The sequence below is a fragment of the Thermobia domestica genome, chromosome 4 (assembly GCF_964235325.1).
Source record: "Thermobia domestica chromosome 4, izTheDome1.hap1.1, whole genome shotgun sequence".
Taxonomy (NCBI): domain Eukaryota; kingdom Metazoa; phylum Arthropoda; class Insecta; order Zygentoma; family Lepismatidae; genus Thermobia; species Thermobia domestica.
This window is the reverse complement of record NC_137457.1, coordinates 294,201,244-294,454,158: the sequence shown is the minus strand read 5'-3', so window position 1 is coordinate 294,454,158 and position 252,915 is coordinate 294,201,244. Positions and strand designations below refer to the sequence as shown.

Here is a 252,915-nt window from a genome sequence, read left to right as displayed (position 1 = left end):
AAAAAACGTTGGCAAACCTCTAAAGCGGACACTCTCTAGTACGGACACGGACAGTCTTTCCTGTCTTTTATAGGTATTATTTACCTCTGTATTACGGACACTTTCTCTAGGAACAAGTTGGAAAGTGCAGTAAAAATACATTTTTAGTAATTCATACATGTGTCATCAAGGAAGCATTGTGACATTTTGCCTCCTCAACTGGCTGCTCAGCAACCCAGACGAAGTCTCTGTTTGACAACACTCTCATGTCCTTTGCTTGCATTCCACTCCCACCCAAACTGTTTTAGACAGAAAAGTGTTTGACAGTTACCCACAATTTGGGATGACACGTTATGGTACTGTTTCGCTAGAATCTGTAAGCAAGCAGAGGACAAGTTTGGTATTTTTGGCCCGCGGGTACACATATTGTCTGAAAGAAGACACTACTGGACTGCATTTAACTCGGGGGCGCGGTGGCTCAGTGGTAGAGCGTTCACCTCCGGTGCTTGGGGTCCCTGGTTCGATCCCAGCTCGCGCCATGTGGACTTTGTGGTGGACAAACACCGTGCTCGTGGGTTTTCTCGGGGTTCTCCCGTTTCCTCCCAGTATCTTCATTCCACCATTTCACTCATCTCTCATAATCACAGTCTCCTTTAGCCTTGCTACCGTGGGACGTAAAACTTAAAGATTTCATTTCATATTTGCATTTAACTCACAAATCAAAACAACATACCGAAAATGTAGTAAGTAGTAGCAAGTGTAAAGTGCAGAGAACTATAACATCTTATTCCCGTGTTGTGCCTCGAATTGGATGGCGCAAGATAATGCAGGTCCAATAACATTTTGGATATATTTATAAATATGTGATTCATGCAAAAATATTTTTTTTCTAATTGCATATTACCTTGTTTATTAATTTACGTAAGAAAATATTGAAACCTCTGACACCTCTCTATAGCGGACAATTTTTGATTCCCCACGGCTGTCCGCTTTAGAGAGGTTTCACTGTATATGAAAAGAACCACAAACTCAACTGGCAGCACGAGTCGATTATCTTTCCGATTGGGGGTGGCAGTACTAGGTTAGTACCTGTCGAAAATGGAGGGTAAGCAAAATAAATTAAAAAAAAAAAAAAAACTATTTTTCAATATGCCAGATATTCGTCTGTTATAGCTCTGCAACGCGTTGTAGAAGAGAGTATGGAAAAGAACCACCATGCAAACAAAGAACTTCGAGATGATATCGGCAATTCAAGGACACTGGTTGCTTGTGCAAATGGAAAAACACCTGGCCTCCCAGATCTCCTGATGTAATGCCCTGCGACTTTTTCCTGTGGGGGTACGTTAAGTGCCTTGTTTACGTACCTCCACTACCGCAATCCTTAGTCGAGCTCAAAGAACGCATCTGTGTTGCTGCAGTGCAGACAATTGACAGAACTGGGTCTAGGAAAACTCGGTGTACGGAAAACTCGGTGTGGGGAAATTTAGGTGTAAGGTAGATTCGGTGTAATACCTGTTGAATAATACCACTTACGATAATTTACGACACTTCATATTGTGAAAACGAAAACCATAAAATGTAGCGAATAAAATGTTATTACCTATTTCAAGAAAAGCAATTTTATTTTATTTTTTTATATTTTATTTTATTTTATTTATTTTATTTTATTTAATTTTATTTTATTTTATTTATTTTATTTTATTTATTTATTTTATTTTATTTATTTATTTATTTATTTATTTATATTATTATTATTATTATTATTATTATTATTGCCTTGAGTCCAATACCTCTTTCATGTCTTTTGCGTGGTATTACTATAAACTACTTTTCATCACACTATGAAGCTGACACTTTTTGTCAGAAATAAAACAATTACAACTATGAGTTCAGAGAATAGTTATAGGAACAACTAAAAACACCTTTCCTATAGTACAGCATAGAACATATACAAGGTGATTCTTTTAGAACTTACGGATTTCATTTGGGTCTAGAATTTCTAACTGAAGTCCGATTTTCATGCGGTTTGTGGCAAATGATCAAGGAACATTGGGAGATTTATGGAACTATGTTTACTAGTTTAAATTCATTTGAGGTAATATTCGCCACGCCACGGAGATTTGAGTTTCTTCGTTAGATGGCAACCTCGCGAGTCAATAAAAAACAGGAAACTGGACTGTTGTATTGAGAATTATGCAGTGCTACTGTATCAATATGATCAGGACACAGTTACAAAAATGTACTCTTTGGAGCAACGTGATTTTATAGCTAAAAAGTTTTTGGAGAACGAAATCTGTTGTTGCTACGCAAAGTGCATTTACACACAACTTTGCCTCACGTTCTGCCTCAGACAGGAACATAATATGGTCGTTAGTGAATAAATTGCAGGAAACAGGATCGCTTCTAAGTAAGACAGGGAAGCATCGGACCCCGCTGGCGGATGTTGTGGAAGATGTCAGTTACCGATTCTAAGTCATCCAAGAACTCTATTCAACATGTGATTTATGTGTGTTACCACTAACACTTAATTTGTATTCTCACTAACACTTAATTTGTATTCTTCAATTTCGCTTGAAATATCCAATATCTCATTCGAACTGTAACGTACAATGGCGAATATTTGCTTTTTTTCTTGTGGCCTGCTCGATATTACCCCGGATAAATTTAAACCAGTAAACATGGTCCCATAAATCTCCCATCCTTCCTTGATGATTTGCAACAAACCGCATGAAAATCTGGCTTCAGTTAGATATTCTAGAGTCAAATGGAATCCGTGAGTTTTGAAAGAATCACTCTGTATATACATATGTAAGATGCAAAAATATATTGATCAAAAAAGTCTTAGTGGAAAGGACAATATAAAGCAGGGTTGTTTTATCAGATAGTAGTGGTACAAATAGTTGACTTCTTCTATAATCAGACACTTTAGTTTGTTTGCCTTAAGTTAAGGTAAAAAATAACTGCAACCTTATTGACTTCTTCTCCAATCAGGCGTAGATACTTTAGTTGAGGCATTTATTTTTACACTTTTGAGTAACATAAATAAACTGTCATTTTTGAAGAATTTAGATTTAAATATTTATTTATAAGATAGACATAAAATCGTCAGAACATTTTTGAAAAATCTACAATTTTCAACTTTGCCCGTCCAGTAACCCATATTTTTTTGGAAGTGGAAAATTCTAGGAGACATCCTCCAACGAATCTTTCTTTACACCTAACATTCCCCACACCGAGTTTTCCATACATCGAGTTTTCTTGCACCGAATTTTCCTGCTCCCGACAGAACTATGCTACAAAATGTATGGAATGAGCTTGAGTATCGTCTGGACGTGTGTGTCAAAGCCGCAACACTAATTTATTGAATATTCACTTGGAGATACATCACTATCTTATTACTACTTATCGTCTTTGGTGTGAGAAGTTGTGACTTTGACACTCCGATCTGGGGATAAAGATTTATATATTTATTGATTAACTATATTGATATTTATTGAGCTGTATCTGGTTATTGTTAAATAAATAAAATAAAATAAATACGAACCTAGGAAAGAAAGGAAAAATAAAGACAAAAATGCTCTCCTTCTAAAAGAAGTAAAAGTTGTAGACGCTAAACTAAAAAATGGGAGTTTTTCCACTTTTTAAATTCAAATTTGAATTTTTAAATTATTATTAAAACCGAGAAAGCAAATAAGAAAATCCGCAAGTCTAGTTTTTCTAGGTAGATTACAATTTCCGTAGCCAAACATTTTCTCAGACATTGAAAGGTGTTTTATCACTGCTTATTAAATTATTAAACCTTGAGAACTGTCAGACAAAAGGACTTGATGCTGCCTGGACTTACAAGCTAATGTAGTATTCCAATATCCACTTAATATGTAAAAGAAAACCTTGGAAAGACCAGTGAGGATGGCTGGCTATCGATTTATTTTTAAAAAGATAGATTTACTGGAACAACTGTTTCCAGCGAAATTTAAATCTGGGGCCGTTCACACAGATGTAAATTCTAATAATAACAGTAATAATAATTGTAATCAATCGGTCAAGAAGGCGTGAAAAAGCCTTTGCAGATTCAGCTATCCTAAGAGATTTTTTCTTTATTCGCACCAGGTAAATATTGGAATGGTACGTAACTTATAGGCCCGAAGTAATTTCATTTCCGATGCCTTTAACAAAGGACGTTGTCCCTCTGACATCTTCATCAAGTCGGAGATGCCATAACTTTTATAATGTAAAATAAATTAATAAATATACTGAAGTCTTTCTCTAAAATAGTATTTGGCAAATTAACGTCTTCGAATTTTTCTTTGCTATTTCCCGATGTCTTTGCTTTTACATTTTCGTCAACGAAATTTACACAACTATTGTCTCTTTTCCTTTTGAACGAATTTTCTGACGTCTTCTTGGACATCTTGCAAATTGCGAAGCAACTCTTAATTCATCAAGCCACAACGATAGTTTAAACACTACTAAGCATATATTTTCGAAGTGACGGTTGTGCTGAAATGATCAAAGATTGCTGTGATATGTTCGTACGTGCTTTTGTTTTCTAACCCCCTCGTGTTAACAAATTATCTTCAAATATTTTTCTATCTGAACGAAAACGAAACAACAAAGAAAAATGATTATTTTTATCCACTCCCTTTTTTGGACCAGTAGGTTACGGAAAAACAACTACTAGTACTAGCTGCTGAGTATTTATCGAAATCAATCACCGCTTTCTTTAATGCCAATTGCGGCTACGAATAAGCAGTACTAATTCGAGGTTCGTTGTTGGAGTTAAGAACGACAGTGAATGCTTCAAACTGGACCGACGAGAGGTCACGTGTTTTATTATTTTTGTAGAGGTCAAGATCTTTTGGCGTAAATATATTCATTTAATATCCGAAACTAAAGGTTTAGGTCCCTTGAACTAAAGTAAAAGACTTTTTTTAACCTCTTTCCGCGATTAGAAAGGACCTGGTTCCGTCCCGTATTGCCTCGCTCAAATTGTATCCAATCGGCACACTTTGAATTTGGATCAATGAGGACGTAGGCCCTACTCCTCACCCTCCTCACCTTTCAACTATCTCCTACTGATCTTTAGAAACAAAAGAGTTTGTGAGAGTTTCAAAGAAATACATTTGGAAACAGCTTGGCTTTATTTTATTATAATAAGAAAAACATTTGGAAACTGCTTGGCTTTATTTTAATACCAGATGTCAGCTTTCAGAAGGTAAGGGCATCTTGAGGAAAAACCATTGCAGGTTCAAACTACTGTTTTCAATTGTAGAAGGGATTCTCGGAAAACTCGATTCCCACACCCCGAAAACGCAAGCATTTTGAAAGAATTTAGACTTCATTCGCGGCAACAGTCTGACGACTAGCTGTTTAGTGAGATTTTTGTTCTGAAAACTACATGAAAACCAGTTGTTTGTCCAATGAAATGAGTATACTATGGATTGAATAAGCGTATACCCGCGTACTTCCTAAATTTTAGGTGGCTATACGAGTTTCCAAAAATTGGAGGTGGGTATACGCCGTTCTTTGTTATAAATTTAGTGTAACATTTATGGTGCAGTTTTACTATACGGATTCACAGATTGTAAAATATACGAAAAAAATACAGAAGTCTCTAATTTACCCATTTTATGTCGAGAACAGCGTGCAGTTTTACTATACGTATCCATAGTATAAGTAGTAGTAATAGTAGTAGGAACGGGTTAGAAGCCCCGCAGGGGTTAGTTGGGTTCTGTTCTCGACAAAATGGGCAAATTAAAGACTTGCCTATATTTTTCAATACATTTTACAATCCGTGTATCTGTATAGTAAAACTGCACCGAGAACAGAACTCAACAAACTCCTGCGGGACTTCTAACCCTTTCCTACTACTATAGTACTACTACTTATACTATGGATCCGTGTGTAAAACTACACGTTACAATCTAATCTAAAGTCTACTATGAATATTGCAACACAAAGAATCACTCGCTTATTTTATTTGAGGTAGAATTTATTAGTCCATTCTTTGATGTTGTATTCAGTCGAGATAGCCGGTATGCTTTCTTCATTTGTTACTTTGTTAAACGAAGGTTAAAGACAAAGGACGACAACCAATCAGATTCGATTTTACAACTTGACCGAAGTTTACTTAAACGAGGTGTACTGAACTTCGACTTTCAATGGTGCAAGGGAACCACGTTTAAAGTTTAAAGTTTAATGTTGAACGCGTTTGAGTGAACGTTCGTTTCTACTTCTTTGATGCACACGGCTATCAGAGTGCTCCTTTAACCGTGCATATACGATAATGACCGTTTGGGATTAGATAAAAGGTATTCGACATATAATTTTTACTTACACGCGTCTCTTTACTTTATTTCATAGTTCTCCCTTTCTAATGATCGGCGACAGAAGCCATCTAAATTCATAAAATTATACGCACTCATCTCAAGATTTTTCACTTCATGATGTAGAGGCAGGGGTTACTCTTCACCTCCGGAGCTCACTTTAGGAACAATTCGTCAGTAAAAATTAGTATATAATAACCGCATGCACATGACTGCCAATAGTTCGTCTTGGTCCCTTCAGGATTCTCCGCGACGAATCGAAGGAGTGCAGACCAAGATGAAGACCTCACCTCTGCGCGGTGGTAGTGGCCCCGCGTAGCGTAGAGGCTAACGCTCTCGCCTTCAGTGCGAGCAGTCCCGGGTTCGATTCCCGTTGGGGTCACTGTGTCGAAAAAGTGTAACACGCTTTTTCAGGCCAGCCACCCTGAAGTTAAGTGGTACCTAACTTATAAGTCCCAGGCCGATTCCTTCCTTCCTGTCTTTGTATTTTTCCACTAATGAAATTACAATACATTTCTTGCGTTCAGAAAAATTTTTTGTTCGTTTTTTCATTATTTTTTTCCATCACAATTACTATCACTGAAATTAGGCTACCCACAACTCTATGCACACAATCTCGAAAGTCGAGGAGATCGGCACGCGGTATGCTTTCTTCATTTGTTACTTTGTTAAACAAAGATTAGAGGCAAAAGACGACAACCAATCAGAGTCGATTTTACAAATTGACCAAAGTTTACTTAAACGAAGTCCTAGAACCAAGTTTAAACTTGAAAGCGTTTGAGTGAACGCTCGTTTAAACTTCATCGCTGTATATGAGACTTCTATTTTTCTTAAGTCATAGCTTTTGCTATCTCAATGAGAAGATATTTATAATTTAATTAAGTATGAAAGCACTAAAACTTTCAGGTCTTGACCCAGAATCATGAGGTAAGTGGGCAGATATGAAGAATGATGGATTGTTTGTGGGTAAGACATGTTATCAAAAACAAGAGTCAAAATATGGCTCATCATTTTCGTTCTGGAAATTTTGATGTCGAAGATGCTCCTCGCTGAGTGGGTGACCAACCACAACACAAGTGGATGTGGTTCTGGCTAAAGTCAAGCAAAACTGGAATTTAAGCAGCCATGACATCGCCAGTGACGTAAACATTCATCACCAAAAGCGTTAAACCATCTGGAGATAGCTGGTTACAAAAACAAGATCGGCGTTCAGATGTCACATGCAGCCGTGTGCACCAACAAAGTTTAAACGAGTGTTCACTCAAACGCGTTCAACATTAAAACTTTCATGTTTAAACGTGGTTCCAGGAGTTCTGTTGCACCATTGAAAGTCGAAGTTCAGTACATCTCGTTTAAGTGAACTTCGGTCAGTTTGTAGGCCCTAAAATCGACTGATTGGTTGTCATCTTTTGTCTCTAGTCTTCATTTAACAAAGTAACAAATGAAGAAAGCGTGCCGGTCTTTTCGACTTTCGAGATTGTGTTCATAGAATTGTGAGTAGTCTAATTTCAGTGATCGTAATTGTGATGGAAAAAATAATGAAACCATGAGAAAAAAATCCGAACACGAGAATTGTAATTACGTTAGTGGAAAAATACAAAGGTATTATTGAATATAAACTGACTGACTTGGATCAACGAAATTTAAACCTCCAAATTCAACCGTTCAAGCTAAAACCAAGTTTATCCACCATTTGACTGAAATTTAACCTTGAATGTTGTTGGTGCAACAGACATTTTCACCCAGTTTGGTTATGATCCTCGTTCAACAGTTGAACTTCGTTGGTGCACACGGCCGATGATCTGCTTCAAAAACATTTACTCGATCGAATTTCTATGTACAAATTTCTGCTGAAACGTAACGAACTCGAGCCATTTCTGAAGCTGTAGCTTATGAGCGATGAAAAGTGGATAACCTAAGACAAGAATGTACGAAAGAGATCATGATCGAAGCAAAAAACTTCACAGTCTGTAGCACGTTCTACACTGACGACCAGGAAGGTTATGTAGTGCGTTTGGTGGAATTGAAAGAGTATCGTTCGTTACGAGCTGCTGTTGCCGGGCAGAACGGTAGACACTTATGCTGCCGACAATTAGCGCTACTGCACCTAGCAATTCAAATAAATGACCGGAACTTTGAACGGAAAGCGTTTTGTAAAGCTGGTCATACCACCTGTATTTTTAACGACCTATCAGAAATTGAGAGAACTGTGCTGGAAGATAATGTATCTACTGTATACCGAAGACCTAGCACCGTCAAACTATAATTTATTTCGGTCTTTGCAGAACTCCCTAATTGTTGTTAGGTTAGTTTCAAAACGAGCCTGTGAAAATCACGGGTCACTTTTTTTTTTTCTGGAAGCCACAGAAGTTCCATAGCGGTGGAACTTGGCGGTCAGATGGTTGTAAATGAGCAGAGGTCGGATCAGCATGACGATTGATTGAAGGTTGAAGGCGTTGCGGTGTGTACTTTCCAGAAAGCGGGGTGAAGATATCTTGGAAAAATGCAGCAAAAATATTCGCCTTCTCTATGTCAGAATCTAGAGCTTCATTGTTGTGAATAAGAGAATAGGGCGTGCGAGACGTTTGGCCAGTGAGTTAATGGCACTTACGCCATATTTGCGGGAATGAGTTTCTGTGTTAAGAGTGTTACACGTTTGAATTCACTGTCTTGTAAAAATGTGTTATTCGGAGATACGAGGGGGTGCTGATAAGTTCTTAGCTTTACTAAGAAAAATAAGACAAAATTAAATTTTTTTTGATGGATTTATTCAATATACTCTCGCTTCAATTCGATGCATTTTTTGATTCGGTCCTGCAATTCATTTAGGCCCTCTAAATAAAACTCTTTTGGTTGGGTGTCAAACCATGAGTTTACTGCTGTAATTGCTTCAGAAATGGTGGCGAATTTTTGCCCCTTCATGTGTTTCTTTAAATTTGGGAATAGGTGGTAGTCTGATGGGGTCAGGTCAGGTGAATATTGTGGGTGGTGCAAGTTTTCAAACCCTAAGCTAGCCAATTTTTGCATCGCAACATTGCTCTTGTGAGGAGATGCGTTGTCTTGAAGGTAGACAACTTTTCGGGACAACTTTCCACGGCGTTTTTGCTTCAGCTCTGAGTGAAGCCTTTCCAGTAATGATGCATAGTAAGCTCCGGTTACGGTGTTACCTTGTTCTAGATAATCAACAAAGATTACGCCATCCATATCCCAAAAAACACTGGCAAGAACCTTTGAACTTGATTTTTGCACACGAAACTTTTTTGGTCTCGGTGAACCACTGTGACGCCACTCTTTTGATTGTTCCTTTGTCTCTGGATCATATAAATAGATCCATGTTTCATTCCCCGTGACCAAACGTTCCACAAAATTAGTCCCTTCCTGCTCAAAACGGCTCAAAACCTCTTTGGAAGCAAGCACTCTTGCACGCTTTTGATCGGCTTGCAAACATTTTGGCACCCATTTGGCAGAAAGTTTGTTCATGTGCAAATGATCGCGAATAATGACACCAACGTGTTCACGGGATATACCTAGGTTCTCTGCTATACTTTTAGCAGAAATTCGTCTGTCTGTGAGAATCATTTCATGAACCTGTTCAATGATTTCTGGCACAATCACTATGGATGGTCTCCCAGGGCGGGGGTCACCTTCAGTGCCAAAATGGTCTGTCTTAAATTTCACAACCCAGTTCTTCACTGTGGCATAACAAGGTGCATGGACCCCCAATGTTTGTTGCATCTCACCATGGATCGTCTTTGCAGATTTCCCCTGGAGGAAGAGGAACTTCATCGCCGCTCGACTCTCAACATCGTTGAACTTGTTGGGCTGCCCTGCCATCTCAAGCACTCACCTAAAAAAAATAACTTTCCTTAGAACCAATGTTTTAATATTTCGTCACAAACATATAGACACATGTAGTTTTCAAATAAAAGCAAACATTATAAATATCGGAAGGGGGCAAACTAAGAACTTATCAGCACCCCCTCGTATTGACGATGTAAGCGAAGTGCCTCTAAGTTGGTGCTTGTTCAGTATTCGCGATAAGCTTGACGTGAAGCAGAAATTAAAGCAATATACCTTGGCGGTAAGATAAGTTTATGCAGATGGAAATCAGTAGAAGGAACTGAATGATTCACTGCATCTTGCGACATTAAGGTCCGTGATGACGTGATCAAGACTATGTTGCGAGGTAGGTACAATGAGTTCGCTAATTGCGTCATCGATGGTGGATTGGTATAGATCCCAATTAGCATTATGATAGAGATAGATAACACCAAATATTATTTGACATTTACCCGTTTAAAGTTTTGCGCCCTTTTTTCGGAAAGAGATCGAATGATACAGGAACATCAATTGTATCATGAGAGGGTCTAGATATTGTTTAGTCATCTTTATTTAACATTTTATTCAGTTTACTCAGAGGGATGGGCATCAATTAAGTGAAGGCAATCTTCATATGCGATGGATGCTGATGAAAATCGTCTGGCTGACATACAAGTCCTAGTCGTTCTTCAACAGCGATGTCTGAAATGAAGAGAGAATGTCAAAGCACAGTGTGTTGATTGAGGTGCATCAGGAGCTATAAAACATAGGGTTCAATCACGTGAATAGACGGCAGTTAATACAGGGAGAGTGGTATATGTCACGAGGGTGTAGTGCGACGCCACAGCACATGGGTGATATTAGTAAGATGAATGCTGTTAGCTTCTGTTCCTGGAACTAATGAAGATAAGGACAGCCCTGTTAGTAAATGATTTACTGTGCATGAGATGGATAGATGAGTGGTGGAACTGTGCCAGGATGATAAATGTCAAAAACTTCTGGATCGACGTTCTCGCAGCCGATGTTCAAATGATACAGGTCTTCAGATGTAAAGGTGTCGGATAATATACAGCAGGAGTATCAACGTCTCTGTCATAGCGGAGAATGTTCAGGAATACTGGATGAGCAGTTTCAATGCGTTTCTTAATGTAGTTTGAGCGGAGAGCCTCAAGATGTGATAAGAGCGGTCGAAAATGAATACTGTCATAGAGAAGACGGGTCGAGTGCGGGGCTAGATATGAAAGGCTAAACGAAATGCATGACGTTCTAGTATTGCTAACTTGTGATAGTGCTTAGGAGTAGCCGGCAGTAGCATACGCAGGAATTTATTTCGGGGTGTCCAAACTCACTATGAGCGTATTTTATATTAAAATTCCTGAAATTGCCCCGAAAATTAGGCAAAATTTACACAAAATTCGAAATTTCGGGGGGTTGGACCCCAGGACCCACCCCCTGCTTACGTCCCTGGTAGCCGGCAACCAAGCTGTGTGACCATAAGTTAAGACCGGACGCATGAAAACTTTGTAAGTGTTTAGGAGATGCGAATGTGGACCACACGTGGTACCAACTAGTCGTTTGAGAAAGTCTGTTTCTGACTTTCTCAATGACAGTGAGAAGGTGCTGTGTCCAAGTAAGCTTGGAATCAAACACAACGCCAAGATACTTAAGAGTGCAATGGATGGTGACTGGTGAGTTATCGACATGAAGCTGTAGTAAGCGAGGATTTCTATGTACTCGAGATTGACGTCCAGATGGTAAGAAGACGATAGCTTGTGCTCTAATAGCATTGATTGCCAAACGCCAAACTTTGCACCAGTCAACAAAAGGGTCAATTGCCATTTGAACACGATGTTGGATATCAGTAATTGTCCGCCTGACAGCGAGAAATGCACTATCGTCAGCGAATTGGCAAAGTTGTATGTCAGGAGTGGTCGGTAAGTCGGTGACATACAGCAAATATAACATGAGAGAGAGAGAGAGAGAGAGAAGATCCTTGAGGAACGCCAGAATTAAGGGAAATTGGAAATGACAGAGCATCAGTGATCGATATGTAGGTCTGTGAGAAAGGAATGTATATTTCGTATGTAAGAGAGGGGAAGTTGGAAAGTATAACTTGTATATAAGACCCTGGTGGCAAACTTTATCGAATGCCTTTTCGAAATCGAATGTAACCACACACGATGAATGACCTCGGTTGAATTGATTGTATATAGAGGTGCTGAAACGTAACAGAGGGTCCAGAATGCTAAAATGGGATGAAACCCAGTTTGATGCAGTGGAAGAAGAGTGTTAGTCTGTAAGTGATCGTAGAGACGACGCAATAATATACGGTAAAACATTTTGTTGAACGTGGACGTCAGTTGTATAGGCCGATAAGAGGTAACATCAGAGGGTGGTTTATTAGGTTTAGGAAAGAGTAATACTTTTGAATACTTCCAAGTGATAGGGAAAAAAACAGTGCGGAGTATAAATGTATAAATGAAGCTTAGGATGGTGAATACAATAGGAGGAGCGTTTCTAATGAGCAGGGCCCGGATCTTGTTGACCTAAACTTTTCTAAAAAGTGACCTATAAAATGACACTAAAATTCCTGTAAAATGACCCTAAAATTCACAAAAATTGACCTTAAAACTTGCGTTTTTAAAATCTTCTACTTCGTTAAACATGGACATTTTTTGAATATCTATTAGATTTTAAATATCATTTCTGTCATTTTCAAAAGTTTTGTTTCAGTTAGCTGCAGACCATTGATCAAATGTTGTGTTCAATGATCGGTCCATTGTACTGTATTGTAAGTGCTGAAAGTGTCAATTCACTCGCGAGTTGAAACTAGGAAGTACAAGTTCAGTACAAGTTTGAAACTAGGAATCAAAATTCGTAAGTGTAGACTGTATACTCGAGAATAAAAAGTTTAAAATCTTTGAACGCCTTCCAATTTATTTTTAGTTATTCACCTGATCATATCTTATGTGGTCAACAACCCAAACACATCCGTTTCACCACCTACCAACCACCACCCCTCGTCAACGAGCTACAGCTTAGTATTCATTAGCTTGTTAGGAAAGCAATTTTTCCACCCCAATAGTCAGGAAGCAGAAAAAGAGATCATTTAACTTCGTGTTTTTCAAATCCGTAGACAGTGTTCATTTTAAGATGTCTTTATGTTGAAGAAAAAGAATAAAAAGACCATAAGTTACCTAAAAGTTACCTTAAAATATTAAAAAATGACCTAAACCTTCAAAACGGCAAAAAGTGACCAAATGTTGACTCTAAAAAGATATATTTTTAGAACCTAGAATTGATTAATAACGTTTTTATTTCAACTTGCCTTGTCCTATGCGTAACAGAAAAAAGTTGACTTATCAACAAGATCCGGGCCCTGCTAATGAGAATATAGGAACCCCCTCAAGGCCTGGTCCTGTATTTCGATTTAAAGAAGAGTAGCGTGGATGTCTGGCGGTTGGATAGGTATTGTGAGTGCATTATTTAGTTCCAGAACGTGACTACGATTTGATTGTAAATGTGCTAAGTAAGAATCAGATAATCGATCGACTTCTGTAGGCAAACGTAGTGGAGTATGCTAGCCAGGTAGGGGAGTAAAGACATTTAGGCAGTGTTCGGCAAAGGTATGAGCCTTGTCTTGTCCTGATCAGAAGATAGTGCTTGCTGGTTTACAACTAGTGGGTATGGTGTCCTTTGAAATTTGCCGAAGAGTTGATTAAACTGTCGCCAATATTTGGTAGGATGGGATGTTTCGCTGAGTTTATTACAAGTTCAGATCCAGTGAAGACTTTTGTATGAGATCATGTAATTACGAGTGATGCGAAGATATTGTCTATGGAGGCGAAGTGCTTGCAAATTACAGCTTTGGGTGTATTCTATGTAGGCACGCCGAGCTACAGTTATGAGAGAAAGGTATCGTGGAGGAAGTTTCGGTTTATGCGGAGTAATATATGCAGTTGGAATGTTTTGATCAGCAGCCGTATGTAAGGCCTGAGTGAGATGGTGAACGGCAGTGTCGAGGTCATCTTGTGATGTTAGCTCTAAAGTATTAAAAAGTGCTGAGGTGATGGTTGCTTGGTAGGCTCGCCAGTTGGCCTGATGATACACACACTTTTCTCTTTTATGTGGTATGGTGAGGAGAGGTGTTGGTAGCAAGAGACAGCTTGATTGGAACATGATCACTCCCCAAAGAATCTAAAACATCAATGAGTGATGTGAGAGTTAAGTGTTGTAGATGATATAACGATATCAGTTATGGTATTGCTACAGGGGCGAGTTGGCCGAGGAAATACATGGAAGTGGCCGGTCGTATTAAGAGTGAAGAATGTTTTTCGTCTTGAGGAGGCCAGCTGTGAAAATTGATGTCTCCCATGATAATGAATTTATGATAGGTGTCAGAGAGTATTGAAGAACTGGTATGGTATATCATGTCTCGGCCTGACATAGATGTTTGCAAAGGCTACGGTATGAACTTTCAGATATAAGAGAGCAACATTGTACTCGGGCTTCTGAAAAGCAGGAGGTAGGATAATAGACCGATGTGGAATGCAAGATTGCAGGCCAATAGCTTTACCTCCACGTTGGGGAGCGCCGTTGGGTCCGTCGTGTCTATAGAGAACGTTTCGAGGAATATAGCAGGGTATGTAAGGAGCCAGGAACGTTTTGTTGAGAGGAAAAGCGGTTATGCTTCCTCCATAAGAAGTTGTTGAAACAGCACTTGATGCGTGATAAGAGACCTTATGTTCAAAAATAACATATTGTAAGTTATAATGGTTTGGACCAAAAGTATGGAAATAGCACTGATACTGCAGAACATGTTCAAACGATCGTTTCAATTGGTTGTATTTGGCAATGGATGTTGGATCCACTGTATGTGGCATGTAATGTGAGATTGTAAAGAAGTTTAGCGGAGTGAATGATATGATTGAGGACGGGATCCACTATATGTGGCATGCAGGGGTGTAGCCACGGGGGGCCCATCGGGGCCAGGCCCCCCAAATGCTTTCCTGGCCCCCCAAATGCTTTCCTGGCCCCCCAAATGACCAGCTTTAAAACATCATCGTGAGATTACCTCGCTTCAGTCATTTAAAAATAACAAAGTTTATATATAATTAATAATTTACTGCAAAATAGTATTTTACCGTACCGATCGAAAAATAGTATGGTATACTTTTTTGTAACAGCAGATTACACAATTTACGGCGATTTATATTTCACAATATGAAGACAAACGTTTTAACAAGGTATAAATACTACCATAAAACAATAGTACTGAAATAAATTGTAAGTACATTTCTTATTTATATACTGTAAGTAGTGTTTAAAAAACATTTTTTTATCAGATGGAAAATTTTGTAAAAAACGACGTTTTTATTCAGTTTTTCAATTTGGATTTCATTCGCTTTTTTAAAATGCTACTTCGTGTAAAACAGTAAGTGAGATATAGCTGTTAATAAAATAATTATGTTTTTTAGCCACGAATAATAAATAAATATTTTTGTCAGAAAATCTTAAAAGAAATTAAGTGTAATTTCAAAGAAATCAGTCTTATGTTACCAAAAGAGTTCTGTCGCTTTCTGGGGAGGTCTGTGTTCAATTGATCCACACACGGTGAGTTGAATGCGAATGGAGATAAGGCAAAGGTCAGTTGTTGATGTTGGTATATCCAACATACTACCTGGTTGTGGCAGTTCAGTTACACCGTGAACTTGCGTAAGAATAGAGTGAACACGAAATCACCACAGAGCGTCATAAGGGCGTGTATGTTGTACATCAAACTGGGATCAAATACCGCTACAGTGGTCTTTAGTGTGGGTGTCGTGATCTACACGGACAGTGCAGCGGTGGTTTAACAAATTTAAGGACGGTGGCGAAACACTCGAAGATGCACCACGTGCCGGAAAGCCAACACATGTACAAAATGAAGATCTTCAGGCAGCAATTGAGATGAACAGTGGCCATACATGTGAGGAACTGGGACTACAATTCAGTGTGAGTGGAGAAACCATATGGCAGCACCTCCATCAACTGGGGAAACACTACTGAGTGGTCCGGAAGTGGGCGTACCCCTAATTTATGTTTTCTTACGGTTTTAGGTTTTACCCTCATTTGTTTGGTAACATTGCTTGGCATTATACAATGCTCTTTGGGGTTTCATAAAGCAATAAGTAAGAAACACTAGTTATCACACAACGCAGGAATTACGAGCAGCTATGGAACACGCCTTCACCCTCGTGACTCCAAGTATCTCCGCAAAACATCTGTGAGAACTTGGCGTAGAATTCAGCTATGTTACGACATGGATGGTGATCATACCGACGTTTATGACTCTTAAGACTTCAAGGTAACTGTGTATAGACATTCTACCATAACTAAACTATACAGTTGAAACTAACCCCGTTCCGGACCACACTCTACAAGTTGGGTCAATGGATCCACATGAATTGACTCCGGGCCAGAAGGCAACGGGAGCAGAGACCTGTCTTTTTTCGCTGTCTCGTCTGAGAAAAGAGGCATTTCTGGGCAGGGTGTAGAAATGTGATTAGAAGTGAGTCTTGTACGAAGTTCCACGGCGCCATCATCATTGGTTAGCATCCCATGAACCGCTTCCAAAGCAGCTGGAACCAACACTGCAACAGAAGAAGGTCCTCCTGTGTGTTTGATGAACTGCTCGCGACATCGTGCATCGGGAACTGCTACCAGCTGATCAGAGCATCAATACAACTTGTACTGTCAGCAGTTGAGCCATGTTCAAGAAAAATTTAAAACTGGAGCCAGACTTCGGAATCACAAACGGGTCCTTCTGTTACAGGACAACGGTAAGCTCTACGTGGCTAGGATGACTCGGGACACCATTCTACGCCTTCGATAGGAAACACTATTGCATCCACCATACTCCCCGAATATAGCAAAGTTCGATTATTACCTGTTCCATTCCTTGGACAATCACCTTAGAGGACGCCAGTTCAAATCCCTAGTAGAGGTGCAAAATGCACTTGATACCTTCTTCGCTTCACGGCCCACCAAGTTCTATCGAGATGGAATCCTTGTCCTTCCAGAACGTTGGCAGAAGGTCGTCGATTCTTATGGGGACTATTTTTGATCTTCCAGGTACGTCTTGGGTGACATATGAATGTTCGGGGATAGTGGGTGAGAAAGCGATAGAACTTTCTTAGTTACCTTTATAGATAGGTTCTGTGTATTGAAATAGTTATGCACAAAGGTATCATGTTTTTTCCGGGACAGTAGTTCTTGGTTGAACATAATAAAAATACCTGGAATATAATTTATGAAGAAAAAACAAATTAATAATAATAATAATAAATTTATAATAATAATAATAATAATAATAATAATAATAATAATCATCGTCATCATCATCATCATCATCTAAGAGAAATATTTTTAATTTTAGGGAAGGAAACCAAATTTTTCCAGTTTTTTCTGGCTTCAGAAACACTAGCTGTAACACTTTTTTTTGTTTTGCACATTGTAACTGGCCCCCCTTCAAAAACGACGGGCCCCTCCTACAGAAACCTGCTTGCTACATCCCTGGTGGCATGTAATGTGAGATTGTAAAGAAGTTTAGCGGAGTGAATGATATGATTGAGGACGTGCGGGCGTTGAAAGGGTAGAATGTTCTGTAAAGTGAGAGTTAAGAATTGTAAGAGGTCTTCCACAGTGGCAGGATGTGTCAGTGAGTTTGGAGGTGGGGTGCTGTCATCTGAAGTTTTTGATGAGTGCTACTAATGCTGGTTTATCAGGTGCAGGTGTGGGCTTGGCACGGCAGCGATAACTATATGGGGTGCTTCTCAGGACAAATGGTGCATTGAGGAGGTGCGCTTAAATTTGGACAATTACGGGTCAGATGGTTTCCACTACAGTACATGCATTTGACGGTGTTTGTACAATTAGGAGTGTAATGATCGTTGTAAATTTGGGATTTCTCGCATCGTATTGGGAAAGGTGGAGGCGTTCGAGAAGGCTCTACTTTGTAGCGGCTGCGATATACGTAGGCTCCGTTAGCCAAAAGATGATAAATTATTTACTACTGGTCCGTCAAAACACGCACAAGGTAGGTAGGTCCACTGTTGTCACGATTTATATTAGTTTTCTTGATTTATAGGCCCCCGTATCGCAGTTCATCAAAAATCTCATCATCATCTTGAGTTCGGGTTCAATGGCCCGGATTCAATGGCCTTGGCTGAGAGAAGTGGTGGACGACGAAGTGGTGGAAATGTTTTCCGTTGGTTCGGATTGAGAGGCGTCAACACAGTCTGAGGTCCAAAAATTTCAAAGGTAGCTTTGTTTCTAACATGAATATGGAAGTTAGGATTAGGAGATTTCAATATGATTCCATCCCTAGTAGGTATGATTTGGTGAACATCATCACACGGAACATATTTATTGATTTGCATGAAGATGTCGCGTGCAGTCCGGTACTTAGTATCGAAGTTCTTTAAAATGAAATTGAAATTGTACATGGTTTCTTGGTTAGCTGGCAAAGTATGAGAGGATGGTACATTAACCCAGTTCATTTCGGTATATCTCGCAGTCAGTGAGGCAGTGGAACCTTCTCCATCAGAACTATAATGCCTTGGCTTCTTAGCGTCTGATTCCTTGAAATTCCCAATTGGAGATCATGAGCGAGATCGAGACAGCATGTTTCGAATTATCTGCTTTAGTGGTCTTTGTACCAGCAGAGGGACCTAGTTTCGTGGCTGTTCCCTTCGTTCCCTTCGGGGATGGGGCATGATGATTTGCGTTCTCAAATGGTACAAGTATATATAGGTTGAAAGCTGTCCGTTCGGATAGCAGCTTAGGTGGTCAGCTACGCTGAACAGAAAAGTGTGGGTTTAGTTTGCGCTATACTAGCTCAGTCTCGCAACTTAAACACACTCGCCTGCCAACACTGCAGCCATCAAGGGTGAGGCATGAACGTCGGAAAAGGATGAACGACAACACGGTCACAGTCACGTTCACGGTAATGTTGAAGCTTTGTGTAGAGTATCGGGCCGAAATCCCTGACTCCATGAGTAGAATGAGATAGATATGGCGAATAGCTGGATATTACTTGTGAGTTTGTAAGTATGGTAGGCTACATCTGCAACTGTCGCAGAGTGGCTGATGATGACTTTAGTACGAGATCTAGTGAGTTACTATATGCGTAGCATTCGATGCACGTTCCGTAGAGCGCATTCGGTGCCTATGTTAGCAATAGCTGCGTTAATATGTCTGGGTAAAATACTCCAGAACTTATGGTAGAGATGGTGTAGAACTCTAACAGAGGGCAGCTCTAAGTCTTCCAGAATTTGACTGTTGCGAGTATATCTGTCGTGACCAGTGATGATACGACCGGCTCTAGTTTGCACAGTTTCGAGTGTCTGAAGGTGACTGTAGGAAGCATGTTGCCAGGCAGGGCATGCATAAGAAATTGCGGGCAGGATTATCATGATCATGTGCACTCGGACCTCATGAGAGATTGAACTACAGCAGAAGATGGGGTATAATGCTGAGATTTTACGTAATGCTCTTTGCTTTATGTCTTTCATGTGCGCAGCGAACATTAGCCCACGATCTAAAGCCACATCCAAATATTTAGCGTGCGTGGAGTGAAGAATGTGTGCGTTCTCATAGATTAGATTTCGAGGGGGGCGGATACGTCTTCTACTGTGGATGACAGCACAACTTTTGTCGGCATTTACTTTAATCCTCCAACGTCTGGCCCATTCCTGAAAATCGTCTAATTGACTTTGCAAATAGATGTAATATTCTGCAAGTGAACTACTTGTTGTGAAAAAGGCGTCATCGTCTGCGTACATTTCTAGGTTTAATAAGTTATTTTCAAATAGAGACTAGATTCCGGATGAAATCCCGAAAATCTGAAAGGGTTACGAGAATTGCCCACGAGTGCCAGGATGGCATTCGTCATGATGTGAAGGTTGAAGTACCTATCATAAAATGCAAAGAAAAACTCTGTCGGTATTAAATGTTACGGTGTCGCAAATTTTTACATGGGTCACCTCCAGACTACTTAAGATATTTGAATTATCAAATCTTCAGTAATGATCATAATAGTGACTACTTTCTACCTCAAGTGTGCCCTTAGAAAGTATGTGTGACATACTTCGGCCTCATTTCCGTCCCCTTCGGGAAAACACACATTGACAAGAGCAGCACACCTAAAATAGATATAATCTAATCCTTTATTTTAATTTTTTCGGAGAGACATTTGAAATAACTTTATTGTTAATGTTCTCCTCCAAAAAGTGGGGAATACTTTGAAGGTGATCAATACCAAACACATCGCCTTCCAAGCATATCAGAAATAACTTTTAATTGTCAGTAAGAATTTTAATTTTGGAGTTTATTGTTTGCAATGGGTAAAGCTTTAGCCAGTATGTTTGACATTTTTGCTAAGTAACAAATAACATAACTTGTTCTGCTGTAATCTGTCCCGAAAATAGTTTTGTAAGGCTATGAACTGTCTGACAATAGTTACATGGATACAGTGCTGCCACCTGTTGGTCTTATATCCTAGCTTAGTGGACCTTATCAAGTTTTCACAATCATTCTGCGGTCATTAGTCTGAAAGTCTCCATAACACTATCTGGCGGGAAAACGACAAACAATAGTTTAAACATATGAGAGTAATCTTAATTTTACTTGAACGTATAAATTTGTATCCACTAGCTACTCTCTTCGGTTTAGGGTTGCCAGATTTTGTAAACGAAAAACTGAGACACCAATCTGAGCCTATATATAAGGTCAGGGTTCCTACTCATTTGGTCAAAATCAATTATTTACCTGTCATTTCCAGGTTACTACTAACAATTTTCCGGTTCATTCTATACACACTTAACACAAATGAACCCCACATAGGATATATAAAGAATATGAAAGTTAGCATAAGAAGAGCTTCCTGCCCTTATTCCGAATTACGATTTGTTGTGTTTAACAGGTCCTAAATATTGCACCAATCACTACAGACCCTCCTCACATTTGTGATTGAAGAGATACTTTTCTTCGTTGCGTCAGCAACACTATCCTAAAAGCAGTGGCGGTTTTAGCGAGTAGGCCAGGTAGCACGGGCCTACCCTAAAATTTTGATAGGATGTATGTATGTATGTATGTATGTATGTACAAACGCTACAAATATACAATAAAGAGTAAACATATTTTCTACTATTTATGTCAATGCTATATTATTATTTAACAAATAACATCAACCACTTCTGTAACAATAATTTCTTACTGTCATTAATCAATCTAATGTGTATATGTACCCACATGCGAGGGAGCGGGCCTACCCAAAATTAATATCCTAAAGCCGCCCCTGCCTAAAAGAAACATAAATTTAGCATTAGGCAAGAAAAAAGTACCTTTACGCTAAATTCAGAACGATTAGCAAAACGTAAATCTCTTTAAATACTTACGGAGGCTCTCCAAAAGCATGACAGGAAAAAATCTGGATTCAAAGTTAAATAAGACATGCCTTATGCATTTAACTGCCACTTCTTGTCCTAGAGAAGTTGTTACGGAACATTAACTTGAGAATTACTGAAAATTTGATCAGATAAAGGAACAAATATAAATCCAAAATTATTGAATCGACGCCCAGTATATTTAGAAATATTTATCCATATATGGGAAAGTATATTAGACAACTCAGTTCTGTAATTGTTGAAGTGTAATTTCAAATGAAGCTTCGAAAACCTTTCGTTTTTAGTTCAGACATATTAGTTCTTGCGAGTTGAGTTTTTATTTCAATCTGAAGAACCAAAACCGGGATAAACAGGCGTCCCGAAAGCCTCTTTCGGGACAGTTAATTCTTTCGTTAAAAACCGGGACTGCCCCTGAAATTGTGGGTAATGCAAAGCCGATCCGTTCCCGCCACACAACCATAAGCAGGGAAAACTGCCACGATCAGCGTATGGTACGAAGGCCACATCCATCGCAACAAAACCGCCATCGGTTCGCCAGTGGTTGCAGTTACTCAACCGACTCGGTGTCTCACGCCCCGTTCCCGCTCGAAATCCGATTATATACCAACATAGTAGAGATCGGCCCGACGATGTATGGCGCACATGGGGACAGTAGCGTTCTTAAGAGTTATAGCCCACAAATAATTAAATGTAGATCAAAAGAGAAGCGTGTATTATCGGGGATCATAAATTAAATATATTGCATGTTAGCAGAATCAATTTTTGATACTTCTACATCAACAGAAGGTAGGGTTAAGCATATCAGTCACTTTCCTACGCCATTGGTCTACAGTATGGATTTATCCATACATTTTGAATAGTATGGTTGAATGAAATATTCCAATTTTAATAACAATTTTCAAACTTCTGTCTACCGCACAGGGAGCTGTGTTGTTTTATACTATCTATGTATATATTTAAAAAATCAAAGTGACTTGTTTGTGAATTCATACCTCTTGAACCATGCGACTGATCTCGACCAAATTTTCAACATAGATGAGGTTCAGGCCTGGGATGGTTTTTATCATTTCATTTTGACGGCGCAACTTAGGGAAAGAGAAGGGGGAGATATTTTAAAATGATCGAAAATGACCGATATTGGTGTCGAAACCATAGTTTTCGTGGTCAATGAGACTTTTGATGACATATAAATCTAAATTCAACCCTTCATGTCCGCAATCCTTCTAATATCGGAATACATTACTTCGTGCGGTGATCTTTTTTCGTTTCCAATTTCCACTTCAAATCACAACAATCACTTTAACAATATGATAATACAACAAAGCAAGAAATGAACTCTGTGTATTGACTTCTCGTGCTCATGTTCTGGCCACCCTGTAAAGTAATGCAGAAAAGAAATCATACCTACGTTTCCAACCAGTGGCGCATCCAGAAATTATTTTTGAGGGGGGCTGGAACAAAACAATTTGGAAAAACATTGGAATTCATTTTTGCTGCTCAAATTTGATAGTAATATATAATACACTTGCATATAGTTAAAAATAGGGTAGTTCATAGAGCCAAAGATGTGCTGTTATCTGACATTCTACCTAATCTATTTAAAAAGTTTCTTTTATTAATATTGTTACATTGTTCAATGTATCTCATTGTAATATTTTTTCTGTTTTCTTAATGAGCTGGGATTTTAAAAAATATCTTCGGGAGATACATGAAGTATTTTGTAACAAAGAATACATATCAGAAACTTCACGACAAAACAGAACTAAAAAAAAATATACAAAATTCATATATATATCTTTGCTTCAATCATACAGAAATTGCAATCTTCTGGAATGTTTCTGGGCTGTCTCTTTACAACTTAGTTCGCGATTTGGCTGTTATGGCCATCGGCTCATTGAAAAGACCAGCAGTTAATATCTAAAGCCAAACACAAGAGGAAACCCCGATCATTCATTTCCATAATTCAGATGATAACTTATTTATCACTTCAGCAACATGCTCAGCATTTTTTAGTGTGAATGACTTCAAATAACTTTTGCTCTAATATTTTTGGGGTCGCTTCAGCCCCAAAGCCCTTCTTTAAATCCCATACTGCTTCTAACAACTCTTTCAACCAAAAACAGCAAATAAACACACAGCAAGCGATTCCACATAACAAACACATGAACGTGTCACGTAGCTAATACCAGTTTCATCCTAATAGATCATGTGGTTGTTGTATTCAATTTTTAGTATCACAAAATAATATTTTTCCTCGATTTTTTGAAAACTACGCATAAGTACTTACACTTCTTATGATTTTGTTCAGCTCGGTCACATCTATCAATTCATATGTACTTCATGTTTGGCCAAAAAATCCGTTAGACGCTAACAATATTAAAGAATTTGGTTTGTGGGTGCCAAATATTGTAACTAAGCCTAATATTTCCCGAACCTTGGTACCAAGGATGTTATAAAATAGAGGATCTGCCCACATAACGAAATCGTGAAGTCATACGTCACAGCTTCGCCACATCCACTCTGCCCGCTCCGCACCACTAAGATCGCGATGTTTCGAGCCAACAATCGTGGCGGAAAGGAGAGTAGCCAATCAGACGTGTCAGCTCAGACGATGCTCGGTTGTTTCTTGGCTTCATTGAGTTCATAGGATAAAGACACGTATGGGCAAATTCTCTATTTTATAACATCCTTGTTTGGTACTAACTAAATAGCAGGTTAAAATTTGTTTCGGATCACAATTCCCCGACTATAGGCTTATATACTAAGTGTGGAAGATATATATATCAACTTTCAATAAAATAGAATACATTTTGCGAAAGCTATAGTGGAAAAATGAAATGAAATTCTGTAACATTTTCGTCCCAGGATCATGCCGGCTAGCCTAAAGGGGACGGTGATAATGAGAAATGAATAAAATGGTGAAATGAAGGAAGTGGCAGAACCCCGAGAAAACCTATACACATGGAGGCGCATGGCCACACATCAGAAACTATAATTAATTATAATATGGCAGCAGCAAAAGTGCGGACAACTGTCCCCCGAATCGCCGCAACTGATCTTGCTTATATATTATGTAATCTGTGTCTGATAATGACTTCTTTCTACCACAAGCAATGACATGGAGTATTTAAGGGAGCTAGTGTCACAACCAGAATGGGGCAGGGCGGCGAAACCGAGACGGATTAAGGGGACACATTCCCTCCAATTATATGGGCATGATAACTTAATCCTTCTTATCATAAATAATACATATTTTGCATGTTGAATGAATGAGTGGAAGAGCTAGGAAAACATCAACATACTTTTATTTCATTCATCAAGCTTCTGGGTGAAATTTCTGCAAGTTTTAAACAGTGTCCTTATATTCTGATACAAAATATTAATATTTTCTTGTGGGAGACTTAAGTTGGGTGTAAATTTAGTACGACAGTGCTGGAGAAGGACATTCGCTTTGCAGGAACAAATTATAACTCAGTAGTCAGGCGACGGTCATTGTTATTGGAGGAAACCCTACTTCTTTTGCAACTGGAGAATAAGGGGTTGGCAGTACGGATTTTCAGAACTAAATAGTGCAGTAACTATTCTGTGATTTTTCAATGTGGTTGTGGGGAGATCCGACGTGGAAGACAGATTTTTGTTAAGCTGTGCTCTTCTGTTATATGTTTCATTTAAGGTCCTTCTCTGATTACTAAAAAGGGCTGTTGTTATTGTGTGCCACGTTAAAAAAATCATCTGGGAAAAGTGCCGAATCGCCTAGATCCCTAGAACGAGTGATTGGTGCTTTTACATCTGGGTCTTCTGCAGGAAAACATTTTTCTTGTTGTGTGCAAAACATTACATGCTGCTGGAGTGCAGTTGGAATCAATTGTTGCCCAAAGCTATGATGATGCAAGAATCATACGAGGGAAGTTCAATGGTATGAAAACTCTTGGGCAAAACATTTGTCCAAATGCTTTGTATATATGGTGGAGCTCGCATAGGTTTTCCTTGGCGGCAGAAAAGAGTGTAGAATGCTGCTCCACGACTGCGAAGAGTTTTTTTTGGCATTCTAGAAGAACTTAATATATTTCTAGGTGGACATCGCCGACACTCAGTATTTTTAGATGTACTACAGACAGCAGAAAATGACAATATAAGGAAAATGAGATTGAAGAGAGTGGCTACCACTAGATTGAAAAAGTAAGCATGGAGAAGAACAAGCACCCTCTACGTATGTTACAGTGAAACAATACTTTGCGTCCAGACAATTAATGAAGATAAGTCGATCGAAGAGTCTACTCATGGAGCACATGGATTAATGAAACATTTGAGTTCATTTAAATATGCTGCAACTCTTGTGATCTGTTTCAAAGTGTTCAGAGTTTTTGCTCCTGTGATAACACTACTACAGTCTGTTTCTATGGATCTCGGTGCTGCAGAGGATTGATTTCTAAAATTAAAGACAATCTGAACACTCTTTGCTGTGGCAGTGGGTGGCTGCAACAGCACAATAAATGAAGGATTTCTGCTAATAAGCACAGCATCATGACTGAAGAAAGATGTCCAAAGAAGAAGAAACGCTTTTTGATGAAATGGGGGTTGATAACTAGCGGCCCAGTAATATTCTGCTTAGTGCTCTCAACGGGTCGGGTCGGGTCGGGTTGAAGACCGACCCGACCCGACCCGTGACCCGAATTGACTGACCCGACCCGATGACCCGACCCGACCCGACTGACCCGAACCGTGATCCGATCTGATTGACCTGACCCGATAACCCGACCCGAGCTGACCCGGTTGACCCGACCTGACAACCCGACCCGAATAACCCGACCCGACAACCCGACCCGAGCTGACCAGATTGACCCGACCCGACAACCCGACCCGAATAACCCGACCCGACAACCCGACCCGAGCTGACCCGATTGACCCGACCCGACAACCCGACCCGAATAACCCGACCCGACAACCCAACCCGAGCTGACCCGACCCGAGTTGACCCGACCCGAACTGACACGATCCGAGTCGGGTCGGGTCACGGGTCGGGTCAACCCGACCCGTTTGAGAGCACTACGGTCACGACACTGGTTGAACGCCAAAATGCACTCACATTGGGAAACTAGTTTTAAAAGCATAATTTTAGAAAATAAAGCATAAAGCATAATTTAAAATATATAGCACACTTCTTGGAAAATTCTCTTTAACTGAAAGTTTAACATACTGTGTTAATATTTTTTAAAGCCAATATTTACAATGCAAAATCATTGAGAACATAACAATGCAACAATGAAAAGCTTATTTTCATTTCTGTAAACTTTTCGGTGAAATCCTTTGATGTGGAGAAAAGAAAAAAGTAAAAGAAGAAATTTTTCTGCCAACAATGAATAGTATGCAAGAACTCCATACTATATTGTTACAGTGACGACGCCAGCTTTAAGTTCTTAGGGGGGCAAAGGAGGGGCAGATACATTTTCGGGGGGGGGGGCTATTTGCCATACCAAAAATGACATATTTATTACGTGTGACTTATTTTACATTACATTGTGTATTTCGTTGCTGTTTTTGTTAGATCTATATGATTATAAATTAAACTTATTTCAAATAAAATTTGTAACTAACAAATAAGTAACGTCTGCACATGAAATATTTTTCAATGAAACTTTTGAAGCCTAAACATAAATTGAATTACTTTCGCGTATGCTACAAGTAACACATTCGTCTATATGCTACGTATCTCTCTCTCTCTCTCTCTCTCTATATATATATATATATATATATATATATATATATATATATATATATATATATATATATATATATATATATAGCCAGAGAGAATTTACGAGGAGCTGCTGAAAATGTCGTAGTCCAATCCAGAAGGATTGTAGGCACTAGGTAGAGAAATGAAACCGTAGTTTAGAAAAACATATCTCTGTATGTACAAATATAAATTTTCATATTAATAATGAAATTCTTATTGTTTCTCAGGCCTCTGAAGTGATTATGTGTGCCCAAACAGATAATTTCACGAACATCCAGATCCTTACTATTATAACATTTTTGTTCCACCAAGGAAAGTCACCGAAGTAAATTAATTAGGAAATCAGTGAAACACCACGGGACTCTCCTCCGTTATATATGGTGGTGAAGAAGTAAGTGGCTTAGTATAAACGTAGCAATTTCTCAACAAATTATGCTTTACATCCAGGATGATTAAAAGCAATGACTCTTCCTGGAATCATGGATGCAATTTGTGACATTATTCTTGAAAATTGCAGCATTTCACCCAGTGGTGGATATAGCCCGGAGCCGTAGGCCCTAGCCCACCCCAGTTTTTGTGTGACAAAAATAATTTAAGTTATTATTTATATAGTTTTTAAAGTGTATAGTAAACTCACGATATATTTATTATAATCTGAGGTCTGCACCCCGCTTTCTCAGTTTTTACCTTCTCAGCAAAACTTGTGTCAGAGATTCTGGGCATTTCTTTGGAACTCGTCGGTAAAATAATTCAGAATGGCTTGGGTATGCGCAAGTTCTCGGCATAATGGGTTCCCAAAATATATGTCAGGAGAATAAAAGGGTAACGGCATTAAGAGAAGTATTCTTCCAATTTGACCGTAATGCTGATCAATTTCGCTGACGAATAGTAACCATAGATGAAGTATGGTTGTACCACTATGATCCTGAATCGGAACAACAGTCAATGGAGTAGTAGCACTCATTTCTCCATCGCCCCAAAAAGTTCAAGACATAGAAGTAGGTTGAGAAACTGTTTGGAACATTTTTCTGGTATAAGTATGGAGTGGTAGACTACCTCCTCAATGGTCAGATATTTAATCCAGAATCTATACATTACTTACAAAACTGAAAGAAAAATTCAAAGTTCAACGCTGCGCAAAATGAAAAGAAAGGAATTCTGTTCCTTCAGGAGAATACACCTGTCCATCAAGCCCCTGCGAACATAACTGACATTGCATAATCTAGGATTTCAATGTCTAGATCATCATTCTTATTCCGCAGATTTAGCTCCGTCTAACTATTACGTGTACTTATTTCCCAAACTTAAATAACACTTGAAAGACGCCATTTTAGATCTGATAGGGGTAGTGCTACGAACAGTGGTGCGAGGAAATCTAGATTTTTTAAACTTTTCTGCAAAAGCTGGAGCACTGTACAAGGTAGTATATTGACTCTCGGGGGAAGAGAAGAAGAAGTAAAACTTCACCAATCCACGTGCACTCCTTCTGGGTTGGGCTACGAATTTTTCAGCAGTTCCTAGTCAATATGGTAGACGTCACGTCAGTACTTTGAAACAAAATAAGTAAAGGAGCACTAGTATAAACCAATTACTAACTAAAGATCAGCACTCTGACAATACATTTTATTGGGAATCAATTTCTTCCATAATTTTATTATTATCATTTGCAGGAAGGGAAAACACAACTCTTTTTATCTCCTTCAAAAAATTAAGCCCTGGTAGTTGCAAACTAAGCTGTTATAAGCACATCCTCTGAATATTATTAGCCGAGAATAATGTTTCAGAAAAAAAAAAGTTTTAAATAAAACAAAATATGAAACTGAAAACTTCAAACCTGGATAAATACAAACAAGTTACGTAACTGGTTTTACCTTTCTTTTGTTTCCAATCGAAGTTGATCCAATGAGAAGAAAACAAGTCGACCAAATCTACTATTGTTCGCTAGGCACAATTATTAAAAATCATAAGAAAGAAGTATAACAAAAATTTACCTCAAAAGGGGCTAAATTAGAAAACAGAAATATGCGTGCATACCCAGACGCTCAAAGAAGAAAGCTTGAGGATTAATCTGCCACATAGTAAATTCATGGAAAGTAGACTACAATTTGTCAATGAGATTGGTTATGATACTGATATAAAATACTACGTGAAGAATGTTTAAAGATTGTACGAGTCTGGAGGGGCAGTCTAGGTGGCAGTCAGGGGGCCAGAAGTAGCTACTAGGGGGGGCGCTCGCCCCCCTTGCCCCCCTCTGGCGTCGTCACTGTATTGTTATGTTTACTTTTTGAACTTAAGCACTTTCTGTACTTTTTGGTGGCATCTTTTACTTTCCCTTTCTGTATATATGTACCTGTAAGGCGCACACAAATGATAGAAAAAAATTATTCGAGCAAAGCACATCTCTTTACAATGAATTAAGTAGAAAGTTCATTAAATATGAGAGAAACTAGTTGCAAAAAAATATCAATAAATAGATCAAGATATTTACAATATTTAATGTATAATAAATATACATTATACACGATTAATGTAAAATAATCATTGAAATTAACAATAAAACATAATTTTAAAAAAGCATAATTAAACAAGAAATAAAGCATAACGTGGGTTGCTCTAACAATTAAGTTGAATGAAGACGAGAAGAAAACGAAAGCTGATTCCTTAACGAATTTCGTTGATCTTCTTTGTATCTACAAAAACGCATTCCTAGAAACCTACAAGCTAGGTATCATCTCTGTGATTATATCAGTTTCTAGTGCTACATGTGAAAGGTCATTCTCTTCTTTGAAAAGATTAAAGACTTGTATACGCAATTCAATGACTCATGATAGGTTGAAAAACTTAGTGTTACTTTATTTTGAGAAGAAAATTGCTAAATCGTTAGATCTTTAACAAGTTGTGGATATGTTTGCTGCTGCCCACACGAATAGAAAGATCCTCTTCAAGTAGAGGCATGAACCTATAAGTTATTTTCTTTACATGTAAAAGTGTATTTGCTTCCACTTAAGTCAACCAGCTACACATATTTTAAACGCCATGATTAAATAACTATTTACTGATATTAGAAATCAATTGCATTAATGAATCCTAGTTGTTTGAGGTACTAAATTCTTATATTTTCACTGTTTTCCAAAGAGTAAAATCATAAACAATAAAGATGGAAACATTCACGTGGAACACACACACACACACACACACACACACACACACATATATATATATATATATATATATATATATATATATATATATATATATATATATATATATATATATATTGGAGATGTCCCCCTCAAAATCCTCTTGGGCCCTTCATTGCCCCCCCTGAAAAAAACTCTAGCTACGCTACTGGACACCATGCACCAGAGATGAATTCTCTACCACTGAGCCACCGCGGCCCTGCTTGGGCTTGGTCGTCCATATCCAATTTCTCTTTTGGCGTTGCTTAAACAACTTCTAGTTTTCTTCTAAATCCAGACTCCATATTGGCGTAGATATTAATATTACAGTCGATTGGTAAAATCAATCTTCCACATTTAAAAATTAAAGTACACACAAGTAGAAAAATAAGCATTTATCATAAAAACACTAGCTGCAAGTGTTCAAAATAGATTTATGGTTTCTATAAAATCAATTGAAAATTGCTATTTTTAATTAGGCAGCTAGTGAAAAACAGCAGCTTTCGAATCCAGCCGAGTTTAAACTCAACCTAAACTCAGTTGACCAAAGCGAACTGACCCGACAACCCGACCCGATAACCCGACCCGACAACCCGACCCGATAACCCAACCCGATAACCCGACCCGACAACCCGACCCGATAACCCAACCCGACCCGATAACCCGACCCGATAACCCGACCCGATAACCCGACCCGAGTGACCCGACCCGACAACCCGACCCGAGCTGACCAGATTGACCCGACCCGACAACCCGACCCGAATAACCCGACCCGAGCTGACCCGACTGACCCGACCCGATAACCCGACCCGATTAACCTGACCCGACAACCCGACCCGAGCTGACCCGACTGACCCGACCCGATAACCCGACCCGAGTTGACCTGACCCGACGCGACCCGTAACCCGACCCGAGCTGACCCGACCCGACCCGACCCGTTTGAGAGCACTAATTCTGCTGCTATTTCGTGTGGAGGTGTACAGCACTTTGTTGGATTCACTGACGTTCCAGTTGACAGATTGTTTCAATAAATGAAAATGAAATGAAATCTTTCAGTTTTACGTCCCACGGTATGCCGGTTAGGCTAAAGGAGACGCTGAATATGAGAAATGAATGAAATGGTGGAATGAAAAAAGTGGGAGGAAATGGGAGAACCCCTAGAAAACCCACGAGCACGGTGTTTGTCCACCATAAAGTCCACACGGCGTTAGCTGGGATCGAACCAGTGACCCCCAGCATCGGAGGTGAACTCTCTACCATTGAGCCACCGCGCCCCCTTGTTTCAGTAAATATAACATTGTCATATTAAAGAAAATGAGCACGTTTACTCACAGCAACCTTATTCACTTGGCAGCAAGTGAATCTGTAACTGTGCAAGGGGAGGAAATACGGAAATTATGTGAAAACTATAGACTGAATGCTACTATTGTTGCTAAAGAACTGGAAGCATTTTCTTCAGTGTACAGGGCAAGTCTTCATAATGTGGATATTACAGATTTTTGTAGTAAAGAAGACAATAAAACACACGGAAATTTTGACAAAGACTTTGACGATAACAGCAGCATATCATCCGCGGCAGAAGATTAAAAAAAAAAAAAAAAAAAAAAACACTTAGAGTTGTTAAACATTGAGTATTGAAAGGTTTCATCAAACTTTACAGATTTATTTCCCAGCTTTCATCTTTCTCTAACCTCTCTATGATGTATTACATTCTGGTAACTCTCCCAGTGAAGTAGTTGTTCTGCAGAAAGTGCCCTCAGTAAACTCCTTAAAATACAGAGGTTGTTTCCGATCTATGGTGCACCTTGTGCAGCACTACCAACCGTGAAGAGAAAAAAATAGTCAATCGTGTGGGTACCTTTGGCCATTGTGCGTGACAGGTGTGATAAGTGCATATCGGGACAAATGCCGTTAAAAAATGCTTATTGGAAGGTCTACATAACTGCCCTTGCCGACATGAACTACAGTTAAAGTGCCATTATCAAACTGTGAAAGGAGTGTGCATTCACTGTGTCCAAAAATGGCATATCATGGGGTGTTGAAAGGGGTAAGTAAGACGAGGCGTGGGACGATTCTTGTGGGACAGAAACAGTCCAACCCTGGCCTGCCATAGCCGCACACAAGCTAGAATTCGGGAAGTCGGGGCTCTGGTCACCAGGGAGAATTCACCTACAGAGAAGAGTACCATGAATCGGTTACAGACATCACTGAATAGAGTGCACCCAATCATTCACCGCGATTTGACGTTGGTAAAGCGATGGAAGGGGCATGATCATAAACTCTTGCCAAAACAGATCCAGGAACGTCGCACCAACTGTCGAAAGCTGTATGAGCTGTACCTGGCTGCTGAAAAGTGGTAACACTGGACGAGGCATATGTTTATCTGGATAATTGTCACAAGCAACGTGCAATTTTTTATCGATTGACAAGTGCGCAGGGACTTTCAAAGATGGTTCACTCAATGCAAGGAAAGTTTTGGCAGATGTTTCATAATCATTGCTGGTTACTCGTACCGAGGCAAGGTGACCACATCGTATAGCCAAAAATACGAAGGTGAATTCGGAATATCATCAGACTAACGTCCTGACAACCGTTGATTGCCATGAGATGCCCCATCTCTACGGAAGGGACAAGAATCATATGTGGTGCATCAAGAGAAGGCGTCAAGTTACACATCTCGCTCAACTCGCTTCTTTCTCCAACAAATGGCAGCAGAAACTGGAATTCATGATATTCCATTCACAGACATTCCGGCGAAGTCTTTTGATGCGTTGCCGATGGACTTTTGCGCCTTCGGCCTCCTGAAAAGAGCCTTGTCTCACAGGAGACCCCGGAAAGTTTAAGGGGTATGGAAGCCTGTCAGGAGTACTTGTGGCTTGACTACAGTGCGTGCTAATCTCCTACAGTGGAGACTTCGCTATCGGGGAATTGCTCAGATGCAGGGGCACCAAATAGAGCAGTCTCGATGGTGGCGACATGGTTTGTCTTAAGGGAAGAGCAGTTTGAAATCGTCACCATAGATCGGAAACAACGTCTATAAAAGAAAAACCACTATCGGAGAGTAATGTTAGATGAATGATGTCTGCTATGATAGTTCTGACATCGGAATCAGATGTTCTTGAGAAGGTTTGAAATGAGGACATTATTAACATAATAGAAATGTCTTCTGATGTTAAGTGTCGCAACCTATACTTACATACAGAGTTTCAGAAAATTCGAGATGTTATTTAAAGTTGTAATAAGTAACAAGGTGTAAATTTACCTAGAAAAGTAACTTCGGGGAAATTCCTAACAGCAAAATAAGAACAATGCAATCATTAACGATTTTTCGAGATACTCACCTATAACGAAAAAAGAGAAGGCGAAATTGTGGGGAAACGCAACTGGGAGCCCTATGCGGCAAAAATATCAGTCGCAGAAGTAAAGCATCATATGATCATAAAGGAAGTTTGTTAGCGAGGTAAATTTACGTCCTGTATACGTATAATGTGTAGTAAATCAAACGATGTCCTCTAGTTCTGGTGTTAGTGCTATCATAATTTGGTTGGAACTTTCCATGTAACTATTATTCTGAGCTTAATATTACAAGCCAAGCACAAATTCATTTTTTAAAATACAACTTTGGCTGTAAAACATCTTTGTTTGGAGTTAAATCATTAGGTGGGGGAGAAGGTATTTGGACTTACATTTATGAACTTTAGGGAGAGTTCCTCAAACCACAAAGGTGGGATCTTCACCCCTGCCTCAGCTGCAAGTTGGATTTGTTGGAGTACATATTCTCGTTGAAATGGATGAATATTCTGCATTGCTACAGTGAATAGTGCAAATGGCACTTTGCCTTGATTTCTAATTTAGCTTTTTGTTTCTATCGATTCGCTGTGATCCTTGTCATATGAATACGATTTCACAACAAATATTACATGTCGTATTGTTATTTTCATATCTCTAAAAGAGAAGATTATCAGTATATTCCATCATTGTTTTACAATGTGTTATTTGTTTTAAAGTTTTTTTTTAATGTAACTTTCTCAGTACTGTCATCTATTGACCATAAAGGAAACTATTACGAAGAAAATTTGTTTAGCGTTTCAAAATTGAAATGAAATCTTTGAGTTTTACGTCCCACGGTTATGCAGGTTAGGCTAAAGGAGACGGTGATGAGGAGAGATGAGTGAAATGGTGGAATGAAGAAAGTGGGAGGAAACGGGAGAACCCCGAGAAAACCCACGAGCACGGTGTTTGTCCACCACAAATTTCACTTGGCGGGGGCTGGGATCGAACCCGGGACCCCAAGCACCAGAGGTGAACGCTCTACCACTGAGCCACCGCGCCCCCCACGTTTCAAAATTGAGGCCTGGGTTAAGGTAAAAGAGAATACAGTGGACTAGTCGTCCTAAATTACCTTTTGCCTCCTTTAATTGAGAATATTGTAGAGCAGAGTTTCTGAACCTGGGGGCCGCGAGAGGGTTTCATGGGTTTTGCGAAGATAAGCAGAAGAGAAATATATAATTACAATCTAATAAATATTTTTAAATAATATTTTGAATTTTATTCTGATAGCCATATTTTTACTTTTATACATATTGTTAAGAACAAAAAAAAAAAAAATTATACTATACATATTTTCAACAGGTCCAGAGTTCTTTGAAAAATCAATTTAAATTAAAGAGGTACGATAAAACTAATGAAAACTACACATTGAAACACCTGAAAAATATAAATTCAACTAAACCTGCATATTGAAAAATCAATAATGGACAAATTATTCTGTCGGCAATAACAGGGGTTGCTTTTGTTTAGGATCCTTTGTTTTTCGTTGCAGGATTGTACACGTATATATGTGAGCGAGTAGTCCTTTTTCCAGCAAGCTAGCCACAATGAAGATAGATTTTTGGTATGGGATTTTATTTGTTCCCTAAATTTGAAATGTTAAACAGTTACTTTTGAACAGTTTTTGGTGATACTGAACACATGCACAATTCAAAAAATTCACAACAATACAAGGTAGTGGCTGCCTCTCAAGAAATTAAAGTAGTCTACTCAATAACTTTTTTAACGACAGTTCAAGTTAAAAAAAACAAACAAAACAAAATTAGAAATCACTTTATTTGTTTTTAATCATAAGAGCCAAAATGTGTCCTGAATAGAGTTGTCTGAGTGATCTCAGATGCTGTGTTTCGGGTGGCTTTCTTCAACGTGTTGATGTCTGCCTGACGAATTTTAAAAACCTCAGTTTTCGTGTAATCCCTGAAAAAAAAAGTTACTATATTGAATTTAAAAAAAACAACCGGGAACATTGTCCTTAATTTATCATTTCCTGCGTTAGTACAGGTCAATCATGATAATAATACACATAGGATATTTCATAAACCATAACAGAGTGTCCCAAAAGAAATGACACCCAAACTTTGATCGAGTATATTTTTTGAAGTACGGTAAGAATGGTGGAGACGATTTTTGCGAGAAAAGGTAGCGTTGTCTATGAAGATATTTTGAAAATAAAACAAATGAGAGAAATCGTAACATTTAATTTTAGTAATTATTTAAATACCCATAAGTGTAATTCAAAAAATTTTAAATTGCTTACAATCAATCGCGAGAAACAGAAAAAAGAATTACCCAGGGTAAGTCTTAATGTAAATGTTTAGTACGCATCAATATTCATCGGATGAGACAAAGACTGCATGCTGTTGTGAGCGTTGATAGTTGTAAAGGCTATTTTTACGCATTCAGAAAAAAAAATAAAGAAATGAAATAGCGCATTCTGGCAACAATGTTCCAGAAAATGTACTACCACAGATGTAACATCCTCGTAATTGCAATTAATTTACTCGTGGAGGAAAATTCACATTCGCTTTCAGTAGAGGAATTGTATTCATTCATAATTTCACGTACAACGTGAAGATGACGTCATATGAGTGTCAACTTTAACCAATAAAAAATTAAACTTTGCTGCCACACCGGATGTTGTTGTTTCTACTGTTTGTAAACATTTTGCAACAAAAAAAAACTTTTTGTTATCAATTTAATCAAATTAATGACGTATGGTAAGGGCAGTGCCCGATTGTGAAGTAGATGGTTTCAAAAGAAAGGTGGAGGATATGCTTTTTGTTTCAGTTGTTATGGGAAGATGATATATTAAACTCTTCCATTGGAGTAGTGAATCATCTGTTATAAGTGCTATTTGAAGTCATTTGCATAGTTTTGAATTTAGAAATGCATGTTTCGTAAGAGAAATTACAATCCATACTATGGCGTCACGTAGGGGGTGTGTATATTCGTTAATGAAGAGTAGCTGGATTATAATTTTTGTGATATTTATTCAGAGGATATGTCCAACTTTAAGTACAAGACACAATTACTTTAAGAGAGATGTTAATCGTTATCGTGACAGAAATCAGGGCGATCGTTACGATATATATGGCAATCGTTATCATTACGATTGGAATGAGAGGACAACAGAATTTCCGTTACCTGGCATTCTTGCTGGCTGGAGAACTGATTTACAAGGAAAGAACAGAAGTGGTTCAGAACATTTAGATAAATATGTAACTGTAAACACTGCACAAGGTGAAATCCATGGCTTTCGTGTTTATTTATACGATAACCCTGATCCACTTTCTTCGTACCGCCCAGATCCAAATCGAGTGGAAAAACCTTTAGCAAATGTTAGTGTCTTTCTTGGAATTCCATACGCACAACCACCTGTGGGCGAAGGAAGATTCAAGGTAATTTCTTTTTATGTATATAAAATAATCAGAATTTTTTCGAGATGGGCTAACCAAAGTTGGATGAACCTTACTACTAAATGCTTTGTACACATACACAAGCTTGCAAATCTAGGGATTAATCAAGTTCTGCGTAGTAGGTCCAGGAATGTGGAACCTAACGGAAACTAAACTAATTTACCCTACCCAAAACTATCTAAGCCTCAATTAAGGTGGATCTGCTCTGCGGCACAGAAGCCAATTCCAGTATAGCTTCTCCATACATTTGTTACAAGAAGGTAACTTAAAATGCCTCGCATTAGTTAGTAGCCTTATACAAACACAGTCAATGGTACTATTTCAACCATGAGAACAATCCTATTAGAAAAGGCAAAATTAAGATATCTTGCCATGCCTACCTTCGCTAACGCGCCTGATTCCTATGGGCGCGCTACTCCGCAGGTCCTTTTAGTGCAGGATGGTGGGTGTTTTCTGCATAACTGAACTGAGTACATGTTATTTGTAAAAGTACATTACCTGTCGCAATCGAAAAATATGTCTGAACGAACCTTACGCATAGAAAAGAACTGAACTGTTTAATGTAAAGTTAATTCCAAGGTAATAGCGATTTTTATCTAAGCATTCCAGGTTCAGTTAAAAAAAAAACTTCGATTAATCATGAAAAAAACATTCGAAGGGTTAACTGACTCAGATGGTTGCTACAAGGTTATAGAGATCATTAGTGTACGGTGATTAATAAGGGAGAAAAACGAAGTTAAATTCTGGACTAGTTCGCATTTTGATGTATTTCAACCCCACTGTTTTATTAACTTACCAAGGACGTGTATGGTACAGTAATGAAGGGATACAGAAATGTAGAGCACTAACTAATAAGGGGGGAGTTACATCTGAACCAAATATGGTGAAATGATGCAAAGTTTTGGGCGCTTTCCCATTTTATGGGGACATGCATTTGTAAAATCCACGACAGAAATAAGGGCTTAAGTTTAGAGTTGCCCCTCCAGTCTGAAGTTGCCCTTGGACTTTGTAACATACAAAAAACAGTGCTTAAAGTATTAAAAATTGTTACATTTCACTTAACTTCAGTACTCCGTGTGTTTCACAAAAATTTAAAAGGTTTTCTTCATTATTTTTGCGCATCCGTTACACCTGTTCGCCATATTCGCCATATTTTACAACTACCATGTTGCTGAAACCTTCCGCATCTGGCAAATAGTACTAACTTCCACATATCTTTTCTCGTATTAAACATAACTCTCCTGCCCAACTTACATTCCTAAACATCAAATAAAAACTTCAAATTATCATTTCTTACCTCATTTCTCCTGTAAATTTTCCTGATTTTTATAAAAAGCGGAGGGGTAACTCTAAACTTAACCTGAAATAAGTTATGGGATTGTATAAGTTACCAAAATATGTCGGGATCTTAGATGATAAAAATACCAAATAAAAAGTGTGCTTTTTACCACGTAGTTCTTCATAAGAGACGTGAACTGAAGTGCTATGTAAAGACAGAGTATTAAGTGATCATAGAGGTGTCACAAAGCTTTGTCACACACGAGGCGTTATATTTTATGCCATCCACTATCGTCATTTGTGCATATACCCACCGTCGCTGACTCGCGTACTCCCCACGACTGCACCTCGCTAGTGCTCGGGCCCTGCTGCTGTGCTCCTGCCCAAACTGTTATAGTACGTTCGCTATCCTGGTATACAGTTGCTGTCCGATGCCCATGCACCACGGGTGGTGGAGGATGTCACCAAATTCAGTATGAGGGCTTATTTATGGCTGGTCGAAGGAAAGTCGGTGAAGGTGATAGATCTGTTGTTGCCACATTTCCCTTTTGTGTTATTTCTAGAGGTATTTTTCTTTCTTTAAAAAATACATTAAAACATAATATCTAAGAATTCTGTATACGAGGAAACGATTGGAAAACTGCTAATATATATAGAAGTGGTTAGCGAGGAATAATAATAATTATTGTCATCCATATTTAAGTATTACGTTTGTCGTACAGATTGCCAAAGTAGGTTTCAAATGAGCACATATGATTTTTTTAAATTAACTAGTAAATCCATAATGACTTTAAGAAACAAGCAATCGGAATTGTGCAGATCAGGAAATAAACCTTCATAATTATAACAAAAGTACAATAACATGAATTCACGCAGATGTTCATTTTTCTATTTTATATTTCAGCCAAATAATACTGGAAATTTTATATTTTTTCCACTAGTCCCGAGAGTTTTTACTAGTGTTGCTTTACTCCTACTTCTTTGCAACACGTCTAATTAAGCGTAATTTATTGTTAGGATATATAGTATTAATTAGTGTTGCCTCTGAGATGAGAAATATCTTTTAAATTCGAGACGAGATTAGAAAAAAATGACAATTCTTGTCTCATTTTCGAAACTAGAATCGAGACGAGACGATAAATTTCACAAGTCTGGCGGGCAACTCTAGTTTATCCCAGTCTTAGTTCTCAACATTTATTTTATTGATACATGAATCATAGCATAAAATCATAAATTTGATAAAATGATGTGAACACAGTGTAGAACATTTATCAATCTTTTAAAGATACGCAAGTCATTACGCCATGTACTCCATTGATAAATATGATTTGAGTGTTATATCTTTCCCTTCATGAATCTCTTGTTACGCTGAAGGATTCTGGTAATCTCTAGATGAAATTAAGACAAATGAATGTTGTTTCACAGTTAAAACTATGAAAGACTTCCAAACCATCCGAATACAATACTCAAAATTTCGAAGTAGTCGACTACATCTACAACTACTGGATGTAATAGAGGAATAATATCAAAGAAACAACCTGTTCCTGAGTCCATATATATAAAACATTTTTCGCTATTCGTTACTGTTTTTGTTCTGTGGCGATCGTTAATTTGGATCACTTCCAGTGTGAATAGAGGGTATAGAACCTATTCTTGGGACGTTGAATTGATAGCAAAAAAAAAAAGTGCGTCTCAATGTCTTTTACAGTTCTTGCTCTATAAAAATCAGTATTGAAACCAGAAGTATTGTAAATTGAATCACTTCCGGTTTCGATAGAGTGTTTCTGGGGCGCTGAATCGATTGCAAAATCCGCATCTCGATATCTCCTGTTGATTTGACTGTGATACCTGACGACAAACGAACGGACAGACAAACCCGCTCTGTAAGACTTCCGACACTTATGCATTGCATAGTTTGAATTTTTTTTTTTTTTAAGTCATAAATTTTGTATGTGAATTTACAAAATGAAACGAGACGAGGACATCTTTTTCGATAATCGAAACTAGAGAAAAAAAAATTCTTCCAGAAGAGAGACGAGATGTGACTGACAAAATTTAGATAAGAAAACCCTATTTCTCGTGTCGACTCGTGAACACCACTATATCGGACGTATTTCTTATTATATTGGTAATAGTATTCGAACTGTGTTACACAATAGGCTTCAGTGTTTATCAAAATTGGAGAGTGCGTCTATTACAGTGCGTTTCTTACGTTTTGCTACAGTCAATAGTTGCTATTTATATAACTCTTTATTATTCTATTGCTGTAGTGTTTAGTCAGTGTTCAAGGGAGACGTTTATGCTTGTTTTGTTACATTGCTCTAGTTTCGCAGAAAAATGTTTACTTTATCTGAGTTACAGGAAAATAAAAGAAAAGTGTGCTGTGAAAAAGGTTTTTAAATATTGACCGAAAAAGAAAGAGAAAAGGACGAAGTTAAAAATAGTCACTGACCATTCCTTTCTTGACAATTTGGAAAGACATAAGGCAACGTCATACAAGCATTGATGGATCGGTTTTGCCAGCGGGAGAGTCGTCCACTGTCGTTATTTGAGTGCTGTTTTGTAGTTTTTGGGGAAAAGGGAACATGCTTTTGAGTTTCTGAAACTGTATAAGAGGATAGGGAACAGTCTATAGATAACATTCGTACTTTGTAGTGACCACCTTCCACAAGTTGATTTGTGTTTTTTTTACTTGCTTCATGTTTTATGCACTTCAGCTTTTATGCTCTATGTGCATACGCTGTAGTTGTATCCAACTGTCCTAAAGCCAATCTGCACCCATTAATGGAACTCCTCCCTTAAGAAACACGTTTTAAGATAAAAAGAGTTCATTTCCTGCTAAGAGAAGTTCGTATTTATTAATGCTTGTATTGATTTCCCTTATCTGGTAGTACAGAAAAGAAGTATTATAGTTTCATATGCGTTTTGTAATTTCTGATGTCCCAGGGACATGTATTTATTTAATAGAGACTTCTACTCCAATTCCTCGTCTAAAAGTTTATTACATAATGCTGTAGTAGAGTATTGTTTACAGTGATAGAAACTTGATAGGGTAAGGATTTTGTTTCTTTATTTCTAACTAGTACGTAAGTGCGACACTTAACAGTTGGAAGATACTGATATTGCGAAGTAATACAATACAGACGAATAAATATCTAGCGAAAAGCAAAGAATGCATAAAATTGAGAAATATTTGCGATCAACAGTTTGAAATGAACGACGAGAATAAAAAGCGATCAAATCTAGCTAAGGTGTATTAAAATGACAACAAATAAATAGTAATGTAACATTGAAAACAGGTTCATGGGGTCAAATCAGCGGAAAATATGTAACTATATAGATCCAGATTTACAATAGCCTTCATGGACATAAAGATGGTAATTTTACAGAAATAAGTGAGTGCATATGAAAGAGAACTGTCTAAAGTCTTGCGTATCCTGGAAATGCACTCAAAACGGTCAAAATAATCATCTGTTTATTTTGAAACTGGATTTTGTAAGGCAAAGAGGAACAACTTACACAAACTATACATGTAGACACGAGAACTGGCTGTTAAAGCAGTTTGGAATTCCTATTTGAACATTTCAAATGTAACTCTCCAGCGCTCATTCAGATTATACATAACTTTTGTTGAGTTTTTCACTTACTATCCGGAACGCCTAATTTTACTAATAAAAGTAAAATTTTACGTATGGTAAAATTGTACTATAGTATCCAAATGATAAAACAGTTCGATACTATGTTTCAGTGATCAGGTGTTATTTATGAGATAATGGTCTATGCACTTGTAAGGTCCTGTCTATGTCTGTTTCAAATAGGTACCAATCTTTTTAGTCTCATGACGATGTCAGTTAATTTTCCATTATTTTTCAGCCACCACGGTACCATCCAGGTTGGAAGGCTCACAATGCCGTTGATTTCGGTCCAGCGTGTCCTCAACCTGTTAAGTATATTGGCTATACAAGAGGAGTTCCTCTTATGGATGAAGATTGCCTCTACCTCAATGTATATACCCCAACGGTAAGTCTTTAGTTTATATTGAGTAGGTACTGTCCTTTTTACTTTCGTTGTTGCATAAGGACGAAGAACAGACAACTGAGTCGGTACAGTCCTGACGACACGATCTTATTTTTTCTGTGTAATAGCTTTAATACGAGGTGTCTTCTTTAAGTAAATACGGCGTTGAAATAAATAAAGAAAAGAAAGTATACAAAGTATACTTTTCGTAACAATATTATTGTTACATGAAAGCCTGTACTTTAATCTAGTTTTCTTTATAGTTTCCAGCAATATTAAGGCACTTTACGGTATCGTACAACAAACTTTTAAATACCATCCTCATAGAAGTCTGTCGCCTGATTTGACAACCACTGCAACACGGCCGTCTTGACCTTATCATCATCGTCGTGGCGCTGGCTACTCACATGTTTCTTCAAATGCAGCAACATGTGATAGTCACTGGGCGCCAGATCGGGACTGTACGGAGGGTGTCAAGATTTTTCCAGCCAAATGATGCTATAATATTTTGAGTGTAAGTTGCCGCGTGTGGACGGGCATTGTCATGAAGCAAAACGATTCCCTTAACATGCCATCCCTTTTATTTTGTATTGTACGGCAGCTTTTGTTTTTTCTCAGTACATAATTTACTGTCTCCATGAGGCAAAAAAATCTACAAGCAACATCCCATTCCTGTCCCAAAACACAGTACACATGATTTTCCGGGTTGAAATTATTTGCTTGAACTTTCTTGAGTGATGTTGAATGTCACCATTCCGTGGATTGTTGCTTCCATTCCGGTGTAACGTAAGCTACCCATCTTTCGTCGCCTGTGACAATTTTGCTTTAAAAATTGTACCTTCCTCACTGTACCGCTCAAGAAAGGTCAACGCACTAGCTAAAGGTTTGGTTTTCTGCATCTCAGTCAACATTTTTAGTACCCAGCGTGAGCAGAACTTTCGATAATCTAAGCCTTGATCTGCAGTTTCACAGAGAGAGAAAATTTGAGGAAACTTATCAGATAAGAACAAAATTGTAAAGCGTCTGTTCTCCTTCACTTTTCATCAACTTTCTGCACCAAATCTTCAGTTATGACAAAAGGTCACCCACTTCATTCCTCATCATGGACATTCGAGCAACGATCTTTAAAACCCCTAACCCATTTCCGTAACATTCCAGCGCTCGTAATGTTTTCTTCATACACCTCACTAATCTAGCGATGAATTTCAGCCCTTTTCATAACTTTAGCCCTAAGAAAACAAATCGCAGGGTGTATTTCACAGTCGGCGGGATTCTCAATCCGCGGAGGCATTTTCACTACTCACAAACAAACGTAAACACGGTCGAATGTTTCCGTAATGGCGTCTGTGGCTTGATAACAGATGCAAGTACACAGCGCGCATGCGCGGGATGCCGACCACAGCACTGCAGCGGCCGAATTTCGAAACGGTACTTTAAAAATACGCCTCGTATTCCGTGAGAAATTTGTGTGGATTTTTGAGTGGTACTGATGTAGGTAAGATATTGTAACTAGAAAAAAAAAAAAATGTAAGGGGAAATTTCTAGGTATGATTTATACTTCCTGCAGAGTTGACTAAGACGATTCGAGATAATTAGAACAATTGGAATACCTAATGTTTGTTTCTTATCTTAGGGTATGCAAGAAATTTTATTAAGATTTGTATCATAGTGGCGGTAATATGTATTTCTCGATAAATTCTAGGTTCTGCAGCATAGCCAGGCACTTGAAAATTTACGATTAATAAATAACCGGAAGATTTTGTGGTAGGATCTTACGATGATAATATTCAATGCGTCGTAAGAAAGCAAGTAAGAAATTTGTCCCCTACCAGGCGTGTAGTGTCTTCTTCATCTACAAGAGTTCACGTTTTGTGTTTACGAGACAGAAAAACGTAAATTTTATTATTACAATTTGTAAATTCTACTATTATAATTTACTCCGTTGATTAAATTAGGATTCCATCTGTAATGGAACTGAAAATATTTCGGATTTCGGTACCAGAATCTAAAATAAACGTTTTAATTCTGTTCTGTTCTGGGAACAAAGCCGAAATAAATTTCTACATATCAGTTCTGTTCCCACAACCGAAAACCACAGCTACAACTGTCAAAATGGCGTCCTCTGAATGGACGCTTCATTACTGGAAAGAGAAAGAAGTCACTTGGTACTAGGTCCGGTGAGTATGGAGGTGGCAATATTTCATATCTTACTTCCATTGCCTTCATCATGGATGCGTGGGTGGAATGATCTGGTGCATTGTCTACCAGCCCCGTTTGTGGTCAATCCACTATGTTTCTTCTTCAGTTCCTCTCGTAACTTAGTCAGGAGATGGGAATAATAGATTATAGTAATAGTTTACCCCTATAGTATGTAATCTGTCATGATGACTCCTTCACAGTCCCAAAAAACGGAAAGCATCATCTTGACGGCAAACTACATTCGTGGTTATTTAGGGATGGGGAAGGAGGGGTGTTTCCACTGCTTGCTCATTTTATTTGTTTGTGGCTCATAACGATAAACCCAACTTTCATTCATTGTCACTATTCTGCCGGAAAAATCCTCTTCATCCACCTCACAGCAATGCAACAATTCTCGTGCAGCGTCCTTGCGATTTCTCGTCTGAAAAGGTGCGAGCAGTCGTCGTGGCACCCACCGTGCTGACTTCATGAAAATGCAGCTGGTTAGGAATGATATTCCAGGCAGGCCCATAACACATTCCTATTGCACATATAACACTTTCAATGAATATCCTTCTATCTTCCATTATGATCTCAACTTTTTCCGTCAAGACGGCTTCATCAGTGAAAGGTGGTCTTCCAAATCTAGAGGCGTCTGCAGTGGCCATGTGTCCAGTGGAATTGCCGTTTCCATCTCATAGGTTGGGCGTTCACCCCCCATACACTTTTTTCATCTCTTCGTGGATGTGCTTTACATATTTCCCCTTAAAATTGAGGAACTTGATGACGCTCCATGCCTCAAGCTTGTCATCATCGCACCTTCAGTGATTTACTTAAAAAAAAAAAATCTAATTAGTCCAAAACTTGCATGGTCAACATACAAGGATCTAACTTTAAAATGCATTTCCGAGAGGGTTCGTAGTTCGTTACCTTCTAGGTGATTGCACGAAGTTTTTGATACCCTTTCAAAAGAAAGAAAAGTAATATGCGAATAATGCCTGTTTTATTTGTGTTGAAAGTATTTACATGTGGCTCTGCTTGTGTTCATGTTTCACTTTTGTTGTTTTATGAGTGTTTGTTTTCAGTTTAGTGCTTCCTGTGCAACTGAACTAATGTTTGTAGAAATAAACTATGTATGCTCTTTAGTATATTTAATTTCTCTTCACTCTATAGAAATAGATCATGCTCTGAAAGACCGAAATTGAACAGATTCCACCAGAAGATAGATAGTAGCACGCAGTGGATTTGAAACAATTCGTATCTGAAACATTAGTTTCAGACTCATATCGTAGGAGTCATTTTTATGTCGTTACTCCTGTCACTGAGGTACAAGTATTTTCAATCGTACCCGGGTGCATGTAGTCCCGAGTTCGATTCCTGGTGGGAGAGCACAAAAATTTAATTTCATAATAATTCACTTTTATTAATCAATTACCACCTTTAGCCTAAAGGTTATGACCGTGGAACGTGAACCTAAAATAATATTTTATTCTGAATACTATATATTTTCTGTAGGTAAGAGTTTTTTTTCTTTTTTTAATGAAAAGGTATTTAAGATCTTAAGAGCTAGCATTGAGATATTTATGGTCAATGGGATGAACAGATTCCTTATTCTAACTCAACGTATTGCAGTAATAGAGATGTACATTTTCCTTTCCGTGTGTATTATGTATTAACGAGTTTTCTTTCTGGAATAGACTCTTGCAGGTTTACCATCTCGTTATCCAGTAATGGTTTATATCCACGGTGGAGATTTCTACAGAGGATCGTCTAATACGTTTCCTGCTCATATGATGGTGGCTTTTTATGAAGTGGTGGTTGTGACGATTAATTACAGATTAGGAGCTCTAGGTAAGCAATTGTTACCCTCTTTTTCTAATTCTTGTTGACTGTTTAGTACAAGAAATTTTTCGACTACTTTCTTGCTGCCTTTCACAGTAGTATTGAGAAACTAAAGAAATAAATTAGAAAACGGACACTGTAAAACTGAATTAGAAATACAGAAAATGGAGAGAAGGAAAATTATGTGCAAACAAAAAAAAAGCGACATTCTAGACGAACAAGCTTATAATGTTTTTTTTTCTGTATATAATTTTCTTTCATGCAATTTTGTGTATTTCTGTTCAGTTTCACAGTATCCATTTTATAACTTATTTATTTATCATCTCTGATGAACATGTTATTTGTCAACGTATATCAGAATTATCACTTGTAGATATGTATACAACTCTTATACATTACCTAAGATTAAAATATATTTGATATATAATCAGATTTAATAAATTTAACACACACATTAATTGCATTGGATCATATGTATTAGAGATCGTTTCTACACAAATTCATCCGAAAAATTCGTCACTCGAAAATTCTCAATATGTAGAAAATATCGCCTATATACGTATATATATTCTGCTTCTTGAAATACTATTTTTTCCTATCATTTTTAGGTACGTTGGTAAGTGGTTACATAATATGAATATCAGAAACTTTTTCGTGATTTCATTATCTCCATTAGCTGTGTACCATTTAATACATATTAATATAATATAACGTGGTGAGACATGAAACATGTAATAAGTTCTTCTGTTTAAAATGTTGTTTTATGTATTGTTTCTTAGAATTGTGAATAATTACACTCACTTTAGGTAAAGATGGTGCAATTCGTTATCTTTTAATAAATGAAAGACTAAGGAAATTGCTTCCTATTTGCGTAGTAATTACTTTTTTCCATTATCATGATTCGGTTACCTATCTGCATCCACCTGCAGACCCTGGAAAGAAACTGGTTGGTGCCCAAAAGGTTCACTCCATTTCTTGCAAAACTCCTATGGTTAGTGTGCAATGTGTGATTCTAAATTTAAACAGTGGTTTTACAAATCATAAAAATTGACTTGATTTGATTTTGGGTTTCGCCTCCCTTTCAGCAGCGAGGCTATATGAGACGTGGTCCTACAGTTTAACGTGAGATCCGAACCACATGATCTCCGAGATCCCGCCGTGTTTCCCATGAGAAAAGCGCGTACGCTATCCCTGATCCACGAGGGAGCTCAGAAACCATTAAAATGAAGAAATACTTGAAATAACTACCGTATTTACTCAAATCTAAGACGCATCCCCATTTCTAAATTTCAAAAGTTGTGGCAATTCTAAGACGCATTCTGGAGATTCAATAAAGCAACTCAGAATTTAACAGTACAAATTAAATCATACAGGTTTACTTGTTCAAACTAAACTTTTAAATGTCAAGACTTAAAAGTGAACAAAGGTACTATCTTACTTACAGTGTGAACAGAGGATATCCTGCTTAAGCACTTTCACTGTCTGAACACAAATTTTCACTATCACTTTGTGGGCGATTCCAAGACGCATCCGCTATTTTATACCTGAAATGTTGGCATAAAAATTGCGTCTTACATACGTTACATACAAATTAAATATAAGTGGAATCCTGCACAGTCGGTATTTTATCAATTGTAGCATTTTCGCTATTCAGGTTCAGGTCAACCGTCATGCAATTCAGCATAGAGAAAGCCAAACAGTTTGAACCATAAGCTACTTAAGGCACAACGATGTGGTATTTGGTGTAATAAATTTTTAAAAAGACAAAGAAAGAAAGATGCAGATTTTTTTACACCTTCATATGTTCAGTTACTCTATAGTGCAAAATTCTGTAGGGTTGAAATCAAATTCATACGTAAAACTGTTAATTGTAATAGTCTGAAGAAAGGTAACATACAAATAGTCTGAGTAAGAAATTGCATTTCAATAAAAATATAATCTTCTCTATAGAATTAAATATAGTAATTGAGAAAAACGATATCAAAGTAGTTTTTCGTATTAACTTCATAAAGACAAACGTACTTTCAAAACTCTTGACTGATTTATTAAGGTAATTTACTGTGAATGCTTTTGAGGACAGCTTATAGCCAATTCAACTGGTACAACAAACGTTAATAGAAAAACGGGCTTTGCATCTCCAGTAAATATTAAATTACATTAATTTTAATTCAGGTGAATATTAAATTTAATCGTCGAGAATAATACAAAATTTCTTTCTTTAGTTTCTGCATACCTGAGACACTACTACTAGTCGAAAAAAATTAGTCGAAAAATAAAATTACTTACCATTTGATGCCAATAAGCGAGTTGGTATGGACAGAATAGTAAATAATTTACCATAATTTCCTCCCTTATAGTCCTGGGATTTGCTGCAATTTGAGTTTCCCTTTCAATTTCTGTGTGCAAAATTTAATTTTGAAGTATTTAACATAAATTTCAGATTCCAAGCGTTAAACTCACTATTTAGTTCGAAATTCAATAAGTTGTGAGGTAAATTTGAACAATTTAGGAACTTATTTAAGTTTAAATTATGAATTTAGCTTCAAATTTAATTTATATTCGTCAATTTTGATAATATCGGCTTAAATTTATCAGTTCTAGAAATTTACACGCAAGTAGATTATTCCACTCCCAGTTTAACAATTCTAATTTTACAAGTGGATTTATCCATTGCAATTTTGATGCGATTTAAATTGTCACTGAAACGTATGTTTAGAATATTTAGTAAATTTAATTCAGTAATCATTATACACGTTAATTAAGACTTTAGAGAAGCAAGTTACTACGCTATCTATAATTTTCTTTAATTCCCCTAATTCAATTACTAAGATTTGAACATTAAATTTATTTTTTTTGCTTTAAATTACCTTTAATTGCGTTCAAATCACTTAAACACATCACAACACGTCACTTCACTTCTTGCTTAACACACAAAATTACCTCTATTTTTGACTGTTTTCTTTCACTATTCACTAGTTTTAATTCCAACTATAGTATCAATATTTAATTCGAATTATTGCACTTATTTAATACCCGTTTAATGTCTTAATTCAGGGTTTAAAATTTTTTTGTTTGTTTGTTCATAAAGAACAGTTACACATCTGACAAGGGTTCACTGTGAAATGGAAGTTTTCTCAAATTGATCAGTACAAAATAATTACTACTAAATCTAAGCTCAAATTATTGACGGTATAGAAGATCTGCAACTTTATTTTGAGTTGAGTTGATTTTGAGTTTAAGGTCCCGTTTAGCAGCGAGGCTATATGAGACGTCGACCTACTGATTAAGGTGAAATCCAACCACATGAGCTCCCGCCAGAAATTGAACCCAGGTCTCCCACAATAAAGGGACAACCTTATTTTCGTTTGTGTAATGTGATGTACTTTAGAACTAAACTACGAGAGCTGTTCGATTACTGATTCATATTTTAATAACGTGTTTTAGTTGTTAATTATTCAGTTTAAAGCTTTGTTATCAGTATATGTATATCGATTTCGCGAAAAAGAAAGTGCTTAAATCTAACAGTTGTTTTATCAGATTTAAAAACTCTGTCTCGTAAATTGATCTGTGGCGATCAGCTTCACTTAGTTTTTTGGAATAAAAATATAATGGCCTGAAAACTCCTTTTAAATCTTTCTGTGAAATTACTTCCGCGATCCTATTGGAAAATCCATCAACGTTTCCTCACAACCCACAACTACTACAACACGTTTACTCAGATTGGTATTTTCAACACAGCTTCTGAAACTATTCTTTTCATTTCTTCGTAAACCTTGGATTGTTCTTTCCCCTATTCAGAATTCCTTTTTATAGATTTTAACTCTAAGTTCTTGAAACCCAGGGAAAAATTTGGAATAAAAAAACATATATTTCACTGTATCTTTGTGTACAGCTTTGCTAGTCTTAGATGGCGGTAGTTTAACAATGGCTTCAACTTTTTTGGATTCATGTATACATTTTGACCATCAACTGTAAATGCTAAGTATTCTATTTAAAAGAAGAAATTTGGTGCCGCTTCAACCAGGGTTTGCCCAAGTGGGCCCAGCCCGAAAAAAACCACCGGGTTTTTTCGGTTTGGACCCACATGAAAAAACCCACCTTAAAACCCATCTGGGTTTTTGAGCTTTTTGTTAGTATATTGTTAGTACAACTAAGGTGATTACATTGAAAGTGATTTTTATCAGATTTTGGACTTTTCTGGGCAAATTAGATGCTTTCACATTAAGGTATACAACATAAGACTTTTGTAAACTTCTGAATGCATTGAATGAATTAGAAAAAATAATTTTTAAAAAAAACCTTAGCTTGAGGTAATTATAGAACAAATTAATGTATAGATTATGCTTATAGCCTGTTTGAAATAAGATATGCAATTTTATTTTTAGAAAATACTTTCCGTGAAAAGTGTGCTCGCTGACGGCGACGCCGAGGGACGTTATCCGTAATCGGGTTTAAGGCCATAGGTGCTGGTACTACCAATAAATATGTAGTGCATTAGTAAAACTATTAGTATTATTGTTTTTATTACCTTTGATGGTAACACAAGTATTTATTTTTCAGTAAAATTTGGTTTTCCAAGAACAACGGTTTAGTTCAGTTATTTGTTGCTACTCTTCAAATAAGCATTCTGCAGAATGAACACCAGCAATAGCGTAAAAATTCTTGTCAAATTTAAGAAGCTTAATCCTCGGAGTTCCGAAGATTACGTAACTGTTACTATTTCAAATGCTGAATTCAAACTTCCTTACTAGTGGAACTTTCGATGTACACCAAGAAAAACTGCATTTTCGAAAGAAAGAAAAAAAAAACGTCGCGAAAGAAGTGCTCGGGAAATTCCCGCAATTCAACGCACAAAAGCGTCGCAACTGAATAATTCAACAATAACACTGTTTATTTTACGCTCGAAGATGTTGAATTTCATTTAAGACATTTTGAAACATTTACTTTATAAAATATGAATAATGTCTGTGTTAATTGTTTTAAATTAATTTTCTGGAAAGAGCCGTCTTTCAACAAGTGCTCGGGAAATTCCCGTAATTGATCGCTCAAAGTATCGGAAGTGAACTCCGACTAGTGGCGGCGGTTAGACATTAAAACTGGGGGGCAAGATAATCTGAACATTTGATATCAATGTTAGTTTTCCTGGTTGCTTGTAACACTTTGACGAAAGGCTGTATAACTATTAGGATACTGTCTTTTTCAGTTATACCGTATATCTTTTTTGATATTTTACTAAGTAAATTGACAAGAGCAACGCAAGTAGATACTAGCCCTTTGTACTCTTCAACAACGAAGGTGTAAGAAGAGATTTGATTCCTTGCTCATGAATATCTGTCTGGAAATTGTGTGATCAGATTAGGGACCTATTTAATAACAACGGTGCGAGCGGTCCCGGGTTCGATTCCTGGTGGGGGCACTCGCTCGAAAAAGTGTAAAACGCTTTTTCAGGCCAGCCACCCTGAATGAGGTTTTCTTGGGTTTTCCTCATTCACACCAGGCAAATGCCGGGGTGGTACCTAACATACAGGTCCCAGGCCGCTTCCTTCCTTCTCCCATCCTATGTTCCTTCCCTTTCCCCGGATAGTGTGCTTGCCGAGGGACGTCATCCCTCAAAACGTGAAGGGCTAAATGGCCTTAGATGCCGAAAGCCCAGAAATCTAAATCCTAACCTATTTAATAACAAATTTGCAAAACAAATAAACAGAAAAGATAATATTAATCAAATAATCATAGTAATGAATAATGAGGCTTGTTTTGCAAAAGTTATATTGAAACTGGAAATTAATGAACAACTTATATTTTTAATTCCACGAATGCTATTATGTGTGTTATTACTCTTAGAATATACAAGCATATGCTACGACATTTAAAGAAATACTTTTGCAGCTTCCCAAAACATGTTCGCTGCCATTAAGTACAGTTTTCACTTTCTTGGAATATATCAAAACTCAGCAATACTTGTTACTCCACATTTCAGTTATACAAAATAATCCTAAAACCTAGAATTATGCTGAATTTACTAAATTTAATTGTATATACAAAACTGTATATGTACACCCCTAAACTCATATATGACACTGCAAAATTAATATTCCTTACTGAGCTCCTTCGTGGCTAAGCGGTTAGCGTACACGCCTTTGACGTGGGAGACCCGGGCTTGATTCCCGGGGAGCTCATGTGGTGCGGACTCCACGTTGATCATTAAGTCCACGTCTCATATAACTTCACTGCTGAACAGGATGTTAAAATGAAATCAAAATATTCCTTTCGTGGGTTTTCTCGGGGTTCTCCCGTTTCCTCCCACTTTCTTCATTCCACCATTTCACTCATCTCTCATCATCACCGTCTCCTTTAGCCTAACCGGCATAACCGTGGGACGTAAAACTTAAAGATTTCATTTCATTTTTCAAAATATTCCTTATTATTAGAAAGAAGAAAATACATTTTAGGAACTGTCGACTTCTGTGCAATTAAAGAATAACTTGCGAAGAATAACTTTTCTTGCGAAATGTTATCTCAATTAGTTCCAGAGCGCCTGACTAACACATCGAGCCCTTGGAAGAAGAAATGAAAGTACGCTGGAATTGTGGCGCTCCAATAGGTTAATTTTGGGGCTATTTTTAGTGGCAGTTCAAACGCAATTCCTGTAGCTTTCTTAATTCCACGGGAAGACAACCAATACATACTCATAGAACGACAAATATTTTATGGCACCATTTTTATTCTATGAACCAATAATACATACAAAACTTTATATTTCCAAATGAAACTATATAAATTAATGGGTAATTTAAAAAAAAGTGTGTGTGTGTGGGGGGGGGGCAATTGCCCCTCCTAATCGCCGCCCATGACTCCAACAATAAAACTCTATTTTACATTGGAAAATATTTGTCGTATAAGACATTTTGAAACATTTATTTTATAAAACACGAATTATATATCTTTGTTTTAAATTAATACATTTGGTGTTCATATTTGACAAACGTCACTAAGGCTCCTGGGATGATTCGATCTACATTTGTTCGTTCGCCTGCCTGTACCACACATACTACAGTTTATCACTTTCGGTCTTTTAAGTTTAAATTTTCAGGGTAGAAGCACGAGACACACTAAATTTCCTGTATAGATTTTGGCGGCACACCAACGTAAAAATTCAAAATGGCGGCCACTCTTTTCTAAAAATAGCGGATATCCACGCTATAGTGCAATTTTTCGTCTTTTTAAGTTGACATGTTCAGAGTATAAGCAAGAGACACTCTAAATTAGCTGTATATACTTTGGCAGCGATCCAACGTAAAATTTCAAAATGGCGGCCGTTTTTTCAAAACTGCAGTGACTAGAAAATTGTTGTGACAATTGTGACAAGTTATGACAATGATAATCTTGAAATATAAATCACATTTTAACACTTTTACCCCAAAAACATTGAAATATTTCGAAAAAACCCAATTAAACCCGAAAATACCCGAAAACCACATGGGCCCAGGTGGGTTGGGCTTTTTTAAAAAAAAAGACCGGGTTTTTTCAAACCCTGGCTTCAACGGCACAAGAGAAAGTCCTTTCCACATCGAATAGTAACTGGTGATGAAAATTTATTTTGAGGATCTCACCCATAAAATCATGGATTGATAGTCAATCATTAACGTTGAGTGGCAGGCCAAATCGCTTCAGTAAGAAACACTGCTCTGTGTATGATGGGATCAGAAAGGTGCAGTTTATTATGAGTTTGTAGAACCAGGTGAAGCCGTTGATTCACAACCGACAGCAAATAAATTGATTTGAATCACGCGTTGATCGTAGAACGACCATAATGACTCAGAAGACATAGTAAAGTAATTTTGCTTCATGATAACCAATTATCACACACTTCAAAACCATACATGTTAGAGGATCTTGACAAAGAAGTATTAACCGACCTGCTGTATTCACCAGATCTAGTGCCTTCAGATTACCACTTATTACAATGGATGGCTCATACACTTTCTAAGCAGCACTTCCAAACGTACGAAGAAGTGAAAAAATCAGTCTCTAAATGGTTTGCCTCCAAACAGGCGAAGTTCTATTGGGACAATATCCACAAATTACCTGAAAGATGGGGTAAATGTGTAGCTAGCGATGGCTGTTATTTTGAATAAAATACTTATGATATATCTCTGGAATTATATAATTTTCTTTGCTTATAAAATCCGGATGATGGAATGATTCAAGTTTTATTAAAATAATTAATGTCAGTAACTGAAGAAAATGTTAGTAATAGTGATATCTCATTTTGTAGTTAATATGGGGGAACACGTGAGATTATGTTAAATACTGTAGATTCAAAATAATGTTCTTAAAATCATGTTGGACTATGTGTGAATTCTGTCTGATTTATTGTTGTAGGTTTTCTGAGTACAGGAGACGATAACTCTCCAGGCAACTACGGCATCCTTGATCAAGCGATGGCTCTTAAATGGATTTATAACAACATTGAATACTTCAATGGGAACCGAGATCTCATCACTTTGTTTGGACCTGGCGCGGGAGGCGCTTCGGCAGGGCTTCTGATGGTTGCTCCACGTACAAGACATTTGGTAAAAAGAGTGATTGCGCAGGTACGTTTATAGACCAATTAGTGATTACGTACCCTAAATTGATTTGCTGCTATTTAACTCTGCTACAAATGAACCTAAGTTTGTTATGTCATTCTAGTATGTTTAATTTTATTGTGGTAAAGTATTAATAAGAATTATATGCATGAATATAAATGGAACATATATCACAGATAAAAGAAAATATAATACAATCAATGAAAAGTGAAAAAATTCTACAAATAATTTCAACTGCAAGAAACTTCCTTCTTTAGGGGGACAAAAGGAGAAAAGAAGTCTGTTCAGAGAGGTGAATTAGCGGAAATGATTAGTATTTTCTGTCTTCAAAATCTAAATAATAGTTGGCGAGGTTTCTTTTTTGGTCGTGGTAGCATTTTTTGAGTATTCTTTTTGTATTGTGTTTGTTTGCCATGTTGTACAAATTGACATCATATTATTATTTCTATATTAGTTAGTAAAGTTTCTTTTTGGTCGCCATAGCATTTTTTGAGTACTCTTTCTGCCTTGGGTTTGTTTTCCATGTTGTATAAATATTCATTCATATTATTATATCTGTATTTTATGATTCTTATTTACTTCTTTGTCCTTTTACCCACGAAGATAACACGCATTTTAATTTACTAAAATTATTGGGTTAATTATTCCTTACTTCTTTCGAGTTCCCAATGTGTTCCCAAAAACGAAAATAATAAATGGAAAGGGTTTCCAATTTTCTTGAGATTTCATAGTCACCTTCGACGAACACTTGACAACTTTTACAATAAACTCAGACGTACTATTGTACGTGTGATACCAAATAGGAAGCCACCCTATCAAATTAAGTGATGAAGGCATAGTTAAAATAATTTTTACTGTCAAATTTTCTCAATAGCAAACCACGTTGCTATGTTGCCATCACATCAGTTTTGGAGAGACCAAACGAAATGTGAGAAATTTGGGAATGTTCTCGGCAACTGACAGGAAATTATCTACATTCAAGAAAATTTGAATTTAAATTGATTAAATATAAGATTTTTTGTATAAAAATTAAGATTTTTGTTAAATCTAAGAATACAAAACTAAATTTAGTTGCGGGTAGATAGGTAAGAACGTGCTGTTTGTTAACTGCGAAATCTGAAATAAAAATTCATAAATTAATTTATCACATTTTAAAGGTCAAGTTGCCTTCCACTTTTATTATAATTAATTTTGTAGATAGGAATAACCTAGGAAATGTTAAATATTATTTTATTTTATTGTTGCACATACACCCATGTTTTACAAACAAATCCCGTACATGTTGAAAATATTATTCGTACCTTGCATCCTGAACATAACAATCACAACGTACGGTTTAGGACTATTCTGACGTGCCGCGGTGGCTCAGTGGTAGAGCGTTCACATGTGGTGCATGGGGTCCTTGGTTTGATCTTAGCTCGCGCCAAGTGAGCTTTGTGGTGGACAAATACCATGTGCGTGGGTTTTCTTGGGGTTCTCCCGTGTCGTCCCACTTTCTTCATTCCATTTCATACATTTCTCATCATCACCGTCTCCTTTCCTTGCTTCAACACAAAGCCATTGTAAAGAGTTAAGTCCGGACTCGGTGAAAATGTATTTGATTAAGGGTATAAATGTTAGATTATATGGAAAATTGTTATAAGCCAATAATATGTTTTACGTAGTAAATATTATCGGCAGAAGTAGTGATGTGAAATACATCACTAGCTTATAACTAGTTTTCATATGATAGCTTATAAGTACTTACCTACTTCCGTTAATTGTAATTAAAATTTTTTGTTCGTAAAGTTCGGTTTAAATCTAAATACAGACCCGCAACTTGGAGAAGGTTGAGAGGGTAGATATGTGAAAATGACCGATATTAATGTCGAATCCATAGTTTTCGGGGTCGCTGAGAGGAACAGTGACACTTTCGATGCCGTTTAAATCCAAATTCAGCCCATAATAGTATATTTATTTTTTTATTTGTATAGATTACTTATTATTTTCTGATTTTTGATTACATTTTCTTTGTTTCTATCGATTTGAAAGCGCTTCAGTAATAGTAAAAAGTGACTGACTAACGGAACATATTACTAATTTTTCTTATTTTAACCCAGCGAAGCGGGTAATTGACGCTAGTTATTGTATCAGACAGCGCTTCAGTAATAGTAAAAAGTAACTGAGTAACGGAACATATTACTAATTTTTCTTATTTTAACCCAGCGAAGCGGGTAATTGACGCTAGTTATTGTATCAGACAGCGCTTCAGTAATAGTAAAAAGTGACTGACTAACGGAACATATTACTAATTTTTCTTATTTTAACCCAGCGAAGCGGGTAATTGACGCTAGTTATTGTATCAGACAGCACTTCAGTAATAGTAAAAAGTAACTGACTAACGGAACATATTACTAATTTTTCTTATTTTAACCCAGCGAAGCGGGTAATTGACGCTAGTTATTGTATCAGACAGCACTTCAGTAATAGTAAAAAGTAACTGACTAACGGAACATATTACTAATTTTTCTTATTTTAACCCAGCGAAGCGGGTAATTGACGCTAGTTATTGTATCAGACAGCGCTTCAGTAATAGTAAAAAGTAACTGACTAACGGAACATATTACTAATTTTTCTTATTTTAACCCAGCGAAGCGGGTAATTGACGCTAGTTATTGTATTAGACAGCGCTTCAGTAATAGTAAAAAGTGATTGACTAACGGAACATATTACTAATTTTTCTTATTTTAATCCCAGCGAAGCGGGTAATTGACGCTAGTTATTGTATCAGACAGCGCTTCAGTAATAGTAAAAAGTGACTGACTAACGGAACATATTACTAATTTTTCTTATTTTAATCCAGGGAAGTGGGTAATTGACGCTAGTTATTGTATCAGACAGCGCTTCAGTAATAGTAAAAAGTGACTGACTAACGGAACATATTACTAATTTTTCTTATTTTAATCCAGGGAAGTGGGTAATTGACGCTAGTTATTGTATCAGACAGCGCTTCAGTAATAGTAAAAAGTGACTGACTAACGGAACATATTACTAATTTTTCTTATTTTAATCCAGGGAAGTGGGTAATTGACGCTAGTTATTGTATCAGACAGCGCTTCAGTAATAGTAAAAAGTGACTGACTAACGGAACATATTACTAATTTTTCTTATTTTAATCCAGGGAAGTGGGTAATTGACGCTAGTTATTGTATCAGACAGCGCTTCAGTAATAGTAAAAAGTGACTGACTAACGGAACATATTACTAATTTTTCTTATTTTAATCCAGGGAAGTGGGTAATTGACGCTAGTTATTGTATCAGACAGCACTTCAGTAATAGTAAAAAGTAACTGACTAACGGAACATATTACTAATTTTTCTTATTTTAACCCAGCGAAGCGGGTAATTGACGCTAGTTATTGTATCAGACAGCGCTTCAGTAATAGTAAAAAGTAACTGACTAACGGAACATATTACTAATTTTTCTTATTTTAACCCAGCGAAGCGGGTAATTGACGCTAGTTATTGTATCAGACAGCACTTCAGTAATAGTAAAAAGTAACTGACTAACGGAACATATTACTAATTTTTCTTATTTTAACCCAGCGAAGCGGGTAATTGACGCTAGTTATTGTATCAGACAGCACTTCAGTAATAGTAAAAAGTAACTGACTAACGGAACATATTACTAATTTTTCTTATTTTAACCCAGCGAAGCGGGTAATTGACGCTAGTTATTGTATCAGACAGCACTTCAGTAATAGTAAAAAGTAACTGACTAACGGAACATATTACTAATTTTTCTTATTTTAACCCAGCGAAGCGGGTAATTGACGCTAGTTATTGTATCAGACAGCGCTTCAGTAATAGTAAAAAGTAACTGACTAACGGAACATATTACTAATTTTTCTTATTTTAACCCAGCGAAGCGGGTAATTGACGCTAGTTATTGTATCAGACAGCACTTCAGTAATAGTAAAAAGTAACTGACTAACGGAACATATTACTAATTTTTCTTATTTTAACCCAGCGAAGCGGGTAATTGACGCTAGTTATTGTATTAGACAGCACTTCAGTAATAGTAAAAAGTGATTGACTAACGGAACATATTACTAATTTTTCTTATTTTAATCCCAGCGAAGCGGGTAATTGACGCTAGTTATTGTATCAGACAGCGCTTCAGTAATAGTAAAAAGTGACTGACTAACGGAACATATTACTAATTTTTCTTATTTTAATCCAGGGAAGTGGGTAATTGACGCTAGTTATTGTATCAGACAGCGCTTCAGTAATAGTAAAAAGTGACTGACTAACGGAACATATTACTAATTTTTCTTATTTTAATCCAGGGAAGTGGGTAATTGACGCTAGTTATTGTATCAGACAGCGCTTCAGTAATAGTAAAAAGTGACTGACTAACGGAACATATTACTAATTTTTCTTATTTTAATCCAGGGAAGTGGGTAATTGACGCTAGTTATTGTATCAGACAGCGCTTCAGTAATAGTAAAAAGTGACTGACTAACGGAACATATTACTAATTTTTCTTATTTTAATCCAGGGAAGTGGGTAATTGACGCTAGTTATTGTATCAGACAGCGCTTCAGTAATAGTAAAAAGTGACTGACTAACGGAACATATTACTAATTTTTCTTATTTTAATCCAGGGAAGTGGGTAATTGACGCTAGTTATTGTATCAGACAGCGCTTCAGTAATAGTAAAAAGTGACTGACTAACGGAACATATTACTAATTTTTCTTATTTTAATCCAGGGAAGTGGGTAATTGACGCTAGTTATTGTATCAGACAGCGCTTCAGTAATAGTAAAAAGTGACTGACTAACGGAACATATTACTAATTTTTCTTATTTTAATCCAGGGAAGTGGGTAATTGACGCTAGTTATTGTATCAGACAGCGCTTCAGTAATAGTAAAAAGTGACTGACTAACGGAACATATTACTAATTTTTCTTATTTTAATCCAGGGAAGTGGGTAATTGACGCTAGTTATTGTATCAGACAGCACTTCAGTAATAGTAAAAAGTAACTGACTAACGGAACATATTACTAATTTTTCTTATTTTAACCCAGCGAAGCGGGTAATTGACGCTAGTTATTGTATTAGACAGCGCTTCAGTAATAGTAAAAAGTGATTGACTAACGGAACATATTACTAATTTTTCTTATTTTAATCCCAGCGAAGCGGGTAATTGACGCTAGTTATTGTATCAGACAGCGCTTCAGTAATAGTAAAAAGTGACTGACTAACGGAACATATTACTAATTTTTCTTATTTTAATCCAGGGAAGTGGGTAATTGACGCTAGTTATTGTATCAGACAGCGCTTCAGTAATAGTAAAAAGTGACTGACTAACGGAACATATTACTAATTTTTCTTATTTTAATCCAGGGAAGTGGGTAATTGACGCTAGTTATTGTATCAGACAGCGCTTCAGTAATAGTAAAAAGTGACTGACTAACGGAACATATTACTAATTTTTCTTATTTTAATCCAGGGAAGTGGGTAATTGACGCTAGTTATTGTATCAGACAGCGCTTCAGTAATAGTAAAAAGTGACTGACTAACGGAACATATTACTAATTTTTCTTATTTTAATCCAGGGAAGTGGGTAATTGACGCTAGTTATTGTATCAGACAGCGCTTCAGTAATAGTAAAAAGTGACTGACTAACGGAACATATTACTAATTTTTCTTATTTTAATCCAGGGAAGTGGGTAATTGACGCTAGTTATTGTATCAGACAGCGCTTCAGTAATAGTAAAAAGTGACTGACTAACGGAACATATTACTAATTTTTCTTATTTTAATCCAGGGAAGTGGGTAATTGACGCTAGTTATTGTATCAGACAGCGCTTCAGTAATAGTAAAAAGTGACTGACTAACGGAACATATTACTAATTTTTCTTATTTTAATCCAGGGAAGTGGGTAATTGACGCTAGTTATTGTATCAGACAGCGCTTCAGTAATAGTAAAAAGTGACTGACTAACGGAACATATTACTAATTTTTCTTATTTTAATCCAGGGAAGTGGGTAATTGACGCTAGTTATTGTATCAGACAGCGCTTCAGTAATAGTAAAAAGTGACTGACTAACGGAACATATTACTAATTTTTCTTATTTTAATCCAGGGAAGTGGGTAATTGACGCTAGTTATTGTATCAGACAGCGCTTCAGTAATAGTAAAAAGTGACTGACTAACGGAACATATTACTAATTTTTCTTATTTTAATCCAGGGAAGTGGGTAATTGACGCTAGTTATTGTATCAGACAGCGCTTCAGTAATAGTAAAAAGTGACTGACTAACGGAACATATTACTAATTTTTCTTATTTTAATCCAGGGAAGTGGGTAATTGACGCTAGTTATTGTATCAGACAGCGCTTCAGTAATAGTAAAAAGTGACTGACTAACGGAACATATTACTAATTTTTCTTATTTTAATCCAGGGAAGTGGGTAATTGACGCTAGTTATTGTATCAGACAGCACTTCAGTAATAGTAAAAAGTAACTGACTAACGGAACATATTACTAATTTTTCTTATTTTAACCCAGCGAAGCGGGTAATTGACGCTAGTTATTGTATCAGACAGCACTTCAGTAATAGTAAAAAGTAACTGACTAACGGAACATATTACTAATTTTTCTTATTTTAACCCAGCGAAGCGGGTAATTGACGCTAGTTATTGTATCAGACAGCGCTTCAGTAATAGTAAAAAGTAACTGACTAACGGAACATATTACTAATTTTTCTTATTTTAACCCAGCGAAGCGGGTAATTGACGCTAGTTATTGTATCAGACAGCACTTCAGTAATAGTAAAAAGTAACTGACTAACGGAACATATTACTAATTTTTCTTATTTTAACCCAGCGAAGCGGGTAATTGACGCTAGTTATTGTATCAGACAGCACTTCAGTAATAGTAAAAAGTAACTGACTAACGGAACATATTACTAATTTTTCTTATTTTAACCCAGCGAAGCGGGTAATTGACGCTAGTTATTGTATTAGACAGCGCTTCAGTAATAGTAAAAAGTAACTGACTAACGGAACATATTACTAATTTTTCTTATTTTAACCCAGCGAAGCGGGTAATTGACGCTAGTTATTGTATCAGACAGCACTTCAGTAATAGTAAAAAGTAACTGACTAACGGAACATATTACTAATTTTTCTTATTTTAACCCAGCGAAGCGGGTAATTGACGCTAGTTATTGTATTAGACAGCGCTTCAGTAATAGTAAAAAGTGATTGACTAACGGAACATATTACTAATTTTTCTTATTTTAATCCCAGCGAAGCGGGTAATTGACGCTAGTTATTGTATCAGACAGCGCTTCAGTAATAGTAAAAAGTGACTGACTAACGGAACATATTACTAATTTTTCTTATTTTAATCCAGGGAAGTGGGTAATTGACGCTAGTTATTGTATCAGACAGCGCTTCAGTAATAGTAAAAAGTGACTGACTAACGGAACATATTACTAATTTTTCTTATTTTAATCCAGGGAAGTGGGTAATTGACGCTAGTTATTGTATCAGACAGCGCTTCAGTAATAGTAAAAAGTGACTGACTAACGGAACATATTACTAATTTTTCTTATTTTAATCCAGGGAAGTGGGTAATTGACGCTAGTTATTGTATCAGACAGCGCTTCAGTAATAGTAAAAAGTGACTGACTAACGGAACATATTACTAATTTTTCTTATTTTAATCCAGGGAAGTGGGTAATTGACGCTAGTTATTGTATCAGACAGCGCTTCAGTAATAGTAAAAAGTGACTGACTAACGGAACATATTACTAATTTTTCTTATTTTAATCCAGGGAAGTGGGTAATTGACGCTAGTTATTGTATCAGACAGCGCTTCAGTAATAGTAAAAAGTGACTGACTAACGGAACATATTACTAATTTTTCTTATTTTAATCCAGGGAAGTGGGTAATTGACGCTAGTTATTGTATCAGACAGCGCTTCAGTAATAGTAAAAAGTGACTGACTAACGGAACATATTACTAATTTTTCTTATTTTAATCCAGGGAAGTGGGTAATTGACGCTAGTTATTGTATCAGACAGCGCTTCAGTAATAGTAAAAAGTGACTGACTAACGGAACATATTACTAATTTTTCTTATTTTAATCCAGGGAAGTGGGTAATTGACGCTAGTTATTGTATCAGACAGCACTTCAGTAATAGTAAAAAGTAACTGACTAACGGAACATATTACTAATTTTTCTTATTTTAACCCAGCGAAGCGGGTAATTGACGCTAGTTATTGTATTAGACAGCGCTTCAGTAATAGTAAAAAGTGATTGACTAACGGAACATATTACTAATTTTTCTTATTTTAATCCCAGCGAAGCGGGTAATTGACGCTAGTTATTGTATCAGACAGCGCTTCAGTAATAGTAAAAAGTGACTGACTAACGGAACATATTACTAATTTTTCTTATTTTAATCCAGGGAAGTGGGTAATTGACGCTAGTTATTGTATCAGACAGCGCTTCAGTAATAGTAAAAAGTGACTGACTAACGGAACATATTACTAATTTTTCTTATTTTAATCCAGGGAAGTGGGTAATTGACGCTAGTTATTGTATCAGACAGCGCTTCAGTAATAGTAAAAAGTGACTGACTAACGGAACATATTACTAATTTTTCTTATTTTAATCCAGGGAAGTGGGTAATTGACGCTAGTTATTGTATCAGACAGCGCTTCAGTAATAGTAAAAAGTGACTGACTAACGGAACATATTACTAATTTTTCTTATTTTAATCCAGGGAAGTGGGTAATTGACGCTAGTTATTGTATCAGACAGCGCTTCAGTAATAGTAAAAAGTGACTGACTAACGGAACATATTACTAATTTTTCTTATTTTAATCCAGGGAAGTGGGTAATTGACGCTAGTTATTGTATCAGACAGCGCTTCAGTAATAGTAAAAAGTGACTGACTAACGGAACATATTACTAATTTTTCTTATTTTAATCCAGGGAAGTGGGTAATTGACGCTAGTTATTGTATCAGACAGCGCTTCAGTAATAGTAAAAAGTGACTGACTAACGGAACATATTACTAATTTTTCTTATTTTAATCCAGGGAAGTGGGTAATTGACGCTAGTTATTGTATCAGACAGCGCTTCAGTAATAGTAAAAAGTGACTGACTAACGGAACATATTACTAATTTTTCTTATTTTAATCCAGGGAAGTGGGTAATTGACGCTAGTTATTGTATCAGACAGCGCTTCAGTAATAGTAAAAAGTGACTGACTAACGGAACATATTACTAATTTTTCTTATTGTCCTTCTGAAATGACTCTTGACAATTATATTAACAACTAGGCCTATGTAAAGATTAGTACAACGTATTTTTATCAGGAGTCTTTTGTGAGTGAGTCGGCAATCGCATTTGTGACCTATTAGTTCCAGTTTCGTGTCGAAATGGACAATTTCTCTTGGATGTAAGCCGAGAAACGGTTTGGATTCTGCTTTAAGCTTATGGTCAGCCTTGCAGCATAACCTTGTTGTTGCATAATAACACCAAGGCGAAACAAACTAATTTCTGTCCATATCTAATATAAATACATAGAGTAAATTAATTAAACAAAAAGAACCTGGTTTTTTGGTTTTTTCAATAAAAACCATAGTTTTTGCCAACCCTGATGCGTAGTGACCGTGCAGTTTACTTCTGTTACAGAGTGGTTCTGCTTTGGCTGATTGGGCGTTAATAGTGGACAAATACAGGGCTCAAAACACCAGTCGAGTGTATGGAGAGAAGATGGGATGTAGTATTGATTCGCCATGGAAACTTGTTAGCTGCCTAAGACACAGATCCTTCCATGAATTAGCCAATGCTGAAATCCAGGTAAGAAATCCATGAATTTTTTATTGTTATTTATTTATTTACTAATTAAAAAAAAAGTCTTACTGCTGGTAACCAATGGTCGTTAAAATTAGTTTATTGTTAAATTGTAGTTAATGGCTCGTTAAGAGAACTGATCGATTCACCAGTGTGGGAGGCTCGCTCGTTCAGTGGTAGAGCGCTTAGTTCTGGTACGTGGGGTCCCTGGTTCGATCCCCGCTCAAGTAAGTTTGTGGTGGACAACATCGTGTCCATGGGTTTTTTCGGGGTACCCCCGTTACCTCTCCCTTTCTCATTCCACCAATTCTTCCATAATTCACTTGGCTTAATCATTGTCGTCTGCCTTAGCCTAAAAGGTATAATCGTGGGACGTTGAACTGAAAAGATTTCATTTTATTTCAATTTTTTTCGTTTCATCAGTGCCTATTAGCTCTATTTCAAAGATTTTGGTTTCATCAGTGCCTATTACCACTATTTCAAAGATTTTCGTTTCATCAGTGTCTATTAGCTCTATTTCAAAGATTTTGGTTTCATCAGTGCCTATTACCTCTATTTCAAAGATTTTCGTTTCATCAGTGCCTATTACCGCTATTTCAAAGATTTTCGTTTCATCAGTGCCTATTAGCTCTATTTCAAAGATTTTGGTTTCATCAGTGCCTATTACCACTATTTCAAAGATTTTCGTTTCATCAGTGCCTATTAGCTCTATTTCAAAGATTTTGGTTTCATCAGTGCCTATTACCACTATTTCAAAGATTTTCGTTTCATCAGTGCCTATTAGCTCTATTTCAAAGATTTTGGTTTCATCAGTGCCTATTACCTCTATTTCAAAGATTTTCGTTTCATCAGTGCCTATTACCGCTATTTCAAAGATTTTCGTTTCATCAGTGCCTATTAGCTCTATTTCAAAGATTTTGGTTTCATCAGTGCCTATTACCACTATTTCAAAGATTTTCGTTTCATCAGTGCCTATTAGCTCTATTTCAAAGATTTTGGTTTCATCAGTGCCTATTACCTCTATTTCAAAGATTTTCGTTTCATCAGTGCCTATTACCGCTATTTCAAAGATTTTCGTTTCATCAGTGCCTATTAGCTCTATTTCAAAGATTTTGGTTTCATCAGTGCCTATTACCACTATTTCAAAGATTTTCGTTTCATCAGTGCCTATTAGCTCTATTTCAAAGATTTTGGTTTCATCAGTGCCTATTACCTCTATTTCAAAGATTTTCGTTTCATCAGTGCCTATTACCGCTATTTCAAAGATTTTCGTTTCATCAGTGCCTATTAGCTCTATTTCAAAGATTTTCGTTTCATCAGTGCCTATTACCTCTATTTCAAAGATTTTCGTTTCATCAGTGCCTATTACCTCTATTTCAAAGATTTTCGTTTCATCAGTGCCTATTACCGCTATTTCAAAGATTTTCGTTTCATCAGTGCCTATTACCACTATTTCAAAGATTTTCGTTTCATCAGTGCCTATTAGCTCTATTTCAAAGATTTTCGTTTCATCAGTGCCTATTACCACTATTTCAAAGATTTTCATTTCATCAGTGCCTATTACCGCTATTTCAAAGATTTTGGTTTCATCAGTGCCTATTACCTCTATTTCAAAGATTTTCGTTTCATCAGTGCCTATTACCGCTATTTCAAAGATTTTGGTTTCATCAGTGCCTATTACCTCTATTTCAAAGATTTTGGTTTCATCAGTGCCTATTACCTCTATTTCAAAGATTTTCGTTTCATCAGTGCCTATTACCGCTATTTCAAAGATTTTCGTTTCATCAGTGCCTATTAGCTCTATTTCAAAGATTTTCGTTTCATCAATGCCTATTACCGCTATTTCAAAGATTTTCGTTTCATCAGTGCCTATTACCGCTATTTCAAAGATTTTCGTTTCATCAGTGCCTATTACCTCTATTTCAAAGATTTTCGTTTCATCAGTGCCTATTACCGCTATTTCAAAGATTTTCGTTTCATCAGTGCCTATTACCACTATTTCAAAGATTTTCATTTCATCAGTGCCTATTAGCTATATTTCAAAGATTTTCGTTTCATCAGTGCCTATTACCGCTATTTCAAAGATTTTCGCTTCATCAGTGCCTATTACCTCTATTTGAAAGATTTTCGTTTCATCAGTGCCTATTACCGCTATTTCAAAGATTTTCGTTTCATCAGTGCCTATTACCACTATTTCAAAGATTTTCATTTCATCAGTGCCTATTAGCTATATTTCAAAGATTTTCGTTTCATCAGTGCCTATTACCGCTATTTCAAAGATTTTCGTTTCATCAGTGCCTATTACCACTATTTCAAAGATTTTCATTTCATCAGTGCCTATTAGCTATATTTCAAAGATTTTCGTTTCATCAGTGCCTATTACCGCTATTTCAAAGATTTTCGTTTCATCAGTGCCTATTACCGCTATTTCAAAGATTTTGGTTTCATCAGTGCCTATTACCTCTATTTCAAAGATTTTCGTTTCATCAGTGCCTATTACCGCTATTTCAAAGATTTTCGTTTCATCAGTGCCTATTACCACTATTTCAAAGATTTTCATTTCATCAGTGCCTATTAGCTATATTTCAAAGATTTTCGTTTCATCAGTGCCTATTACCACTATTTCAAAGATTTTCATTTCATCAGTGCCTATTAGCTATATTTCAAAGATTTTCGTTTCATCAGTGCCTATTACCGCTATTTCAAAGATTTTCGTTTCATCAGTGCCTATTACCACTATTTCAAAGATTTTCATTTCATCAGTGCCTATTAGCTATATTTCCAAGATTTTCGTTTCATCAGTGCCTATTACCGCTATTTCAAAGATTTTCGCTTCCTCAGTGCCTATTACCTCTATTTCAAAGATTTTCCTTTCATCAGTGCCTATTACCGCTATTTCAAAGATTTTCGTTTTATCAGTGCCTAATGGAATCCCCATTTATCTAGACGAGTCTAGTATTTGTTTTGATTGCCTATCAGCTTATCTGAACGAACTACTCTTCGCCCAATCTCTTTGCCATTGCAGAAGGAGAGAAGAAGACGCTAATTTTGACAGAGACGTAAACTTTTTAAAGATACAGTATCGCGTAATTTTTTTTCAATACCCCAATTCTGTGTTGATGTTGAGCAAGTTTTGCTTTTTTCTTCTTTCTTAAGCTACTGCGGTCCCTGTTTCTGTCCCTGCCCAAGTAAGTTTGTAGTGGACAGCAATGTATCGGTGGGTTTTCTCGGGGTACTCCAGTTTCATTCTACATTCTCATTCTACCAACTCTCGCATTATCATTCAGTTGCCTTAATTATCCGTCTCCGTTATTCTAATAGGCATAATTCCAGGGGCGGATCCAGGACGGACTTCTGGGGGGGAGGCGGTGAGTTGTAATACTGCTACTTAGAGCTACTTTTAAGAGCTCCAAACTCTGGGATAGGTTTATATTTATATATATATAAAATAAGAAAGTTTCCCCTTCTGAGGGGGGGCACCCGTCCTGGATCCGCCCCTGCATAATCCTGAGATGTTAAACTGAAAGATTTAGTTTACTTTTTCAGCCACAATCAAAGTCCGCTAGGAACATTTACAATTTTTAATATTTATTTCTAAAAGAAGTATTGATTACTATATATTTATGTAATGAAGGTTTGACTTTAGTAGTATTTTTTTTTTAATAGAATTTCTTCTAGAAATAAGAAACCCATTCGTCATAAAGTTAATTTCCATATTCTTTCATTTAAGAGTCGGAAAAGACTGAATCAAACCAATCTTGTTGAAATCTTGCTTTTTTTTTTTTTTAAATTTATTTCCTTTTTAATGTAAGAATATCTGTTTATAAGAGGGCTGAACGAGACAATTTTTTTTTGTTTGTTTGTTTTTAAATCATTTTAAGTTCCGCTGTTATCATGTTAATGCTGAGACTTTTCTCATATATATTCTGTTTGGTCTTGCATTGTGTGTGACGTGCGAAATAATGAGTGTATAATTTCATGTGAAATGTTGCAAATTAAAGCACATAAAATCGCAAGAATGAACGATATTCCACATATATACAATTCAAAGCAATTCGAGGGTGGTGTTATGCGACGCAGTAGTCTGGCATACGTATTTTATCATATTTTACCGTATGTAGGCTGTATATTTTATTTTTTATGTTGGCACAATGTTCGAAATTGTTTTGATGCTAGTGATAAATGAATGGCAGCTTTCCTCGCGTAATAGTCACAGTTGGATTTTCGCATTAAAATATTGGTATAAAAGTGCGACTTTTACGTGAGTAAACACGGTAATTGCTGTTTTCATCATCCTTGGAGGCCCAACTGATAAGCCGTTGCTCATATTGTATACGCTCGAAGTGGTAAGATTTTTGTTGTTATTTGTTATTACAATTCTCAAGTAAGTTTGTAAACGTATTAATTTCTCCTTTTCAGCCTGATTTGGGTACTCTCCCTTGGGGGCCGGTGCTGGATGCTAATTTCTCAGTTCCAAATGATGATTGGTATCAAGGTTGGAGCAGAAACGACTGGCAGTTTCTACCTGACACGCCTGAAAACCTGATTAAGAATGGAGACTTTAATTTAGGAGTACAATATTTGTGCGGCGTCACTCACGATGAAGCAGCGTACATGATATGTAAGTAGTAATGGAATATGTCATTCGTAGAAATTTTCAAAACCTAGAAGTGTTGAGGATAAAAGCATAAATATTGAATAAGTACGTTTCAGATAATTGACAGATGTGAGGTACTTTCAGATGTTTATAATATGACAAAGCCTACGTGCGTGGTTTAGTCTCCGTCTTCATTCATACATAGTGGTAGGGTGCTCACTTGTAGTACTGCGAAAGTGTCTTTGCATATCGAGTTTACGGTTGGAACAAAGACCCAACTCCTTTCGAGTGAGGGGCCGCGGTGGCTCAGTGGTAGAGCGTTCACCTCTGGTGCATGGGGTCCCGGGTTCAAACCTTGCTCCCGCCAAGTGAACTTTGTGGTGGACAAACACCGTGTGCGTGAGTTTCCTCGGGGTTCTCCTGTTTCCTCCCACTTTCTTCATTCCACCATTTCATTCATTTCTCATTATCATCGTCTCCTTTAGCCTAACCGGCATAAACGTGGGACGTAAAACTCAAAGATTTCATTTCATTTCATTTTCCTTTCGAGTGAGTAATTTTTTTTTTTTTTTGCATGTAATTGGACTGGGACTCGAACCCGAGATCTTCGGCATGCTGATATATTATCCACTACGCCACCCAGTCCGTTTCTCAGATCAGCCACTCACTCCCTCACTCTCGTAGTCAGTGCTCTCCATTTGGACCACGTGGCTTGTACCACAGACTCCTGCAGTAATTGGACAATCCAGTGTCCATATATTTGAGAACACCTTTTCACGGTTGTACTTTCATATGTATTAATGAAAGTAGGAAACAACCGATTTTTTTCTCACAAACCAGATCCTCTATAGGTGCGAATGCTGGAGATCACCGAGTAGAGAGTGAGGGAGTAAGTGGCTGTTCTTGGAAGTGGACTGGGCGGCGTAGTGGTTAATGCATTGGTACGATATGCCCGAGATCCCAAATTCGAGTCCCAGTCCAGCCACATTATCATTCTTTCTAAGTTACAGAATTCACACCTACAGAAAATCTGGTGTGAAAAAAAAAAAAAAAAAAAAGGTTCCTTCTTTCGTTAATATATATGGAATTAGAATCGTCAAAAGGTGTTCTCAATATATGGACACTGGAGAGTCCAAACACAGCTGGAGTCTGTGGCACAGGCCACGTTGTCCAAGTGGAGAGCACCATCTACAAGAGTGAGTGATTCTTCTGGGAAGTGGACGGGGTGGCGTAATGGTTAACACAGCTCAGTGTCCCGGAAATCCTGGGTTCGAGGCTTGGTCCAATCAGTCACATTTTCGCTCTTTGTTAGTTACAGTTTTAGTTGAATTCATTATAGAAATGATGGTAATCGTTCGATAATCCAAATAGAATTAGAAATAGCTGTTGTTAGCTGAGAAATTGAAATAAAGATAGTAAAGGGGCAGTTCCTATTTGAAAAAATGAAATGAAATCTTTGAGTTTTACGTCCCACGGTTATGCCGGTTAGGCTAAAGGAGACGGTGATGATGAGTAATGAATGAAATGGTGGAATGAAGAAAGTGGGAGGAAACGGGAGAACCCCGAGGAAACCCACGCACACGGTGTTTGTCCACCACAAAGTTCACTTGGCGGGGGCTGGGATGAATGCTCTACCACTGAGCCACCGCAGCCCCATAGTTCCTATTTGAAGGTAAGTGTTAGACACTAGTAGCAATATACATATTACGATATAGCTGACACGTTTTAAAAATCACAACACATCTTACGGTAGAAATCGAATTTTGTTATGATGTAAAATTTTATTTATCTATTCGTTTTATTCAGGTAATAGAATTATTATTTTATTCACAAGTAATTGGTATAATTTTATATTACAGATAATAATAAAAGCCTGGAACCATTCTTTGAAGTGAGTGAAGAATTCTTCGACCAAAAAGTATGGGAGTTCATTAAACGGTACAACTATACTTTGAATCCCGAAGGCATTTACAACGCTGTAAAATATATGTACACATACTGGCCGGACCCAAAGAATAAAACACATATTAGGGAGCAATATATTAACGTAAGTATTAATATATATTTACTCTCACTTTAGTAGATATGTCATTAATTTGATTTTAACCTACTCACATAGGTTAACGTGTTGCGGCTTTGGCTTGGGAGAGTCGGGTTCAATTTTCGGTGGAAGCTTATGTGGTTCGGATCCCACTTTAAACGGTAGGTCCACTTTTCATATAGCATCACTGATGAAAGAAGCTAAACTCTATAAACCGACCAACCCACACGCAATTCACCACCGCTATCATGCAGTTCATGAATGTTTTGTGAGTGGAATGGTATGGATACGTGTTTTCCTGTAGTATCCGCTGTATTATTGTTCGTCGAACTGCAAGTCTTGCAGATATATAACTTATTCGCGTTGAACTACCCGCTCCTGTGCAGAATTTCATCCTGCTCATTTGCCGTCTATTGGTGGGTACGTCCTAATGTACACTATGCACAGGGCAACCTGCCTGACACAGTGATTGACATGTTCTGAAGAACTCTTGTCTGTATGAAATGAAACGCGCAGGAAAATAACTGCGGTAGTCGGGTACTGCAGCATGCATGTTACCATGTCAGTATATTCCGCATGGGCGAAGGTGTACTGTATATTCAGTTACAAGAAGCCGACCCCAGTACTCGGAGTTACTGAAATACGTGAGAAGATGTGCATTGGTTAATATATTAAGATAAGTAAGGGGCCGTCCACATATTACGTAACGTTATTTTTTTTAAATTTTTACCCTCTCCCTCCCCCTTGTCACACTTCGTAACGCAAAGCCGAACCCCGTCCCTCTTTGCGGCGTTACGTAATATTTAGATGACCCCTAAACTCCAATTTGAACCAACTGTACTCTAAACTGCAACACAACGTTCTATTCCCTTAAAGATAATTGTTATATAAATTAATATGAATCCACAATATTTCTCTATGTTATCTATGCAGCGTTAGCGTCACATCACTGTCCACCTGTATCTACAAATGAAGCAAATAAACTAATTAGAAACGTTAAATCTAATGTGTCCTATATTTCACAAACTTCGGACACATTTATATAACTTTTTCTTTTTTACTCTCCGTCGATTAAGAGACTTCGTGAAACTAAACAGAACATCAGGAAAGGGTAGAAAAGTTTTGAATTTTTTTTCCGGGAATTTCTTGTGTCTATATGGTTGGCGTACGTACCTTGGGCGCAGGTGACCGGCTTCGATTTCCGGTGGGGAGTTTCGGAAAATGTTTTTGCAAAAAAAAAAAAAAAAAAAAAAAAAAAAAAAAAAAAAAAAGTTTACTTGTATAACATGACAGCGGTGGTTTCTGGTAGTTGTAATTACAAGTTCTCGCAGTTTCTTAATTATATAAGCAGTATTGCAAAGTTTAACGATGTTTATCATATCTCCGGAACGGGTTGAGATATTAAATTGCTGTAAACGGCATTCTGATCTTCACATTTACTGATAACTTTCTGTGATTGTGTGTAATACTTATTTAAGCACGTTCTTAAAAATGAAACCTTGTAAAGAAAGTAAAATTTTTCAGTCCCTCGTAACCTATTTCTACTTGTTAGAAATGTCATATCATGATCATAGTACAGGATGGACATAAAGTTTCTTTCTGATAACGAACACTAATAAAAGAAAACAAAGAATGATAGAAGCTTGCAGTCTGAAACCATCGCTTGTATGATACTGCAAGATTTTGCCACAGCCTGTGCTGCCATCTACTGCAGCTGACCGCAGCGCGATAGTCATTTGTTTGCAGAAAGCAAAGTGTGTTGTGGTATCATGAAACAAAATCTCCTGTCACAGTTCAATGAACATTCAGGAGAGAGTATAGATAGATAGGAAGTTTATTGCAACAAGAAGTGTTTTAGATCGTTATAGAAGCGGCAGACCGAGTGTTAGTGAGGAAGTGTGGAAGCCGTTCGTGTTGCTTTAATCCGAAGTCCACGGAAATCCTTGCGTTGCGCATCATGTGAACTGGACATCCCGAAGTCAACTGTGTTAAAAATTTTACACAAACGCTTGAAGTTATACACATATAAGGTGCAGGTTGTCTATGCGTTAACACAAGAAGACCGTTCGCGACGCGCAAGTTTCGGATGTGACCTCGCATGGATGCCTTGAGGGCAACTAATGGAGCACATGTGGAAATTCTCCAAATAAGTTTTTTTTCTTTTTTTTTAACTTTTTGAGTTCTTCTATTATTTGCGGCAATCCGCATGCTTCAATCGTTCTTAGTTTTCTTGTTATAAATGTGTATTATCAGGAAGAGACTTTATGTCCAAACTGTATTTGACACTAAGATACTTTCGCTATGCGTTGACACGTCCTTCTTATTTGTATTATTATTTTTTGTAGAGGCCTCCAAAATTTAGATGTTTACGGATGTTCGTGATACTATAGCGCCCTGAATTTATAACACTGAATAATACATTTGGTATTGTAAGTTTTTGTTTAACATGTAGGTTTGAAATAACCTGATATACAGAGGTTGTTCAGCCTACGTTTGGCCGATTTCGTTCCTTCCCCTTCCCGGGCAGAATGGACTTACCCGATCTGGCTCGTGGCGTCCTGCAGTGTTGTGCAGTGGCTTCCTGCGAACGGAGTTGTTTTTCCGCGCGGACGACAATAACGCACAAAACAGGACCATTGTTGTGAATGTTGTGTTAAATTTGTTTCCAAGTATGTGGGTTTCCGCTCTGTGACCAAAATGCCGCCAAAACTAAACCGGTTTTGGGAAGGCTATGTTGCGGCTCTTTATGACGCCCACTTAGAAAACAGTGCAAGAAGAATGGTTGCAACATCAGTTTAAGTGGAATAAAAAATGTTATTAAAAAGTACAAGAGCAACGAAGCTCCACCATTTGGATCACCAACGAAGTTGCCTAGGAAGCGAGAATGCACCAAGGCCACCTCCACCATGCAGAGGGAATCGCAAAATGGCATTGCAAGAAAATCCGCCAAAACAAAGGTGTATGGCTAATCGTCTTGACGTGTCTTTGGGGACTGTGAGCCGGACGTTACACCATCAACTCAAGCTGGAAAAAGTCATGAAAGCTCGCTCTTCTCACGGATGCCCACCAAAAGGAACGAAAGTGTAACGCCCGGAAGCTGTACGAACGTCATCTGGCAAAACAAAGGTGGATTTACGTCGTAACGCGCGATGAAGCATGGATTTACCTTTCCGACTGCGGCAAACCGAGAGCCATCATGTACCGAGAGAAAGGCGCCAAGAACGTAAGAAGGTGGGTCCGTGTCTGTAAATAATCCTTCCCAAAAGGGTTCATGGTCGTTACTGGCTACTGTTACTATGGTAAACTGAAGATTCGTAGGGTGGCGAAGAACTGCAAAATAAATTCGCAGTATTTTCAAGAGCAGATCATGCGGCCGATCTACGAGCATGAGATTCCCACAATGTACGAAAATGACGCTAATATGGTGCGCATTCACATGGACAAGGCCTCATCACATACCTCACGATCGTCCCTCGCATTCTACAGGGAGATGGAGGAGGCAAGTGGTATACAACAGGTGATACCTTTTAATGAGATACCTGTTAAATCTCCAGATGCAAGTCCTATGGACTGTTGTGGATTTGGATTGCTAAAGCTGGCTTTGGGAAAACGGCGTGTGACAACTGTGAAAGGATTTTGGAAAGCTGTGCAAAGGGATGGGACAAGATTCCCCTCCCAATTCTTCAGAGAAGCCTATTACAGTGGAAATTACACTGTCGGGCTATTGTTAGGAACCAAGGGAAACACATCGAGCACTTACGGACCTGGCGCCATGGATTCTTCTAAATTTTTAGGTAAGTCGAAATCGACCAAATGTAGACTGAACAATCTCTGTAGTCCCATTAAAAAAAAAAATGTAGATTTATGTTAGGTTGACAACACTGTGAATCTTGTGGTATAGCAGGGTGTGCTTATCAGTGACCAAAATTTCATCGATTTTTATAGATTAGTTTAAAAGTTTACAAGGACATTGAAATGATTGTTTTTTTTTTGTTAGTTTAACGTCCCACGCTTGTGGCATGTATGGTAAAGGAAACGGATGATCAATGAATTTTTTTTTCTTTTGTGCTCTCCTGCCGAGAATTCAACCCGAAACAACGTGCATCAAAGGCACACGCCTAGCCACGAGATAAAGAGGGAGGGAAAGTTACAAGGGCGTTTCAACATAAATGATTACTGAACTTAAATCGTTTCTCATAAGTGAGTTTATTTTTGGGTGTTTTCTTCAGACGAAGTTTTCCGAAAACACTTGATTTAATGTATATACTAATGACAGGGGAAAACAACATAAATATATTTTTTTAATTTTACATACTAAATCCTCTATAGGTGCGAATTTTAACACAAAGAGTAAAAAATAACCGACTGGACCGTGACTCAAACCCGGTACCTCCGGCATACCGTGCCGATGCGCTAACTACTACACCATCCAGTCCGCTCCCCAGAACAGCCACTCACTCTCGTCTCGGACCACATGGGTTGTACTACAGTCCCCTGCTGTACTTGAACAATCCTGTGTCCATATACCGAACACCTTATGATGGTTGTGGTTTCATATATACTAATGAAAGGAGGAAATAATTGATTTTTTATTTTACACACCGAAATCCTCTATAGGTGCGAATTCTCGACCTCCAGAGTGAGAGAGTGAGTGGTTGTTCTAGGAAGCAGGTTGAGTGACGTAGTGGTTAACCCGTTTTTGCCCGAATTTTTTTACTTTTGAATTTTTTTGAAAATTTGTGTTTTTCTGAATGAGAGGCTTCTATTTGTACGATTAATATTAAATTCTGCCACTTTTCGTAATTAATTCCGCTGTTTGGGCATGTTCCAATATTGGAACACGAGGAACGAACGAGACCAGTAGTATTTGTTCCAATATTGGAACACCAGGAACGAACGGTATCAGTAAGATTTTTTCCTAAACTCTGACATTACGAACGAACGTGCCAGTTATGTTTGTTATATATGTTATTTATTCTACAAATAGAACACCCCTCTATACCTCTACTTTTTCTAGAAAGAAATATCGTTATAAAATAACCGATCATTTTTCATATTTTTATTTTGCAAATATCCTTCGTACGAATATTATAGTAAGAAATACAGGACGAACAGTATAAAATATAAATGTTTACTACATAATATGAATATAAATATTCTTTAATGATTTTAAACTATGTATCCTATAGTTCTTATAGGGAGGTATAGGAATAAAATATTAACACGTTAAATTTTCAGATATATGCAAAATCAATATAGATTGATATTTAGGAAATAACGCTTGATTTTATTCCCAACAGATCTGACTAATTCAAGAACTAAAATTACATTTGAGTGTGGTAAGGTGTGAAGCCGTAGGTATCAAGTGATCAGAAATGTCATGTCTTAGACCTCTACGGATGCGTCACGGAAATTCCTTTCTTGTTTTCGCCCTTCCGCTTGAATATGGTAGAGACCTATATTTCTGCAAATATATTTCGACTATACTTCTTGTGAAGCCGAGATAATCTAATGATGAGTTTGTTTCTGTTTTCCTGTAGAGTTCCCAAACATTGTGAAAAGTAGGCAAAATCAGGCCACCACCATTTTCTGGATCTGCTGAAAATTCTGTAACTTTCAGTGTTTTCATTCATCCTATCCACTCTTCCCATGAGCTTGTTATACTTTGAAACAGTATTAGGTTGTGGAACTGGTAATTTCTTCTCTCTAGCAATCCATCTCTTTGCAGGCTCCACAGCATTGCATGTAGTTACCAAATGAACTACGCGATTGTCATTCCATTCCACCACCTTGCATTTGCTATCTGCGTCGGGTTTGAAACAAATGCCCCCATTTTCCTTCTTTTGTTCCTGTAGATCTTTTAGTGGGCAATTATCTATTCGGTTCTTCATAATAATTCGGCTAACTCACTTGCTAATGAAAGTGATGAAAATAGTCTATACGCGTATATCTTGAAATGCATATCTTTTGGAATTCAATTTGTCAACTGTATTACAACGTATTCTCCCAAGCCAGTGTCTTTAGGCGTAATTATATCTCGTCCAACGTACGGCTGAAATAGTACGAGATATCCTCGAGGTTCGCACATACACCACACAAATAAGAAATGAATTGTCACACAAATAATAATCGGTTATTATAATAATAATAATCTCTTATGACTAAATGGTTAACGTTCTCGCGTTTGGTGCAAGAGACCCAAATTCGATTCCCGGCAAGAGCATATGTGATTCAAATCCCATGTTAAGCTCTAAATCTATTGTTGAAGGGAAGTGTTTTTTTGTTAAATTAAAAAATCATAAAGCCGTCAGGTATCTCTGTAGAATGTACAATCCTACTACAAAGGGAATTGAACCTCGGACTCAGTGCACCAAATACATGCGTGATACTAACTAGTTCAGTGAAGAATTATACATCCAGCAAACATCAATGCTCCATACCTTTTCAGAAAATAATTTATAATATGTATATAGTGCAAATAGTATAAAATTACAACCAAATAATATTATGAGCTATTTTCGATACTTTTAGAATGATATGAGTGCTTGCGCCGCAGCTGGAAACAAAGTAAATATAAACAGAGAAATCGTATGGAAAGTAAAAATCATCTATATTTTAATAAAAGAGTAATATACATTCCAAGTTGTGAGACAGAAATGAAATTTTACAATAATGAAAATAATGGATCCATTCGTTCCTGGTGTTCCATTATTGGAACATTGTACTTTAGATTACACTGTGCAAGTTATAATTATTACTTTCTTCAAAAATCTTTAATATGACTTGAAACAACTATTAATCAAGGTATTTGAGGCAATAAACGGACAAAATTATAAAAATAAAACAATATTTTCTTACTTTCTTTCCTCCATGGTGTATGTAAAAATTTCTTTGACAATGACGTCACCACCGCGAGGTGCAACAGCTAATAGAGCAGGAAACAAGTACATGACCTTTTCATTCCATCCCTTGTGAATGCAGTTGGCACGTTCTCAACTAGTCGCGATACAATGTAGCCAGCTGAGGAGGTATTTGTGTCATCTTTAAAATTGTTCCAATATTGGAACACCGGGAAAAAACGGGTTAATGCATCGACACAGTATGCCGGAGGTCCCGAGTTCGAGTCATGGTCCAGTCAGTCACTTTTACATTCTTTGAGTTACACTTGATTTAATTTAGAAAATTGGAGCGAAAAAAATTAGTGCAATGGCCAGTACTTTTTTCTTCTTTCTCGTTTCTTCCATCGAATGATTGATTTTCGCATAAGCAGGGTCGATTTCGTCCGTATTTGCAGGAGGAGAAAAAGTTAAAACAGTTCAAGATGTTACGGTCATAGCCGTAATAGCCATGAAACTCAGTATAGATATTTCAATCACTACTTCTAAGTAATCTTAAAGCATCTGGTATTTGAGTTATGAAATTCATATGTTTATCTTGTAGATGCTGTCTGATTTCTTGTACCGAGCACCCAATGACCAGATGGTGAAGCTGTTGGTAGAGAGAAATATTCCCGTTTATATGTATGTGTTAAATACAACGGTTGAGACTTTGGAATGGCCGCTTTGGAGAAGGGTACCTCATGACACAGAATATTATTTTCTAACTGGTGCACCGTTCATGGATGTGGGTAAGTGTTTGGCATTGTCTTGGAATTTATACACGTTTCTCGTGTTGTCTGTAATCAATATGATTTATGTTGATACGAGATTCAAAAATATTAAGTTAATTGTTCCACTGTTATGTCTGTGTTTCTCAACATCTATCCCCGATCCCGGTTGGCAGATAGGAAATCGTAATGAAGTCTGCGTGTAATTGACTTTACATCTCGTGAATGTATGACATTGAAGAGCCATGAGTTGTCATGAAATCGAGGTTGAATGAGTAAATACATAACAGATAGTGAGTCTTTCTTCCAGATTAGTGAAATCTTTGAGGTTTCATGTTTAGGAATACCTATGTGGGTAACCATTCATTGTAAACTTTAACCCTTTGCATTCAGCTTTATGCCACAGAAATTTTCCTTTTTTTTTTTTCTTTCTTTCGTGAAATTGCATCTATAAAATGGTGCAAGTATGAACATTCTATTGATAATGATAAAACTAAAACTTCAATTTATTTATTTATTTTTTGGGGGAGGGGGTTCTTTATATGTAATTGTAAACCTGACTTTGAATCACTAAAAATGAGTTTAGGGATCTCAAGATCTTCCACTGGATATCGCTTTCAGTCACTAATTGGTAACGGTAAGCTTCAGATCAGGGGTCGCAAGTTTGGACATCTCTGTAGAACAGTTGTCAGCAAGTGACTCAATTCTAATGATGAAGTTGTTAGCAAATACCGAAATTGTTTAGCTTAATAAATAAAGAACGAAGAAAGTAAAAGACTTAACATATCATTATTATAATGGTTAATTTCTTTCTTTTATACTTTCCAGTGTGTAGTGCTTAGTCTCAAAGCTTTCCTTTCCTAGCAGTTGTAATTTGTCTTATTTCTAGTTTAAAATTTAACATCTGTCTTCACTACAATGAAGACTCTAGAAGTTAAGTTGAAAGTTTAGTTGTGCTTAAAAGAATCATGCAACGTGGAATTGAATCATTTCTAAATGCATGTTCTTTCTTTTATTACAGAATTTTTCCCTCAAAATATGCGATTGGACCGCTATGCGTGGAAAGATGCTGACAGAAACATGAGTCATTTCTTCATGAAAGCTTTCACTGATTTTGCTAGATATGGGTGAGTAGAATTTAATACATAAATGAGAATCGTTATGCTTTCCTGTAAATGAAGTGGTATGTGAAGTTTACGTGTTGTTATTTTGTGCTACAGGGTAGAAGAAAACTAACTTTTGTCAGCATATTTTTGTTATTGGATATGATTATAAAAATTATTTCTTCTCGTTGTATGATCTCATATAGCAGGGTTCCTACTGGTCAAGGGAGTCAGAGAAAATGGTGCAGGTCAAGGAAAAAGACTGGAAATCAGGGAAACTCAGGGAAATTTTATAAAAAATATTTTTTCTAATATTAATTGTACATTAATTTCAGCTTAGACAACCATTGTATTACCTATTTGCTTTTTATTGCTGTTTTTTTTTTCCTTCTACATGCAATTTTGTTTTTATTGCTGTTTATTTTATCTTCCACTTGAAACTGGATATGGATATTTTGGTAGATGTTTCTTTGTCATTTTAGTAATGAATATATAAGTCTCATATATTGAGGGTGTTTCATTGTCAGACGGTTGGTAGTGTAATAATTCAGATATGGAACAAGTAACATTACAACTTACTTTATAAAGATTTATAAAAAGTCTGGAGTACAATTCATTGTCAGGAATGAAATGTAATCTTTCTAAGTTTTACGTCCCACGGTTATGCCGGCTAGGCTAGAGGAGACAGCGGTGATAAAAAATGAATGAAATGATGGAATGAAGAAAGTGGGAGGAAACGGGCGAACCCCGAGGAAACCCACGAGCACGGTGTTTGTCCACCTTAAAGTTCACTTGGTGCTAGCTGGGATCGAACCAATAACCTTATGCTCTAGAGGTGAACGCTCTACCACTGAGTCACCGCGGTCCCTCATTGTCAGATATTTGTAGGTAACCTATTAATTGCAAAATTGGATAAGTAACAGATCTTCATTGAAATTGGGTATGGATATTCTAAAAGAGCCTTGTCATTATTAAATGAATGTATAAGAAATATCGTATCTTCAGAGTAATTGATTGTCAGACATTTGTGGGTAGATATTAATGATCACAGTATGGAATGTTGAGGTTTTTATGGGAGATAAGAGAAATGTACGTATGAGCGATTGATTACTATTTGTCTCTAAATATTCACTGTTATTTATTCCTTATTTATGTGTCGTCGTCCGACACCTGTCATGAAAGTCATGGAATTTCCTGCCAAAGGTCAAGGAAGTCAGGGAAATAGATTTCTCCAGATCAGTAGGAACCCGGTGTAGGTACCTTTAAGATTAGTGTGTGTATATGTGTGTGTGTGTGTTTTAAGTTTGATTTTTATACCCTGTAGAATAACGGATGCTATTCTCGCCGAAATAAGAACCCAGATATGTACGTTAAAAGTGAAGTTACTAACTATTATTTGATTATCCAGGGGTCGAAGTAATTAAAAACTGAAAGCATTGTCTCGGCATTTGACTTCTGAGCTTAAGGAAATTTAATATATAGGGTGTTACAAAAATGTTTCACACTATTTTGGAAACAGATTTCTCACGTCAAAATAAGAAAGAAACTTCATATGGACCTGTGTTCAAAAATGGATAGTTTCGGACTTATAATGTGTCAAAAACGTGAAACAAGTAAACTTTAAAATTTCATAGCTCCACTACTATGGGACGTATCGTAGTCGGGTCAAGATATCACTGAGGAACTAGTATGTGAATTATCCAAATATCCATATATAAGAATGCCTCAGTACTTTTACACCTTTTTTTGGAGAGGTAGGTGCAGAATGATCAGATACTACCGAACAGTCTCTCTGAAAATGATTGTGCAAGTACCGTAGGTTCTGCATATATATATATATATATTGATTTTTGTATCTCCCATTCTTCCTCCTCGTAAGTTCTACCGTCAAAGTTAATAGATAAAAATATTCCCCAGGTCCGAACCTCATCTATATTGAAATTTGATCAAGATCGGTCGGGTGATCGCAGAGATTAAAAGTCACAAACATAGTGACTTTCAGTTTTATAATATAGATTCTTAGAAATGCATATGGAGATTCTCTTTAGAAAACAGACGTTTGGGTTACTCTGTGGTTCGGGATTAGTTATTTTTTTTTTTACCATTTATAAATGGTTTTGATGCTTATGAAAATTATGATATTTTTCTTCCTTTCCAGGAACCCAACATTCACTCAGATCCTGGGAATCCATTTTGAGATGGCTAAGAGTGGAGATTTAAAATACCTAAACTTAAACACAACGTTCAATTCGTCAGTAAAGTACAATTATAGGCAGACTGAGGCTTCATTCTGGACACATTATTTGCCAACAGTCGTTGGTCGCCTTCTACCTACCTATCCACCATTTACGGAGGTAATTTTAGCTTAGTAATTATAGTATTGAAAAATAATTATATTCTGTATTATTTACTTTGAAGTAATTCTCGTAATTATAATTTTGCCACAATTGTACCTCCGAAACTAATCTCTTCACAACAAAGTTTATTTAACTTGTATAGATGAATTTTTTGAGGAAGGCGTATCCAGGAAAAATAGAGAGAGAAAGTTTTGTTTCACAATAGGAATTTGCGATGTACTTCCCAACTGTGGAGTTCCAACACTAAAACGGCAAAATACTAACTTCTGATTGTAATAGAGGAATAAGGGTACCTTCTGCTTCAATAGAGGATAAAGCCAGAGACAAAACCTATTCGTGGTAAGACTAAATTAGAGGATCCCATGTACGAGCACCGTCCTTCTTTACATGCTTTGCCAGAGAAAATTCACTTTCAATGTCCCAGACTTCATCTGTGCATCAGACTGGTCCTCTAGCAGCCCAGATCTGAACCTATTCGATTACAAACTGTTGTCAGTGCTTTAATCTGTGACCTGTAAGAAGAGATCTCCTAATGTGGACTCTTGAAGCGCGCCCTGGTAGAGGTCTGCACGGGCTTGGGCCGAGCCCACGGGCTTAAGCCCGACCGGGCACGCAGACTGGACTTGGGCCTACAAAACATACATCACTTCGGGCTCGGGCCGTAAATTTTTAAATACTCAATGATATTTCTCGGGCCTAACTTTGTAAATATACTGTACAACGATATTTATTGGACCATTCTTTCTGGAGAACTTTTAAAGCACAACTGCAAAATTAAACCTCTTATTGCTGTAAATAAAAATACAATTTTGCGTTAATTATTAAGTTTCTGTAATTCGGGCCTATTTCGGACTCATTTGATTATAACGCAAGCTCGGGCCGGACTCGGCATAAATACTAAAATATATTTCAAACTCGAGTCGGGCCTCGCATTATAAACTCACGGGCGAGCCGGGCTCGGGCAAAAAATTCCGGCCCGTGCAGACCTCTGCGCCCTGGTCAAGGCAGCCCGCCATTTTCATATCCTTAAGTTCATAATTCCATTGCCAAGTGGTCTGTCAGATTCCGAGCCTGCATCCTTTTGAAAACTAATTGGTGCTTTTCATGTTCCGCACTTCCATGTATCATGTAGCAAAAGGATACCAATATATCGTAAATACTGTGTCTGTGTTCCATTTTCAAACCTTTGACAGTAGTACATCCTATCCTGAATAGGGGCCGCGGTGGCTCAGTGGTAGAGCGTTCACCTCTGGTGCTTAGGGGTCCCTGGTTCGATTCCAGCTCGCGTCAAGTGAGCTTTGTGGTGGACAAACACCGTGTGCGTGGGTTTCCTCGGGGTTCTCCCGATTCCTCCCACTTTCTTCATTCCATCATTTCATTCATTTCTTATAATCACCGTCTCCTTTAACCTCACCCTAACCTTTAGCATAATCGTGCAACGTAAAACTCAAAGATTTCATTTCATTTTCTTTCCTGAATAGTAGTAAACAAAGGACTGTATATAGTTATTTTATTTCGTTTGTGGAGATGTAGTCGTAAGTGACTCGACTAAAGTGAAGTAGACAGTGATGTCTTATCTATGTTAATGCGCCTGCCCACATGTCCCCATTCATCGAAGAATTCCTCTCTGGGCTTCAGCATCCCGTCTGTTCACCCAATTTAATCCTCTGCGATTTTTACTCCTTTTCGTAGATGAAACAAAATGAACATGTCGTTTTGCGTTAGAAAATGTACAAACAATACTACAAAGAGCATTACTAGAAGCTGCTAAAGATGGTTTCTTTCAACTTTATCACCTCGCTGGCAAATATATATCTTGTTTTCCGAAGCGATTACTTTAAAGGTGTTTGTGGATCGATGTTTTGATGTTACGACACGAAGGAAATATGAACTTTTGAATTGTACCTCCGTGTATTTTAACGAGGTAAAAAGCATAATATATATGTCCAAAGCAGTACTTTGTTAAAGAAAATAAGCTAAGGATGGGATTTTAAACATTAGGTAATTGTGAAAACTGTACGAATTCTAAAATACTCCGAAATTTTGAGTGTATTAAACAAATTTGATTAGCTAAATAAATAACTATTAGATAACGTGATAACAAACATGCATTACTATGTATAATATTATAAGGAGCTAAACCTCAACTATGGAGCGATTGAAACTTACGTTATAAATAGAAATCTGTATACACTGCATGTTTTAAGTTGAAAAAAAGTTTATTGTCATACTTAAAATTCTTGCCACTGGTCATTATCATCATATATTGAAAACATAAAACTACTTTTAAGCATCGCTTATAATGATACTAATAAGCTTATATTCACTTTTTCTTGTTACGCTGCGTACAGTAGCATGTTTACATTAATTTATTTCAATTGTTTCTCTTCTAGTATTGGTGGGAGCCGCGTGAGCCATTGCAGATAGCCTTCTGGAGTGTATCTGGTGCCTGTTTGCTATGCATTGTTTTAGTTGTTGTTGCCTGTATTTTGTGGAGAAATGAAAAAAGGTTAGATACTTTTTTTTTTTTTTTTTGTATAGAAGTAACTAAGAATAAATATACGTAGAATTAGAATTTAAAGGTTCAATAACCGTATATTGCTAAACAAACAAACAAAAAAAAAAGTGACTACCTGTAAATTACTGCACTGCATATGTGGTACAAAATATCGTACTTCCTGGAATTCATTGCTTATTCGTTGTTTCTGTTCGCTGTGACGTGGGAAAGGGACACTGCAGGAAGTGATGCATAAGATATGACATACTAATCCGTCAGACTCCACTCGCTTACGAACCTGTGGTGTGGAAACTGTCTAGCAAGTCAGTATATGTTATTGAGTCTGGGCAAGTTGAATAGGGAAATATTTTCCATTGTGGAAAAATATAAAAATAGCTTTACTAGCAGTGTCCCAACTGCGTTTACCAATTACTCAATTACGTACGCAATAATTGTCTCATTAGATACTTATTCATAACTCCACACAACCTCAGTAATGATATTCTCAACAGTCACTCTTTTATTAATAACAAAACATCAATAAACTTCCATTTCTTTCTTCATACAAGTTCACACCAAATATCTAAAACATTTATAGCATAATTTTATTACTTACAAGCTTTAAGAGTAATCTTGTCCATAAACTCAAAGGTACTCAATTTTGCTCCTCCAATTTCTTATAGATCGTTTAAAACGTTATATTAATCTTTAAACGGCCATTGACGCAACTGCTGCATCAATGCTTTAAACCTCAATAGGTCAGCACCTAATTTAGCTAGGAAGATAATTTTGGTATCAATGTATTCCTGAAGGATGAAGCTTTCCGCCGATATGCATGTGGGATGGGGTACCACGGCGGAGGAAGAGTTTATTTATTTATTTATTTATTTATTTATTTATTTTGTTATTATTATTATTATTATTTATTTATTTTTATTTTATTATTATTATTATTATTATTATTATTATTATTATTATTATTATTGCATCAGCTTTTTGGAGTACTCTTATGAAACTTAGTATGTGAAGCAATGAAGTAGTCCGCGCTACATGATAATACCCTAAATATGTACTTGTTGCTTATATAGGAGGAGGAGGAGGGGAGCAAAGTTGGCTAATTTTTTAAGTCTCGGTTTTTCGACGTAAATTACATTTATTTTCAGGAGGATTCCGTATAAGAGAAGATCTTTTCACTGAATTGGTCTAGAAGCATAATTGTTATTGCTGTCCATGATGTGTGTGCAGGAAAAATTATGTGCATATAACGTAGTACTGTGGTTGGGGATGAATGTCAAATTCAACGAATTTTTCTTCTACGCATAACAATTTTTTTTTTTTCAGAATATTTCCTACATAAAATGAATTAATTGCGCTTTTCTTTTAGTAAAACACGAAAATTTTTATTTTCTTTGACACACACACTCACACTCAGACACAGTAATTTCTTGTAGGAAGGAAAGAGTAACAAACATCATTTTCACAACTACATTCTTGTCTACAAACTAAGCTAAAAATAGGAAGCCAGGAATGGCGTTATGTCATATTTTTTAGGACGTTTTGGTTTCTTCTTCTGCTTCTACAAATAGGGCGGAAATTGCACAAATGTTACCTCATTGGAATCTGTGTTCTACGATGTATCAATTATGACTGTTAGAGGGGTCGCCAGGGCTGCCAATGTGAGAGTCTACGATTTCGTTCAAATCTCTGGCGGGCGTAAAAAGGTTAATCATAGAATTTTGGCTAATAGCTTCCACCAGGCTCTAGGGGGCCGCGGTGGCTCAGTGGTAGAGCGTTCACCTCTGGTGCTTGGGGTCCCGGGTTCGATCCCAGCTCCCTCCAACTGAACTTTGTAGTGGACAAACACCGTGTGCTTGGGTTTTCTCGGGATTCTCCCGTTTCCTCCCACTTTCTTCATTCCACCATTTCATTCATTACTCATCATCACCGTCTCCTTTAGCCTAACCGGCATAACCGGTGGGACCTAAAACTCAAAGATTTCATTTCATTTTTTCCACCAGGCTCTATCAAGACAGGTGAAAACAGTATTTAGTAGGGATAGAGTGTATGGAAATCAAATGTTTTCCTTTATGAGTGTAAACATTAATTTTTGTTCACCCTATTATTACTAAATACCGTTTCTTACTTAAGTCTTCAAGCGATAATTCGTCAAGTTATTTTTTTAAGAAGTTTGGTTTACCAACCAAAGCTGTTTTATATATTTACTCTATGTCTGTGGCTCCGGGAGATAAAGAAATCTCAAGAATTACTTGGATCACCATCAATCTTGGCAGTTAGGATATAGAGGGTCAAAAAGTAGGAATCGAGTTCGTTGATGTAGGTCATATTCAAACCGGAAATGGTAGAAATAAGCCTTTTCCGGTTTTTAACGTGGAGCAAAAATAGTAATATAGAGGTTGATTCATATTGAGCCCAAGTCAGTGTGCAATTGTACTGCTCATGCGTAACCCATCGCTATGAGATTGCCATGAGACAAGCAACAGTATCTCGTTAGTCACGCAGTAGAGCAGTGTCGTCGAGCGTAGTCTGACGCTGCCAAAACTAGACAGATTCTGCAAAGGGTTCATTGTGACCCTTTCCGATGCTAAGTTCACGACATCGCGCATGTAGAAATATGTAAAGTGTGTAATTTTTCGTCTAGCTCATGCCACTCTGAATTGTATTATACAGAAATATGCGGCACAGAGTCCTGAGCCTACCACACCGAAGCAAGCAGCTCGTAATCAGCCTCCCGTGAAGAGGATCCCGCCGCTGTTGCGTGTGGTTCGGAGTATGGCGATCTCCGAAAATTCTCTCACATAGTGTGCGATTACCAGCCAAAAGCGACAATCAGTCGTGCTATTCACAGGGATTTATATTTCACGGTCGTTCACAAGTGCAATTTGCACGCCCTGAAACCCTGTTATGTGGTTGAGTGGAAAAGGAACTGTAGAAAGCTGTATGAACGTCATCTCGTGGGTGATTAGTGGAAGTTTGAAAACAAAACGTCAAAATCAATGCTACGTACTACCAGACTCATTTCCTGACTGAAATGTACTATCATGAAATACAGCATTGTACGGATAAGACGTGAAGTACGTAGAACTGTACCAAGACAAGGCATCCCGCCATACGGCGAAAACATCGCTCGAATTCTGTCGCCGTATGGAACAGGAAACTAAAGTTTCGTCAATTCTCATTTCTGACATCCCTGTCAAGAGTCCAGATGCCAGTCCAATGGACTATTATGCTTTCGGACTCCTAAAGCGGCGCCTGTCCCATCGTCAAGTCGGCACCGTCTCCAGCCTGTGAAAAGCATGTAAAGAGGAGTTGGAATACAGTGTCCATGGTCCAGCCGCAATGCAGTCTCTTGCAATGAAAACTCCGATGCCGAGTAATAGTAGAGATGGTTTGCAGATCGAACACAACTATGTAAAAATATTGCATTTCTTAGTAAGTGGTTCATTCAAATTCGACTCAATATAAATGAATCTACCTCTGTAGATAGCGAGAAGCTGCTTTTTTTTTTTTTTTTTTTTTTTTTTTGATCGACTTAGTGTCTCAAACATATATTTTATGTCCATCCTTAACTATGTACTAAAACTGGAAGTGATAAAAATTCAATACAGTTTCCTTTGAATATTGATCTGGATAGAGCGAAAACGATAAGTGAATGCGAGAAGTGATTTTCTTTGGGAATTGACTTAGCGTTCTAAGAATATATACTTCCTTGTCTCTTAACCCTATATGCAAACCGGAAGTAGAAAAAAACGACCCTTTCTGGTTCTAACATTGATCGTTATGGAGTAAAAACAGTATAGATAGCGAGAAGTGGTTTTGTGCAATCAATTAAACGTCCAAGAATGTATTCCATCTTCACTTTAATATCTGTACTAAAACTGGAGTAGTAAAAAATCTACTATTACTTTAGGTTTCAGTGTTAACTGAGAAAATATCACTCCATAGAAACCAAACTCATTCCCGTGGTGTACATATGACACAGTTACTTATTAACGTCTTCCGCCCAGGAGCGTATGTGCGTACGTCACGAGTTCAAGAATTCACTTTTGCTCTTGCTTTGTATTGCGAAACTAGTGTCTCTCTCAGCAGTCTTGATATGACAGTTTGTCAAATAGATCGCGGCGGAACTTTACCTGCTGCTGGCTGCAGATATGGCATAGCCTTAACATATTGGTTCACTGCTGCAATAGTCGAAAAACAGATGTAATCGAAATTACACTGTTTAGTAGAATGCCGGATAGATGTCTCTGGACAAGTAAATAATCGTTTTTATTATACAAACACCAAGAGAGGGTAAGTTCACAAATATTTGTTCTCATGATGTTGAAAATGAGTTGAATCTAGTATTTGGGATCAGAGAAATTAATTAGACCATGGAGTGGAAAGGGTTAATTCTCCAGAAACAAAGTAAGGTTTTTTATTTTTGAGTTACTTTTTAAAGAAACTGTCCTTGATAATGTTTTTTCTTGTTGTTCTGTAGTTTGTTATATAAATGTAAGTGTAATTTATGTATATTTAATTCTTTTGAAGGAAATCGGATCTATATTTTGCGAGAGAGTTGCAGGCAGAGGATGTGGACGTGTCCGAGAACCACCACGTGAAAGATTATGAATATCGAGACACGCCTCCGCCAGAACCCAGCGTCAAAACGAAGAGTTCAATGGATACTCGAAAAACAGAGAGTACTCCGTCCCTGAGGACTGGCACCGGGAGTTCGTACTCCCTGAAGGAGCCTATGGCACCTGGTGGCAAAGAAAAAGTGCCAGTCCCCATTAAACAACGTCATGTGGTGCCTCAAACAGAAGTTTGAAAGAAGTGTTGTAGGTATTTTATATAGTGTGTACATAAGAGAAGAACATCGTTACCCAGGTAGAATGTAAGTCACGCTAACAGTGAACCGGATTGTACCAGCATTATTTTGAAATTGTTAATTCTCAGTGCCACTTGGGTAAGAAAGGCAGCAAAGCACTATTTGATCTCATTGAGTTGATTCAGATGGTATTGATTTATAGTCAATGTTACATTCGAGATTTCCATCATTCTGTTGAAGAAGTTATCAGTACAGTTCCTAACAAAAGTTTAGGTTGCGTGCATTTTTACAATTTTTCTTGAATATAAAAATGAAGAATTGCATAATAACGTAAGGTTCTTTTCTACGGTCTTCACCGCTCCATTGTTGTTGATGTTGCTGTTGTTGATTTTGAGTTCAACGTCCCGTTCAGCAGCGAGGCTGTATCAGACGAGACCTGCTGATTAACATGGAATCCGAACCACATGAGCTCCCACCGGGAATCGGTCCCGGGGTCTCCGACGCCAAAGGCACGTACGCTAACCGCTTAGCCAAGAAGGAGCCGCACCTCTCCATTGTGTCTATATGGTTAGCATATTTGTCTTCAGCGCGTGAGACCCGTAATTTCATGTGGGAGTTAATGTGGTGTGATGCAATATTCACTCACAAGTCCATGTTTCATATCGCCTGGCTGCTGAAAAAGGGTGTTACAACTCAAAAACTCAGGCTTACCAATCATGAATTTTATTGAATAGAGAATAAACCGCAAACAATACAAAAATTTTTAGACAGTAAGCTATATAGTACCTAAAGGGTACGTTTAAATAAACTAATGGACATTTCCAACTCAAAAGTTTGAGGGACGCCATACACAGCAAAAGTAATAGTAGTACTTCATGATATGTAGATGATCGAGATTTATTTTATTTAGTTCGTATTTTATATCATACCGGTATAATACATGTGCGACATATTTCGTACATGTTATTTAAGAAATCAACTAACAAGGTCGATTTTCCAGTGTAATGACTTCCGTGTTTCTTGAACTATGGGTAAGTTAAAATTCGGTCGTGCAAGCTATTTAATCACTTCACTTATCTGAGATTCATTTAAACGTGGAATTTTCATTAATAAAATAACTTTTAAGCTTAAATAAGAAGTAATTACCAAAGTGTAAGCATAATGTATCTTTATAAAATATCAATCATATTTTAGTCGTTGAAGGTACTACTACAGATCATACTTAAAGTACAAATAGCTTAATACTATGTATTATTCCACTGAAATGAGTGTTTACCTCTTACAAAATGACAGAAAAATTGTCATAAAAAGTGCAGACAGGTTAAACTTTTCTTAGGAACAGTGTAGCTTTATTTGTTGATTTATTTATCCGTATTGACGTCAACCATGTGTAGATAGCATTAAGTCAAGTGAAAAGCTGTCACCAGATACGTTAAAGGAAGTAGATATTGCACTTTTTCCTTTTTTTCTTTTCTTTCTTTTTCTTTTTTCTTTTTTTCTTTTCTTTTTTTTTTTTACAATAAGTAGAACAATTTAAATGAATATGTTTCAACTAGGGACAGGCAAAACCGGTTTCTATGATAACAGGAAAACCTATCCGGTTTCAAAACCGAAACCTGTTTACGAAAAACTTTTTTCGTAAAATTTTCAAAAGCCGGTTTCGTTTCTTCTAAAAACCGAAAAACTTTTTTTTTTGTGCTCACCACTAGTTTAACACAGACTTGTACTATATTTAATAATATAATTATGTACTGTATATATCGAAGGAACTTGTGCAAAATAATGTTAAATGGAAGTGTAGTAAATTTCCAAACTTAAGAACCAGTACTACTAGATTTTGTATTTGTAAGCACAAAACGATTTAGCATAATATAATAGCATCGTCTACGTTCTTAGTTCAAACCGTTTGTTTTGTGCAAGTTTGCCTGAACTGAATTACAGTACGGTATTTATTTCAAAACAGTTTATCTGATTTGAAGCGTAATTAAAGAGTTATATTTTAATTGTAATGAAATTTAGTGATAATCAAGTGACAAGATCAAATGTGTATACCTATTTCATGTGTAACGACATTTTCAGATGGATGATAATTCTTGGCATAATATTTTATATTATCAATGTTTGTTATGTTTCAAAGTAAATGCAACGAATGAAGTCTGGTGGCCTTCGCTGCGTCATAGCAGAGAACTATCACGCGACATTCAGTGCTTATCAGCTCCAGTTGAAAGATAAATATGAAGAGAGACTGGTTACTTGGTGTTGTAGAGGCGGCAATGTGTTTTTGTGTTTTTATATCCTTTATACATGTCTCGCCATATTGAGAATCGAAGAAACATATACACCAATGGATAAAACTAGTAAAGTACATAGGGGTGTGGGAATTAAACGAAATTGCATTCATTAAAAGGTTTGGTTAAATTGCAATGATAACAATAGCAACGGAGTTGGTAGCACGGGCTAGAGCTACTAGTATGTCAGTAGAGATTAGCACCTCAGGTTTGGATGCACACGTTAATTCGGTTCGGAAAAGAGACGTAGTCGTACTGTCAACTCAGCCCACGAGATCTTGCAAAGACACTGAGTCGAAGTTGACATCTAAGTTGAATACCAAATATGTTCTGTCTGGGACAGATCGGGCAAATTTGCTAGCCATAAGAGTACCTCAACATGACATAAGTAATACATAGTTACAGAGCACGTGTATTATTCCGGTGAAATAGCAGTTGGACACTATTCTCGCGCAGAAGGACAAACACAGGAGCTCAGTGACATATCGCAATGCTATTGTTGGCCTCAGAATGCTCTAAATTTAACAGCAGCCGTATGTGGCGGATGGTTAACACGTAGTCTTGACTAATTGTAGTAATGGAGTCATGCACGAGTTGAGACGAGATATAGTAATAGAGATTATGTGCCTTGTCTGGGTGGTAGACGCAGATGTTGCTGAGTTTAATAATGCTTAACATTCATTCCGGTAATTATCTCTTGATGTCTGTTCGGAAATATTCATGTATTCACTTGTTCCAAATCGGGCCACTGTGAGAGCCGAATGCTCTAGTAAATTACATCTATATTGGATCATTCTTTTTGAGTCCCTTCAGTTTCTTTCTTTCTTTCTTTTTTTTTTCAGTGAAGTGCACATAAAGCAGATAATGATCAATTATTTTCTCTTGTGAAAACACTGATAATAAAACTTGCAATAAATTTTTATACTACTTAGCAAAGCGTAAAATAAAAATGGCATCCACTGTTGACTGATATTTTTAATGTATTACTTCTTAAGTTTGGTACTTATGGCTATATAATTAACTCAATGTGGTGTTTCTACACATAGAAGTTTACTATGTTGCAAATGAAGTCACAAGGATATAAATACATGTAGTTCAGTGAAACTGAGAAGCTATTCGGAGAATGTCCATTGCAAGAAGAAAGAAATGTTGCTAGGGGGCCCGCGGTAGCTTAGCGGTAGAGCGATCACCTCTGGTGCATGAGGTCCTTGGTTCGATCCCAGTCTGTCCCAAATGGTACGAGTATGGGTAGGTTTTCTCATGGCTCTCCAGTTTCTTCCCACTTTCTGCATTCCGCCATTATCCATCTCCTCCTCTTCATCATCATCTCTCTTAGTATCGATGCATAATCACTGAATGTTGAACCAAAAAAAATGCTACGTATAAATAAAACGATGCATCATGGTAAGGTACATAATAATTTTATTATTCAGTTACGCACATAAATTTTACTCAAATTCATTCTTCATTTCGTCATCACTATTTCGTATGAACAGATTTCTTCAGGTAAACTGTAATGATCATTATTAGACATAGTGGGTCGTTCAATATGTAATTTACCTAAAGTGTAAAAAAAAATATTTTTTAGGATACATTTGTAAGCTATATATATATACCAGGGTGTCTATCGGTCATGAAAGTCAAGAAAAAAAAAATACGAAATTTAGCTTTAGGGTCACGATTTTTTTAATCTATACGAATATAAGTACAGACTAAAATATTCTATTGTATAAAACGTCAATATTCACCACCAAAAATGTCTGTTGTCGGTTTTAGACGCTACCAAATCGCAAGCAAAGCACGCTTCTTCCGCATGCATGAAAATTCGGCCTAATTCGCACCCAAATTCGCTCTTCGAGACTGTCCTTCAACTGGCATCATTGAGCAGTGACGATAAAAATCGCATCGCATCGCCGAAACCACCTACTCTTCTAACCAGTTTATTCAAGTGTGAGAAGACACCAACCTTTTATCACTCCAAGGAACAACCTTTGAAAGTAGAGATAAGATAAAGATAAGAGCTGAAGAATATAGGTTCTGTTTTTAGTTTTTGAAGGTTACGAAATTTCATTTTGGAATTTTAGTAGACACCCTATATACGTGTGTAGATGGATCCTTCCTCACCTTTTCACATAATCCCCATTGAGATTCAGGCATTTGTCTCACCGTTGCACGCTTCTTCATCACCAGTTGACAGGGAACCAAGTCGCTTATGTCAAACTCGAACTCTTCTCCAAGGAAACGCAATTCGACATAAAGCGACCTGGTCTCTTCTTGATGATAACGCCCACCCTACTCAGCACGAGATTGGAACGACTGCTCCACTCCCCATACAGCCTCAATTTAGCACCGAGTTACTTCCATCTTTTTCCAGTGTTAAAGTCTGCATTTGCAAGGTGAACGTTTCAAAACAAATGAAGAAATGAAGCGGAATTGAGGAAAGTTCTAAATAGCCAGAGCTCTGATTTTTGGCAAAGGGATTGGGCAAATTGATGCAACGGTGAGACAAATGCAGATTATGTGGAGAAGTGAGGAAGGACCCACCTATACATGTATTTATAGCAGGGTATCTATCGGTCACGAAAGTCATGAAAAAGTCACGAAATGAGAAAACGATCATGAAAGTAAAAAAAAAAAAAAAAAAAGTCACGAAATTTAGCTTTTGGGTCACGATTTTTTTTCATCAGTACAAATATTAGTATAGACTGAAAAATTTTGTTTTATAAAACGTCAAAATTCACCACCAAAAATGTCTATGGTCGGCTTCAGACGCTACCAAATCGCATGCAAAGCATGGTTCTATCGCATACATGAAAATTCGGCTCAATTTGCACCTAAATTTGCTCTTAAAAATGTTACTAAATTTTATGGTTAGGGAAAGAAAAGGTCACGAAAAAGTCACGAAATTTCATTTTGGAATTTTAGTAGACACCCTGTATAGTCTACAAATGAATCTTTATTTTATTTTATTTATAGCTTAGGGAAACTTATGTATTGAACGACCCACGTACAAGTACTTATAAAAATACGCTAATACCTTGTTCAAAGTAATAAACTCTGTTAAATAATCATATTCGATTTCAATGGTATGATATTAATTTCAAATGTAACACATTCTACCAATCTTTTTAACATATTTACGAACATGAAGTGGTAATTCAAGTTAGTCCACGAACTAAATATAGCAATATCGAACTGTTATATCTAACACTCAAAAATACACGGTAATCAGACTTCATTCCTCACACGTATTAGTTAAGTCAAGTAGAAATTATACACCAACAAATAATGTGTGTGTGAAATTAAGAGTGTACATATTCTCACGTATTCTCTTAACATTTACAATTAGTAAATTTATTGAATTATTATAATTTTTTTCAACAGTTGTTCCTTTTTAAATAATTTACGAACTTCAGACATGAAAATGAAAATTACTTTTTAATTTAGCTCACATAGAAGCGTGATTCTATTTTATTAAACTAGTTTTAAAATAATATGATCATGTGGTAAACAAATACTTCATACATACGTATATATGTTTTGATAGTTCATATTTATCTACGATTTTTCTTTAAATAATTGTATATGTGATACACTGATTTTCATACTGACATAAATTTCTTACTTACGTTGTACATTCCAAGTTAATATTCCTAAACTAAAATGAAACATCGCCATGGCGCTACAACCCACAAAGTGCAGTGGGTAGTAGCGTGCATTCACTTTTTGAGATATATTGTACTTTATAACTTCCGTGTAGGTAAAAACGCATTAAATATAAAAGTATTATACTTATTTGATTGTGCTTAGAATGGATTTAATTGTTTTTCTTTAATTGTTGTTTTATTTCTTTCCTGGTTTTAAAATACAGGGATCCAGCTAGTTTATCATGCCTGCTGAACTTGTTACAAGAAGAGTTTGTGACTTTCGTTTTATTAGGTTCGTGATTAAATTCAATGCATAATAGGGCATTTCAAATCAGTGGTATGGGATCATCATGTAAATACACAAACATTATTTGGTTTTTCAATTGCAATTAACGATAAATCTGTTAAAAGCACTGATATTCATAAACAGAAACTAAACATATAGTGTATTAGTTTTAAAATGCCAAAGATCATTTATAGAACTTTTAGAGTACAATTTAGAATTATAAATAGTGTAATTGGGGAAATAAATTGTGTAAATACAGTTGGTTGCGGTATCGAAATATTAAAGTGCAATATTCTACAAATCATGCGTCTAGAGTTCGCACTAAAATTAATTGTAAAATCGTTAAGTAGGTAATATCTTACTTAGAATTCGTAATACATTAAAGTCCCTAAAACTCGGCACTCCATAACCCGGCAGTCCGAATAACTCAGCCACACCCTGCCAAGGCAAAAAAAAAAAAAAAAAAAAAAAAAAAAAAAAACGCAGACCCATTCAAGGTCGTTACACTAGTTTTTAGCAAAGTCGGCTAGTTAATTTTCATCATAGACAGCTTTATGCCTTCGTAAAGTATTTTCCTGAAATCTGTCTTATCAGGTAAATTACTGTACAGTGTGTGTTCATTAATTTTCATTTTCATGTATAGTAAAGGCTCTATGCCTTCATAAAGTACGTACTTTTTCCTTTTCTTAAGGGTAATTGCGTAGTTAATTCTCTGTTGTATTCTCAAGCAACATACAAGTACAGTAGAGCGTCGATTATCCGAAGTAATTGGGGGACATGGGTGTTCGGAAAACTGGTTTGTTCGGATAATCGAACTGTACTGTACTGTACTGGACTGGACTTTACTGTACTTCTACAGCCAGTGCCAAACCGACAGAAGTGTGCTGATTGTTGAAACACAGCGACTGGCGGCTTGGCCGGTCAGCAGCGCCTTATGAAGGCTCCATTAGAAGCAATGTTCCGCCAGCGGTGGCTCAGTGCGGCGACTACTGTGGGAAACTTGGTTTGGGAGTGAGGGGGATGATGGACGGTAGGGTGGGAGAGTAACAGGTGCGAGCGAGTACACAGTTCGGTTAAGCGGTCGTTCGGTTGACCGACGTTCGGATAATCGACGCTCTACTGTACAGTGGTGTATTTTCTAAGGAAACACTCGTTACTTATTGTTTTTTAATCTCATTCCCGATAACCCGGCATTTTCACGATCTAGGCCACCCTTCAATCCACATTAGGCCGAGTTTTCGGGACTCTATTGTATTGGCAGACTCATTTTATATTGATATAAAACAATAGTTGCAACATATAACATTTAAAGCTCAATATATGTTAGCGTTCCTACACCTGTCAAGGTTGTGTATAATTTTGATATGTTACCATGTTTCCACTAACACAAATAAAGAGTTTAGTAAGAAAATCATGGTAAATGTCGATGAAAATTGATAATGAATTCAGTTATTGTTAATATTTGATAATGAAGAATAGTGTAACGAATTATTTAATCTTTGTACTACGTAAAAATGCATTATTTTTAGAAAATATGTAGAAGTTCTCGACAGTTTTGACGTTAGATATGTTGTGTGTCTTTTTTTACAGCAGACTTTTAATTGTTATTTTATACAATGCTATTTGTATATTAAGAAAAGTGTAATTTGCATTAAGAAAATAGAACGCTTAAGTTCTATTCCTTGTATATAATAATGCACAGTATCACACTGGTGATAGTAAGTGTGTGAATGGTAGTTGTCTTGTGTAGAGTCTAATCAAGGGACCAAAAGTAGTAGTGATTTAATTGATTCTAATGAACCGTCCAGTAAATTGTGCAAAATAAAGGGGCAGCTTAATTCCATCCAATATAATATTCCAGAGCATAATTTTTTTATATGTATATACAATGAATTTGTTTACATACTTATATATATATATAATTTTGGATCTATATGTTGCTATACTGAATAGTTGTTGTATAATTTAGAGGGAAAAATTATTTAAATTATATGCTTTCTGTATTATATTTTATAGTTCTTGTTTATTGTGAAAAAGTATAGAGTAGTTTTTATGTGTGTATTGAGTTAGTATTACGTTCATCGATCTCGGCACACTAGTACTTAATTTTCTTTTACAGTGGTTCCCAAACTTTTTAGTTTCAGAAGTCCTTTGTTCACGCTTCTTAATTTGCGGTGTCGCAAAACAGAAATGGTGTAATGTATTGTTTTATGTGAAAAGAAGTGTACTTTAAAAATTAGGAAGCTTAACAATTATACAGAATTGCAACTGCATTAGAAAGAAGTTTATAAGGTGAGAGTAGGCTGATACTGGTTTGAATCTGTTAGGTTCCAAATATCTAGAACCAGAAAAGATACTTTGGGTGGGCTGCAGAAATAATATAAAAAAAAAACTTACGCAGTGTCTGAACCCCTATAGGTGAATAATTAGAGGACCACGGTCCTTGGTTCGATCCCAGCTCGCGCCAACTGAACTTCGTGGTGGACAAACACCGTGTTCGTGGATTTTCTCGGGTTCACCGTTTCCTCCCACTTTCTACATTCCACCATTTCATTCATTTCTCATCATCGCCGTCTCCTTTAGCCTGGCCGGCATAGCCGTGGGACATAAAACTCAAAGATTTCATTTTTTCGAATAATTAGAACGTGTGGTCCCACTCGTTGTTGTTGGGTTACTACTTGTATTAAGAGGAAGAGAAAACTGGTCTAAAATGCCATAAATATTGGATTTGATGCAAACGTTTGTCCCGTTTTCGTAGCAAAACTTGAAGAAATAATTGCTTTCTTAAACATATGATTTAATCAATAAGGTATTTACCGTTCTGTTCAATGACCTTTCTCCTGTAACTGCATAATCCCGCACTCGGAGAAGTTTTGTGATAACTGGCGAAAGAATTGTCCCGCTGATTTTTCTGGTCTTTCAAGGAAATAAAAGTTTTTACTATTTAAGATGGTTTGAAGCGATCAAAATTTGCTACTGCTCAACTTGTCCTAACCGCTTTTGAAGTGCCGCAGCGAGAATTTCTCTCTCACCAGCTCAATTATACGTCTATTTCTGAAAATAATACATTAATAGCCAGTTACTCTGGTTTACATGTCATCAACAAAGGATTAAATAATAAACAAGTTGGGAACCGCTGACCCATTACACTCTATAAATTATTGTACAATTATGTTCGAAAAAAAATTGAACACACGATATTTTAAAAGCTCTCTTCTCGCTTTCAAGAGGTAGGTGTTGATAGATAAGCTTACTAGACAGAAGGGGATGATCTATGCCTATTTGTTACACTTCTATCTATAAGAGAGAATATTGGGCTCGAAAGAGAGAAATGGTGTTCATTTTTCTGTACATAAGTGTACCTTGGACGATGTTGATTTTTTTTTTTTTTAATGAATTTTAAAGTACTTATATTAAAAGAGGCAGGTAACGACTGGAAATAATTTTGTGCCAATTTTCACCACATTTTTCATTGTTATTAACGTAAACGTATTTTTTGTAGTAAGTGTAGGTGTGTGCCAAGAGTTCTTTTTTCCTTTTTTTAAATAATTGTATTGTGTACAGTATTAGTACTTGTTGTAGATTTTACAAGAAAAAGCACTAATATTTTTGTTTTTTAACTTCAGAAAATACTTGCATCTTTATTGTAAGTGTATTTAAGAATGATGCATCTTTGCATTAAATGTTTTAGAACAGAACTAGGTGAGAAAAGGTTAATACATTTTGCGGATGCACTTTCTTTAAAACCTAATATTTTAGAAGTAAGAGGCACAGTCTTGTTAGCTTTAAGATATAAGCATAAAATGCAGAATTTTCATGAATCAATCCTCACATTCCATTTTAGAAACATGCTAATGTGTGAATCCACTTGGTATCTGTGCTTAATTTACTAATCAACATTTGAATCGTGTTATTTTGTGAAAGAAAGAAGTTATTGTTGTTAATAAAAACTTACATCAGATTTTTTTAAAGATAATATTTGAGACGTTCCGGGTAGTAAATGCAAATTTAACAAAAGCTTGTTTCCTAAAAATCCTTTGTTTCCCCCCTCAAGTCTCGTGGCTAGCGCGTGTCCCTTTGGTACACGTGATCTTGGGTTCAATTCCCACTGGGTCATCATCATCATAGGTATTCTGTCATTATTAGCAAGTCACTTGCAGCAGCTGAGAAGCTTCCATGCTCCACGGTCTTCCGCTAATCTCTTTGTCTTCACATACGATTTTTATGTTTTGATATCATCTATTAATTGTAGTCCCCTTCGCCCCCTCCCTCTCTTTCCTACCACCATACCTTCTAGCACGTACCTCATGATACAGTTCCTTCTTAGCCAATGTCCCAACCAGTTTCTCCTTTTGTTCTTAATAATATCTAAAATTGTAATTTTCTCCCTCATGGTTTTTAACACCCTCTCATTCTTTTTCCGCTCGACCAAGCTAATTCTCTCCGTTCTTCTCCACACCCATATTTCAAAAGCTTCCAGTCATTTTTCATAATTTTTGCGTAATGTCCATGTTCTGACCCATATAGTACAGTAGACTCCACATGAAACTTTTTGTGAATCTTTTTCTCATATCTTTATTCAAGGTCCCACAAAATAGTATTTTCTTCCTCCTAAAGGTTTCTTTCGCCTTTCCTATCCCTGCTTTTGTTTCACGTTCACATTTCATATCATCACTAACAACACTACCCAAGTATCAGAAACTAGACACTTGTTCTATTTTCTCCCCCTCCTACTTCTATATTTGACACCGATCACTTCGTTCCAATCACTTGGCTTTTGTTTTTCTTACAGTTCATTGTTTTTCATCCCATATTCTTCACAGTCCTTCAAGTTGTCTAACATCTTATTGATTTTCTCTTCATATTCCTTAACAAGTGCCGTATCATCTGCAAACCATATACACCTAATTATAATACCTGCTACTGAAATGTCTTAATTTTGTAGGCTCTTTTTCACTATCTCTTCTAGATAGATATTAAATATGGTTGGCGAGAGACAGTATCCCTGTCGAACTCCCCTTACAATTATACTCTCCTCTTATCATTTTATTCCCTATTCTCACACTTACTTATTGGTACATGTATGTTTCTTATGAATCTTCGATCTTTCCATTCCAACCCAACATTCCCAGTGAAAGAGCAATAAAAAATGAACACATTACGGTGGTTCGTATTCTAGCTGAAACTGTAGAGCCACGTCTTATATAGCCTCGGTGCTGAAAATGGGTGCTAAAGTTCAACAACAAACTGACAATCCCTGTTACTAATACGAGGGGCGTCCAATAACTTATCTACCTTGACAGGAAGGATTACAGATAGGCACACCTGGTCATCAACCATTTAAGTCTATGCACCGTTACCACTTTGTAAGCAGCGAAGAAATCCCAGAGAAGAAATAGTCTTTGTCATGGCCTGCAAACCTATTGGACCTCGTTGTCCGACAAAAAAAAACGTTGTCCTCCATGTGTTTCTTCAGGTCTCGGAAGAGAAAATAGTCACTAGGGACCATGTCCGAACTGTAGGGAGGATGATTCAACATTTGAGTGCGGTGCTCCAACTTCTGCAAATCCATTGTTCGCGACGTCACACAAATATTCGGTACGCGGCGTAACACAGACACTGGTCACGACCACTACGTTGCTCCGTCTGACCTCAAATTGTGCAGCGGAGTTCCCCACCGTGGCCTTGTCAGGCCTCATTATGCTCCGCCCCTGCCTTCGTGCCTAGGTAGGTAACTTATTGGACGCCCCTCGTACCCTTTGAACGATTAAAATTTATTTTGAAATTATATTTTTTAAGGGAAAGACGAACGACAATCTTTACACATAAAGGTATTTATTTATTTAACAATCACCAGATACAGCTCAGATGCCATTTTATACTGGATATATAACAATGGAAAGGATTTGGGAAGGTATCGGCCAAGGCCTGTTTAGTAGGTACCATCCCGGCATTTGCCTGGTAGGACTGAGGAAAATCCGTCAGGATGGTCGGCACCACTACCACTTAAGCTACTTCACTCGGTATAGAACTGCCACAGATCAGTTAGGTATTACTATTCATAAACACCTCAAATTACGTGAATTCTTTTGTGGAATTCCCCCGTACTATCCGGAACGCAAATATTTTTACTTCATAAAATTATCAGAACCCACAAATTAGTGCAGAACTTAAACTTAGTACACTATTTACATGCAGAAATACTATAAAACCTCTCTTTAAAGCTCCTCTTTAATGAAAGTTCTGTCACTGTAATTTTATCACATTTGAACGAAGAATTGGTTGTACTAAAATGATACGAGGTTTACTACTCCATACTGTTCGTGACAGGGATTTCCACCATCACTTGATTTACTTCATGTCATATCCATAAACCTTAACTATAACCTTGCGATACACCTTCCATTGGAAGAGCACTTCAGAACTGGTGAAGAATTGCAAAACACAGCTGTTGACTCGTTTTTTATATGGTTTCTTAATCGCAGTAGGACGTCTTCAGGCAGCGAGCCAAAATTGCAGAAGCTTACTGACAAAAGAACTGGAAGGTATTACATGGAAGGATAGACATACTAGTGTCAACTATATCGCGTTGGTATGCCCCACAATAGATTGAATAATATACGAGTTAGATGCATTGTTCACGCAAATCCAGATTCTGGAAATGTCATTTGCCGTACTGTATTGGGATATAAGGTTATAAAAGAATCAGTGTAGTAAAAATTATTATCTTCGCAAGGGTAGCTGACTACTAGCCACTACTGTTGAAGGTATTGGAAAAAATCTCTGCATTCCTCTCACAGAAGTCTAAAAATCAATTTGCATTTCCTAAAGTGATATACGACCCTTGACTTATTGGTGTTATCCAATAAGCATAGGTTTCAACAGTGATAACACATCACTGCTGTCTCGATCATTCTAGATAAGGATTGTACAATCACCAACGAAGTTTTACCCTCATTCTCCGTACATGGTTTCGTTTGCCAATAACTTCAGACCGAAAGAATAAATTTTTAGTGCAAGTTTTTTTTAACAGGTTACGTCTTATGGCGCGATAGGTATTCCTTCTGTTTTTCTACCGGGATCGACGTCAAATTTTTAGGTTTTAGGAAAGTGGAAATAATTGATGAGATAGATTCTATTCAATATTCAGAGTGTAATTTTTCCTGCATGTGATACAAGACTAATTGTTTTATACATCTTGTGTATCTTTCTAGGCTCGATTTCTTATCCAACGGCATCTATCATCTTCAAGAAATATTTAGGCACATTTTCGTTTCATACGTTTCATTGTAGAGTCGGAGCAATTTTCTCTTGTCTCTCTCCGTAAATTTTTAATGAATTTCTCTGGTATCTTATTATTCTAGTTGGCTCTTCATTCCGTGCCTTGGATATAGCTTTTTCAAACTTGTCCCGCAGTATCATGAACTTTTTATCATCCACACTGACTATATTTTCCTCAACACATATGCTACGCCGTCCATTCCTACTTTCATACAAATTCTGGTATTTTCTTTTCATCTTCCAGTCTTGGCTCCGGTTGATGATTATCTTCCCATTCATATTTTGTCATCCTAATGCTCCCTTCTTTCAGTATCCTCTGAATTTCAAAAGATTTCACTTGTACATTTTCTAATATTTCCTTACTCTTTCTAATCTATTACGCCCACATATTTTCTTTAGTGAAATTCTTCCGTTGCATTGTCTGTTTCCATTTGTAAAAGTGTTATTTAATTTCCTGTGTAGCTTCGTGTCCGTCTGTATTATTTTGTTTCCAAAACCTTCCTGATTTTTTTGCAACATATGTTCCGTAACTGTACTTTCTGAGTCGTTTTCTGTTCGTTGTACCTCATTTTTGTTGTATGGAATGTTTAATATGTTCCCATTGTCCCTCAATACTTGCATCAACCCTTTCCACGTTTGAATTCTTGGAATTTTCGTAAGAAGCGTATGAAAATGATTACTTGAGTTTTCAACTTTTCAGTATCTACTAGGCACGTGCAGAAAATAAGTGTACTAGATTTTTGTACCTGTCAAAAAAATATATTTAAAAGAAAGCCTTCACATGGTTACATCAATATATATGTGAACTATTTTTCCACGTAGTCGCCATCCCGTTCGATGCACTTAGTGTGACGACGGATCAATTTTTCTATACCTTGGTCGAAGTCGTCTGCTGCCACTTCTTTTGTCCAACTCTTCACCTCCACTTTCTCTTTCTCATCAGTTGACATTTTCTCCCGCCTGTGTACATCTTCAAGGAGGTGAACATATGATGGTCTGAAGGCACCAGGTCAGGGGAATGCCGAATTAGTCAAAATCAACAGTTTTCCACTCCTTTGCTCATCGTGCACATCAGTACTACTGTTTTTAAATTCACGACACCATTTAAACACACTCGTACGATTCATAATTATTTCGCTATAAACTGATTTAATCTAATTAAAAAAACTTCAGATGATTTTCCCTTCACAGCGAATCTCACACTTGGCGGTAGATGATGTTGACATCTTTCACGGGAGACGTTACTGTGGACACAGTTTTGGTCGTACTGACGTGTAATTGGGCTCGCTGAAGAGGATAGGAGCTAAGCTATACGGCAGTGTGAGCAACATAGCAATAACAAATTGCCTCTACTCGCGAGGGCCATAGTACACTTATTTTGTAGATGTGCTTCGTACTTCTGTGTAAATTCTTCAGTTTTGGAATCTACAACAGTCAGATCAGCAAGCTTTTCCAAAAATTATTGTATTAAAACATTATGGAGTTACGATCGAAGCTCGAACTTCTTTTATCTTAGGAGAATCAATCTTCAATGTAACTATTAAATATTAGTGTAGAAGCATAGTGTCTGCTACAGTTTCCACACTTTATGAAAGGAGACTTTATAAAATCATTCCGAAATTATTAACATAATGGGTACATCAGAGATCGTACGTTTCGATCTGTGTTAGTTAATTCTGTGTTTCATTGAAAATATTTCTGACACCAATTAATGTATTGCGTTAGTATACAGTTGCAACATATATTGTACTTTTAACACAACGTCCATGTTGGTGCTTTAAAATGAAAGCCAGTATTTTGAAGTTGAAATATCACCAGAGTTTCGAAGTTGATGTAGTAAGTGCCAGAAACCCAAGAAATTTCTCTAATTGTTAAGTTGTTTTTAATGCTTAATTCTCTACTTAATGAAACTGCAAGTATTTTGTCTACTGATGTTGACCAATTTTTTAAAAATTATATTTAATATGAATTAAAAGTTTTTTTCAGAAACATTTGTGTTTTTTTATTTATATTGTGTTTGAACTCCCATCTATATTTTTTCATGTCCGAAAATTAACTTGTTGATGGAGCGTAATGCACAGTGGCGTATTTACGATTTTGTTTCGGAGGGGCGAGCTTTGCTAACTTCATTCGTGGAAATGTGAAAATTCTGTAAGATATCCCATTTACTTTAAAATAGTTTATTGAATTTCGGGGAGGGGGACTTAAGCCCGGGAGTTCCCCTTTAAATACACCACTGGTAATGCATGCAGAAGTTTTACTTGTGCACTTAAGAAGTGCGAACAACACAAAGTAACTTGCATAGGGTAGTGCATAATCACCATCGCAATCGGTGAGCTCTTGCCATCTTGCTGGTAGGAGATCACGATAAAAGTCCTGAGGTTTAGTCTTTAAGAATTATTCCTAGTACAGTTTCACAGCATCAAAGATTTTCCGATCGAAGAATTCTGCAACTTACCGTAGATGCGGGCTATTTGGACCCAATTTTGCAATAAATTCGTTCTTTCGGCCTGTTTTCATCCACGAAAACTCGAAAGTTATTGTCATAACCCATATTAAGTGGAACTACAGGCTTTATTGTACATATCGAGGACAGTTTTAGTTACATACATTGAAAACAAAGCACATTTGTAAAAAATGGGTCCAAGTAAGACTCGTGTTCGGGCTACTTGGACCCACCCCCATATTTTCCTACAGCAAACCATTGAAATCTGCTCTGAGACTAAGTAGGACGTAGGTGTTCCAAGAACAACACTTTTTATTTACTGCAAACCACAAAGAGAACATGTTAAGAGGTACTATCAAATATAATGACTGTAATAGCTGATTACGCTTTCTTCTACAGCTGCACGAGCCCTATCTACAGTATATTAGCAGCGAGTCTAGTCGTTGATATGCAGCAGATTCTGCATATTGACTTATTAATATTTGGTTCACAAATTACTGTAGAAGAAACCTTCATTATCTATATAAGCTAAGAATTAACTTGTAAATGCGGATCTACTTTCATTTGATTTCTGCTCTACTACATATTTTCTTTCTTATTTTGTAATTCTGCTATCACTTTTTTTAATTGCCATTATATTGATTTGCTTCAGCATAAGTACCGTAATTTAAAAATATGAATGCATAAAAACAAATTCCGTTTGTTAATTGCTAGTGAAATAAAATTCAGAAAGCTCATTTAGCGCGAAAAACCTCATTCACTGGAAACCGTGCTGTGTTGCAGAAGCACTGCAACGACCAGTCCCTTTAACTTCTGAGATAGAGAAAAGGAGACTTAACATTTGCTCCAATTCCCACGCTGAAGGAATCTGGTCGTTGTATGCTCGCTGCAACACAATATAAATTAGAAACTCTGTGACGGATTATTTTTTGCTTTTTAAAACGGATTAATGAAACGGACAGTTACAGAAGTAAAAAAAAAAAAGTTATTTAAAGTATATATGGGAGTATTACAGAGTATTTTTTGTTCTTTACTACTATTGCTAATAATATATATTTTTTAAATACTTTGGTCTTTGCGCAACGCTGCAACACTAACATTCGCCGCTACTGCTTTCAGATGGCCCGGATTCTCCCTTGACTTGTTCTTTAATCTTCTTTCTATGGTGGAACGACTTATCTTGAAGTGAGCTTCTGTTTCTTTTTGCGACATTTTCCCTGACTGAATTGCTGGTAAACATTCTTCAAGCTGTTATGAAAAATCAGCATATTTTCGACCTGCAGGCAATCTTTTATATTGATGTACCATTTTGTACCGGTATCCTTAAGGAAACAATTAAAAGTCTTTGCTTGTGTGACACGTGACAACGGACCTTTATTTTTCATTGATAAACATAACAAAGGATGGGGTGGGATAAAGATAACAAAAGATGTGGTGGGACAAAATAACCATATTTTCCAGGTCATATGTACACACTTCATAAATAATGCAATTACGCACACATCTTATTGTGTATGAGAAAGTTTACCATGTCAATTTCATTAACCTATATGTAACTACTTATGTGTTACTTAGCATTAATTCCACTTCCTTGCAAATAGTGTCCACACATAAAAGTTTGGCGGTAATTAAATACACTCTTTTCGTCAACGACCTTTCTCACCAATGCTGCTCAATCGTAGCCTACCACAGAACTAGTTTCAATGTGTGTACGCGTGCATTATGATCCCATCTAACGGATCTAACTCTGAACTCACTCATTATTGCATTGCATATGGGACTTTAAACGAGTTTTTGGTATGGGTCCAAGTAGCCCCTTAAGGGTCCAAGTAGCCCGCAATTACGGTACTATAGAGGACAAGTCATGGGAATGAAACGAGTGGGGGGTAAACCTTCCAACCAAATTTCGTTAATTTTTAATGTATAACAGTGTGTAGTCTGGTGTTATTACGGTGGAAGATGACACATTTGTGATTGATGAGCAGACAATAATGCAATAATTATCTGGCAATAATGCAATTTGTGATGTGCAATAGTGCTCGCAGTCTGCTTCCATGTAAAATACAATAACTTGGGATATTCCCCCCCCGTAATATTAATGTTTATATATTGATTACTTTTCAATGATTAAATTTTTGAACTTTACTACCTAATACGAAAATCCCATAGTTCTATGTTGTCGCTTTTGATTCACGATATCTCTGTAATTATGAAGCTTAACAGCATGGCCTTTTCGGTAAACATATTTGGAACACACTGGCATCTCTGGCATGTAAAATTTGGGGGGGGACATCAAAGAAAGTCATTTTAGTGGTACTACCTAGCCCAATAGGGGTGGAACGAATACACTCCTGCTATGAGCTAAGTTAACGAGTACACCCTCATTATTGTCTTAGTAGTCTTTGCTATGTTACATAGTTATGTGTTCGTAGTCTCTGTGTAATTTCTGCTATGTTTAAATAGGGGTGGAACGAATACACCCCTGCTATGTTAAATAGTTGTGTTCACACCCCCTTTGCTGTTACATAGTTATTCATTGTCTGCTATGTTGAAAAATGCTCATAAAAGAGAACGAATCCATCCCTGCTATGTTACGTACTCTTATGTATTATCTGCTATGTTAAAATAGGGGTTGAAAAAATTGGTCATACTCTTGTATTAGCTCTGCTATGTTACATAGTCTTATGTAATATGTGCTATGTTAAATAGGCCGTTGGAAGATGTGTTATGGATCTGCTATGTTAAAATAGGGGTTGAAAAAAGTGCTCATAAAAGAGAACGAATACACCCCTAAAATGGGCTCATAAAAGGGAACGAAGTGTTATATAATTTCTGCTATGTTAAAGTAGGGGTTGGAAAATAAGCCATACTCTTTTACTAGTTTTGCTATGTTTAAATAGGGGTGGAACGAATACAGTTGTGTGTTCGTAGTCTGGGGTTGGAAAAATGCTCATAAAAGGGAATGAATACACCCCTGCTATGTTTCGTAGTCTTATGTATTCTCTGCTCTGCTATGTGTTCGTAGTCTTATGTAATATGTGCTATGTTAAAATAGAGGTTGAAGAAAGTGCTCATAAAAGAACAAATACACCCCTAAAATGGGCCCATAAAAGGAAACGAATACATCCCTGCTATGCTACGTAGTCTTATGCTCTGCTATGTGTGTGTAGTCTCTGCTATAGTAAAATGTTCAAATAGGGGTTGAAAAAGTGATCATAAAAGAGAACAAATACATCTCTGCTATGTACGTAGTCTTATGCTCTGCTATGTGTTCGTAGTCTCTGCTATGGTAAAATGTTCAAATAGGGGTTGAAAAAGTGATCATAAAAGGGAACGAGTCCACCCCTTAAAATATACTCATAAAAGAAAACGAATACACCCCCTAAAAAGTGCTCATAAAAGGGAACAAATACACCCCTAAAATGGATGTTGTAAGACCGTGGGTGGACGGTTGTAATCTTTGCTATTGGGTTTGGAGCGAGTACACCCCTGCTAAGTTGAAAACGAGAACACCCCTTACTATGTTATGTTAAAAAAATAATGACCAATTACTAAATGTGGAAACACCATCTCAATATGTGGCTCCGTTTCCGACTTATTAGGTTTTAAGTATTTTGACCTTTGACCTCGATGGTCATTATTTTTGGAACTTGTAGTAGTTGATGACCAATTACTAAATGTGGCTCCGTTTTTGAGTTTGACCTCTGTTCTCGATGGTCAGTAGTTTGGGGACATGCTTGTGTCATTTCCGCTATGTTAAATTAGGGGTTGGGAACGAATGTTTTTATGTAATCAGTGCTATGTTAAATAGTTGTGTTTTCACACCCCCTTTGCTATGTTACATAGGTATTCATTGTCTGCTATGTTGAAAAAAATGCTCATAGAAGAGAATGAATACATTCCTGCTATGTTTCGTAGTCTTATGTATTCTCTGCTCTGCTATGTGATCGTGATTTCTGCTATGTTAAAATAGGGGTTGAAAAATTGGTCATACTCTTGTATTAGCTCTGCTATGTTACATAGTCTTATGTAATATGTGCTATGTTAAATAGGCCGTTGGAAGATGTGTTATCGATCTGCTATGTTAAAATAGGGGTTGAAAAAAGTGCTCATAAAAGAGAACGAATACACCCCTAAAATGGGTTCATAAAAGGGAACGAAGTGTTATATAATTTCTGCTATGTTAAAATAGGGGTTGGAAAATAAGCCATACTCTTTTATTAGTTTTGCTATGTTTAAATAGAGGTGGAACGAATACAGCCCTACTATGTTAAATAGTTGTGTGTTCCTATGTGTTCGTATTCTCTGCTATGTTAAAATAGGGGTTGAAAAAAGTGATCATAAAGGGGAATGAATACACCCCTGCTATGTTTCGTAGTCTTATGCTCTGCTATGTGTTCGTAGTCTCCATGTATTCTCTGCTATGTTAAAATAGGGGTTGGAAAATAAGCCATACTCTTATATTAGCTCTGCTATGTTACATAGTCTTATGTAATGTGCTATGTTAAAATAGGGGTTGGAAAATAAGCCATACTCTTTTACTAGTTTTGCTATATTTAAATAGGGGTGGAACGAATACAGTTGTGTGTTCGTAGTCTTATGTACACCCCCTTTGCTATGTTACATGTTAAAATAGGGGTTGGAAAATAAGCCATACTCTTATATTAGCTCTGCTATGTTACATAGTCTTATGTAATGTGCTATGTTAAAATAGGGGTTGGAAAATAAGCCATACTCTTTTACTAGTTTTGCTATATTTAAATAGGGGTGGAACGAATACAGTTGTGTGTTCGTAGTCTTATGTACACCCCCTTTGCTATGTTACATGTTAAAATAGGGGTTGGAAAATATGCTCATTAAAGAGAACGAGTGCACCCCTAACATGTGCTCATAAATGAGAATGAATACATCCCTGCTAGTCTTATGTATTATCTGCTATGTTCAAATAAGGGTTGAAAAAGTGATCATAAAAGGGAACAAATACACCCCTAAAATGGAGGTCGTCAAAGAGAACGAGTACACTCCCTAAAAAGTGCTCATAAAAGGGAACAAATACACCCCTAAAATGGAGGTCGTAAAAGACCGTGGGTGGACGGTTCAAGGTGCTCGATTTCCCAGGGGCTCCTGAATTGGCCGAATATGGCCCATATCGACCCATTTTCTACTACTTTCGTTCATTCATAACATTAAAATGGCACTTTTGTTCCACTAAATTTTCTACATTTCAGAACAGTTATCGCTAATATTACACTTTTTAGTAAAACATTTTGGTCGTTGAACTCTAATCTAACAGCTCTGTAAACAATTCGTTGCAACTAGAAAAGCCACTGCTTCCACCAATTTGTACTTTATCTGTCCTATTGAATGACGATTTTCTTTGATCCTTAAGTGTTTTCAGGATTTTCTCTTTAGAATACAGTAATTAAATGTCTTCTCGTGTTATAATGGGAAACCCAAGCTGGAACGTATTGTTTTCCCTGCACTAAAATTGAAATATTGTAAAAGGACAAGAACTTTCTAGTCAAAAAAGTCACGGAAAAGCTTTTCTTCAATTATTGCGTCTCGACCTGAGAGTTAAAGTTTACTTTCTACTTCGTACAATGAGAAGAAAATCAAGCCTTACATCACCATCATTTTATAATAATAATATGCAATTTTAGTATAATTGGAGCAAATCGTGACTGACTAGATGGAACATCCAAGATCAAAGAGTTTTTTTCTGTTTCTCTATAAATGTTACGTGTCTTCATGAACGTAGGAAGAAAGGGGTCCCTTTTGACTTTATCGCGGGGGGAAGAGGGGGACATGCATCCTTAATGATGCTACTGGCCATGGCCCCTCTAAGACAATATCCTAGTTACGCTAATGCATACAGGCCTCCGGCGTTGGACGCTCTTAGATTTTCTCCCTAACCAGTCGCGCAGAATGCTTTGAGACTCTGAGACGTTGTCTACCCTTTCAAATTAAAAGAACATAGCATTAGAATTTCTTTATTAATAAAAATTAATATGATGTACATTTCATGTTGAAGAAAAATATATAAATAATAGGGTCGGTGATAGCTTGGTTAATAGCAATAGTAGTGGAATCTAATTTGTAAATAATCTTATATTTCAAAACTAGGGAATTAAAGTTCTGTCAAACCGGTCTCACAGTCATTAAGAAATCTGTCTCAGCATGGCTGAAACAAGTCAGTGAAGCTCACATTTGGAAGTGACGCGCGCATCGCTCGCTGAAAGAACTTAGCAAACAGACATGTTTCAGCTGCAGTGGTACCATTATCAGCGCAACTATACTATTTAAATCCAGCTGACTTTTCACTCTTCTTTTTAGATATTCAACCATATTTCAAGGAAAATTATTAAGAAATAGAAGGAAACAAAAACTAAACTAGGCGCTCGTGGAACGAGGATGGCGAGGTCACTATGATAGATTTAAACCCCATTAAAATCATAGCAGGAGGAGGTATGAGTATAGTTTTAGAAAATAATCACATTTTTAAAAGTAAAACACGTAAAAATGAAAGATAGTCACATCAAATAAATTTTCCTCATTCTCACTTGAAAGCATAAAATCATATGTTCAGCACAGGACGAGTGAACTTGGTAAACCCGTTTCATGATTGAAGCTACCAACGTGTGTTAACTAACGTTAAAAACCTTTTCTGTATCTATGAAGTATTAAAATCTTTTATTGTATCGTTTAAGTATTGAAAACTTTTGTACATGAGTGTGCAGGAACTAAAAGACCTACAAACATGGGTTATTGTAAAAATATAGAAACTTTCAAATGCATAAAAAACTTCAAAAGTCCATGAGGATGTGTGACGTCCGAGTTGTTTATGTATTTCAAACCAGTGAAAGTATTGTACATATATTGAGTTGAGTTGATTTTAGTTTAGCGTCCCTTTCAGCAGCGAGGCTATATGAGACGTGGACCTACTGATTAACGTGGAATCCGAACCACAAGAGCTCCCGCCTGGAATCGAACCTGGGTCTCCCACACCGAAGGCGCGTACGCTAACCGCTTAGCCACGGAGAAGCTCTATTGTGTATATATATATATATATATGTAACAACGTTTTTTCTATAATTAAATTTGTCTTGCTTTGAGAATATATTTTACATATTCTCATGGAGGTCTCCTAACAGGCCTACCAAAGATCAGATCATTCAGATCTTTGTAATTTCATAAAATTGTTTTAATAATCAGATTAACATGCTTGTTTTAATATTCAGATTAATGCCTTTGAGACAGCGGACAAAATAAGTGCACTTACTTACTTAATCAATGTTAATCTTAAATATATTTGCCACAGTTGTATTTAATTGTTTTGTTAAATAATTATTTTTGATCAAATAAATGTATATTAATTGGAATTTCTCAATTAGCATTAAATATGTAACCACTATACTACCATTCAGATTAAATCAATATATAAAGGGCCGTATGCAGAGTCATTTTCACGTATGACTAGCTCAATATTAAGGTTTTGACTAAGGAATGGTTATCGAAAGTGTATTCAGAATCTCTGATTAGGATGTAGTATTGGACGAAGTTAATAACATGTGACTAATTAATCTAGAGCAGAGTCTAATCTTTTACCCACGATTTAGCGTGCGACAGAACATTTCGTATTTCGTAATTCATGTATTATCATGTTTACAGTCTACGCATGCGCTCATCTACTTTTCCGTAGTTGCCATATTTATTTTACTGTAAGTTCTATAATTTAATCATACTTAAATCATAATTTTAGTTGTACTAAAAGTAGACTCTGAATACCAAAAAGTGCGCCTTTCTTAGTAAAGAGTTAGTATGGTTACTAACTAGTCTGATGCTAACTTTCGATTAACGAATTCTTTCTGAATACCTCCCAAACTCTTTAAATATATCTAATTAAACCAAAATCATCTTATTCGAAACAAATGTGTCATTCAACGGTAAGGATCAATGGAAGAAGAAACCGGGTACTTGTACCAGAAACTGGAGCTCTCTCTCGGTACCCGTGTCCAGTGTTTCTTTCAGAAAAAGAATGGTCCGGGAGAGGGGCACACTTAATATTCCAGGGGACGCACTGCTAGTAGTATTCTATTGATTATGATATTGTAGACGTATTGTTTTGGTCTCATCCGGGAGGGGTCATTCCCAGAGCTAAGGGGGGCAGTTGCCCACAAAACACATGTCTGGAAGAAACTACCCGTGTCATGTTAGGAACAAATTTATGGGTGGAAGGTGGTTTCGTTAATGGATCGGTAGGTACTGTAACAGCGATTGTTTATAAATGTGGAGAAGGTCCTCCTGCACATCAGCCATTAGTTGTCATGGTTTGCTTTGATAACTATAAAGGACCGACTTTTGCTACCTGTTACTAAGAATTGGAAAGATAATGGTGTATCATTCTCACACACCCAGATTCCTCTACAGCCTGGTTACGCTGTCAAATCCACAAAGCACAAGGTATCATACTTGACAGAGCTGTACTAGACATTGGTAATAGAGAAGCTAGCCTGAGATTAATATATGTTGCGATAAGTAGATACGAAATATTATCCGAGATCATGTTCGACTCAATGTTCACTGAACTCCGATGAAAAAGAAAAAGATTTTTTACCTTCACTTCTACAGCGTCGGAAATATGAAGAAAGTTTAGGATTTTTAATCCCTGATATCTGACTGATAGATATGAGTTATGGTGCAAACATCGAGACAAATACCCTCAAAACCAAGAAAAATACAGACAAATCATGCACTAAGATCCGTAAAAGAGTACCGTATTAAACTGATTGAGGAAAATATAGACATAAGAACTTCTATTAAAAAGTGGATATTAGTAACGAATATAAAGCCGAAACATAAATTCTACTCTTATCTAGAAAAATTCGATATCCGCACAACACGCCGGACAACAGCTCAATAAGATTCAATCCTCACAGCTGCCAGATAATTCATCTTTTATGATGACGTAAGAGTGGCTCCTTCAATTTCAGAGGTTTTACCTTTCCTGGATCCAATCCGGGACGTGTCAACTTCTGGGATAGATATTTATTTTTATATGTTGAGCGGATACATAAACGATAACCGACATTCAAATAATTGACCGACCGTTTTTACTCTGCCCTATAGTATTTATTCTGTCTTCGACGAAGTTTTGCTGATGAAGCTGTACAATGTTTCGATATTCGAGTTCGGTGACATACATCAATATTGTGATGAAAGGATGCTCCAGTCACAGTTGATCTTCTTCCCTTACGACGATGGACACTTTTATGTAGGTTTTTGGGATCAACGACATGATAGAGTTGGAATAATCGACTGATATGGTATGGCAGATAACACATGCATCGAAAGATTGAAGCAACTCATTCACAGATTGTATCACAAAGGAAGACCTGGAGTACCTGTTTCTCAACTCAGTAAGCTCTTATACAAATATAGACGGCAATATAACGCAATAGACTGTGGAATATATTGTGTCCTTTTCGCAACTTTTTAAGCCCACCAAAATTTTATTTACTACTTTAAAGTAAATGAAATATCTTGCAGAATTTTCACATTCCCACGAATAAATTTAGCAAAGTTCCCCCCGAAATAAAATCGTAAGTGCGCCACTGTGTATATCAGTATCATCTCCAAATAATAACACAAATTTGTAGTGGTACGATACAACTGTTAGCGTGATGCTCTTATACACCTTAGTGAATGTATGTAATATTTGTTAACCTAAAAATAATCCGTTATCTTTATGTTATTGTAAACCGTTATTAATATCTCGCACTAAATAAATAAATAAAAAGAAAAAAACTTTTCAAGCACAAATAGTGATGTTCTAGAAAAACTTCCCTAATCTTCAATTTGACCCATGGGTGTTTGTATTTTGTGCAGGTAAGTGTGCGTCATCTCCTTACGTCCTTTTTAAGGTACCTGTAACGTATAGGTCTCTTTCTATAGATTTTAGAAAATTTTTCAATAATTTGACCTTTTGACCTTGAGAGTGGTCCTAGATGGCTGGTTCCGTTATTGGATCTCGGTATCGATCTTAGATACCTATATACTGTACCAAATTTGAGTCCACTAGCTGTTACAGGTAAAAAGTTATCTTGGTTACAGAGAAACGTATTTAACTCCATTTGCAAATTTGTATAGCTCGTACCTCGCCATATAATACAGCTATACTTTAGATTTATAAACTAAAGAGGGTTACTGCGTACTTTACAACGGTTAACATAAAGTGAGTGCATATGAAAGATGACTGTCTGTATATAGAATACTATTTTCCGCCGCTAATATACAAAAGCTGTATTTTATGTTTCCAAGCAGCATTACTAGTTAAAAAGCACTATAAGTGCAAATGGAATTCGTATCTTGCGAAACCCATATGCTTCCACTACTCTCTCTTACTCGAATACTCACTGTCGCTGACGCGCTTGCTCCCTTCGGATACACCCCTGCGCTAGCGTACGAGCCTACCAACTCATTCTATTTGACTCGGTTAGTTAGCATTCGTGCTTTCTAGTGGCCACTTACCACAGGCTGATTTGCATTTTTTTACATTGTAATTTTTATGTTATACATCCGGACACTGTGTTTATACGCAAATCGAAAAATAACAAATGTAATTTTTCAACCATTACTTTTGGTTGCCCCCCGAATTTAATTTATTCTAAGTGTGGTAATGACATGGTGCTCAGTACAAATCTTTCGAAGGACAATAAGCAGGTAATTAATGAAAGAGTTAGAATTTTTAAACAATTATTTCGAGTGTTGTGCCTAAACTTGTCCTACACACTTCTGATAATGATTTCTGTTTCATCCTGTGGTCTAGCGGTGTTTTAGGAAGATGAACTGCTGGGGAGAACTGACCCCTTATTCTTAGGTCTATATCTGTATGTCAGTCGGCTTTCAAACAGGGACGTCATTTCAGACTTTGCTTGAGGGGGGCAAGAGCACTACCGACATAAGACTTTTACGTTTAGTACCAGTATATTAGTAGACCATCGTTTAAGGTATATGTATTCCTTAAACTTTTCGGAGGGGTCAATTTGCACATCCTTCCTCCTAAATGATTCCTCTGCTTTCGAATTTAGGCATATTCCTCGACCACAACGTTCTTTCTTTTTTTAAGTAGAGCTTGGCTTTAAGGTTAGCGAATACGTTTGTTTTTTGGCAGAAGCTTATGTAATTTTGAACACACATTAAGCTGTAGAACCATGTTGCATGTAGGCTTGGTGCTGAAAGGGACGTTATGTTCCAATCAAAACATTCTTTTTCTAATATTACCTTCCGCTTCCACTTCTGGGGGGAGGAGAAGCTCCTCCTTCTATGTTCCAGCAGCGACGCCTTGAACATGGAGTGTAGTAAGAAAGGTAAGTGCAAGGGTAAATTACGTAGAAGGTTAGCTCAGCTTAGGAAGTCATGTAGCGTAGGTAAAGATAATGGGGGCTGCTGTCAGTGATTACAGATCAAGCTTATTAAGAAGAAGAAGCTGAAGGAGATGATAAATCACTGTGGAATTGTTGATGGATAGAATGGTGCACACCGGCATGGGACCATAACCAAGTAAAGAGTGCAAGGAAGAAAGAAACACTAATCGGTAGTGCTGGGTGTATGTACAGGCATAGATTAGATGATTTAAGGTACCTAGATCTTCCTGGCAGTAGCAGAGTGGATTATCCCGTAGGCCCTGACGATATTTTTGCACTGGAGTCTGTGCGGTGTTGAGTCGAAGTCGGGTGAACAACACATGATGAGCATGAGTCCATTTAGGGTGATAGATAAAAGAACGCGTGGTAGGATTAGTTTCTATTCGCCAGTAATATTTACCTGGTCCACCTCGAGCCTGATGTTGATAGTTCCGCCATTCGCTCTGTTGTTATTCTCCAAGTGTTGGGATAAATGATGTAGCCGGTAACTTCACCGGTACAGGCGCTAATAACGCTCCTTGTTTAGATAATTGGTCTGCCTCTTCATTACCTGGTATCATTTTATGAGCTGATACATTGATGAAAGTTACCTGTAGTCCTTTGCTTTGTATTTGACATACCAGTTGTAGAATATTAACCAGAATTCAGTTGGAATGAGCTGGTTGGGCTGTGGGAAGAAGACGAGGAAGAACACTCTGTCTGTCACTACAAACACAGCTAACTGGTGGTTGGAGACATAACACAAGGGCTCGAATAGCGAACGCTTCGGTCATGTTGATTGATGTGTGGCCAGGCAATGCCTGATGACAACGCCAATTGTAATGCGGTATAAAGACGCCAATGCCCACCTTTGATTGTCCAGCCTTGACCTGTTTAGAAGCATCCGTGTAGATTAGTAAAGCGTCTGCATGCTGTTGGTTAATATAGTCTTCCCATAAATGCGATATTAGAGAGCGGAGAGCGTTATTTAGCCAGTGGGGCGAAAGAGATAGAAATTCTACTTGCGTAGGAGTGATATGCGTGGTGTATGAGGATTGGTAGGATGGGAGTTTAGGCGTGCGGTAGATAAAATTGAGCCATTGTTTTACACGAACATACGCAAAATAGGTCCAAGGCAACTGGCGATGATAGGGTAGGGTTTTGCTTCGGTTAGTAGCATATAGGAGTTGTGTCTTGGGGATGATGGGTAACGTGGTAATTGCCATACGATTCAAGACGAAAAGTTCAGCTACATGAAAAGCTTGGATATTGTATGGAATGATACCTGCTTCTTCCAGGAGTGCCCTGTTGGGTGAGTTTCGAGGTTGCCGAAGTATTGAACGGAGTCCTTGCACTAGTAATCGAACACACAGTTCACTGAGACGCCGAAGTAGTGGAGAAAGAACTGGGCAGCCATATAGAAGTCTTGATTCCAAGCACTGACGAAATATACATAACTGTGATCTGATATCCAATCCCCATCTCTTAGTACTGAGGCCGCTGATAAGGTTAAGAACGGGTTGCACTTTGGTGTTAAGTGTGTCGAGATGTGCTTTCCAAAGGAGTCGAGAATTCAATGTCACTCCGAGGTAATGAAGATGAGGAACAGGCGAAAGTTGAGCATCTTGAAGTATTAGTGGCGGAGCGATTGTGCGCCTTTTCCGGGTGAAGATGGTGTACTGACTCTTACGCCAGTTTACACTAAGGCCATGATCTCTGCACCAGTGTTGTAGGCTGTCTATGGCTTGACGAAGTTTATTGGCACCATGCATCACTATGGAGGTGCGAACATATAACAAGAAATCATCGGCGAACTGATTTACTCTGACCAACGCTCGAAGCTGCCTATGAAGCGAGATGGTGAATAGATTAAAAAGAAGCGGGCAAAGTGGAGAACCCTGTGGCAATCCTTGAGATACTATCCTGGGGTCTGTATAGCGGTGACCAACATGCACTGACACTTGACGGTGTATGAGCCAATTATTGATGAAACGGAGGTATCCAGCTGGAATCTTAAGTGAAAATAACTCTTGGACGAGCACATCCAAGAGTACACTTTCGTAGGCTCGTGCGAGGTCAATATGAACTGCCATAAGATATTCCCTCTGTTGAAAAGTACTCCATATGTCGGTAACGAGACAAGTAAATCGTCGTGTGTGCTTCGAGATCGGCGGAACCCGTCAATGGCTGGGGGAAATATATCGTAATACTCTGCCCACCACATAAGACGTTGTAGGAGAATCTTCTCAAAAATTTTAGAGATGCACGGCAATAATGCAATCGGTCGGTAGCTGCTAGGGTCCCCAGAGGGCACATTAGGTTTCGGAACTTGCACAACAAGGTGGTATTTCCAGGACTGCGGTAGTGTGAAGTTTGAAGTACGATGTTGTACAGTTGCAGCAGATTGTTGAAACCGCTGGCAGGAAGCAGTTGAAGGTGGCGAAACTTAATACCATCAACACCAGGTGAGGTAGAAGGAGAACTCTGAAGCATTCGTTGAAGCTCTGTGGCTGTAATCGGAAGTAAAGGAGGATCCTTTTCAGAAGGGGCCAAGCAGTGTTGCAGGTTTTGGCGAGCCGGTAATGGAGTGGCCGGAGTGACTATCGCATGAAACGAAGTTAGCCAGTCGTCATTTAGTACCGTTGGTGGAGGCCTCTGAATGTACCCTAGCATTCTGGATCGGATATAGTTCCATAAACGTTGAGGTGTGGTGGAGAGAGTTAGAGTACGGCAAAACTGTATCCAGTAAGCCTTTTTCTTGGAAGCTTGTGTTCGTCGAAATTTGGCATGGGCTTCCTGATATCTAAGGTAACTTTCTCGGAATCGACTTCGCAGGTACTCCAGTTGACAACTCCGACGATAGTTACAGCTGCGCTGACATTCTATGTCCCACCATGGTGGATTTCTGAGAGGTGAGCGACGAGTGCGAGCTGTAATAGTAGGCGGCTGCGTAGGTGTGATAGCTTTGCGGGCAGCGAGTACAATGGTGTCCTGAGGATGATTCACTGAACGTTCGTCCACTGTAGTACACTCACGGAAGAGATCCTGGAAATGCTGATGAAAGATACTAGGCTGAGATGGGAAAGGGACTTTAGGAATAGAATGAGGGAACATCCGGTCTGAATCGTATGTGGGACGGGTGACCCGTGATGAGTGAAGAGTCAAAAGAATGGGGAAGTGGTCACTTCCATAAGCATAGCCATGAACTCGCCAGGTATGCTGGATATACAACTCTGGACTAAGAATGGTGATGTCAGGAGCACTGGGTCTGGCCTGAAGAGATGGCAGCCTAGTAGGAGTACCGTCATTTGCTAATAGATGAGTACATTGGCGGAAAGCTGTAAGCAGGTCTGTACCAGCCGTGTTGGTAACTGCATTGCCCCACAGAGGTCTCTTCGTGTTAGGATCTCCTCCGATGACAGTGGAGAGTGGGAATTGTTGAAACAAACAGTTCCAGTAGACGGTAGGAATAGGGTATTCCGGGGGTGGATAAACATTGATGAAGTTTATATCTCCTAAACGTATACCCTGTAGTTGCGTATGGGGAGACGATGGAGGTGGTATCCTAGTGAGGAGAGTATATGGAAACCCACGTCGAATCCCTAGAGCAATACCGCCGTGGTGATCCAGTCGGTCTTCCTGTAGTAGGCATAGTCAAAAATGATGCATAGTCAAAAATGATGAAACGACCAGACCTCTTGGAGTAGGAGTATGGTTAGTTGAAAAATAGCACACAGTCGTTGTAAAGCCATTTGCTTGCCCTGTGCTTGAGGAATGTTCCACTGTAGCATGGTAATTACACTTGTTCCTGCCATCCTAGGATGTGTGAGATTGTGGTTAGCGCAGGTTCCAGGTCACTATCATTAAGATTGGTACTCAGTAGTTGTTGAAACAACACAGTTCGAATGGCTTTGTATTGATTTTTGAGAACAGTAGTACAAGTGTCCTTAAGTGTGCAATCTGGTATTTTAGGTTCAGAATGAAATTGGCGCACTACATCTCGTATCGGTTCTCTGCGAGCACGAGTAGAAGCTGGTGGGGTAGTTGAAGAGGCAGATAAGGGAGAAGTCCCCGAAGAGAATAGACCTTTGCGCCTCTTGGAGGAAGAAGGTTCTTGCAACAGACCAAGCTGTGCGTCACGATCTGCTGGTATACTGGAAGTAGTCATGGATCGAGCAGGGCGTCTCGGCGATGTAGGTAATGGGCGCTGTGCACTGGGAATTGTTCCAGTACAACAAGTAGCTACACTAAATGTGGTTTCGGAATGAGGTGAAGCCTGTACCGTTTGAGCGTAGGTGGCTTGCCTTGGGTGTAACTTTCGTGCTTCATTGTAAGATAACTTCGATTTAACCATAATTTCTTGTAGTTTTTGTTGGTGTTGACGTTCTGGACAAGTAGGATCATCAGCCACGTGGGTTGCACCACAATGAAGGCAGATCGTAGGGTTAGAGCATTGATCAGAGGTACGGCCCTGACCACACTGACGACATCTGGCGGCTGATTTGCAAGTTTTGGCGATGTGTCCGTATCGGTAACATTTGCGGCATATTTTCGCTAACGGTACATAAGGCACAACTTTGAAACGGCAAAATATAACTTACACTCGATAGGAAGTATTTGGCTGTCAAAAGTGAGGACGACTGTACCGGTGGGAAGACGAGTCGGCTGTACCGTCGGGTCAGTAGGTATGTTAGAAGCATCTGACCCTTGTACTACTTTAGTGATCGGATTGCGGGCTATACATTCGATTTTCCGTGCATGTACAACAGAAGTTGCAGCACACTGTATATCAGCGAGTAGATCTTCCATCAAAACGTCGACAGGCACTCCTTTAATAACACCCATGGTAGTAACTGCACAGTTAGGTATATACGCCACCCAACCTTGTTGTTTGAGAATATCATTGTTAAGCAAAGCATTAGCGTGGGTAGCACTGTCACAGGTTGCCTTTATTAAATTGCGCCCGATGATGTCAAAACTGGTAATTCCTGTCACTTTGGATTTAAAGAGAGCACGTCCTAAAGCCATAGGATGAGTTTTCCCCACAGGCTTGGAATGATCTTTCGCAGTGATGCGCACTACATAAGGAGCCAGATGATGAGATTTGTATGTAACAGAAGGCAGAGCAGCCACAAGAGAAGAGGATGGATAAGTGGTAATGGTGACTTCCATAGCCGGACTTGGAGGCTGCTGCAATTCTGACATAGGTAAATCCAGCATCAAGAGGTCAGGCTGAGGGCCAGATGGTGAAATCACTGTCTTTCCACCCGATTGGGCAGCCATGTTGAATAATTGCCCCCAAGGAGGCAAATAGAGTAACACTAAACACAACACACAGTGAAAATAACACAAACACTAATCACAGCACAAGTAACAAACGGAAAGTCGGTGTAATAGGAGAATTTGAAGATAATACTAGGACAGTTACCGTTCGTCAGCAGGTCAAACTCGTGAATCCATCAATATTACCTTTCTAGAAAGTTTATTATATTAAACTAGTAACAAGACAATCGATAGATGGCAGCATTATTGCCCCTTCAAATTAGTCCGAGAATTGAAGTCTGCTAAGATAAAAGTAATCTTCTCCCTAAATTCTGCATTTACATAAAATTTGTATTAAGGAACTTAGCATAGTTATTTACAAATTCCAGTAATTTGCTAAAATGTTATTACAAAGCTCTATACTAGTACCTGCATGAGAGTCCTGCAGTTATGTAAGCAAGTATATGGTACACTCACTGACATGCCGTTCTTCGGTACGCATAGTCTGTACAAAGCTATAAAACTCTTTTTGGAGAGAAACATATTCGAGTGTTTCTCAAGAAAGGAAAATAATAAAAAAGTAGTAGTGTCAATGGCCTTTTGGCGTATAGGCCTACTGGTTCGACGATATGAGTGGCCATTGAAGAGCCACCTATTGGGGCGTTTACACTTGGTCGATTTAGTGGCACGACTAAATCGATTTAGTCGCACAACTAAATCAACTCGCCGCATTTGCCACTAAATCGAAGCAACTAGGCCGAATCAGATCGATGGATGTGTTCAATTATTTCAACCACAGAAAATAGAATGTCTTTCAATTCAGTTGCCAGTCGATTAGTCGCCTTCGATCAACAAGCGATTAAGTTGAAGTCCCGTTTACACGGTCGATTAAGTTGAAAGTGACGTCAATTCAACTGAATCGAACGCAAATCGACTAAGTGTAAACGCCCCATATGTTACTGACGTTAGTTCTCGTTTCGCATCAGTCTTCATAAAAAAATTCTGCGTACAGCAATGCAACGCGAAAAATGCAAAAAGTCATTATAATTGCTATGCCATTTATAGCAACCTAAATCGCAAATGTTGCATTGCCTTCACGCAAACAGTTACAGAATGTGTGAGGTTATCCCATACAACCTTGAAATACCACCATATACAAATGTGCACAGATTTGAAACGCACTATTATCAGTAAACATAACAGTGAAGTGTAGTGGTACAGTGTTGCTCATTGTTGAAGCTATGTGTGCTAATAATAGGGTGATGTGACAAAATTATGTAGGACTGTAAATATCTTATACACGAATTGTCCGAGATAGATTGTTATAAAAAAAAGTATTGGAAAGACATTCATCCAACAATGGATGCATAGTTGTTGATAATGATGTTTCAGATATAAATAAAAAAATATATAAATAATAGTGTTTCAAATATAAATAACCCTGACCATGTCACTCATATGATCCCAGTTGTCATTCTTGATATCTGAGCATCATTCTTGTTATCTTACACTGTAAAAAAATCGTTGTGTTATTTCAACGACATGCCTATGTGTTAACACAATTGTATTAAAATATAACACAAACAGGTGGTTAAAACACCTCACTCTCCATTTGGAGTTGTGTGTCCAATGCCGGTAGTTGAAATGACACACAGCCTGTGTGTTAAATTAATACAAGTGTAGAATTATCGGTGTTGTTTCCTGCGTGATTGCCAAATATGTTGGCCATCTAATTATAAAGGCTTATGTACTGAAGCTATAGTCAAACACAGTAGAGAGAAATGCTTAAACAATTCCAGGTATTCGAAAAATTTCAACGTGCAAATCGTGCAATTTTTTTTTTTTTTTTTTTTTTGAATCAAAACTTGCCAGTAACTCTAAAATCGATACATGCTTTTTAAAGCTAGTTTCAAACTGTATAATCAACGGGACTCTAGGATAAGCGAACTGATCTGAAAGAACTCCAATATTACATACCATCAGCAAACTATTTTCTAGGAATAAAGTAGGCCTGCTTATCAGAATAGTTTATTCATATTGACTCCTTACTGTATATCGTTAATTATGTCATCCTGGTTGTTGATACTTTTCCGCCGGGGCACTTTAGACACTTTACTTTTAAATTTGTCCACCATCATCCTCAGCTCTTAAGAAAAGGGCATTCTTTCAAATGTTCGAACGGTAAAATATTTTCGTTCTCCATCTTTATAAAAACAACATCAATCAAAGTAAAATAGACTACCAGTATCGTTGTACTCCTAGTTCACTCACTGAATGTATTGATTTGGATCTGTCAAAATCTACGACAAAATCTTCCAGGTGCTTCAATCTGTACCTGTGATTTCCCTGAGGCTGTCCTCATCTTTCAGAAACAGCAAGTGGCACTACGAACTTATCTGTTTCTCTGTGTGTCGGTGACTGTCGGTCACTGACATACATAGTTCATTCTCGATTGTTTTATATTGAGAAATTCACTTACAGGAAAGAAACATTTGATTCCGAGAAAAATATATTGTACATATAATTTAGTTACTCATCCAAAATGTAACGCGAAAAGAGTAACAGAAACTAGGTACGTTACTTAAAAATTTGTAACGCGTTATCGTTACAGTTACTTTGGAAAAAATGTAACTCGTTACTAGGAAACATTACTTAAAAAGTAACGCGTTACTTGCGTTACGTTGCTTCCCAAGACTCACTATAAGCATATAGGTAAGAGTTTCTTATCATTCTTGAACAAGTTGTTGGTGAAGGTTGTGTTTCGAACCACCAAGAAATACTTCACAATAAGTGTTGGGGAGGACGAAAAAGAGGTTTATGAGGATTTTCTAAACGAAGTGTTCTGTAGTTTACTCTTCTTATTTTAAAAGTAGAATCTTCGGTAATCGTAAGCATGCACACCACAAGCTTTTCCAACACAGAAAAATGGTTCCATCAACAACGCACACGGAGTTACTTGAACACCGAAGTAGTTGTTGCAGTAACACAGAACTGGAGTCGAACTAACACGAAAAACGGTGTTAATCTGGTGGCTTGACCTTGAATTTTAACAAGGGAGTGTTGTATTAACACCAAAGCGGTGTTACTTATACGGCTTTGACCTTGAATTATGACACAGATTGTGGGTTGAAATAATAAGAAAACGATGTTGAAATAACACAAGGATTGTGTTGTATTGATACTTGACATGGTGTAATATTAACACAAAATAATTAACACACTACACACTGTGTTACTTTCTTCGTGTTCGTGCAACACCGCCACAAGTAACATTCCCACACTACCGACTCTGACATGCTGTCGAATGAACACCGAAAATACTAATACAGATCCGAATTTAACACCGCTCAACACCGGTTGTATGTAAAAAAAAAAGTAACACATCGCCTGTGTTAAACGCTAACACCACGGGGTCTGTGTTGAATTAACACCGCATAGTGGTAATCACGCTGTAACTACTGTCCTGTGTTAAATTTGAGTTGAATTAACACAACCATTTTTTACTGTGTGTGTATGTGTGTGTGTGTGTTTACTGTCTGGGTATAACAAACGATCTGCGGACTCAAAATATTTTAACAACCTGTTCTAACGAACGGACTGAATAACACCACTGCACATATCTGATATTCAAACCGCTACTTATGCAGACCATGAGTCGCTCGTGCAGCAAATTATATTTTTCTTTCGCTTATCATTTCTACGCAACAGTAAAATAAAATTCAGTCTATGCATCTTTCTTTTAAAATGGGCCAGTAAAGTACGCCATGACCTAACCACAAATTGTGAAATTATACGGGTTGAAGTTAATGTTACTAAAGGTAAGACCGTGTTCCTTGGTGTTTACTAAAACCACACAAAAACTCATCCTTGCAGAAATTCTGTATTAGCGGCCCTCTCTTTAGGTAATGAGTGATCTTAATTTGTCCATTGATTGGATATCACCCGATATGGGGATTGGTAAGTGTGGAAAAGATGACTGATTTTTGGATACATTTATTCATGGTCTGTCCTTATGTCAATATAGTATGTTTAATACGTGCGGGAATAGTAGCCTAGATTATGTTGTATCCTCTTTAAATGAAATTGACATAACTCCACATATGAACTGTTTTCTGTTGACCATGACTCATTGGATATTACATTTTGCCCCTAGTACTGTGAAACATGTTAATAGACTGTGGAAGATGGCTCCATGGAATATCTGCCGTGCCTTATATCTTTTTCCATGCTGTTTGTTGGAAAATGGTACCATCGATGATGATACATTGTTCCTTACTGATACCTTTGTAATTGCTATCGGACACTTTGTTCCTCAAAAACTACAAGTCATCTAAGTTCCCTTCTTTGTTTGATGCTGAGATTCGGTCTGCTCTGAAAAAGAAGAAGCTCGTGTGGTCACTCTGGAAACAACATCCAAACGAGTTAACTTACAATAGTTTCTCGCAAAGTCGTTGATACGCCAAGTTCCTACTTAAAAAAAAAAAAACAATAGTTATATCTCCAACATTGCAACTTCGTTCTGTTCAAGACCTAACAGTTTCTGGTCTCTCATTAATTCAAGGAGAAATAAAACTAGTTCGCATTCCCTATCCTCGACTCCTACTACGCCCGCTGAAGCCAAGTCACCGACCATTGTGCTCTTGGGCCCGACAATATTTATACAATCTTCTTTCGCGATATAGCCGCGTCAATTGCTTATCCTGTGGCTATTTTTTTATTTAATAGATGTTTTACAGAAGGCTATTTTCCCCGACTTTGGAAATAGGCTAACATTATTCCAATCTATAAAACTGATGTATGTTCCTATAAACCCATTTATCTTCTCCCTCCGCTGTCAATTCTTTGCGAGAAAATCATTAAGGACAGACTTTACATATTCACAGCCCCTTATTTGAACATTGCACAGCATGGCTTCCTGCAACAGAAATCTTGCCTCACCAACATATCAGAATTTTTTATTCATGCTATAAACTGTATTTCAGAAGCGTCTCAACTACACGTAATATACTTAGATTTCTCCAAAGCTTTCGACAAAATTGACACATATCTGTTTCTTTACAAGGTATCCAATAGATTTAATCTTGCGGTGCAAAAATTGTTGAAAGTTTTAAAGGTGGGAAACAAGACGGAAGATGAAATACCAGGGGACGAAAGTGATAGTGACAGTGGTGCAGATGACAGTGAGGAGGTAGAAGACAAAGACGAAGGAGAACGGAACTGTGTGGAAAAAATTAGAGAACTTTGCAAGAAAATCAAAAGATCTGAACAATTGAAGTACTGGCTTACAAGTGCTTGTGAAACAGAAGTTGCAGAAACGAACATTTCTCCTATAGTTGACGTTCCTAATAGATGGAATTCCACCCACGAAATGCTGGATATTACCATAAAGTTCAAAAAGAGCATAAACTGCTTGTGCGACAGCGATAGAGACTTCAGATATCTAAAATTAACTGAAGAAGAATGGTATGTTCTCGAGCAAATTCAAAAGTCCCTGAAAATATTCAAAAAGGTAAGTGAACAATTAGGTGGGAGCAAATACGTTACTTTGCCATCTGTTGTTGTGAGTGTGAATTTTACTTCTAGACAAAATAGAGGACATGATGAAAACATTAGATACGAAAGTGGGAAGGTCAGAGACGGATGAATTAATCTTGCTTGCACTTCAAAGCGCGAGGGACAAGCTGGTCAAATATTATCGACTGACTAATTGGTTGTATTGTGCCGTGTTGATACTAGATCCAAGGCATAAATTAGAAACTTTCGAACTTACGCCTTGGGGCCGCGAATTGGAAACCAACTCATTTTCGGTTTTCACAGAATTGCTAAAGAAGTACCAAAATAACGAAAGAAGAATTGATCTGCCGCCAATGTTTTCGTCATCAGAGAGTGATGAAGAATTTGACCTTAACAGTCTATATGATAAACGTAAACGAGAAAACCCAATGGATCAAGCTGATGATGAGTTGGAGAACTACCTTTCAATTCCCCGGTGTGATGTCCAGCAAAATATACTGGAATGGTGTCACTTGCAAGAACAGAAATTTGCTATACTAAGCTCAATGGCAAGAGATTTGTTTAGTGTAACTGCAACTTCAGTCCCTGCGGAGAGGTTGTTCTCTAAAGCTGGACTTGTACTGCGAAAACAAAGAAATCGTTTCATCCACGAGTCAGCCAGAAGTCTGATATGTATAAATTCGTGGGTATCATCAGGAATGTCAGTCACCAATACACAATAGACTTTGCGTTTGTCAAAAATTATTTTCTAACATTGCGTGTTTGTCACAGAGTAGATTTTGTGTGTTTGTCAAAAATGATTGCCTAACATTGTAGTTATTAATTCCCTGTTCTGTTATGTTTAAGAGCAAAATTGTAAAATGAAGTACAAATGTTCATTTTAGTGTCTTTTTATATATACAAAATGCAAAATTTTCAAAATTATGGTAGAATTTTTATTATTATATCTGGACATTGACACAAAGTAATAAATCAAGTTTAAATATGTCTAATGAAAATCAAACACGCATTTCGAACCGAACCCCGATTACTTTCCATTTTACAACAACGAAATTTTACAAACACATTCATCATAGAAAAGTTGTAATTTAATTGGGTAAGTCGAAGATAAAAATTCATCATACTGTAAGTAAGAAAAGGCAGATTTTACAACACCTAAAGTATAGGTTTTCTTGCTTATTCTTAAAAAAATCCTTATGCCCTGAGTCAAATTGATCGAAATCCGAGAAGTCATTACCACTATCATTGTCTAAGATTTATGTGAGAAGCATTCCAATTTGTTTCCATTCTCGTAACCATTGTAATAAGTAAATGTAAACAACATGATAATAAAATAGAACGTATAACTTGACCAAGCAGAAAAGCATTATAGACCTGAGCAGTAAACCACAAAAATATAAATGTTACTATTATTCTTCAGCACAAACGGTTCAAGTACACTTACTTTTTTTTTAAAAAAAAATAGTAATAACCTCTCATTTGAGTAACACGAGCACTGGCGCCTAGTCTGTCAGACCCAATATTTCCTTTTCTCCGGATAGAATGCCTCTCAGCAAGCGATAAAATGCGGTCTACAACTGAGGTGTTGAAGTAGGAAGTTACACGAAACTGCGTTCTTGTAAGGTCAGCATTTTACTTAGCTCAGGATCAAAAGACATGTGGTCTGTGTCTGTGTGGCTTGACACCAGTGCTGTCGGGTTAACCAAAACTTTTCAGGTTTTGATATTCTGGCAACACTGCAGTTAGTTCAACTGTATGATCTGGATATTGATCTAGAAAGCTTTTTTCGTGTCAAGTATAGTTTGCTGGATATTTTGATTATCGCAATTGTTAACATATTGCGTTATCTACAAGTCCGTTGACACAAATAATGCTAATCCTTGGTGGTTGGTGTAAAGGGAGATAGGTGACAGTAGATGTCAGCACTGTTCTCCTACACAAGTAACGTATTTTTATATTTTCTCTGCTGCTTCCACTAATTTAATGCTAGAGAATGTAAACTTTCTGAAAAGAAAGTTCAAACCTATTCTAAGGGAACAATCTGTGTCAATTTTGGATATTGTGACGTTAGAGCATTCCTCGGACTAGAAGCAGGCAAAGACAAGGTTGAAATCCGGTTAAATAAAGACGAAGAAATTCACATATAGACATCTTCTCTAGTATCCAGCTTTCTCACTGGAGGCATTGCTTGCAGTGTCAACTCTAAGCTAGGATTATTACGTGCTTGTGGACGCAAGCACGGCAAGTCTTAGTTACGGGCGAGAGAGTGAGAGAGACTAAGGGTTTCACCCAAGTGGAGACTGGCTTACCGTACACATCAGTGTACATATTTTTGGAAGCTTAGCTTCATCATCATCATCATCTTCTTCTTCTTCTTCTTCTTCACTGTGACTTACTGAAACTATCAGCAGCCCAGACTTGCCTTATGGCATCCCAACCTGTGCCTGGTCAACATCGTGGTTTACCGCCAATTGTAACGCAACCCTCTTGCTCTTCCGCGAAATCGGTAAGACGGAGATGTCAGTCACTGGAGCGGATTTCTTCCAGCCAGGGCTCGTTCCCGTTCTCCAGTAGCTTCAACCAAACTGCCACCTGCTAAACAACAGCATAAGATCAGTGATGCTAGTTCTGAATCTTCAATGCATATCGACATTCGAGAGGATGAGCAATTACCTGATCTGCCTCCACCGACTCGGCCTTCACTCTATTCTTATCTTCTTCAGAACTTTGATCCGAAATTTACTAATACAAAACTTCTTTTTGTTCAAATTACTAAGTACATGCCTCGTGCTACTATCACCCAGATCGTAAAGACCAGGAACGGACTGATTATCAAGACACCTGATCCAGAATTTCTCCGTACAATACGGAACAAGTTCAGCTTCGAAATCTTCGGAACAAAATCTACTATGACCAAGCTCAGTGACCAACGCACCAAACAGCCACCACCACCGAAAAAAATCACCCACTCTATCTGTTGTTATTCGCGGGGTAGATCCGAGCTATACTGATGATGAGATCCTTGAACTCAAACTAGAAGGCTACACTATCATCAAATGTATCCGGATCAAAGGCGACCATGGTCCCACCTACATGGTGCATGTTCTTACCAATTCACAATAGAGTATTGATGACTTGCTTACTCGTGGTGCATATATTTACAAACAGCGTCATCGTGTGGAACCTTCTCGCACTTCTTCTCCATTACCTATTACCTTCTCTATGGTCAGCACTCTACTTCTCAGTGCAGGAACCCGTTTAAGTGTGGCTACTGTTCGGGTCCACATCCTACATGTAGTTGTTCTAATTTGAAATCACCTCCAACATGCTCCATATGTCAAGAAAATTCCCATCCAACATACAACTATAAATTCCAATCCAAACCTGCTCCTGAACCCTCAAAACCAGAAACAGTAGTGCCACTCCGCATATTTGAACAAATCCAACCACCTACAAATCCAGCACTCCAACAGCCTGTAAGTGTCCATCAGCTTTTAACATTTCTCACTCTCATTACAAAACATTCATCCGTTCTTACGTAACCACATCGCTCAACAAATTCAGTACGCAGCCAAGGCAATTTTCCATGCTAACATCTGTCCTACATATTCCGGCAATCATGTACATTATCATTCTAATGTACTGGAAAATGAAGTTTGAAAGCCATTCTTCATTACATTATGGCTCTCCCATTCTTGTTTCTGAACATCCGTTTTTTGCCACAACACAAGCCGCTCTTTGAAGCTGTTCTGCTTAAAGAAAAGATCCATGCCTTTATTCTCAATGAGACACATCTCAGACATAACCTGACATGCCGCATACCCAGATTTCAATTATTACGACAGGATAGCACCATAGCACCTAGGCGAGCAAACGGGGGAGTAGCGATTGGATTCTCTCCTTCAATTCCATTTCGCAGTCATTCGCTACTTTTACACAATCTTCCTGAACATCTTATTAAGTCCTTATACTATAAGGAACTCTATGTGACAGTTGCGACTTTATATATCCGTCCTGGTCATGATATTCCACTCAGTTTCTTTCAATACATCTCTAATAATTTTCGCACCTACATAATCATGGCAGATGTTAATTTACATAGCCGGTCGGCCACTCAGCGAGAGCAGTTCCTCAATTACATCACTAGCCATACTACCGGTGTGACACTACCACTGCCGAAACCTACCAGGCCTTCTAGTCAGACTACCCCGGATATAGTTATTGTGTCGAGCAACATCTCTCATCGTAGCTCTGTTGAGGTTCTTGATCTCATTGGCAGCGATCATGCTCCTATCAAACTCCTTATTACAACTCGTTCAGCTGCTTCTCAGGGTACACCTCCACGAACTACTTATCGCTATGATAAGGCAAATTGGACTGCATACAGATCGCATCTCACAGAACATCTTTCTGATCTATCGCGACCAAGTACCGAATCAGACCTCTATCATTGTCTTGAATCTCTGACTACTGTCATGCTAAATGCTGCTGCCAAATACATTCCTACATATACTATTTCTGCCTTTCGACCATCTTTACCTCCACAATACCTGCCGTTGGTAAAACTTTCTTGTCAGTTGTACAGGGATTTCGTTGCTACTGGCAACCCAGACTCCTTGCATCACCACCGACAACTTCAACGTACCGTTCACAACTATCTCAGAGGTTACAAACTACGGTGCTGGATTAAAACTTGCAATCATCTCGGTTCTCTTTCTCATCCAACGCAGTATTGGAAGCGTTTACGGCAACTCACTGGGCAAAATGCTCAAACAACTTACCCTCTTATCGACAATAATACGCCTCTTCATACTGATACTGACAAGGCTAATGCTTTTGCCCAGTACCTTCAGGACATATTTACACCACTAACACCTGATTTTCCTCATCGTCTACATCCCGCCGACAAGCTAAATCTGGACTCTCCGCATTTACAGCCTAATATTCAGCACACTCTTCCCGAAAATAATCCACTTACTGCCCCAATCTTGATATCTGACATCACTTCTGTTGTTGCTCATAGGCGTAACACTGCTCCTGGCATGGACTCTATCACATACAGGCACGTTCGAGAAAGCCCCTATACTGTCTTATATTTGCTTTCACATATATATACATTTATTGTTCGTACTGGCTATATCCCTGCTGACTGGAAAACATCCAAAACTCTTATGTTTCTCAAACCAGGCAAACCTGCGCACACTGTCAGTTCTTACCGCCCCATTCAATTAACATCAACATTTTGCAAAATTCTGGAACGTATCCTCGTTAAACGTCTTCACTGCTCTCTGGCACTTCACAACAGGCTTCCCCTCGCACAAGCTTGTTTTAGATCCTCTTTCAGCATCAACGACCAACTTCTTTGCCTTACCAATTCCATCTACAACCATTATAAGACAGGACATCCATCTTGCTTGGTCCTGTTTGACTTAGAAAAGGCATTCGATAAGGTCTGGCATCCAGCTCTTATTTTCAAACTGAAGCAACTCAGATTACCTATTGCATATCTTCACTTCATTTTTAATTTTCTCACCTGTCGGCTAGCCTACGTCTACATAAATTCCAGTTAGTCTGTTCCAATTTTCCTTCACTCAGGGGTTCCACAAGGATCGGCTTTGTCACTATTACTGTACATTCTATATGTTGCCACTTTCCTGCTGTTTCAGCCACAGTACAACTATTTCAATATGCAGACGACACTGCATTATTCGCCACTGGTAAAACTACCCACCAACTCAATTTGGCTTTACAAGACGTAATCAATACCTTTGTCGATTGGTGCTGTCATTGGCGCTTGAAAATAAATCCGACGAAAACTCAAGCTATTGTATTCCAATCTCCAACATGCCGTTCTCGTATACACCGTAACCCCCGTCTCTTGAATCTCAGTGTTCAAGAGGTACCGCTCAAAACTTCTCGTACTGTCAAATATCTTAGCCTTACTTTCGATCACCGCCTTACCTGGTCGGCACATCTTCAAGATGTTTCAAAAAAGGCATATGGTCGTTTAAATTTACTGTAAAGCCTTGCTGGAACATCCGGGGGGCTCTCTGCATCTACTATCCTGAACACGTATAAAGTTTATCTGCGACCTATACTGGTCTACGGTTTCACAGCCTGGTTATCTGCACCACCATCATACTATGAAAAAGTACGAATTCTTGAACGCCATGCCTTGCGCATCGCTTTTCGCATTAAGCTGCCCAGTCCAACCCGGGACCTCTATGCTCGACTCACATTCCCGCACATTCTGTATCATCTGGAAACACTTCGCACAAAATATAATACCCGCCGTCTGCAGTCCAATCATTCACTCCTACAGCAAACTTTCGAAGAACACGCTTGTAGTTTCTCCCCCTCTGCTGCTCTCACTCCTCCACTTTCATTACTGGTTACTCTGTACTGCTACACCATTCCTCCAGATCACCCTGACAGTATATACTATCAACCATACGCTTCCGATGCTCATCTTTTTCATGTCTGGCCATCATATGCACCGTAATACCTACCGTTTTAACAGGGCACCCTTGTCTTCATTAATGCCTAGCGTCGCCCCTAGGCGAGAAGGTTATACACATTTGTCATACTAACAGAATCTCTGTGTAGTGATGTGAACTGCACTTCATCTTTCATTACAACCTTGATGCTCCTTTCCATCTGTACTTTACTCTGCATGATTATGGTTATAAAACCATAATGACCTCAATTGTTTGTTAATAAAGATTCTTCACTACCCATAGAACATCTATTGTTTTCCAATTAAAGTCAATAATACTTTTACATCTCTTTCCCTACAGAGGGCGTAACCCTCTTCGGGCAGTAGCTAGCAAATGCTAGCCGGGGAAAAATACATATAGATATATTGTGCCAAAGAGAGGGCGTAATCCTCTAATGGCTAGGGCTAGGAGTCATACACCAAACCATCTAATTTTGAAAATAAAAATGAAAATTGATGAATAAAGTACAACCTACAACTCCCTGACCCTTTACCTTAAATGTATATATATTAAATGAATGTATTAAATGTATGTATATATATAATCGCTTTATGTCGATACAAGAACAAATATTTACTTGACGGCTATACGAACATTTTCATATAAAGCACTGTAAAAATGAGGTGTTGAAACAACACAAAATGACTGCCACTCTAGCGTATTACTTGTGTGTTAATTCAGCGCCAAGCTTTTTTTTGCTATCCGTAGCTAGAACCCACCCAAAGGGTTACGCCCTTTATTTGGAAAGCGAAGTTAATAGGAACTGCAAGTGTAGGGTAATTGTCGTGAGGCAAAAGGGATTTTATTAACTTTATTATATCCAAGTTCACTCAAATTAAAGGACATTGTGGCCGTTAACCATAATCATCACGACCGGAAAACATATGAACACTGGCGAGCAATTCACCAGGAGAGCGTGAGAGCAGAACAATGGTGAAAAATGAAACAATGAGGTGCATTTGACACCACAACACAACACAGAGAGGAGTGTTACAAACACAAATGAATGTTATCTTCTGTCCAGGGGCTGCTCTGGACGTAATGAAAACGAGTGGAGCCCTTTTACTGCGGTGAGGTCACTGTGCAACATAAGATGGAATGATATATGGTGGGGGATTGCAATGAGGAAGTCTTCGAGAAGTTGAAAGTCTGGACTATCGGGTGGTAGAACGTACTGGTACAGAGTAAACAGCTAAGAGGGGGGAGAATGCTCTAGAATAGTTGAAGGTTTGCGGAGAGTGGCTTCGTGCTGCATAGCATCAAAGAGCAGTTGATGGTGAGTCTGGAATAGCTTCGTAACGTACCGGAGTCTGAGGTCTTCTAGATGATAGAGGATTTGTGCAAAAGTTCTTCTCTAATATAAGTCCCGTATAGGGCTTGGTAATTTAATTCGAAAGGCAAGGCGTAGGGCAAGGCGCTCAAGAATTTGTAGCCTGCGGTAATATGACTCTGGTGCTGATAGCCAGGCTGTAAAGCCATAAGTCAAAACACGCTAAGAGCTCAAACGGATCATCGTGTCAGTCGGATGATATTGGTTAGGTTATAGACCACTAATGGGTCGAGGATTCAAATCCGTAATGACCCGGTAATTCGACTGAGACTCGGTAACCCAGAGGATAAAAAGGAGATTTTACTTATTCCCTTGCGTTTAAACAGTATTTCTGTCAGAGATGATATCCCCAGAGCACGAAAAACACAACGCCGGAGTTAACAGTTAATTAGATTCTCCAGACCAGGTATATCGGGTTCTTGCTCCGCTTTAACTTTGGAACATGAAGTACGTGTGTGTGAGAGAGGGAGAGAGGGGGAGAAGTGAAAGATGCAAAGACAGGATAGGAAAACGTCAAGACAGAAAGAAAGGGGGACGAATATAAATATAAAACATGCTTATCATTACAATGTATGATATAGAACGCACACACTGTTTAGTCGAACTATCGCTATTGATGGCCTGTAACGTTTCCAGCAGATGATAAATCTCTGCAGCCATTATTCTATGCGAAAAAGTCAAACTACCTGATGGGGAATCGAACCAAGATTTTCCATTTGGAAGTCTGGCACGTTACCACTACATCACCGATTGCTTTAGCCAAGCTTTGTTTAACAAATGGTGTACCGTTTCTTTCTGAGAACGATAACATGAAAAGTGTATACTGCAGATCAATGATGCCTTTGGAATATCCTGGTAATTCCTTAGCCCTTTCCCAACCAGCATTCGTAAATCGTCTCTATCATGATACAGGTGTTTGCTTCCATATTCTTATGTATTGCTTGTCCAGTATGATAAGTCGATTCTTCACAATCACTTTGTAAAAAAAATGACTTTGGCATGAACAGGATTTGAACCTACGTTTAATAGCTGTATTATTCATAAGGCCATTACGTTATGCCTACACTATCATGCCATCTGATATTGCAAGCCAAATATTACTTACTTTAACCCTGATCTTTCGATCAAACCGGCTTCTTCCTGTAACGTTATTTGCATCAAAATTCACAATAAAATTGATTTATTCGACGGCCTAGAGAGAAATTAGTGTCCACTGATAAAGGAAAAACAAACAATCGAGGGAAAGATAAAGAAATAAAACACATTTTATAGTAATTTCGCCATGCAAGTTCGAAAGTACGCAAATATTATTATTATTATTATTATTATTATTGAAAGTAACTATGTTTGTGACTCCTAATCCCTTGAACCACCAGACCGATCTCTATCAAACTTTCAACATAGATATTGTTCGGATCTGGGACGACTTTTATCATTTCAGTTTGACGGTGCAACGTAGGGGCCGGAGAGAGGAAGATATATGTAAAAAAAAAATGAAAATGAAAGTGACTGTCTTTGTGACTTCATCATCCTTGAACAACCCGATCGATCTCGATTAAATTTTCAAGATAGATGAAGCGGGTCTAAGATGGTATTTATCTATTTACTTTGACAATATAACTTAGGGTTGAGGGGAGGGAGGGGTTAAAAAGAACAAATAAAACTTGATAGCTCGTGAAACAAAGGATCAATCACGATCAAATTTTTAACATAGGTGAGGTTCGGGCCTGAGATGATTTTTATCCTTTCACTTTCACGGGAGAACTTGGGGAGGAGAATGGGAGAGGAAGATATATAAAGCTAAATAAAACTTAATGACTCTTGAACCACCAAACCAATCTGTATCTAATTTTCAACCTAGATGAAGTTCGAACCTGAGATGGTTTCTGCCATATAACTTTGACGGTGTAACTTAAGAGATGGGGAGGGGGAGCGACATTTAAAAAAAACGAAAAATTACCGGTGTAAGTGGCGAATCTATAATTTTTGGAGTCGCTGAGACTAATAGTGACACATCTAATGCTGTTTAAATTCAAATTCAGCACTGCAACTTGGAGGAAAAGGAGACATTTAAAAATGATCAAAATAACCAATATCATTGTCGAATTTATAGTTTCCCGGTAGCTGAGATCAACAATGACATTGCAGATGCCGTGCCTCACAACATAGGGCGGGAAAGGGATATATAAAACACATCGAAAATGACCAATATCAAAGAGCGCTTTAGTAATCCTGAACAGTGACTGAGTAACGGAACATTTCTCAATTTAACCCAACGAAAAGTGTAATTGATGTTAATAATAATAATAGTAATAGACCAATGTACTGTGAATGTGAACATTTATTATTATTATTATTATTATTATTATTATTCACGTACTTTTGAACTTGCTCGACGAAATTACAAAATATGATGACGCTACAAAATATGATTTATTTCTGTAAGTTTTCCTGGATTGTATCCTTTTTTCTCTATTAGTGGGCACTAATTTCTCTCTTTAGACCGTCGAATAACTCAATTTCGTTGTGTACTTTGGTTCGTTCGAAAGATCAGGGCTAAAGTAACTAATATTTGGTTCGTAACTTCAGAGGGCATGATAGTGCGAGTTTTGCTCGAGCCTTCGAGCAACGCACATCGCAGAGTCTCCTGGGAATGACGTACCAAGTTTCTTTTCCCACACCTTTGTGTTGTGTGTTAGGACGTTTTCTGTGGCCTATATTGGCCTGTTAGTACCTATTCTAGTGATTCCAGTGTAATTAGTGCTTGTTCCAGCTATAGTACAATGTCATATAAAAAGGATTTGCAATATAAATTTATGTTTGATAAGCGATATCGTAGTTCACGCCCAAATTCGAGCCAGGTCTACCAATGGTTAAATGAGACTTTTCCTCGTCTCTTCGAGCAAATTTCTGCTCTTCAGTTTCATCAAGAGTCTTATAGCATAGTCTTATAGCAAGTTCGAGAGTGTTAACGTGTATGAACAGTTTGCGCCGACAGTCTGTGATATTTCACCACGCTGATGGAAATTCGAGTATTGTGAGGATTTTGCCGGCCGAGGACCCAGTGAAAATGGTGCGTGTTTATGATTTTCCACTAGAAGCGCCTCTACAAGTATTAGAAGAACATTTCCGTGCATATGGTACAGTACGACGTGTAGAACAGCAATTTTAGGCTGCTCCATTCCCTACTGGGATTGACAGCGGTGTACGTATCATCCATATGGAACTAGACAAACGTATCCCATCCCGTTTAATAGTGCAGGGTTACAAGGTGAGTGTTTCATATGACGGACAACCGATTACTTGTTTTTTTTTGCCAGAGTGAATTTCATAGCATTTCTAGCTGTCCTTTAAAGAAAAAGCCCAGTTCTGTGGGTGTGAAACCCACCCTGGGCTCTGTGCATATGACTGAATTAGGAAAGGTGCCGTACCCTGCAGTCATCTGGATCTTTGGAACGTGTGGATGAAGCCCCCTTGGTCTCCGGCCCTGGCCCCGTAAGGGTTAATAGTCTAGCAGATACTTCTGAGTTTCCCGAGTTACCCCGACGTTCAGTTGCTCCAGAGTTACCAACAAAATCGGCGCCAGAGCGGGAATCTCCAAAATTGACAGTGCCCTCGCTCCTCCCTCCCGATACGCCACTGGGAGATCCGCGTGCAGTCGCTATTTCTTCGAATCAAGAAGCTTCTTCGATTACGAGTGAGCCCTCATCTGGCGCTGATACCTTTATTTTCCCTCCTTTACCAACAAGTGTTGTTTCTATGGAACCAGACCCTGCCTCCCAGCAAAAACGAAGAAGAGTGTCAAACGAAGAAAAAGAGCTGAATGCTTCTCAAGGAACGAAACAGCCAATCACACGTGACACGCGCTCGCAAGAACGGGCTATTTCTGATTCTGAGTTGCAGTGAATGAAAAAGTGTGTCTCTTTCAACTTACGACCACGAAAGTCTTGAGTGAGGCTCGTGGTCTCCTGTTATGTCTTGCTTTTGTATTGTGTTTATTTTCCCCTTTTGTAGTATATCAGTGTGCAAGCTTTTTGTTATATATTTGGTTTCTTTCTACAACGGCGTACCTCCGGTTCTTTAAAACAGTACTTTTTTGTATATTTTTTCTTGTTGAATGTGAGTATGCCAATGATAAACTCCTTCACCCTTCTTACGCTAAATATTAATCGGATTAGTTCAGCGCAAAATATAGCGCTACTCAAGCAATTTATCGAGGGGCCTCGCCCAGATGTATGTTGTTTAACAGAACTGACTTTCCATTCATTTGAATTTCTTACTGATTATAATGCCATTATTAATTGTGAATCTTCTACTGGTGTTGCTATTTTAGTGAGGAAAGGCTTAACCTACGATAGAATAATGTTGTCACCTGATGGTAGGGCAATTCGCTGCTACATTCAAGATATGTGCTTAATCTGTTTATATGCTTTTTCTGGATATCTCAAGACATGAGAAAGGGAAGAGTTTTATTGCCACAACTATTCCGTCTTTGATTCTTCCTGGCGTTCACCACTGTATTGTGGTGGTAATGCGGTGATTGATCCTCGTGACTCTCCCACCCCTTCCCCTCCGTGTCATGCTTTAGTTGAGCTGGTGCGCGCTCTCAAGTTACATGATGCGCTGATTACCTCTAATTCTAAGCACGCAATGACATTTACTGTTCTACCACTCACAGTCGCCTCGACAGGGCATACGTAACGGACCCTTTATGTAAAGCAGTGCTCCACGTTTTAACTATACCTGTCCCGCTGTCTAATCATGCAGCGGTCGAAGTAGTCTTCAAGTTACCGTTTTCTCTTCCTGCCGCACGTGGTCCTTCCTTTTGGAAGATCAACAATGATGTGATGTCACCAGAAGAAGTGGTAGAAGCGTTTGCTTCGCGTTTTGAGTACTGGTGTAAAATGCAACAATATTATCCAACGGTAGGAGCATGGTAGAGTCAATATTGGAAACCGAAAATACGTAGCTTTTTTCAATGGCGTGGTAAACATGCACGTCAACAGGATCGACAGTTATATGATTTTTTCTACCGTGCGCTCTGTGAACTTTGGGCGGCACCACCGTCCCTTGTCAATCACGCCAGTATCAATGATCTTAAACGCCGGATGTGACATATAGATTCTCACGCCTCACTTCAAGCATATTATTCTGAGGACTTATATCATTGTTTTCCGGAGGAAACATCATCTTTGTTCACGTCGATCTTTTGTTGCGTCAAAGGCGTGCCACTTTCATCGAGTCCCTTGTCTTGGCGGATGGCAATATCACGACTGATTCGCTTCACATTTTACAAGAATTCACTCGGTACTATACCGAGTTTTCCAGCGCGCAGACTATGGATTACACTTCAGCACCTGAATTTTTGTCAGCCATCCCTCACAAGCTGTCAGAGAGTGATGGTCATGACTTGATGCGTCCCATCACAGAGGAAGAGATGTCTTCTGTTCTCAGGCGTGCCAAAGGCCGCAGTTCCCCAGGGGTCGACGTTTTGAATTTTTCCTTTTATAGGCGTTATTGGCCTTTTCCCAGAGTGACTCTTACTTCGCTCTTTAACTCGTGGCTCTCGGGTGACACTTTTTATCACAATACAGCTATAGTGGTGCTTCTCCCGAAATCGCCTACTGCACGTGAGGTTTCCGATTACCGGCCAATTTCCTTATTACCAGTAGACCTGAAATTATTTACGAAGGCTCTAACAGCTAGAGTTCGTCCTATTATTAAACGATTGATTAGTCCGTTCCAGGCGGCGCTACACCAGACTCATAACATTCAATACACTCTTCGTTCTCTCCGGGATCTTTTTGCATATTTTCACTTTCGTCAGGTTCCTGCAGGAGCCCTCGCAGTTGATTTTGCTAAAGCTTATGATAGCATAGATCATAACTTTCTCCGCTTAACGATTGACGCCTGGGGCTTTCCTTCAACTTTCTGCCAGGTAATAGTGAATATGTATGCTACGGCGAATTCCGTCTTCAAATTAATGGCCATTTATCCTCACTCATTTCGTTACAACGTAGTTTGCGTCAAGGTTGTTGTTTTAGTACTATATTGTTTGCTTTAGTTTTAGACCCGCTTCTTTACCGTTTGGCCATCTTATCCCAATCGGGACCCTCACTTTTTCGCAGCCAAAATATTTTCGGTTTCACTGATGATTTAACCTTACTGGAGTGTATTCTACGTCCCTTCAGGGCGTTTTTCTTATTCTGCAGCGCTATTCCCGTTGCGCTGGTCTTCACTATAATGACAGGAAAACTCATGTGTTACAATTTAATTATTTTCAGTTACCTGTGAACACTCCTGGTTCCCCAAATTTACCGCATGTCTCTTCCTTAACTATATTAGGCATACCCTTCACGTCCCAACCTACTCCCCACTATGATGAGATTTGGGCACCCCTAATAACACAAGTACGCCGTTTGCTGTATTCCCATCGTTTTCGTCGACTTCATCTACTCCACCATATACACTTTATCAATATTTATGTTGCACCCAAGCTGTGGTACCGGGCGCGAGTTTTTCCCTTACCGGAGATATATGCCGAACGATTTGAATCTCTGTTCCTTTGGCATATCTGGCGCGGATTTTATTTCCGTCTTCCGCGTACTGCACTTTATCTGCCACATTCTATGGGCGGGTTAGGCTTGGTCAACATTTGCTTAAAATGCCAAACTTTGTTCATGTCAGACTCCTACTCCGCGCTCTCTTCAGCTGGTTCTTTCACTAATCACTGGTTTAGTTGTTTCTGGGCGGATTATGAACATCCAATGAATCCTCCCTCATTCATTTCCCAGCCCAGTGTCCGGCGTATGTCCGGACTTCCATCCGCTATTGGACGTATTCCGGGTGATCCTCAACCCGAGGACACACAATGCACGTTGCCATGTTAACTTATCCTCAGACGAAGCTGCGAGTCGTACAGCTTTTTCCACACGAGAGCCAGCAAGTGTGGGCCAATCTCTCGAACTTCGTAATACCTTCGTACATGCAAGTAATTTGGTTTCAGGTTGTACAGCAGCTTACCCCTACACGCGCGCGATTGTTCGAGATTCAACGCGTTTCTGATGCGTTGTGTGATAAATGCAACCGAGGACACTCTGGCTCATCGCTATACCCAATGTGCTGGAGCCCCTCCTATCTGGCACGCTTTTCAAGAATTGGTGGGACGTATGACTCGTCGTCTGCCCTCTCAGTTTACGGTGGAGCATATGTTATTCCCAGATTTTCGTTTCCCCCCCCCCACTAAACATCGGGCCGTGCTCTTTCTTGCAGCCAGTACTCTTGCCTATTTCCAGCGCTATGTGCCCTTGTTGGATGCGTGCACTTATTTTGATTTTTTGAGACGTACACGTCGCAAGCTTTATCCTCCAGAACGCGGTCGGCACTATTTCAGCCGGTTTTTAGAAGTTATTTTGCAATAAACTTTTCGCTCTCTCTCTCTCTCTCTCTTTAGTTGTTGTTCTTATTCTGTATTTTCTTTTTATTATTGTTCTTATTTTCTGTTTCTTATGTTTTTAAGCTGAGTACTCACTTTCAAGTTGATTAAATAATTTTCTGTTGTATCAAGAATAGTTCAGTACAAGTTCTGTATTTGAAGTTAGTAACAATAAAACTGATAGTGTAGTGGTAACGTAATGGTCTTATGAATAATACAGCCATTGAACGTAGGTTCAAATCCTGTTCACATCAAAATTAATTCTTTTACAAAGTGACTGTGAAGTATCGATTTATCATACTGGTCAAACAATACATAAGAATCTGGAAGCAAACACCTGTATCATGATAGAGACGATTTACGAATGCTGGTTGGGAAAGGGCAAGGGAATTACCAGGATATTCTAAAGACATCACTGATCTGCCATATACACTTTTCATGTTATCGTTCTCAGAAAGAAACACTACACCATATGTTAAACAAAGTTTGGCTAAAGCAATCGGTGGCGTAGTGGTAACATGCCAGACTTCCAAATGGAAAATCTTGGTTCGATTCCCCATCATGTAGTATGATTTTTTCTCATAAAAGAATGGTTGCAGAGATTTATCTTCTGCTGGAAAAGTTACAGGCCATCACTAGCGATAGTTAGACTAAACAGTGTGTGCGTTCTACACCATACACTGTAATGATAAGTATGTTTCATATTTATATTCGTCCCCCCTTCGCTCTGTCCTGACGTTTCCCTATCCTGTCTTTGCATCTTTCACTTCTCCCCCTCTCTCTCCCTCTCATACACACACGTACTTCATGTTCCAAAGTTAAAGCGGAGCAAGAACCCGATATACCTGGTCTGGAGAATCTAATTAACTGTTAACTTCGGCGTTGTGTTTTTCGTGCTCTGGGGATATCATCTCCAGTCCTGGTCATCTCTGACAAATACTGTTTAAACGCAAGGGAATAAGTAAGATCTCTTTTTTATCCTCTGGGTTACCGAGTCTCAGTCGAATTACCAGGTTACTACGGATTTGAATCCTCGACCCATTAGTGATCTATAATCTAACCAATATCATCCGACTGACACGATGATCCGTTTGATCTCTTAGCGTGTTCATTTTATCTGTGCAAATTACGTTATATCTGGAAGAGATGAAATTAATGCTGGGTGTTTGGAACAGATAAATCTTCGGAAAAGACTTGAAAATGGTAACCTCTTTGGTTATTTGAAAACAAAATTTTATTTATACTAGTTCGACACAAAATTTGTTCCCATCCCATAATTCAATGTGTTTTTTCCACGTTGAAATTTGAAACATGCTACATCTATGAGGAACATAACCTTTCCTTTCCAACATTTGTAACTTTTCATTACGATACACTTTGGACATTTAATATAGGGTATTTCTGATAGAAATTTAGCAGTAAAAAGAACTCTTCTATTTTCTCTTTCTTTCTTTTCCTTTCCTTTTCTTTTTTTTCTTTTTTTTTTTTTTTGCTTTTTTGTTCAGTTTGCATTAGTAGTCTGAAATGGAGGATATGACCAACACTATCTACTGGGTTTATTAGAATGTACTTTGGATCAGTACGTCCAATGAACACTACCGAATTTGCAATCGAACCACGCGAAAACAAAACATGTATGTTGATCTTTTGACATTATCCTAGATGTGTCTCGGAGATCTACAGCTCTACTGAAATTGAGTATGCTATTCATTATGAAAAGAACATAATGGATGTTTAAAGCATCCTCTATATATTCGAATAGTTCTGGTAAGATATGTAAAAACAAACGTTATTTCTATATTACTGTTGGATTTCTGGAAATGGAACTTTATAATGTTAGGTTATTTTCATACTACGTTTGAATTCCACAGTTTTATCTGTTCTACATTTTCTTTTTCTTCCCTCCTCTTCTCTCTCTCTGCCTTCTTTCTGAATATCTGTGTAATACACATCCATTGACTTCAATTTTTCATTGTGTGTGTCTCAGTTTCTCCCTAAATCAACTTATGAATTTTGTTTCGTCTCGGTTTTGTTTCATTTTGTCGAAATTAATACACGTGTAGTTTGAAATAAGAATTACGCTCATGTTGTTAGGTAATTTTTGTATAGGAGAGGAGAAAGGAGGGGGAAGAGGAGGTCTGTTTACCTGACACGATTATGGGCTAAAAAGGTGTATATTGGGTGGCCTTACTACAAGGCGTTAGCTGTCAGAGGTTTTTTTATGCGGTGTGTACATTTATCGATTTTCCCTCAAGTCAAAGAGATGGTGGTACCTCTTAAACAGAGCTAACGATTTTAAATTTCTCTTTTCATTGTAGTTGAAAAACAATTATTACTAAGGGAAATAGTCTATAAAGTAATAAATATTTCATTTGTTCTTTTAAAAATCTACGATTTCATATTTTTTTCGAATTTCAGGGGACTAGGGATGCATTCGAGTCGAGTCGAGTCGAGATTTAAGCCTGTCTCGACTCGTCTCGAGAAAATGTTGTCTCGACTCGTGTCTCGACTCGAAAATATGTTTCTGTCTCGACTCGTGTCTCGACTCGACAGTCTGTCTCGACTCGACTCGAATTCGAGTCGAGACGTCTCGAAATTCGAGTCGAGACAAAATGTACGAGTTAAAATATACGCACACATCAGCCAAACCATCATGACTACCTACCTAATTGTCAGTATGTCGAATTTTGGCATGGATAAAAACGGCGACACGTCTTGGCATACACGCAATGATCCTTGATAGGTCGCTGGAGAGAGCTGGCACCACATGTGCTCACTCAGGTCACCTAATTCCAGTAAATTCCGGGAAGGGGGGCGATGTGTTCTGACGTCACGTTCAATCACATCCCACAAGGGACATCACTCAAATGTCCGGCTCCAATTTCAATGAAACTTTTTTTGCTGATAGAAGGCATGTATGCATCATTACTTGTGATGACAAATTTTTGCCATGGTTCATGTTTTCTATTTTTTTAAATAACTTTTAAGAGTTGTGATGTGGTTATTAGAGATTACTACAGAAGTCCCTTACTACCCTTTGTAAACGGAGCGTTAATGAAGAAAAGTGAAGAAAAACCATGGGGATACATATGTCCTGGGGGGAAGTCGTATGGTAGATATGACCTTGATGGCAGCCATCATGAAATCCGCCATTTTGAATTAAGGTCAAGTTTTCAAAATGGGAATAGGGTAATATGATACATAATTTCGGGCTAGAATTTAATTAGAAAAATAATGGTGAGGTTAGTTTTAAGATACACCCATTTGGGGGAAAGTTACAGGCATATTAATTGTTTTTACTTACTGTGTGCGTAAGTCCCTTCTTACTTTCGTCTCAAGACCTGTAAATCGATCGCAACGGCAGAGCCCGGTTTCGCACTAGTGTTTAGAAATTTTTAAACTCACTTGAGGCAATATTTGTGGATTATTGTATTGTATTTTGCCTTTAATTAAATTTGAACATACTTCATGATCTTGTGTAAAGTATCACTAAAAGAGAATTTCTGTTTTTATGGAGAACGTAAGCATAGCAATTATAAAAGGCGAGTAAGATGCGTATGTATTTATAAGAAAGTTTATTTTACGAGTCTTTTGTGGTTCCGCCAACCTATTCTTTAGTTTTTTTTTTTCAAAATACTCATATCTCATAAATAAAATAGCTATTATAAAATCTGTTACCACTATTCTTTAATACTTATAAAATTTTATTTATTCTAAAAGCACTGGCGAGATATTTCTTATCGCCCACTAAAATTATGGTGGAGCTCCTTCGTGGCTAACGGTTAGCATACTTGCCTTTGGCGTAGGAAACCTGGGCTTGATTCCCGGTGGGAGTTCATGTGGTTCGGATTCCACGTTAATCAGTAGGTCCACGTCTCACATAGCCTCGCTGCTGAACGGGACGTTAAACTCAGAATCAATTCAACTCAAAATTATGGTTTTGACTTTATTATGATGTCATTAGTTTAAACGCCCAACTGCCCAGTAATTATAAACATTGACTACATTATAAAATTGTAATTTGTGACGACTAAAATATCAGAAATTAAAGGTTATTCTTTGGGTTTTGGAACATTTTGAAAAACGTGAAAAACTGGTACTGCACCGATACAACACACCTTTTGGATTTGTCATTGTGTAAAGTAATACAAACTAAAGAAGAATTACAACTTTATGAAATTGTATTAGGACTTATTATTTAGAAATAAACACCAAAAAAGTGTAATTGAATTGTTTACAAAACTAATCATGACGAGAAAACTCTTGAATACTATTATATAAACAATTAAACAATTATTCTCTTTTGTTTAACACTTTAATGTAAAGATCCAATAGTCAGAGAAATAAATATAATAATAATTGTGTTTGAACATAATTCACGGTCATTTTCTACAATCCTAAAACACGATTGTCTAGTTTGTTCAGCATTGTTTATTAAAAGAATACTTAAGAGCCTGACCCTAAACTGTGTCTGTCCGACCAAATCTTCAAGCCTGACTACGGCCATGAGTGTCAATATGTTTCCCATCCTAAAAGAATAAACCTTCAATTTAATTATGATTTAATTGGTTTTTAAAAAAATGAAATGAAATCTTTGAGTTTAACCTCCCAGGATTATACCTGTTAGGCTAAGGGAGATAATGATTAAAGTAAGTGAATGATGATGGGAGAATTGTTGGAATGAAATTGTGGGAGGAAACGGGAGAACCCCGAGAAAACCCACGCACACCTTTGGGAACAAGTAGGTAAGCATGAGATTAGTAATGTTGCCACGAGAGGAGATGAAGCACAACGAGTAATGTTTTCCTCTCTTGTTTTATGTAAATGCCTGTAGAATTGTTGTCTCGTCTCAAATTTCGATGAATTTTTTCGCGCCTTCTCTATATTCTCGAAAAGTTTTTCCTCCTCTAATCTCGTCGTAAATTTATGTACAAACTTTATGCTGTTTTTTATTTCTGAATTTTGTCCGGAAGTTTTTTTAAGTCGTTCTGCATCACTTGAGGTTCATGTTCATGAAAGGTATGATATACCATTATATTATATTTATTATCACGTTATCAATGTATAGTAGTTATACTATAAATCATGTAACACTAACTAACACTAAAACACTGTTTGATAGAGTTGGCCACGAGACTCGTGGAATTTCTCATTTCTTCTCGAATTTAAAAAGATATTAATCTTCTATAGACGAGAATTGAGATGAAAAATCTTATGTGCCTCTAGGTGCGTTCTAACCCATTTATCTTAAAGTAGCTAAGTAGAGGTACTATCTCGTTTCCGTAGATCACAGGTTGTTGTTGCTTGAAGTTTTGCGTTTCTTTTCAGTAGCGAGATTATGTGAGACTTGCACCTAAAATTTAAGATGGAATCTTAAAACCTTGAAATTCAATATTCTTTCATTGGAAATCTAACCTGGAATCAAATGCACAAAAAGCGCACGCGTTAGCGACTAGATCAACGGGAAGGCATACAGAACATTAATAGAGTGGCCAGTTCCATTTTCATGTGTATCTAAACAGTGTTTTGAAAAATGTAGATTAGAAATATTATTTTGAAGCTTAACGTCCCATAATCATACTCCGAAGCAACAGGAGACGTTGACGATGATAATGAACGAAACAGTGGAAAGCAGGTACTGGGATAAAACGGGATAACCCCAAGAAAATGTAAACACACAATGCTTGTCCACCATAAGAGTCATTTGGTGGGAACTGGGGTCAAACCAGAAACATAGGTGAGCTCTACCACTCAGCCACCGCAGACCCCAATTAGAGAGATGGACTGGTGAATAGATTGGGAGTTAGGATTAGGAATACCGGTATGCTATATTATAATCTATCATTTTATTACAAGTTAATGTGCAATTCGAATTATGAAAGTCCCTGCCAGGAATTACGAAAGTCCCTGCCAAACGAAGCGTGTTCGTAACTATACATGCACAAAGGACTCACAAGATTGTGATACTGTATATATATATTGCTTGTTGTTAACATGTATATTGTTACATCTGAAAAAGAAATGGAAACCTGTTTGATGAATCATCTCCAGATTTCTAGGCGGTCATACAAGTGCAGCTTAGTCTGTGACAGAATAGTAGTTTGACGTGACCGGTATCATTTTATTGCCAAACAGAATCTTCGGAAGTGGAAAGAAACACAGTGGGTAATGTTTAATTAAAAACCTTTGTATTGAATTGGAACATTTTTTATGTCATTAGGAGTGAGAAGCCGAAGATTTTATCTGCAACAAATTCCTTCTGTAAACTTCCTTTCACAACCAAAACTTATGACACAGTATGGAAGATTTTTGTGGTAGGAAATGCGGCCGCAGTGGCTCAGTGGCGTCTCCCCGCTATTCTAGTGGGGAGCGTGTGTGCCTTTGATGTACATGGTCCCGGGGTTCGACTCTAGATGGAGAGCATTAAGATTTTTAACACTCTATTATGAATCGAATTTCACCTAAAATTGTAGGTCTCCGTCTCACATAGCCTCTGTGCTGAAAACAGACACTACACTCCAACAAACAACAACAAATCTCGAAGCAACTATAAAGCCAAGTAATCAAAATCTTAGATTCCATTTCAAGTATCAGTATATTTTAAGACTACGTTTTCCTATAAAATTTATTCAGTGGCGTACACAGAATTCCATCAAGGGGTTTGAGTTCAATTCCATATTACTTGGCATGTTTGTATACACATCTTAATATGGCAAATGTTTATTTTTACATGTCTTGCTCAAGGGGTGTTAAAACCTGGGACCCTTTTTACGTACGCCACTGAATTTAATTTTCATAGGAGAATTACTTTTTTCTTAGACTTGTTGAATTCATAAATTAATTTTGCTACACAGTAACCACATATTAACCCTTTCAGCCCTAATTTTTTGTTTACTCTCCGATTTTATTTTTAGTTTGTCTTATTATTCTTTTTGACTTAACAAATGAAATACATCCGTCAATTTCTTTGCAGAAGTCATATTTAGAGAATTATGGATGAAACATTTTGCGTGCACTAGGGTTGAGATACGTATGCAAAATACAAAATTACATTAATCCAAAAGATCATAGTGAATCACTAAAGCAGAAGGAGAATTTATTGCAAATAGTTTGTTTCGCCAAGATTAAAACAGCCTACGTGGCTGAGTTTCGTCCATCGTGATAGCCTCTGGAAGTACTTTACAAGAAATGTACGTTGCTTCCTGACAACAGATGAAAGCATCAGAGAAATAGCGGAAAGTGATTTAGACAAGTTCAAGGAATACTGACATGAAAACAGAACCATTTTGAATCCTCCAGATTAATTATATTAATCTTAAAATATGATGTACGCAAATGTTACCACCAGGTCTCAAAGGGTTAAACATGCATTTCGCGGTCTGCAACCCGATTTCCAATAGTGATTCTGGACGAACATTCATCTACCAAGAGATAGAAACACGCAATGAACCCAGGAACATTGTCGAACATGATCGTTTTGGTGTACAGGTGTTCTTGTGTGTGCGATTAAAAAAAGAAAGAAAGAGAAGAAAAGAAAATGAGTTCGTGGCTTCTATTGCAACTAGTGTCACATTTAAAATAACATATAGTAAATAACTATTATAATTATATAACTAATTAGTCTCGTAATCTTTTCTTTACCTGTAAAAATTTGAACTGCCCGGTAAGTTTGTCTAGGGTAATTAACAAGCACAAAGTAGTACATACCACATGTTTAGGGAAACTTTGATAAATAAAAGATTTCCAGTCCTCTGATTTGAGAAGAATTTCCTTTAAGTTAACTGTCATGAAATAAAAGACCAACTTTTCAGTCCGGAGAAGAAGTCGCCTACTTAAGCCTTCATAAAACCATAACTTCAAATCGATTTTCTTTAACGCAGCTAAGCTGTGCTTTAATCATGAGAGAGCAGAACATGTGTTTTCTTACATCATACTCCCTCACATCTTAAAGACAATTTCAATAATCAGAAAGCTGTCAGGCCTGAAGTCCTAAACATGGAATGGTCTATAAACAGACTCTCCATCAAAAAGGCTAATTCTGTTACTTATAGGATTGAGTTGGTTGAATATAAGAAAATTCCTCTCACCAGAGAAGTGAAGCGCCTTCAGCAGAATCTTCGTTTGAGGTTAGGTTCGCATCGAGAACTAGTCCAGTATTCTTTAAGTTCACACTCAGTTGAATACAGTCAGACTGTTGTTTAAAAACAGTCTTTGAACCTCGTAAACAAGGTTCCTTCTTGCTCACAATTCAAATAAGGCTCTCACTCTAAAATCCCTACGACTTGCTCCGTTACTATGGAAACCAGGTATTGCTAGCAATCTTAAATATACGTGGAAATGTCAATATCCATAAAAAGACACTGTCTCCCGTGAAAATGTTAGATGTTCCCTACTAAGAAATAACATAAGAGTAATCTATTTCTCTATCCGGGGATTGATTTACCTTGCCTTAACTAGAAACAAGTCGAACTGACTCAAAATAGTTCTGAATTCCACTCATATACTCAGAAATAACTTATTTCAACAGATATGCTGCCTGCTTCAAAGTTTGTTATAGAGAATACTGCTCCAACTCGAGTTGTATATCCCAGAGAATCCATTATTCTCGAAGCGAAACCTTTAAGTCAGGGTTGCCACTCTTGAGACAATCGATGATGCCAAATACGGGCCTGAATTACCATATATTTTTCTAAATTATGCCAGATTCTTTACTAATCTTTCCACGCTCGTTTTAAAGACCAACCACCACTTATTTTCATTAAGAGAAGCTAACTGTATTCATGTACTTGTATTAAAGAAATAACATGACTCTTTCATATATATATTCAATTTTTGTTTAAAGGTATTTGAATGACTTAAATTTATATTTGTACGTTTTTAGTTCATATCCGTATCAAATACGAAGTTTATGATGAATCAACTACACAAAGTAGGATCCAAAAACGCTCATTGCAATTTGTTCCATCCTTCAGTCGAACCAGGAACTGAAACATAAAGAGTGACATTTTCTTTTTAAAGATACTTTGTCCAGCTAAGTATTGTGAAGGTTTATGTCAGTAGAAGGAATTGCATTCCATTATACAAGCGCAATTTCACAACTTTATGTACACATTACTAAATATCGAACACCCTTGTCCACATGATTAGCGTACGCGTCTTTGGTGCGGGAGACCTAGGTTCGATTTCCGATGGGAACTCCTGTGGTTCTGAACCCACGTTAATTTGTAAGTTCACGTCTTATATAGCCTTGATGCTGAAAGGGACACTAAACTCTAATCTAATACTAAATACAAATATTTAAAGAAAAATGATGATGCACCAAGATGACGTGAATTTGGCTATCAAATCCATTTTGTGTTTTCAGTTATTTTCTAGTAGTATTTTTTTCTAGGCATCCTTTCAAAAGACAGTGATGCAAATTTCGTAACTGCGAATTCCTGTTAGAAGCCATGAAATTATCCGATTAGATGCAAAATTTCCCGTCCACTAAAATAGATACCGTAAATTTACAATATCTAACAATAAATAATTTTGAAAGATATCACTTTCGAGGGGAAAAATGAAGTGAAATCTTTGAGTTTTACGTCCCACGGATATGCCGGTTTGGCTAAAGGAGAGGGGTGATGATGAGAAATTAGTGAAATCGTGGAATGAAGAAAGTGGGAGGAACGGAAGAACCCCGAGGAAACCCACGCACACGGTGTTTGTCCACCACAAAGTTCACTTGGTGCGAGCTGGGATCGAACCAGGGTCCCCAAGCACCAGAGGTGAACGATCTACCACTGAGCCACCACGGCCCCGCTTTAGAGGGGCCATGACGTATAGTTGAACTCATTCTCGTAGTATGAAAGGCATTATTTATAATTATGCATGACAGGATCACAAACAAAATTTAAAAATATTATGTGCACTTTCTTTTAACAAACATTATATTGTCTTTTATGGTGTGGGAGGGAATGTTATGTTCGAAAAAAAAAGTCCTTAACACGATTCTTGTTGCTACACACTGCATGTTCCTAGCCACAGAAAAGATGCAGCGATAGGTAGGCTATTTTTCAATTGCTTTACATTAGCTTGATGTTTCAAGTCTTTTGTGTGTTTCTGAAGTTCACTTTTATCACAAAAGAGCTCAATATTAACATGTCTTACATAGCTTTGGTTCGATTCTCAACACGGACTGCAACTACCCGTTAAATTGTGCATCCGAAAGGCACTCTTTGTTAAACCTCGCTTATCACCGCTCATCTTAATAATATATATAACTTCACCGCGAAGCAAATGTTGCATTTCTCTCTTTCATCCTAACACAAAATAAAACTAACCACAGCTGTGACACGAAGGAGCTATTTCGAAAAGAAACAAGCTGTGTTTCATAGAGATGTGTACCAAATGATAGAAGTATAAAGTATTGTTTTCTTTCCTGTTTATTGATATCAGTTGGTGTTCTTAATGAGTTTACTCATTAGTTTAGAAAGAGTATATATGGAATTTGGACATATGTTGTACGTATTCTCCTGAGAAATTGATGAGACCAGAAAAATTATAAGGACAGATGGAATAGGTTTAAGCGCATCTACGTGACTTTATCAAATATTTATTCTCCATAATGGTACCACGCGGAAAACTTGGTATAGGCCTACTTTTATCTTTGCCTCCCTCTGTTAGCTGTTTCGTATCATATATATCGGATGGTTTTGATATTTCTTCTGATCATTAAAACAACAATGGTACCTGTGTGCGTGCAGAAATGCAAAAGCACAAGGTAACTTCCTATTTGTTTTGGAAACAACAAACCCATTTCACGTGAGCGAGAGAAATTGAGCACAGCGAGATCGGGTGTTTACTCACGGTCAGTTCGCAGCAGGAGTCCATGGTAAAAGATTTGGCTATCTCGAAAACACTCGCAAAACCTTACAAATACAAAAGACTGCGCTTCAAAGAAAGTTTAGACACAGATGTTTCAATTTTCTTTTAGCATCTTTCTTCAGCAAAAAAGTCGGTTTATTGTATTCGAAAAAGGGAAGGGAGAAAGGGTGAATTTATATTTATGTGGAGGGTAACGTTGTAAGTAGTATAAACAATACATACCGCTTCCGACTCTGTACTGAAGACTTCCTTTAGCGGTATATCACTAGATCTATCCTGACCCTCATCCCACCTCAAGTTGTAAAGTAGAAAGGGACAGAAGTATTCAACATTACTGAGCACTTGAGTTTCAGTTCACAATACTAAAACCAGTGAGCAAGTAAACAGTCTTTTGTAGGATCGTGTTTTACTTCTTGAATTTATTTTTGAACATTTCTGTGAATTCAACAACAGAACGCAGTAGAAATACGGACTAGTTTTTACTCCAACCATTACTTTCGCTCCAACCCAGGGATGCCACATTTATGATTTCGTACTAGATTTAGTGATTTTACTATTGAACTAGTGATCTAGTACGTACTTTGGGTAAATAGGCACATTCTAGTGATTTTTTTGCATTTTTTTTCTGATGCAGACAAATGAGAAGGAAATGGTTCTTAAAATAAAAGGAAGAAGTATATTGCAGTTCAAAACAAATGTAGAAACCTTAAATTATTTTTTCTTTTCCCTCTGACTGAATTAAACCCCTGCTGTGTAACGACCTTAAGTAAACAACGGCTATCTTTGGTCCGCTACCTCCTTTTGTTAGCCGACATGAGATGGGTTACTTTTTTTATTTTGGAAGAAAGTGAAGAAATAATTATCCAGTACATTTACGTTTTGTCAGGCACACAGGCGCAGTCTGTACTTGTTTTCTAACGAATTTTAGCAACATAACATAAATGAAACATATGTACCAGAAAATAGAGGCAGTACAAACGGAAATTTTCATCTGTGACACATTTGATGAGAAATATAGTTAGATGTCACGTGCAAGCACTCTAAACATGTCCTATCCTGTAATTCTATTCGTATGTTTATGTAGGTGAGACTGAGAAATCAAGAAACAATAATAGCTGGTTTTCTTCCAGGGGAAAATCTAAATGTGAAGGGGTGTTACACTGGGGCTTTAATTGCGTCCTTTGTACAAGATTAACAAGTAATAGCAATTATTAATTTATCTTAGTTCTTGGGGAGAATAAGATGGAAGCGAACCCTCGTAAGGACCTCTGCAAGGAAACATGAATACTATCCGCCACTGTTTGTTACATTACACAAAATAGTTATATATATATATATATATATATATATATATATATATATATATATATATATATATATTGAGTTTTAGTCAGGGTTTTCATTCTGCAGGAGAGGGGGGATAGTAATACCTGACGAACATTTTCTATTCTCAGAATGTTGCAATGATAGCATTTCCTCCATTATAACTTGGCCAAGCTAGTTGCATTATATGTAAGGATTAAGTTAGCCTAAAAAGCTTAAATTTCTATGGCTGTTTTACTCTGTAGCCATGTTTCTCATTTTCGGTCTACGGGACTTTGTGTCCGGAAATTTTCGATGGCTTCCAAGTCGGAAAATAAGTGTATCAAAGGCATATATATTATACCTATGGTTATATGAGGCATGGATCTACAGTTTAAAGTGGGATACCGGTAACAACTTCATGAGCTTCCACCGTAAATCGAACCAGAGTCTCCCGCGATCAAGGCGTATGTGTTAACCATACAGCCACGAGGAAATTCACATAAGCACTAGTGATGAGCAAATGCAAGACCAAGACCAAGACCGGGGTGGTCTTGGTCTTGGTCTTGGTCTTGCACATCTAGTCTTGGTCTTGGTCTTGCACTGGAACCCTTGGTCTTGGTCTTGGTCTTGGTCTTGCACACCCAGTCTTGGTCTTGGTCTTGGTTTTGCATGCAAGAGTCTTGCAAGTCTTGCATTTAAGAAATCTCAAGCTTTTCATAGGTAAATTTTACTATGGATATAAAAGATAATAAACTCTATAATGCGCCAATAGTAACGAAAATACAATGCATGTTTCTAAATGTAATATAGTTTAACTTTGTGTAGGTATAATGATAGTGTACAACATAGGTGATGATCTTTCCTTTTTTAATGGGTGCCCGCGCTTCAATACTTGTAAGATATGCTTAAATCACAACGTTTCGTAATCTGTTTATATATTTTTTTTAAACAGATCCAACACTCCACTGGTTCGCAAAAAGGCGTCAGATTTTTCTTTTCAACCACGATTAGCTGATTCTTGTACTGGTATTAATCAAACTTCCAATTAAATATTGAGATTCCAATATGTACTATATGGGGCAGAAACATTGACATTACGCAAAAGTGATGAATAATTGCAGGCTTTCGATACATGGACATGGAGAAAAAAGAAGAGAATTAGCTGTGTTGACCGGACAGCGAATGAGAAGGTATTAAAAAATTAGCAGTAGGAAAAAATTTAGATATTGTTAAGAGGAGGATGAGGAACTGGTTAGGATATTGACTGAGGAGGAACTGCATTATAAGTGACGTGCTGGAGGGTATTGTGGAAGGAAAGAGAGGGAGGAAGCGAAGGGGACTAGTTGAAGTAATGTATTAAAACAGAAAATTGCTACGTCAAGACGAAGAGACTAGCTAAGGACCACCGAAAGTCGAAGCTTCTCAGTTGCAACAAGTAACCTGCCAATAGTGACAGAATAGCTATTATTAAGATGATAATATATTTAGCAATATTGACTAAACAAGAGAGAGAGAAAATTATTACAATCAAATCTCTTAATATTTTAGAATAATTTGAGTGAAAACTGAAAAAGTTTCACCTGTCTATGTCTTTTGTGTAAATTCAATCTATATAAATACTTCTGACCTGTATTGGAAATACAAAAATACGACATAAAACTCCAAGTTATTAGAAGCCTCACTTGTGAATATGGATTACTATCATCAATTACCCACTTCGTTGGTTAAACTTAAAAAAATAAAAATAATATATTTCGTTAGTCAGTCACTTTTTACTATTAGTAAAGCGCTCTGTGATATTGGTCATTTTCGATTATTTTTATATTTCTTTCTTCTCCTCCTCCCCAAGCTGCGGGGCTGAACTTGAATTTAAACGGCATCAGAAGTGTCACTGTTCGTCTCAGAGATCCCAAAAACTAAAGATTCGGTACTAATATCGGTCATTTTCAATAACCGCCCCCATATTGCGAGGTCCGGCATCGGAAGTGTCATTGTTCATCTCAATGACCTCGAAAACCATGAGTTCGACATTGATAATGATAATTTTGGTAATTTTATATATCTTGTTCCTCCCCCAACTTGCGGTGCTGAATTTGCATTTAAACGGGATCGGAATTATCACTGTTCACCTTAGCGACGCCGAAAACTATGGATTTGACACTAATATTTGGTCATTTTTGATCATTATTATGTATCTCCCTCTCCCCAAGTTACGAGGCTGAATTTGGTCGTAAACAGTATCGAAAGTGTTAGTATTCAACTTAGCGAACTGGAAAACTATGGATTCGACAATAATATTTGTCATTTTCGATCGTTTTTATATATCTTCTCTTCCCTCCGCCAAGATACGGGGCTGAACTTGAATTTAAATAGCATCGGAAGTGTCACTGTGCATCTCAGCGACCCCTGAAACTATAGACTCCATTTTAATATCGGTCATTTGTGATCATTTTTAAATATCTTTCATTCCTCATCCTCTAAACTGCACCATCAAAGTGATATGACAGAAACCACCTCAGGTCCGAATCTCATCTCCTCCTCCCCTAGGTTCTACCATCAAAGTGAAACAAACTCTACAAAAACTTTCCAGGACCGAACCGCATAATGTTAAAAATTTGATTGAGATCGGTTCAAGAGTTATTAAGTCAAAAACTTAATGAAATGAAATGAAGTATCTAGTTTAACGTCCGACGTTTGTGCACCAAGGCTACGGGAGACAGTGATGCTGAGAAATGACTGAAATGGTGGAATGAAGAAAGTAGGAGGAAACGAAAAAATACCAAGAAAACCTGCGCACACGGTGTTTGTCCACCAAAAAACTCACATGGTGCGAGATAACACGTGTGTGGCTGAAAACGAGTAATATCTACAGAAAACGCGAACAACCAATTCAGAAAACGACATACTGTTGCTATAAGCTATAGGGGCAGGTCGACTCACACGGATTGCATAAATTACTGGGAACACATTCACTCCAGCAGCATTTTTCCTGAAGCCAAGGAACCCATCTCCTTCTTTTTTACATTATATAAGAAAATCAAGTAGTGCCGGTACTTGTGCAAGACTCTTGCGCAAGAGTCTTGGTCTTGCAGGTATAGTCTTGGTCTTGGTCTTGGTCTTGCACCCTTGGTCTTGGTCTTGGTCTTGCATCGGGATTCCTGGTCTTGCTCTTGGTCTTGGTCTTGGTCTTGCATGCAAGACTCTTGCAAAAACTGCAAGACCAAGACTCTTGCGCTCATCACTAATAAGCACACACACATATATATTGTTGAGTTGATTTTGACTTTACCGTCTCTTTCAGCAGCGAGGATATATGAAATGTAGACCTACTGATTAACGTGGAATCCGAACTACATGAGCTCGCGCCGGGAATTGAACCCGAGTCTTCCACGGCAAAGACGCGTACACTAGCCGCGGAGTTCACACACACACACACAGAATCAGAGTCCTCACACACCAAGGGTGAGAGCTGTGCCATTGAGTCACAGCGGCCACGGGGCTAGGTCGAGTCTACTTTACTTTCATAGTTTCTTAGTACATAAATGTTACGATTATGAAATAGATTTTCCTTAATGAGCTGCATAAAAACAAAAGCTTTCGAAATGCATTAAACAATTAGCTCGATTTGAGCGTGAACTTAAAGTTATATCAGAGTGTAAATACGAATACGCACCAAAGCTCGAAAACTTAATACACTATTTCTCCTATATAGTCAGCATGTATCAAGCAATCGTTCAGCTTTCATTTGAGAGGATAGAAATCGAAGGCCCCTGAACAACTATGTTACTAATGTGCGGAATGTATTTATCTTACAGTGAACTGCTTTGATGCCAAGTGGCCTAACTCCAAAATTGAAATTTTCCAGGAGTGAAAGTTGAAGTTCAATATCTCATGAACAATCCATATTTCTTTTATGTTAGGAACCAAAACCATAACTACTGTATGTAGTTCATTGTTTTATAACTTAGTGTTTACAAAAATCCTTTTAAAAAATACCTATTCATAGAAGTGAATGGTACTTGTCTGTACTAGTTCTTGGCATCCAAGCAGTCCATTTATTGTAATACTAGCTTAATATACCCATTCTTCGCATGGGGGCTGTATTTGGAAGTCAACACCTGTGGAAGTATCACCATTCATTTCAGTGACCGCGAAAACTATGGATTTGACACTAGTATCAATCAATATGGGCTATTTATACATGTCTCGGTATTCCCCACCCGCTGACACCCGGCCCGCATATAGTAGTAGCTGAATTTGCAAGTCATCGCTGATGGAAGTGTCACCATTGATCTCAGCGACCGTGAAAACTATGGATTTGACACTAATGTCGATCAATTTGGATTACTTTTACATGTCTCGCTAAACGCCCCCCTGAGACCCCCTGGTTCCAATTTTGACAAAAATGCTTCGCCTTAGACTGGGACCTGAACCAAGGTATCCGTGACCAAAATTTGGTAACTCTCGGTCGGTCAACTTGTCTGGTCCCCAGGTCGGTCCCAGTAAACGTCCCCCCGAGACCCCCTGGTTCGAAATTAAAAAAAAAACGCTTCGTCTTGATCTGGGGCCTGGACTAAGGTACTCGTGACCAAATTTTGGGAACTCTCGGTCCACTCGTCTGGTCCCCAGGTCGCACACAGACAGACAGACAAACACACAAACAAACTCTTTATTTTATTTATATTAGATAAGATATACTATGTAAAATAGTCTCGTATCATAATATGTGATGTACAACAAATGTTACATTATATATTATCCGTAGCTCGTGATATGCTGCAACATATTAAAGCCTCAGAATAGTTGGGCAAGCGAATAATCCAGAAGTTACGTAACCCTATTGCGTTCATGGGAACGAAAACACAATAATTATACTATGCTAAATTACTATAGACTACCAACTGCTCATTCAGAGAATTTATGAAGTTCACTTTATCGCAATAGTTTTATAGAAACTAGATTTAGACTACGGATAATAGTTTTATACAAACTAGATAATCAATTATTATTATTATTATCATTATATTTGCAGTACAACCAAATACAACGACATTAACTATTAGTTCTAATTAACTGAATTGAGCTGAAAATTAAATCTTGATCTTTAAAGATTAACTATTAATTTTATGCGTTCTGTACCTTTCTGAAAGAATAAAAGCTGGAATTGGTTTCAAGGCTGTTTCTGAGTAAATACTTTCTTCAAAATAATATTAAAAATTATAGAAAGAGTTTCGAGACATTCGAGTCGAGTCGAGATTTTTAAGAGCCGTTTCGACTCGACTCGTGTCTCGACTCGAATTTTCGAGTCGAGAAATACGTTTGTCTCGACTCGTCTCGAATTTTACAGTGTGTCTCGACTCGAGCGCATCCCTACACGGGACCGCAAAAAATTGAGGTATCGATTTGAAATTTTTCTATGTTATATTAAACACATTTGGCCGAAAATGGACACTAAGGGTAACACGATTTCGAAAAAAAAAACGTTTTTTTCGATACACTCTAAGTATTATAATGAAAGTGATACGCATATGATAACTTCCCAGTTGGGATTGAGGTCTGATTATATACCAAACATCATTTCATTTGACTTTGCAATTTGACCGTGATGATCACGCAGACATAGTTACTTTCAATTTTTTTTATTTAATAATTCATATATTACAGGTGATTCAAAAATATTTTTTCCATCAGTTAGCTCCTCTAAAAGCTCACAGGCTGCATGTCAAAATCGATCCTCCTATTGCTATTGCCACTCTTACAATTGCAAATATCAAAATCCAATAGTGCGTGAACTTTTTTCATTATAAATAAATGAAAATACAAGAAAAATGGAGATCTTGAAAGTAAAACGTAGACAAGCCCACCAGTGTTCAGAAGATGCTGTCTACAATGCACTGAACAGAATGGGTCGGTGGGTCAGTGTGAGTCACGGTGAGTGGTGTTTTGCAGTAGGTCACGTCCTTTTGACCCACGATCCAATGACCCACTCAACAAATCTTGACCTATTTCACCCACTTACTAACCAACCCATTGACCCACTCCATCTTTGATTTTATCATGTCTTATTTCATTTAAGAGACGAAACAAAACCACATAATTTTTCATCGATTGCGAAGGTTGGCTTAATACAATAGTTGAAATGGTCATTTCTTCTCACGGGGAGAAATTGATATGATTAAAAAGCCCATCTTGAAATGGATACACGCTATTTCCAAAGTTATTAGAAACGTTTTCTCAACCCCGAAAACTATGAATTCGACAAATATTTTATTAATTTTTGAGATTTTATTTTTAGCTCCCATAGGCCATCATCCTGGGAAGATGGGGATGAATTTGGATGTAAACTTCATTAAGAACATCACCATCCATCTCAAAAACCGAGAAAATTATGGATAAAACGCTAAGATCATTCGTGTCACACCTCCCAGCTTCCATAACTTAATACTACTACAATATTTTCTTCTTAGATTGAAAGTAATATGTCCCCAAAGTTTGGTAAAGGCTGTCCCAGACATTCCGGAGTTACGCTGTAATATTCATTTATACAGAAACATTAAAATACTTAGAGCTGTACGAGCAATGCCTTCGATGCTGCACCCTTTACATTCAAAATCCAGCTGACATGTTCGTTCAGAAGTGTTGCTATTTATCTCGTGATAACGAAGCTATGGACTCTACACTAATATCGGTCGTTTTGAATAATTGTATATGTTAATCCCTTAGTCTCCCTTTATTGACGTGCTAGGGGATCTTACTCCTACTGGAAGTTGAACTTAAAGGTCATCAAAATTGCTCCCAATGAACACGGGGACCCCGAAAGATATGGATTCGACACTGACATTGGTCATTTTCAATTACTTCTACATACCACAATTTCACATATTCGTTCAGGGTGCTAATGGGGGCTTAACTTACATGGCATCTGGAGTGGCACTCTTTATCTAAGCGAACCCAAAATTATGGATTCGACACTAATGTCGGTCTTGTTTTTATAATTTTGATGTCAGTCGCGTTCATTCCTCCTAGTAGAGCAAACGGATACTGCCACCGCTAGGACTAAATTTGGTCTTAAATGGCATTAAAATTTCTAGCGAGTGCTGCATTTAGAAGCTCGGCGTCCCTATGCACTTCTGCTCTCGGTGCGACCAATAACTACATATTTTTCCACCCCTTGATCTATAACTTAAAAATAAAACTTAATTCGAATATGCTTAATTAGTGAATTTATTATAGTTAAATACCACTCACTAGATGCTACAGTTACAACTACGTAAAAAAATAAATTGGAAAAATGTTCTGAATTATTTTTAGATTTCTTACGCTTTCATTAAACATATTAAAATAGTAAAAGAGGATTGTTTATAAAATAGTATATTTGCTCTTGATTTTTTTAACTTTTTCATACGAAAAAAATTAAATATTATTTAATTTTTAAACTTTGCGGTCTTCAAATATGTTCCCTCTAGGCACGAGCCTATTTGGACTAATGGGAAGTGCGGCACTGTTAACGGCGCTGAAATCATACGATCCGACTCGAATATCGGTTGATTTCGATATTTTTATGTCGCTACGTAACCTTCCTGGGTGCTAATGGGAGCTTAATTGGACTTGAATTGAAACTTGAACTATTTACTTAAGCGGCCACAAAACTATGGATTCGATACTAATATCAATCCTTTTCTAGCATTTTTGATATGTATCCCGACAGTACTCTTTTCCAGACTGTAAGAAATATGGTTAAAATTGCTACAGACATATCATAATTATGTTGAAACACACACATGCACTTTTATATATATAAATACAGAGTCAGTGAGCGAGCGAGCGAGAAAGAGCGACCCAAGGCATCACCACTTCCACACTGCAAAAGCATACATCAGGTATTGAATTGAAAATCTATTCAAGAGTTTCTGCTGTGGCATGCTTCATAAGGACAATTCCAGTCTGCTCACGTGACCTTTGGGGTTCATGAATTTCTTGCGAGCGTTGCGACTTTGGATTCTCTGTTTATACCCTCTGTTTATGCCTCGGATAATTTTTCAAGAACATCAACGACATGCTGTAATACGAATGTTGAGAAGTAACCTCTATATGACAAATAGCTGCAAATAAATGCACTACATAATTTATTTATTGCGATGATATTTTCTTAATTTGTATTTAACATTCGCATATAGAATACCAACGTACTGTGAACACCTGTTATATTTTAAACATAATAATCACTATGTTCTGCAATGATTATATATATATGTATAATATGTATATATATGTATATATTGTATTTTAATGTAATTATTTTATATAATTTTTCATGCATTGCAGAAAATATAACTTTAAAAAGCATTGGGTCAGATGGGAATCGAACTCACAACCTTACGATTTTAAATCCAACGGCTTACCGCTGAGCTAACACAAGCACTCTTCAGAAGAGGCTTCTAGCGATGTATAGCGGCTCTCTAGATAATTATGACATTCATATCCATTGCAAATGCTGTTTTTGTTCTACTTTGACTTTTATTTTAGTACTCAGGCGAGATTTATGTTCTATGTCTTAACTTTCACCATTCTTTTACATATGGAAAGATTCGTTTACGTATCTAAATGTTCCATTAAGTATGGAGAGCAAAATAACAAACAAGCATGTGCTGTCATTAATACAAAGGTTCGAAATATTATATCATTAAGTATTTCAATCAATCCTGCTTTTTTTCTACACTTGGTAAAAAGTCTTATTATATTTAAAAGATGAGAAACATATCTGCAAAATTTTTCCGATTGCAAAGGTTGGCTTCGAGGTTCGAACCTGCTTTACTTTTTTCCGAAGATACCCGAAGTTGGACTTAGAAAATTTTTGCCTCAAAACAGCAATAAAGAATGCGCTCAACCTTTTTGAGAGAAGGTGTATATAGAAACAAGCGATTTGTAAGTTACGAGGCTTTTGGTTCAAGTTCTGTTGATTATTCGAATAATCTGCAACATAAATCAATAAGTAATAGTAGAAAGAAAAAAAACACACATTTGAAAAAATAAAAAAAATCGTTCGTTTATTGAAAAAACTGCACAAAAGAAAAACGTTTTTTTAAACACTACTTGCAATATTGCAATATATGTTTACTGTGTTCCTTTAAATATAGAATTTCATAATTAGTTAAATTTGATGAATAGTATGTTGTTTTTCCTAAGTCTAGATTACCGAATGGTACCATATTTGCAAGAAATGGAGACATTACTTCTCCATACTCTCTATTGGAATAGTCATGTGGTGCATATGTCTACCCAGCTTTTCAGGGCACGCTTTCCTACTGATATACATGACGACACCGTAATGAAATATCAGTAAAAGAATTAGTGATGTATCGCTCGCGAGTGAGCCGACTCTTCTGACTAACTCTTTTGGATGAGTGAGTGAATCGTTGTTCACTAGAAATGAGCAACGATTCTTCGAGAGTCGTTGTTCTTCGAGAGTCATTGTTCTTCGGGAGTCGTGGTTCTTCAGGAGTCATGGTTCTTTTTGAACCACTGTTGGGAAAGGACGATTCTTTAGGAGTGACAATGTTTGCAGAACGTGAATCTTGTACGTCGCTCACTGGCAAACCACCCTCTTGCTTTTTAATCTTGTTGGTTGGTTCAGTCAGTTGCTGTTTTGGAGGGGTAGTTTCACTGGTTCTCACTATGGTGAGCTCCTCTTCAGTCGAGTTCGGCAAATGTGCGTTGCCTTTGTATTTGCACCTCTGGCACGAATAAATTAAAAAGAGTACCAACAATGTAAATGCTTAGCACTTTGATGTGGCAGTTGGACTCACATTGATATTTTACATATAAAGCGTAAACTTTTAACTATCAATTAAAATCGAATCTGCAGAATGGGGGAGTAGGTCAAGTACGTAAAAGCCCGAAAGAGCCGGTTCTTTCCTGCTCCCTGGATCCGTTCTTGCAATCGCACATAGACAATTGAATATTCAGTTGAGAAATTAATGAAAACGAGAACGCACCAGCAGTAGAGATTAGTCACTCTGCGTTTGTTCGTACATCAATATTGTGCAACTGTTAGTTTTAAACAAAAGTATGTGTTATACAATTCTTAAGGGAAATGGTGTGTTAAAATGAGCATATGTAATTCAAATAGATTCGTAATAATTACAGAAAATTTTAAATATATTTTATAATATTAGAGGATTGATCCTAATTGTCTAAGTTCATTATTTTAGTTGCAAAAGGTAATTTCAGCTTAAATAACGAAGGTCTACTTATAGGTATTTTAAGATACTTTTATAATACAGACCTATATGGAAATTCTTAAGAGTGTGATGTACAAAATTCAAAACGTATTTCCCGTAAGTTGTACCTACAACATAACTGAATTTTGTGGAAGCACACAGGGTTGGGATGGATGGGACCGATGCCCCTGTTTAGGTTTTTTGTACTTAAAACAGTTCTTAAACCGTAATGTTATGTTATTGACACAATACGTCTATTATATAAAAAATGACAAGAATCTTGTAATCACGCCAAGGGAAAAAAAAAGTTGAACCGTTTAGAATTAATTTTTGATATAGTTATTAACACGTACTAAGAATTCAGTTTTTATCATGCTACTTTGATTTGATTCAAGCCCGTATCCACGGGGGGCACGGGAGCCGGGAAACTTCTAAATTTTTACTCTCCCCTAAAATTTTCACGGTAGGCTTGCAAATGACCTATAATATGGAGATGAACTATAGATAATATGGTTGGATAGTCCTCCCTAACATCCACCGAGCCTCCCTACATTTTGGGGCTGGCTACGGGCCTGATTTGATTTGTTTTTGAATCTAGCGTCCTTTTCAGTAGCGAGGCACTGTAGCTCAGTGGTAAAGCGCTTACTTCTGCTGCGTGGGGTCCGTGGTTCGCTCCCCGGCCAAGTGAGTTCGTGGTTGACATCATGTCCGTGGGTTTTCTCGATGTACTTCCATACCCTCCCACTTTCTCATTCCACCAATTCTTCCATCATCATTCAGTTGCTTTAATCATCGTCTTCCTTAGCCTACAGGGCTTAATCGTTTGCTATTAAACTAAAATATTTCATTTTATTTCAGCAGCTTGGCTATATGAGACGTGGACCTACTGAAAAGGTAGAAACCGAACCACATGAACTCGCACCGGGAATCGAACGCCGGATCTCCCACGCCAAAGACGCGTACGCTAACCGCTTAGCCACAGGGAACTCGTTACTTTGATTAAAATGTATATTCTAAGGGGGATGTGGTCGCCAATATTTTTAGGAAAAATTTAGTACACCGTCTCATGGTGTTGTAATAAAATTATACTTTTGGCATTGAATTTAAAGTTGTAACACTTTTACAGTAATTCTAAAATTATATTGCTGTAGCATTGAGTCTACAGTTGTGATATTTTGCATTCCGTATTTTGATTCGTTTAGGCTGTAATTTCCACATAGATTTTTGTATTTGTGATGTATTTTCACACTTATTAATAGTAATTTTATTTAGTCTAATTTGTATCTAAATTGCATTTTTGTGTGTTTATATCTGTTAATTGTAATTTGCATTAGTTTAAAAGTGTGACTTCCTGTGATTTTTTAAATTTAAATTTGTTAATAGCAGTATGCTTGTAATCTAAAATTGGAGTTATACCTTTTAAATTCATTTTATGTAATGCATTTAGTCTGATAATACAATATCAGTTTTTAACTTCTCCCTCTCCCCGTTGTAAGTGAGTCAAAGAGTCGCTCAAATGAATCGATCCATTTTAGTGAGCGCAGGGAACTATTGTGCGGCGATTTCAGAGGTGAATCGGTTTGCCTACTACTAAAAAGAATATCGTCTTTAAGAATACAATAAAGCACAAAATGTGTATTTTGTACTCTGCAAAAAAAAAAAAAAAAAATCTACCACTGACCACGGGGTCAGCAAATATACAGCGTGTTCAAAAAGTATAAAATTGCAACGTGCATTTCTGTTCTATAAATATTAAATTTAAATAACTTGTGGTCGTTTCAAAGAATCGCAGGATACTTGAACTATGCTTTGGTAGGTTTAATGTTTCCGAACAAGTGTGCATGAAATTTTAATCTTATACCACTTCAATGAAATACTGTTTATGAAAGAGACTTTACAGGAAAAACTTTTACAAATGTATCAAACGAGTTAGGCTGCCATCTATTGAGCACAAGTTATAATATTGCTTGCTCATTTAAAATAAACAATAAATTCACACCGTTTGACATCGATTTCTGGAGGAAGTAGCATTAAAACTGGATTCAGAAAAATAATTATATATACAGGGTACGAAATTGAAACAACGGAAGTGGAGGAGCCAGGTGAATGATATGAAAGTAAAAAAAAGTCCTTCGCATTTAGAATGATTTGATATAAAAACAAGGGTGTTCCAAAGGTTTATACTTTGGGAGGAATGATTGCCATATACGTAAGTATGATGTAATGAATAACCAGATCAGTGCCGGAACTAAACCGCAAGACCCCGCTTGTGGGGGGGGGGGGGGTAGGAGGTCGGACCCTAAGGGGCCCAACCTCTCTAATACTATCTATCAACTGCAACTTCCTCCTTCCATGCTTTCTTCTTGTTAGGGAAATTGGCGTTGAAAGTTGATTTTTACACTTTCTATCCTTCTTCTTTAGAGTGTTTAGTCTTTTGATATCGGAGGAGGTGATGGAGCATCAATAGTGAAGAGAAAATATATCAAGCTATGTTTACACGTTATTATTTTGCTGACATTTCGGTTTGTTTTGCAAACACTTGTTATCGTAATAACCTCAAATTTACTCAATAATAATTTCATTATGAATGATACGAGACTTCGCTTTCATTCTAGGCACGATGGATGGCATGATGGATTCTAATTGCAAGACTCTCTGAAAATCAATCTGCGAGTACTGATGTAGCCTATTTGATCCTGAACTTAAGACCGAGAATTTACGTGAAGTCACAACTGAAACTGTCCCTAAAACTGAAACTGAAACTGTCACAAGATTGTTTTTCAACTTCACAATTATTAGCCCTATTTCTAATAAAAAAAAAAAAAAAAGGTCTTACTTGTCCCTCCCCCCCATTTTGAAGACAGATTTGCGTCGTTGATTGAAAGATTCTCGTTTTGACGAATCTACGGTTGAAGATGTCAACATAACACCCAAGAATGACTCATCTCTTGAGTCTGTGATTGAAGATGCTCCTACTACATCCACAAAAGATTCAAATTCTGGAGATTTTAATGCCTATTTGATGGAGCAAGACAATCCAACTGATAAAGGTCGTCATGAAAATGTTAATTTATTTGACAATATTAAGCATTTTATTGTCAAGTCTGGATCCTGTCAACCAAATGGTCCATTTCCGAAAAATGAGAAGAGTAGAGGATTTTCCTCTGTGTATTATTAAATAATTACAATATTGGGCCAGTCATTGCAGATAAAATGGTTGAATTATTCAAAGAAGCTGGGTTATGCATATTGCTTCCCATGTTGCTTATTCTCTGATAGTGAAAGTAAAAGTGGATGGGCAACAAGGCACAGTGGTAGAGCGTTCACCCCTGGTGCTTGGGGTCCCGGTTTCGATCCCGTCCCCGCCAAGTGAACTTTGTGGTGGACAAAAGCTGTGTCCGTGGGTTTCCTCGGGGTTCTCCCGTTTCCTCCCATTTTCTTAATTTCAGCATTTCATTCATTGCTCATCATCACCGCGTCTCCTTTAGCCTAACCAGGATAAGCGTGGGACGTAAAACTCAAAGATTTCATTTCATTTTCACACTTTTCATAACACTATTTCCTTTTAATTTTGAATAGGCCTACTATTTTGCGTGAGAACTCTTTAAACAATAAATAACACTAATCAGCACTTTTCCACTTTTTTCTGTTGTTTTGAAATGAAGAGGTGTGTCGGAATTGATTTTCCCCTGCAGATTCCGAAAATGGCCTGCAAAATTCCATATCACGTAATGTTTTAACACAAATCACTTAAATGCATGGGCGCCCGAAGAGGGGTAGGGGGCAGTGCCCCTAGCTCACGAAAACTTATACGTAATATAGCAAACTACTTTTATCAAATACCAGACGTAATATACCAATCACGGAGATGAACCCCCTTAGAAACTTTTCTTTGGGTGTTGCTGCTTAATACGTGAAAATTAAAAAAAAAAAGTTTGAAAGGTGTTTTATTACTCAATACTAACACCTATCCCATCTACTCCAGTTACAATGAGTGCCCAAGGTGGGACGAAAATGACCCAATGTTCCGCCACCAACGAATTTCGAGGTCGCTTCTTTAGCATCGTTTAGTGCTAGTTTCTTGCCGTTTTAAGTACGTTTTGAAAACGGCAAGAAACTAGCATTAAACGATGCTAAAGAAGCGACCTCGAAATTGTTGGTGGCGGAACAGTGGGTCATTTTCGCCCCACCTTGGGGATTCATTTTAACCCACTTCCCATGACGCACAAAATTTGGAAGTAGACGAACAAAACGGCACAAAACGATGTGAAGGAAACGTCCTTGAAAATCATTGGTCGCGAAACAGCAATAACTTGTTCCGCCATATTTGTAGGCCCATTTTGACCTACTTCCGGTGACGCATATAATTTGGGAATAGGCGCACAAAGCGACCCAAAACACGCACAAAAGATGCAAAACAAAGTACCTCGTAATTCGTTGGTGGCAGAACAAGTTAATGACGCCGTGAGCACCAATATAAGTATATACTGTAGTTCTTACCAACACGGCTAAGAACTGCACGGTCCATTTTTTTTTATTTTTTAGCTAAACAGAAGCCCAACCGGGATAGTGATGTCAACCGGCTCCGCTCGGTTCAACTGAGCGAATAGCTTGAGCTGGCTTAGTTGGGATGACCCATCGACTAGGCTCAATTGAGCCGATTGCTTGAGCAGGCTGGGTAGGGACGAGTCATTGACTCGGCTTGATTGGAGCCAATGGCTCGAACCAACTTCGTTGAAACGAGTCCATAGGCTGGGTTCGAGTCAGCTCAACTGAGCCAATGGCTCGAACCGGCTCGGTTCGGTTCGGCTCGTGTGAGCCATCGGTTCGAGCTGGCTCGGTTGGGTGAGCTGTTGGTTCGGCTCACTTCTCGGTTCGGCTCGATAAGTGAATGAGCTGTGAGCGAGCCGCTTGAGTCGTTGACATCCCTAAAGAAACACGACTTTAACAAACCTATTTATTTATTGGAAATGTTAGCTGCAATTGAAAAAATGGAACGTTTCAGTACGTACTTACATAATCCTTTCGAACTTAGGATGGGTCATTCAGGATTAGTATATGCTATGAGAAATATGCGGAGGGTCAAGCGATATGGATCGCTATTGTATAGACTCTTTGCCATTAACTTTGAAGTGAAATCTATAGCCTCAAATATGAATATTTCAGCCGATTTCATATCTAGATTATATGATCATACAACTTTGAAGAAATGGAAACCGAACCATCCCATGCGGAACAGGTTAATAATTATTGCTTAATAAACATCTGGAACATGCCTTACGCTAATATTTCCATAAAAGAACATCAACTCAAAGATCCAGAGTTAGAGAATATTATAAAAGATATAAGAGCTAGGAAAGAGATTGAAGGTTATAAAATAATTCAAGGAATTCTTTGTAAAAAGACCAAAGCAATTAGAAATCCCTATAAGGTTTGTTTACCGAAGGAGTTAGTTCCCAGCATTATTGAATTCTTTCATACACAAATTTTACCAGGTTCTCATGCTAGCATTAATAAGACAATAGCTAAGATCTGTGCTAGATTTACTTGGAGAGGTATCCTAGAAGACATAAGAGAATACGTATCTACTTGTGTAGATTGTCAATTAAATAAAAGTCATAACAGAAAACAATCAGGTAAATTAATATCACAGTATGAGAACATTGTAAACGGACTCTGGGCTGTAGACTTGCTAGGTCCTATGGTAGAGAGTAAGTCGGGACGATACTGTCTAATTGTAGTAGACTCTTTTTCAAAAAGAGTATTTTTAGAACCGATAAAGGTCTTATCTACACAAAGTGTAATAAACAAATTGTACAAATTGATGTGTAGAAATGGTTTTATATTCAGTATATGTCATGACAATCACTCAATCTTCACCTCAGCGAAGTTTAAAGATTTTGTTTATGCTAACGGAATTAAAGATATTAGTATCTCACCATATCACGCGGCATCTAATCCCAGTGAAAGATACGTGGCTACAATTAAAAATTCCTTAAGAATATATTTTGGTAATAAACAGAGTTCGTGGGACAAAGGACTATGGGAAATAGAATTTTCCGTTAATAATGCGGTTCACGAAGAAACTAAATGTAGTCCCATGGACTTAGTTTTCAATTATAACGTTTGCAATCCTCTAGATGTTAAGTGGAAAATAAGTACTATGAATTTAACTCAAAAGGATCCAAACTTGTGGAATAGAGCATTAGAAAATCTAGATAAAGCCTGAAAACGTAAAAAGAAATTGTATGATCTAAGACGAGTAGAAACAGACTATAGGATTGGCGACAAAGTATTAATTAAGTCACAGGTTTTGTCTTCATTGAAAGAAAAGAGAACTAAATCATTATGTGCAAAATGGCTTGGGCCCTACCAGATCGAGAGTTTCTTAGGTAGAAATACTATTAGAGTTGTAAACGTAAATAATTCTAGGGACATACGTAAAAGCCACGTTAGTTTAACTAAAAAATACAGAGAGCCTAGAAATAATGCATCGTAAATATTGGCTTAATTGGAAATAGGTAATAATCTAGTCAGCCTAAAGCAAAAAAAAAATCTAGTCAGTTTATAAGAACTTATTCTATAATTTCCATCTAGTCAGCTATTTAGACAAATGTAGTGTTAGATAAAATTATTTGTTAAAAAAAAAGGTTTTTAATGTGTTTTCTAATGCATGTTTTTATCAGTATTCCAGATCTGGATGTCCTTATGTCTATGTATTGAGAATTGTTTGTATGAATTGTCATTGTCCAATGTCCTACATGGAGATTTTAATGGAAACCGAGAATAATAGATATATGGAAGCTTCCAAAGATTATTCCAAAGATGGTACCAAAGATTATTCCAAATATTATTTCAAAGGTTATTCGAAAAATAGTTCTAAAGATTGTTCCTATGATGGATGGAAAATAATGGTGCTATATCAGATGAGTACAATGGATAATATATTTTTTTTGTAAATTAAATATATGTAAGATTAATACAATATTGTTACCTCCTGATATTCATATTAGAATATAAGGTATATGTGAGTATTTTAAGAACATCTAATGAGTATATATTGTAAATTTATGAATAGATAGACAACATTAGTAATAGCTATTTAATTTTAACTAACTTAGAGTGGTTGATAGAATGTAAGGGGTGTGTTAGAATTTTTGGGGGGAATTTTTTTTTAAGTTTCGTTTAAATTTTTATTTTGTATGTAATGAATTTTAGTGAGTGTGATGGGTTAGTTAGAATTAGTAGTTAGTAGTGTGGTGTAGAAGTAAGTTATAAGTTTAACCTACTAAAAATAACTAGTACTATCTATTCATAATTAAAGGTCGAAATGGAATATCTTAATATGGTTAAATTAATTAAATAAAAAGTTGCCTCAACTTTTTATATGCCGGGAGGGCGATATTTGTTGCGTGTGATAAGTTTTATCACACTTAAGTTCTGGATTTAAAAAAAAAATGAAAGATAGAAAGAGAAATTATGTTATCCTAGAGGTTATGTTAAACATCCGAACACCGGCATATGCAGCGCCTCTAGAGGAAAACTTAAGAACTACTGAGTTTCGAATGAGCTGCGGGTTACCTAAGCGGCCATTTGGAACGAAATGTAGAACTGGGCACATCGAAATTATACTGGTTCTATAACATATATTTAAATTTATTCGGAATACGGTAATACATTGAAAGTTTCAAGTGATTTACTATTCGAGTTGGCAAAAAGTGTTAAAGTTCTCTTGAAGTTAATCAAGTGTTATATAATATAATTTATATACATCTGTAATTGGTGTCTAATTGTGTGATTATATGATGGAATTCAGAGGCAATATTGTGAAATACTCCTCCTGGCTGGTATTTAACAAGGCAAAATAGTGAAATTGTCTAATGGTGAGTGTTATACTTTTTCAATTTAAATACAAGTAATTTATTCAAATTTATCACATTGTGAGATATATTTAATTATTCTAAATACTTATTGAATTTAAGGAGGAATTTAAAATCTATTAGTTATCCATGATTTAATGTATTATAGTATTAATTAAGTAGAGTCAGTTAATATATCCTAATGACATACTTGAACACGTGTTGGCTTGTATGAACGGAGAATGTACTTATAGATATTTCATAACTGTTAATATTTTCTTCAATTGTTTCAATATTTAATTTGTATTTTTCGATACAATTTTGATAGTTCATTTTTTTATTTGTGTTTTCTAAATAAAATAAGAAAAGATAATCTACTGATTTTCCGTTTAAAAGAACCTGATATTGAATTACCTATAAAACGGTATATTTCTAGTGCAGTTCGTAAGTGTATTATTAATATATTTGAATTTAATGTTAAATTTATTCAGATTCATAATCTTCAGCCATAGATTTGATAATACACCAGTTAATTTCTTATGATAGAGAAAATAGGTCTAACAACTCTAACCCCTTAAATACTTTATATAGTTGTCCTGGATTTAATATCCAGCGGCCCAGAACGGCGTCCATCGAGGCACGTTACAATCTTATATACGAGTTATCCGAGATAGATTGTTACAAAAAAAAAGTATTGGAAAGACATTCATCCAACAATGAATGCATAGTTGTTGATAATGATGTTTTAGATATAAATAAAAAATATAAATAATAGTGTTTCAAATATAAATAATCCTCACCATGCCACTCACATGATCCCAGTTGTCATTCTTGATATCTGAGCATCATTCTTATCTTACCCTGTAAAAAAATCGTTGTGTTATTTCAACGACATGCCTAGGTGTTAACACAATTCTGTTAAAATATAACACAAACAGGTGGTTAGAACAACTCACTCTCCATTTCGAGTTGTGTGTCCAATGCCGGTAGTTGAAATGACACACAGCCTGTGTGTTAAATTAATACAAATGTAGAATTATCGGTGTTGTTTCCTGCGTGATTGCCAAATATGCTGGCCATCTAATTAATAAGGCTTATGTACTGAAGCTACAGTCAAACACAGTAGAAAGAAATACTTAAACAAATCCAGGTATTCGCAAAATTTCAACGTGCAAATCGTGCGATGTGTCCTCAATTAATTTATATAATGTTTCTGAAGAAACATGCCAACAGCGAGGAACAACACCGTATTACTGTGTCACTTCTACACTGTACTAGAACTCACCAGTCAACACCGGGAACTATGTTTCAAAAATGGTTGAAAACCAGTAGAAACACGATTAAGAGGCAAACGTATTATAAGCATATAGGTAAGAGTTCCCTATCATTCTTGAACAAGTTGTTGGTCAAGGTTGTGTTTCTAATCATCAAGAAATACTTCACAATAAGTGTTGAGGAGGACGAAAAAAAGGTTTATGAGGATTTTCTAAACGAAGTATTCTGTAGTTTACTGTTCTTATTTTAAAAGTAGAATCTTCGGTAATCGTAAGTATGCACACCACAAGCTTTTCCAACACAGAAAAATGGTTCCATCAACAACGCACACGGAGTTACTTCAGCACCGAAATAGTTATTGTAATAACACAGAACTGGAGTCGAACTAACACCAAAAACCAATCTGGTGGCTTGACCTTGAATTTTAACAAGGGAGTGTTGAATTAACACCAAAGCGGTGTTACTTATGCGGCTTTGACCTTGAATTATGACACAGATTGTGTGTTGAAATAATAAGAAAGCGATGTTGAAATAACACAGGATTGTGTTATATTAATACTTGACATGGTGTAATATTAACACAAAACAATTAACACACTACACACTGTATTACTTTATTCGTGTTCGTGCAACACCGCCACAAGTAACACTCAACACTTTACCCCCACACTACCGACCCTGACATGGTGTCGAATCAACACCGAAAATACTAACACAGATCCGAATTTAACACCGGTTGTGTGTAAAAAAACGTAACACATCGCCTGTGTTAAACGCAAACACCGCGTTCTCTGTGTTGAATTAACACCGCATAGTGGTAATCACGCTGGAACCACTGCCCTGCGTTAAATTTGAGTTGAATTGACACAACCATTTTTTACTGTGTATGCATGGGTGTGTGTGTTTACTGTCTGGGTATAACAAACGGTTCTGCGAACTCAAAATATTTTAGCAACCGGTTCTAGCGAACCGACTGAATAACACCACTGCACGTATCTGATATTCAAACCGAAGCTTATGCAGACCACGAGTCGCTCGTGCAGCAAATTATATTTTTCTTTCGCTTATCATTTCTGTGCAACAGTAAAATAAAATCCAGTCTATGCATGCTTTCTTTTAAAATGGGCCAGTAAAGTACGCCACGACCTAACCACAAATTGTGAAATTATACGGGTTGAAGTTAATGTTACTAAAGGTAAGAAAGTGTTACTTGGTTTTTACTGTAAGCCACACAAAAACTCATCCTTGCAGAAATTCTGTATTAGCAGCCCTCTCTTTAGGTAATGAGTGATCTTAATTTGTCCATTGATTGGATATCAGCCGATATAGGGATCGGTAAGTGTGGAAATGATGACTGGTTTTTGGATACATTTATTCATGGTCTGTCCTTACGTCAATATAATATGTTCAATACCCGCGGGGATAGTAGCCTAGATTATGTTGTATCCTCTCTAAATGAAATTGACATAACTCCACGTATGAACTATTTTGTGTTGACCATGACTCATTGGATATTACATTTTGTCCCAACATACGAACTTCTAACAGAAATTCTTGTACTATGAAACATGTTAATAGACTGTGGCTCCATGGGATATCTGCCGTGCCTTATATCTTTTTCCATGCTGTTTGTTGGAAAATGGTACCATCGATGATGATACATCGTTCCTTACTGATACCTTTGTAATTGCTGTCGGACACTTTGTTCCTCAAAAACCACAAAAGTCATCTAAGTTCCCTTGTTGGTTTGTTGCTGAGATTCGGTCTGCTCTGAAAAAGAAGAAGCTCGTGTGGTCACTCTTGAAACAACATCCAAACCAGTTAACTTACAATAGTTTCCCGCAAAGTCGTTGATACGCCAAGTTCCTACTTAGAAAAAAAAAATACAATAGTTACAGGTTACATCTCCAACATTGCAACTTTGTTTTGTTCGAGACCTAACAGTTTCTGGTCTCTCATTAATTCAAGGAGAAATAAAACTAGTATACCCAAGAACGTCAACTATGTTGGGAGCGCTGTTACTGGAGAACACAGATCTGAATCATTCAATGACTATTTTTACAGAAATTTCTCCAACCAGATGGTATCAAATCATCTTTCTGCTCTTGAAGCTGTATGTTCGCATTCCCTATCCTCGACTCCTACTACGCCCGGTGAAACCAAGTCACCCGACTATTGTGCTCTTGGGCCCGACAATATTTATACAATCATCTTTCGCAATATAGCCGCGTCAATTGCTTATCCTGTGGCTATTTTTTATTTAATAGATGTTTTACAGAAGGCTATTTTCCCCGACTTTGGAAATAGGCTAACATTATTCCAATCTATAAAGCTGGCACTAAACTGAGGTATGTTCCTATAAACCCATTTCTCTTGTCCCTCCGTTGTAAATTCTTTGCGAGAAAATCATTAAGAGTCTTCATCCCGGCGAAATTAAAATACCGCTAATTTTACAGTAATTATGTGATATCTTCAAATAGATAAAAGATAATCGAAATGTGGAACAAGAGCGCCCTAGACAATATTATTTTACATGAGAAAGCGTTATCGCGACTCACTTATCTGCTTTCAATTTCGAGCTATTTTGAAAATCGGCATTTATTTTCGCGTTTCTAAACAGTTGAAAACAAAAAGCCACTAGGTTACTTGTGAGAACGGTGCCTCACGCAAAATAATATTGTCTAGGGCGCTCTTGTTCCATATTTCAATTATCTTTTATCTATTTGAAGATATCACATAATTACTGTAAAATTAGCGGTATTTTAATTTCGCCGGGATGAAGACTCTTAAGGACAGATTTTATAAGTTCACAGCCCCTTATTTGAACATTGCACAGCATGGGTTCCTGCAACAAAAATCATGCCTCACCAACCTATCAGAATTTCTTATGCTATAAACTGTATTTCAGAAACGTCTCAACTACATGTAATATACTTAGATTTCTCCAAAGCTTTCGACAAAATTGACACATATCTGTTTCTATAGAAGCTATCCAACAGATTTAATCTTCATGACAAATTCCTGTCTTTACTAAAGGATTATTTTACTGATCGTATGCAACGTGTTGTTATGCCAGATGCATCATCTAAATTTATCCCAATTCTTTCTGGAGTTCCCCAGGGTAGTGCTCTAGGACCACTGCTATTTCTTCTTTACATGGATGATCTCCCTTTCTCCTTGTCTTTACAATCTACGAACATTCTTCTCTTTGCTGATGGTTGTAAAATTTTTCATAAAACCTCTACCATATATGATGCCCTACGAGTTCAACAAGTTCTTACTAAATTTTCTGACTGATGTTAGACTTGCAATTTAAAGCTAAACCCTCAAAAATGTTGTACTCTTAGTATTTCTTTGAAGAAAAATAAAATTTATCATATATTTTCTATCAGAGAGAAAATAACAAGATCTTGTTAAATAATTCTATCTTGTTATTTTTCTCTGTGATTCTATTAATAACAATCCTATCAAAAGAGTCGCGACCATACAGATCTGGGAGTGTTAATTGATGAGAAACTAACATTTGTTGATCACATCACTTTTACTGTTAAGAGTCCTATGAGAATACTGGGTATTCTTTACAGATTTACTGAAATTCGAAACCTCAAATCACTCAGTATTTTTTTCAAAGCTTTTGTATCTCCTAAAGTTGAATATTGCTAATCGATGTGGAATATGGCATGTGCTTCAAATTTTTTCCCGTTTCGATTCTGTCATTAAGTTTTTTCTTGCCATTGTCAAACAAAAAAGTTCCTTCAGTGCGTAGTCTTAGGGACCGTCCACATATTATGTAACGCGGCAAAGGGGGGAGGGGGTTGGGCCTTGCGTTACGAAATGTAGCAAGGGGAAGAAGGGGGTTACGCCTTTGTTACGTAACGCACTTTTTGCTATAATTTTTATTTTCAGGTTTATACGTAATTTTTATATAAATAATTTTATTTAGTTCTTTTTTTTATAAATAAATATTTCTGTTGTTTTGGGAAATTGCAAACATGTATCTTATATAAATTAAATCATGGAGAAGGGATTCGAAGACGCTACTAGACACCAGCATAACTGGTGACGAACTCTGCGTGTATTACAATACAATAAAATTTACGGCACACGCTTTTCTGGAGTCAGTTATTAGTGATCTTAACCACAGCTTGAAAATGCCCTCGCCTTTCAACTCGTATCGCTATTTCTGAAAATATTATTTAATACTTTTGATTTGAATAATTACCCACTCTAAGGGGTTTCGCATGTGAAACAGAAGAAACTCTTTTTCGTGAAGTAATATTTTCTGTGACGGAAAGATCCACGATTTGCAAAGCAAAATAAAATATTAAAAACCCAATTAATCTCTTACTGATTTTTTTATTTGAATATTTCTGGAGAAATCGAGTTTATTCGCATTCTGGGGCTAATTTAGAACAAGAAGAATTTGAAAAGGGGAGTCTATAGTAGTTCAAAGAAGATGCTCGAAAACTTATCACAAACGAGATGTCCCTACTTCTTCACGTGTGCAGCGGCTTTGAATCTGTGGTCGACGAGGAAGAGAACTTCTTTGCATCGCCGACACTGACGAAATATACGAAGTATCCTGGATCCCGGGAAAATATAAGGTCGATGTCAGTTCTTAGGATCCTGTTTCACTTGCATCTTCCGGCAAGATTTCCATCTTGTTACCTTCCACTTTGCCTTTGTGACTTAAAAAGATGGGTGCGATTTTCTTGGGAAAACGACAGTAGACCCCTATGCAATTTCGAAGAATTAAAACTGGTTAATTAAACAACCTTATGGGGTTAAAATATTATTACGGAACTGTCATTTTTTAATACTTTGATTTGTTGGCGAAAGAACCCTAGAAATATATTCAGAATACAAGCTTTATGTAGTAAAAAGACACTTAAAGACCCATGGACAACTATAGTTGCCCTCTTGTTACGAGGTGTTCAGTCCCGGAGACAACTTTAGTTGCCGTGCACCCATCAAGGCCAGCTCCCGCACTTCAGCACGCAGTTGACGAAAGAAGCCAACAGCTTCATACAGCTAGCCCCTTCTGTTTACTTTTCACTAATATTTATCACCTTCATGCCTACAGGTCACGTACTGCGTAGATTTATATGAAATGCTGTGTCAAATGTATATACCCCAAAAAGATATGAGTACTCAGACGAAAAAAAAACAAAACATGTAGTTATTTTTTTCTCCTGTTTTATAAGCCAGTGGAAGTGTGTGTGGTTGTTTCGACATCCTTCTTGTAATTTGCTTAGGCTTCACTTCCTCTTTTTAGTTAAGGTTCTGGCGATGAATACCACCGCAACAAGGCGTGGTTCTTATGATAGTGGCGTATTTTCACCCGGAGAAATTACGGAAATAATAGATGATAGCGACTCCGATGCTTTTGAAACGGACGATGAATCTAATGTTTAGACATTGCTACAATAGTAGAATAACTAGAATCTTCCGACAGTGACACGAAAACAACACTCGATGCTGTTCTTAGCACTAGTTCTCAACCATCGCGACGCGCTTCTAAACGTCCTCGCACCTAACATGTCACCAAAAGGGACAGGAGGGGGCGGAGTGACATATTGTGATATGTAGTGTATATTTAAACTTATTTATATTTAGTTGTTTGGTCGTTTGCAATTTACACGAAATTATCGGACAATATATCTTTCGATTGGATTTCCAACATACAAAAAATATTCCTTAAAGTTTGCAACACTGTGTATTCAACGTTAACAATGCTAAGTGCATTACTATTTTTCTGTTATATTAGTACATTTTTATTCGATTGAATCTGAAAGTTTCATTCACTTTAAAAGGGTAGTTTCTGAGTAACAAAATTTTAAAAATACATTTAAAATGGCCGGGATCCAAGCGTTTCTACATTTAAATCCCCTCCGGGTCTTTAAGTGTTAAAAATAACTCCAAAAATAAGCAAAATTGGCGAAAAAACATAAATCAAGAAAGTGTTACGTAACAAAAGGAGAGTGGTTCGGCGTTGCGTTACGAAGTGTGACTAGTGATGGGCAGTGGGAATATTCCCGGTGGGAAGGAATTTAAAAAATGGGAATATTCCCGGGTTTTTTCCCTGGCCTATAAATTCCCGGGAAGGAATTTATTTCCATTTCTCTACTTTATCTTCCAAATTATAAGAACCATATGACTAATTACTTTATTTTAATATATTATGATTTACTTCTAGGTTTTAAAGAATTTGGAGGTTAAAAAATTTAAAATTATTTGACGGTACTTTATGTAACTAATAATATTAGTTTTTAAGTTCCATTTCCATTTGCACTAAAAAGTAAGGTAATATTTTAGTATTGGGAGGCCAAAACTAGCAAAAAGTAGGATGATTTACGGAAGAAATGAGTTGATAGTGATGTTCAAGTAGTCAAGAAAGTATCGAACACAATTTTTTTAGGGGTAGGGGATTTATACAAAACGGAAAGGTAAGTGGAAGTTATTTATATGAGAAAAGAAAGTGAATTGTTGGTAACGAAGATAGAAAGCAACGTGCCATGCGGGGCTCTAACCCGCCTTCATTCGCTAACGCTCGCTCTGCAATGCTGTCTGAATTTAATGTTGGTAACGTAATTTAACGTATGAAACCATAAAACAACCGCATCGGAATAGAATATCGCAAAAAAGTAGGTGCAAAAGCTGGCCTCCAATGCTAAAGAACAGCCAAAATTAGCAAAGTACTAATTTACAAATGATGAAAAGGAACCATTTTGTAAAGTAATTTAAAATTATGTAGAAATAGAGATGAAGTACTATTAATAAACCCTGAACCACCATTAGTAATAGACGTCGGTCTGTCTCCTCTCTCTCCGACTCGAATTTCTGAAGAGTTACTCGGACTTCTCTCATATGTGAATTAACGAATGGAATTTCGAGAAATAGGTAGAATGAAAGGTCGTGTATGGCAATGTTGCATGCTAAAATATAAAGATAAGTAAGTATATTGAAAATTTTATGAACATAAATCTGTATGCGCAAATGTTGATAAATTGGTGAGACATGTATCTTCTAGCATTTAACCAATCTAATTAGTTTATAACATTTATAAATTTAATGTGTTTATAATATCAGTAATAGAGTCAAGTTGAGCAAATCCACTTACATATAAATTTAAACTGTTTAGTGGTTTTAAAGTATTAGGTCTTACTATATAATTTTTTCACACATATTTAATTGATAGAACATATTGTAAATAAATATACATTTATGCGTACTCTCTAATAATAAAGTGTTAATAAAGTAACATAGTACCGTTCAGAATATACATTTTAAAGAATCCTCTGTGGACAACAGTAATAATATGCTGTGATCCAAAAATTAATGCAACTTTCAAATCATACAGAATGCAATTTTCTATCTGATTGTACATAAATTCCCGGATAAATTCCCATTTTGGGAATCTTCCCGGGAATATTCCCGAAAAATATCTTCCCGGGAATATTCCCGAAAAATATCTTCCCGGGAATTTACCCATCACTAAGTGTGACATGGGGGAGGGAGGGGGTAAAAATTGGTCAAAAATAGCGTTACGTAATATGTGGACAGTCCCTTAATAAAACAGACCTCCTGAACGAACTCAATATTCAGACTCCACTGACTTGATGTAAGGTGGCGGACTTGCTGTTTCTCAATAAAATTATCAATGGGAAAATTAACTCAGAATTGTTGGTCTCCGTTCTAAATTTTCGCGTACCTTCTCGCCTTATCCGTAGTCATACGTTACATATATAACACCCAGTAGGCTGGCATCATTGCATAATAGTTTATTGTCAGATTTTCATATTTTGACTGAAAATCATTTTGAAAACAAGTTAAAGACTGTAAATATGATACATATTCTTTGTGTATATATAAATATATCTCTTGTATTTTTTTTCTTTCTTCTTTGTTATTACTTATAGCCCTATATAGTGTAAAATGGACATTTTTCTGTGTCTGAAACATTTGTAAATAAATAAATTTCACATCGTAAATGATTTCATATCAAGGAAGCCAGAGTTATCAAATTACCATTATTATTGTTTGCACTTCGTAAAGAACGAGTTTCGATACAAGAGAAAACAATAAAGGAAATCGTTGTGACAAGGACAGCATTGTTTTTCTAACACGAGTAAGCAAAATGTACACTCTCGCTTTGTAAGTAGAAAGAATAAATGAATATGCCGTACTGAACTATTGCTGAACTCTCAGTAAAAGAATATATTATTTATTTATATTAACAAGCACAAAATACGTAGATACTTTGTGCTCTCCAAAAAACCTAAAGCCACTGACCACGGGGTCAGTAAATATACAGGGTGTCCATGCCCATTGACGGCACTTGATCTTGTGTTCAATAAATAAAATACTGAATAGCATGTGTTTGTTTCGAAGAATCGCAGTTATACCTGAGCTACACTTTGGTAGGCTTAATGTTTCCGAATAAGTGTGCATCAACTTTTAATACTATACTACTTGGCTGATATATTTTCTTCATGAACGTGACTTTACTGGAAAATCTTTTGCAAATGTAGCAAGCGAGTTATGCTGCCATCTCTTGAGCGCAGTTTATTACTAGAGATTGCTTATTTAAACAATTTCCAATAAATTCACTTCATTTAATATTGATTTGCGAATTTTGACAGTAGCATTAATATTGGATTCAGAAAAATAAAGTTGAATACATTTGTAACATACGAAATTGTAACAGTCCAAGTGGAAACGGGGGCTGACTGAGATGTAAAAGGAAAAAGTCCTTCGCATTAGAATGTTTCAATATAGAAACATGAGCTTTACAAAGGCAAATAACCTAGAAGTATGGCCACCCACAGGGGGGAAGAGGGGGGCAAGTAAGGGTATTTGTCCCCCTCCTGGATTCCCAAAAGGTGTACTCTTCCAGATATTACGTGGCAAAACATAGTAATTTGCTTACTCACATACTATAGTACTTATACAGGGTGTTTCAAAACAACATCAACAACGTTTGGGAGGAGATTCCTGACACTAAGATAAGACAAAAAGAGACTAACCTGGGAGCACAAATGCCTCCTTTCGGAGTTGTAGCCTGCCGAAAACATGAAAAAAATGAAACTTAAAGGTCCATAGCTCCAAAACTATGCGCCCTACCGTAATCGGGTCCAGACTTTACTTAGGAACTAACATATACGCTATCCAAAAGTACACGTTTCAGAATCCTAAGGTACTCATGGAACAATTTTTATAGAGGGAGTTTGGCTAAGAGCATATAATTTGAAGTATTCACTAACTACCTCTATAAAATTTGTTGCAGAAATACCGCAGGATTCTGAAATTTGGATATTTGGATATACCACATACTAGTTCCTAGATTAAATCTTGATCCGACTACGGTAGATTCCATAGTTTTGGAGCTATTGATCTTTAAAGTTCATTTTTTTCATGCTTTTGGCAGTCTATAACACTGAAAGGAACCATCTGTGCTCGCAGGTTGGTCTATACTTTTTGTCTTATCTTTGTGTCAGGAATACTCTCAAACGTTGTAGGTGTTGTTTTCAAAAACCCTGTATATTAAGCAGTAAATTATTGTACTATGATTTATTTATCTAGCGTAATTAAAAAGGATATGTGCGTAAATAAACGCTGTTTTTATATAATGTATTATGTGCAAGAGTTCATCAAAGTGTGTGTATTTACAACTGCTCTTAGGTGTCGATCATTTGTTCCCTTCTTGGAATCGGGTTTTTGTCTCCCTTTGGAAAATATACTGGGGGCGTCACTGCCTGTAGGAGATGATATACCGAATACATAAGTATGATGTATTGAATAACGAGACACTATATCAGATAGTTTGATATGCAATAGGAAGAGCGCCAAGTGAACTTTGAGGTAGACAAACACCGTGTGCGTGGGTTTCCTCGGCGTTCTCCCGTTTCCTTCCACTGTATTCATTCCACCATTTCATTCATTTCTCATCATGACCGTCTCCTTTCAAGCCAACACGGCATTAATTGTGGGACGTAAAACAAAGATTTCATTTTTTAAATAGGAAGATCACGGGTTTCATTTCCAGTTTAATCTTTCAGAAGTCACTTGTCTGAGCTTACAATAGTCATGTATCTTTTTCCTTCAATAGTTAATACTTAATTTTAGATTACAGAATAAGTTTTCAATTTTTTTTATTATATAGATAAATATCTGCAACACTAACTAACTAACTCTATGGCCTATGGAACCCGGAGGTTCAGTGCCGCGTTCACAAAAGCTCTCCACTGACTTCTATCCTTCGCTAATTGGATCCAGTTTCTACTTTGTATTCCTATCTCTGCGAGATCCATCTTAATATTATCCTCCCATCTGCGCCTAGGCCTTCCTAATGGTCGTTTTCCTATGGGTCTACCAGTCAAGACTTTGAAAGCGTTTCTACTTTCTTCCATTCTAGCTACATGACCTGCCCACCTAAGCCTCCTAGACTTGACGACCCTAACAATGTTGGGTAAACCGTATAAACTATGTAGTTCCTCGTTATGAAGCTTCCGCCATTCCCCATTCTCGTTCCTCTTGGGTCCGAATATTCTTCTCAGGATCCTGTTCTCAAATACTTTCAGTCTATGTTCTTCCCTCAGAGTAAGCGACCATGTTTCGCAACCATACAGAACAACAGGCATGATTATCGTTTTATATATTTTAAGCTTCAAATTCCTCGACAGAATTCGCGACGACAAGAGATTTTGAACCGAATAGTAACACGAATTCCCTGCTTTTAGTCGACATTTAATTTCTTCGTGAATATGATTTTCGTCTGTTAATATTGATCCTAAATATTTGAAAGTATCCACTTTATCAAAAGTATTATTTAATATTTTAACGCCTCCACAATTTGCCGTATTACGGTCCCGACGCACTTCCATGTATTTAGTTTTCTCTGCATTTACTTCTAAACCCATGTCCCTGCAAGCGTTTAATAATATCTCTGCATTTATTTCTACTGTTCTCCTATCATCCCCTATTAAATTTACATCATCAGCATATGCCATAACCTGGTGAATGCCGTTCAACTCTAGGCCCTGGTTGCTATCTTTGATTTTCCTTATGGCGTATTCCAGCACAAAGTTAAATAATAATGGCGACAACGCATCTCCTTGTTTCAGGCCATTTTCGACGTGGAAGCTCGTGGACAAAAATTTTCCTACCCGGACTTTACTTTGGGATTCACTTAAACATATCTTAATTAATCTAATTAATATCTGCAACACAGTTTCCATAATATATATTTTTTTTAATTGAATACTATTTTACATGATAATTCTTTACACAATAAATAACACTAATCAGCATTCTCTCACTTTTTTCTGTTGTTTTAAATGAAAAGGTGTATCGGAATTGATTTTTCCCCGCAGATTCTGAAATTGACCTGCAGAATTCTGTATCACGTTTTCACACAACTCACGTAAATATGATTTTCTTAAAATAAAAAGTTTGAAAGGTGTTTTATTACACAATACTAACACCTATCTATCCACTCAACTAGAACATTCTATGCATTTCAAAGATATGTTCAAAAACTTTATTTTTTTCTGGAAGAAGAACAGTACAAGTGTCATGAATGGTCTGTCTGCAAATTTCAAGGTGATTGGAATTTCGCTCGTCCAACAAGTGAGCTCCACCAAATGTGATGCTTTCTGTGTGAATAGGACTTCAGAGCAAGGGTGCAACAGTGGGTTCTGTTACGTAATGGGTACACCCGGACGTCGGTAAACGTCGACAGTCTTCACCATTGTTTGGTATATGGGTTATCAGGGCGCCTTGCGTCGTGCAGGAGTCGGCGCCCAGTGTTAAAATAGTTGACATGGGGGGGGGGCAATAGCGAACGAATTCACTATATGAGAGGCTCCAACTTAATATAAGGTGGGAGTTTACTTAGAACTACAGTGGTCCGGAATCTTCCACCAGCCTAGCAACTCACGGAACTGGTTATCAGCCACATTGCAGGCTCAATCGTCCCATAATCCTAGATCTAAGGTCCAGGAATCGCTACTGGGGGTACGTCGCATATATATTCGCACTCCTATTCTTTACTTATGTTGCTATGACTTTTCTATCCTATAGTAGATTTTAGTTTCAATATTCCGTCAAGATAATTTTCTACAACACAAAATTATAATTCCCCACCACGTAATTATACTTTCTAGAGCTATATTCAGAATTAGAAGAAGTTATCAATTTGGAGTCGCTTGGAATTACTTCGAACACCAATTTCTGACATTGAAAGTTTATTACAAGATTTTTAAAGTCCTTTACATAAAATTCACAACGCTAAATAAAAAGATTAAACATTTTCAATTTGATTTGCTTACTCGAATTCTTGTTAAAGTGTGATAAATTTGCATTAATGAATTAGCGTAAATTCTTTTACAATTAGCTATCTAATACAAATGAAAGTTAAGTTCAGTAACACTTTGTCTCGTTATATTTTAAGTTCTGATTACTAAAAGTGTAATGATATCATATGACAAAGAAAACCGTAACTTGTATAAAATCGAGAATTAAAAATTTCAAAGTTCCGAATAGCAATAACATAGTGGAAGTGTATCCATCTTGTTCAAAATTTACAAGTCCAATTTGAAGTTATCTTGTATGAATGCAAGTAAGCCGAGAATCAGCCTCGCTCTAACTCGATCCATTGCCGGCAATTGCTCCAGATTCTAAGTCCATATGTTTAGGGCTTGTCGCTGCTGCTTGCGAATGTTCATCGGAGCTCGACAATACTACATGGCGGAAAGCAAAGCTAGGCATGGACCGAGGGTTTCGATGGAACGTCTCCACTGTCTGCTGCCGCGAGTAAGAAAATTACATCTTTTTATCACACGAGCGATACTTTCCACGTGATGCACTCCACAAAATTCGTAGCTAGACTTAACATTAAGTGCTGTCAGTAGTAAGCGTCCCACTTGGTCTCACTTTGGACTTTGACCCCGACATTTGTGACGTCATAGGTCAAAGGTCAATTACCTTGGCCCGGAGTCAATGACCTAGGGGTACTTAGGACCACTCCCTTTAGGTTTTGGTAGTGGTACCTTGGCCCACCCCCTAAATTTTGGCAAAGGTACATAGGACCACCACCCTTAAATTTTGGAAATTGCCAAATCTAAAAATTGCGTATGGTAGCCTAGGACAATAGTATGTACCTTATTAGTATTGGGGATCCACCTCGTTCACTTTCATGGGTAAAAAATTGCCAAAAAATTAAATTTCGGGGGGTTTTGACCTAATTTTTCCCCTTTGATGAAGTTTAATTACCCTATATGGTGATATAGACATATACAGGGGTCCATTCCCTTTCATAAGACATGGGTATATCCATGCATCCCTTTAAATTTTTGGGAGGGATACCTTGGCCCCCCACCCTAAATTTTGGAAATTTCCAACTGTAAACATTTAATATAGTACTATAGGACCATAATATGTATTAGTATAAATTTGGGTGGTCCACCTCGTTCCCTTTTAAGGATGCAAAATTGCCAAAATATAAACGTAAGCAATACGTTGTACCACGTGCTTTGTTTTGGCTCATTTTATCCCCTTTGATGTCCTATTACCTTATACGGTTATATGGTCATGTATAGGGATTCATTTCCTATCACAAGACACAGGTACACTGGTGCACCCCTTTAAATTTTTGGGAGGGGTATATTGACCCACCCCTTCAAATTTGGAAATTTATCAATTTAAGCATTCGGTATTATAGCACAGGACCTTAATATGTATCATGATAAATTTGGGTGGTTCACCTCGTTCCCTCTCATGTGTGAAAAATTGCCCAAATATAACCATAAGCAATATGTTGTACCACGTGTTTGGTTTTTGGCCCAATTTATTCCCTTTGATGAAGTCCTATTACCTTATATGGTTATATGGTCATGTATAGGGGTCAATTTCCTATCATAAGACATGGGTACATTGATACACCCATTTAAAAATTTGGGAGGGGTATCTTGGCTCATCCACTTAATTTTAGAAATTGTTCAATATAAGCATTTGGTATCACAGTACAGAACCTCAATATGGATGGTCCACCTTGGTCCCTTTCAGGGATAAAGAACTACCCAAAAATCAAATTTGGGAGGTTATTGACTCAATTAATTCCCTTTGATAAGGATTTAGCACGTTATATGGGTATGTACAGAGGTTTATTACATTTATATGTTTATGTTCCGTTTTAAATTTGGGAATTATCAAATAACAAAATTCGGTAAACGTTTTCTAGGACCTATTGTAAATGTTAGTATCCCTCTTATGCCCAAATATTCAAATTTTAAAGGTTACATTATCTTTTTTGCTACGGCTTTATTATTGAATGAGTATTACTTTTTCATAAGACACAGGTGTATTTGTGTACCAATCTTAAATTTTGGGAGGGGTACATTTCTTATTGTTAAACGTGAAGAAAGAGCACAACCCTTTAACCGGGACGACGAACAAAAAAAAGAAGCTTGGTGTTGCATTGACACACAAGTAACACGCTAAACTGGTAGTCATTTTGTGTTGTTTCAACACCTCATTTTTTGCTCTGCAGGGATGCAAATAAGCAACGAAATTTTACTAGCCCACATCCCATAATAGAAATCATTTACTTACCTTCGGCATATTAAATATTCTCCCGCACGGATGAACCACTCGCCGTGGGCAAGTGGTTATTTGCATCCCTGTAATAAAGTAACATTGACTAAAATGCCATACTGCGTTATTCGTAGGGATGGGCACAAGCGAGTTCGAGCGAATTTTCTTTGAAAATCGACTCGACTAGAATCTTTGAGCTCGACCCGAGAACTCGGCTGGAAAAATTTCCTTCAACTCGACTCGAATTCGGGTCGACTTTTGTGTCGAGTCGAGCAAAATTCTGTGTGTAGTTTCGAGTACTCTCTTCAAGGATCCCACCTAGACAATATAATATCAATAATACTACTACTACAGCAACTTATTATTATTATTATTATTATTATTATTAATATTAATAATAATAATAATAATAATAATAACACTGTGTATAAACATGAAATATAGGTTGTTTGTATCTGAATAGAAAAAACTAGTTGATTGCCAACCTCAGTAATCGTGAAATCTAGGAGTCAAGGACATTGTTCACGAGCTTCTAAATTTGCGTTGAGGGTCTAGGTTGAGAATTCGGGCTCAGTCAAACATTATTAAAAGGTATAGGGCGTTGGCCAAATATCTTGAAAACTGGTCTGCCCGGGTTTAGAATTGTCAACGACTCGAGCAGCTCGGCTCACAGCTTACTCGCTATCGAGCCGAACTGAGAAGTGGGCCGAGTCAACAGCTCACCCAACCGAGCCGGCTAGAGCCGATGGTTCACCCAAAGCGAGCCTGCTCGAGCCATCGGCTCAGTTGAACCGAGCCGAACTGAGCTCGTTATAAAAATCTCCTGTCGTCTCGTTATCAAGACGATATGAGATGAGAGCAATGTCCCCTCTCTTGAGCAACACAAAGTACACACTACTTCTTACATTTCTCAAGGCTTTCGCTTTCCAGTGTAATCAGGCCATGATTTCAAAATGAGTTAAAACGTACTGAACGAACGAGCCATTTATCAAGCTGGACTCGACTCGAAATTCGCCTGCCCATCCCTATTCGTTAGAAAAAATGTCTGCTTATTATTATTCTGCTAAACTAATTATATAATAATAACAAAATTGTTATGCAAAACTAAAAATACAAAATATAGAGAAGTATTACTCTACAACTAATAAAATGACAACATATAAACTGGGGGTGATTCAAAACTTGCCAGTAACTCCAGAATCGATGCATACTTTTTAATGCTAGTTATTCCAAAGTATTCTTTCAAATGTTCGAACGGTAAAATATTTTCGTTCTCCGTCTTTATGAAAACAACATCAATCAAAGTAAAACGGACTACCGGTACCATTACACTCGTAGTTCACTCCCTGAATGTATAGGTTTAGAGCTGTCAAAATCTATGACAAAATCTTTCAGGTGCTTGCAATCAGTACACGTGATTTCCCTAAGGCTGTCCTCATCTTCCAAAAACAACAAGTGGCATTATGGTCTTACCTGTTTCTCTGTGTGGTCGGTGACTTTTGGTCACTGATATACGTAGTTCATGCTCTATCAACGCCACCTGGATACAAGGCCTTACAGCTCCAAAATGACATCATCATCAGAAGGCCACAGAATCTTAAGGAAAACACAAGTTCTAGCCACATTATAATGAATTTTACAATCATTTTGTTCGTATTTTCGCAAATTCGCGTAGAAATGACTACTTGTAGGATAAAAATAAGCTAGTATTGTCACAAAAATAAAAAAATATGACTTGCGAAAGAATACAAAATTTTAATATATTGTTAAGAACATTAAATAGATCAAATGTACCAATTTTCAGCTACACACAATTATTTTTAACATTATTACGTAAAGTACCTGGCCTACAAATGCTCACATAATTGTCGCGTGATTGGCGGGCAATAGTGGAGCGCGCGTCACTTAAAAGCACGTAACTCAGTAACTATTAGTCGTATATGCACCACAAACATACCTATGGGGAGCGCGGTGGCTCAGTGGTAGACGGTTCATCTCTGGTGCTTGGGGTCCCGGGTTCGATCCCAGCCCCCGCCAAGTGAACTTTGTGGTGGACAAACACCGTGCTCGTGGATTTTCTCGGGGTTCGCCCGTTTCCTCCCACATTCTTCATTCCACCATTTCACTCATCTCTCATCATCACCGTCTCCTTTAGCCTAACCGGCATGACCGTGGTACGTAAAACTTAAAGATTTCATTTAATTTCATTTCAAACATACCTATGGAAAGATGAAAGTGTGGTGAAACTTTTTTTTTCTCCGGTAGTTCTACGATATCTGCGATAGCAAAACGCCCATAACCAAGCAAAAAAAAAAAAAAAAAAAACGAGTTCGTATCATTTCGACTTTTCAGGGGTTCAATCGTCTCGTGCGGCCCTGGATGGTATGTAATTAAAACAATATGTATCTTGGACTGTAGCCCTATTTTTTATCTTTCAATTGGGACTTATTTTAGCTTTGTGGGTTTAGCCGTTTGTATGTAATCGCCATTCCAATGATAACATCTGCTTTTCCAGCACTTCATACTTTAACCGCCTGGAATTCCAGAAAGCGACCACGGGATATTAGGGGACTTTTGATATGTTGTTCAGGACATCCAATAGAACAAATCTGCCAATTTTCAGCTTTACACTATTTTTCGCACAGTTTGGCCCAAATTTTGTTTAAAATGACTGGGCTAAAAGGACTTTTCACGTTGTACAAACAAATATGCTGATCATGTTTTTCAATCAGCATAATAATAACATCCCAACTCCAACTCATTTTTCTTTTCTGCAATTCAATTTCCCACATAAAACAAAGAGCATGGATATTTGGCACAAAATCTTTCGCTTCCTTTTAACACACCACGGCGCACCGGTGACCTGTTAGCTCTCCCATGTAAGCAAACTTGATCCGAATTGAGTCAGATCGTTTGATCGTCCTTTGATCGCGTATGATCGCCAACAATTATCGTTTGATCGCCACGCGTATTAACGTAATACAAGTAATTATGTAGAGGAGGTAACAGGTTAACCTGTTAGCCCTCCCATGTAAGCAAATTTGATCCGAATTGAGTCAGATCGTTTGATCGTCCTTTTTGATCGCGTTTGATCGCCAACAATTATCGTTTGATCGCCATGCGTATTAACGTAACAAAATTGGCAGATGGCATTGGCTCTATACGTTGGTGAAGAAAACATCATTTCCGCTTCCTGTTAGCTAGCTGGTTACAAACAAACAAACCAGCTTTAAGCGGGTTATTATAAAGAAGTTTACGTGGTACTCGCTTCTGAAAATGATTGGTTTCGCTTTTGGATATAACCATAAAGCTTAAGAGATGCATGCAATTCTTTTTCGCTTTCTCAAGAGTGAAATTGGAAATATTGTGCTAAATAATATATTGAAAAGAAACAATAACAAAGCCACACTGTACAACAAGCGATATTAGGCGAACAGATATATCTCAATCTTTTTGAAGGGCGCTTTCTCTCCTTGCATATTCTGCCAGAAAAAAGTTAAAATGCATATATTTTTTCCTTTAACCGAAAACACCCTTGCTCTCTGTTTCTTTGTTGGTTGGTTTGTGACATTTTAAGGCTAATTTCGCTGTTTAATATATATTAACACTCAGAACACTGTAATATCGTTTCTTAGTAATCTAATAACTGAATCACACGTTTAAAGATATACTATAATCTTCGAACAGTGCCTGCTTCAGCATGAAGTGTGGTACTCGCCTGCTTTCGCTCTTTCCGAGCCTCACCAGCTCGGAACATGTATGTATATGTAAACATGTATGGTAACATGTATGTGTAAAAATTTGAAACTCTTGGTGCAATTGAGATTTGCAGGCAATGGATGATTTTAAAATTGGTAAATCGGCGTTAATGTAAGACAACCGCAATTTAAGTAAGCACAAGCTAACCTAACCGTACCTTACTGCATACGAAGATTGGTAAGAGTATAGAACAGGTAATATAGTAAAGTTTAAACCGGACTTGTTAATTTGTCTCGTTTTGTTTGACATAAACTTTAATTGTTCCATCCAATCGATCTACGCTAAGTGCGCACGAAGAATACGGGATCATTTTTTTCTCAAATTTAGTCTAGAATTTACGTCTAATCTACAAAACTAGATCCGTGAAAGAAAATTATTTATGTAGAGGGAGAACATAGAAACAGCGTTCAAAAGTGTCATAATTACTAAGAAATAGAAATGCAAATCCACTTGTAATGATTACTAGCCCAGGCTGATGTGTGCTTTTCGTATGTCTTTTTCATTTCCACGTATACCCAACTTCACTGATCCGCCTGCTCCCTACAGAGACATCCTTTCATGCGCTCGAGCTTTAAACTGCCCTAAATTATCATAGATATATTGTTACGTGAAGTGACCACCCAGCGTAAGCTGGTAGGTATGTGTTTTTCTTATGAGTTTCAATGTATGGGTATGCTGGTATGTTACAAATCTGTACGTCGATACTGGCAGACGCGAGGAAAATAATTCAGATAACATTAGGACATTAGATAGGATAGAGAATTATACCTTTTAAATAATTATTTGTGTTGACGCCTTTTAACTTTACCAGTGCCAAGCAGGGAATGGACACCCGCTAACAAAAGAATGAAGAATTAGAAAATTATTTCCACGAAGAGATGTTAAATTTCTGAAATCAAATTTTCGTAATTGTATGTTTTAAAATGTATTGGTTATTCTAGCGCTGTACTCCTTTGCTCCGAATAACTGATCACTAATTTTTTTAAAAAAAATCATTTTTTTTTTCATATTAAACATTTTCACTCAAGCTAAACAAACAATATGACAAAAGTATATAGCATAATAATTTTCAATAATTTTAAGTGAACTCAATTTAAAATTATTATTAAGGGGCGTTCATGTACACCTTGTCTCAAAAAGGTTGAGCGCATTCTTTATTGCTATTTCAAGGCAAATTTTTTCTAAGTCCAACTTCGGGTATCTTCGGGAAAAAGTAAACTAGATTCGAGCTTCCAAGTCCACCTTTGCATCCGGGAAAAATTTTGAAGATGTGTTTTTCATCTTTTAAATATAAGAAGATTTCTTACCAAGTGTAGAAAAAAAGCAACATTGACTGAAATACTAAATGATACAATATTTCGAACCTTTGTATTAATGTCAGCACATGCTTGTTTGTCATTTAGATCTCCATACGTAATGGAACATTTAGATACGTAAACGAATCTTTCCATATGTAAAATAATGCTGAAAGTCAAGACATAGAACATAAATCTCGCCTGAGTACTAAAATAAAAGTCAAAGTAAAACAAAAACAGCGTTTGCAGTGGATATGAATATCATAATTTCTAGAGAGCTGTTATACACCGCTAGAATCATTTTCCGAAGAGTGCTCAGCGATAAGCCCTTGGATTTCAAATCGTAAGGTTGTGAGTTCGCTTCCCATCTGAGTCAATGCTTCTTTTTATGAAATTCTATTTTCCGCAATGCATGAAAAATTATATAAAATAATTACATTAAAATACATCAGTTGTGTATATATAACATATAATCATTGCAGAACATAGTGCTTATTATGTTTAAAATATAACATCTGATATAGGTATTCACAGTACTTTGGTATTCTATATGTGAATGTTAAATAAAAATTAAGAAAATAATATCATATCAATAAATAGGTTATATATTGTATTTATTTGCAGCTATTTGTCATACGGAGGTTACTTCTCAATTTTCTCATTACAGCAAGTGATTTACGCTTTCTGAAAGGTAAAGAGACTATGCGGGTATAAACAGAAATTATTATACAAACTCGAATCTTGGTTAGACACAAAACTCACGAACTCCAAAACCATGTAAACAGGAAATCTACGAACACGAAGTCATGTTTAAGAGACTTATTTATACTTAAGAAAGAAGGCAGAATAGGATTTTTTTTCTAAAGGATTTCAGTTGAATAATCTGCAATTTTTTTGTATATGGATATGGTCTCTCTCTCTCCGCCTCTTATATATATATATATATAGTGTGTGTATGTTCCATCATGCAAACACTTCCTATATATAGTGCTTACAGTCTAAAAAAGAATACTTTCGGGGTAAGCTATTGGGAGTTGGAGGGGGATATATATATAAAGCAAAACCGATCGATATTAGTGTCGAATCCATAGTTCTCGTTGTTGCAGATATTAATAAGTACAACTTCGATAGCGTTAAAGTCCAAACTCAACTCCCATCGTAAAGTTCCTTTGTGGTTAAGCCTGTAGCTTACACGCTTTCGGCGTGGGAGACCCAGGTTTGGCCCCCAGCGAGAGCTCATGTACTTCGGATTCTACGTTAAATAGTAGGTCTACGTCTCATATAGCCTCACTGCTGAACGGGACGTTAAATTCAAAATCAACTCAATCGATTCAAATCCCATCGTCATTACGGGCGATAAAGGATGAAAAATAAAATGTCTCAAGTGACTGAGGTTAGTGTCAAATCCATAGTTTGGGTTCGTCAAGCTACTACAATCGCAATGGCATTTAATGTCACGTTTTTGTATGACCGACTGTCACCTGGATTTTGAATTTACAGGGGCAACACCAAAAGCGTTGTTCACACAGCTCTAAATATTTTAATGTATATATAAGTGTATATTCCAGCGAAACTCCGGAATGTCTGGAGCAACTTTTACCTAACGTGGGAGACATATTACTTTCATTCTAAGAAAAAAAATATTGTGGAAGTCAGATACTCCAAAGAACGGAAGTTGGAAGGAGTGACATGTAAAATTGTGTAAAACGACTGATCGTAGAGTGTTATCCATAGTTTTCTGGTTCTTTGTGATGAATACACCGTGTAGTTAGGCACTAAATGGCGTTATATCCAAATTCATCCCCATCTTCACAGGATGAGAGGCTCGCAGATATGATTAATAAAATGTAAAAACTTACTTAAATATTTGTCGAATTCATAGTTTTCTGAGGCCGCGAAAGCGTTTCTAATGACTTTGGAATGTAGTTTGTACCCACTTCAAGATGGCTTTTTAATCGTATGAATTTCTCACCTTAAGAGGAAATTACCGTCTCAACTAGTATATGTATCAAGCCAGCCTTCGCAATCGAGAAAAAATTTTGTAGATGTATGTTTCGTCTTTTAAATGATATACTATATGTTTAAATCAGAGACTGAGTGGGTCGGTGGGTCAAATTGGTCAAGATTTGTGAGTGGGTCAGTGGATTGTGGGTCAGCAAGACAAGATCCACCGCGAAAAGCCACTCACCGTGACTCACACTGGCACATTGACCCACCGACCCATTCTGCTCAGTGCCTTGTAGATAGCATTTTCTGAACACTGGTAAGTTTGTCTACGTTTTACTTCCAAGACCTCCATGTTTCTTTTTTCATTTGGTTCTAATGAAAAAAGAATTGAGGCTCTTTGGGAAATGAAATGAAATCTTTCAGTTTTACGTCCCACGGTTATGTCAGTTAGGCTAAAGGAGACGGTGATGAGAAGTGAATGAAATGGTGGAATGTGAAAGTGGGAGGAAACGGGAGAAGCGCAAGGAAACCCCCGAGCACGGTGTTTCCCCACCACAAAGTCCGCCCAGCTCGAGCTGGGATCGAACCAGGGACCCCAAGCACCTGAGGTGAACGCTCTACCACTGAGCCAGCACGGTGCCTCTTCTCTTCAGTACCATTTTAACCAGAGATTGTGTGGGTCAATGAAAATTTGATCCACGACTCACTATCACCCACCATCCAAATGACCCATTGAACCAGTCTGACCCATCACCCATCGTGACCAACTCTGACCCATCACTCATCGTGACCCACTCTGATCCACCACCAACTATGAACCACTCTGAACCATTGTGACCAACTCCGACCCACCAAAACCCATCGTCATCAACTCCTACTCATGATCCACGTCCTCCTTTCCATTGTCTAAAGAGGTTACACTTGTAATAAAACAAGACTGAAATTATCACTTATCGGAGTTAGAATCGTAAAGTGTTTCTCATCTTCCGAATTAAGATTAATTTAAATTTATCATATATAATTATTTCTTTGTTGGTTTACAGATACATTTCAGTATTAAATAGGATGAAATTTGAAAGTCTCAAATCACGATAAAGTAGACCAACGTAAAAAAAGAAAAACTAGTTTTCCATATAATTAAGCATGTCATACTTATTTAAAAATGCCCATGTAATTAAGCTTGGAATATAAATTTTATGATCATTTTTCTCTCAATTTATGGCTTGATTGCCTTATGCTCTGAACGCTCCTTATATTAAACACCAGCTTTAGGAATTATTATGATGGAAAGCAGTGGGTATAAAATGCGAAGAGCTGTAGTTTTCATTTCTCAATTTGTTTCTCAACTAATATCAATCGTTTTCGATTATTTTTACAAATCAACCTACTACCAATTTCCAATATATAAAATGACCCCCCGCTCATAAAAGAAAATTTTAAAAAATGCCAGGACAAGTTCTGTTTATCTTTAATAAAGAGTTATATACTGAATTTCAGCTCTCTATGTTAAACGGCTTGTGAAATACTCAATTTTTCGCAAAAAGTCGTACCCCTTCCCACCTATGGATATGTATTAGGGTGTGTCGAAAAAACGTTTTTCTCGAAATCTTGTTACCCTTACTTGCCATTTTTGGCCAAATGTGGTTAATAAAACGCCCAAAAATTTCAAATCGATACCTCAATGTTTTGAGGTACCGCCATTGGCTTCAAAATTTTTTTTTATAAAAATGATCAAATCGTAGATTTTTTAAGGCACGAAACATTATGACTTTATACTATGTTCCACTTTCGTAGTAATAATTGTTCTCCAGACTGTCGGAATATACTGTAAAAAGATTTCAAGACTCTACTTCAATTTTTCGAGCTGTCGGCATCTCTCTGAACTGTGGGGGAAAAGTCAATTATCTTGTGTATTAATGTATATTTGTAAAAGAATTTCGCAAAAACATTTAAACATGTTAGTGATTTTTTTGTCAAGTATCAAACACAATGGAGTCCAAAATCAATAAAATGAAAAGTATTCCAGTTTTTATACATTTGGAAAACGTATAATATTTTAAAAGTTGCAGAAAACTCTCTAAGATGCAACATTGTAGTTCCTGCAACACCTAACTAATTTCCAAATAAACTTATTACATTGGAAATAACCCAGAACTCACCACGATGAAGGTGGCTGCAGTTCGAGTTCCGTCCTCAATCCCACTCTTGGACTTATCTTTAATTTTGTTGTTTCAAATTATATTACTGGTTCTCAAATGATGTCTTAATGTTTACATTCAGTTACTCATTTTTAATTTTCATTCTGATTTCTTTGTGAACTGTCGTAATCGCTCTCGAGATTTTGAATTTGTCAAAATAAGTTCATGGTGAGCGTCTGCACCCCACACAGAATCAGCCTCTTCTGTCACTAATTTTATCATGCACTCTACTGATTGAGTGGCAAGGAAAACTTGTTACTTATTCACTTGCAACAGTGGCAATTTTTATGTTATGTTGCAGCTCATCTTTGCTTAGGTGTTGCGTTAGTAGTGGTCCGTCAAGACACACTCAGACCAGTTTATCATATCAATGTAGGTTTCCGCGTCTAATTTGATCTCAGGAACTTTGAATACTCTCAAACTGATAGATAAAAATAATGTTCTTGTTTTCAAAATTCTTCTCCAACCGAGCTTTTTTATGTTCATATCTGTGTTCAATATCATTAACCGAAGTAAATTCTGGAGATAACTAAACCATGCATTTCGTATTATCACTGGATCTATGATTGATTTAGTATTTGAATGCATAGATCTAGAAAATAACATAAGTTTCCAAAAATGTTTAGCTCCTAGTGTGCAAGATGGTTCACTTTTAATATAGAACCATACAGAAGCATAAATATTCACTACCTAGAAAACCATAATCTTGAGCTCTTTTGACTGATTTTCCGTTCCGATGTAAAAGCAAGCGCAAAATTTCATTAGCAGTTGTCACCCACCTCGCCTGATGTAGATTTACTTGGTCCTCGTTTAATGTTTGTTCAACTTGTTTTAAATGTTCATTTCCACTTTTTTAAATTCTTTTATACCGCTTCATAAGCCGTTTTGATTCACTTTTGTCTAATCCTCCTATAATCTTTTCCCTTTCTGTTTTTTGATCAAGAAGAAATGACTGAAATCGTGTTTTCGTCGTGGTTAGAAGTTTGTAAATATAACTAACATTTACATTTGTTTTCTCCCTCGCTCGAAGGTTCGCGCCTCTCCCTCTCTCTTTTTCTCGCGTATCCATCCCAGGTCTGCCACGGAGAAGAACGATTCCCTTCCATACCTACATTTTTTCATAATCCGAAGCTGGGAAGACGGCAGACAAAAATATAAGTACCGTAAAATGAAAATGCGTGTAACTGACTACTAAACTAAGCACAAATATCGATAAATTAAAATTAACTTAAGGATCAAATCACAAAGCCTAACTAAAGTGTGTAGAGAATATAATGAAACTTATAATCCGTACTACATTAAAATAACATCAAAAGATTACAAACAGACAAATAAACTTTTACTTAATACTGTATATTCATGGTGGCTTTTACGTAATCAAGGTTGCAACGCTTTTAATAAATTTTCACTTACAATAATCTTCGACAGGTCAACTGCTTCAGGGGTGTTGCAGTTATAAGAATCTCAGGCGTCCCACGTTGGATAATCCCAAGGGTCCGCTGTAGTCCTCTGCTGAAAGTAACAAGCGATTGTCCAAGCTGGCACAATTATTCCTTCCTGTTTAACGATTTGGAGCCAGAGTTTATCACACAAAACTGAGATTACAGACGGATGTTAGAATGCTGATGTATAATTCTGATGCAATGCCAGTGATACTTATGAATTATTTCATTGCTAATTTCTGCACAATATTAGAAAAAATTGTATTACACTGAGGCGTATACAAATATCGTACAATCACTGATGATAAACTCAAAAAAATTGGCTCTCACGTATGCAAACGGCAATTTAACTTGCGAAGCTCAACCCGTACTGGGGAGCACTTATAAGAGGATGACGCACGTCCACTTTAGAACAATACACCCCACTCGCCTTCGTGGGTGCTTTTCCGAGTGACGACCGTAACACGTCTCGCGTCCAAGCGTTCGTGCAAAGCACTGAGGGTTGTTTTAGTTGACTATATCTTGTATATGGTCAGCCCGGAAATCCCGATTTTCACTCATAGCATCGGGACCAGAATTATCGTCCAATTAGCTCTTATCTGTAACAGTGCGTAGGTGAAGGGTGAGAGTCCCGAAAGTCAGATATAAAGAGACAGTCACCAAGCATGTTGCTGTCACGTGATCAGGGTCCCTGTTTCTTGGCCATATATGGCCATAGAATCGAAGCTAGGCTTACTAACACAAATGCATAACATACCAAACTGGTAAAAGATGCTTCGAGATTGTTCTTGCACGAGGCTCGGTTAGTAAAGTTTAAAATTAACACGGACTTTTCCAATCTCTTTTAAATTCGAGAAAAATGAGCTTGGGGTCGGTGATACGACACTTTTAACTTTGTCATTCGTCTTTCTTTTTCACATTTACAGTGAAATTTGTGAAATTGCATGATTTTAGTGTCACATGTAGGGTTGGATTTTTTCACTGATTTTAGGAGCTGACGAACTTTTTCGTGATATTGAAGAATTGAGGCAAGAATTCGTTTGTTGACTTAAATTAGCTTTTCACATATAGATGACTTCTTCCAAACTTGAAATTTTTAGAAGAAACTATGCAAGTAATGTCATAAGTTGGCCGATCTTTTCTAGAACCGGAATTATTCTTTGTTTCCCTTTTCTAAGAGGAATTATTTCAGCACACTTTCTATTGTAGGCAGTTGAACACAACTAAACTCCTCTGGAGACCCAAAAACATCGTGAATAATGTTTTTTGTGGCCTCTGACTGTAATCGAGTGGTATTCTCCAATTCCATGTTGATACAAGCAAAACAATTGCACACTCACAAACATATATATGGAAAAAGCACAGGCGTGTACACAATAGGATCAAGCAAGAAACAATTTCATGTGTCAATGCTACTAACTAGCAAAAGCACAACACTTAAATGTGATATCACCTCAAACTGATTGTTATGTCTGAGCAAGGAAAGTCCATTTGTTTCGATAATTGAGTTGCAGGGAAGGCAGATGCCACACACAAATATTGTATATTTATCGATTTTCCCATCCCCCAGGTCAAAGAGATGGTGTCACCTCATAAACAGAGCTAACGATTTCAAATTTCATTTTTCATTGTATTTGAGCTATTTGGAAAACGTTTATTACTAAGGGAAATACTGTATAAAGTAATAAATATTTCATTTGTTGTTTTAAAAACCTACGATTTCATATCTTTTTCGAATTTCAAGCCAATGGCGGGACCTCAAAAAATTGAGGTATCGATTTGAAATTTTTCTGTTATTTTAAACAATTTGGCCAAAATGGCCACTAAGGGTAACACAACTTCGAAAAAGCGTTTTTTCGATACACCCAAAGTATTATAATGAAAGTGATACGCGTATGATAACTTCCCAGTTGGAATTGGGGCCTGATTATATACCAAACGTCATTTCATTTCATTTGACTTTGCAATTTGACCGTGATGATCACGCAGACATAGTTACTTTTAATTTTTATATAATAATTCATATATTACAGTTGATTCAAAAATATTCTTTTCAGCAGTTAGCTCCTCTAAACGCTCACAGGCTGCATCTCAAAATCGAACTCCTATGCCTATTGCCACTTTTACAATTGCAAATATCAAAATCCAAAAGTGCCTGAAATTTTTCATTATAAACAAATGAAAATACAAGAAAAATGGAGATCCTGAAAGTAAAACGTAGACAAGCTCACCAGTGTTCAGAAGATGCTGTCTACAATGCACTGAACAGAATGGGCCGGTGGGTCAATGTGAGTCACGGTGAGTGGTGTTTTGCAGTTGGTCACGTCCTTTTGACCCAGGATCCATTGACCCACTCAAGAAATCTTGACCTATTTCACCCACTTACCAGCCGACCCATTGACCCACTCCATCTTTGATTTTAACATGTCTTATTTCATTTAACCCGTCAACACCCAGAGTCACCTACATGTGACACTTCTTTAAAGGCGTCTTCTTCCTTGTACAGTGCGTCGACTTCGAAACTATTTTGTGTGGTGGTGCAACATGTATAGGTAAGTAGCTAGTGCTACTGTGGTTCACAAGGACTCTGGTGGACGATTGGTGAACAAGAAGACGTCTTTAAAGTAGTGTCATCTGTAGGTGACATTGGGCGTTGACGGGTTAAGAGACGAAACATAAATCCACACAATTTTTCATCGATTGCGAAGGTTGGCTTAATATAATAGTTGAAATGGTCATTTCTTCTCACGGTGAGTAATTGATATGATTAAAAAGCCCATCTTGAAATGGGTACAAACTATCTCCAAAGTTATTAGAAACGCTTTCTCAACCCCGAAAACTATGAATTCGAGAAATATTTCAGTAATTTTTGAGATTTTATTTTTAGCTCCCCCAGGCCATCATCCTGTGAAGATGGGGATGAATTTGTATGTAAACTCCATTGGGGCCATCACTATCCATCTCAAAGACCGGGAAAACTATGGGTAAATCACTAAGATCAGTCGTTTCACATTATTTTCACAAGTCACACCTCCCAACTTCCATAACTTAATACTACTACAATATTTTCTTCTTAGATTGAAAGAAATATGTCCCCAAAGTTCGGTAAAGATTGTCTCAGACATTCCGGAGTTACGTTGTAATATTCATTTATACAGAAACATTAAAATATTTAGAGATGTGCGAGCAATGCTTTCGATGTTGCCCCTGTATATTCAAAATTCAGCTGACATGTTCGTTCAAAAATCTTGCTATTTATCTCGGTGATAACGAAACTATGGACTCTACACTAATATCGGTCGTTTTGAATTATTGTATATGTTACTCCCTTCAACTCTCCTAAGATGTGCTAGGGGATCCTACTCCTACTGGAAGTTAAACTTAAAGATCATCAGAACTGCTCCCAGTGAACTTGGGGACCCCGAAAGATATGGATTCGACACTAACATTGGTCGTTTTCAATTACTTCTACATGCCACAATTTCACATATTTCTTCAGGGTGCTAATGGGGGCTTAACTTACATGGCATCTGGAGTGCCACTCTTTATGTAAGCGACCCCCAAAATTATGGATTCGACACTAATGTCGGTCTTTTTTTTATAATTTTGATGACAGCCCCGTTCATTCCTCCTAGCAGAGCGTACGGATGCTGCCACAGCTAAGACTAAATTTGGTCTTAAATGGCATTAACATTTCTACCAATTAATTTAGCGACCAGTGTTGCATTCAGATGCTCGGCGTCACTATGCACTTTTGCTCTCGGCGCTCCCAATAATTACATATTCCTCCGCCCCTTGATCTGTAACTTAAAAATAAAACTTAATTCGAATATGCTTAATTAGTGAATTTATTATAGTTAAATACCACTCACTAGATGCTGATGCTACAACTACGGAAAAAAGTAACAAATGGGAAAAATGTTCTGAATTATTTTTAGATTTCTTACGCTATCATTAAACATATTAGAATAGTAAAGTGGGATTGTTTTTGAAATAGTATATTTGTTCTTGATTTTTTAACTTTTTCATACGAAAAAAATTAAATATTATTTAATTTTTAAACTTTGCGCTCTTCAAATATGTTACTCTCTACGGCCTATTTGGACTAATGGGAAATGCGGCACTGTTAGCGGCGCTGAAAACTTACGATTCGACTCTAATATCGGTTGATTTCGATATTTTTATGTCGCTACGGTGCTCCTGTACGGTGTCCCTGGGTGCTAATGGGAGCTAAATTGGACTTGAATTGAAAGTTGAACTATTTACTTAAGCGACCACGAAAGTATGGATTCGATACTAATATCGATTCTTTTCTAGCATTTTTGATATGTATCCCGACAGTACTCTTTTCCAGACTGTAAGAAATATGGTTAAAATTGCTACAGACATATCATCATTATGTTGAAACACACATACATCCACTTATATATATATATATATATATATATATATATATATATATATATATATATATATATATATATACAGAGTCAGCCAGCGAGCGAGCGAGAGAAAAAGAGCGACTCAAGGCATCACCACTTCCACATTGCAAAAGCGTATATCAGGTATTGAATTGAAAATCTATTCAAGAGTTTCTGCTGTGGCGTGCTTCATAAGGACATTTCCAGTCTGCTCACGTGACCTTTGGGGTTCATGAATTTCTTGCGAGTGTTACGACTTTGGATTCTATGTTTCTACCCTCTTTTTATGCCTCGGATAATTTTTCAAGAACATAAATGACATGCTGTAATATGAATGTTGAGAAGTAACCTCTATATGACAAATAAAAACAATACATAATTTATTTATTGCTATTAAACGATTTTCTTAATTTGTACTTAACATTCTCATATATAATACCGACGTACTGTGAACATCTACCTCAGATGTTATATTTTAACCATAATAAGTACTATGTTCTGCAATAATTATGTTTTATATATATATAACTGATGTATTTAATGTAATTATTTTATATAATTTTTCATGCATTGCGGAAAATAGAATTTCATAAAAAGAAGCATTGACTCAGATGGGAAGCGAACTCAGAACCTTACGATTTGAAATCCAACTGCTTAACGCTGAGCTAACACAAACACTCTTCAGAAGATGCTTCTAACGATGTATAGCGGCTCTCTAGATAATTATCACATTCATATCCACTGCAAACGCCGTTTTTCTTCTACTTTGACTTTTATTTTACTACTCAGGCGAGAATTATGTTCTATGTCTTAACTTTCAGCATTATTTTACATACGGAAAGATTCTTTTACGTATCTAAATGTTCCATTAAGTATGGAGAGCAAAATGACAAACAAACATGTGCTGACATTAATACAAAGTTTCGAAATATTGTATCATTAAGTATTTCAATCAATGTTGCTTTTTTTTCTACACTTGGTAACAAGTCTTATATTCAAAAGAAGAAAAACACATCTGCAAAATTTTTCCCGGCTGCAAAGGTGGACTTGGAGGTTCGAATCTAGTTTACTTTTCTCCGAAGATACCCGAAGTTGGAATTAGAAAATTTTTTGCCTTGAAACAGCAATAAAGAATGCGCTCAACCTTTTTAAGACAAGGTGTACATAGAAACAAACGATTTGTAAGTTACGAGGTCTTCGGCTCAAGTTTTGTTGATTATTCGAATAATCTGCAACATAAATCAATAAATAATAGTTGCCAGAAAAAACAGATATTTAAAAAAAACATGAAAAAGAACGGTCTTTTATTGAAAAAACTGCACAGGAAAAAACGTTTCTTTTTAAACACTACTTGCAATATTGCAATATATGTTTACTCTGTTCCTTTAAATATAGAATTTCATAATTAGTTAAATTTGGTGTATAGTATGTTGTTTTTCAAGTCTAGATCACCGAACGGTACCATATTTGCAAGAAATGGAGACATTACTTCTCCATACTCTCTATTGGAATAGTCATGGTGCATATGCCTACCCAGCTTTTCAGTGCACGCTTCCCTACTGATATACATGAAGACGCCATAATGAAATATCAGTAAAAGAATTAGTGATGTATCACTCGCGAGTGAACCGACTTTTCTAACTAACTCTTTTGGATGAGTGAGTGAGTCGTTGTTCACTAGGAATGAGCAACGATTCTTCGAGAGTCTACTCTTCGAGGTGGAACTTGTTATTTGATGTTCTTCTGGAGTTGTTCTCTGGGAGTCGTGGTTCTTTCTGAACCACTGTTGGGAAGGGACGATTCTTTAGGAGTGACAATGATAAGAGAACGTGAAACTTGTATGTCGCTCACTCGCGAACCACCCTCTTGCTTTTTAATCTTGTTGGTTGGTTCAGTCAGTTGCTGTTTTGGAGGGGTAGTTTCACTGGTTCTCACTATGGCGAGCGCCTCTTCAGTCGAGTTCGGCAAATGTGCGTTGCCTTTGTGTTTGCACCTCTGACACGAATACATTAAAAAGAGTAATAATAATGTAAATGTTTAGCACTTTGATGTGGCAGTTGGACTCACATTGATATTTTACATATAAAGCGTAAACTTTTAACCTTCAATTAAAATCGAATCTGCAGAATGGGAGAGTAGGTCAAGTACGTAAAAGCCCGAAAGAGCCGGTTCTTTCCTATTCGCTGGATCCGCTCTTGCAATCGCACATAGGCAATTGAATATTCAGTTGAGAAATTAATGAAAACGAGAACGCACCAGCAGTAGAGATTAGTCACTCTGCATTTGGTCGCACATCAATATTGTGCAACTGTTAGTTTTAAACAAAAGTATGTTTTATACAATTCTTAAGGGAAATGATATGTTAAAATGAGCATATAAAATTCAAATAAATTCGTAATAATTACAGTAAATTTTAAGTATATTTTATAATAGGAGAGAATTGATTGGACTTTGTGGTGGACAAACACCGTGCTCGTGGGTTTTCTCGGGGTTCTCCCATTTCCTCCCACTTTCTTCATTCCACCATTTCACTCATCTCTCATCATCACCGTCTCATTTAGCCTAACCGGCATAATCGTGGGACGTGAAACTTAAAGATTTCCTTTCATTTTACTTCAAACTTAAGAAGTATCACAACAAAGGAAATGAATCCCTGTACACTACCTCATCAAGGTCAATCACGTGGTAAATCGTATTGCTTACGTTTATATTTGGGGGGAATAATCAAAACCAATGACGTAATTTCATTTTGACAATTCTCAAATTATCCTACAAAGTTTCAATGTACCAATGTCCTGGATTCCTAATCCCATCATAGGTCAATAACTGACCATGTGATCATACTCATATTTGACAATGATTTACCCAATGAATGAGATACCACCCAATTCTAAGACCAATTACCAATTATTGATATGACAATAAGAAATGTACCCCTCCCAAAATTTAAGATTGGTATACAAATACACCTGTGTCTTATGAAAAAAGTAATAAGTACTGTACTCATTCAATAATAAAGCCGTATCAAGAAAGATAAAATAGGTCAATAACTTTTAAAATTTGAATATTTGTCCATAAGAGGGACACCAACTTGTTATTTGATGATTTCCAGATTTAAAAGGGAACATAAAAATATAAAGGTAATAAACCTCTTTACACATTCATCCTTATTAAAGGGCTCATTTACATTTTTGACAATTTTTTACCCATGAAAGGAAACGAAATTTATAAGAACCTATATTATTACATCAAATTGGGTAATTTCCTAACTTTAAGGGTGAACCAATGTACCTCTGTCAAATTTTAAAATGGAAGCATCGATGTTCTCATGCCTTATAAAAGAAAATAAACCCCTGAACACATTCATATAAGCTAAAAAAAACGCAATCAAAGGGGGATTAATAACCTCCGAAATTTGAATTTTTAACATTTTTTATCCATAAAAGGGAACAAAAATGGACCACCCAAATTTATACTAATACGTATTAGGGTCCTATAGTACTATATTAAATGTTTACATTTGGCAATTTCCAAAATTTAAGGTGGGGGGAGCGATGTACTCCTTCAAATTTTTCAACGGATGCACAACTTATGTCAAAACCAAACACGTGGTCGTACTAATTTTCGACAATCTTTTACCCATGAAAGGGAACGAGGTGGACCATCCAAATTTATCATGATACATATTGAGGGGGATACGGACAAAATCTCGCGGCCGAAACATCGCCGCCCAAAATCTCGCCGGCCAAAACCTCGCGTGGCCAAAACCTCGCCGCCCAAAACCTCGCGGGACAAAATCTCGCCGCCCAAAACCTCGCGGGACAAAATCTCGCCGGGCCAAAACCTCGCGTTGCCAAAACCTCGCCGCCCAAAATCTCGCTGGGCCAAAACCTTGCCACCCAAAACATCGCGTGTCCAAAACCTTGCCGCGAATGAAACTTTTCTTTAAAATTTACCCAATGAGTTTCTTAATATGTAATTCCACTTTACAAATAATAATAATAAAGAAGAAGAAGATACAAAACATCGTGTGCGTGGGCTTTCTCGGGTTATTCCAGTTTCCTCCCAATTTCTTTATTCGATCATTTCCTTCATCCTGGTCATCTACGTCTCCTTTAACCTACAGGACATGATCAAGGGACGTCGTAAAAACTCATATATTATTTCATACTTTAATAAATATTACTAGATTTCTGTTGAAATTTTAAGTTTTTGGATGTTTCAAATTTCACGAAACTAACCCCGTTAGTTATCATTACTTTCCTTATGCAGACTTTCTTTCCCTATAACCAGTTTAAAAACATCCTGTCGCCCTACCTTCACATTGAAATCCTCTAATACAGAAATAGAATTTTTATCTGGTATCGCGGGACTTGGTCAAATACCCGTGATACTTTTTCTGAAACAGCGTCTTTTATACCGTCATCCTTATCATCTGTTGGAACATTTACATTTTGGTCAGGCGAGATCTTGGGTATGGCGATATTTTGGGTCGCGAGGTTTTGGCAAGGCGAGATTTTGGGTATGGCGATATTTTTGGTCGCGAGGTTTTGGCAAGGCGAGGTTTTGGCCCCGCGAGATTTTGGCCCGCGACGTTTTGGGCGGCGAGGTTTTGGCCAGGCGGGGTTTGGCCCGGCGAGATTTTGTGCCGCGAGGTTTTGGGCGGCGAGGTTTTGGTCCGCGAGGTTGTCGCTGCGAAGTTCTGGCCGCGAGGTTTTGTACCCAAACCATATTGAGGTCCTGTACTATAATACCGAATGCTTAAATCGGAAAAGATCCAAAATTTAAGGGGTGGGCCAAGGTACCCCTCCCAAAAATTTAAAGGGGTGCATCAATATACCCATGTCTTATGATAGGGAATAACACCTATACGTGACCACATAACCATATAAGGTAATAGGACCTCATCTAATGGGATAAAATGGACCAGAAACCAAACACGGTTGTACTAAAATTTGACAATTTGTATCCATGAAAGGGAACGAGGTGGACCATCCAAATTTATCATGATACATATTGAAGTCCTGTACTATGAAACCGAATGCTTAAATTGGAGAATTTCCAAACTTGAAGGGGTGGGTCTAGGTGTCCCCCCAAAAAATTTAAACGGGTGCACCAATGTACCCGTGTCTTATGATAGGGAATGGACCCCTATACATGACCATATAACCACATAAGGTAATAGGACCTCATCAAAGGGGATAAAATGGACCAAAAACCAAACACGTGGTTCAACGTATTGCTTACGTTTATATTTTGGCAATTTTGTACCCCTAAAAGGGAACGAGATAGACCATCCAAATTTATCATGATGCATATTATGGTCCTATACTATGATACCTAAAGTTTAAATTGAGCAATTTCTAAAATTTAGGAGGTGGGGCATGTAGCCCTCCCAACAATTTAAGGGAGTGCATCAATATACCCATGTCTTATAAAAGGGAATGGACCCCTGTATACGTCCATATAACTATATAAGGTAATTAAACCTCATCAAAGGGGATAAATTAGATTTAAAAAAACCGAAATTTGATTTTTGGTAATTTTTTACCCATGAAAGGGAACGAGGTAGACCCCCAATACTAATCGAGGTATATATTATTGTCCTAGGCTACCATACCCAATTTTTAAATTTGGCAATTTCCAAAATTTAAGGGTGATGGTCCTAAGTACCCCTACCAAAATTTAGAGGGTGGGCCAAGGTACCGCTGCCAAAATCTAGAGGAGTGGTCCTAAGTACTCCTAGGTCATTGACCCCGGGCCAAGGTCATTGACCTTTGACCTATGACGTCACAAAAATTTTTGCTGACTCGGCTCAGTATAGAGGGACCACTACTACTTCTAAGGGGGATGTGGTCGCCAACAATTTTAGGAAAAATTTAGTTTCTCGTGGTGTTGTAATAAAATTATTTTTTTGGCATTGAATTTAAAGTTGTAACACTTTCCAGTAATTCTAAAATTTTATTGCTATAGCATTGAGTCTGCAGTTGTAATATTTTGCATTCCGTATTTTGATTCGTTTAGGCTGTAATTTTTACATAGCTTTTTTATATTTATGATGCATTTTCACACTTATTAATAGTAATTTTATTTAGTCTAATCTGTATCTAAATTGCACTTTTGTGTGTTACATCTGTTAATTGTAATTTGCATTAGTTTAAAAGTGTAACTTCCTGTGACTTTTTAAGTTAAATTTGTTGATAGCAGTATGCTTGTAATCTAAAATTGGAGTTATACCTTTTAAATTCATTTTATGTGGTGTATTTAGTCTGGTAATACAATTTCAGTTTTTAACTTCCCCCTCCCCCCGTTGTAAAAATATAAGTGAGTCAAAGAGTCGTTCAAATGAATCGATTCATTTTAGTTAGTGCAGCTAAATATTGAGCGGCGATCTCAGAGGTGAATCGCCAATCTCAGGTTTGCCAATCACTAAAAAGAATATCTTTATGAATACAATAAAGCACAGAAGGTGTACTTTGTGCTCTCCAAAAAACATAAAACCACTGACCACGGGGTCAGCAAATACACAAGGTGAGCAAAAGTCATAAAAACGCAAGGTGCATTTCAGTTCTTTGAATATTAAACTTAAATAACTTGTGGTCGTTTCAAAGAATCGCAGGATACTTGAACTACGCTTTGGAAGGTTTAATGTTTCCGAACAAGTGTGCATCAAATTTTAAACTTATACCACTTCACTGACATACTATGTTTATGAAATAGACTTTACGAGAAAAACTTTTACAAATGTATCATATGAGTTACGCTCCCATCTATTGAGCATAATTTATACTATAGCTGGCTTATTATTATTATTATTTTTTTTTTTTTAAATCACTCCGTTTGACATGGATTTCCAGAGAAAGTAGCATTAAAACTGGATTCGGAAAAATAATTAAGTCAAATACCTTTATACACACACAAATATATATCTGGCATCTGTAATAAATAAGAAATTTATTAATTCAATAAATCTACGTACAATAACTATGTACGTATATATTGTCTGACATGCACACACCCATCTAACCTTTCTCAATGTGTTTAAATGTTGTACTCACTCTTATCCCCGTAGCTCTCTAATGTTATTTACTTAATAATTGACTCCGAGAGATAGCCATGATCACTAGCATATGTTAATTTTTCCACTCATATTGAAATCTTTCACTTCGCGTTATTACACACAGCTTGCAAAAGAAAACCTACTTCAGTGTTATGAAAACCACTAAAATTATCGGTTAAATTGGACATACTTTTAAAAACATATATAGGTGTTAGCCTATCATACGGGAAATAGATTGTTGCTGGTCCCGATTTCTGGTATCAAGGTCAAATCGAAGGCCAAATATTTAAAAATCTCTCAATTCAAATTTCGAGACTGAGTTCCTACTCCCCACTAAAGCTACGCTCTTCACGTTTTTTTTTTTTTTCTCCAAATATCGATTTCGTGATGGAGCTCAGGAAGTCAACACTTACAATTACTTTACTGTTAGGTTAGAGATGAGTTTGATTTACTATGTGCTACGTTATTCAAATAAAGGACAACTTACATTTGAAGTTTTTCAGACATTATTGGCGTGGATAGCAAGCTGTACAGCGAAAGGAAGATGGAAAAATGAAGGGTTAACTTTAAAAAGTTGAAGTGCTTATACAGGCACGGAGAACCAGTTGTATTAACAAATTATGCAAATGCTGAAACAAATCTTCAATTATGCGCTTATTCACCTTCATTAACATGTCTGCTCACTAGGGGCACATCCCCAGCGTGTACGTTAACATACGAGAGAATACCTATATCCCAGATTTTGAGTATAGTTTCAAAAGTTCATTTCCGTAAACAGTAAAAGGCAGTGATTACTACGCTAATTATCACAAATTAAATGCAACTTCTGAGTTGCATATACACAAACTACTAGGGAATAAGGGCCATGTGATAACAAAGAATACAATGGAAAATGAAATTAACAAAAATTAAAACAAAATGATACTCGATACAAAGTAGAGGATGAATATGACATGTCCGACCTTCGTCAAGCATGGTGGAAGAAGCTATATATATGCTTTCAGATAGTAATGCCTGATAGTAATGCTTTCAGATCTCCTGAGTTGGGGTAAAAACGATTTGCTTTATTACTACAAACACAAACATAAAAATGAATATTTACAATAGTCAACAACACACTTGGAACTTATTGGATGCAGAAACGAACATATCAGTGTACAGGAAAAGGCATGTTCAATTTTCAAGCTATTTCTCAATGCAAGATAATGTGTGCGTATGTACGGATATAAATGGGTTGATGGCGGAGCTAGGAATTCCTTACGTTCCAGAAGAATGGAGGTTATTTATCGACGCGTCAAAGGTCAGCCTTAAAGCTGTCCTTTTACATAATGGAAATAAAAAACCTTCTATACCACTTGCGCACTCAGTGAAGATTAAGGAATCCTATGACACCATGTCAACTTTGCTAAATCTTATAAATTACAAGGACCATTGTTGGCAAATATGTTGTGATCTCAAGGTAGTTGGTATTTTATTAGGACTGCAGTGCGGTTACACGAAGTACCAATGTTTTTTATGTTTATGGAATAGCCGAGCTGATGACAAACATTATGAAGTGAAGGAATGGGAACCTAGAGTGAATTACGTACCTGGAGAATGCAACGTCAAATACGCTCCTTTGGTAGATCCTAATAAGATATTACTACGCCACTTCATATCAAGTTAGGACTTATGAAAAACTTTGTCAAAGCCATGGACACATCTGGTGAAGGTTTCAAGTATTTGCGAGATAAGTTCCCTAACCTGAGTGATGCTAAGATTTCAGCGGGAGTGTTTATTGGTCCCCAAATTAGGAAATTAATGCTTGATGATAGCTTTGACAGCAAGTTAAACAGTGCTGAGCTAGCTGCCTGGACAGCATTTAAGTGTGTTGTGCGCAACTTTCTGGGCAATAACAAAGCTGAGAGTTACACAGAAATCGTACAGGACATGATACAGAAATACAAAGAGTTGGGTTGTAGGATGTCTTTAAAAATCCACTTTTTGCACTCCCACCTCAGCTTCTTTCTTGCTAACCTAGGTGCTCTCAGCGACGAACAGGGGGAAAGATTCCACCAAGATATAATGGCAATGGAGAAAAGGTACCAGGGACGATGGGATCCTTCAATGATGGGGGACTATTGTTGGGGTCTTGTTAGAGAATGCAACATTTCTTACAAAAGAAGGAAGTAGTGTACGTTTTTGTAACCCAATTGAAGTTTCATATATTGTGATAGTTTTGATTGTCTTTTCATGACCTTTTGGTACATTTGTATTATTGTTTATTGTAAATTGTCACACTTGTAAATTATATTGTATTATATTTTATATATGTGTTTGTGGTAATAAAGCAAAACGTTTTACCTCAACTTAAGACATCTGAAAGCATTACTATAAGGTGCAATAAACAGTACACACAGTATACATACAAACATATTTATTTCTCTAGAAAGAATAAAGCGATTATTACGAAGCTTGGAGGGTTTGTTAAATATGAATCAAAGTATACTTAGGTATAATTTCTATGTTAGTATATGCAAGGGGACAAGATCTTGGGGTGTAAAATAAACGAAAAGGGAAATTTTTGAGGGATTTTCCCGAAAATCCCTCTGTTACGGGAAAATCGTACGTGATGGAGAAAAACCGAGTGCATATTCGAATTCAGCGCAAAAAGTTCCTTTAAGAACAGGTATTTCCTTTTATCTAACAAAACCTTTGTTAACTAGTGTTATTAAAAAAAAGACAGAATACGGTCTTACGTGCCCTTCCGCCCCCCCCCCTTTCCATGTTGAAAGATTCTGGATTGAAAGATTGAAAGATTGAAAGATTCTCGTTTTGACGAATCTACGGTTGAAGATGTCAACATAATACCCAAGAAAGACTCAAATCTTGAATATGTGATCGAAGATGTTCTTACTACATCCACAAAAGATTCAAATTCTGGAGATTTTAATGCCTATTTGATGAAGCAAGACAATCCAACTGATAAAGGTCATCATGAAAATGTTAATTTATTTGACAATATTAAGCATTTTATTGTCAAGTCTGGATCCTGTCAACCAAATGGTCCATTTCCGAAAAATGAGAAGAGTAGAGGAGTTTCCTCTGCGTATTATTAAATAATTACAATATTGGGCCAGTCATTGCAGGTAAAATGGCTGAATTATTCAAAGAAACTGGATTATGCATATTGCTTGCCATGTTGCTTATTCTCTGATAGTGAAAGTAAAAGTGGATGGGCAACAGGGCTCAGTGCTAGAGCGTTCACCTCTGGTGCTTGGGGTCCCAGGTTCGATCCCAGCCCCCGCCAAGTGAACTTTGTGGTGGACAAACACCGTGTCCGTGGGTTTTCTCGGGGTTCTCCCGTTTCCTCCCATTTTCTTCATTCCACCATTTCATTCATTACTCATCATCACCACGTCTCCTTCAGCCTAACCAGAATAGGCGTGGGACGTAAAACTCAAAGATTTCATTTCATTTTCACACTTTTCATAACACTATTTTCTTTTAATTTTGAATAGGCCTACTACTTTGCGTGATAACTCTTTAGACAATAAATAACACTAATCAGCACTTTTCCACTTTTTTCTGTTATTTTGAAATGAAGAGGTGTATCGGAATTGATTTCCTCCGCAGTTTCCGAAAATGGCGTGCAAAATTCCGTATCACGTAATGTTTTAACACAAATCACTTAAATGCATGGGCGCCTGAAGAAGGGTACGAGGCAGTGCCCTCTAGCTCACGAAAATTTATACGTAATATAGCAAACTACATATATCAAATACCAGACGTAATATACCAACCATGGAGATGAGCCCCCTTAGAAACTTTTCTTTAGGTGCTCCTGCTTAAAATGTGAAAATTAAAAAAAAAAAAAATGTTTGAAAGATGTTTTATTACTCAATACTAACACCTATCCATCTACTTCAGTTACACATTCTTTGAATTTCAAAGAGACGTTCAAAAACTTAAATTTTTTGCCGGAAGAAGAACAATATAGCTAAGTGGCATGAATGGTCTGTCTGTGGGAATTTCAAGGTGACTGGAATTTTGCTAGTCCAACAAGCGAGCTACACCAAAATTCCTTACTTTCTGCAGTGGTGCCCACCCCCCCTTATGTCCATGACGCACCCCCCCGCAATTGTCTATCTATAGGTATTCTTCCATGAAAAAAATTCTTTTCGATTAATTTTACCCCCCCCGCCAAACATATTTATATAGATTTTTAACCCCCCCCAAATATTTCAATGACGCAGTTTGCGTCATAGCCCCCCCTTGTGGGCACCCCTGCTTTCTGGGTGAATGGGACTTCAGAGCAGGATGCATTGGGTTCGGAAGCAGTGAACAGTCATAAGTATTATAGGGAGCTAGCTTGTTTACCAGCGGGGGCTGAGGTAAAGGGGAAAAAATTTCAACAATTTTTCTGCCTGACTCTTGCAATACTTCCTTACCCTCCTTCTATATGTCAGCGTTGCCAGGGTTAAAAATTTGTCACATGAATGAGTTGAGTTGATTTTGAGTTTAACGTCCCGTTCAGCAGCGAGGCTATATCAGACGTGGACCTACTGATTAACGTGGAATCCGAACCACATGAGCTCCCGCCGGGAATTGAACCCGGGCCTCTGTCACATGAATGTCATTCTGAAGAGTTAGTGTGAGTTGGTTATTTGTTGTGTGCTGTTGTGATTGCGGTTTTGTTGCTTATTATTCATTTGACAATGGCTTCACAGCGTAAGAGAGGGCAAACTATACACAGCGAAGCTAGAGAAGTAATAAGGAAGGCCATAGTGCAGTGCGACGAAGAAGCGATTGAGAAAAAAACTGAAGCATTTGTTATCACAGCCTATTTTGCGTGTGTCCACGTATACAGGGATGTTCGATAGGGATTGCATAATTGCATAAACTCTTTGAATTAAGTGAGTATTAGCTGAATTTTTTGACAACGCACTGGCAACCTTGCCCAGGACCGTCGAGTGACCGTTTCTTGGCGAAGGGTGGGGAACCTGCCAATCAACTCTGAATTACTCAGCATCACATTAAACCTAGCTCCCTATAATACTGTACCTTCACACCTGACGAGAAAAAAAACAAACATCGTTTTCGTCCCATTGGTTGCTTCCTCCAGAATATTGTTGCCACCGTAACACATAAAACTATGTTTAGTGAAGCAATTCGTCCTTCAAGGAGAATGACAGCTTCAAGCAGTGACTGGAGATGCTTTAAGAACTTTAAGTGTTACATTTTCATTAATCAGTTCTGAAAAAAATATAAAAATTGACGTATTTACAGGTCCATAAATAGGAGAATTGCACAGCGTTGAATTCAGACTTTTGTATATACAAGATGGCAATAAAGTTTAAGGGATACATTAGAAAAGCACTTTCGGATTTAGTCCTGCAAGGCCATTCTAACTCAAATTTTATCAAACAATTTCCTTAGTCCCACCAGGCAAATGCCGGAATCAATAAATAGCACAAAACACAGAAACCTTTCTTTAAAAATCAGTGTGGAAAACCCTCACTTTACACCTCCATGTGAGATACTCTCTTCCTCCCTTGCTCCCAACAGTGCAAGAAGACTTCTAAAACAACACATCTCGAAACCTACTCAGCGGCGCGAATCTGTCTTCAACCTTGAGGGGGGGGGGGGACATGTAAGTCCGTATTTTTTTTTTAAGCGGTGCTCAAAATATTTGTGAAGTTGAAAAACAATCCTGTGGAGGATCAGGGAGCAGAGCTGTCTTCAACATTGGGAGGCGGGCAGATTTGAAACTTATTCTGAGGGGAAGGACATCAATTTCAACTCACTTTCCTTTCTGGTAATCGGACACAAATCATCACATTTTCCCCAAAAAGCACATTTCAAATCGGATTATTGGGGGGGAGTCCCCTCAGTTCCAAGATTGGAGGAGACATGTCCCCCTTACCCAGTGAACCTACTCAATACATATGTGAAGAATGAGTCAGAAGAATTAAAGCTAAATTCATTCCAGAGTTTGGACCTCTTAAAGGTAGCTCTAAGTAGCAGTATTCCAACCCACCGCCCCCCCCCCCAGAAGTCCGTCCTGGATCCGCCCCTGACGTTGTAAAACGTTTGTGTGCGACCGTATCTAATTTCCAAGTTTTTATTTAACTTCGACTTTATACAAGAACGCGGTTTGTTAATTAGATCAATTAGGTTGGGCAAAAGAAAAAAACTAATTTTCTTTTAAAAAATCTTTTTCTTTTAACAGTGGCGGATCTAGCCCGGGGCCGGGGTGGCATAGGCCTCAAGTTTTTTGAGTGACAAAAATCATTGAACCTATTACTTATATATTTTTGAAAGTCTAGAGTACACTCATGATATACCTATCATAGTCTGGGTTCTGGCTGCCCCACCCCCCTCGTTTTTATCTTCTAGATCCGCCTCTGGCTTTTAAGACTATTATTTCCGAAAAAAAAATTCTATGTATGTGTATAGATATTCTAGAAGGGCTCATATATATTCTAGAAGGGCTCATATATATTCTAGAAGGGCTCATATATATTCTAGAAGGGCTCAATCCCCCCTTTGAACATAACTGATTAACTGAATTCAACACTGGAACAACATATTCGTTAAATTTAAGAGTGAGTGCGAATTGCGAGCTGCGACTGCATTCAGAAATGTGAGTGTGTGTGTGTGTGTGTGTGTGTGTGTGTGTGTGTGTACAAAATTTTATGTGAATGTTAGGTGTGTTTGCTTGGAAATATACATTTGTGTTTATCTTATCATTACACATTAATTACTTCCCACCAGAGCTTATTTTTACACGTGACAAACGTGGTTATATACCAATGTCATTTGAAAGTTACAATTTTGAAGGTCATTTTCGGGAATTTGCGGGAGAATTCCATTCCGATACATCTCTTCATTTCAAAATAACAAAACTTTATATGAGGGAGAATCAGAAACTAAGGTTACAAGGCCGATATTTCTGGACTTTCGTCTGTTATGAAGAGTGTGCGGTAATTTTAATACACAGAGTTGGCAACTGTGCAGAGCTTCAGTCACTAGTTACTATGGCGGTAGTTGTAGGTAAACACAAACGGCGACACGTATGGAAAACTGGTCTCGCGAAGAATTCCGCTTAGTTATTGATTTCTGTAGGCGAAACATGTAACCACGGCAGAAATTCACCGGCAGCTGGTAGGCGGAGAGACTGTAATGTATCATCAGCATGTTGCAGAATGGTCTGCATACAGCCCAGAAGGCTACCATGCTGTTGAAGCAATTTCGTCTGGACATCATCGACCACCCTACGCACAGTCCAGACCTCGCTCCAAGGGACTTTCAGCTGTGTTCCTACTTAGGCACTTAGAAGGCTCCAAGGGGCACTTAGAAGGCCGTCGCTTCGCTTCAGACAAGGGGGTGAAACACTTAGTGACAACGTGGCCGAACACGCAAGGATAGAATTTTTACGAGGAGGGAGAATCTTCACGATACGACAAGTGCCACAACCGATATGGAAACAATGTCGAAAAATAACCTAATGTATTTATTACCTGTTGGCTGTATTGGTTGTATGAAATAATATATACACGCTTTTCTCCAGGATTTGTAACCTTACTTTCTGATTACTCCTCGTATATAAGTGTAGAGAGTGATTTTTTAATAGTAAGGATTTTTAAGAAGAAGACATTCAAGGTGGAATTGACTCTACTATAGCGATCCCGCAGTCTCATTTCTGATTGCTAATGCTAGAGAGAAATCCTACATAATTGATGAATGTAAACTAAAGTTTCTGATTCGGGTTTAACTATCAAATATAGTTTATGTTAAAGTCCTTTATTTCAATATTATAAAAACAATCTCAAAATGTCCTAATAAATCCCCGACAAACATGTGGATTTGTCGAACTGTTTCACAAGGTATATCAAGGAAATGCAACGGTACACAATACGGAATATTGTAAAGATTCTGTCTTTTAGGGTAGAACTAAAAGGTGATACACGGGAATTTGGACTTTCCCATCACCTTTTTATTATAAAAGTTTTACTCTTGAATACAAAATATTACAAATAAGTGCAAGTTCCTCTAATATTTAGATGATTATTGGTAAAGTTTAAAAGAGATCAATGACCGTGCGTCTTAGAGCGTATTGGATAAGTGCCTCTCAATGATCTTGCGTCTTAGAGAGGGGGAGTTGGAACTCTCAATGATCGGGCGTCTTAGAGAATTTGGTAATTAGGTGCCTGTCAATTACTGAGAGTTTTAGAGAGGTATTAAAAGATCTCAATGCCCATGCGTACTTAGAGCGCATAGTAAGGGTATCTCTCAATGGCCAGGCGTCTCAGAGAGGGGATTGTTGTGCTCTCAGTGACCAGGCGTCTTAGAGAAGGGATTGTTGTGCTCTCAATGACCAGGCGTCTTAGAGAAGGGATTGTTGTGCTCTCAATGACCAAGCGTCTTAGAAAAGGGATTGTTGTGCTCTCAATGACCAGGCGTCTTAGAGAAGGGATTGTTGTGCTCTCAATGACCAAGCGTCTTAGAGAAGGGATTGTTGTGCTCTCAATGACCAGGCGTCTCAGAGAGGGGATTGTTGTGCTCTCAATGACCAGGCGTCTTAGAGAAGGAATTGTTGTGCTCTCAATGACCAGGTGTCTTAGAGAAGTAATTGTTGTGTTCTCAATGACCAGGCGTCTTAGAGAAGGGATTGTTGTGCTCTCAATGACCAGGTGTCTTAGAGATGGGATTGTTGTGCTCTCAATGGCCAAGCGTCTTAGAGAAGGAATTGTTGTGTTCTCAATGACCAGGCGTCTTAGAGAAGGGATTGTTGTGCTCTCAATGACCAAGCGTCTTAGAGAAGGGATTGTTGTGCTCTCAATGACCAGGTGTCTTAGAGAAGGAATTGTTGTGCTCTCAATGACCATAGGCGTCTTAGAGAAGGGATTGTTGTGCTCTTAATAACCAGGCGTCTTAGAGAGTTGGTGGTTTGATCAACCGGACGAGATTAATATCTTCTGTGGTGTGTCGTCTTCATTTATCCTAAAGTGTCGACTACCTTTGTTGATCTTCGTCACTTGCCGACCGTTGGCGATGGAGAACGACGTATTAGTGGATGTCATCTGACGAGTGTTTACATCAAGTATGTGGTACAGAAACACACACATCTAGCACATTGTAACATCTAGCACATGGTGTTAAAAAATATTTTTTTAAAAAAACGTGGAACCTTACAATATGTATTTGCTGAATTGGCAATAAAATTTGCAAAATAACACTTCATACGGCTGTACGAACACGATAACTTAAATTATTTTTAATACCAACTTGATTCTCCCTAAACATAAACACGTGTTTTTTTTTAAATCAATTTTCCTGAGTTCTTCAGAAACTTGAATTTTCCTGATTAATGTTAAGTGGTGGTAATGGGAGATTTAGGTCTACATCCCGACCAGCGAATGAGTGCAGGCGTTTGGTTTTGTAACTAAAATGTAAATAGCAGTGTTACCAACCGATTTACATGAATTAATCTATCAGAGTTCTTTTTAGCCTGTTCGTAATAAAACTCACGCAAATGTTCAGCATTGCAAAAAGAAAGAAGCTACCCAACCTCTTGCAATCATATGAAGCACATTTTAATGCTTAGACTGCAAATAAAGATAACAACTACCTTTGTCTTTGAAGTCCATATGTGAATAACAATATAGAGGTTTTCAGAAGGAGGCGGAAAGGGAAGGGGTGAGGGCAGGTTTTATTAAACAAGACTGTACATCTAATACGCTTAAGCTATAGATACCTTGTACTTCTAGGCTAAACTCATCCCTCTCAAGCAGGACCGTGCCGTGGGGGGCCGAGTGAAAATATATACACATATAAAATGGAAGGAAAAAGTAATAACAGTGGCTCAAAATAAAGGAAAAACAGGGATTATATTTGAAATTTTTTTCACGCTTCGCGCCAACCATGCTGGCGGTTCGCGGCTGGTCTGTCGACCTTACTCACATGTACGGGGAGGGGCGTCGTATATTCTCGCCTCGGGCGCTGATTTTCCACGGCACGGCACTTCTTTCAAGTCAATCGAAAATGTCATGAAAAAGATGTTCAATAGAATAACGTATTAGCGTTATGCCACACAGAAACACAAAGATAGTACTAGGCTTCCAGGTTTCAGAATTATACTGTGTGCGAAAACAGTCAGAATAATTATTTCTTTGTCACCTGACAAGTGAACATCTTATATTAATAGTAGCATTGCCAAATCAAACAATATGCAATGGATAGAGGAGTGAAGAAAACTGAGAAATCCAAAGTTTTACGGGCCGACACCCAGAAACACAGGAGATACAGAGGAAAGAATGATCTAGAATCTTGTGAAGATAGCAATGCAAAAGATACACTGACACAGAAAGAATTTCAAAATGATTAAAGTAATCAAAATGACATTTACACAACAGTATAGTAAGTAAACATTGTACCCACAGACATGCTCAATAGCATAATATGTAATGCAGTGTTGCTAACTGAGCACAAAATGAAGTTTTGTTAAATGGGACGAAACACAAATTATAACATCTAGAAAATCTAATTATGAGTAGATTTCGTGAAGTTGTGTTGTAAAGTGTTGCCAACGTTTGAAGATAGGCCTATATGAATTTCTATATGAATTTCGGATGTAAAAGAGTATACACAGTTAGGGATGGGCACAAGTCGAGCTAAAACTCGACTCGAATTCGAGTCGAGTTTTGACTCGAGTCAAAGATTATTTTCTCGATTCGAGTTCTGAGTCGAGTCACTGTTTTGAGGTCGAGTTTTGATAAATGGCTTGCTCGTTTAGTTCGTTTTAGCTCGTTTTGAAATTATGGCCTAATTATACTGGAAATCGAAAGCTATGAAAAATGTAACCAGTAATGTGGAATATTTTTAGTGTTGCTCACGAGAGGGGACACTGCCCACAACCCGTCTCGTTCCGATAACAAGACAACAGATTTTTATAACGAGACAGCTCAAAACAGAGCACATAAGCTGAAATGATCCTTGGATGCCACTTGGATGACCCTTGGATGACCAATTAGTCCGCAGTCTCACTGCGGGTGCATATGTTCGATTTCCGATTAGAGCGTTCCGCAACATAGTAGTAGTTGGAATCCTATATTAAGCTAGATGTAGGGCCGGATCTAGAGGGGCTCAAATTGGGGCATTTGTCCAAGGGCGCAGCTGGTTGAGAGTATCTTGTGGGCTCTATTTCGATGCAAAATTGGGAGGAAGGAGGGGGCATATATATGTTTTTGTCCCGGGCGCAATATTTCGTGGATCCAGCCCTGGCGAGATGTCTTGCACGACCATATTTTGGTTTTAACTAGTTCGAATCGCGTACTGTATGTACTCTTCTACATCCAAGATTCTAGGCCTATCCTCAAACGTTGGCAACACTGTTCATCAAAACGTCACAGGTATGGTTCTACTCATAATTAGATTTGCTAGATATTATAATTTGTGTTCCGTGCCGTTTAACAAAACTTCATTTTGTGCTCCGTTGGCAACACTGCATTACATATGATGTTATTGAGCATGTCGGTTGTAACGTGTAAACGACACATGTATATAACCCTTAAATTGCCCCCACTATCCACAACCCCGCGGGAACGGACCTCACCCCACCTCCCCCTTTAGAATATAAAATTATAAAAGGAGGAAGAGAAGGAAAATTCCACTCCCCCACGATTGAGAATAACGACGACCGAAGTGGGTGGTTCAATACTGGACAAGGCTTATTCTTATATTCAAAACAGACATTATTTTACCTCTAGTAATACTAATAGGAAAACTTCTACGACTACTTGTGAAGTCAAAAGAATTTTCTAACAATTTTTATTATAACAAATCCGAATTTTGTATATAGAAAATAATTAACCATTCAACAAGTAACAATTGAGTAAATAGAAAATCTCTGTTAGCAATAACCCTTCTCTTAAAAAAATTACTTTTCTTTTTTTTAAAAAAAGTTAGCCAATAATTTAGAAGTTTTGAATTCAATAATTATTCCAATTATCATCCAATATAGAAAATAGTAAGTCTTTATAGTAATTTTTCTCAAATGTATGAAACTCGAATTTACTGCTAAGTGGCTTCCCGAAGCATAGGGAAATGGGAGGAAAGAAATTAAGTTTAAATGGGTCAAAAAGCATGAATTACTAACAATACAAATACTGCAATTCTTTCGTTACCTTTTTCTTTTTAACTGAAAATTCCATGAAAAATATTTATTTTAAAGTCTCCACTTTGCCTGAAAATTTTCCGTAACAGCAGTATTGAATAACACAAATCCTGACTAGCCACATTTAATAGATATCTTTGCAAGGAAAACAGGAATTAACATGTTCTTCTAAGACACTCAAGCATACCTGTATAAATCACTCAAGTTACGATAAGTTAACATTACGTTATTTACCCTTTTTTTCTTTCTTTCCTGTTTTTAGAAAAACATACTTCCATTAATTACAAGTAATAATATCAAAACCTAAATAAAACTTAATAATCAGAATCTGTACTTACATTTTTAAAGAATCAAATAAAGAATGTTTTACTTTACGGAAAGTTTTAAAGACCCATTTCTTTCCTTATTATTCTAAATCAACCATTCCCACTCACCTCCAAAGTAACACTGTAACATGCTCACAATGTTGCCAACAACTTCTGAAGAAAATAGGCTAAATGGCCTTCAAAAATAAGCTTTTTTACTTAAAAAATTGCTAGATTTTGAACTGCTAACCTATAACCCATATTGTAGATTTTAAGCCCCTTTTTTGTGTGTAGGATTGTAAGTGAGTTATAGCCAGCGGCGTAGCGTAAGGGAACGCCGGTATGCCCGGCATCCCCTATTAATAAGAAAAAGTATGTATTTCATTACATATAAATTGTTTGCTTCTAATTATCACAATTATTTCCACTGCAATCTTCTGGCGCGCTCTCTCGACTAAGAGGAACCTACGCATGCGCGTCGCTCAGATGCACATTTTCTGTCTTTCCTCCTGTCGTATGCTATTTTCCTCGGGCTTCCAGGCCTACTGAAAGCATCGGGGTTTTCGTCTGCTTTCTGTTGAATGCGCATGCGCAGTACTTCCCTTCTCACTCCTCCTCATCCCTTGCAACCGTACATTTGCTTTAGATATACGCTGGCATATTCAAGTATTTCCAACTGTATATATTTTGAACTAAGCTATAGTTTCTGAACAGAACGTACGAGCCCTAATATAAAGGAAATAGAACAAAACGGAAATGGTTAGTTCAACGCATTTTTGAAGCATACCGGTTATGTAAATAATAGTATTAAAATAGTTATGCCTTAATCGTAACTAAATGCATCGTAATTGTAATCTTCATCGTAAAGGAGCTCACAGACACAGGCATAAATTTAAAGCATTCTGTAGAATTACGGTCACCGATCTGGTAGGACAAGAGAGCCACCACTCCCCGTCACTCGCAAAGATTGTGCCAGGGCCCTTCAGTCACTGGCACAAATCTCGGGGACATAAAGGGAACATGTTCCCTACAATCTTGTCCACTCCCCCCCAATAATCCGATTTGAGATTGTGATGATGATTTCTATCCGACTGCCACAATGGAAACTGATGTCCTTTGACTTGTTTCATTTTTTAAAAAGAATCGTATTCTTTAATATTTCATTGTCATTAATAATTAGTAGTATATTTTCAACTATTTGTTTAATTCCTGTAACAATTCCTATAATGCTATTGTGGTAATCATAGTTTTGCTCAGATAAGAGTATTGTTGCGCCAAATATAGGCCTGATTAATTTTCTTTCATAGTTTTGGGGAAGTCATTATTTGTATTGTTATAAAACAAATGTCCTAAAATTTTAATGTGGATCATTGTGAATGCGTAAGTAGAAACATGTCAATTATTATTATGCATATATTCAAATTTCAGAATGTGCTCACGGCACTGAGTTGTAATAATGATATGTACCACTATTTCATGTACATCATTTGGTATATAATATACGAGTACAACAAGTTTACCTCAGAAATCTGATTCATCTACTGTAATATGAGTCTCTTCTCCCCTCCCCTCACAATAAGCCTTAAAATGTGCCCTCCTGCCAATGTTATAGACAACTCTGCTCCCCTAATCCTCCACAGCATTTTTTTCAACTTCATAAATATTTTGAACATCGTTAAAAAAAAGGAAAGGATTATGGGAACAGTCTTACCCATCCCTCGAACGTTGAAGACAGATTTGCGCCCTTGACTTCAGTATCTGGATACAGAAACAGGCCCCCAGAGTTGGTTTAAGTGCTTTGTATTTACATCTTCAAATGATATATACACTCAGGTCCATATTCACGAACGGGCGTCTGAGTTCCGGACCCAAGATGACACATTTCTAGGGGCGATAATTTTTTTTTTTTTTTGAAAGAACAAGATTGACGTGTGGTATGTGGAGAAAAAAGCCGCCCATGAGAAAGAAATGAAGGGAACGATACTGGAAACCATGTTCATACAAAAGTGGGGCCTAGTTTTCTCGTCACAACGGTAGTGGCAAGAAGGAGCTGAGACAATTGGTTATTAAATTCTAACGTAATCCACGCATTCGCTTTTCTATGCCCCACTAGACCTCCAATTAGGGGGGCTTCCTCCTAAATTTTGTATAACCCTATATTTCCATTCGGAATAGCTATGTATTGGTGCTTGCAGTAGTACTATATCGCACAAATGACTAACTTTGGCATCCCCCTTTCGGAATATCACGCTACGCTACTGGTTATAGCAAAATTTGAAATGTTGAACTTTATTCGCTGAAGAGTGAAAACTAACAAGCAACATACATGACTTTAAATTACAATAAGATCCATCGACAAGTCATCTGATTTGTGTATTATCAGTTGAAATAAGTCATCATCGATGACGTCGCAGCTAGCCGAGGCGCTGGAACTGGATGCGCCATCTTTTGATTGTAGATTGGTTGTGTTTGTGTAGACTAACATTGTCCCAATTTTCAGCACTTTCGGCAGATCATAGTTCTTACAAACATTTATTATTTCTCCGTACACCCACATGAATCATCATCATTGCATTGAGTTTTCAAGCTAATTTGATATCCTATTTGCTTCCTTTAATAAACAAAAACAATCTCTGAGGCTTGAAGAACCGAACAGTTTACTAAATTTGTATCAGAAAACTTTCATTCTTCCAATGAAATGTGAAAATTAAAATAATTAAATGAAGCAAAAGGGACCGTTACGGGAGCGACATTAAAATTCTTTTTGAGTCGATAACTATTGTTAAGTAGTTGTAAATCTCTGGGCGGGGAGAGGGAAAAAGAATGAAAAACAAGTGTTTGTTGCGTAATAAAACTCTTACTTGTCTAGAGAAATCAATTAATACGATAATATATAATGACAAATAGGCTCAGTTTGAAGAATTTGAAGAATAACACTTTATTTTCAAAAAAAAAAAAAAGGACTTTTAGAATTAATTTAACGGCTAATAAAAAGGCCAAAATGGCAAAAGTGTTTCACAAAATAAGCTATATTTCAGACTGTAAGCATTGTCTAGATTTGAATGGCTAAGTGCCTTTCCCAATATGCTAGATTTAGCCAAAAATAGGCCAACTTGGCATCACTGCATCCTCATGGCTTACAGCAGACAATTCGGCCGTAACGTGATGTCATCCCGAACGACACCAAACTTTCGTCTTTTACCATTCCAAGGTTACTTGTACACAGTGCTTCCAACTCATTTAAAACTAACGAGCTTGCAGTAAGCCGGAATTTCATCTTACATTTTTTTTTTTTTTACAATAGATTATTTATATTATGAAATTTGGGTAAGTTACACTGTGGGTACATGTTTGCTTACTATACCGTTGTGTAAATGTCATTTTGATTACTTTTATCATTTTGAAATTCTTTCTGTGTCAGTGTATCTTCTGCATTGCTATCTTCACATGATTCTAGATTCTTCTTTCCTCTGTATTTCCTGTGTTTCTGGGTATCGGTCCGTAACATTTTGGATTTCTCATTTTTCTTCACTCCTTTATCGATTGCGCATTGTTTGATTGGGCAATGCTACTATCAATATAAGACGTTTCCTTGTGAGTGCTAGATCCAAAGGTAAATTCAGAGGGAGTCCAGGGGGAATTTCTGTCCTCATATACAAAATTTATAAATTGGTTATATGCTGAAGCAATGATACTTACACTTACATCACTCATATACTCATGCTTTATCAAATACTTTCATTCCAACCGGGGCTTCGATTTCGATAATAGTCCTTAAAGGTATACAGTAATCTAATTTTACAAGTCAATCCCGAAAAGCAGGTTCTTCAATCCCATAATCATTTAAAAAGTTGTAACATTTATTCCAACTTCAACTATTTTTGTTAGACAGTTAGTTACATATTTACCCTAAATTCGTCAGAATATATATAATTAATAAACTACTTAAGATGTAAATCACCCAATGAATGCTCAATGATAATACAAAAAATAAAATTAATTTACACTTGTTTATTTTCCGTAATCTTTTTCACACTTACCTTACATTTTTACAATATTTCCTCCATTTAAATTGAACATACATGCCTGCGCATCAACGTCTTTCTAGATTATATCAGGGGTTTTTCAAACTTTTTGTAGTTGGGGCTCCCCTCAACCACCAAAATCTGAACGCGTCTCCCCTGCCAAAAATGAAATGTGTCATTAACATAAATACATGTGTCTTTAAAAGAAAGACTATTACTGTGGTAAACTATTTTCATTTATTGATCACTAATGGAAATATCTCATTAACAGAGGTGATCTACATTGTACACACTGACTACACTTTTTAATGTTATTGGCCGGTGTTAATAATTGTAAATTGCGGTAAGACAGATATTTATGTTAAAATTGAAAAATACGAGCAAAGAGGGAATTAGATAATAAAAACCGGAATATTCAAATGTTGAGCAAAGTCAATGGGATGTATAACCTTGTTTTGAGCCACACAATTTATTAAATCTCGGTACATATTTTGAAATGGCAAGACGCAACACGGCTTCGACCAATGAAAATAAAACAAATAAGACTTGTGAATGGCGGCAGTACTTTAGGAAAGATTAACCTAAAAATAATAACAGAAAATTAAGAAAAAAGAAAAATTCTGCTAACTGGCGTCACGGGAAATTCCAGACACACTTAAGAAGATGTACTAATCTGCAGAGATAAAAAAAAAAAAAAAAAAAGAAGATCTTTAGTGGCCATCTAATAAGCCTTATACACGTTCAAGCCAAAGGTAGAAGGGACGTCCCTGATCGTATGTGGAACAGAGATGATACAAAAGCTTAGTCCACTGTGTATTAAGGATGCAGACTTAAGTGTGTTGCATTATAAATATGTTTCTTTGTAGGATCTTTAACAAAAGTTCTCACGCCTCCCTTGACAACCTTCAGCTAGGGCTTTTCCGATAATCGAGTAATCGATAACAATTCGATAATATTTCAAAACCGTTTCTTCGATAAAGAATTTTAATTTTATCGAATTATCGAACTTTCGAGACTCCCGAAATGTTTGAGACTCTCGAAATGTTCGAGACTCCCGAAATGCTCGAGACTCCCGAAATGTTCGAGGCTCCCGAAATGTTCGAGGCTCCCGTAATGATCGAGACTCTCGAAGTGTTGGAGGCACTCAAAATGTAAGAAACATTAGACAACTTCGAGACACTCGAACTGTTCGAGAATCTCGAATTGTTTGAAAGCAGAAAATACAGAAATATATCAATATGATCGCATTTGTCGAGTCGCTTGAATATTTAGAAAAGTTCGGGATTATCTGAATGTTCGAAAGAAACGATGTATTCGAGGTTATCATAGTTGTATATAATATGTATTACATATATGCAGAGTGCTCATTTTAAAACTTCTCTCCTTAGCAATGTAGTGAAGGAAAAGTTTTTTCCCCACAGATCTGTACAAGGTTTAAGCAGTCTGTCAGAAGAGAGAAAGAGGAAGAGAAAACATGCATCACCCGAATGGAATATGAATCCAAGACAACATTAGTCTACTAATAGTCACTTTGCCGATTGTGCCAATAACGGGGCAGGCAGAAAAATAATTTTACATATGATTTCGACAAATACAACTTTGCAATAACTTATCAGATGAAAAAAGTTGTTTGACTAGTTTGGCTGCAAGAAGAAATCATTGGAGAGGTGAAGGAACCGAACTGTTCATCACTACTTTTGATAATACCCGAAACTTCGATAATACTCGAAATGTCGATAATACCCGAAACTTCGATAATACTCGAAATTTCGATAATTTCAAATACTCGAACGGTTTCGAGTAACCGATGACAACTCGATAAATTTTCACTCCCGAAGTTCGATAGATCTTCAGCCTTATCGAACACCCCTACCTTCAGCGGCTCTCCAAGGAGTTCAAGTTCTTCCAAAAAGTGAAATGATATTTTTAATTAACATCCCATGATTATGGCCTTTTAGGCTAAAGAAGACAGATGATTGATATAAGCGAAGGAATATAAAATTATATTTTTGTGTTGTTTCGCTGGAGTCAAACCCGAGACCACACGCACGAAAGAAATACGTGCTAGCCAATGGAACAGGGAAAACGACTTACACATTTCTCGAGTGGAAAATGTTTGTATTCTTTTCTGGTTGAAACTCAAGAGTAGAATGTATATGTCAACCGATAAACATACATTTACTCATAAAACACAAACATAAGCATCATATAATTTGTTGAGTCTTAATCTTGACGTGATTTAAACTGACACATAAGAAGATATAGCGCAAGTAAATCCCAAAAGATGATTGTCAACTCTAAATGATATTGTTATTAGTCATTAGCATCATTGTTCCTGCCTTTTAGAGGTTGCTCCTGTTTTATAACTAAGTCGAATAAAAATCTGTATGCAATCTGCTAACACACGGTAGAAGCTTATTGAATTGTCAATTGTGTTATGTTCTTCTTGCATTGGTAATTACCATGCTTATATATTGCTAACCACAACACGTCTCCTGCAGGAATGATCAACACTTTCTACATTCAATAGCAAACATACTGTGTAATTGGTGACATTCTTTGCTAAGTTGGATACACTGTAGCAGTGGACTCTCCACTCCTCTGTTCTGCCGCGCTCCCCCAATAACTGAGGTTAACAACGCTAGCGTCCCAGCTAAAAACAGCACTGCTATCTTGCTATAATGGCTAATGTATCAAGAAAATAGAATGAAATAATGAGCCATTCACTTGAAATTACTTTGTTCTAAAGATCATATGGTGAGGAAGGTACTACCATGAGCAAAATAAATGACGCGTCTCTTTATTTTGAAGTTTTTTGAAAATATCTCCGTTTTCTTTATATGTTCGAAATTTCGGAAGGTTTCCCCAGCAGGACAGGTTAATAACAAACCCGTTTTTAATATTTGTGTTAGATATTAGCTTAAAATAAAGAAATTAGAAGCAAAAAACATTAAATCGACAGAAATCTCGAGAATTACCAACTCTGCTAAAGTGGGAAATTTTCAAGAAAACGAGGGAATTCTGCATTTCAACACGAAGCAGCGACATCTATGTCATTGAGAGAAATCTGGACTAAATCTACAAATTAAACTTTTAACGAATATTTCTAGTATGTCTTATTATATGCATTATCTGCAAACTCCAAATATATGAATATATGCTAAGTATTAACATAAAGATAGAGCAAATAGTGGAAATTATCTATGGAAAAGGATGAATTGGTAGGACGATCGCTCAAATAGTCACAAAGAACAAATAGCTCAGTTAGTTAAAGCAACGAGTCTGTATGCTGAAGGTAGCGGGTTCGATACCCTGGAGATGCCGTTGTCATTTTTATCACTACACTACGGTTATTTTATTTATTTTTTTATGTGGGAAAGAATCAAATTATAACGTATGTGTAAAACTTATGACGATACCAAAAAAAGAAAAAATGCCGTTGTCGCACTTGCACTAGCGTCCCTAATTTTGTTTGCAAACAGTTTCGTAATTATTTCCCCTGTGCTCACTGCTCACCATATGCTCGCTGGCGCATAACGAATGTTTCCCAGTAAATGTTAATTCTAATTTGGAGAATTTTATAAAGTTTCACAATATTTCTCACTAGATAGTCTTTAATCTACGTGTTTGGATATTTTGATAACAGATGTCCCTATTAAATGTTTAATTTTCCCTAGATGTTTAATTACGGAAAAGTTTTACAATGTATTTGTATTGAATTGAAATTGTTTTGAATTTACTACATAAGGTAAGTAGACCCAAGGAGGAGAACTCAAGTAATTGATATTCTACGTAAAACCAACCTATTGTAGAATGATGATGCTTCTTACCTTCAGCACATAATCTTTACGTTAGAGAGTCAGACAGAGAAAAATCCTGGTTTTTCCTCCTCTATATCCCGCATCTTAAACCTCTACATATCATTGTTCGTCTCACAAAATTTCGGTGCTCCAAAAACATTCAAATAATAATAATAATAATAATAATAATAATAATAATAATAATAATAATAATAATAATAATAATAATAATAATAATAATAATCCTGAATATGCCATCCTTACATAATGTAAGGATATCTTAGTTTCCTAGTTTAAATCTTAAATATTTTAGTTTAAAATGCTTTCTTTAGTACTTATTTGAGCAACCATGTAGGAGGGGGTACGACTTTTTATTTTGCCCCTCTCATTTCAGTACCCTTCCAACAGAAAGTAATTTTTGATAAGCAGGACAGACAAAATGAATAAGAAATATATTTACAACATCCTCTCCCCTTTCATGATTGGAATATCACGTAATATTTTTTATTCTACGAAAGATGGCCCTGTGCGGTTGGGGTAGGTAACTAAAAAAATACCTAATATATAGCGCCCCTTGATTGTAATATTACCGCTTCTTTATTTGTACGAGGGAGCCCCTACACAATCAAGGGTGACAAAAAGAATAGAAAGAGTGTCTATTGATTCCAGTGGTGGATCCAGCACGAACTCCTGGGGGAGGGGAGGAGAAGTGAAACATTCTTTTGATGATGTGAAGCTGTCACAAATTACCACTTAACTAAACTAAACAATAGTGGGGGGAACCGGAACCCAGTCAGTTTAAATTGATGTAAAAGTTTAATTTTTGGCTTCATATTAAAGTTTTGGTTTCAAATGAGAGTTTCAGTCCAAGTGGTCAATGATCAAATCTCGTGGGGCTCTTCAGTGTAGGCTAATACGGCCCCCTTATGAGAAAAGGCAAAATTATTAACATGTTTATAACTTTCGAATTTTTCGTCTATTTTAAAGAAATATTTTGCTTCGTATTAAAGTGTTGGTTCCAAATGACAAATTCAGTCCGAGTGGACAATGATCAAATCTCCGGGGGGGGGGCTCTTCAGTATAGGGGGCTACGGCTCCCTTATGGGAAAAGGCAAAAATATGAAAATGCTTATAACTTCCGAATTTTCCGTCTATTTTAAAGAAATTATTGGCTTCATATTAAAGTCTTGGCTTCAAATGACAATTTCAGTCCGTGTGGACAATGATCAAATCTCGGAGGGCTCTTCGGTGTAGGGGTTTCGGCTTCTTTATGGGACAAGATTCACGTAGTTGATATTGCAAAATTGTTTTATATATATAAGTGGAAACTTGCACCATTTGGTTAATTTTACCTCTTATGTTTTGCAGATTCATATTCCAAGCAATAGTTACTCCGCAGAGCTAAAAGAAGGCACTTACTAGTTTCATTAAAATGAAATGTCTTTTATGAGAGGAGCAGACGAACGAACAGGCACCCAAACGTTGGTTGAGTCGCACGGTTGAAACTCGTTAAGCTCGCTTCAATTATTATTATTATTATTATTATTATTATTATTATTATTATTATTATTATTATTATTATTATTATTATTAAAGCTTTTTGCTCCTAATTTAGTTATTTTACTTTATTATTTAACGAATATATTGAAAATTGTCAGAGACACGTATGCAGTAATTTATTTCGGGAGGGGTCCGACTTCAATATTAGGATAAATTATAATAAAATTTTAAAAGATAATCCCCCAAATTAGTCTAAATTTACAGAAAAGTTGGGGTTTCAGAGGGGGTCCGGACCCCCAGGACCCACCCCTAAATGCGTCCTTGTTTGTCAGTAACATTTCCTGATTTTAAAACCCTCAAAAACTTCGGATAGACTATATAAAGGAAAACGAGTTATTTTCGATAAAATATCACTTCAAGGAGACGCGACAGTTTATTGCACATGGTGGTATCCAACGTTCACAAGGGCAAGAATTCCTTCCCTTTTATTCTTTTGCTATTGTGCTGTATCGAAAGGTCAGGTTTGTAACATATTACTCCTACGAACAAGCATGACTGGCAGATATTAATACTGAACACAACTCCAGAGAAATGCATGCTGAACTTACGTTTATAGCTACGCTTTGGTGATTTGCCCTCAAGGTCAATCGAGTGGTAATTCAGTTCCGTCTCTGTTCTTAAGCCATGTTCGTATTACTTCGAACAGTTTTGATAATGAAAAGCATGCCTCTTAGTATAACAGACTTCTTTCGCGTAAGAAATCGAAACTCAGTTGGTCAGAGCAACTAGTCTGTAAGAATTAGGTTGTTAGTTAGTTAGGAGTCCAGTAGGAGTAAGGGTTTTTATTACTATTGTTTTTATCTTTTTTATGTGAGAAAAAATCAAATTGTGACATCCCGATATCAAATGTATTTGATTATGTAGCTTTGTCTTAGCTAAACTTTAAACATCAGTAACTGTCGAAATTATTTCACTAACCGATCACTTACTGAACATTTCAAACACGTCAAACCAGTAGCATAACATGAAGTTTAACCTTTCTTCCGCAGTCCTTAGTTATGCGTCCGTACTTTCAAGGGCGGACTAAGGGCCGGGCGACTGCCCGGGGCGCCAGAAAGAGAGGGGCACCAAAACGAGCCTCAAAAAGTAAATTTTATAATGTGCTTCCTACTGACGTTTTTGGTTTATATTCTTGTAAAGTAGTGGCAATTATATGATCTTTTTCCATTTCACTATGGAAGAAGAGAGTTTCATAGTACTAAGGGGGCTGTATCGAAAAATTGAGAGATGGCATGTAGAATAAAGAGTGCCGGGAATTAAGTATTGTTTGTTTGTTTGCTTGAGTTTAGCGTTCCACGGTTATGCCTTAATGGGCAAGGGAGATGTGGATACTAATTATAGTGGAATCCGAACCACTTTTATCGTTCAACAGTAATCCACCGGGAATTGGACCCGGTACCACTGAAGGCAGGCGTGCTAGCCACTAGACCAGGGGGGGTGGAGTTGGTATTGTTTATAGCGGGCCATATTCTTTGTGAAGTTTTCCTAGGTAAGGATTTCTTTTCGAAAATGGGTTTAAAACAGGGGCGTCATTTAGGGAGAGCAGGGAGGGTCATTTGCCCCCCCTGAGTTTGAGATGTATATAGATTTCATCATTAGAATAGTAGTAAATCAGTGAAAAACGCGAAATTTTACTTATATCAAGAGGTCTTGCCCCCCCCAAAGCAAAATCTGAAATGACGCTCCTGGTTTAAACTATTAAAAACACTATGATAAAATGTAAAATATAGGCTACTACTAGGGGAAAAGCGCCAAAAAGTCACTTTGCCCGTGTGAAAATTTGGCCTGCTCCGCCCCTGCGTACTTTCTGTATATTTTTGGCCTTGCAGCTTGTGCGGTACCCACGCCACATTGTTGCGGGGGCGCTATTTACGCCTACCCTTCGAACGTAATTCAATAACGGTTTAAGAAATTCTACCATCAGCGTGGAAACGGGAATATATTTTTCTAATAGTCCCATAGAACTTTCACTCAGAACGCCAGATGCAATTTTTCAGAGTGGGCTCTGGCTAAGTAGAAGGAAGATCTGTTTCCTAAGTAAGTTCCTTTTAGAAAGTTTGCTATTTCTTTAACAGTGATGTAAATAAACATACTCATCGTTATTAGCTCGACACCAAACCATCCTGGACAAATCCCTCTAGAACAATGATCGGCAAAAGTTATTCTGCCTAATTTTATAAGCGACTCAAGGGTGAAACACTTGTTAACGAAAGCAATGTTGTGTATATACTGCCTTGTTTCTGACAAAATATAAAGTCTTTTGTAATCTTTAGACACTTTTCCTATTCTTTTTGTCACCCTTGGTTGTGTAGGGAAGCCTCGAACAAATAAAGAAGAGGTAATATTACAGTTAAGGGGCGCTATAAATATATTAGGTATTTCTTTTGTTACCTAACCATAACGGTCTAGGGTCGTCTTCAGTAGAATAAAAAATGCTACGTGATATTACATTCACGAAGGAGGAAAGGATGCTCTAAATATATTTCTTATTCATTTTGTCTGCCCTGCTTCTCAGAAATTATATACCTTGTGTTGGAGGGTGCTGAAAAGAGAGGAGGGGAATTAAAACGTCGTGCCCCTCATACATTTTAAATTTTGTGACGTGGTTGCTCAAATTATTACTAAAGAAAGCACATTAAACTAAGATGTCTAAAGTTACAACATTATGTAATGGTGGCATATTCAGGAATAATAATAATAATAATAATAATAATAATAATAATAATAATAATAATAATAATAATAATAATAATAATAATAATAAATATGAATGTCTTTGGAGAGCCGAAATTATGTGACACGAATCATTATAGATAGAGCTTTAAGATGAGTGGTCATAGGGGAGGAAAAACAGGATTTTTCTCTCTCTGACTCTCTAACGTTAAGATTATGTGTTGAAGGTAAGAAGCATCATCATTCTACAATAGGTTGCTTTTACGTAGAATATCTATTACTTGAGCTCTCCTCCTTCGGGCAACTTTGCTTATGTAGTAAATTCAAAACAATTTCAATTTAAGACAAATATTTATAGAGAAAATTAAACATTTAATAGGGAAATCTGTTATCAAAATATCCAAACACGTAGATAGAAGACTATGTAGTGAGGAATTGTGAAACTATAAAATTCTCCAAATTAGAATTAACATTTACTGGAAAACATTCGTTATGCATCAGTGAGCACAGGGGATATAATTACGAATCTGTTTGCAAACAAAAATTAGAGACACTAATGCAAATGCGACGATATTTTCTCTCTTTTTTTTTTGGTATCGTCATGAGTTTTACACATATGTTACAATTTGATTCTTTCCCAAATAAAAAATAAATAAAATAACCTTAGTGATAAAAATGACAACAGTCCTTCACGGGATTCGAACCGTCTACCTTTTGTATACAAACTCGTTGCTTTATCTAACTGCGCTATTTGCTTTCTTACGTAAGCTGAACCTGTTCTACAGTAAAGACGATTTTTCATTACGATTGGGCTAACAATTCGTCTTTTTCTATAGGTAATTTCCACTATTTGCACTATCAATACGTTAATACTTAGCATAGATTCATATATTTGGAGTTCGCTGATAATGCATATAATAAGACATAGTAGAAATATTTCGTTAAAATTTTCGTTTGTAGATCTAATCCACGCTTCTCTCACTGACATAGATGTCGCTGCTTCGTGTTCAACTGCAGAATTCCCTCGCGTTCTTGAAAATTTCCCACTTTAGCAGAGTTGGTAATTCTCGAGATTTCTGTCGATTTAATGTTTTTTTGCTTCTAATTTCTTTATTTTAAGCTAATATCTAACATAAATATTAAAAACGGGTTTGTTATTAACCTGTCCTGCTGGGGAAACCTTCCGAGATTTCGAACAAATAAAGAAAACGGAGATATTTTCAAAAAAACTTCAAAATAAAGAGACGCGTCATTTATTTTGCTCATGGTAGTACAATTAGAATCAACAAGCTCAGGAACACATGGGCGGAGTTATGGGGGGAATTGCCTCTAAAGTTTTTGACAACTTCACCATCTTTATTCCTGACTTCATAACCATGTTTATTCCTGAAATGAAAGGTCCGAAACTAAGCAAAAGGTCTGCCCCCCAGCAGACAATTCCTAACTTCACTTAGGCAGGGGCGTCATTACAGACTTCGCTTGAGGGGGAGGGTCACCGACATAAGACTTTCACGTTTTGTACTAGCATATTAGTGGACATTTTTTTTTTCATTCGCTCAGCCGCGTTACTGTCAGCCGATGCCTTGAGCATTCAAAACCGGCGAAGTATCATCATTGCGAATGATTTCTCTTTTGGGTTTATTTATTTCATAATTTTGAAAAAGGAAAGGGAAGGGAAAAAAGACGTGAAACTAAAACAAGGGATTGGACAAAAAATAAGATGAAAAACGTACAAAAAATAACTAAACTTAATATTTGCTTAACTATACTCTCTTTTCTAGTCTTGTGAGATTTTGTGTTTTTTTTTTTTGTTTTTTTTCTTTGTTTGTTTGTTTTATTGAGCTTGAGTTTGTTATGTGTGTGTTCTTTTGTATGTCGTATATTTTGTGTTTTGCTGTTTACCTTCTCTGGTTTCTGCCTGCATTTCTCTCCTGTGTGTTCTATTTCACATTTGCACTATTTACACTGGCTTTTCACCTGTATATTTTACCTCTTTTCACTATCCTGCATCAACGCTACACTACACTCACTACAGATATTGACACTGACTGCTTTTGATGAAATCACTAACCTTCACCAACTAGTACTTACACTATAAAACACACACACTACACTTACTTTTATTTAAATTTTCACATTTTCAATACTTTTAATTTTCTTATGCTTCTATATAAGCGTTTCCTGTTACTTTTGCTTTGATGCTTTAGTGTTCTCAGTTGCGTATCAATGCCAATTTCCACCCATTTGTGCTGGCTTGAGGTCCAGGGCCCACTCAGGGCACTTAGTGCAGGCCCTGGTCCGTTTTATGCTTCGGCCGGCACGCCCGGGATGGGCCGTCCTATTGGCGAGAGTTGCTCTATGTTTTCCCTCTGAGACACTATCCTCGCTTCACCTCTACTCATGCACTCACGCAACATTCACTCTTGCACCGGAGTTCCTTTCCAAACCGAGAGGCTGCAGGTGCAGCACGCATTCTGGTCCTCGGCAAAAGCACGGTAATCCAGTGCTTGCGTTCCAGGAGTCTTTCTGCGGTCCGAGGATTTCTTCACACATTCTTCCACTTGCACTCATCCTTCTATTCTTCTTCTGTAAGTTTTTCGTCTTAGTTCGGAGTATTCATTTGTCAAATTTTCCAATTGTTTGCAGTCTTCCTCTACTTCTATTATTTCTTTCAGTGGTTTTTCTCTTATTTGAGTTCTTAATTCTAATATTTCTTCTAATAATGGACACCACATGACATGGTGCTCAGGAGTTCCTTCTCCTCCGCATTCACACATTGGGCTGGGTCTTAACTTGATTCTGTGGAGGTGTTGTTCGTATGGTCCATGGCCTGATAAGTAATGAACCAATCCATGTGTTGGATTTAAGTGATTTATTTTTAGTCTGTCAACGATGCTGGGAAAGATTCTATGTAATCGTTGCGCTCCACTGTATTCCTGCCATTCTTTATCCCATAGTTGTATTATGTTGTCATTTATTTCTTTTTCATCTTTTAGATCCCTGTTAAAAATTTCTCTAATTTTCCTTTTCTCTTCTTTTCTTAACCAGTAATTAGTTGCCCTTTGCAATAACACATAGTTCATTGGTTGGATACCAAGGATTATACAGAGTGCGCTATGCAAAGTAGTGTTAAAAGCTCCAGACATTCTGATTAATAGGTTTCTTTGTGGTCTATTGATTTGGTTTTTGTAGGTCTTATTTCTTAATAGTCTATCAATCCAAACGCTGGATGCGTACGCCATGGTAGCTGACAAAATAGTTTCTTGGTATAGTCTTAGTATTTTTAATGGTAGCCTGTATCTGTTTCTTGCAATAGTGGTCAATTTATTCGCTACACTGTTTCCCCTTTTTACTATATATTTCAAATGTTCATCAAATTTTAGTCTATCGTCTAGCATTATCCCAAGGTATTTTATGCTTTGGACTCGTTCTACTCCTACTCCATTTAATTTTATAGTCGGATTTCTTTGTAGTTTTGTGCCGAAAATTAGATATTTGGTTTTCTTTGATGATATCCTTAATTTACTCTCCATACTCCATTCTTCAAGTGTTTCTGTTATCTTTTTAACTTTTTCGTCTAATTCCCTTCGGCTGTTTCCTGATGTTGTTATTACGTCGTCATCGGCGAATGCCACTATTTTATCGACTTCTTGCTTTTTGTTTATTTTTTCCAAGCATGGTTGTAATTCTATTTCCCATAGTAGGGGTCCTAATATTGATCCTTGCGGGCATCCTTTCTCTGTTTTAATTACTATGTCGCCCTCTTCATTGGGTATTATTATTTTTCTGTTTTCTACATAGTTTCTTATCAAATTCAGTAAGTATTCTGGCATTTCCAGTTCTTTTACATTTTCAATCAAGGATGGAAACCATAAATTATCAAATGCTCCTTCGATGTCAATGAAGAGCGCTAATACATATTTCTTTTCGTATATCTTTTCTTTGATATCATCTAGAAGAGTATTTATGGCGTCTTCTATTGATTTTCCTACTCTGAATCTAAATTGTAGTTTGTCTTCTGTTACGTTTCTGTATTTTTGAATTCTGTTTAATATTACTCTCTCAAAAATTTTTGATATATTTTTTAATAAGCATATAGGTCTATATGAGTTTACTTCGGATGGATCCCTTTCTGGTCCTTTTAAGAGAATAATTAATTTTGATGCTTTCCACGGCTCTGGAATTTCTTGTTTCTTTATTAGTAGGTTGAAAAGCTTCGTTAGGTAGGGGACCCATAACTCTTTAGTCTTCTTGTATATTTCGTTTTTGATGCCATCTACACCCGGAGATTTCTTGTTTTTAAGTTTTCTAAAGATCTTTTCTATGTTTTCGTTAGTGACTTTGTCCGATTCTGGCACAGTTTCTGTATGTTGTTCTCCCATTTTGTTTCTTAGTACTGTGTTTCTTTCTGTGTCGTTATTGTTTTCATCTCTGGGAAAAAATAATTAGTGGACAATCGATTAAAGTATATGTCTTTCAATTCCTCAAACTCTTGAAGGAGGCAATTGCTCCCTCTTGTCCTCCCTAAATTGCAGTGGTGCCCATTCCCCCTCATGTCCATGACGCACCCCCTCAATTGTCTATCCGTAGGTGTTCTTCCATTAAAAAAAATCTTTTCGATTAATTTTTACACACCCTCAAACATATTTAGATAGATTTTTTACCCCCCAAATATTTCAATGACGCAGTTTGCGTCATAGCCCCCCTTTGTGGGCACCCCTGACTAAATGAAACCTCTCAGAAAGCTTAATCCATCCTTATTGACCAGAAGAAAACTTACGTCGCTGCACTGACGCAGTGTTTTCATCAACAGCTTCTCGAACCTGCTTATATGATGTTACTATAGAGCCCAGTGTAGCTGGGAGATGAACCTGGACACAACTGAAGAACTTAATGCAAAAATTGTGTATCTCACATTTGAATGTTTTCAAGAAACATAAGGTTTTGCATTTATCAACTAACGAAACTTTAATATAACAGATGCGTACATAAATAGAATAACATACCAGACGAAGGTTTGATACGTTTCAGAGAAAATCATCCTTCATTCTACTGCATTCATTTGTGTAGAAATTAACGTAATATATTCACACATTAACATTGTTTCTAAACTAATAAGAGTTTTCTATGTAGAAGTATCTAAGATGAGAACAGAATTAAGTTCCAGCACTCTAATATTAATGTAACATGCATAATAACACAACATAGCAGATAATGTCTGATATTGCAAATAATGGTAATTGTACTACACTTAATGGTAAGAAAATCCACACACGTTCCTCTGTGTCGCTACTCCCATAACATAGTTTTGAGAGAGTTTCTTTTTGATTCGCCAGTACTCTAGATCAGTGGCGTACGGAAGGGGGGCCCGGAGGGGCCGGGCCCCCCCCCCAAAGAGGTCCGACAATGTACTTTGGTAGTTTGATGTTTGTAATTTTTTATATATTTTTATATTCATATATTTTTTGTTTGCAATTTTTCTATATGTACCTATAACAGCACTTGCCCCCCCCCCCAAACACACATCCTGGCTACGCTACTGCTCTAGATGCATAAGAGTACAATTTTGCAAATGAACGTGTGATAGATTTTATTTTACTTTAATTTATTGTCATGTCCACAGTGCTCACGTCCCTTGCGAGCACCTTCACTCCAAAATATCACTCCATACCACTGTCGCATATTTCCTCAACGCCTACGTCATTCTTATTGTCTTCATTGTATATTGTATTTTAGTGATTTGTATTGTTCTTGCTACTAGTCGGACAGAGTTGGTGGGAGAACCGTAACATAAAGTTCTTTTTTTGCTCTTTATTATGGATTGGGATGTCCTCTCTCAGATGCCGACGGGTGCCACTCTGCCATCCTTGAGCAATTTTCAGTATCACGTCATTTATGACATAACCTATGTACTTAAGTAACAAACGATAAAGTTCATATTGAAGAAGAGTATTAAGATCTATATTTCTATGTTGAGAGAGAGCCAATAGTCGAGATGTAGCTTTTCTACATCATATAACTCTTATTTTCCGACCCTAAGAGGATTTTTCCATTGATGCCACGATGATTACTTCTTTGAGGATGCTGTCATAGAATCCATCTGGGAGTTTGTTTTTAAAAGTGATGGCCATTCTGGGGCCAGCTACGAATGCATCAGTTTCTTATCAGCTTTCTGCCCACAGACGATGTTTGTTACGGTTTCTTCTTGAACCAGCAGCAAATGTATGTACTGAAAAAGACCAAGCTTTATCTTCTTCCGGTCATGAGAATCTAAGTTTTGTCTGCGTTGTCCGACTTCTTTATGTGTACCACACTCCACATCATGAGATGAAGTATCGAGCATCGTATCCATTAACATAGACAATGTGTTGCAGATAGGATGTGAAAGGGCCTGCCCTGCTATTTGATTAGAAACAGGCTCATCCCAACAAGGCCATCTTTTGCTTTGCCATACCAGATGTAAGTTAGCTCTCCAAACTGGTCAAGCGGCACCACGTTCCAGGCTCGTGATCTGTGTCTACGAACATGCTTTCCCTTCTCTAGAAGAAAAAAATGAAATGAAATCTTTAAGTTTTATGTACCACGGTTATGTCGGTTAGGCTAAAGGAGACGGTGATGATGAGGGATGAATGAAATGGTGGAATGAAGAAAGTAGGAGGAAACGGGAGAACACCGAGAAAACCCACGAGCACGGTGTTTGTCCTCCACAAAGTCCACAGGGAGCGAGCTGGGATCGAATCAGGGACCCCAAGCACCGGAGGTGAATGCTCTACCACTGAGCCATCGCGCCCCTTCTCTAGAAGAGTTTTCATGTTAGCAGGTAGGGCTTTTTCCACCTCTAGTACGTACCATAGATACATCTTGCATAGTTCCAATGTTCTGCTGGAAAGAAATACGGTATCATGCGCTTTAGACAGTACATTTCGAGCAACCAATCTCCTTCTCCCGGGGATCGTATTATCATGATGGGTTTAATAAGTATGTCTACCCACAACCTACCATTGGCAGTTCTGTTGGATTTTCTCAAGTTCCATCTGAAGAGCATTCACGTCCACAATTCCACTTTTGATTAACTTCTCGAGATGTGCCGTCATTACCATACGCAGACCTCTGATTGCTTTTAGCCATGCCTTTGCAGACATCATACTGGCAACTCCACCCTACACTGCATGCAACAGATCCTCCAAACCAGTTCCTTCCATAAGATGAACATTGCAACTAATAAAAGACATCAAGGTATGCATCATGCCGAATCTTGCTATTAGATGTTTTCAACGACTGGTATCTGACCATTTAAGCTTTATGATTATTTTGTATAGCTGCATATCCGCACATATGTGAATAAATTATTGCCCATGCTGCCTCAGAATAATTCTACATAGCATAAAGTAGTATTTGCAGTGTCAGGGTGGGAGGGTGAGAATCATCCGTAGGACCAAATACGTAATATGTTGATGTCCTATTCTTGTCTTCTTTCTTTGCCATTTCACTCATATATCCAAACCACTCCCCCATGAGCAATTGTCCGCCGCACATCGTCGGACCGATCGCTACTATAGCGGTATATAAGCGGATTTGAGCGAGAACGAGGCGTGACATCGAGTCGGTTGAGTAACTGCAACTACTGGTGGACCGACGACGGTTTTGTCGGGATAACCGCGAAAGCGGTACTGCGACGGATGTAGCCTTCCGACCATACACTGATCGTGGGGTTTTCCCTGCTTACGGTCGTGTGGCGGGAACGGATCGACTTTGCATTACCCACAATTCTTCATTCTTCGCGTGGTGAACGTTATTTCTTCCGGTTTTCATATAAACAGAAGAGAACTCGGTAGCGTCTGCTGACCTAGGATATAAGAGCAATAGGAGACAGCACTGTACTCATGTAACTATTGTCAGACAGTTCGTTGGCTTAAAAAACTATGTTCGTGACCGGTTACAGCACAACATGTACGTTATTTGTTACTTCACAAACATGTTAAATATACTGCCTAAAGCTTGCTCATTGCAAATAATCAACTCCAAAATTAAAATTCACACTGACCATTATGAGATACTTCAGATATCCTTGGAAGGTATTGCCTTCTACAGTTATCCAGAGTACATTCATACTAGAAATCCTGACGTAATACGTCATAATCAACAACTACATCCAGGCCTATAAGCTTCGATGTTGGGTTAAAACTTGTAATAATCTGTCTACTACCAGCCATCCAACCAAATACTGGAAAAAGTTTAACACTTTATGCGGAAAGTTTACAAAAACTCCATACCCCATTCTGATCGGCAAATCCGCCCCTCATACCGATACGGAGAAAGCCAATGCTTTCGCAGATTTGCAAAATATTTTTACGCCGCCACCACCTGGGACTACACCCCATATTGCTGACCGTGTCGACACTCCACCATGTTTGCAACCTAATCACCTACATGAACTCACTATCGATCAACCTGTTACTGCACCAATCACTGTACAAGAGTTGACTGATACTATCAAATATAAAAGAAACACAGCGCCTGGCCTTGACAACAAATCCTATCGACAGATTAGGAAGTGTCCCCCTACATTACTCATCCTCATCGTTAATCTCATCACTTTCATACTACCTACAGGTTACTTCTGTCTGTCCTGGAAAACATCTAAGACTCTCATGTTCCCAAAACCACACAAGCCTCCTCATGAGATCTCTTCTTACAGACCGATCCAACTCACAAGCACATTCAGCAAAATCCTCGAAAGCATTCTCGTTAAACGTCTTCATATTTACCTCAATAGTAGAAACATCATTCCTCTCACTCAAGCAGGCTTTCGCCCTTCTTTCTCGATAAATGATCAACTCTTACGACTCACAACCTTATCACTACCTTATCACAACCTTATCACTACGCACTATAATAGAGTCAAACCATCATATCTGGTCTTATTCGATCTCGAAAAAGCTTTCGATAAAGTGTCACATTCGGGCTTATCTATAAAACTCCAGCTTAAACTGATCAGACTCCAGCTTCCTATTGCATACATTCGGCTCATCTTTAACTTTCTCCCAGGACGTCTCACACATGTAGCCATCAACGAGCATTTGTCTCACCCCATCTTCTTACTGTGAGGAGTTCCAGAAGGTTCCGCACTAACACCGCTATTATACATTCTGTTTTTTATATTAACAATTTCCAGCGGGAAAACTTCAGGACCCCTCACTCGAATGAAGGGTATTTCAAACCCCGTAAGATCCGTCCCCACAGCAGACAACCCCTAAATCCGTCCATGCTCAAAACACGACGCTTATAAGAACTAAGACAAGACGACACATGCATACTTACGAAAGAAACAACTCAATATGGCACATCAACATGTAAACTAGATGAACTTCTTTTAAAAACACCTCACTTTAAAAGCAAAAGGTAGAAAAAGGTAAAAATGTCGGTATTGTCAAATTAGAAATTATTTCTACAGTACATAAGAAATAAAATCTTTTTATGTGCAAAGCTATTCGTCAATATGTATAAAAATGGTTGAGTTGAGTTGATTTTGAGTTTAACGTCCCGTTCAGCAGATAGGCTATATGAGACGTGGACCTACTGATTAACGTGGAATCCGAACCACATGAGCTCCCGCCGGGAATCGAACCCGCGCCTCCATGTATAAAAATGGATTTATTAAATGTATTTAGCATTTACTCTTCCGTGACGGTATGTCTTAATCACTGAAAAACCAGAAGCGGCATCCCTTCATCAATGAAAAAAAAAAGCAGAGGCGGCATGGCATACCACCGCATATAGTCTCACTTCAACCACTGCCATTAACATTTCACCACATTACGTTACATGATATGTGATTGCATATTTCACATCCTGAGAAAATTCTAGTGCATGGCCATATATCATGCTACCCACTTATCGTCCGTAATTACAATTTTGAATCTAAGATGGCGACCGTCCGCGTGACATACTCCGAGAGTATCCCTCTGGGCCTAATGTGTATCTCTCATGTCGCATTCAATGAAACTATATCCCTGTAATTTTCAGAAAGGATGACAAGGAACTTTTGATACACACTATGTAGAATAGTTGTATCGATAATGAAGTCAGAAACACGTAATGTAGTTTGTTGTTTCCAATTTAACCTAATATCTTGCTTAAAAAAAGGGAATATTTGTGGAAGTTTAGTGTCTTCTTCAAAACCAAGGTTACACGAAAATGAGCCTACGGTTTTGATGGAATTCGAACCAACATTATATGTATACTCTCTCAGCGAGAGTCAAAGCTGGCACCAAGTGTACAGTCACCCACAAAAGTACCTGGACCACTGACGGTTATAATTCCTTTACTTGGGGTCCAGGTACTTATGTGTCCCGGCGGGAGCTCATGTAGTTCGGATTCCACGTTAATCAGTAGGTCCACGTCTCATATAGCCTCGCTGCTGAACGGGACGCTAAACTAAAATCAACTCAACAGGTACTTATGTGGGTGACTGTACATATGCGCGCGATAATCACTAAACCAGTGGTATGTGAGATATCAATCCTCGGATGAAAATCCGAGTAGTGATTTACAGTTAACTTTCAACAGCATTGCTTCAGGCTAAAGAAATCATCGACTACTAAACGACAACCTTGCGCGATCCTGGATCGAGCCTCCAACACACCACAGGCTAAAAGCTTTTACCACTCTTCGAATGTCTTACCAATTCCTTCAAACTTCTATTGTATAAGCAAATTCCATTTTCAAAAAAAAAAGATATAGGTGAAGTTGACAATCTTAACAAGTTGCCAAATTAAAATACCCAGTTGGAAATTTCAAGAATGTCCTTTTGTTCAATTGACTTATTTGGTTTAACATTTTCTTAGGTAGCTATAGTGCGTCCAGTAAGAGAACGTCTCTGATAGCTCGCAGTGACATTGCCACTACTCGCGTGTCAAGGTTTTTTTCGGCGCAACTGTAGTGGCAATTTAATTAATGGTATAAGACAGAGTGATCGTGGTTGGTAACACTGGTATCAAAGTGGGGCTGCAATGTCCCACCGCATGTGGTAAGAAACGTCAGAGACCATCTCTTGTTGGCCGTGCTATAGTTGCTCTAAATTATCATCATTTCTTTTATAGACTTGGCATAAATTTTGTGTAGTGGCCCGCGTATCGTAGTCGCTAACGCTCTCGCGCTTTCGGTGCGAGTGGTCCCGGGTTCGATTCACGGTGGGAGCACTCGGCCGAAAAAGTGTAAAATGTTTGTTCAGACCAGCCATTCTGAATGAGGTTTTCCTGGATTTTCCTCATTCACACCAGGCAAATGCTGGGGTGGTACCTAACGTGTAGCTCCCAGGCAGCTTCCTTCCTTCCCTTTCCCCGGGTTGTGTGCTCGCTGAGAGGCGTCATCCCTCATACGTGACGGGCTAAATAGCCATACATGCCGAAAGCTCAGAAATCTAAATCTTAAATTTTGTGTACTTTCCTATCTTCAAATAAATTGATATATTTGTTTAAAACCTCTTTACTTGTTGCAAGTGATCACACTTCACTTTTGTTCATTTGATATCTTTAAACATTTGAAGAATCTTTAATGAAAATCGGGAAATTGTACCACTGATAAAAGCAGAATAGAGGTGGCGGGCAAAATTAAAACAAAGACAGTCAGAAGAAGCATTTCGGTGGCAAATAGAGCATTGGACCCAAAAGCATTTGATATAAGAGCTATACAAGACGATAGGCAGATTGTGGGAATTAATAAGAGAATAATAAGAATTGATATTAATGAAACAAGAAGGCAATGACTGGTTAGTATAAACTTTTTACTGTGTATAGTATGTAAATTTGACAAATTTAAGTTTTTTCCTAATAGTAACATGTCAAAGGGAAGCAGATTTTAATACCAGAGTGAATATAGTATTGTATAACCGTATCTTTCTGTGTGTGAACAGACCTTTCGCTTTGAAACAAAAGATAATCATATTAATACGGAGGACAACAATAGCTTATTTCAGTTCTGCTTTGTAGTGAGACTTTCTATTCAGGGTTCATACACTACCTGGAAAACCTGAAATCTCAGGGAAATTGATTTTGGAAGAAAAAATCCTGGATAATTCAAGGAAATCGATCATATCTAGTAAAAAAACTGCAAATATCAGGGAAACTGAGTTCAATATTTTTGTATATTTTGAATGTATTCAAGTATTTTTTACTTTCTGTGCCTCATTATGTAGTCGTTCATTGGAGAGAAGGGTAGCAGTTTTTAAACATATAAATATATTATTAAAATGTATATGTTCTCTTACTGTTAGTTTCTTCCACTAGACCTGGAAATTGCAAAATTAATACCTGGAAAATTCAGGGAATTTGAGTTCAATATTTTTGTATGAACCCTGCTATTTACAGGGCTTTTCGAATAGGGAGAACTGTACAAAAGGGTGTTTTGGGAATTGTATAACAGTAGGTTTCTGGGGGTGTTGTTCGAAATGAAAGGAAATCTTTAAGTTTTACGTCCCACTATTATGCTGGCTAGGCTAAAGGTGACGGGGTGTTGTTCGGTAGGGGTCAGTGTTGCCAATTTTGGAAAAAGTCGCTAAATCAAGGGAATTCGACCTCCACGATAGCGTAGGGCGACCATAAAATTTTCAGCTGAAAACGGGACAGGTTCCGGCAACCCTGTTTTTTTTTTTTTTTTAGATCTACCTCTGTTCTTATCAGTCCTTGATATCAGAGTTCCCCCCTCTCTCTCTCTTTGTTACAGAGCGGGGTCAAGTAATACGATACTTATGAAAAAGGAAAGACGATGTTGAAATTTGTTAAACACACAAGTAACTGCTAAAACCTCTGCTGCCTTTCGAGCTGTACTGCGAACTATAGAGTATGTTTAATATAGGGAATTTCAGTTCAATTCTTGCCTCTGTTTTTATTAATTATTAATATGGTGTACAGTGAAACCTCTACTAGCGGACACCTCCCGTAACGGACATATTTTGTAATCCCTAAATACTGCAATAGGAAAAAAACATATTGGCAAACCTCTTTAAAGCGGACACACACTAGTACGGACACGGACAGTCTTTTCTGTCTTTTATATATATTATTTACCTCCGTATTACGGACACTTTCTCTAGAAACAAGTTTAAAAATATAGTAAAAATTCATTTTTAGTAATTCATATGTGTCACCAAGGAAGCAATGTGACATTTAGCTTCCTCAACTGTCTGCTCAGCAACCCAGATGATGCGTCTCTGTTTATCAACACTCTCATGTCCTTTGCTTGCATCCCACTCCCACCCAAGTTGTTTTAAACACAAAAGTGATTGACAGTTGCCCACCGTTTGGGATGACACGTTATGCTACTGTCCCTCTGGAATCTCTAACCAAGTAGAAGACGTTTTTTTCTTCTTTGCTCGCGGGTACGCATATTGTCTCAAAAAAGACACTTCTGGATTGCATTTAACCCAAAAATTAAAGCGACATACTGAAAACGTAGTAAGTACTGATAAGTGTAAACTACTGACGGGACGGCCGGGACACGGCCCTAAAACGGGACTGTCCCGGTCAAAACGGGACGTATGGTCGCCCTACGATAGCGACAAAAAATATTTTTTCCGATTGGAGACTTTTTTGGGCAATTTTTAAATGACGATTTAGCTACTTACAAATTTAGCGACTTTTTGCTGCAAACAAAATGTTCATTTGTAGAGAAGCATTATTAGTTCAAAACAGTTTTTACGTTCTTTTTTTCTGTTTGTTTTAATCAGCGCAAGTGATGAAGAGTTTGGAAATACAGCGTACCCACAGGGGTGTAGCCAGCAGGTTTGTGTAGGGGGGCCCGTCGTTTTTGAGGGGGGGCCACTTACAATGTACAAAGCCAAAAATGTGTTGCTGCTAGTGTTTTTGAGGCCTGAAAGAAAGGAAAACTTTGGTTTCTTTCTGGAAAACTAGAAACACCATTTTAGCTTATTATTATTATTATTATTATTATTATTATTATTATTATTATTATTATTATTATTATTATTATTATTATTATTATTATTATTATTATTATTATTATCCATAAATTATATTCAAGATAGTTTTTATTATGCTTAATCAAGAACTACTGTCCCGAACCAAACGCTATACTTTTGTACATAACTATAAAGGTAACCAAGAAAGTTCTGTCCCTTTTCGTGGAGGTCTGTGTTCAATTGGACCTCACACCGTGAGTTGAATGCGAGTGGAGATAAGGCGAACGCCAATTGTTGTTGTGGGTATATCCAACATACTATCTGGTTGTGGCAATTCAGACACACCGTGAACATGCGTAAAGACAGAGGGAACATGGGACATCCACAGAGCGTCATAAGAGCATGTATGCTGAACGTGCTCAAATGGAGGTCAAACGCCGCTGTAGCGGGACAGAAGATATGCCAGGGCTTTGGTGAGGGTGTCGTGATGACGCGGACATTGCAGCGATGGTTTAACAAGTTTAAGGACGATGACGAAACACCCGAAAACACCACGTGCCAGAAGACCAACGCATGTACAAAGAGGAACTGGGACTACAATTCAGTGTGTGGAGAAACCATTCGGCAGCACATCCATCAACTTGTGAAGCACTACAAGTTGGGTCGATGGGTCTCTCAAATTTTGACTCCGGGCCAGAAGGCAACGCGGCAGTCGCCTGTGTTTATTTACTGTTTCGGAGCCATTTCTGGACAGGGCGTTGACATGTGATAAAAAGTGTGTCCTGTACGAAGCTCCACCGCGCCGTCATCATTGGTTCGTATCCCATGAACCGATTTGAAAACAGCCGAAACCAGCACTGTATCAGAAGAAGGTCCTTCTGTGTGTTTGGTGTATCGTGCATCGGGAACTGCTACCAGCTGGTCAGAGTATCAATGCAACTGTGTAGTTTCAGCAGTTGAGCTGTGCTCAACAAAAACTCAAAACTCTGGAGCCATCACTTCTGAATTGCAAATGGGTCCTCGTTTACGGGGCAACGCTAAGTCCCACGTGGCTAGGATGACTCAGGACACCATTTTTCGCTTTGGATGGGAAACAATATTGCAACTACTATATTCCCCGGGTATTGCACCGCCCGATTATCACCTGTTCCATGCTTTGGACAATCACCTTAGAGGACGCCAGTTCAAATCCCTAGTAAAAGTCCAAAATGCACCTGATACTTTCTTCGTTTCACGGCCCACCACCTTCTACCGCGATGGATTCCATGGCCTTCCAGAACGTTTTCAGAAGGTCGTCGATGCTGATGGGGACTATTTTTTATCTTCCAGGTTAGGTGACATATCGATGTTCGAAGGTGGTGGGTGAAAAAGCAACAAAACTTTTCTTGGTTACCTTTATATTTAAATTTAAGACCTTGTATACAGAATCTTTCTACACAAGATTGATTTTCTTTGAAACTTCACTTAATTTTTTTACGGTTTCCTGACAAATATATTTATTTATTATTCGTGACTAAAAAAAAAAACAATTATTTTATTACACTGAGTAGAAATAAGAGAGAGAGCGAATGAAATCCAAATTGAATAAAAGCATTGTTTCTCACCAAATTTTCCATACTACATCTTTTAAAACACTTGTTAAAGCATATAAAAATATACTGTACTTACAAATCAGTTTAGTACTTCGTTTTATGGCTGTATTTGTAGTACCTTGTTAAAACGTTTGTCTTCAAACTGTCAAATATAAATCGCAGTAAATTGTGTAATCTGCTGTCACAAAAAGTATCCTATTTTTCGATCGGTATGGAAAAACAATATTTCTCCATACTATAATAATTATATTATATTATTAATTGTCAATAAACTTTGTTATTTTTAAATGAATGAAGCGAGATAATTTTACTATGATGTTTTAAAAGCTGGTCATTTGGGGGGGCCAGGAAACCATTTGGGGGGGCCTGGCCCCGATGGGCCCCCCCTTGGCTACACCCCTGCGTACCCACTCCCCTACAATCCTGCATTATTATCTGCTACCATTGCCCTATAACGAAGAACAATTACAAACTTGATGTCCTTTAGTTCGCAGAGTTTCCGTTGAGAGAAACACGTAATACATCATCACCGAAAGCAACAACATTACTGTGTGTTTCAGATGTAAAGCATCACGAGCAATAGCCAATGGTGTGCGATATTCCGCGCGGTGTTGCCGGATCATGGACTCCCCATTCCCTTCTCGCTCTTCCTCCAGTTGAGATTATGACACATGCATTAGCAACATTATTCGCAATGTAAATATACTATTCCAGAAAATTCAAGAATTTTGACTGTGCATCCTAGAAGTATATATAGCAATTAAATTACTTACCTATTAACTTTTCCAGTGGATATACTAAACACTCGTCTTCAACACTACTTTCACTATCGTCTATGTCAGTTAATATTTCGTCATTGTCTGAATCTGTCTTGTAAATTTATTATCATGGACTAAAAAAAAAGTAAACAAAAAATAATTCTTCGAGCCTGATTTCGTAGCACTTTATCCTTTATTTATTTATTTTTTTTTAAAGAAAGCTCCGCATTTGTACTCGGTTTGCTTAAAGACATTGTCAACTATACTTTTGGAGAAGAAACGAACTACCACGAAAGAAAGTAACCCAGGCACTGATGAATTCCGTTTATGCTAGAAGAGAAGTTACGTTCCAACACAACTAGCACCTTTGTTTCCTTCTCAGTTTTCATAACAAATAATATTCTTGGGCTTGGTCTAGGTCACACAAAAACAATCCGTCTGATTCCTAAGCAAGTCCATATGATCGAGTTTGTT

The 252,915-nt window shown here is 37.4% G+C and overlaps 1 protein-coding gene and 1 long non-coding RNA gene across 2 annotated transcripts; one reads left to right on the top strand and one right to left on the bottom strand.

Annotated features, from left to right (window-relative positions):
• Window positions 1-35,159: 35,159 nt before the first annotated feature.
• On the bottom strand, window positions 35,160-224,252 carry LOC145684195 (uncharacterized). The gene is made up of 3 exons (XR_014131252.1): window positions 224,149-224,252; window positions 189,550-189,617; window positions 35,160-35,734 (listed from the first exon to the last, which is right to left on the bottom strand). It is a non-coding gene; the product is annotated as an uncharacterized LOC145684195 (long non-coding RNA).
• Window positions 36,443-105,517, top strand: Gli (carboxyl ester lipase-like protein Gli). Its single transcript, XM_081756225.1, has 12 exons — window positions 36,443-37,215; window positions 42,385-42,531; window positions 46,404-46,557; window positions 54,931-55,142; window positions 64,836-65,003; window positions 69,417-69,618; window positions 71,454-71,641; window positions 79,076-79,262; window positions 80,263-80,368; window positions 82,503-82,698; window positions 85,095-85,210; window positions 89,747-105,517. The coding sequence occupies exons 1-12, from the start codon at window positions 36,739-36,741 to the stop codon at window positions 90,024-90,026; spliced, it is 2,433 nt and encodes an 810-aa protein (XP_081612351.1). The 5' UTR covers window positions 36,443-36,738; the 3' UTR covers window positions 90,027-105,517.
• Window positions 224,253-252,915: the final 28,663 nt, after the last annotated feature.

Excerpts from the sequence above, each read along its gene's own strand:
- Gli (XM_081756225.1), top strand. The coding sequence starts at position 36,739 with ATGGCGTCACGTAGGGGGTGTGTATATTCGTTAATGAAGAGTAGCTGG. Across the intron at positions 37,216-42,384 it reads TGGGCGAAGGAAGATTCAAG|CCACCACGGTACCATCCAGG; the intron begins GTAATTTCTTTT and ends ATTATTTTTCAG. Across the intron at positions 82,699-85,094 it reads CCTATCCACCATTTACGGAG|TATTGGTGGGAGCCGCGTGA; the intron begins GTAATTTTAGCT and ends TTTCTCTTCTAG.